Source organism: Crotalus tigris, unplaced genomic scaffold, assembly GCF_016545835.1.
Source record: "Crotalus tigris isolate CLP2741 ecotype Arizona unplaced genomic scaffold, ASM1654583v1 scf7180000024116.2146003, whole genome shotgun sequence".
Taxonomy (NCBI): domain Eukaryota; kingdom Metazoa; phylum Chordata; class Lepidosauria; order Squamata; family Viperidae; genus Crotalus; species Crotalus tigris.
Window position 1 is genome coordinate 1,010,435 of NW_024100393.1, and position 288,358 is coordinate 1,298,792.

General features: G+C 40.0%; 1 protein-coding gene across 4 annotated transcripts; it reads right to left on the bottom strand.

Moving 5' to 3' along the window:
- Positions 1–47,727: 47,727 nt before the first annotated feature.
- UBE2E3 (ubiquitin conjugating enzyme E2 E3) lies at positions 47,728–166,853 on the bottom strand. Of its 4 annotated transcripts, none has more exons than XM_039322527.1 (7): positions 166,706–166,853; positions 166,035–166,075; positions 164,995–165,188; positions 162,606–162,656; positions 58,947–59,079; positions 54,404–54,551; positions 47,728–51,724 (listed from the first exon to the last, which is right to left on the bottom strand). In XM_039322527.1, the coding sequence occupies exons 1-7, from the start codon at positions 166,851–166,853 to the stop codon at positions 51,627–51,629; spliced, it is 813 nt and encodes a 270-aa protein (XP_039178461.1). In that variant the 3' UTR covers positions 47,728–51,626. The 4 variants fall into 4 exon arrangements, with proteins under 4 accessions (XP_039178461.1, XP_039178463.1, XP_039178462.1 ...); XM_039322529.1 differs by lacking the exon at positions 166,706–166,853 and adding an exon at positions 166,508–166,604; XM_039322528.1 differs by lacking the exon at positions 166,035–166,075 and having other exon boundaries at positions 166,706–166,844.
- Between the last annotated feature and the right edge of the window lie 121,505 nt (positions 166,854–288,358).

Genomic DNA, 288,358 nt, shown 5'->3' on the forward strand with positions numbered 1-288,358 from the left:
GTTCCTTATGCACCTCCTCTATAGCAATGGGTTTTGTCTAAATCTCTGTTATTTTTTCTGGGTTAAGATCTTAACACTATTATTTCGGTGATCTCTACATTTTTCACTTATTGTTCTGGACAATATAGTAAACTGAGTAAATTTTAAGTAGTTTATAGTACATGTACAATAGATCTTATGAAATTTTATGAGCTGCTCATTTTAGATTTAGTTTTTTTTTTTTTTGAATGACATCTCTGGAGATTCATTTGCATCAATGACAAACATATAGAGATTGAGCACTGATGAAGATGTACAACATTTATGCCTAAAAAGATACTCTGAAGTTCTATTTAGATCCTTAGCACTGTCTGCATCTTCTCTAGAAGAAGCCAGTTAAAATTTTTTCCCCACTAATCAGTATGCTAAATGAAGACCATTTAGTCATCATCCAGACATATCTTGTTTGGTCAGATCTTTGTTTTTTATGCATTTTTTTCACATAAATCACTGTTCTTTAATTGCATCCCTAAATGCTGTAGATATCAACTTCATAACAATAGATTAATTAGGTGCCATTAGATTCATGCCCTAATGACATGGACAGATGTTCATAATCTCACACTGGGACTAGTAAGAAGCTTTTGCTTTTCTAAGGACATTCCACTAATTTATTTTCTTTTCATCCACACTATCCATGCTCTTCCTTTCTTCCAATCTCCTAAACCTTATCAAGCATATTTTTTCCTAACCCAGTCGCATGCCCAAAGTATGTGAGTTTCTACTTGTCCCAAGGGAGCTCATCTTTTATTTGACCAGAATAGGTTTGCATTCCATGAATCACTTACAGCAGTAATTGACTTTAAATCCACAAGTCAAATTTCTATCTTCCTTTTCTCATTTTTTTTCTGCATCACCTTTCACAGTCATATTACTATGGAAAAAATGCTTCAAAAATCTGAAGAAAACTGAAATGTCCTTATCCTTCATGATTTTTTCTAAGCCTTTGTCTTCCTCTCAAAGATTCATCCTCTTTTTATTTCTCCAGCCCATATGGGCCTATTCCTAAATCTAAGAAAACAAACTTCTATTATTTTTACTTTGTCCCCATCTGCTATAAATTCACTAAGGATGCAGGTTGACATAACCTTTATCTGATTAACCATTCCCTCCCCCCTCCACTTTCATTTGTTACTCCCAGAATGTGATCCTCTTAACTTTTCTTTGCTCTTGGCTAATAAAATGGTGGCAACTGGTGTGTGATAAAGTTTCAATCTCTTATTTTTGATTCTTGCTGCCATTACTTCTAATCCTGCCATGCTTCTATCTGGTTTATAAATTATATAATAATAATAATAGTAATAATAATAATAATAATAATAATAATAATAATAATAATAATAATAATAGTACAAAGTTGGAAGGGACCTTGGAGGTTATCAGATCCAACCCCGTTCAGGCAGGTAACCCTATACCATTTCAGACAAATGGCTGTCCAGTTTCTTCTTAAAAACTTCCAGTATTGGAGCATTCACTGCTTCTGGAGGCAGGTTGTTCCACTGGTTAATTGTTCTAACTGCCAGGAAGTTTCTCCTTAGTTCTAGGTTGCTTCTCTCTTTGCTTAGTTTCCACCTGTTGCTTCTTGTCCTGCCTTCAGGCGCTTTGGAAAATATCTTGACTCCCTCTTCTTTGTGGCAGCCCCTGAGATATTGGAACACTGCTATCATGTCCCCCCTCATCCTTCTCTTCGTTAAACTAGACATACCCAATTCCAGCAACCGTTCCTTATATGTTTTAGCCTCCAGTCCCCTAATCATCTTTGTTGCTCTTCTCTGCACTCTTTCTAGAGTCTCAACCTCTTTTTTACATCGTGGTGACCAAAACTGGATGCAGTATTCCAAGTGTGGCCTTACCAAGGCATTGTAGAGTGGTATTACTACTTCGTATGATCTTGATTCTATCCCTCTGTTAATGCAGCCTAGCATTGTGTTGGCTTTTTTGGCAGCTGCAGCACATTGCTGGCTCAGTTCTGGGAATAATATGCCTCTTTTGTTCACTCTCTCCCCTGCATTCTGATTCTCCAAATTCAATTGTTACAGTACATGCAGTTGTTGACTTACACTTTTAATGACTGAAGTTATATTAGCACTGAAAAAAGTGACTTATGATCACATCCCCATGTGGTCAAAATTCAGGTGCTTGACAACTAGGTTGTATTTATAATGGTTGCAGTGTCCTGGGTTCACATGATCACCATTTGCGACCTTTCCAAGGGGCTTCCAACAGAGTCAATGGGGAAAGCCAGATTCACTTACCAACTGTGTGATTTGCTTAATGACTGCATTTATTCATTTAACAACCACTGCAAAAAAGGTAAAATTGGGCACAATTTACCTAATGACTATTATTGCTTAGTGATGGAAGTTCTGGTCCCAGTTGGAATCTAAGCTGAGGAATACCTGTAGCTTCTTATTCAGTGTGTGTGTGTGGGGGGGAATCTTCAAAATCAAACTTACATCTTGCTTTTTCCAGTACCATCTAATACTATATCAGCTTTGCCAAATGTTGTGCTTTCCAGATGCCTTGAATTATAATTCCCATCATAGAGACTGAGAATTCTGGAGGGAGCCCGGTTGGGGGAGACTGATGTAGATTGAAGTTGCTGTGATTAAAGCAAAAACCAAATTACTTACTAAGGCTTAATAATAAAAATAGCCTTGGAAACCCTCCCTGCATCTGAATAATATTGGCTGTACTTTGTTCAGCAAATGTGTGAGTTGTTAAAGAAGCAGATGGCTGAAGAAGTCAGTGGATAGGAAGATAATGTGACGTGGTCTTTTTATTAGGGCCTTTTAAAACTTTTATGCTAAACAGAAACCTTTAAATTGAACAGAATTTAGGAAACTGGAAAGTCACTCACAGTCTAATAAGTTTAACCTGTTCCAGCCGGCAGGTGCTGAAGCTGAAACCTGAAACTTGGTGATATATTTATAGCTGTGAATAAGATCAAATCCACAGAAGAAGAATACATATCAGGATCTCCTTTGCCAGAGAAATCACCCAGGCACAGGTGCTGGCTACATGGAATTATAGTTGGCAGAAACCTGTTAGGTTACTGAATCCAACATCCAGCTGGGCACAGAAGTCTATATTAAAGCATTTATGACAGATGGCTCACCAGCCTTTCCTTGAACATATCTAGGGAATCAGAATTCACCACCTCTGTAGGAGTGTCTTGCCTTCCGGTGCTTTGGAAAATAAATTGACCCCCTCCTCCTTGTGGCAGCCTCTCAAATACTGGAATACTGCTATCATGTCCCCCCTAGTCCTTTTTTTCTCTAGACTGGCCATTCCCAAATCCTGCTGTTCTCCCTTTGTCTTGCCTTCTCAAGGCTCAACATATTCAGTCATTTGGGAAAAGAAATATCCATTTCTTAAAGAAGAAATGTGAATTAAATGCTCCCTCTTTTCTTCTTTACCTGTTATCATTTTGCCATCTTTCCCTGAGTAGCTGTTATATAAATTCTTTTCTCTAACAGATTTCACACACCCTCCAGTTGTCACTGCATCTTGCTGACTGAAGGGGGAAAGGACTATTTTAACAACTAAGGAGGACTGGAGTCTGTCTCACTCATGGGCTGGGGACGAAGTAAAGGGAATGTGATGGGGAGATGGCAGTAAAGAGTTGTGACTAGGGCAGGTTTGTACCCTGGTACAAGAGAGGTGGAATTTTAATCCTGCTGTTCTTCCTTTTTAACAGAAATAAGAACAAATAAAATCCTCCAGCATTCATTTATTTACAGCTTCACATTCTGACCTAGTATCATACCTTTGGAATATAAGTGAGATTCAACCAGATTGCTCTTGATTTTAAGACTGTTTATAATCTAGCCAAAATCTGAAGTTGCTTAGAATTCAAAAACTGAGAATAGGTTAGAATGAAAAATCCAGCTGGACAGCAGATGTCAGCTTTGCCTCCTTCGGAGAAATAATGGCCAACACACTAGAAAACATAATGTCAAATACATTGCTGCTGAGGTCAGTCTGACAGGGAAGAAAGGAAGAAATGTTCTCTAAGTCCTATACTGACAGTACCCAAAGGGCATTCACACATACAGCTTAAGCTCTGGAATTTTAAAAACTCACCAAGGGCTATAGAAAATGCATAGGTTCACATAATATTGTCAACATTACAGCCTTCCCAAACCCTGGTCACCATTCAGATAACTGCTATAATTCTCAGCAATGGTTCTGTTGGCTGGGAATTTCTAGAGATTGAAGTCCACCCTTCTGGAGATCTCTTGGAATTTCCAGTGCTTTCGGTATATGGAATAATATATTTCTGCAGTCATAAGCATTTCTCTTTATTATTATAATAGACTGACATTGTTTAATTAATATCCTATTATCTGGCTGATTAAACTGAATTGGATACCACCTGCATAAGATAGCTAAACAGAACCATGGTTGTTGAGTCCTCGGCTTAATGGCGAATGAGCACAGAACATCTCGTAGTGTCAAGAAGTCTTTATTGTAGTCTCTTCTGCTCCATTACAGCTCTGAGGCTCGCAGGCCTCTCTGCTTCCCTTAATAACGTTTCCCCAGGCAGAGTGGCAACAATTAGGCACGCTCCGCACCTCGCGCATGCGTGCGAAGCCGGCACCAGCCAGTCTGGTCCCGGGCAGCTTGCAACTGCCCGGGACCATTGCAACGTCCCGAGCCTGCCTTTGCAGGCTCAGGACACAACAATGGTAATTTTCAGTGTCCTAGTATTTCCATCTACTTCTTTTAAGGAGATACAACTGGAAATGTTTTCCCTGTGATCTGAAAATTCCAGATCTATTTCGTAATAGACAAAGTCCTGCATTATGTCAAATATTTTGCTTGTGATAGTAGGAAAGTGATAAAATGCATGCTTTTTTTCTGATAGAGAAGACTGCCTGACATCTTGAGGAAACAAAGGCTCATGGACAACTTTATTTCAAAAGGCTGATTTAAGAAACCTCTGACATTAGCAAGAACCAGAGTCCAAATGTCAACAGTCTGTGTTTAAGGTCTGGGGAGTGGGAGCACATCAAAGAGCTTGGTGTAATTAAGCAGATTCTGTACCACAAGCTGAGTGGAATAGGAAGACATTCCTTTATGATTCCTTATTTGGTTCTTTTCCTGTTGCTGATAGTTCCTGGATAGCTGCAAAGGAGACTGGAATAAAGGAACTAATTAAGTTTGTTCTGTAACAAGATGGCCATTTATTACCATTTCCTGGTTCTTTCCAGGACACTTCTTGGGAAGCAGATCTCACTAACTATAGTGAATTTGGTTCCAAATAAATATGCTTTGGATAGTGCTGTAGATGACCCAAAAGACTTCATGCATGTAATGCTCACTTAACAACCACAATTGGAAGCAACAACTCTGTTGCTAACTGGTGCAGTTGCTAAGAGAAACATGTGATTGAGACAGACTACAACATCACTTCCCATTCAGTCATTTAGTGAGTCATCATGCTTGTTAATCACATGGTTTTACTGTTGCATTCTCCATTGACTTTGCTTGTTGCAAGCCCGTTGCGAAGCTCACTAATGATAACCACTTGGCCCAGGGACTTGGCAATGATTGAAAGTGCCCACCAGTTGCAAAGTGCCCTTGTCAATTTTGTGTCTGGGTCATAAATGCAAGGACTAATAACACTTTTCAGTATTGTTGTAACTTTGAACAGTCGCTAAATGAGGCAGCTGATAAATGAAGACCTACACTTACATAGTTGAGGGATTGATCTGGTAATGACAGACCAAAGAAGATAGCTGCCATTGTGATGAAGATCTTAGTGAAAATGATGCATCAGTGAGCATCTGCAAAAAAAAAAAAGGGCAGTCCCATGGATGATTAGGAAAGGAACTGGAAGTGAAAGTGCCTTTAGATCATTCTAAAGTGCAGCCCTAAGCCAGCTAAAATCAATTTTTTTACTCCCATGTCATGAGATTATAATAATTCTATATGAAATCTCACAAAATTTCATGTAAAAATGCCGAGACCTCAGGCAAAAAAGATGTTGAGACTCTAGAAAGAGTACAGAGAAGAGCAACAAAGATGATTAGGGAACTGGAGGCTAAAGCATATAAGCAAAGGTTGCTGGAATTGGGTATGTCTAGTTTAATGAAGAGAAGGATGAGGGGGGACGTGATAGCGGTGTTCCAATATCTCAGGGGCTGCCATAAAGAAGAGGGAGTCAAGATATTTTCCAAAGCGCCTGAAGGCAGGACAAGAAGCAACAGGTGGAAATTAATCAAGGAGAGAAGCAACCTAGAACTAAGGAGAAACTTCCTGACAGTTAGAACAATTAACTAGTGGAACAACCTGCCTCCAGAAGCTGTGAATGCTCCAACACTGGAAGTTTTTCAGAAGAGACTGGACAGCCATTTGTCTGAAATGGTATAGGGCAGGGGTAGGCAACCTTGGCTCTTTTATGACTCGTGAACTTCAACTCCCAGAATTCCTGAGCCAGCCATGCTGAGGGGAAAGGGAGAGGTTTCCAAGCTGAGCCATGCCTATCCCTGGTATAGGGTTTCCTGCCTGAGCAGGGGGTTGGACTTGATGACCTCCAAGGTCCCTTTCAATTTTATTATTATTATTATTATTATTGTTGTTGTTGTTGTTATTTTATATCAACCACTTATAGCAGTATTTCTTTCCCTTCTTTCCATAGGCAAAGCTGGCCTTCCAAAAAGATCTCCAAGGTCCCTTCCAACTTTACTATTATTATTATTAAGTGCCTCTCAATGATGAAATTTTATGGCACTTTAATGTTCTTGTACATAATCTGAGGTGAGGTTTGACACAAACGTATCGCTGTGACAAATTAAATCAGTATATACATTTTATAAAACAAATGCATATATGAAATAGTTAGACTATCACAAGATAGCATGAACCATCAAGATGTTTGGCTCTTTTGGGGAGATTTGGTTATTTATTTATTTTGTAAATTTGCCCATCTCAAACCAGTGACTATGAGAGGGGAACAATCATAAAAACAATTAAACAGTTAAAATTCGATACAAAAAAAAGAGGAAATTAAATACAAACCACAGCCAATCTGTTGATGTCCACATAACTAGGAAACGGGGCCTTTCACACATGCATTCTGTCCTAACGAAGGTTCCAAGCTTCTGTTATTGCCTGAAACAGAAGCATCCATGCCTAGAAAAAATTGCCAAACCCTCAAATACAGCTTTGGTGGTAGCATTTCAGGAGAGATATAACTGGAAAAGGTGTAGAAAAAGGCAATTAAAATGATCAGGGAGATAAAGCAATTCTTCCAAGAGGAAAGATGATATATTGGGAGTGTTACAGTGCAGAAAAAAATGCTCATTAGCAGCATGTATAATGAATTATGATGTAAAGAGTGTGGTTATAGAGACATTTTTCTCCTCTCATAAAGTTAGAACTGGAGCGATTTTTAAAAACACAGAAATTCATGTCTGAAAAAACATTCCTTTGTTCAATGCATATTGCAAATCCCCTGAAATGTGTTCAGGGCCATCGGTTCTAGATTCTTTTAGAAGAATAATAGATGGAATATAAAGCCATAAATTTATTTATAAAATTGCCACATTGCTTTTAGGAATGTGAGGTAGTTTAGAATGAAAGATAAGATGCTATATGTCATGGAGCTATGATTCTGCAAAAACGTAAGTATTCTAGAAATTATTACTGTCAAAATTGGGGTGAACGTTCATCCAAAATCTAGAATATTTTCTATCAAGTTATATGAGGCAATCATCTTAATTTCAACCAATTAAAGAGTATATATTTTATAAGAAAAAGAGGCGAATCTAGAGGCCATTGTCTTTTCCACCTATTTTCTAGATTTTTGGTTGTTTTAAGGATGAACTTTGATTTGTGTTTTTCATCTGACAACATGCTGACAATTATATATGTAGGTTGAAGTACAGAGCTAGCTCTATGCAGGTTGCCCTCAGGGTATGTCAAAAAAATCAAGTTGGCAATCACTATGGTATGATTGTAGCTTTACCTTGGAGGTTTTTTGTTTTTTTTAAGTAACAGGCAGATCTTTGATTGCATTGTTGTGGCAATCATCTTGATTTTTTTGACCATGCTGTTAGAACATTGCTGGCTCTAGGTTTTACTTTTGCCCCAAGTCTGCTTTTAAACATGGTTTATTTGTCTTTTTACCCTCAATCAAGTGCTATTGGGCCAAGAAGCTTGTCTTTACTACCTTCCACTCCACTCCAACATCCTTATTGTCCACTTTTTTTCCAATGTCACAGTTGTTAAGTTATGTTGTGAAAGGAAAATATGGTCACTGACACAAATGTCCTTATGCCCTGGCATAAGGACATTTATATGTTTTTCTTTTCTTTATAACAAACCACCAATCATTTCTTACAAAGGTCACTGTAAGGACTGAAATGCCAGAAAATTACTTTTGAAATCAATTGTGAAAGGGGAGGCCACGTCAATGGATCATAAGAGGACATTTTGCTAAAATTCTCTTCACATTGAAGCATGGCTCCCAGAATTCCATGCTGGTTCAGGAATTCTGGGAGTTGAAGTGCACAGGTGGCAAAGGGGCCATATTTGCCCACCCCTGTGCTAAAGAGACCATCTTGCCAGATCCTGCAGAAAACTGTCCATAAATACTCCCATTTTCAGTAAGTTTGAAAAGGTTGTTTTTGTTGTCTTTGTGTGACTTTTTTGGAGTGTGCCACAGATAACACTCTAATTCATAATTTCGGCTACATTTTTAATTAGGTTTGACCATAAAAATCAGAAAGGTTGCTAGAAACACTTCAGAAGAAAACTGCTGAATGTGATGTAAGTATGAGCTGTAGGTAGCAATACAGTCTAATAAAACACAGTATACATCTTGTTAAGTAAACTAAGTTTGAAACTCAGATATGTAGCATGTTTTAAAGTTGCAGTCAGTTCAGAAACTTGGAGTCTATCCAGAGCAGCACATAATTAATTTAAATGCAGGGCTGGTTTTCTTTTCCTAAGATTGAAACATCTGTGGTTCTTGATTCATTAGCAGTGAGAAACAAAAATTACTCACTTTCTCTATTCCCCCCCCCCCAGCGCTCATAACAGTACTTCCCATTTTGAAGAAAAGTTAGCTGTAATTTTTGAGTCTTAAAGAAAATGATAGAATTAAAATAGACAAAAAGTTGTATAAGTTTTCATATCATTTTTCCCCTCCTGATAGAGGGATCCCCAAATAGACCAGAACTCTAAACTTTGGCAGAAAAATACCAAAGAACTATTGATAATAATAGCCAAATAAGTAAAATTAATTACCAGCTGACCAAAATGCACTTGTAAGAATATTTAAGCCCAGCCCAGACTAATTTAAAAGAAATAATATAAATAAATCCTTCTCCAATGAATTGTGTTTTTTTCTCCTTTGCTTTAAAATTGATGCCTTAGAGGTAATTGTATTTTCTATATATTAAAACACTGAATTTCTTTCTGTTCTCATTTCTCTCATGTCACCGAAAGAGTCAACCATCTGCGAAAATAGTACTATTCCATTCTGTGGTTTCCTATAACGAGCTTCATAGGTACGTTCTTTCCCATCATACTTTAAGTAGAAGAAAAACACTATGGGCTAGAAAATATGCAGGGAGTTATTCAAATACTAAATATATTCTGAGGATAGAAAAATTACGCTTCTTCCCGACAAACTTTAAGAAAGTTGCTGCAAATTTCCAATCCCTTCTCAATCTTATCTTCTACTCAGGAAGTAGATCACGTTATTTCGGCTTTCATAAAATGTGGACCATTGGAATTTCCGTCACAGTAATAACAACTCATAGGTCAGTTCAACATTTCCAGACATATTAGCAATTCTGAGCTGAACTAATCTGAATGAGTTTCAGATGACTGCAAAAAGTTAGCGTTTTATTGCTATCATTCAGATTTTTGTAGCACCGAACGTGTAAGCCTAATATTGGGCAAAAAGTCATGTGGTCTGGGAGCACTTTGTTTCTTCTTTCTGGGCATCAGAATAAGCTCACGTATAATGTATATAGATCCTTTTCTAACCACATGGTCTGACTTGAGATATTTGACAACACACTATGCCATCCACAAAACAAATAGTCCCACCCAGCTAAAATATTAGACAATTTTAAAACCACAACCTTTAAAAGAGAAGTAATAAAACCATAATAAGGAAAAACAATAGGAAGATCTTGAGTGGCTTTCCCAATCTGATTGTTCCCAATGTGCATCAATCTACATAGGCTAGTGAATTACAGGCTATTCTCTAAAATAAGCCCCAGAGGCTGCTGATTCCCTGTAATGCTACAAAATATGGTCAGTGTGGGGCTTACTGGGAGTTGAAATTCATTAAAATCAGATCTAGAATCTTGAACCTGGAACATGGGCAATTCCAAGGGCATATAACTGACAACTAAAAGGATTTTCATTCTTCATTTGTATGTGCTATTTTTTCTATGATTGCTATCAGCTGAAAGCAATTCAGTTCAAGTAAGCTTGTGAGAATTAAGCTTGACTTAGAAATTAAACTGTCCATCAGATTAGTCATGAAAGAAATGTAAGAATGTTGATCTTTTTACATTACCCCTGCTTGAGAGAAAATGAAAATAATATTATGATAATGTTAATATTAGTGACCCAGAAGATTGTTCCTTAAAATTGTTAGGTTTGCGTTAAATTGATCATTAGCTTTCTGGAAAAAGTATTCCCTCCCCCGGCAATATCCCTTCTCTTTATGGCAACCTTTCAGCTTTCTGAAATAAAAGACCAGGGAAAACAATCCTTGCTTTCATAACTCCTGGAGATATGATGGGCCATTGCGTCATCATAGCATGTTAAATTCCATCTTATTTGCATGCTTAGCAAGTAATTTTATGATCAGGCAATTCTTGGAAAGCCATATGAAGTATATAATCAGGCACTAACTTTAGTGGTCTTGTAATTATCTTGTTAAGATAAAGTGCACTACATAATTAAACATAAGTCTAAAAATAGCACATTTTTGGCTAACCGCAAGGTAATTAAATAAAACACAAACATGTTTATTATTCTTTTAATGTTGAAAGAAGTTTGCTTCCTTCATAAGATAGTAAAAAGCCTTCCCTAAGAGAGTAATTTGGTTTTATGTTCATTTGCAACAGAGGTGCCAGACTGTTGTCATCACATTTCCTCTCACGTTTCTTGTCATCCGGATGAAGATAAGAGCCAAGTTACTTGAAGTTACAGAAATCTTTACTAGCGTATTTTCTTTTGTGGGGTGGAAAAGGAAAAAAAACAGGAACGTTGACTGTGTGGTGAAAAGTGCTTTGTGAAGAAAGAAGTCTTCAAGGAACCCCAGTACCTTCAGATAGGAATCCAGAAAAGAGAAGGGAATATAAGGCAGAAAGAAAGAACAACAGAATAGAACAATAGAAAACCCAAACTATGTGCTGCAAAACTGGTTTTACAACATGCAGCTTCCCTAGCCCCAGAAAAGCTTCCCAACTGCCAGCAGTACTATGGTCAGAAAGAGTCGGTGTATAAATACATATATAGGATGAAGACAAAATGATCCTTGGATCCTTGGGTGCTACTGCTAAGTCTGGATTCAGGGCAGAGAGAGTTTTGGGAGTCTCTCCAAGTCTCCCCAAATGAAGGTCATTTCTCCACTAACAATTTGTGGCATGTGGTGCAAAAAATAACAGTAATGAAGACAGCTTTTCATCTCTTCAATGATAGTGATGTAAAGCTTGTCATTACTGTTATGCTCAATGGTGCTGTAAGATACAATGTTTTCAGGAGTGAAGAAATAATAAAAGAATTGGCAGTATCAATTCTGCTTCTGTAAGAAAGAGACCATAGTATTGTTATTTCTATTTCTTCAGTTCATGAACGGTGGCAGGAAGTCAGTTATTTCCCTTGTTCTGTTCTTTGTTTACCTGTGGTAAAGTCATTCCATGAATCGAGGAAAGATCTCTTGATATATAAATAGAATGAAAGCAGTATCGTTGGCTAAAAGTCAAAATATAATCAATACATTATCTGGCATGTGCTTCCATTTAAGCATTGAGATTGCATTAACCACAGTCAAATACTACAGATTAGATGTATATTACAGATTAGGTGTTATTTTTTTTGCCATGATAATTATTGTTGAATTTGCAAGCTTCCCAATCCAGTGTCCTCCAGTTGTGCTGGGATTACAGCTTTTAGGATTCCATGACTACTGGCAAAACTGGCTGGATGATCCATTGTGAAATGTCCATATAAGGAGATTGAACAGTACTGATATCTGTAGCACTTCCTCTGAACTTTATAGTGTATTGTTTGACTTCAGTTCTGGTTTAAAAAGCTCCACATTGATTGCTTTTTGGCAAGTTATAAGAATGCTGAAAAGAGTTTTCCCAACAGCAGCTATTTTGTGTACAAGACATCCAGAAAGTACTAGGAAAGCTAATTATTACAAGCACTATTTTCTTCAGATAATCGATGTCAACAGGAAGGAAGTTGAAAATTCTAACTGTATTTTTGCAGATGAAAACATGGGTGTTGTCTCTACAGGGTGGAAAATGCTGCTGTGGTTCAGAGAGCTTCACTATCTTGGTCTCTTTGTAGAAGCTGATTTTTAAAAAGACAACTATGGAAACAAGTTTCAGTGTTAAAAATATGTAATTTTAAAAGCTACACTTCAGGAGCCTCAAAAGAGTCTTCTTTAGACAACCATATATTAGGACTGGGCATACTTTGAAAGGGGTTGAAAAGTCGTGTTGTAGAACTTCCATATGCAGTCCTCTTCTCTTCATTAAAGCAGCCTATCTGTTTTGAGTCTTCTGCTGCTTTAGCAATTGCATCGCCCTACTTGAATGAATTGATCCTTTAAAGATGAAAGATTGTTTTACAGACTCTCACTGAAGCCTGAAATGTGCTGGGTTTGCATATCTTCCAAGTGGGCACACAGCCCTACCATATGTTGTTGTTGTTGTTGTTGTTGTTGTTGTTAATTACGAAGTCGTGTCCGACCCATCGCGACCCCATGGACAACGTTCCTCCAGGTCTTCCTGTCCTCTATCATCTTCTGGAGTCCATTTAAGTTCACACCTACTGCTTCAGTGACTCCATCCAGCCATCTCATTCTCTGTCGTCCCCTTCTCCTATTGCCCTCAATCTTTCCCAGCATTAGGCTCTTCTCCAGTGAATCCTTCCTTCTCATTAGGTGGCCAAAGTACTTGAGTTTCAACTTCAGGATCTGGCCTTCTAAAGAGCAGTGGGGTTGATCTCTTCTAGGACTGACCGGTTTGAACGCCTTGCAGTCCAAGGGACTCGCAGGAGTCTTCTCCAGCACCATAGTTCAAAGGCCTCAATTCTTTGGCGCTCAGCCTTTCTTATGGTCCAACTTTCACAGCCATACATTGCAACTGGGAAAACCATGGCCTGGACTATAAGCACTTTTGTTGGCAGGGTGATGTCTCTGCTTTTTAGAATGCTGTCTAGATTTGCCATAGCTTTCCTCCCCAGGAGCAAGCGTCTTTTAATTTCTTGGCTGCAGTCCCCATCTGAGGTGATCTCTGAGCCCAGAAAAATAAAATCTGTCACTACCTCCATTTCTTCCCCATCTATTTGCCAGGAATTGAGAGGGCCGGATGCCATGATTTTGGTTTTCTTAATGGCCCTACCATATATAACTATGCTAATATTAAAGATTCGTTGAAGTAAATAATTATATTTAAACTATAATAATGACATGCGTTGAAATTTTATTTATATTAAAATATAACTAACTGTATTCAAAACAATAAGATCTACTCCTGAACGTGCATAGCTGCCCCCATCATCCAGATTTTTAGGACCTAGCTATGATAGCTCAGGCAGCTGTAAATAAAAACCCTGATTAGGTTTGACATACCTATGGATGGAAATCCAACTATTGATAATGGAGCTGGGCAAACCTCTTCCCCTTCCCTCCCCCCAGCTCCCCACCTGGCAATTCTCTGTGTGTTCATTTGAGATCCAAATTCCTGGACTGTGACAGCCTTCAAATCCATCTTACGACCATCTAATTTGACATTAGTATGTTTTGTTGATACACTTACCAAAACACTTGCTGGAATTCAATAAAGCAACAGCAAGGTTCTTCTCTTGCAATCTATTACAAAAGAAGCAAACCCTACAGTGGCTTATCCTACACCCCCAGTACTTTATTCCTAATGTTGCAGTTGAGAGTGCTAGAAGCACAACTGATTGGACCCTGTGTAAGGTAATGTGAGAGGCAAGTTTGCTATGGGCAGGATGCATACGTGTGCTCTGTGTTGTAAGCCATGTTTCTAGCTTAAAAAAAAATACTGTTTTTTTTCTGGCAGAGTCCAGAAAAATGTATGTATGTGTGTGTGTAAGTCCATTTATATGGCTGTCCATTTCACACACAAAAGTGGCCCTAGGTGGCATACAGCAAACCAACAAGCATTCTAAAAAAAAAAACAGATTAAAAATAATTAAACATGACTAAAAACAAGATAGCAGGAGGGAATACATGAAGATGTTAATGTGTGATATGGTCAGTGCACAAGCTCCCTGTTGTTCTATTGAGTTTCTATTCACCCACCCACCCCAGTTCCAGTGGGTTTTTATTTCCCCAGAAAACAGGTTGTCCTGTTATGGCAATTTCTCTTGGGAGATGAGCAAACCTACCAAAAAATGAGTGGGGACCTGTATCTGAATTGACTATGCAAGCATGAGCATTTGCAACATGGTTTCTTTGCAATTTCCCTGGATTAAGCTCATATTGGAGATGGAGGGCCTCCTGTACCACTGATTATAGACTGAAGGGATTTACTAGGTGTGGCCTTAGGTTGACCTTGTCTGAAACGATAGGTGTTGCATCTAGCAGATGGCTGGTCATCCCCAAAATGGAAGTTCCTAATACCCACCTACCAGAAGAATCCTGCCAGTGGAACAGTTTGCTAGCAGACCGTTCTGCCAGGATATATAGGTGCCATATGGCACAATGTTGTCTCACTCATAGTTCTCTTCATCAGTGGAGTGGCCTTTATCCCCCTTTCTTGGCTTTTAAGCTGGCCTCCTGCAAAGGAAGAACTGCTTACTACCAAATCAATACATTTGAAGTGAATTTTCCTGATCAATAAAAATCATACAAAAAGTTTTCATCAACCTTATGAATGCAACTGGTTGCCTCTTTTCACCCACATCTCATCACCCACATCAGTGTCTCCTTGTTCTCACACAGAGAAGTGATGGAATGAAGGGCTCTGCTGGTTTTGCTTAAACTTTGTTTTGTTTAAACTGAAAAATGTGTGATTGTTTACATTAGGGACATTAGTCTTTTTCCATGAAAAGCTGGAATTTGGCTGTGGGAATTTTCAGTGCCTATAAAAAAAAGTGATGGGGGAGAGGACAATCTCAAGCACACTGTACTAGTACAATGACAACTTTCCCACAGAACTCTGCTTAAGAATGCCATCCCTCTGGAATATGACAAACCCATTACATTTCTTGCCCTTCCTTTCAAAACCCAAACCCCAAGTACACAGGAAATGAGATATTCACAGATCAAAGGGCTTTCCTTCTATTCTGCAGTATTGCAAAGGAAAGTCTCATGGGTGGCTGTTTCACAAATGAAATAGATGACCTGGCGTAATGAATTTTAAATTGTTGAATGAATGAAATAATAATATTTCCAATACCAATTTAATTAGGATTATCGGATGCACTCAGGTGACCTTTTTACATGAAAAGATTCAGTTCACAAAGAAATCTATGACACAAACACATTAACTAGCAAAACCTTGTCAGTGAACCTGAATACAACAATTATACCCAGAATGTCAAGATCTGGTTATGATCCCTGAAATAGAAGAATACAACTATTACTTTTGTATTCCTCTCATTCCAAAAGGAGATTGATACTTTCGTAAAATAAACATGCTACTCCATTCCATTTTGACAAGAAAAACGTCCAGTTTGTAACCATGCCTATCTCCACGGTAAGAATTTGGTGGAATTTAAACCGTATAAAATAAATTTGTTATAAGCAGAACTATTGATCTGGATAACCCAAGGCAATGTGTCTTAAGAGATACAAACCCATAACATGTGAATTAAGGGTTTTCAGGAAGGCATAAGTTACAAGTAGAAATCTTCTATTTCTCCTAGTAGAAGATCTGTATCTTCTCCTATTAGCCCAAAGGAGCCAAGAATGAGTTTTCTAAATAGCAAGAAGTTGATATTTATTGGAACCAGGTCTGGAAAGGGAATTGTCATCAGAGAGATTTGTAGATTGAGCCTTTATGTGCGTAATTAAAGGTTATATCACATAAGCTCCATAAAATTCTTAAGATTCCCAGAAAATGAAACCAGGAAAACAATTGTTCACCTTTAAGGGAGGTGTGAGATTGTTCATTTGTATGGCACAACTTCCACAGAAATAAATAGTCCCCAATTATTTTTGTAAAAGAATATTACAGAGCCTTCATCAAAACAACAGTTGGAATAACAGTAGCCATTTGATCCACACCTAAAGGAAGCATTGTCTTTGCTTCTTTCTGCTCCTTCGGCCTTAATCATCGAGGCCCATTCCTGTTTAGATCCTATTGGTTAAACTTCTGTATCTTAGAGGGGTCTTGGCAGGTGTGCCTTCCAAATACAACTGCTGTGAATTCTTAACCACCATCTCTTAACTTTAATTTGTGACTGCTTAATTTTTATTCAGGGGAAACTTGTAATCCTACAAAGGGATATGCTACCAAAATAACTTAACTTGGACTATAAGGCATGTATATAACCTATCGTGTGATTCAAGTCCCCTTTTAAATAATCCAGGTATATTCCAGAATGACACCAGTGATTTGTTGTTTTCTCACAATACAGGTAGTCCTTCAGTTACAACAGTTCATCTGACCATCTAAAGTTACAACGTCATTGAAAAAACTGACTTATGACCATTTTTCACATTTACAAGAGTTGCAGCATCCCCATGGTCACGTGATCAAAATTCAGATGCTTGGCAGCTGACTTGTACTTCTGACAGTTGCTGTGTCCTGGGATCATATGATCACTTTTGTGACCTTCCGACAAGCAAAATCAATGGAGAAGCCAGATTCACTTAAGAAACATGTTACTAACTTAACAACTGCAGTGATTCATTTAACAACTGTGGCAAAAAGGTCGTAAAATGGGACAAAACTCACTTAACAAATGTCACACTTAGCAACAGAAATTTTGGGCTCAATTGAGGTCATAAGTCAAGGACTACCTGTACAGCTTGATTTTTTTTCTTTCTCAACTATATGAGTGGGTTTTAGCACTGACTAAATAAATGGGTTTTTTCTTTCCTGGCAGCTGGCTAATGATCTAAATTAACCTGGGAATTATTCATATTTTCCCTTTAATTTTTAGTATTATAGCCATAATTATCATATTAACAAGCATGCAAAGTCATCTCCTTGAAATCCAAGGAATATTCACACACAAATATTCTTTTTCTTTCTCAGACACGTACATTCCTATAATTTCCTTCCCCTTTCCTAATTATTATAGGAGTGCAGATATATATATTTTCTCAAGTCTAATTTCCAGATGACTCTCACGTGCTTATTTGCACTTCTTAGAGGCCTGAGGAGAACCTTTTGACACCTTTGCACTTTTTTAAAGAAAGGAAGTTCAGAATGTGTGTTGCTTCTCAGCTACCAGAAGGAGGTGTTACTCCTGTATTGATTGTCAAAATAAAAATGAAATAAGTGATGTACACCCGTTCTGTCATACTGTACCATTAACTCTGATGCAGCACATAGAAGCCTTCACAGAGTTCATAAATTTTGGCCAACAAAAGCATGAGTGAGTTATCAGGATATTTAACACCAAGGTTGAAGTAAATGGTAAATATGCAAAAATCTATGACTTATGACATCTTATAGGATGCTACACATTTTTGAAGTTGTTAGCTGATGACACTTAGCCTGCATGTCGATCATAAGAATTCTATCAGTCTGTTTGTGGAGAATGTTAAAGATAAAATAAGGAGCCAGGAACTTTTAAGCCAACATAATTGTAGAAACATAGAGTTAGAAGGGGCCAGTTAGGTTATCAAGTCCAACTCTTGCTCAAGGTAAAAATATAAATGAGTTCAGAATTCTGTTTGTCCATCCATCAAGATTCATCCGCAGAAAAAGTCTCCAAAAACTGAACAGAATGGGACCAATTTTGTTGTGCGGAAGAAATTAGTAAAAGGAAAAAAAATGAAACAATTGGGTTCAAAAGGGTCTGAGTTTCCCCAAATCCCTCCAATGCGTCTCTCCTGGAGACATTATTGGGCAGAACTCAGAATCAATGGCTTTTCTAAGCCCTCCTCCACCTGGTAACAAGATCCAGAATGGAGTATAGACAGTCTGCCATGTGCTTCTCAGCACACAGCCCCCCCCCCCCAACCAGAACCATCATAAGTTTGAACAGTTGTTAAGCAATTGGTGAAGGCGGCCTGTGCAAAACAAAATATACAGGTTTTCCAATGGCTACTGCTGGGGGAAACCCCCCCCCCATAAGAATTCAAGAAGCTGCGCTCTGCATGTTTTTCCTTCCTTGTTGTTCTTGCTGAAAAATTACTGCGGGAAATTTCTTTCTTTCTTTCTTTTTTTACCAGCAGTAGCCATTTACACCCATCACATTCCCGGTAAATCTTTACACTCAGATCAAAGCAAGCACACATGCCACTCAGTTCAGCTATGCAAAATACATATTGATGTTCATTTATTAAACTGGCAGAAGGAAGCACAAGTTAGGCAGACACAAGGCGGAGAGAGATGAACAACAGGCAAGAATTTACATTATCTCTGTCATTATCTGTCTTTCTGCAGCTGTAGGTATGACAGTTAAGCTTAGTAATTTCAAGTTTACCAGGTACCGTCAATCTCACCAAGTGGACCATATAAGAAACACACTCAGATGAGCTAATTCTGTTTTGTGTGTGTGTGTGTGTGTGTGTGTGTGTGTGTGTAAGGTTCCATTAACAAAATCTTGGAAGTCTGAAAGTACAATTCTCCTGTGTCCTTTATACCCCCAGAAATTAGGGACTTTGCCCTGCTTGCTATTGTAGTTGCAGACTATGCTGTCTCTTATCTGATCATTCCCTTGGCAGATTTTCTGGGCCCAGTTTCCCAAGTTCATTTCCACACACTATTACAGATATTGATGTTAGTTTTATGTTGTGGCAGATGCACTAATCTTTCCCAAGAGATGAATCAATATTATTATGCCAGTGAAATGAAATAACTATATTCAAGGTAATTTTTATTAGTCCAGATAATGTCCTCAGGTACTGGAATGGGACTAATAGATCAATAACACGAGATGATGTTCCAAGTGCTGTACTTTTTCTCTGACAACCAATGATCTCTCACTATTCAAGAAATTGTTTTTTACAGATATCTATTCTTAGATATTAGATGCTGGCCTCCACTTCCTCTTCTTTTTCCTCCTGGTGCTCTGCAGATGCAATATGCAATAAATTTGTCCCCAGCACAATATCACATTTCTTAAGCAGAGTTCTCATATAATTCAGAATTAGACTGGATAGACAACCAATTGTCTCAAACTCTGTGTGTGGGTCTAGAGCTCACTGACCATTGTGCTGAAATTATGCCAGAAATATACTGTCATTCTGATGTAGAAAATCAGTGAAATCTGTGAACCTTAAAATAGACCTCTCTTTCATACACAGAGGAGATTCTTATCTCCATCTGCAACAATTTGTAAAATTTTATTTCTACCCTTGTATGTGATGTCACTCCATTAAACTTTGGAAAGCTTCCCGTTTCCTGCAGTCCTTGACCGCTGACCCTGTTAAAAAACTGCAGCTTTTAAATTACTCATCATATTCTAAACATTACAGCAATAATAGCAATAGCGGTTTACAAATATCAGCATATCGCCCCCAACAATCTGGGTCCTTATTTTACTGTCCTTGGAAGGATGGAAGGCTGAGTCAATCCCTAGAGCCGGTCAGGATCAAACTCCTGGCTGTGGGCAGAATTATCTCGCAATACTGGATTCTAACAACTGTGCCACCATGGCTCCTAAACTGGGTCTAATATAGCTGTGCAGGCTTTCTTCCCATAGCATTCTCAGAAAAAAAAACAAATGAGGCTTATTATGGGAAGGCAAATTCAATTTAAGGGGTATAATTGAAATTCCATCTCTAATAGGATTGTAGCAGCTAAAGGATGCAAGTTGTTCAAAGCAAACTGAAGCAAGAAAAAGGCATTTGGAGATCCACTATAGATTTAAAACATCCTTGCGTGCACAGAAATTCAAGGGAACGAATTTAATGGCCTTGTTAACTGCATCCAAGTTAAATATAGTACCACTGGGTGTCCATTATCTATTATCCTTCTAAGGAAAATATTGAGATGAGGATTCAAAAAAAAAACTGCAGATCTTGATGTGGAACAATGGACTTTACCTTGACAAGTGAGCTCCTTCATAAAGGAAGCCACAAGTAGATCAGGTTGCAATGACAAAAATCTAGCTGATGTTAGCCCTTTGAGGTAATCCAGACAAGAAGCACAACCCGGAATATCAGCACTATCTTTACTGTATTGTAAAATTACATTAAACAGAATCTTGCAAGAATAAAAGTCTTTCTCCTATGGTTTAATTTTTTAAACCCATCTTGCTGCAAGGGGTTAGATTGCTATACTGCAGATCTTCTTCCTGTCTTCCAAGGTCATTTCCACATACCATCACACCAGTGACAAAGACCTAATAGAAAAAAAATAGAAGTAGGGGGAATTTTGGGAGAAAGTTACCATGCATTTCTGAAATTCCTAATATTAAAACTATAAGAGAAGTTTATCAAATGCATTTGTTGCCCTATGAGAAAGTGCTCTATTTGTAGGTATTGGTCAATGATGGGTGTTTTTTTCTTGGACTTAAAGCCACTGCTGGGTCTGTGGGCAAAGAAGTCAACCCAGTTGCAGCATAATTTAGAGCAGGAAGCCTTGATGGCAATAATCCATCTCCTTGTCACCTCTAGACTGGATTACTGCAATCTACTTGACATAAGGCTGCCTTTGAAAATTATTCAGAACCCACAGTTAGTATAGAAAATAATAACCTGTCTCTTGGCAGATGAGAATTGTTACTGCCATATAATATCACTTTTATAGGCATAGTACTGGTTGCCAATAGTAACCCTATTAGTGATGGCTTCAACCCAAAGTGCTGGATTTAATCCACAAAGCGCTATGGGCTAGGACTTAAGAAGACCTCATCTCCTTACAGATGAACCTGCCTGTACACTCAGTTGGGAAGTGTTATGGATACTTTTCCTCTGAGACAATGGTGTGGTAAACCTGTATGAGGAATAGCCTTCACCTATGGATTCAAGGAACACCAACCTACTATTTACTTATGTGTTCCAGCAGAGCTGTTTCAAAGACTTTTGGTGTCTGATTGTCTTTGGGGAAAAGAGCCCTTGGTACCTACTACATGTCTAAGTCTTATCTGAGAGAAATGGTATCCAGCCATGTCAGTACTCTGATTCATGATCATATGACAGGAAGCCTCCATTTAAAATGTTATTTACATAGATAAATACAGATTACATGGAATACTAGTACGGTAATTTTTTTTTTAAAAAAAAACTATCCTCTGTAATGTCATCGTGCAGTGATTCTACTATAGAATAAAACCAGCCACTGCAAAACTCATATGACAAAACTCTTTCTGGATCCCATAAATAAGTAAAGGCTTCCTCCAGTGGAAAAATCATGTAAAACAAATCTCTGCATAAACTCAACTACGTACAGTGGCTAGCAATGGGAACCTAAGTCACCTTTTTTTTTTTAACTTGGTGGTTTTCAAGGCATTGGCAAATACTAGTCTAGTCAACTTTGGAAGTTATGCAGCATGTAATCTGTGTTTAACATCTCATTTAATATAATTCAGTAGGCATAATAAGGTATCTATCATAAACACTATGAACTGAACACTGGAATTTTCTTGAGAGAAGGTATGGACGGGACTATCTGGAAGATTTTCAGATTTTAGTCAAACATTTCCATTTCATCTGATGTCTAGCTGACCTCTCATATATCTACTACATGCAATGTGAGAAAGTGGAATCATTTTATAGCCTTCTATATTCAGTATTTTTCATTCTCTTATCTGTTTATTACATATTTTACCAAACTAAAATACATCATTGCATCTTGAAGAAATTATCTTTGCAATTTATTAAAAAGAACAATCATGTGGCAAGTAAAAAAAAAATGACTCTGCATCACGACCTTGAATCAATCTTGTTTTCTGATCTCTGTACCACTAACAATATCTCATTGGGTTTTGATATTTTTCCATTATTTCCTCCTATGTAACTTTCCAGATTTGTTTTATATATCTTTTGGGGGAAAGATATATAAATAGTATATCTGATTTTCATTATTATCTTTGCAATTACCAATGCTATTGTCAATAAAAAGATCTTCTCTATCCTTTTAAATTATGGAACAATATTGTGACCTTATTCACTCTTAATAGTCATTCCTGAGAATCACCTCAGACAACTGAAGTGACTACTTTATACATTCATAAAATATCCCCTTATCAGTATAGAGTAATTTTTTCTAAGAATAAGGAGCACTCATTTCTACATGGAATTTCTTTAAATAAACTTATTTTTCTACCCTTTCCACATGAAAGACAACCCCGTCACCACAAAAATGCATGATGATGAAAGGGACAATACAAATCCTCCGTGATTTTTATTGGCCTTAAAGCTATTAGCAAAGGAATAAAGGTTTAGGAATCAAACTAGCAAACCAGAAAAAACAAACTAAAATCATATGGCAATGATACGCTTACAGTCATCCCTCCAAGGGACTCTTGGAATCATTAGTGGAACAAATATAGCAATATGGTTAGATATCACAACCCCAAATTTATTCCTGAACAACTATTCACAGATTTAGAAAAAAAATATGTAATGGCAGATATTTTAAAATGGAAAAAGTTAAAACATATTGGTTAGGAAGAATATCAGCAATAAAAAAATATTTCATCAAAGATCAACTTCCTGTTTTAAATTAAAGAAAAACACTGAACTAAATACAAAGAACAACAGGTAACTTTATTTGATCAAATAAAGTGTAGTTACTAAACAAAGACTACTTGTAAAAAAAGTACTAGGATGGAAGAAAAAAAATAAGTTGTCAGAATATTAATATACTGATATACTGATATTAATATACTGAATTGAAAGTATAAAATAAATCCTTCAATCTTTTCTGTGAGAATGGATTTGAAGATCCACAAAAACATCTGCTAAAGCATAGAATCCAGTAGTGCCAATATACATATGAACACACACGCATACTTATTTGTGAAAGTAGTATTTGAAAAAGAATGTTTCGGAAGGTTGCTTACAAAAAGGAGTAAATATATTTAAGAGGGAGACCAACAGCAATTGGGACAAGAATTCCATCGCTAAATAACAGGGTGTTAAAGGATGAAGTTGCATGACTACACTGATTTATGATGACAGTTCTCCGAGTTCCAGTTGCCATTCTTAAATGAATCCTATGAAATTACAGAAACACGGTGGTCACATAATTGCCATTTACAATCTCCTGCCAGTTTCCCCATTGATTTTGTTTGTTGGAAACCAGTAATGAAGGCCTCAAATGGCGATCACAGGACTGCAGGTTGCTGCAATATCATAATTATGAGCCAAATGTCAAGCACCCAAATCAAGGATTGGTTGTCACTGCCCCTTGTGCAGCTAATTTAGTACAATCAAAATATCTAATAATAAAAGTATCACATCCATCATGTAGCTAGCTAACTGTCATCTCTATCTGTCTGTCTGTCTGTCTTCTATCTATCTATCTATCTATCTATCTATCTATCTATCTATCTATCTATCTATCTATCATCATCATCTGTATCATCTGTCCATCTATTAACCAAGACATGCACAGAAGAACTGCTTCTGTAACAAAATTGGGAGAAAGCAATTGAGTCTACTTTGCAAGAACAACTTGAATGTCACTTGAGATACAGAGAAATATTCCCTAGCCAGCTGCTCATGAGAGAGGGTGGCCATCTTCCCCAATGGATATTTAGCCTCCAGGTATTGCAGATGTTTGTGTAAAACATCTATGGAGAAGTATTTTTAGGCTGCTCAGAATAACATGGCTGCTTTAAAAAAAAGGAAAAGGTGAAGTATATTTTGCTAATGAAACAACTTCCTCATGAAACTGGTTCAACTTCTGTATCTCCCCAAAGGGTGTGTATTACTTTACAACTGAAATTTAAAAATAAATACTGGATTGACTTTCATCATTCTGGGAAATCTTTTTGCCAAGACTTCTCATTTCTCATTAGGTTAATATTGCAAAAGAAAGAAAGAGGGGGGGAGTTGAGAAAGAGAGAAACAGAGAGAGAACACATAGAGCAGTAGTGGCGAACCTATGGCACGGATGCCAAAGGTGGCACTCAGAGCCCTCTCTGTGGGCACACATGCCATCACCCCAGTCCTAGGCCTTCAGCTGGGTTTTATAAAAACTTTTCGCTTTAGGCCTCCGCTGCCGTGTGCAAAAAAAAAAGGTTCAATCAATCAGTCAATTTCAACTTCTCGCGGGAAAAAAAAGATCTTGCAGAATTGGAATTGATTGATTGAACTTTTTAGTCCCACCCAGTCTGCCGTTACCACTGCAGCCACGCCCATCCAATGGGCCACACCCACCCAATGGGCCACACCCACCTGGCACTCGACGATGCATAAGTGGGTTTTGTGTTTCAGTTTGAGCACTCAGTCTTTAAAAGGTTTGCCATCACTGACATAGAGTCTTAATGGAATTTCATTTTGGTTTTTCTCTGTAGGTTTATGGTTTATATTTTGTTCTGTGTTTTTAATTGCCTAGAATTGTTATGGAGTAAGATGACCTCAAAACTAATAAATAAATTAAGGTTTAGAAGTAGATTTTCAGTTCTTAGAAGTTGTCTGATTCTGGGCTGTTTCCTCCTTAGTAAATAGGGATAAAATATTCTTTAAATGGATTTGATCATTAGATGAAAAACTGCCTTATTCATATGCAAAGATACTCCAAGCACTGATAATTGGATAATTATTTTTCAGTTCATGGAAAAAAAAGACCATGTGTTTTCACTCAGTTCAAGTTTTGGAAACTACAGTTGCACAGCAGTTTCTGTTAACTCCGTCCAGAACTATACTGGTCAGGAATCTTGAAGAACTGCCTCTGATGGAGCCAGGGATCTGCTTTTCCTGAAATGAACAGATTCACTATGCAACAGTCAATTCTCCTGAAAAGCAGTAACATGAAAAGTAGAAATTTTCTTTTTTTTTTTTTTTAGGAACACTGCTGGATCAGAAGACAAGAGGATAATATTCGACCATGGTAGAGCAGCATTTCTCAACCTTAGTAAAATTTACTGACTGGTGAATTCTGGGAGTTGACGTCCACACATCTTAAAGTTGCCAAGGTTGAAGAAGAGATAGAGTGGTAGTGATGAGGCTTCCTTTAATCAGCGATAGCAAATCTATGACACTTGTGACAAAGGTGACACACCACAATGTTTCGGGTGACACGCCTGCATTCACCAATATCCAACAACTATTCTCAAAAGCACACCCTTTTCTTGTGTGATTTTCAGAGGCTGCAGAACCCATGTAAGAATGGGAGGTGCTCCCATGAAGCCTCTAGACCCTCTGAATATCTGATGAGGAGAGGGTATGCTTTTGCAGTTTTCAGAGGCTGCAGAGGCCATTCTCTGAAGATGCTTCAAGAACAAAAACTTTGTGTAACCCAGAGTAGCCTCAGTTAAGCCATAGAACATGGCCTGAAGCTAAGTGGCTTGTGGTAGATCCTGGGAGTGCACCATTGCCCAAGGCTCAGTGGAAGCAGTTGTGCTAGGGCCTGTGAGAAGTGTTTATATCAAACTATATTTTATTCTTATGTTGTTTCCATCTTACCATAAAACATTAACAGAATCCACAATGGGCTGAGAATCAATGTCTATCCTAGATAATTGACAGTCAGTCTAAAACTAAGTTGATCAAATAAAAATAGCAAATGGGGAAAAAAAAAATATTTTACTAGATCTTCCTCAGACCCCCAAATAAGTTACCCAGACCTTATCCACATATTAAAGAAGGTCTGTAAACACAAATAGAGTTAATTAAATTAGGTCTTTTAGCAGAACTGCATGTTCACAACCATAAACATCATATATGACATATTTACACACACACACAAACACACAAAGAGAGAGAGAGACACACACACACACACATCCTAGAATCAGCATGTAGACATTTCCACACCCAAGACAAGGTCCCCTGTATAACTCTGTCACTATACCCCATTTCTCTGCAGCTGTGTGTAAAAGCAAACTGTTTTGCTTTTAGGAATAAATATTTCTTCTTTCCTCACAGCTGTCATTTTTATTTATTCTTGTGCAAGCGCAGCTTGGATTGGAACCCCAAATTATTCTTCTAACAGGCTGAAGTCAAGGCCTGGGCCTCTACTTCAGGCCCAGCCCCCATCTGGTTGGCATAGATGCAGAACAGAGAATTGTTTCTCTTTTGTTCAAGCAGGGGGGGGGGTATGATATTCCAGAAAAGTCAAGTTAGGCATTTCTAAATTTTTGACAAGCCAAGCTCAAAAAGTTTCATCATCATTGTATTATATATCTTTTTTAAAGCCTGCACATAGACTTGTATGTAAAAAACAAAGGAAATGGAAAAAAGTTAAGGAAATGATTGTTCCATTAGTAGGAGGAAGTGGCAAGAAGGTGACAAGCAACAGGGAGAAAGCAGAACTACTCAACTTGTTTTTTGCATCCGTATTTACACAAAGGAAAAAAACAGTCCAACCTATCAAAAACAGTACCGTAAAAAACAGATTAGAAATACAAGTTAAGATAGGGAAGAAAATGGTAAGTGAGCACCTGTCCAGCCTAGATGAGTTCAAATCACAGGACCAGATTGACTACACTCCAAGGTTCTCAAGAACTGGCAGATGTGATCTCAGAACCACTGAATTATATCTTTCAAAGGTCCTGGAGCACTGAGGAACTACCAGAGGACTGGAAAAGAGCTGAAGTAGTTCCCATCTTCAAAAAAGGGAAAAAAAATGAATCCAGGAAACTACAGAACTATCAGCCTGACCTCAATACGTGGGAAGATTCTAGAAAAGATAATCAAGCAACGAATCAGCAAACACCTAGGCAAACAAAGTCATTACCAAAAGCCAACATACCAAAAGCAATAGATCATGCCAGAAAAATCTTATTGCATTCTTTGACCAGGTAACAAAATTAGTGGACCAGAAGAATGCTATGGATATAATTTACTTGAACTTCAGTAAGGCATTTGATAAAGTAGACCACAACCTACTACTTGATAAGATAGAAAAATGTGGGTTAGACAGCATCACCACCAGATGGATTCATAGCTGGCTGACCCAGCCATACTCAGCATGTGGTCCTCAATGGAACTGCATCTACATGGAGGGAAGTGTGTAGTGGGGTGCCCCAGGGCTCTGTTCTGGGCCCAGTGCTCTTCAACATCTTCATCAATGATTTGGATGAGGGGATAGATGGGGAACTCATCAAATTTGCAGACGACACTAAGCTGGCAGGAATAGCCAACACTCCAGAAGATAGGCTTAAGATACAGAAGGATCTTGACAGACTTGAACATTGGGCGTTATCTAACAAAATGAAATTCAATGGTGAAAAAAGCAAGATTCTACATTTAGGTAAGAAAAACCAAATGCACAGGTAAAGTATAAGTGGTACCTTGCTCAACAGTAGCAATTGTGAGAAGGATCTTGGAGTCCTAGTGGACAATCACTTAAATATGAGTCAGCAGTGTGCTGCAGCTGCCAAAAAGGCCAGCACAGTGCTAGGCTGCATTAACAGAGGTATAGAAACAAGATCACGTGAAGTGTTAATACCACTTTACAATGCCTTGGTAAGGCCACACTTGGAATACTGCATCCAGTTTTGGTCACCACGATGTAAAAAAGATGTTGAGACTCTAGAAAGAGTACAGAGAAGAGCAACAAAGATGATTAGGGGACTGGAGGCTAAAGCATATAAGGAACAGTTTATGGAATTGGGTATGTCTAGTTTAATGAAGAGAAGAATAAGGGGGGACATGATAGCAATGTTCCAATATCTCAGGGGCTGCAACAAAGAAGAGGGAGTCAAGCTATTTTCCAAAGCGCCTAAAGGCAGGACAAGAAGCAACGGGTGGAAACTAACCAAAGAGAGAAGCAACCTAGAACTAAGGAGAAACTTCCTGACAGAACAATTAACCAGTGGAACAACCTGCCTCCAGACGTTGTGAATGCTCCAATACTGGAAGTTTTTAAGAAGAGACTGGATAACCATTTGTCTGAAATGGTATAGGGTTTCCTGCCTGAGCAGGGGGTTGGACCAGATGACTTCCAAGGTCCCTTCCAACTTTTTAAATTATTATTATTATTATGGATCATTGCACAGTCAGCCAGATGTTCAGACTGGATTTGGCATTTTGTCTACCTATCGAGTCCTTACCCAGGACCTGGGATAAGCAGATGTGGATGTTTGATGGTATTACAGATATCATCTCAGGATGGAAGCAGTTCCTAGTAAGGCCGCCTTTTGTAATTGACTAATAGCGAATTTGTCAATGCCAATGGTGTTCAAGTGCTGCTCCAGTTGTTTTGGGATTGCACCCAAGGTGCCTATGACTATTGGTACTACCCTTGCTTGCTTTTGTCACAGTCTTTCTATTTCTATTTGTAGGTCTTTGTATTTTGTTATCTTCTCCAGTTCTTTCTCGTCTGTTCTGCTGTCTCCAGGCACTGCCACGTCCACTCTCCAGACTTTTTTGTCTTTCTTATCGACAATTGTTAAGTCTGGGGTGTTATGTTGCAGGTGCTTGTCTGTTTGAATTCTGAAGTCCCAGAGCAGTTTAATTTTATCATTTTCTATGACTTTCTCTATTTTATGATCCCACCAGTTTTTGCTTACAGGCAAATGATATTTTTGGCAGATCTTCCAATGCACCATTGTTGCTACTTTGTCATGTCGCTGCTTGTAATCAGTCTGTGCAATCTTCTTGCAACAGCTTACCAAGTGGTCCACTGTTTCTTCAGCTTCTTTGCATAGGCGGCACTTACTGTCTGTTGCTGTCTTCTCAATTTTGACTTTGTATGCATTTGTCCTTAAGGCTTGGTCTTGTGCAGCCAGAATTAGTCCCTCGGTCTCTTTCTTCAATTTTCCTGCTCTTAGCCATTGCCAGGTTTTATTATTATCTGCTTTCCCAGCTATTTTTTTCATGTATTGGCCATGTAGTGCTTTGTCTTCCCATGCCTCTATTCTGTTCTTCATTTGGTCTTTCTTGTAGGCCAGTTTGGTCTCTCCAGTAGTTAGTAAGCCTTCCTGATATACTAATTTCAGTGCATCTTCATCATTGTTCTTCAGATATTCTTCCAAAGCCATTTTTTCTTCTTCAACCATCTGATGTACTTGTAGCATTCCACGCCCACCTATTTGTCTTGGTAGATAAAGTCTGTCAATGTCACTGCATGGATGAAGGGCATGATTCATTGTCATTATTTTTCTATTATTATTATTATTATTATTATATTCAAAATTTGGGTTTCTCTTAAAGCTTTCAAACATTAGATTTTGCTTGATTCATTATAAATAAAAGCAGGTGTTTTTCAGATTAGAAAGAAACTCCTATTAATTTATTCTGATTGATATCAATTTATTCTGAATGATGAGTCTTCTTATATTGGCTTCCTTTGCTGATTACTATGGTTCTGACAATGTTTTTAAAGTGCTAAATTGATACAAGGTCACCTTTAAATCCAATATAAATGAACGTTATTTTGAAAATTCCTATTCAATTTTATATAGCTTGCAAATCTCTTTTAAATTCTCATCCCCTCTTTTAAATACCTGTCAAAATGAAATGAATAAAATAACTCAAATTGTGGGTTTCCTTTTTTTAAAATTGTGGAATAAATTAGCACATTCAGTGTCCCAGGGAATGGCAGTACAATCTCATTTCCAAGGAACTTGTAACCCCCATCCAAATCTAAAGCCAACAATTTAACCCAAATATGTTCCTTGAGCAAAACTAGCCATACTCCATTTAGATAAAAATAATCACGAACTTCTTTTCATATTGCATGGGTGAACAACACACACAAGCACACAAACATACAGACACACTGATCCCAGGGGAAAGAAACAGGCAACTTCCTGTGACTTTTTAATGAGCTCTTGAAAAGGAATTGCAAATTTTAAACAAAATGGGGGTATTTTAAGTAGGAATAATAAATAGGAAACTTACCCACTTTTCCAAATACAACATCACTGTTTTAATATAAGGTGTCTCTCATGAGGTGATGGAAGGGAAGGAAAGGAAGTGAAATATCATATAACTGTATCAATTTTTTGGGTGAAATGTATATATTTACTGTACTGCAATCTGTATAATTGCTACCCTAATGGAATAGTACACTCAATGGAAAAGAAAAAAACAACTTAAAATAAAGACTAAATGAAATGCTGTTTCTCCCCTCCCCCCAAAAAAATTACCCACAAGTTTTGCCTATATTTTGCCTGGTATTCTTAATGTTTACCCTACCAGAAAATAAAATATTAAAAGTAAGAAACATAAATTTTTTCAGTCTTGGAATGACAATAGGTAGTCCTTGCTTAGTGACCACAATTGGGACTAGTAAGTCCATTGCAAAGTACAGTACCACAGTTACTAAGGCGAACATTATATGGTCCAGATGAGCTTACTACCACATTTTCCTTTTGATCATTAAGGGAAACATGACATAATTTATGATTTTACTTCCACCTTCTCTATTAACTCTGCTTGTTGCAAGTCAGTTGTGAAACGCCACAAATGGCAATTGCATGCCTGTGGGACACTGATGGTTGTAAATGTGTGCTGGTGGGGAAGCACCCAAATGGCAATTATGTGACTGTAGGATACTTGACAATTATAAATGCAAAGATCTGACACAAAGCTACTTTTTTACACAGTTGTAACTTTGAATGGTCAGTAAATGAGGCAACTGGTAAGTGAGGACTACTTGTATACCTCATATTCTGAAAACTGGTTGGGATCAGAACAAAAAATTGGAGAAGCCAGGATTAAAAATGAATTTCCGTTAACTTTATTTTAAAGGCATAACAATTGTATTAATAACATGAATATGATTGCTCACGTTTATTGGAAAATTTCCCTTTTGGTCCCATAAACAATCATGACCATTTGGTGGAAATTTGGAGAGGTTGTCAGGAATGCTTTCGGGAATGCATATTGCTCTGGGGTCTGGGTTCCCTCTCCCCTCCAAGTTTAAAGATGACTTCAACTTATAGAAGAAGTCATCCCACGGAAGGTCCCTGACATGGCCTACTGTTATTAATTTTGGCTGTGATCAATCATGGCACTTTCTGAACCTGCTGCTCATTGGATTATATTCAGGATTCTGTCATTTTCCAATATCAGTAAAAGAGCAGATAATCATTTATTACTGTACCATTAATTAATTAATTAATTAATTAACCAATGGAACCAGTGGAACAACCTGCCTCCAGAAGTGGTGCATGCTCCAACACTGGAAGTTTTTAAAAAGAGACTGGACAGCCATTTGTCTGAAATGATATAGGGTTTTCTGCCTGAGCAGGGGGTTGGACTTGATGACCTCCAAGGTCCCTTCCAACTTCTTCTTCTTCTTCTTCTTCTTCTTCTTCTTCTTCTTCTTCTTCTTCTTCTTCTTCTTCTTCTTCTTCTTCTTCTTCTTCTTCTTCTTCTTCTAGATCATTACACAGTCAGCCAGATGTCCAGACTGGATTTGGCATTTTGTCTACCTATCGAGTCCTTACCCAGGACCTGGGATATTATTATTATTATTATTATTATTATTATTATTATTATTATTATTATTATTATTATTATTACCTATTAAAGCAGCTTTCACCACAATATTCCAGGAAATGCAGACGTTTATGAATCCCCAGTCTCAGCAGTATAAACGGTCTATTCCATTTAAATCAGGAAGACTGATTTAAGATTAACATAAATCATGGGAAAATGAAAGCAGAATGTTCACAGCATGTTCTCCTAACATTTTCAAGCAATGAGCATTTTTTAAAAGTCACAACATCAATGTAAAATAGTGCCAAGCAACTGCTGAAATGCTGCACATCAATTTTATGTAGAAAATTGAACAATACTGGGTGAGGGGGGTGGAGAATGCACCATTGGCCGCGCTGCAACCCAAAGAAATCAAGGTCTGAGATCGCTGTTCAGTTCTTCATAGATATAGTCCACCACCTCCACCTAGTGGCTATTGGTTTTCTTTGCAAAAAAATACCTGCTAACATCTTACCTATTGAAAATTAGGAAAGACAAAATAGTGTGAGACTTGAGAATTGTTTTGTTCCATGTACTCAATTTGGTCTACCAAAACTATGCAGTATTAGAAATGTCCATAATCCATATATGCTACTAAAGCTCTCATTCCTGTAACTTTTAACTCTGCAAAATTAGGTATCGTAGGGCAACAATTTTTGAACCAAGATAGCCAATTCAAAAAAAAAATCTTGGGCCCATGACTCGCGTGGATTTGAAATTTAGTAAAATTCTGTAAAACATTTTATGACATACACATGAACATAAAAGTTAATGACATAATGCAAATGCCATAAAAACGTACTGATTTTTGGCTGGATGTTCAATATGGGCTATTTTCAAAGCAGATATATCTCTGAATGTATCCCCACTTTTCCAACAAAGGCAGTACATTAAAAGCTCTGCCGCTGTTGAAGGCCTTGAGGAATCTGGTAAGGAAATATCTCTGAAAAGATGAACAGAGGGACTAGGGCTGTAAATGATTAATTTGTGACTTTCAAGGAAAACATGATGTAATCAGCTTTCCCCAAACTTCCAGTTATGTTGGATTTCCATCTTTCAGTAGAAAAGGTTGTAATGTAATGGGAGTAATGTAAACTCTAATTCTGAATATCAAAATGCCTTTTAGTATTGCCCCAAAGATAGACATGGCTGGCAAACTTTTTTTGATTGTTTAACAGATGCCTAAATTCTCATGGAAGGTTACCCAAGAAGTATTAACATTCCTCTACAGCAGTGGTTCTCAACCTTTTTAATGCCGCGACCCCCAACTGGTCATAAGTTGAGGACTATTCAACCAGTCATAAGTCGAGGACTTTCCCTGCCCGGGAGCGCTGCGCATGCATGGTGCCGCCCCCTGCGCCGGCCGAGGCGTAGGTGGCAAGCGGCAGAGACTGCACAGGGCGACCACCAGCTGGGCCACCAGCCCAGCCCAAGGGAGGTAAGGCACCCGCCAGGCCCTACGCGCGCCAGCAACCCTCCCTGCGCCTGCCGGCCTCCCACCTCCCACCCTGGCCCTCTTTTACTTACATTTTTAGTAATTGCTCAGCAGGGAGGGGTGGAAACTTCCAGACAGTTCACCTTCACTGCAGACAACTTGTAGCACCATTTGCAGACTGGGGCTTTTGGTGGGCTCAGCAGGGCAGAGACAGCCTGGACAATTCCTATTGGCTTTTGAAAGCCAATAGAATAAAAGGGAGTAGCACAGATAAGGAAAAGGGGAAAAAAATGGTGGACTGCGTTGTTTGGTGACCCCCATGAAATGGTCGTTCGACCCCAAATGGGGTCCCAACCCACAGGTTGAGAACCGCTGCTCTACAGCATTAGTTTCTTTTATTATGTATGAAATTTATAGGGCTACCCATCTCACACAGGATGACTCTGGATGGTGTACAATAAATTACATTATAAAACCAACAACTGCATTATAAAAATCATCTAACGGTTAAATAATTAAACATAAATAAGAAGACCACAAGAGGGTTAAAATCAGAATGTTATAGGTCATGCAACCAATATAAGGGTTCCCTGTTGCAATCCCAAGGCCTGATGAAAAATAAAATTTGTTCTGCGGGCTTTCTGGAAGGCCTAAATGTTGGGGCTAACCTCACCTCAGAGGGGAATGATGTTCCATGGGGCAGGTGCCACAGCAGAAAAGACTTCTTTCATAGGCCCTGTCAGTTGACCTCATTAACAAACAGGACCTCAGCATGCCTCTCCTGCCAGACCCGAGGAGATGGATAGAAGCAATCGGGAATAGGCGGTCCCTCAGATAACCTGGCCCTTGCCATGGAAGGTTTTAAAAATCCTTTTACAAGATGGTCCCATTCCCTCCTCTGTAGAAGCCCTATTGAGAAATTCCTCTTAATAGTGCTGCATCATAAAGAAAATACCTGCATTGCTTCCAATCCCAGATCCTTTCCCCAGAAATAAGTCCTACTAAATATAATCAACTTTTTCTAAATTTTCTGGGATGCGCAAACAGATCCTGTGTTTTATTTAAATTGATGGATCTTAAAATTAGCAGTTTTAAATTAAAATTGGCAGCTTTCCAATTTAAATAAAATTTAAATTAAATTAAAAGTAAATTTAATTTAATTTAATATTAGCAGTTTTCTAATGCTTGAATACTTTCCAACACTTTCCTACTTCACAAGGAAGAGGGTACTGACTTATTCTCCACAGCACAAGAAGCAATGGGCAGAAACTCATCAGAGGGAATGAAGAATTTCCTGATCGTCAGAATAATTAATCAACAGAACAGCTTGTCTCCTGGAGTTGTGGGTACTCCAACACTGGAGGGTTTTTTAGAAGAGACTGGACAACCATTTGTCTGAAATGGTCCTGGGTTTCCTGCCTGAGCAAGAGGTTGGACTAGAAGACCTCCAAGATCCCTTCCAACTCTGTTATTTTGTTAAAAGCTTGTATTCTTCCTATGGCCACCAATAGATTCAAAAGAACAAACATTGAGCTTCTCCTTATGCCTAACCGCTTTGGATGGACCATAATCCACAGAAGCTGATTTTCAATGCCTGAAAAATTAAAAACTATTATAATCTAGACAGTATAATGCATGCTTGTGTATGTGTGTTTGTGCAAGTGTACATGTATGTGTGCACATGTGCATGAAAACTTTTTATTGCCCCAAAGGCAATTAAGCAAGAATGCATTCAATATAAATGGTATTTGTCTGGAGAGTAAATTTCTTGGGGAATTGTAAAGCTACATCTTGCATCCACTGAAATAGGAGTATTTTACAATAGCCAGTCCTAATATCAGGAAGTGAGTAGTTTTCATATAAATGAAACCACAAACATCTGCATTCAACAAACTTAACGGTCTCCCTTAAAAAGGAGAATAAGGGAATTTACAGGTCACACCATAATCACCCCATGTCATTCTCAATGCTTTATGGTTGGCAGTGACTCATTATCAAAAGAAACGAAGAAAGTTGAAATAACTTTCAAAGTACAACTGTTTCTGTTAAAAATACACATTAGGCCTTGCATATTGGAGTTTCAAAAGTCCAGATCTGGTAGTGCATTACTTATGCTAAATTTGTAAATTGTGAAACAGCTAGAAATCCTTATTTTATTTTTCACAGCTTCTGGATACTCTTATCTGCAAAGATCTTGCCTTGGCAGAAATTCTAAATTGGCTTGTTTAAAAGAAGGCATCCTAAGCTATTAAGGTTATTAAGGCATGCTCAGTGTTGAACTGGGGGATTAACTGTATTGTGGTATATTTCCTATAATCATATTTTCCTAGAATACTAAAAAGCTTATCTATGTAAAAGCTTCAACTGGCCAAAGTCATAATGGGCAATAAAGGCTAATGTCTATGGGCTTATCTAATACCTGACCATTGCAGGTACTAGAAGATTGCAAACTTGTCACGTAGGAAGAGAAACTGAAGTGAATAAATAGTAGATAAAATTGTGAAGGAGAGGTTAATATGTACATCAGAAAGTATGAGCTGGTCTCATCTAGATAGTAGTAGGAGCATATAAGTTGACTCCACAAACTGGTGATAGATGCATGTTATACTCCAATGTGTGGTGATAACAGAAGAACTAGAGATGAGTTTGGGGGAAATTGTGCAAGATTCTGAATGAATGCAATGTGTGGTGGCAGTGGTGTTATTTCGTTAGGTGACAGACATAGTTGAGTGGGAACTCAGAAAAAGAGATTGAGTCATTCAGAGTAAGAATGATTTATGTGCTGTAGGTATCTGCTTAGAAAAAGGTCTGTTTCAAATGTATAGTTTAAGTATGAATATATTCCTATGGCAAGGAATATATATCTATGATTTGCTTATTATGAAACAGTCTAATGCTGGTAGATTAAAAGTGAGACCTTCTATTGGGGTACTTATATCTATTATATCTAAGAAGTAAAAATGGCTGTGTATGTGAACATGCATCTTATTTATTTATTTATTAAATTTATATTCAACCCATCTCACTTATAAGGCAACTCTGGGCAGCTTCACACTTTGCTACATGGAGGTGTCAGTTGGATCCTGCACTCTCTTGTTGCAGGGTATAATAACAGAAACTCGAAAGCCTCTCAGTTTCTCTCTGTCCTCTCTTTATACCATACAGAATTAAGGTGGAATTATTTTAAGTCTCTTTCTTACATATATTTCTCCAGGAATGAGATCTTCATTGCTGTCTCTTTTATTTGTCAACAGCATTAGTCTTCCTTTGCTCCCTCTGTCTCTCGAAGAGAGTCGGGCAGGTCAGAATAAATGGAAAAGTTGACTCAGCTCCTTAAGAAATGCAGGATAAAACTAGAAAAAAATTATCTCCTTCAAGAATAAAGGAGTGATAAATGAATGTGGGCTGAGTACAAAAGCAAGGGACCAGTGTTGGGGGAGGGGGCAAACACATTGTATTGTTTGACCATGTCAAGAGAATGAATGAGAAGTGAGCTGCAAAACAGGAGAATGAATGGATCAGAGGAAAGGACAGACCAAGGAGATTGTGTGGATGGATGGCACAGATGAGATCCTGAAACATGAAGTTTAAAGAACCAGAGAGTCACTTTAGTCTAGTGCAGTGGTTCTTAATCTTTCTAATGCCGCGACCCCATAATACAGTTACTCATGTTGTGGTGACCCCCAACCACTTATACATCACTAGGTGCCAGGGGCGTGGCCAAAGAAAAGGGGAAAAAATGGCGGACAGCCTTGTTTGGCGACCCCCGTGAAATGGTCGTTCGACCCCAAATGGAGTCCCGACCCACAGGTTGAGAACCACTGGTCTAGTGGCTAAGGTACCAGGCTAGAAAGTCAGAGACTTTGAGTTCAAGTCCTGGTTTAGCCATGAAAGCCAGTTGGGTGACTTTGGGCCAGTCATTCTCTCTCTCAACCCAGCCCACCTGTATTGTTGTGAGGAAAATAGGAGGAAAGTGTGTTTGTTATGATCATCACCTTGAGTTATTTGTAAAAAATAATAAAGGTGGGACACAAATTAAACAAACAAAAGGCACATGGATGTGGTAGAAGGGAAGAAGATTTGCCAGGATGGAAGCGCATGAAGAGGTATATGGTTGCTGAAAAACCATATATATATATTTTGTATATCTCATGCCTTTAATTTCTTTGTCTCACTATGTCTTATTCCCTTTCTCTACTTGCATAATGTTGTTTATCCCAAAAGGCAATAAAGTGATGGGTAGATGTGGTTATATGCCTACTGTTAAACCATTTAGAGTAAAACTCTGAACACCACCCACGTAGGGAGGAGTTCATGAAAAATTCACACCTCCTCTTTAAAAAATTGTTATCTGTACGTGACATTTATTTTTGCTCTGTGAAACAGGTCAAAAATTGGAGTCGAATGGTGTCACCTTCCACTGGTCATAGAACTGCAACTCTCACTGTCTTGCCAGATAGAATGGGGTGGGGGTGGAGGTTGCAATCCCAACAAATCTGCAGGGCACCAAAGCAGAGAAGCCTGGTTTACTGGTAAGGAATCCTAAGTAGACTTTTTATTACAAAAACCAAATAGAAACCAAAAGGTTAGTGTTATTCCTTACAAAAAGCTCACATTTAGTCCCTATTCCTCCCAGACTTTTTCTTAATTTGTTGGCTTTGGACATTCAGGGAAATACAAATAAGAGCCTCACAATTGTTTGCGTTTTTTTCATACATGGATGGATATGCCTAATGTGAGAGCACACCCAATGCTTCTTCAGAATTGCCACAACATTGCCTTGGCCCAAAACATGGTGTATCTCTGGGACAGGAGTGTTGGCCTGACTTAGTTAAGCAATGGAAAGTCAACTCAAAGAGTCCAACAGTTCATTGGCAACTCTTCTATCACAATTGCTGGTTGAATCTGCAAGTGCAATTTGTACTAATTTGTTACACCTTGCTAGGTAGGTGAGCTCTTGCTATCTCCAGTCCCGAGCGTAAAAAATAACATCCTTAAATTAACATCACTCTGGCACCAAATCCCTGCCATCTCCTTCTTAAGTGGACAATTTCTGGAAGCAGGTTGTATGGCTGGGATAGGGCTGAAATGATGTAACTGATCTCTTGTGTTAGAGGTTAGGTACAGAAGGTGGCAGCATTAGATAGATCTCTTTTTTAGATTTGTATTTCTTTTTTTTCCTCCATATACAACTCAAGGCAGCGAATATATCCCTCCCCCTCCATACTTTTCCCCACCGTAACAACTCTGTGAGGTGGGTTGGACTGAGAGAGAGTGACCGGTATTTTTGTATCACTGCAAGACCAGTGGATGCAAAATAAGGGAGCGCATGAGTGTAATAGTGAAGGAAGCTTCAGATCTACTGAATAAGAATAAGAATATATAGCAGGGGTGTCAAACTGTTGGCCCACGGGCTGGATGCGTCATGGCGACACTGCGCCCACCTCATTGCCAGCAATGGGAAAAAAGTTGCGATATGTCACAACATGTCACATGATGTTGTGAGTTTGACACCCCTGATATGTAGGAATGTCCTACTGCAGAGGTCCCCAACTTTTGGGGCACCAGGGATCAGTTACGTAGAGAGATGTTTTTCCGCGGACCGGAGGGCGCGTGGTTTTGTTTGCTGCCTGCATCCCGTGGATGAAGTTTTCCTTGTTTGTGGGGACTGGTTGCTGGCGTGCCATGGACTGGTACTGGTCCATGGACTGGGGGTTGAGGACCCCAGTCCTATTGTAAGCAATTCTACACATATAGAGGAACCTTCTTCCTTTTACCAGGGTCTTCTAGGATAGTACAGGAAGGTGTTGGTTTTTTTTAAGTTTTCCAGATATAGCTTTGAAGAACAGAACTAGTCACCACTTGCTCATTCACAATGTCTTGAAATCTTAGTGCTCTTTACTCAGAAACTTTCAGGTTAGATGGTTTTAAAAATATTCTGTGAAGAAAATTTTCTAATCAAGGGAGACAAAAAAAAAGGTAGTCCTCAACTTACAACCATTCCTTTAGTGACTGTTAAAAGTTACAATGGCACTTAAAAAGTGACTTATGACCATTTTTTACCTTTAGAACCATTGCAGCATCTCCATGGTCATGGGATCAAAATTCAGACGCTTGGCAACTGACTCATTTTTGTGACATTCACAGTATCCCAGGGTCACATAATCATCTTCTGTGACCTTCTGACAAGCAAAGACACTTGAACACGAAGGATTATAAGGCACAAATCAACCTTTTTTTGTCTGTTATGCCTTGAAAAATTTTTCATTCTATTTTTCCAGCTAATATGAAATGATCCATGCTCAAATTCTTCAAAGCTTTGCCATTTGTTTCTCTAGAATAGCATATTTGTCCCATGTTTCAGCCTTGATGAAAAACTCTTATTCCCTGATACGCAGACATTTTATTATATCAACAAAATTAATAACACAGCAGTTTGAATGCATGCTTTTGAGTTCAAATAATACTATAGATCAAGCTTTTTCTCTGAGGCATGTACGTGTTGTGCATTACTTATTCTTGTTCTTATTCTCCCTAGAGTCAAGCCAACTTCTAGTATCTTCCAGGATTTTTTTTTTTAAGTTTCCCAATCTAACCTATTAGCATGGAAATTTCTGTCATTTCTATATTCAAATACAAATAAAGTTTAATTCTAGTTGATATTTTTCAAAATCATCTAAATTCAACTGACATGTCATTATCTATTTGCAACATACACACAGAGAGAAAGAGAAGAGAGAGTGAAAGACATTAAGTTGTTGACTCTTGGTGACCATATAGATATTTCGCTATGACCATTTCCACACACACACACACACACACACACACACACATATCTTATCTGTTGGGTGAGGCACCCGGTCTACCAAATATAAATCAGTCTGTTCTGCGTTTGGCTCCAATCTAGGAACATGTTTTGCAGGCAGACCTCACATACTGTGAACACTATTAATTCAAAATTTTGTGGCTGAGAACTCTGTCAGCCACAAAATTTTGAATATATATATATTTTAAGTCATCATTGTTTACTGGCTCCTTAGCCCTGATGATGTTTGGAGTTTCCAAACGAAAGCTTGGCAGCTTTTAGTAAAGTATATTTTTATATTTATACTCTCCTGGTGTTCGTATTTTATTTGTACCATATATATATATATATCAGGAAGATGACGAATGGGACTTTGTCAAAACGTCGCCAAGATACTTCCAATTTGATGCGGGAGAAAACCCGAATAACCAAAGACCTATATATATATATATATATATATATATATATACATATATATAAACAAATAAAAGAAAAAACGAACACCAGGATATAATAAACCAGCCTGTTTAATATAAACAAGCCTGTGATTAAGAAGAGTCACTAAGCTTTCGTCCGGCCAAAAAACTGCCGGTGTCATCAGAGTTAGAATAGCAGGAGATTGGGAAGGCAACTTATATAGCCTCCTGCCTCTGCGCCCGGCTCCTTGAATGTGTCATCGGCCCGTTGATTGTGTTAATCCTTATCGCCCCGAGTTGTTCCGCATCAGGCAAACTGTCTTTGACTCCACTGGTTGTTTTACGATCCTCAAGTGCTCTTTTTGAGCATGTGCAAGCACTTGGAGGGCAGCTGTCAATCCGTGCCTGCGCCCAGTCCCCCTCCCTCCCAGGGCCATTATCCTCCCCCACCCCAAGGCCATTGTCGTAATTCCTCGGGCCCCAGTCCTGCAACAAGCAGCTGTTCCGGCATTCTTGCTCTCTGTCTGGATTTCCATCCAGATTGGGCATATTAATGGAAAGGTGCGCGAGCAGAACATTTTTAAGCTGGCATCAACAGAACAAATGAGCAATACTAGCCAAGCTTCTTTTGAAAAGCAGTAACTAAGATATTATTACTGCAAATTCTTCCTGCTGAAGTAGAGTCTCTGAAGAAGTTTTAAATAAGTAGTGGTAGGAGAAAGTAGTCTTTCAGTTAATCTGATCCTAAGACCTTTAAAACAATGAACACTACAATACTTTCTTTAAAATAAGTCTCGGAATAGTCATGAGTCTCTGGCCAAATTCTGGATGTGTGATTTTAGAAGATTTTGGAGGCCACAAAAAAGGGCCACAGGTTTTGCTCCTGCCTAATGTTGCCAACCAACAGATGAGAAGATGGACTTCTTTGGTAATGAGGACCTTTCCATTTTCAAAAATGGGCTGTAATATTTTGTCTCACTCCCCCAGACCTGATCCTGAGGACTTTTATGTTTGGTGTCACTTTGATCCTCCTTAGATAAACTAGTAACAGCAGGTACTTAAACAGTAACAGCAACATATGATCCTCCTTAGATAAACTAGTAACAGCAGGTACTTAAACAGTAACAGCAACAGCAGCAATAACAAAGCATCAGCCACACTAGTGTCATTTCATCCCCAGCATGCCAATCAAGTTTGCTTGGAAATATTGTAATAAACCAAAAAAAGACTCCAAACATCAAGTTTCTGAGACTTTAAAAAGAACAACTCCCAATTGCCTCATTTCTAGTTACAAAGAGAACAGTTTTAAAAAAAACTTTTAGATCATTTTTCAAAAAAAGCTGAGGGTGGCTGCTGGAATAATGTTTTCTTTATTTGCTTGGTGTCTTTTTATATACCACTATACTCTCCAAGGACTTGGAGTGGTGTCCATTAAAGCCACTAAGCAACAAAACACTACACCAACAACATAATGCAAACCTAATAAATCCTGAAACCATCAACCATATTGTTTATTTCTTTATAATTGTGAATCCTAAGGCCATCTAAGAAAGAGTATCTGTGATCTGGTGCACAATATGTAGCTGTGCAAAGGCCCTCCTAGCCATGATGGCCACTTGCTCTTCACGCAGGAGTTGTGAGGGGTTTTTTTGTTTTCATTTTTGTTTTCTTTTCAGCAATTTTTTTTTATATTCCTGCCAAGGAATGTAACTGAATTTGCAGGTAATTACTTAAGAGGAAAAAAAATAGTCTTCTTTATGGCGAAGAAAAATAGCAGAAGCTTTCACCATATAGTCTTGGCAATCTTCAGCTGGGCGAAGATACCATTTTGTTTATTATAGTTTATGGCATCCTAAACCAAGGCAAGGGAATAAACTGGTCCCAGCAGATCCTGGATACTTTTATGAAGCTCATTCAAAAAACAGGACTGATTCCCTGAGTAGACAAACTAGCAGCAGCCACAAGCCACAGAAAGAGAGAATAGGCGCCTCTGACAGGTCTAATTCTATTACAATCATTTATTTAATTTATATCCCACCTTTCCATTCAGGAAGCCAAAGTAAGTGCCTTCCTTCTATTTTTGATCCAACACAACCACCCTGTGAGGTAGGTTGGACAGAGAGAATGACTGGCCGAAGTCACCAGACCAGCCTCTGAAGGTAAATGCTCATCTATCAATGCCCTATATATTTTTCTCTAACCCTTGAGGTAAGAGTGTTACACATTGTACGAGAGCCAATTTGGTGCAGTGATTAAGGTGCTGACATAGAAAGCAGAAGAGTTGTGAGTTCTAATCCTGCCTTAGGTATGAAAGCCAGCCGAATGACCTTGGGCCAGTCACTCTGAGCCCTGTCTTCCTCACCATTTTGTTGTGGAGAAAATAGAAGGAAAAAGTATTAAGTATGTTGACCTCTTTGAGTTACTTATACATTAATAAAAGAGAGATAAAAATCTAATAGATAGATAGATAGATAGATAGATAGATAGATAGATAGAGCCCCCCCTCACAGCTGATCATTTATGAAGCTATGTTCCCCCTCTGTCAATTTGTCTCTCCCTCCTTGCACCAACACTAACTGAGATGTGCAGATATTTTCCTGAAAGAATATACAGAATATATTTTCCCAGAATATACACACACAGCCTGATTGAGGAAAGAGGCCTCTGAAGGAATCAGTGCTTTCTTTGAAACACTTTCCTGAGTGTTGTGCAAAACATGGCTATACTGACACCTAGTGGACATCTAATTTCCCCTCTACCCCCCCCCCCCATGTACAATTGTTCTGAAAAGGTGTAGAAGGCAGGAACCTCACAGATCCACTGCTTAGAAGAGAAACCTCAAGAAGTTACTTTCTGGCTTGTGACACAAACTGAGATAGCCTTAAAAAAACACTTTGGTGAGCTCATGAAGCCTGGATGGAGAGTAGATGTTGACACAGCCAAAGTCATCAAGGTGGCTCTAAGCATCACCCTTTGCCTGTCAGAAATAGATTAGCAGTAAGTGTTTTCTGTCTGGGGATTCTGTAAATTTGCAGAACCTTGCTAATTTGTTAAAAAGGAAGCAAAAGGGAAAAAAGAAGGGGCAGAAAATGCCCTGGTAGGAATCCCCCTTCATGATTTCAAGGTATCAACAACAGAACCCTGACTTGGCGGCTAAAAAGTCTGGGAGTTGAAGTCTAGGCGATATCTGGAAAGAAATATATCATCTGAAGATGGGGGGGGGGGTCTGGCTAGAAAAAGGTTAATGAGCCCTGCTTCAGATTTGGGAGCCATTTTATAAATTGTATCTGTTTAATATTGGGAGATTTTGATCAAAATTGTATTATATAAACAAGTTGTTGGAATTTTAAAAGGTAAGATTATTGTCTTTGTATAAGATGAGGCCTGTGGGGACTAGCCAGAAACAAATCACTGTACATCTGGCTATTATTGCCATGATGTTTTTGGGAGGAAGATATTTTCCAGATATTTTGGGGAGGAAGAATGTGCCACCATTGCTTACTTACAAAATGTAGCTTTACTTGAAACAGCTTGCATCCTTCGCCGATATCTTTAACACCAACATCATGAAACAGTGTCATCTTTCTATTACAGGTCCTTGGGAAGGACTTGATAGATGAATAAAAATGCCAAATCCAGTCTAAACACCTGGCTGACTGTGCAACCAGTCATAATAATAACATGCTAGGTCAAATACTTTTTACCTTAGTACACAAGGCTACAGAACCTGTAAGGACATATCGTCCTAGCACTGTTTCCATTTTCAACTCTCAATAAAAATGTTTTCAGGAATCTATAAAATACTGTGAGATGGGTTAATAATATCCCATTGCTCTGTACTTAAATCTTCTCCCAGCATTTGGGCAATTGAGTGCAAAGTCATAGGAAGTATTGCTATACACAATTGTAGTATTTCATATGCAGTTGAATTAAATATTAACAGAGTAAAATTTAAATAACTTTGATCATGTTTGTTTAAACTATCTGTATCTTGTCTTTCAGCAGAAAAGCTCCCATAGTAGCTATTAAGCTTCCCAATATTGAAATTATGATTGCTTTGCATATAACTTCCTCCTTCCTTCTGGTCTACCTTTAGGTACTGGATTTATGACTATACAGTACATCACTATCCTAGGTTTGCCTTTATGTAGCAGGGATGTAGTATATAGATATCTCATGAGGGTTCAATGTGGTCTCTAGAAATAAGCTGGAAATTTTGTTTGTTTGCTCGTTTTGAACCTGTAAATCTGCTGTGGTAAATGACACAAGTATAGGACATCTACAGAAAAGTGTCTGTAGACCAGTGTTTCTCAACCTTGACAATTTTAAGGCATGTGGACTTCAACTCCCAGAATTCCACAGCCAGCAATCCTGGCTGTGGAATTCTGGTAGTTGAAGTCCACATGCCTTAAAATTGTCAAGGTTGAGAAACACTGCTGTAGACATTGATCCCTCATCTGTAAGCAGAAAAGGGCTGAATCCAGAGATTATTCACCACATTCCTCTTTGAGAACCAGAGCTGATGTCACTGCCCTTTACGCTGTCTTCCAGATAACAGAATAACAGAGTTGGAAAGGACCTTGGAGCTCTTCCAGTCCAACTCCCTTCTCAAGCAGGAGACCCTATACTATTCCTAAAGGTGCTTTTTCACTGAATAAGAACTGAAGAGGCTTCTTGGATGACAAACGAAACGTCTTCAAGGAAAAACAAAGAAAGTCCAGTTGCTTCTTGAAAAAGCACCTTTGGTATAACCATGGATGACTGAGAATCTCCATAGACATTTCAGACAAGTGGCTGTCCAGTCTCTTCTTAAAAGCCTCTAGTGATGGAACACCCACAAATTCTGAAGGCAAGCCATTCCACTGGTTAATTGTTCTGTCAGGAAATTTCTCCTTAGTTTGAGGACACTTCTCTCCTTAATTACTTTCCATCCATTGTTTTTTGTCTTATTTTCTGATACTCTGGAATATAGGTCAACCTCTTCTTTGTGGCAGCCCCTCAAATACTGGAACGCAGCTATCATGTCTCTCCTAGTCCTTCTTTTCACTAGACTAGACAAACCCAATTTCTGCAAGTGTTCTTCATATGTTTTAGGCTCCAGCCCCCTAATCATCTTTGTTGCTTTTTTCTGCCCTCTTTCCAGAATCTAGATATCTTTTTTATGATCAAGGGGTGGAGAAGTCAAAAATGAGAAGATAAATGGAAAGAAGCAATGACCTGCAGCCCTTTGATAGGGACAGCTTGGCAACGTTGTTGTACAGTTTGCAAAAGCAGTTCAGAGTAACAACATTTGATCTCCAAGCTCTCCTCTTCAGGATTATGTAAGTACAGCATACTGTATATGAAAGGTCAGAATCAGTTGCCTTGATGCAACACCTAGGGCTACAGATGGGCTTTCTGCTCTCATTGATAAGCCAAGAAATACTGATTTATGGAGCAGTATGTTTTTCTGGTAGTATTTAGGAGCGTCAGCCCTTCAAAGTAGATCAGTCTAGGGAAATTAAAGTCATACAGGGTAATATTACCTTTATTATAAATCTACAGTAACAGATTCTTGCAGGTCCAAATGTACTTCTCCCCTCCTTCCCTTTATTTGAAATATATTCTTAGATTACAATTTTGTCCCAGACTCAGGTTTATCTGACTGTTGCCTTGGTAGTGGTCTTCTTCCTGTGATACCCTCTTTCCGCTATTTTGAATGTAGGCTGCAATGTAATGACTTTGTTTTGTATGCCCTGGCTGCTTGAGAAAGAGCTGTTGCAACCACACAAATTGCAACTGTGCAAATTCTCACCTGGTAGAGGTATTAGTTTGTGCTGTCTTGTTGCTCTTTGCAATTTCCCTGAATTGCAGGGAATCTTAGTGTGAAGACAACCAAGTGCAGGGACAGTTGCACACAATACTTCTGAATACATTCCATGTTTTTTTTAAAATTTTATATTAGTTTCATTTTGCATATGTTGCATTGTAATGGTTACGCTGATCTATGGCCATAGTAAATATTTGATTAATTTGAAGCGAAGTTGGGAATCCTTCCCTTCATCAAACATATCATTTGTTTAATGCCCATAGGACAGCTGTTTACTAGGAGTGGGTGTCTGTGACATGGAAATGATATTGAGGTTGGTTACCACTACCCAGTTTTGTGTTCAATCAACCTTCAAAATGGTTCATTTCAAAAGATAAAACATCTAAAGGATGTATTCTGCTATACCTCAAATTGGATATAGTTCTCAGCCTCACACCATTCTCTAATGGAGATACAAGGCCTTAACAACTAAACCATTCCAATTTATTATTGGTTTTGTACGAGAGTATGATCTGCAAATGCATATATAAGAATTAAAATCAAAGCTCTGATATAGTAGATTTCCCTTTTGGGCAAACCCAAATTATGAGGGGTCCTTTGTGCTCTCTGAGCTTGCTTGTTTTCTTGCAGATGTTTCATTACCCAAATCAGATAGCATCATCAGTGCTAGTAAGGAGTGCTGTTTGCTGTCAGTTTATACTCTGGTATCTTGCTTGTCATACAACCCAAATCATAAACTCACATATCTAGCAAACAGTCATGGATATATGAGGGAAGAAGAGCTTGTCCTGCTCTTTGTATACATATGAAGTCACCACACTCAGTGTTACGTAACAGTTTTGGGGAAAATGAGAAGTTCATCTGATGGCTACTTCGACATCATCCCATTGCTGTTGGGCTTTGGTGTTTTGTTTTTTTTGGAAACAATACAGAAGTTGTTTATCACTGACTTTTTCTGGGATAATTTTTAGCCTCTTAGTCTAGTATCTTAAGGATTTCTTGCTGGCTTCCTTCTGAATTCCTAATCAATTCTAACCATACTTGTATTTTTCAGGATAAGCCAGTGTTGGCCATGTGTTCAGATGTTTGGGGTCTTGGCCAAAATTGGTTGAAACAAATAAGAAATCCTGAAACCCACACAATACTCTGGGCAACCTTGATATCACAACAGACATCTCCTGGTGACTCATGTGATAGAAAAAGGGTTTTATAGAAGTAGGACTTTGCCCGCTTATAGCAGTATGGGCCTTAACTAAGTAAGAATAGCCAAAATAGGTATTTTTGAAAAACCAAATAAACAAGAAAAAAAGGCACACATTTTCATTTAACAACTAATTGATTTATTTAACAATACAAATTTCTTTCTGCTGCTTGGTGTAAGCAGAGAAAAGCTGAGAAACAAAATTAAGTTCTTTTTAAGTTTAAATGTGTACACAACCCCGCGCCCCAACTTCTTACTTCAGTAAATATAAAATTTACAGACAGAAAAAAGCAACATGAAAAGGAACAAGGAGTTGACAAACTGATGACAGGAAGGAAATTTTAGAATTACTAATATAATCTTAGTAAAGGAAGTTAACGGGCAATATTGAGAAGGCATCCCATTTATACTTCAAATTTTCTGCAGTCTGAAACTTTAGTGCATTAAAAAAAACAAGAACATGATGTTAATTAATTATATTATATATTATATGATATAAATATTTGAAAGTGTTGCAGGGTCCACATCTAGTATGTGAAATATACATTTTGCCATTTTTTGTAAATTTATGCGATGTGCTATATACCAGTGCATTTTATCTTTTCACTAGGAACCAGCAAGATCTAGTTTCTCCCTGTGGTCCACTTGCCTGGTAACTGTCATATATTCTTGTCCTAATTTATAAAACAAATGTACCAAATTCACATGCCCCATAAACTTCACTTATTTCACTGGGAATTGTAAATATCTCCTGAAATTAATGAAAGATGACTAACAAACATGCCCTGTGTATGATATCCTAATATTTTCTCATGTATGCCTTCTGTTCTCTTTTCACAAGACTAGCTGTAGGAATTGTTTTCATGGAAGAAATGCTAAAGATGAATTCAGTTTATGTTGTAGAGATCAGTTGGGAATCTTGACTGAACACTTCTCTATGCCTCCTCACACAAGAGGGCCCAGGAATCAAGAATGTTGACGATAAAGCAAGGTTAGAATGTTTTCTTTTGTTGAAATTTCTGGTGGAAGCACCTGTTTTGGGAATGGGGCAGAGGATAGAGTAGCCTCTCTTTAAATTTATGACAGGACAGCCCCAAAATACTTTTGACACCTCTGTGACAACTAGCTTATAATATGGGTTAAACAGATTGCCTTTATCAATTGCCTACTAAGAAGATTGCTGCACTGAACAGCATTTTGTTTTGGGGGGGATCTGAATTAGGTCCTGAGTTGTTAATAAACCCTAACATTCCAAGTGAAAATGACATTTAGGTCGGAGATAAATAGGATAATTTGTCGTTTGAGTTTTTATTGCAGAGCTTGCAGGTATGGTCTCAAATGATATTGCTCTAGGCATCATATTCTGAGGCCATAGGTCTTACAGACGAACCTCAAACACTTTGAAGCCTCTATAATTTGTTAATACTCTGCATGATAAAAATGTTGAACTCCAGACAGAAATATATAAAAAGTACATAACTGCTTAATAGAAGTGCTTCAACAGCACCCTCCATCCGCCCCTAATGGACAATAGTTGAGTTTGAACCTGGAAGCCTGAAACATAAATAGTAAGAAGTATCTGTCACATAAACACAAATCATCTTTCTGGATGACTGGCTTGCACTGTTTGATGTTCTGACTACATAAACAAAGGCCTATGGTGGTCATGCAATGGGAAAAGGAATGTTAGTATTTTAACATGTGGACTAAGCTATCCACATGATGCACACAATAGGACAGCCTATCAACCTGGGCAGTGAGCAGATTGTGATGAAAATCTCATTGTAAATGTAACATTTCCATCAAGCTCTCGTAAGTGGAAAGTATGCATCCATCTATCTGGAAATGATACTATGTGCAATCCTCATTCAGGCATCTGACCATTATGCACGACTATTTGGAGATCCCATTCTTTTGCAGAGAAAAATGTGGAGAAAGGCCTACCTCATATTTTGTGTTGAGAGTTACCAATAAGTTAAATCTCTCAGCTGTGTTTTCCTTTAAAAAAAATATTTACTTCTAAGTCAATATTTATTTATATTCTGCTGAACTCATCGAGAAAATGCTCCCTTGAAGTTTTATGACACATAGAGAAGTGAATAAGGAAATCATGCAATCGCTACAAATTAGAAAAAAATTGGCAAGATCCAAAATCCTCAAAATTTTGGAATTATAAAAATGACCTATTTATGCTAAATTATAGAAGTAGATGGGAGATTATGTGAAATCCAATCAAATTTTGTTAATTTGCTCCTTCATCCTGGAGAATCCATAAAATAACAAGATTCCCCTGCCCGCCATCAACTATACTCAGAATGGCCTTATCAGCTATACACTTGCTGGTCAAGAATCAACTGACTAATTAAGAATAAACCGTCAATGGAGCACATGTCATGTTTTCATCAGCTCCTTGGTATCCAACAAAGAGAATTATACAGTATCACAGTTCTTAACATCTTCAGGTTTTCAGGTTCTAATCAGATGAAGAAGTGTGGAAAGTTTGTTTCAAGCAATTGGAGATAAACAGCTTATCAGGTTGTTACAAGTCAACAGTTTGCTACACTTGGCAAATTGTGGTCAGCGTTATTTGCCCACTGTGTCAAAGCTTTTTGTGCTGCAGTGGAAAACAATTAAGCATCAAATGCAGCCCAACAATACTATTCCTTCCTTCAAGGAAAAAGCGGAAGTCTATCTAAATTATGAGATTAAATTTGTTGCCTAAGTTGTGTTTTATTTGTTGACAAATATTGGTTCAGGAGATTGCAGAAGAGACTGCAGGACTAGTGACTTAATATTGCCTATCACTGTGGTCCTAAAGGACATTGTATTCCCCGCCCCAAACTATAATAGCAACTATTGACATTGTGGCTGGACTTCATGACTACCAGGAATGAAGTGAGGGAGGACAAGGTCAATGGAGTTTCTTCCTTCATCCTAATTCTGGTTTGCTCTCATCACATCTTTGCACTTTAACATTCTATAGATTTAGTGGAAATATTCCTCTGTCCTTTCTGCCTGAGAACAGATGTTCACAGCTGCGACGAACATGAATTTTACAGGAGTGATGATGATCCTCATCAGCACTACCACCACCACATTGGTTAGTATTTAAGGCAGCGATAGGGAGGAAAGGAGAAATAGTAATGGAAGGTATCATCGTTTTAAAGTCTTAAGACGCTACTGTTCTAACTTAACAGTTTGTATGTGTCTGTGGCTATAAATGCAAGATTTAGCATTGTGAAGTTTTGCCTTAAGAAATATTGGTAGAGGCAAACTACAAGTATCATAATGTTCCAGGCCTTCTGAGTGGGGCCTTCTTGCCTTACGTTACTTTTCCACAAGGATCTGTATATAAACAGTCCTACTGGCTCTACCCACATTTTAATTTCAAATATGAAAACAGAGAAGCTCTTCCTTGGGGAACATGTTTATTGTGTTTGAGATGATACACTGGATGCTCTCTGAGCTACAAGGTGGGTGGCGATGAGAGGGGACAAGGATAAAAGAAATCCTTTTCATTACAAACTGACAAAGGTAAAAGTTTTAAACATTTTTCACAACAGCATGTACCACATATCGGAAATAGATCTGGGCTTAATACAAATGACGTAATTCCTAGTAATCTACAGCTACCTTTAATAACTTCATACAGATAATGAATTAGGCTAAAATGCACTATTATATTTGGTTGACTTCAGGAACAGTATCCTTAGTTACATCACAAAATACATTTTGATATCCCAAAGAAGCAAGACTTGCAAGTAGGCATTTTAAACATAACTAATCTACAGCTACAAAGTTCTACTCTTGATAGCATTTACCTTTTGGGGAGGTGGTTGGGGGAGGGGGGAGAGGGGGAGAAAGCAGTATTCCAATCTTCAAAAGGATAAAAGCAGAGAGTAGAATCAGTATAACATATACACAGAAGTCCGTATTGTAAAGGCTATAAAGTTTGGTTGCACACTGCAAAGCTGCATCCCCGCACCTTCACACTGCGCCAAGTAGTCAACATCACTTATGTTGCGTATCTCTTGGTCCACTGTCTGGCTATCCTGTCATGTTCTGCTCTGTTGGTCAGGTACTGAGTGGCTATGCTTCCCACCAGAGGATCAGCTGCAAGAATTCGGCAAGGGACAAGAAGAGAGAGAAAGAAAGAAAGGAAGGGAGAAGACACATTAGTAGTCCTGCCCTGATAAGCAACGTGAGGAGCAAAGTTTCAACAATTCATTTCACACATTTAATAATTAAGACAGGGAAAAAGCACTCAACGCCAGTACCACTTACCGACTCATAATTAATTAATCGATTCAAATGTATGAGGCCACCCAACCCACAATTCTGGACAGTACACAAATTAAAAACACAACCCCCAAACAGTAAGTTAAAAGCAAAATGACTATTACCGGTGGAAATCAATAAACACATTTAACAGAGTTCCATTCAAGTGGTCATTATATCCCATGTAAGCCAGAGCATGGATAAAAATCAGGTTTTCAAAAGCTAGTTTATAGGCTAGCAGGGCTGAACCATCCAAAGCTCTGGAGGGAGGCCATTCTAGAAGGCGGGCGCTGAGAAAGGGAAGGAATGCCTTTTACATCCTGTCAGAAGAAACCGCTTAATAGACCGAACCCAAAGCACACTTTTTTTGGGGGGGGGGGCACTTCTTATAGGATTAGCAGAAACAAAGGGAGAAATGAAGTCCCTCAGACAACTGGGATCTATACCATGAAGGGCTTTTTAGGTGACAACCAATCTTATTCGTAGAACACTACAAACGGCAGCCTTAGTTATATGGGATTAGTGAATTGTGGCATCTCAGTCCCAAAAAAGGCAATTTGGATTCAGAATCTGCATAACAGGATTTCCCCACCCTTCCATCGTGTGTCAGGTGCATCATGATGAGCAGTGGTGGCAATGGAAGCGTTAAGAAGTGGTGTTGTGGGGCCTTCTTTCTCCAGGGCTGGTTCCAGTGGATGAGGAGGAGGTGAAGAGATCTACCCCTTCTTTGTGGGATCCTGCAGGGCTCTGTACTTCCCCCTCCTATTTAGCTGTACTGTTCTTAGCCATTCAGCTGTGGTAATTTCCTGAGTGAACTACTGCAAGGAACTATCCTTGAAGCTACAACTGGTCCAGAATTCATCAGTGTGAGCAGCTATGGGAGTACCTTGCTAAATTATTACCCATTTACACCACTGTTTTGTGGGCTGTTCTGGCTCCTAATGCACATCTAGATGCAACTCAATGCGCTGTTTGTCATGTATAAAAGTCTACATGTACGGGACTGGTTCTCTCTAGGCTGACTCATTCCTCTAGATCTAGCAGGGTGGATGTGCTTTGGGTCCCATCTATTAAGTCTCGATACCATGAAGATTTGTGGAGCCTCAACCCTGCTGGTTTTTTGGGAAGTTGCTAAATACTTGGATGTTCCTTTGGGAATGGGGCTTAGAGACTAGCTGAGCCCATCATTGCAAGTTTGTCTTTCTTATAATCAAAGTGTAGTTTGTCTTCAGCTGCCATAATTTTTCCTAATTTTGATTATGTTCTGTTTCATGTGCTTCTAACCCTATGTAATAATAATAATAGTAATAATAGTAGTAGTTGGAAGGGACCTTGGAGATCATCTAGTCCAACCCCCTGCTCAGGCAGGAAACCCTACACCATTTCGGACAAATGGCTGTCCAGTCTCTTCTTAAAAACTTCCAGTGTTGGAGCATTTACTGCTTCTGGAGGCAGGCTGTTCCACTGATTAATTGTTCTCACTGTCAGGAAGTTTCTCCTTAGTTCTAGGTTGCTTCTCTCCTTGATTAGTTTCCACCCGTTGCTTCTTGTCCTGCCTTCAGGTGCTTTGGAAAATAGCTTAATTCCCTCTTCTTTATGGCAGCCCCTGAGATATTGGAATACTGCTATCATGTCCCCCCTTGTCCTTCTCTTCGTTAAACTAGACATACCCAATTCTAGCAACCGTTCCTTATATGTTTTAGCCTCCAGTCCCCTAATCATCTTTGTTGCTCTTCTCTGTACTCTTTGTGTGCTGCCCAGAGCTGCAATTGAGAGATGGGTAGCAATAGAAATTGATACAATAGATAAACAAATGAAAAATAGACTGGTAGCAGCTTGTATTAGCCGAGGCACAAATAGCAGGCCAGGACTTCTAGCAGAGTCTTTTGTTTCTCATAAGAGACTGGCATACTGGAATGGGCTACAAAAGCAAAGACAAAGTATGTGGCATAATCCAAGACACCATGTACTATTGATGGTCAGGAAGCTCTCCTTGTACATGGAAACTTAACTTAGCCAGTTTGTTTTTTATCTTTGTGGAACCAAGAGTCTATTGTACTACTTGAATCAATCTAAATCTGTATCCCTTGAGTTGGTGCTGCTACTCATTGGAAGACACTAGAAGACTTTCAACCTTCAGGAAAAAAACTTAATTATGGTCCTAAAACAGCTGGAGAAAATCAGTCTGGGGAAGTTCATGTATCATAGCCTTTCTATTGCAAAGCACAGAAGACATTTATAGGTTGGAAGATAATCAGAAGAAAAAGATACTTTTATTCATAAGCTGTTCTATACATGCAAGCAAAACAAACCCCTTTTCAATGTGGATTTATCTCACAGTTTTATAGAGATCATACAATTGCCAGTTTATGCTATTTTCAGACGTGGCAAAAATGAATTTTTTTGTTGACAAAAGTGAAGGAGCTGCTTCATCTGGCTCTGCTTGTTGAAGAATTAATAATGCTTATTTTCATTAAATTGGGGGGGGGGGATGAAAGAGAAGGATAGCCTTACCAGGATTGCAGTCTGTCAAGAGGGAGCAAATAGACAGCAAAACCTTTGAAATAGTCAAAGCAGGACTCCAGTTGTCTTTCAGGATATCCAGACAGATGACTCCCTGACTGTTGATGTTGCAGTGATAGATTCTTGTACGGAAAGTAACCTACAGGTAGAAGAGCAACAGAAGGGGAGGGAGACAAGATCATTACACGCTTTTCAGGCATAGTTTGTTGCTAGCCTTTTGAAACCTGTCTTGAATGATTCTCCCTCAGTGGGAAAAATTTTCTGTCGAGACCTTTCATTTTTGGAAAAAAAAAATATGTTTGTTTCTGATGTTTGTTTATGCCTCATCTGAAAAGAGGTCCCTCTCTTCTTTTGTAAGCAGCTGCCTTATTCACAATTGCTATAACCTGTATGTCTCAAAGCTAAAAGCTTTATTGAGGTTTTTTTCCCGTTGTTGTTTTGACAAGCCTGCAGCATTTTGGATGCTTTTTTTTTTTAAAAAAAAAAACCAACAACAACAGATGACACATACAAACATTTGCATGCCCTTGAGAAATAGTAGTTTCATCAGTTTCCTTGGGGGAAGACAAGTGACATTGCAAGTCCCAAGACTTGTGTACTTGCATACCAAGTTGGAATGCAAGTACAAAAGGGCAGAGTTTGTATCAGGACATCATCACAATTCTGCTGCCACACTTTAAAGAAGCCTAGTGAACTATTTCTGTGTGCATGTGGAAAATTGCACTTAGATACTCAGCTTTCATTTAAAACTGCTGAAATGTGAGATTCACAGTGAGGCACTAGTTTTTTTCACTAGTTATGATGCCCAAACTAGATGATGCTAGTTTGAGAAATCTGAAGAGCATCAGATTGGTGAACAAAGCTCCTCTGGAACACGAAAGCTATCATGATATAGATGCTATGATCCCCCTCAACCAACCTTGGCTCATCTATATGTAACCTGACAGCTTTGAACAATAAGATCACCTCGCCAACTGTTGGCATTTATTTAGATGAGTTTTCCAACACAGTATGAATATGCTCATAAAGCATATTGGTACATTTTGAATATTGTATAAGCAATCTTCAAAGGTATCAGTTTCCACAGAAAACTAAATATTACTCAGGCTGCTTTCCTGAGGCTACTAACACTCATAAAAGTAGACTACTTATTCTGTCTGGTTAGTATATTCTACATAGATCACATCAAGATGATCTCACTTTCAATCTCTGACACTTTCATTTAACTTATCTTGGTAAGGGTGAAAGCCTTCTCTGGTAAGTGACAGTAAGCAGTAAGATCTAGATCAGGGGTGTCAAACTGTCAGATGCATCATAGCGAAACCGCGCCCACCCCATTGCTGGCAATGGCAAAAAAGTCACGATACGTTGCAACATGTCACGTGACATTGTGAGTTTGACACCCCTGATCTAGATGTATTAAGGACTGGCTCTGTTAAATAGGAACTTATATTTCAATAGAATGTGTATGGCTGAAATTTGTTACACTTATGTTTTGAACCATATAATGTGGTAGCTTCGAGAAATATAGTTCTGAGCTACAGGAGAATAAAACTTGGAACAGACCCCTTCCTCTTAGCTAAACCTTTTATATGATTTAGCTTAGCGTGTCACCTAGCTTCTGGTTTCTTTTAAGTGAGAAGGCCTCTGCTGAACCTGAATCAGGAAACTCTGATGTAATGTCATTCAATAATCAAGGACACTACACCAGGATCTGACTTAATATAAACTAGAAATTAAGCACTAAAATGATGTGCAAGAAAGGGAGGAGAAAGTTAGGAAGCAATCCACCCTAATACTTTTTCCATTCAATTCTGTGGTTTTGGATGGAATCCGCAGTGTACTCAGTTTTGCGTCATATGCAAAACTGATGCATGTTCAGATTCCCTTGATGTCACGAATAAACCCTTGAAGAGTAGAGGACCAACTAAGCCTTGTGGCACTCTTGGTGATCCCTTCTTTACAAAGAATAAGCTCCAGAGCATCTCTAGGTCTGCCCTATTTCCAGATGTTTCAAGGAACCTACAAGTGGGAAAAGAGGGAAATAACATTGCCAAGATGACTGTGCACTGGAGCCTTTTACAGATTTATGCCAAATGACAAGCCTTTGTGAAATTGACAGGAGAATGCATATTGGGATAATAGTATGGAAATTCATGTGACTTTCCCACCACTTTTCTTCATCTTTTTTAATGAAAAAAGAGGGTATAAACCTTAATTGGGGGGGGCATGACTAGAATAACTCTTTTGATCCTATCCAGAATATAATACTTGTTAGACAAGAGAAGAAACAGAGAAAGAAGAGATTGGGAGTGGGTCTTAGTTTCTTGATTTCTGTTGTGGGCGTACAACAGATTAATCAACTTGGCAAACCTAACATTTGGTCTACTTATTCAACTTCAGAATGTGAATCTTCCTCATCAAACATCTGCCGCACAGCTGCAATCTTTAAACAAACATTTATACTGGCATTAAACATCTATATTATATCAGTAAGCATGGGAAATCTTAGCTTATGCTTCTGACAATGTTAAAAGCTACCATAGGTTTGACATGCCTTTTTTTAAAAAAAAAAAAAACAGAAAGCAGGATTGAAACAAATCAAACAAGGGCTCTACTCACTTTTTTTTTAAAAAAAAATTACAATTGATTCTATTGCTGATTCTACTTGCACTTTCACTAAATGCCACATTCCACTCAATATGGCAACTTTGAGGCATTTTAAGTTCATTTGCACTGATATTATTGCTCAGAGCACTTGAGATCAATATCAATCAAAGGGCTAATGAAATGTGGTCAACTATTTTATATTAAATATCCCTTTTAGTTAAATTTCCAATGATTTCAGGCCTTTTTCCAGGCATTATCTCCTCTATACAGGTGCATTCCTCATGCTGAAAATAAAAGTGTGAGACTGAGGAAAGCCTGCCCCATTTTAAGATCCAAAGAAAGAGGGAGCAAGAACATAGTTCCATGGCTCTGCCTGATTTTTCCCACTATCCCAAAAACATATCATGTTTAAATATTGAATTATATTAAGATTTTATACATCTCTGCTTCTAGTTTTCTCTTTTTTGGGAAATGCATATATAGTGGTTGTACTTGTTTATCAATGTTCTTTAGTTTCTGGATTTACATTTCAGCTAGCATGGCCAAGTAACATATCTTTTCCTGATCTTTTTTTTTTTTTAAAAAAATATATCATTCCCCGCTCCCGGCCAATAGGAAAAGGGCAAATCTTACTGCCTCCAATAAATGAATCACGTCATTGTCAGACAGTATTGTACTATAGCATATGACTTGGCTGAATGTTACAGTCATGTTCATTTTTAATATAATAAAGATCATCTTTCAATATGATCAAAATCAGAAAAAAATCCATGTTTTGCACTATAGCACTTGTACAAGATTTAAATGGTGGATTGTAAACAGCTGTTGGTATATTTAGGGTATATTTATGTTTCAGTAGACTTTGAAACAATTAGGAAATGAGTGCTTGTCACAGGAAAAGACCACAAGTTGAAATGTTTGATAATTAAAGAAGCATTGTATCTGATATGTTATTAGATAAAAAAAAAATACAACTTTTGAGAAAGTATTTATCAAATTATACACTATCAAGCAAACCAGGGCTTCAATACTTCTGTTTTTCATTTTAGGTACTGAGATTACACATTTCTATTGGTTTATTGAAATAAATCTGATTTCCAGCAATGTGGGCAAGTTTATCTTCTTAGGACAACCATATCCTGCTTTAAAAGATTTGGGCAAAAAAGCAATATAGTGTTACAAGAACTATCCTGTTTCCCTGGCATCTTGCTAGTTCAAAGGAATAAGAAGACTGGAAAGAGTATAAGTGAAAATGTAAAATCAGAATAAAAGAAGGATGGCATCAGAAAGGCTGAAATTGTTGTTTCTTCTACTTTTCTCAGTGTTTCATTTATTTAGCCCCATCTCTACTATAGCAGATACTTCTTAATAAACAGTCTAAAATATTGTAGCTCTTCAGAGTGAAAACAATCTAATATAAGGCCATATGTGAAGAAAAGTGACTTGTACTTACAAAGAAACAGTTATAGAATGTTACCTCGTACTGTTACTACCAAGAGTAATTTGATGCGACTACTATATCTGGGTACTTTGAGCAATGAGGCCTTATACTCATTTTGTCAGAATAGAACAATTCAACAGGATATTTTATGACCTCTTGGAATGTTTTTCCGCATGGATGCAGAAGTAACGGGAATTATGCCCTCCAAATTCTATTCTTCTGTCCAACAGGTAGCAACAGAAAAATGGGGTCTGGAATAATATTCTCAGAAAATGCCCAACTCTGAAAGCCTCCAGTGAATACTGCAACACTGTGAAAGCAAGATAATGTGAGCCCTTTTGTCTGGTCTCAGAGTCCCAGTTTGCTAAGGATCCTGTGCTATGCACCATGTTGGAAAAGCTTCTTGCAGTTGTTGCTATTCTTGAATGAAAATGGAAGACAATTGAAAATATATGCAAAGATACAGAAACTGCATAACCTTACCTTTGGTGGTTTAAATGGATAATCAGATGAAAATGTGATATCCAGAAAAAATACGCCACCTTCATATACAGAACCTGGGGGACCTAGGATAGTAGATCTCCATTCGTAGATGTTATCACCTTTAGGCCCAGCACTATTAAAATAAGCAAGAGAGAGAAAGAGAGAGAGAAAATGAAAATGAACTGTATGACCTTTTACAACGTTATTCTTGTGAATGGCCTCTGTTGTTTATATATGTCTTGGTGCTTCTTGGTGTGAAGAAACTGTCTATTATCACTTGTGCTTCTGTCAATATATTCAATACAAGGCTCGTTTTTGTCTTTTCAAACAGTTAATTGTGTAGTCTTTTGTTTGTTGGTCTCTGTGGGCACATGGGCCATATATAAAACTGCCTTAAAGCACAAAGGCTACATAATTCAAGGCATATGAAGAGCATCATCTATCTCCCATATTTATAGCCTATTTTTTGTACAAGAAATTCAGGATGGCGTATACAGGATTACCTATATTTATTTTTGCAAACTCATGAAATAGATTAGCATAACATACCAAGTAAGCTCCTTAGAGGAGTGAGGATCTAAACCAAAGTCTCTCCAGCAATATTCCAACAATATATTATGCTGTGTATAGAGTGAAGCTTTTTCAGTAAATTTATATAAGGAATTTTAGTTTGTTTGTTTCTAAAAAAGTTAAGCTTTTATTGTCACTTTCATATACTGCTGGCAGTAATAACTATATAATCCTAAAGTTTCTGGGCAACCATTCCCTGGTCTAAGATAAGTAAATGGAATGACCTATGATAAGGTAACCTCTATTTCTTCATCCAATACACTTACATGCAATCAGTTGCAAGTAATTTTCTGGTCTCCTACTACTTAGTGTTCCCCAATTCACAACCATTTTCTTTTCTTTTCTATTAGTCTATTATGCCTAGGTCTTCTGAACTGCAATCCCACATATCTGGAGGCCCATCAAACTGAGGAAGACTACATGTATTTCCCAAAGCTCTTAAAAGTTGTTCACTCACTTCCTGAGAAATGTTGAAGTCTGAAATTTGCCAGTTCACAAAATGTCTCGTACTCTGCCAACTTTGCCAAAGATTTTTATTTTTTAAAATATAGACTGACAAGCCATTTTGGTGTCCAATATTTATACTGTTCCTCACATACTTATGTAAGAAGGGATGGAGTGGGATAAGGAAATATTAGAAGAAAACAGAGGTGATAATACCATTGCTCAAATAAACTTCCTCTTCAAAGGCCAGTTTAGACAGAAGAATTAAGGTTTATGATTGTGAAGGAACTGAAAAAACTACAAATACAATTTCAGAGCTTTTGCCCCTTTATAAAACCATAATGTCTTGTTTATCTTCATTCCTTCCTATTCTATACTTCTCAGAAAGAATTTCTGACAAACAATTCACAAAAAAACCCAACTTTCTTAGAAAGAAGTACAATTCAAATACAAATCTTGAATGGATATATCAAAATGCATCTTTGTTGTCATTATTTAAAATACAGAACTACATCCACTTGCAAGCTTGGGAAGTTCTCCTTGCTCTCTTATCCCTGTGTAACTTCTACCCAACCATCAATCTGCTCTACAAAAGAATTGGGGGAAACAGCACAGGGGTGCAAGATACAAAAGTGTTTTCCCTTCTGGAGGTGACCAAATTGAATACAAGTGGGAAGTAAAAAAAAAAAAACAGTCTGGAGAAAGATAATGGAAATTTGTTTCCTTATCAGAGCAAGAAAATTGCATGGACATGTCTATGTAAGTCACTAGGAGCAGAGGCATCCATCATGAAGATGGGAGATATCAAGAAAGTAAAACTGGCAGTCACAACTGTGCAATTAAACCCTTATCCTTTTTAAACGTGTTTGTACCTGCAACATGTGTGGGGCTTTGCACAGTCATAGCTGCTATCTGGGCTTTTTTTTTCACACACACAGACACACCCTGCACAGGTCTTTCACTGTGAGTTCAGCTCAGCTTACTTCTGGCTTCACTTTTATATTTCTTAGTAATATTGTTTTAGACAAAAGTCGTTCAATAGAAAATGGATTTGAGTTTCTCAGATGCTGAAAGGCTATAGCTAAACTAGTTGTACATTAAGAGTAAGCCAGAGACCAAAAAAAGAAAAAGAAAAGAAAGACTGGATTAGTGCGTACACACGCACACACACACACGCACACACACACAGCGCAATACTGAACATGGGACAAGGAGTACAGAGCTCTGCTGGGGAGAGGAGGAGATACATGTCCACAGCAATAAGTTCTAAAATACAGAATGTGTCCTTCTCTGTTGCTTTATTCTGCACCCATGATTTGACCAGTTTGAGATGGTAACAGTCTGACATATATCTGGTAATATTTCAGATTGTTAACTTTTGCCTTTTAATCAGTATTTCTTTCATAACACAAAGGATGCAAACAAAGGATAGGAAAATTCTGACTAAGAAGAAGCAGTAAGGCATAAGGCTATGTAACTGATAGCATTCACAGATCAATGCTGCCGCAGAGTTTCTTTTTTTTTAAACAGAGAGACAATACAAAAAGTGGGAGCAACAGAGAAAATATTTAAAACTCCCGCACAGGTCATCAGGTTTTTCTAATTAACTCCTGACACCCATTAAGCATATAGCTATTAATTAGCATTAGGTTTGGAAGTTAAATTTCTCTGGAACAATTCTATTTTGGCACAGGTTTCCTTAATGGCTCTTTTATAGCTTAATGCAGGGGTTTGTGCTCCTATATCATCTGTCAGTTGCCTTTCCTTCACACACCTCTAATAGCTGGATGCGATTCAGTCAGTTTAATGAAACACAGAATTGACTTAGCAACATATTTCAGCCAAATTAATCAGTCACAATTAAGGTTACTGCCTTAAGCTGTGTGCCAAACTACCTGCTAATCACTCCAGTCAGAAAAAGGGCATCTATCAATTAAATAGTCAATCATCTAAAAGCAATAACTCCTAAGTTACTGTTTACAATCATTTACTGTAATACTATTACTGTTGCTTAACACTATAAAGGTTGCCCACTGAGAGGGAGGATCTATTATAACATTTTAGGTAGTTTAGCCTTATAAGGCCAGTCTTTCCGAACTACCACTCTTCAGGTATGTGGGATTGTGATTCCCATGCTAACTGGGAATTATGGAAATTGTAGTTTGGCGTATCAGTTTAAGACTAGTCTAGGGAATGTGGATATAAAAGGCATGTTGCAAAACCCTAATTATTCTATTAGCTCCAAACAGGGACTTTTACTGACAAAAAATCCAGGAGGAACCAAAAGATAGGAAAGCGCCTCCAATGCAATAGCTTTTCATTGGACCAATGTGTAATGTTTTTTTTTAAAATTGTAGTCCCAAGCATTCAATAGTTCATTAAAGAAAACTATGGTGAACAAACATTATTTCAATTACCTTTGATGTATCAGACACCGAAGATTGTCTATGGTAAAAATAACAGTTAAAAGTGTAAAATGTACTTTTATCTTATATTATTCAGCTACAGAGCAGTAGCAATTTTGGCTAATGTCTTTAGCCAAGGCAAGCTAATTCAGGACACTTTTGTATCGCCGTCACTATATTCCGTGTTGCCTCACCAATGGTGTTATCCCTTCGTTCAATGCAAGACCAGCTTCAACTATTAAGCCTAAGAGCCAGGGGCTTCTACCAATGAGAGAATATCTGGCTCCCAAACTCCATGGATCGCTGGTGTTGAGGATTGAAATACGACGTCTTGCCATTTCTATCTTGGCAAAAATGAAGCACGGAATCAGGGGAAAGCAGCACTGATGTAGCATCAAATCCCTGTGGGGAATGCCATCCATTCCACCCCTGCTTCTCCCACCAATGCAATGGTAGATGTTTGTTCAGGTCAAGCTTCTGAAAGTTGAATCAAAAGACAATAAATGAAAATAACTCCCCTTTTAAGGTAGAAATGGACAAGATGTGGCCAATGAGAAGACCTGAAACTCAGCAAAAACTCAAAAAGCATATGTTGCCTTCCCTTGCATTAAAGCATGGCTGGCTCAGGAATTTTTGGACTTGAAGTCCACAAATCATAAAAGGGCCATAGAATCACTAGATTATATTATATGATCATAAGGCTACCTGACAGCCATTCAGGCTATTTGTCTATCTAGACTACCATTCTCTGCTATCACTGAAACTCAGACAGAATTCTTTCTTACCACCTTTGTATCTTTTAACTGAGATACTAGTCACTGAACTTGGAACAGTTACAGCCACATTACGTGATCCAATAAAATGCTATTACCCGTCCATTTGGTCCATGCCAATCACATTGGTAACATATGCCCTGATTTTTGTTCTTCGTTTTGAAAAGTACCAGTGATTCCCAGATCCATTTAAAATACCCTAATTTAAAAACCCTGCTATTATGTCATCTGAACTGATTTCATCTTCCATAAAAATTTATCTGGGAAAAACATGCTGGAATGGGAAACCAGAGTGAGCCTATCACTTCAGTGCAAACAGTTAAGATGAATGATATCCAGAAAAATCACTTTCTTTTCTACAAGACCAGGTGCAATTTGAGCTCTGACACTTGGCCTTGTACCTTTTAAAAATCTTGTTTAGACAGATAGCAATGTAGTTTATAAATATGAGCTGAGACACTCTGGTTTTGGGTAACAGTTTTAAAAATATATTTATCTACAACACCTCTCTGCCTCCTTTCTTTTCCACCTCAGTTTTCAATCTTTCTCAGCCTTACAGGCCATAATTTCCCCTCACTTTTAGTTCAGGAGTCACATGAGGGAAATCTCACAGCAGTGATGGCAGATAGTTCAAATCAAAGGGAGAGCCCACATGCTCAAGAGTATGTTTTTCTCCATCAGAAAATATTTATTTTCATATCACCTTTATTAATGTTTAATATATAATTCAAGATGGTGAACACTCCTAATATTCCTTCCCCCTCCTTTTTTCCCCCTCATAACAATTGTCCTGTGAGATAGAATGGGCCAAAAGAGAGAGACTATATAATGACTGGTCACCTAGCCAACTTTCATGCTATAACTCAGTGGTTCTTAACCTGGGCGATATTGCCCCCCAGGGGGCAATTTCGTTTTTCAGAGGGGCAATGGAATGAAAAGGGGCGACACGGGCGAAGGAACAAAAAGGGGGTGATATGGGGGCAATGGAGCAAGATGTTTTGGGGACACTTTTGAGAGTTTTTCGTACAGTGAATCGCTGTATATCTGTCGTACAAAAACATCAGATTGCTCGCTATTAGTGGACTGAATTGTGTTTTCAGATGTTCCTCTAGCTAGCTTCAGTACAGAACACCGTACATATGTGAATACGCATAGCTTATCTTTCGGCGCACTGCGGTTTGTTTTTATGCCCTTTTTATATTTCTTTTTGCATCTTAAATTTCACTTGTAATTCAGTCATTAAATGTTACTGTTTTTCTTTTCAGGCATTTCACTTTCTTGCAATTGAATTTTGTTTTCAGTGGTCATTACATTTAAGTGTCTTGAATAAATAAGATAATAATGAAATACATGTATCACGAAGTTTGGGAATAAAGTGACGGGTGGCACCAAAATTTTTCACACAGTTGAGATATGAGAAAAAGACTGGAAATAAATTATTTGCATCGATATGTCCAGATGACAATTTTAAAGAAAACAAAAAAAGTGTTTGCATAAATTGAAGAATTATTTCTTATGTTGTGATTGAGAGGGGGGCGATGACAATTTCCTCATTGGCTCAAGGCGATTTGTTCAAAAAGGTTAAGAACCACTGCTATAACTCACAGTCTCCTGGTTTCTAGCCTTTACCACTATACCTAACTGATTCTCAGTCATGTTCCTTAGTTTATGCATACTGGAAAGGCAAAGCTGGCAGAGATCATCATGGAAGGAGACAATGGACGTGGTGATAAATATTCTCCCTTCCACAACCCAGAAATATTGGGAAGGACAGTAAATCAATGGAGCTACTGTCTCAATCTTCTCTGCTGGATAGTGCTGATGCCATTTTCCTTGAGGTGCCCTGAACAAAGGCTTCTGGGGATTAGAGACCCTTTGGCCTCCCTTTCCTTGGCTGCATACATGTATTCTGAAAATGCTTGCATGACGATTCAGGTATCAAAGAACCGAAGCAGTGCCTTGTTTCAAAGGAATTCTATGGGATAAAAACAGCCTGAACCAATGTGTCTATGGAGACGCATAGTTAATGAAAGAGTAGCAAGAATACAGACCATGCATTCTTCAAAGCAGCATCTGAGGGATCAGTGACATTTCAGGGACCCTCTGAACTGTGGAGACTCCAGGCTACTATACCTGCTTTGGAGTAGGCCTGGGATTACTCCTAATTCACATCCTTCACATCCATCCTATCTATTTATGTATATATTTTGTTTCATAGGTGATTACATATTATAACAATCTCTCTCTCTCTCTCGAGTTTGGCATTGTTCTATCCAGACTATTCTTCCCTCCTCTTATTTTGCCCCAGTGATTATACTTGCGTTTATTATTTGCTCACAAGACCATAATTTTACAAACACGAGCACCAAATGAAGCAGATCACAGCACAGTGCAAAGAGAACACATCAAACTATAGTGATTCTTAAAACAATTTTACATCAGATCAGAGAATACCATCAGAAGATATATGAGGCCTAAACATGTTCATGATGATGAAATGTGAAATGCATGGAACAAAGAATTAAACAGCCTATTCACAAAGCCCATTCCTTTCCTAATCCCAAGAAGCATCCAGCTATTCTGGGTCACAGCCTTGGAGCAGATCCAGGCTGTTACGAAAAAGCTGAAGAACTTGCTTTCCCTGTTACTGGATTGTATTGGACTAAAATTCTTTAAAATAAAACTGATGGACCCCTAGCTTTTTTTTTCCTGGACAAAACATGCTCAAAATGCATAATTTAGCTTGTGATCTTATATAAAATTAAAGGCTTGCACAGAAATTGTATGAAAAAAACCCACCCAAAGGCACAGAATGACAATAATTTGGGGATCCACAAAATAGCAGAGATTTATGTCCAAGTAATGAGGCCCCAAATACATAGAAATGAAACACTCCTTTGTTTATATGTTTACTATACTGTACTGTCTTCAAGACAGTTTATCTGGTAATGAAATCAAATCAACCTTAATAAAAAATTATAAAGGCCAATTTGCAGAATCACCTTCCATCTCAAACACAAGAAATTTGTCTCCTCTTTATCTCCACTTCTGTATCTCTCCTCTTTTTCTTTTGTCTCCCAGTTTTTAATACAGTGTTTCTCAATCTCAGTAATGTTAAAATATGTGGATTTAAATACCCAGAATTTCCATGCTGGCTGGGGAATTGTGGGAATCGAGATCACACATCTAAACGTTGTGAATAATAATGGGACACCTGGTTTCAAGTGCAACTTCCTGACAAATAAAAAGAGGTATCAACAGAATGGATGAGATTTTTTTTTCCTCACACAACTATTTCTCCTGATTATTGTTCAATCCTATTTGTACCAGACCATGTTGTAGATGGTCCTCTCTGCAGAGTCACGCTATAAAATAGGTGGCCTATTGACATACCAATCTGTGATTGAAAGTAAGGCTCGAGGCGAAGTCAACCTGTGGCACCCATGTCTTCTAGTGGCACATAATAGGAGGGTGCTATGGGCAGCTTTTTACAAAAAATGCATAGCTTCCAGCTTTTGGATCTCCATATGCATGCAAATTCTTCATATGGGAATTTGTCAGGTTAACAGTGGTGTGCAGTGGGGAATATCAAGGCCTAAGCATAGGAACAAGGGAAAACAAACCAGTATGTCTTTCTTAGGAGAAAATCTGACCAGAAGTATTGACAATTTAGAGGATTATCATAATTTTCTTCTACAGCTGATCTCTATTGTTCTTCTTTCCTTTGATCAAAGCAAGTGATGTCTTACAATACCTGTTTTCAGCCTGGCATTGTGCTGGCTTAGAACTCCAAGGATTCCCAGCCAGGATGGCTGTCGCTGTGCTGATTATTACGAGAACTGTCAGTCCAAGCCATCTGGCAGGCATCAGGTTGTGGAAAGTTAATATTCAATCTGAACCCCTCCCTTACAACCTTGGAGATGACATGGTCTGCACTCTGCTTCAATTCACATATTACACTGGCAGAGCAGTATTTGACCAACATACCAGTTCCTGGTATTACCAGATAAAATGATCGGGTAGCTGGTGATGCAAAAGTTCTTTATCGTGTGTTTGCCATTCCTTGGTAAAGCAGACACTAATTATGTAGACCAGCAGCCTAAATAGTTATCAGGAAGCTTCCTATGCTCTTACAATAGTGAACAAAGGAGCAGTATTCTCAGGTGGAGCAGATGGGAAGAACAAGCTCAGCATCCCCTTCTCAATGGGTGCAGGCTTAGTCTTGTTTGTTTTTTACTCCCTCCCTAGTGTTTCATACACTAAGGTTTCCGATTCAGCGTTCCTGGATCGTGGATTACAGACCATCAGAATTGTGGTATTTATAAGCATGACTTGTACCTGGTTATTAAATGAACACCTGAAAATCTTGGATATAGTTTACACAACAGAGCACCAGCAATACTATATACCATATTGATTGGTCACAATAACCTATTGTTAACAAGTGAAATCCCCAAACTGAAGGCACAGTCTTAAAATAAAACTGCCACAATAAACTTATTTATTACTGTGGAACTCTTTCAAAATAAATATAATAGAAGGAGAATAAAGCAGCTCTGGCTGTTACAACCATCATGATTCCAGATTCCACACAAAATACTCAATTTAAATACCAAAGTACTTAAAAGCCATTCCACTAAAAAGAATCCTTATTGTTAATTAAGTTGCCACAGTGAAGTCCTGACACTGCTGCAGTTTTACATTTCCTCTGCAGGGCACAGGAAAACAGTATTGGTAGTCCTTATGACTTATGACCATGATTGAGCCCAGAATTACATTGTAAGCCTACTGATCATTAAGAAGGTGACCACATGATCATGTCTGAATTTACTTTTTTTTTTTTTTTTTGCAGTGTTTGTTAAGCAAATGCCAAGGTCCTTAAGCAAACCCCTTATCTGTGCTATTATCTGCAGTGGATATTTTTTTGTCCGAAGTGGATGTGGAACAAAAAGCCATCATAAATTGTGGTCACGTGACTGTGGAATGCTGCAAATTGCCTGTATGTGGGCCAGTTGCCAAACATCCCAAATCAATCATGCAACCAGGAGGCGGTGGCCATTAGAATTTTCAATCCAGATTATAAGTAGCCCTGGGGAGGTCTGTTGTAACTTTGTACAGTCACTAAGAAACTAGCACCGTGTTTCCCTGAAAATAAACCCCACCCCGAAAAAAACCCTACCCTGATTTGTGGGGGTGAGCCTAATATAAGCCCTACTCCAAAAATAAGCCCTAATTAGGATCCCGCCCACTCTGCCCCACCTGGCTGCTGCAATGGGGCAGGAGGCCGTGTGGCATATTGCACCGCTGCCACGAGGCGAAGCAGGTGGGGGAGGGGTGGAGCTGCCCCATACCTGCTTCCTTCAGCCCCCCCCCGCCAGATCATTCCTTGCTCCCTTTCACTCTCCACCTGAGACGGACAGCCATGCTACCATACGGAGGATGGACAGGGTAGGCCTGGTCGCCCTCTGCTGTTTTGAAGCCAGGCAGGAGTAACGGCGAAAGGCTCTGCTGCTGCTGTGTGCTGCTGGAGGGGCTTTCTTCGCGAAGTTGGAAGGTCTGACTGAACTCTTTTTAGTCCCATGAAATCCATTTCCCTGCAGCAAGAGAGAAACGTGCCGGAGCTGGAAAGCAGGTTAGCGTTGAATTTTTTGTTTTTGCAAAGAGGGAGGAGCTGGGCAGGAAACAGGGCGGCACACACATCAATCCGGAGCTCTGTTCTCGGCTGCAGAGGCATTTCCTGAAGGCCTCTGATGGCAAAATGGAGGCTGAGGGTGATGCATGCGAGCAGCCGAAGAAGAGGGCCGGCAAGGTGAGGCAGATGTTGGGGCATGGGAGACCTGGCTGCAACTGTAAGCAGGTATAGAGTGTGTGGGGCAGTTTCTCTCCCCACCTCTGCCCTAGTGTGATTTTTAGGTGTGCACTTCACCCAAAACTAGGGCTTATTTTCGGGGAACACGGTATACATGGTACTGCTGTGGTCCCAGAATCCCCTTCTGCACAGTTCTCTCTTTTCCTCCCCTTCTCCCTTGCTCCAAAATTCCTCAACTTTTTAACCAGATTTTCAGGGGTAAAAGGGGGATCCAAGGGAAATTAGTAAAAGTTGCCTCCTTCCTGTTCTGTTGATGGGAGCAGAGCAACCATAAATAGATTTCCGTTCAGGGAAAACTCCTGCCATCATGAAGAAGCTTCCTCAGGTTCGCAGCTGCAGCCTGCACCAAATTCCTCTCATTTTGGGGAGACTGCTGAAGCACTTATAATGTTTTCTATAGCCACATATGCTAAAAGCATGTGGCTGAAATTTTTTTAAAAATCAAATTAATTAAATCCAGACTGACATATCCAGCACTGTCAGAGACCCAGATGCCTTTGCTACAAAGCCAGATTCTGCAATTTTCCCTACAATAGCAGGCAGATAGCATGCTAGATATCAAATGTCTTTCTCCTGTCATAATAAAACGGGAAACTCATGTCAGCGTAATGTAACTCAATTTTATATATTCTTTCAAGAGCTGTCTTAATAGATCCTGCCCTCAACTTAAGATTATCTCCATGTTATAGGTCTAGCATGAATAAGATAAAAAATAAAAATGGAGGCCAAAGTCGGCCAAACTTTATTTGTCAAAGACCAGTATACAATAAAACAATTAACAAACTATTTAAAAGTAAAAGAGGACGAACATAAAACACAACCTAGAAGAAGAATAAAGAACATTATTGTCACTACTGCCACTGTAAACTACGGCTCTAGAACCAAAACCAAAAACACCCCTCAAAAAAAATCACAACAAAATATTATTTGCCTAAAACTGAAGCATAAGGCTAAAAATCTAAGATAGAATTTAAAATAAAATGGAATAAAGTAACATCTATCTTTATATATTCGTTTAGTATTGTTCAAAACTTAGGCCTATGTGGAGGACATAAACAGGAAATAATTGTACTGAATACTTTCCTTGAAGCTTAGAACTAAAGAGATATTAAAAAGCAGAAATTGTTGCTATGGGCAAGGAAAAACTATTTCAACCATGGAAAAAAGGCACACACTTTGCCCAATGTGTCAACAGTCTCCTAAAGCCAATACAGATTAACTCCTGCTACTGCAAACTTAGAATAAAGGTTTGTCTGGGACACCAGCCAACCAGAAATTTGGAACTTTTAAAACAAGTTAATTTTCACCACATTTTGACTGCTGATTACACAAACTGACCTTGAAGAATGTTCAAGTAATACTATAAGAAAAATCCTGTGGGACTCTTAATACCAGCCCTCCTTAAATTCATAGTTTGGAATTTAAGTTAAGGAAGCAACATTCTGTTGACCTTTTAAGATCTCCCTCCTCCCAAATACTTCTCAAATGACTGAATCACAGAAGAAACCTTGGAGGTTATCTACTCCTACTCCCTGCCCAGTGGAGAAGTCCACTATTATATCACCCTGAGAAATGACTATCCAGATTGTTTAATAGTGTGTACACTTCTTAAAACAGCCCGGCAGTGGTGTAGTGGCTCAGCAATTAAGACGCTGGAAACATGCACTTACTTACCAGGATTGAGACCTGAGTGCCACGTGAAGGGGTGAGCTCCCATCCTTGCCTCAGCACCTGCCAACCTAGCAGTTTGAAAGCATGCAAATGTGAATAAATAAATAGGTACCACTTTGGTGGGAAGGTAACAGCGCTCCATGACGTCATGCTGGCCACATGACCATAGAAATGTCTTCCAATAGTGCTGGCCTTGAAACAATGAGGCATCCATGATCAGAACACAATATGGAATGGAGTTTCTCCTACTACTTCTACTGACACAAAGGGCTTTGAGCAAACCTCCCCTCATGGTTCACCCCGAAACATCCCTCTAAAATTGGTCAAACAGTGAAATGGAGAGAAAGGGCATCAGCATTTTTTGTAACACAGGCAGCAATGTGGCCAGTGCTCACTGCCAAATGTCCAGTTCCTTCACCTCCCATAAATAAGACATCCTCTCAAGAAATGCTTGTGCAGGTGTGAGAGTGAACTTCAGAGCCTCATGAGAAGAAGACTGGGCAATCAGAAGAAAGGATCCGTATTATTAATCTCACCCTGCCTGTTGAAGTGACTTCAGGGATAGAAATGCTTCTGAACATACTTAGCAAGCCATGTTCCCTCATAGCACAATTCATCTCCCTATGCCAAGGATTATGCTTTTTTTTTAATCCTTTCCTTGCAAATGAAGAAATGAACTACTTAATAATCTATATTTTAAGGAACTGGGTGTCCCATGGGTCTAGATTAAAAAAAAAGGATTGTAATTTTTATGTCAAAGGAAGTTTACTCTCTTAATACGTACTGGTACCTAGCTCTGCTTTGATGTTGTGGACAAAGAGAAGCTACAGAAACCTTTCTCAGAGATGCTTTAGTTTGGATTCTTGCAATAACCAGGTGAATGGAGTTGACTGCATTGTTTGGCAAGTTGTAAGCCTTTTTGCAATCAGAAACAATGCCTAGCAAACATGAAAGAGAGTGAGATCCACGGTTGAGTGCCTCCAGCCTGATTGCGTTTTTTGACCTGGCAGAAACGAAAAGCAATGATCACATAAAGGTTGGACATTTGAAACAAATAATTGTATGGCCACTCAGGACTGAAGGATAAACCAAAACAGAACATTAACTGGCGATTCACCAAGGTCTGGAAATGTATCTATATAAATGGAATGAATGAACAAATGAATGAAAGAAAGAAATATCACACTTTAAAAATTATCCTAAGCAGATTCCTTTCTAATCAGGTGCTGGTAGACCGATGGCTAGCTGGATCACAATCAACTCACAATTTAAAAGTGAAGGTTGAGAAAATGGCTAGTTGCAATTCAATAGTACACCACACGAGGGAACTCCCAAAGATCGAACAATTCCCAAACAGTTCCCAGGGAGCAAAATTCTGCATTTCCTCCATGGCCTGCTTGCATATGTCTTCAACTGAGTGAAAAGATCTGGGACGAACAAACTGCTTTTTGAAAAATTTCTCCTGCATTCTTTTCCACTGTTAAACCCATCTTGCTTAAATACAAACTTTTTTTTTTTTTTTTGCTACAAATATGTTCTTCTCAACAATGAGCTGAATGAAACATGCATCTACAGAAAGTAGCTGGGAAGGCTACATTGTGCTTATGTGATAACTACCTATGTTGTCTCTTCCTTATATAATAGTGATTAAAGATTAGGAGCCAGTCAGCAAATAAGAAGGAAGCTGGTACTGTAATACAGGATCACTAGCAGGCCTCAATACACTTTAGCCTTCCACCTGGAAAGGCAAAAAAAAAAAAAAAAAAAATCTTCAATTTTAAGAACAGTTAAAATTAAAATCTCAAGTTCTTCCCATTCTATGTAGGAAGAGATCTGGCTGTTTAACTTCATCTTTAATAAAAAGGAGGGGGGGGTAAAAAAAAACTAATCAAGCCAGGTGTTCACCCATTCCCAATGTTGGAAACTTCTAAATATTTCCTAGTTCTACGGCAACATTGATTTTAAAAAAGAAACAATACTGGAGGACAAGCATCCACTCAACCTTTTCAGCCTTAGTACTTGAGTGACTTTTGTAAATTATGTCAATTACAATTATGTAAATAATTTGTAAAAATTATTATAACGCAGCTGTAATAAATTTAAACACATAAATAACATTAAATTTTCAAGGAGAAACTGCATTTAATATTTTAACCAGGCTATATATTAGTCACTTTGAAATTTTCATTTGTAGCATGAGCATCCCACCCGTTTGTAAAAGGGGCGTTGTCTTACCTGAACGCCTTTTCTCAGCAGGATGATGTAGAGTCCAAATGGATGGGTTCTATGACGGCCTTCCTGCCTGGCAGACTGGGTAAAAACTTCGGCCACACCCCTTCCTTTGGGCGTGACCCCAGTTTTGACTTAGGCGAGAAACTTTGTTGGAATTAACCTTGCAGCTCTTTATTATATCTTTATTATAACCCTGCCTAGACCTATCCTCTGGGTGGGCTTGGACTCTACATCATCCTGCTGAGAAAAGGCGTTCAGGTAAGACAACGCCCCTTCTCCAGCAGGATGGCTGTAGAGTCCAAATGGATGGGACATACCAAAGCCCTCATGTCCCCCTGGGAGGGAATGTCTAGGCTACCGAACTCTGAGCAGATACGACTTGTTGAAGAACTCTTCTGCCAAAAGCCGCGTCTGCTGCTGCTAGGGAGTCTAAACGGTAATGTCGAATAAAAACCGAAGGTGAGGACCAGGTTGCGGCCCTGCAAATCTCTTCCACCGGAGCTTGCGTTAGCCACGCCGCAGATGTAGCTGCGCTCCGAGTTGAGTGAGCAGTCACCTGAGTGGGTGCTGGCAAATCCTGTGAGACGTAGGCCTGCGCTATGCAGGCTCTGATCCACCTGCCTATGGTGGAAGGAGATACCTTCTTTCCCATAGTTGCTGGTTGAAAGGACACAAATAATGCTTCAGTCTTTCGGAAAGCCGAGGTGCGTTTCACGTAGAAACACAGCGCTCTCCGCACGTCCAGCTTGTGCCATCTGTGTTCTAGTCTATGTTTGGGTCTTGGACAGAAATCAGGAAGCGAAAGTTCCTGAGATCTGTGAAAGATGCTATTTACCTTCGGAATGAAGGTCGGGTCTGGTCTAAGAACGACCCTGTCTTTGAAAAAGGTACACAGATCCTTCCTTACTGACAGTGCTGCTAGTTCTGAGATTCTCCTTGCTGAAGTAATTGCCACAAGGAAAGCTACCTTCAGTGATAGGTGATGGAGTGAGCATGTTTCAAGAGGTTCGAAGGGTGCTGATGTCAAGGCTAGAAGGACCTTAGGCAGGTTCCAGGACGGGTACCTGTGTATGACTGGGGGCTTTGTGTTAGATGCCCCTTTTAAAAAGGCATTAATAGCTGGATGCTGTGCTAGGGAAGTTAAGTTGTCGCAGGAGAGTACAGTTGAGAGGGCCGATATCTGTCTGCGGATAGTATTGACTGACAGGCCCTTATTAAGACCCTCCAGTAGGTAATCTAGGATATTGGGAATAGATACTGCGGTCGGGTCTAGGTGAAGCGAAGCGCACCACCTACAAAATCCCTTCCACGTAGCGTCATAAATCCTATTAGTGGACGCTCTTCGTGATGCCTGTATGATCGATATCACCCCTGCAGAATAAGATTGTTTAGTTAAGCTTTGCCGCTCAAATGCCAAGCGGCTAGTTGTAGCCACTGGGGATCTGGGTGTACAAGCTTGCCCTGACTGAGTTTTACCTTGTTCGGGGGGATCCTCCACGGAGGTGATATCGAAAGGTCCACGAGGTCGGCAAACCACGGGCGCCGTGGCCAGTGAGGGGCAATGCAGACCATTTCTGCGCCCTCCAGGATCATCTTGCGTATGGTTGCCGGTATTAATGGCAGTGGTGGGAAGGCGTACAGGAGTTGCGCCGGCCACCGGCACCTGAGAGCATCCGTTCCCTCCGATCCCGGGGACGGGAATCTGGAGAAGAACCTGGGGAGCTGTGTGTTCTTGTGGTTGGCAAATAGATCTAGGTGCGGTTGTCCGAACCTCCGGGAGATCTCCTCGAAGAGAGCCGGGTCCAGACGCCATTCCGACTGGTCCACCTTGGCTCTGCTCAGGGAGTCTGCCTGGGTGTTTGTCTCCCCTGAGATGTGTTCCGCTCTGATGGAACTCACATTGGCTTCTGCCCACCGAGCCAGAGCCAATGCTTCCTTCATTAGTTCCACTGATTTCGTTCCTCCCTCCTTGTTTACATGCGCCTTGGCTGCTACATTGTCTGTAAGCACGAGGACGTGCCTCCTCGTTACTAGGTGTGAGAAATGACGGAGGGCCAGGTGTATGGCCCGGAGCTCTAGCCAGTTGATGCTGTGTGACAGGTCCTTCTGACCCCACTGGCCCTGTGCTATCTGGGTCCCCAGATGGGCTCCCCATCCGAACAGGCTCGCATCTGTCGTGAGCGTGACCCTGTTCGGTTCCCTGAATATGCTCCCCTTGAGTGTCATGGGGGATAGCCACCATTTTAGTGATTTCATCACCTGTGCTGGTACCGGCACTCTCCTGCTGGAGGTGCTGAGGTTCCTCCTCTGGTAGGGTAGGAGGAACCACTGCAACTCCCTCGAGTGGAGCCTTGCCCATGGGATGATGCCCATGCAAGATATCATCTTCCCCAGGAGCTTCGAGAGTTGTAGCAAGGGCACTCTCCTGATCTTTTGAATTTGGTGGATTAGCTTGGATATGCTGATCAGTCGCTCCTGGGAAAGGAATACCCTGCACTGTGACGTGTCTATCACCGCGCCCAGGTGTTGCAGTCTCCTTGAGGGAATGAGGTGGCTCTTGTTTAGATTGACCGAGAATCCGTGCCCCTGTAGGGTTCGGATCGTGGTCTTGAGATCTGCCCTTGCTTGTTCCTGAGATCTGGACTGAATCAAGATGTCGTCCAGATAAAACTGTACGCGAACCGGCATCAGCCTGAGATGGGCTGCTATTACAGCTAGGATTTTGGTAAATACCCTTGGTGCTGAAGATAGTCCGAAGGGTAAGGCCCTGTATTGGTAATGCCGGCCCGCGTAGGTAAATCTGAGGAATTTCCGGTAGCTGGGATGGATGGGAATGTGTAGGTACGCCTCTGTGAGATCTATTGAGGATAATAGATCGTCTTCCCTGACGCTGGCTAGGATGGACTTCAATGAGTGCATCTTGAACTTCCTGTACTTTATGAAATGATTCAGGCCCTTCAGGTCCAATATTGCTCTCCACCCTCCTGATGTCTTTGGAATAACGAAGAGGATGGAATAAAATCCTCTTCCCTCCTCTTCCTTTGGTACCCTCTCTATGGCTTGAATTGACAGGAGGTGAGCTATGGCCGAAGTTATCAGCCTCGTCTTGTGTACCTTTCTGGAGATGGGGCATCTGATGAACCGGCTTGGTGGGGGAGAACAAAAGTCTAAGGTCAGGCCATGCCTGATCGTTTCCAAGACCCAGGCGTCGGTGGTGGTCTGCTCCCAGACCTCGATGAAGTTTCCTAACCGACCCCCGATGGGAGTGTCCTGTTTGGCGTCACTTGGTACGCTTAAAGGATCTGCCTCCCGCTCCCCTATATGGGCGTCTGGACTGGAACTGGCCTCTGGCTCCCGGGCTTTGGCGATCCTGGGTTCGATCCTGTCTCGGATAGAAGGATCGTGAGCCTCTGGGCCAGTCCCAGGATTGCCCTGATCGAAAGGGCTGTCTCCATTCCCAGGGGCTTCCTGGGCGGGAGCCCTGTCTCCGGAAGTCCTGACTGCCTCTCCTGTCTAACTTCTTTGATGGATGCACTAGGATTTTTTTCTTGTCTCTGCCTTCGCTGACGTGTGGGTCCAGAATGGAACCAAACAGGGCTTCTCCACTGTATTTGGACGTCGAAAGACGCCATTTGGACCTCAGGTCTGTCTTCCAATTTTTGAGCCACAGTAGCCTTCGCGAGGCCACTGTGGCCGCAATGGACCTTGCCGCATACTTTGTTGCGTACAGTGAAGCGTCAGACACGAATTGAGAGGCCGCGAGGAGCTTGGCCAATGTTTGGTGTACTCTGACCTGGTCTGGAGGCACCGTGCCTTGCAGTTCCCTCAGCCACATGATACTGGCCCTCGCGAAGAATGATGATGAAGTGGCTGCTCTGGCCGCCCAGGCTGCAGCCATATGGGAACGCCGGAGGGAGTGTTCAAATTTCTTCTCCTCAGGTCTCAAGACCTCCGCCATGTCTCCTGGAATCGCGGAGGTAGAAAATAATGAGATCAAGGGGTTATCTACAGTGGGAACCTCTAACATGTTAGAGAAGGAGGGAGATAGGTTGAAAAGCTTTCTTTCCGCGCTGTTAGGTGCCGGTGGGCTCGCAAGTGAGGACCATTGTTCCTCCAGCGTGGTCATAAAGACCTCCGCACATGGGATGTACTTATCCTGTGGAACCTTTTTGGCAAATAGAGGATTGGCCTCCTTGCTTGTTGAGGGCTTCTCATCCTGTACTGATGTTAGGTTGACTGTGGAAACTGCCTTTATCAGGAGTGATTTTAGGAGCGCTGGGTTAAAGAGGCCAGAGCTTGTCGCCTGCTCAGGTGCGGTCTCCTCGTCCTCCGAGAGGGGCATGTCTGACATGTCCAGGTCTACTGAGTCACCCTCTCCCAGTTGAGAGGAAGTTTCAGAGATGCTGGTAGGGGGCGGCCTAGCCCGTCCCTTACGGGGTGTGTGAAAGGCCACTTGCCCCTTAGAAGCCATGAACTGGGAGAATGCATCCTGCATGAATGCATGAAATTGTGCCGACCATATGTTCTCCTGCGCCTTGTCGTTGGGGTGAGGCGCTGGAGTGTGGTCGGGTGAAGAAGCTGGTGAGGAGGGATTGGAGGAATCTAACTGTTCAGTTTCCCCAGGAGGAGACCAAGTCTTGAGCACTTCCTCGGCAGTAGGTTCTGTGCTGGGTGCCACCCCTGGGACAGGGGAAACCAAATTTGTCCCATTGACATTGGTTCTCTGTGCTCTGCTAATTTGCCTTTCTAAAGCCAAATGTCTCCTCAAAGCCTCTCGCTCAGCCGTTTTGGACTGTCCCTTCTGAGAAAGGTGCTTTGTTTTAGCTTTCTTCTTCCCCCCCACCTCTGATTCAGAAGATCTGCGTTTTTGTTGTTGCTGTGGGGGGGACAATTGAGGGACCTGTGTGACTGAATACGAGACATTGTCTGCCATTGTGCCAGACACCCCGAGTAGGCAATGCCTGGAATGGGGGAATGAGATACGCAGATCAGATGCAGATGCTTGGGGCTGTGCCCTCTTCTGCCTATACAAACAATGGCCGGACAGACAGGAATCTTTGGACAGAAGATCCTGCAAGGCAGTGACTAAAGGTCACTATAGGAACAGTTAGGAAAAGAAAAAATATTCCTCCTCACCTCCTCACCTAGTCCAGACAAAAGTACAGTTTATATCTCTCTCTCCCCCGGTCTGTGGCTGTGGTAGCAGACCACGCTCAGAACTGATAGAGGTTCTAATCTTTTATTCCTCTTCCTTCCTCTTGCCCAAGTGTCTTAATGTAAAGGAAAAAAGCGGCGGCTAAACTGCTCGTTTAAAATGGCGAATGGGAGGAAGCCCCGCCTCCCAATAGTAGCCGGATGAGCCACGAGGCTCCAACAATGGCGGGTCTTTAATAGCCAGCAATAGGGTAATTAACCGGCTTGAATGGCTCTTTTGTCCTTAAGGGGGCTGTGCCTCTCCGCTGGGGGAGAAAAAACGGCGCTGAGGCTCTGCCGGTCGGTTTGGGCGCGCTGCGCTTCTCGCGCCGCTCAGCTGATCAGCGCTCTGTTTTCCCGCGCCGCTCAGCTGTTTGGCGCTGAACGGCGCCTCAGCTCCTCCGCCGGACCGAGTGGCCTCCGTGCCACTCAGCTGCCCGGCGGGTGGTCCGGGAAATGTCCCCGCACCAAACAGCTGTTTGGCGGGTCGGGGATCCGCGGAAGATCCACTGACCGGCCCGAGCCCCCCTGGCTAACCGCCCTGGCGATCTCTCACCACTCCGACGATCCTGGCTGGGAGTCCGTCGGTGTTCTATTCCTCTGCCCGGGATCCCTGCCTGCTGCACAAAAGGGGAGGAAAAAAAAAAAAAAACTGGAAGAGGATATTCTTTTCTTTGTGAAAACTCTTCTTTCCTAAGAGCTGCTTCTCGCACTTCTACCAGGCTTCGAGACTGAGTCAAAACTGGGGTCACGCCCAAAGGAAGGGGTGTGGCCGAAGTTTTTACCCAGTCTGCCAGGCAGGAAGGCCGTCATAGAACCCATCCATTTGGACTCTACAGCCATCCTGCTGGAGAATGTACTGTCACTTCTTAGTGACCATTTCTTAGCTATTCAGTCATCGTTTAAAATGAGCAGACAATGTTTTGGAAGTCAGGGCCATGCTGAACATTTGAGCAAGAGGAGGAGATCAAAGGACATTGTACAATATGGGCAAAATTGTATTTCGTAGGTATGCTCGAAAGTTTCTGTTTTTTCTTCTGAATTTTATGGGGGAAGGCGTATTTAAGAGCAAATTTACTTTTCAAAAGATCTCAAGCCCGTATTAGGACTGCCGCCACAGTATTTATATATTTCCCGGTTCAAAATGAATGGAAACCTCACCACCAGTTTTTAGTAATTGTGGCCTCCGGAGCCACTATAAAGGGGCTGGGGGGGGCTGTGAGTTGCCCCATTAGTCATTTTAAATATAGCTTTACTTTAAAAATGGAACCTTGATTATTTCTGGCTAATAAAGTGTTCCATTAGCCATTCCTTTGGTGTTTATTTTGGGACTGAGAAATCACATCCACATATAAGCTCTGAGGAAACTCAAAAAAGAAAATGGAAGGAGAGAAGAGAGAAAAAAAGATGACTAGATTTTACATTATTGCCTCTGGACTTTGAACATCTACATTTCTGTGGAGAGTGGTGTATACAGAAATAATTTGATACCAATGTTGCCAGCTGTCTGTACTATTTACTTGGAGCTTTCAAAGATTTCACTTGGGAACCTTGCCCAACTCTGCAACCAGATAACCATTTTTCAACTTGAGCTTTCCAAAGTATAGAGAGTATTATTCTGTTACTCTACTGCAGACATTTCATCACCACCATCCTGCCTTTTTCAGTGGCTAGAGTTGAGATTTACACTGTAAGCATTTTCATGATGAGAACTATAGTACCTCAGGCCAAACAAGTAAGTGTCTATATGTCTCTCTCTCTCTCTCTCTCTCTCTCTCTCTCTCTCTCTCTCTCTCTCTCTCTCTCTGTGTGTGTGTGTGTGTGTGTATCTGAAAAAGAAACAGAAATTGAAACATCAGCTGACCTTTTTACCTTCTCCAACCAAATTCTCAGTAAGAAAGAGTGCAGGTAATCCTTGACTTAAAGGAGCCTGCCCATTACAGTCGTAAGTCACTGCAACTGTTAAGTGAGGTGCTCAGGGGACCACCTTGCTCTGCAACCACTACACTTCCAGGTGCGGTAACTAAGGAACCATACAGGTTGTTAAACGAATGGAGTGAAAGAGCTGCTTGCCAAAAGAGGGCAGGAAGTCCTCTCCATGGGTAGAACTGCCATGCTGAGCCAGAGAAAGGGGGGGGGGGAAATAAACCTGGGGGGGTGGGGCGGGAGAGGAAGAGGGAAATCATCTCTTCTCTTCCCTTTGGGCTAAAAGGTCTTTTTAACTTTCTAACCCAGGAAGATCACTGTGCTGTACCAGAGAAAGGAAGCTTGGAGACATTTATTTCTCCAGCACAGATGGCTTCCCCCTTCCCCACCTTGCACTAAAAAATTATAGCAATAGGACTTATATTCTTATTTACCGCTTCACAGTGCTTTACAGCCCTCTCTAAGCGATTTACAGAGGCAGCCTATTGCCCCCCCCCCCAACAATCTGGATCCTTGTTTTACTGACCTTGGAAGGATGGAAGGCTGAGTGAACCTTGAGCCGGTCAGGATTGAACTGCTGGCAGTTGGCAGAATTAGCCTGCAATCATACTGTGTTCTAACCACTGCGTCACCATGGCTCTTATAAACCTTTCTAGCCCATGGAGGGAAGGGAAGCCATTCCTCGAGATAGCAACCTTTCCTGCTGGCTTGCCTGTTGACTCAACTTTTGAAGGAAGCTGGCAGGGAGGATTGCAAATAGTGATAACATGGACTGCAAAGGCTCTGGCAACCCATTGCAAGTGTGATCTGACAGCCAAGAGCTCAGATCCCCAGAATGTGACTCTGGAGGTGCTGCAATGGCCAATCACTTTGAGCACCTGTTCTAAGTCCCTTAGTTCAGTGTCGTCATCTTTTTGAATGGTTGCTGAACAAGCGGTTGTAAGTCAAGGTCTACCTGTACAACCTCAGTGGGGTGTGAAAAGGAGGATGAACAGAAAGTTAGAAGGGAAACTTTGGGTATCAAAAGCATACCTTTAATAATGTCGAAGTTGACAATAATACTACTATTCAGATGGCAGAACAAAAACGTCAATCTCACACGGGAAAGTATTTCTGAAGCTAAAAAAACCCAGTAAGCTGAAGTAAACAGACTACTAAGCACCCAATTATATCAAAATTCCAGTCACTATATATAAAATACCATGTCTAATTTTCTACTGATAGCTAGAAAAAAATCTTGATATTAAAAGTAATTAAAACCTGATATGGAAAAATAAAAAAAAATATCTTAGCAATAAAGTGCTGTGTGGTTCTATTTCCACAAGGACCACATTCCCAGTGTAATATTCCACTAGTCCTACTGCACTTCCCCTTCCAAGATTCAAAAGTTGACTTTAACCTTGGAAGTAGAAATCTGACACTGGATTCCCTCTTTTCTCACCCCTAGATTATGGGGTTAATTTTTTCTTACATTCAAAAAAGAAATATAGTTGGGACTGAACAGAAAGCAGGAAGGATTTCTCCACCATTCCTTTAAGAACAGGCATTTTATTTGGATTTATTTCAGTAACAATATTCTTAATTATTTTAGACTCCATTATACTTAGTTTTTCTCTTATATGTGTATACCCACACAAACAGAGAGATATAGATATATATGGATGTAATATTTCTTTCATTCAATATATTGTTTGTTTCTGGCCTTAGGGTTGTAATAAAATTGAACTGAATTGAATTGAATTATAAGAACAGAGAAATGTTACTAGTTGCAACCTGGGTTAATTTAAAACTTTTGCTGCTGAACACAATGAAACAATAAGGAAAAGCAGCTACTCTGATCAGCCATGATAAACAATTTTAAATTTAATCCTATTCCCAAATGTGTTGCATTTGGAGGAGGCTATGTGTTTTTTGCTTCATGAAGTAACGTTTTTACAATATGTTACTACCTTTCATTAATTATCATACGTGGCAGACTATATCTCTCTATATCTATCTATGCCATTGCCACCTGCAATGAATAGCTAAATGCAGTGAAATCTCAATTTAATAGGCCATTTGGAGGGAAGGGGTAGCTGTTAAATTCAAGTATCTATTAAATCCAAAGGTGGATAAAAATATAACAGGGTGGAGGCATTTACTTCTTTCATGAGGAAAGCCAGAAAGACAGAAAGGAAAGCTTATCTGTGCATACGCAGAGGACACACAAATCACCTGCACCATAAAGAATGGGATGCTGCAGATGGGACAGAAAAGTCAGTGGGACAGGGGCAGTGAGCCATGGCTGAAGGTCCTGCGGGCAGCCAAGAAGAAATTAGAAGTTACCTATGGAAAGTAGTGGGGGGGGGGGGAGACAGTAAATGCCTATTCATCAAGGAAAAGAGGCACATTGGCCTCTCTTCTGCATTCAAAGAAGGTGGGTTATGATGCAGAGCTTTTTCTCTTTCTCTCCCTACCTGAAGAGTGAGTTAGGCACGCTAACACATGCCCAGAAGAAAGAAAGAAAAATATGCTAAGGCATGCACAGACTTCAACATGCCCATTTGGCAGGTGAAATTTCAGGGAAGCCAATGTCAAAACAAAAATAAAAACAATAACATACATTCTGAGGGGATCCAAGGTAAGAATTCCAACAAGAAAATCCACATGAAGTGCTCTGAACACGAACACACACACACACACACACACACACACACACACACACACACACACGGCTGTCCAAACAGTAACCACTATTATTGCTACACCTGTCATGGTATATCCTGAACAGGGCAGGCCACCTGTTCAGGTGCAAGGAAGGAGAGCTGCTTTGAAAACCCTCTTTGGATAGTGGCTGATCTTTCTATGGCTTTCGCTTCCACGCTGGAAATGGAGAACTGATGGAGATATGGAGGCGCTTCAGAATCTTAGCTATTTTAGCCCATTTTCAGAATACCTCTAAATATTAGTCACTGCTTGGAGGGGAAGGAAGGAAGGAAGGAAGGAAGGAAGGAAGGAAGGAAGGAAGGAAGGAAGGAAGGAAGGAAGGAAGGAAGGAAAGAAAGAATTACTCTTAATCTTCCAGTTTACCACAATAATTTTACTTTAAGGTTCTCACATACCCTGCAGATTCAAGACTCAGATCTGCTGAGAGTAAAACCAGAGCTAGCATGAGAAGAGGATGCATTTGGCACAATCTAGTCATAATTCTGCACAAAGGAGTATCTCATGCTAGAACTTACAAAGTACATGCAAATTAAGCATATTTGCATATTGATTGCTTATAATGCGCGATTTATTTTGTTTCCATTTGTTAGAGAGGGTCACGTTTGTTCCAATTCTCCACTGCTGGCGGTTGACATTTAACGTATATTGCTAACACGCTAAAACACATCGTACAGTGCGGATTAAAAAGAATTCAGAAATACGAGATGCAATCTTTTTGAAATTCCTTGGACAAATTTTTCAAAAGCCAGGGAAAAAATAATAACAGAATTACCCACACAGGGTCACCTGGAAAGTTGCTGACAAAACAATGCATTTCCTATCTTCTAGAAAGACTGGAACCTGTTCCTAAACAGAGCTTAGTGCGAACAAATTACAGGTAGTCCTCAACATATGACCACAACTGAGCCCAAAATTTCTGTTGGTAAGCGAGACAGTTAAGTGAAGGGCGATTTTACACCCTTTCTTGCTACAGTTGTTAAGTGAATCACTGCCATTGTTACGTCATCAGTAACATGGTTGTCAAGTGAATGTGGCTTCCCCACTGATTTTGCTTGTTGGAAGGTCGCAAAAAAAAGTGATCACGTGATCCCGGGACTCTGCAACGGTCAGAAGTATGTGGGCCAGTTGTCAAGCATCCAAATTTTGATCACGTGACTATGGGGAGGCTGCAAGAGCTGTAAAATTGGTGAATATCTGTAATAAGTCCACTCTTTTCAGTCCTGTTGCAGCTTCAAGTGGTCGCGACATGAGTAGTTGTAAGTTGAGGACTACCTGCATGCAATTTCTGGGTTTGACCAGTAATAATTTCAACTATGGAGAAGTTTGCTACAAATGATGTGGAGGTTGGTGGGGAATGTATGATGGAAAAATGACAAATTATTCTGCCCTTCCCACCTAGCAGTTTGTAGAAAGTACTGTATATTGTTTGGAAAGATAGCATTTTAGAATGGGACCCAGTTGGTTGCTCTGTTGTAGGGGAAGAGTTACACATCTCCTTTGAATTAAATGTGGTTCCTGATGACTACTCTTGATCCTTAACTTGCGACCGTTACTGAGACCAAAATCTCCATCTGCCAAGCAAGGCAGTTATTAAGTGAGCCGTGCCTGATTTTACAACCTGTTCTGGCCATGTTGAAGTTAAATCACTGCAGTTGTTAAGAGAATCACACGGTTGTTAAGCCAATCTGGCTTCCTCCATTGACGTTTCTTGTCGGAAACTGATTGGGAGGGCTGCAAATGGTGATCACAGGATCCTGGGATGCTTGCAACTGTTGCCACAGGCTCAAATTTTGATCATGTGACCCTTTGGGATGTTGTGATGGTCGTAAGTGCAAAGTACCAGTTGTGATTACTTTTTTTTCAATGCTGTTGTAACTCTGAATGGTCACTATATGAATGTTTGTAAGCTGAGGAGACTACCTGCGTGTGGAAATTACTAGCTAACTCTACTTATCTTATCTACCTTCTGAATATGCAGGTTCTTAACCTAAGATATAAAAAAAGGATGGGTGCCCTATGCAAACATTAGTTTCTCCTTTTTTAAACTTTTGTTTTCTGAAGCATAACATATCTTTAAAACACATTTTTAGAAATAAATAAAAGATTAGTTCAAGCAAATATCACAGATTTAATGCAACATGGCACATTACGTATGCAGAAGGCCAAATTCAGGTTAGGTCACAGAACTGTGATCATCATGCCAAAACTGCTTGGGAATTTGGGTTTTGTAATTCATTCCCACTGATCAGAGCTTGAAATTGCATATGGGGAAATCTTTTATGAATTAAAAAGTAGTATTATGAAAGTATTCATAATATCAACAATAATCAAGCTGAACAATAGACTATATTTAGAAAAATATTAATAGTTCCCAGAAGTTACCTGTTTTGTGATTAAATGTCAAGTTAATTAGAGGTTTTACATAAATAAGTAAAACAAATAAGCACTATTGATAATAATAAATATAAAAGCATTTGAGGTGCATATTTCAAATAATTTTCTTCAAAATCTATATTCTTATTAAAAACTCCAGCCCATAAGTAACAGAAACCACACTTCCCATTAAGCCAAAACAACCTCTGACCCTACATGAACTAGAACTAAACTCACAGTTGCAATGCATCTATACTTATAGGCATATAGGACTGCAATATCTGGAATGCCAATTTGGGGACTAGGAAGGAAAAAGTGTCCAGGAAAGACCAGTATTGTTGTCTTAAAGTTGATGGGAGAAAGTAATTTCACAATGCAGTAAAGCTGTCTAGGATCTGTCAAATAAATTACCAGATAAGACATCAACTTCTCTGATCAACCTGAAATAGACACAAACATAAGTCTGCTTTTTCAAAAAGCCTCTCTGGCAATTAATGGGAGTTATTTCTAGAATGAATATCATTAAGACTGAGCTGTTAATCTAGTTTTTATGTCATTTGGAAACTTAACATGATTTAAATCCCAACCCATTTTAGAATGTGGAGCATGTGTACACACACACACACACACACACACACACACACAGAGACAGAGAGAGAGAGAGAGAGAGAGAGAGAGAGAGAGAAAGTTTAAAGAAAAGTCTTACTTTAAAAAAAAAAGGGGGGGGGAAGCTGGAAAGAATAAAACTCCAGATGTTAAATTTGCAATAGAAGCCAACATAGCTTTCTTTAGAATTGGACTAAAAAGAACCGGTGAATACAGAGCAAATTTAGCTTTCATTTGGAGTAAAAGTTCTTGGCAAATCTAGATTTATATATAAATTTATTAATCCTTTAATGTACTCTGTGGGTTTTGCCTAAAATAACAAATAAGAATTGAACTAAAGGAAGAAATGCCAGCAGTGCTTTTAAATCACTTCAACTGTCTAACATAATATACACACACTAAATAACCTCTATTGAATATATCTGCATAAGGTTTTTTTGAGAGAACTGCTCATCTCTTCCCTGGAAAATCTTTTGCAACAAATTTATTTAAATTGCACTATTGCTATTTAGTGCAGTTTTTCTTTACTTGCTTTGGGTTATATCTAAGCATGGTTGAAGATCTATTTCATTCCCATGACAACAATCCTGCAAGGTCGATTGAAAAATAATGGCCAGCCCACCCAGCTGGCTTCTGTGTCTAAGGGGCGCATGATTCAGTAAGTCAAATTAACAGCCCTGAGAAATATTAACACTCTTTAATTCATTCTATCGAACATTAGACCAAAAGAGGTAGAAGCTGAAACTGAAAAACTATTTGAAATATACTGCTCAAAAAAATAAAGGGAACACAAACTTATAGGATGTCTTATTTTTGTATTCCCTTTATTTTTTTGAGCAGTATATATTACTATTGGATTACAAAAATATTTTCCCTTGTAAACAAACCAACCAAAAAATACCCTGGCAAGCAGTAAATAACACATTAGAAAGTGGGATAGAGGTTATTCTTAACGACTTTGCTTATTACATGCATTGACTTCATTTTTTTTACAGAAATGCCCATGACAGCATGTTCACCAATGTATGTGCACTTGCAATATCTATGCATTTTAGATCTCATCCGCTTCAGAAACAGCTGATGTTCTCACTGCAAAATTCATGTCAGCATCAGGTGGCAGCAAGTGACAATATCAAAAAAGGCCATGCCTCGGTTTCATGATCTGTACACTTACATCTCATCGTTTCCATTCTGCTGAAAATGATCAGGGTTTGCCCCTATACAGTCTCAAATCAGGCAAAGTCCACCCACTAACAATTTTCTGCAAACGAGCCAGCTTTGAAATATGGCATCCAGCCTTCGGGATTCTCTGAGTAAGCTGCCTAACACAGCACACTCATTCTAGTGGAATGCTCTTGGACAGTAAACCACAACTAAGCCTCCTTGGTGGAAGGGATTTAACACAACTTTTCAATGGCTTATCACTTAAGGCTAAAGTACCATAGTCTCTAGAGCAGTGGTTCTCAACCTTTTTAATGCCGCGACCCCAACCGGTCGTAAGTCGAGGACTACTCAACCGGTCGTAAGTCGAGGACTACTCAACTGGTGCAGCATCGTTTGCAGAATGGGACTTTTGGCGGGCTCAGCAGGGCAGAGACAGCCTGGACAATTCCTATTGGCTTTTGAAAGCCAATAGAATTAGACTCTATTCAAGAGAGTCTATTCTATTGGCTTTCAAAAGCCAACAGAATAAAAGGGAGTAGCACAGCTAAGGAAAAGGGGGAAAAAATGGCGGACTGCATTGTTTGGCGACCCCCATGAAATGGTCGTTTGACCCCAAATGGGGTCCCGACCCACAGGTTGAGAACCACTGCTCTAGAGAAGCTTGGGGAAACAACTCTCCAGCCACCTGACTTGTCTTATATGCAAATAGGTAATCTTGGGCAATCTTGAAACTCTGCCTTGTTAAGCTTCTATGTTACAAGGAAAAGACACAAGCTGGGTAAATAATTCCAATCTATATTCACATTGGGAAATGGTGCCCTTGCTTTTTGTACAGACAACTGTCAATGTTCTAATAGGCATAAGGAGACTGATTGACACTTATTGCGTTCCTTGTCAGAGCCAAACTAAAATCAGCCTGTGATCTCTTAGTGACATCATTTGTTGATTATGGTATTCATTTTTTAGTGGGGCTACAGTATTATGTTCCTTTCTTAGACTGCTTTCAAGAGAATAAACTGTTGAGAATAAAAGCTGAACTAGGGGATATACAGTACACATGTGCACAAATGGCCCCTGTGGGGTACATGAAAAGTTGTTATGTCCTGGAGTTGTTCAACAAGGTGGTAAATAAGTGATAATGCCACATTGGCTTTAAATGGATCCTATAGCAGTGATGGCGAACCTTTTAGAGACTGAGTACCCAAACTGCAACCCAAAACCCACTTATGCATTGTCAAGTGCTGGGTGGGTGTGGCCCATTGGGTGGGCGTGGCTGCGGTGGTAACGGCAGACTGGGTGGGACTAAAAAGTTCAATTAATTCCAACTTTGCAAGTTCTTTTTTTTTCCCGCAAGAAGTTCAAACTGACTGATTGAACCTTTTTTTTTTTTTTTTGCACATGGCGACGGAGGCCTAAAGCGAAAAGGTTTTATAAAACCCAGCTGAAGGCGTAGGACTGGGGCGACAGCGCGCGTGCCCAGAGAGAGGGCTCTGAGTGCCGCCTCTGGCACCCGTGCCATAGATTCGCCACCACTGTCCTATAGGATAAAGCACTGAGAAGTAAAAATGCTCAAAATAGCTCTATAAGCACAGCACAACCAAAAGATTATTAAGGGCCAGTTTAATCCCAGACTTGTTAGGAGTCAACAGTGACTTGAAGGCATGCACATATACACAAAGTACAGGAATAAAATCCTAAGGGGTCCTGGTCCTTGGTGCTATCTGAGCTTGTTTATTTTCTTGCAGATGTTTCATTACCCGAACTAAGTATCACCCAGGAACATCAACTAGCAGTCAGAGGACATGATGATTTCTTTTTTTTAATTTCACAACATTTAGACAGATTTAACCATAGTTTCAATTGGGAAAATGTGACTATCCTAAAACAAGCCAAGTCCAAAAATGCCAGAGAATTTCTAGAAACCTGGCACTTTGACATATCAACCATCAATAGACACAATAAACAACATCTATAAACTATGCAAAATAGACAATCACCCAGCCCAAAAAAGAATAAAAAGACCCAAGCATCTCTCCACCAGCAATCGGCACCCAGATCAGCATAGATTAACAACAGACCAACAACCAAGTAAACAATACCCCAATCAAGAAACTGCCAAAGAATCTCTAAAACCATCTCCACCAACAAGGACAGGGCAAGCCGCCCCGCCGGAATATAAAGTGATAGCAAACTGCACTCCTTACTAGCACTGATGATGTTACCTAGTTTGGGTAATGAAATGTCTGCAAGAAAACAAGATCAGAGAGCATCAAGGACCCCCTCATTTCAACCCTGAGCTGCAAATATTCTCCTTTATTAGGCTAGAATCCTAATTGTAGGTTAAAAACTTCAAAGTGCAGGAAAACTGCCAAAAGAACAAACTGGGATGTACCCTCAGGTGTGAATTAAAATCTGTATTTTGTAATAACGTTTTGGTAATAAAAAACAGGAGATGCCTTGCCTCCTCCTCCTGCCGTTTGTCACCCACCCCAAATTATAACGTTTCAAAGTGAGCACCCCATGGGACCTTTCTCACCACTCCAAACTGAGTTTCCTATGAGTTAACTTTTACAAATAACATGATTGCCACTGTAGATCACCTGAAATGTGTTCATTTTTCTCTTCCTTCCTTGCTCCCTTTTTCTTTTGTATCTTATCTCTGAGATGCCATTGCAAATGATAAATCTTATCACGCATTTTTGAAAAAGAAAAAAAAAGCAGGATGCAGTGTGTATTAAGTAAATAACCAAATAAAATGTGGGCCTGCATCTAGCCCCCAATTCAAGCTTCTTCCTGGAATGCTTCTCAATTACAAAGATAAGTATTATATTACAGGTAGAGCCATTATCTTTAGATAATCTTGCCAATGGCTAATGGTAATTTACAAGTGTGATTAATCTGTATAGACCCATTCTTGAAAATGTAACATTCAGGAAAGTATCATATATAAACATGAACAACTAATCTAAAGCAAACAACTGAACCATGCAGGTTAATAACTGCAGCGACAATTTATTTTTGGGTCTACAGTTTTTTTATTATAGAGTACTTCAGCAAAACAAACAGAAGTTTGTGGTTTTAACCCCTAGGAGTTATTTATTCATATCACGTATAATTAAAACAAGTGAAGAAATAGTGTTTGAAGCGCAGAAAAACATAACAAACAAAAATGTTTTACATCTGTTTCTCCAAAAATAGTATATCAATATTGTGAAAAATCAAGAGTACTAAATTTCAAAGTCTTCCGATCTGCATTAGTAGGAGAGCACATTTGCCTTAAAAAAAACCAAAAACAAATACCAGAACCACCCTGGGAGAATATACTGTTTATACAGAAAGCATCCTTTAAAAATCCAATACTTTATGTTGACGTGTTGTCATATATTCATTTGTGTGGAGTAAGGATCACTAAAACCTATTTAATCAGTTGTGAAAGAATTCCAGTTGTACCAGGAAACATCTGTTCCCATGCAATAAAAGCTGACTGGAAGCCAAATAGTTTGAAGGGCTTGTTATTGCCCAGATAACAATTGGTTCACAAATAAACAATGGAGAACAAACTGGCCTGGAATTACCATCTTGACAAATGCAGGCCACCTAACACAAATAAAAAGAATGTTATCTTTTATCAGTGCATTGACATCCAAGGCAAACACACACTTCTGTATCTATGTATGTATATGTGTGTGTGTATCTATGATATTTATAAAAATAATAAAGGCAGGAGATTATAACTCAAGGTGACAAACATACCTAATTCTCCTTCATCTTCCCATATGCCCCACAACAACAACTCTGTGAGTTGGATTAAGAGTGAGTGACTAGCCCAAAGTCACCCAGCTGGCTTTCATGCCCAAGGCAGGACTAGAACTCCCACCTTAACCACTAGACCAGAGTGAAGATAAAACCTCCCCGATGAGATTCTTTCAACGTCTACTGTATTACTTTATTTTTTGAAGGAAAAATTAGCTTCCTGAAAGATGGCAGAAACTAGGGATCAGAATTAAGTCAACTGAGCTAAGCAAAAATCTCTAAATTCAGAGGCCATAAACTCCTAGATCAGGGGTCCTCAACCTTGGCAACTTTAAGACTTGTGGACTTCAATTCCCAGAATTCCTCAGCCAGCAAAGCTGGCTGAGGAATTCTGGGAGTTGAAGTCCACAAGTCTTAAAATTGCCAAGGTTGAGGACCCTGTCCTAGATGCTGGAAAAGGTTGAAGAAGGAAATGCTGCCTCACTCTTCTGCTACAGCTACTTGAAGGCACTGACTACTGCCAAAAAGACTACCTGAGATTAGATGGGACCAGGCCTGATCCAACAAAGCTCCTTCATCTGAGAGCATTATTATCCTACTCTTCAGTCAAAAGGGCTGCCAGAGCAGCTTACGTGCAACCAATACAACGAGGCAGTTCCAGACTGCAGTGCACCCTGTAAGGTGTACTGCGCAAAAGGAAAATGGTGGGAAGGCAAACGTGAAGGAGATGGAGCTGGGCTTCCAGGACGCCTCCTGCTTGGAGCAAGTGAGCACCTTTCTTCTGCTGTTTTGTGATGAATCTTCCCCAAGGTATACAAATAAGATCAAATAAATACCCCCCTTTTTAGGAACTACATAATTAGCAGCGACTGAGAGTTGGGAGCACATGGGAGAAAGAGGCTGGAAATATATACCCAGTATCCCAAGCACTTGAGAGAGCAGAGATGGGAAAGGATATATATATATATATTTCAGCGCCAAAGACGGGGGTCGTCTTATACACCGAGTCGTCTTATACGCCGGAAATACTGGTAGTTTCCGGCGTATAAGACGATGTTCTAGGAATGCGGCCCGGCTATAAAGACGGGGGTCGTCTTATATGCCGGGTCGCCTTGTACACCGGCATTTACGGTGTGTGTGTATGTGTATATATATATATATATATATATATATATATATATATATATATATATATATATGTAGGGTCTTTGGTTGTTCGGGTTTTCTCCCACGTAAAATTGGAAGTGTCTTGGCGACGTTTCGACGAAGTCCCATTCGTCATCTTCAGGCTGGTGCTTTCAGCTTCGTGCCTCGAGCAGCAGTGTGTGGTCTTAGCTGTTTCTTCCTTTTAACTGCCAGTGGGGGTATGAACTGATTGGGTGGGAGCTTGGCTGTGTTCTGATTGGGTGGAGGTGTGTTCTGATTGGTTAGGGGCTTGGCTGTGCTCTGATTGGCTGGGGGGTTGGCTGTGCTCTGATTGGCTGGGGGTTGGCTGTGCTCTGATTGGCTGGGGGAGTGTTCTGTTTGGTTGTGCTCAGGTTAGTCTGAGTTGCAGAGGGATTCAAGATTTTGGGCTGCCCTGCCATTCCTTGGCTTCGCGTTCGTGGTCGTGCTTCCTCTTCATGGAGGGTGTCAGTTTGCTTCATGTATGGATTGGGGGGGTTTAAAGTGGCTAATGATGCAGCTGTGGTCTGGCTTCTGGTTTGTGGTCGTGCCTCATAGTCAGTGTGGCTTTGGGTTTGTTTTTTGCGTGGATGTTTGGTGGTGACATCCTGTGTGGTTTTTGTGAGTGTGGGTCTGGTATCATTTTTTGTGTTAGGGAGTCGTTTGTCAATGAGGGCGGGTTTCCAAATGGCTGGTAGGCGGGAGGTATCATCTCGCTTGTTCATGCTGTGTGGGCGTTTTTCTATCTCGATGGCTTCTCTGATTATTCTGTTATTAAAATGTTCACTTTTGGCAATGGTTCTGGTATTTTTAAAGTCAATTTCATGTCCTGTAGCTTTAAGGTGTTGGACCAGATCCAAAATAAAAGCCTCCCCCATTAGCGAAGAGATCCAGCAAAGAATCATTCCCAGAGAGAAATCATCCAGATGCCCCAAACTCTATGGTCTCCCCAAGATACACAAGGAAGGAACCCCACTCAGACCTATAGTCAGCTCCATAGGCTCACCTCTACAAAACCTAGCCAAATTTCTCGCCAAACAACTACAGCCCTATGCAGAATCCATCACCTCACACGTAAAAAACTCATTCCAGTTTATAGAGATCATAAAGAAACAAAACTTACAGCCCAGCGACCTACTAGTGAGCTTCGATGTCATATCCCTCTTCACCCAAGTGCCTATCAAAGAAGCCTTGACAGCTATCCAAAACAAATATAACCCCCCCAAACACATCTTAGATCTGACCAACCACTGCCTATCCAACACATACTTCATCTATAATGGACAAAAATACAAACAAACAGAAGGAGCACCCATGGGATCACCCCTCTCACCTGTCATTGCCAACCTCTACATGGAACACTTTGAAACCCAAGCTCTAGAAAAATCTGGATCACAAACCCAAACTCTGGCTCAGATACGTAGACGACACCTTCATAATCTGGCCACATGGGAAAGAAAAACTGGACAACTTCCTCACACACCTCAACAGCCTACACCCCAAAATACAGTTCACCATGGAAACAGAAGCTAACAACCAACTTCCCTTCCTGGATGTCTTAGTCTACAAGAAATCCAATGGCTCCCTAGGACACACCATCTACCAGAAGAAAACACACACAAACCGCTATCTGCACGCTCTCTCACACCACCACCCAGCACAGATCAACTCTGTAGCCAAGACACTCATCTCCAGAACAAAACGCTTAGCTGACGAACAACACCTAAAACCCGAACTACACACTCTCACCAATGTACTAACATCCAATGGATTCCATAGAAAAAGAAACCCCCATTAAAATCCAAGACAAAGAACAAGAAAACGGCAAAGCCATCCTCCCATACATAAAAGGCATCACAGACAGAATCAGTAAGATCCTCCATAAACACAACATCAAAACAGCATTCTGCACAAACAGAAAAATATCCACCATCCTTAGAAACCCCAAAGATAAAATTGAATTAGAAAATCAAGGAGTATACGAAATCCCATGCACCACTTGTCCCACCACATACATCGGACAAACCAACAGAAGAATAAGTGCACGCATTGAAGAACATAAGAACTCAGTCAAAAAAGAGGAACCAACATCTTCCCTGGTCCAACACCTTAAAGCCACAGGACATGAAATTGACTTTAAAAATACCAGAACCATTGCCAAAAGTGAACATTTTAATAACAGAATAATCAGAGAAGCCATCGAGATAGAAAAACGCCCACACAGCATGAACAAGCGAGATGATACCTCCCGCCTACCAGCCATTTGGAAACCCGCCCTCATTGACAAACGACTCCCTAACACAAAAAATGATACCAGACCCACACTCACAAAAACCACACAGGATGTCACCACCAAACATCCACGCAAAAAACAAACCCAAAGCCACACTGACTATGAGGCACGACCACAAACCAGAAGCCAGACCACAGCTGCATCATTAGCCACTTTAAACCCCCCCCAATCCACACATGAAGCAAACTGACACCCTCCATGAAGAGGAAGCACGACCACGAACGCGAAGCCAAGGAATGGCAGGGCAGCCCAAAATCTTGAATCCCTCTGCAACTCAGACTAACCTGAGCACAACCAATCAGAGCACAGCCAATCAGAGCACAGCCAACCCCCCAGCCAATCAGAGCACAGCCAAGCCCCTAACCAATCAGAACACACCTCCACCCAATCAGAACACAGCCAAGCTCCCACCCAATCAGTTCATACCTCCACTGGCAGTTAAAAGGAAGAAACAGCCAAGACCACACACTGCTGCTCGAGGCACGAAGCTGAAAGCACCAGCCTGAAGATGACGAATGGGACTTCGTCGAAACGTCGCCAAGACACTTCCAATTTTACGTGGGAGAAAACCCGAACAACCAAAGACCTACATACAAATACCCGCGAAAACCTCAGAAAACAAATATTGAACCTCTACGGGGAGGAAATCCACCATCTGACCAGGACCTATGAAAAACTTGAAGTCCAAAGAGCTTCCATTTTATGCGACCTCGCATTCCTACGCAACTGCCGAGATCAAAATCTAATCCCCACATGTTTCCAACTGAAATTCCACTCCAACTCTGCAGCCACCAAACGGATCCTGAAAAGAACAGAATTGGCCCTAATCAGAAATGAACTTCACACAAAAAGATTCCTCCTAGACCGAATTAACAAAGATCTCCTCACACTCCACCTCAAACTCAGCAACAAGATCCACCCCGCACTTTGGGACAAATCCAAACAACTTGCCGTCTGGAGAGCCGAAACACAGACCACCTTCAAGACAGATACACACACCAACAAACTCCGAAGACTACAAGAACGCCAGAAACAAACCCCTCCTCCCTCACAGCCACACATGAAGCAAACAGTGCATAACATCTCAGATAGGATCCTCACCAAAGCCGAAACCAATGTCCTTTCCAAAGGATTCAACTTTGCAGTCGCTCCCAAACACATCCCCACTGAAACCATTATATGTGGAGTTGAAACCAGCCTGACTAAAATCAACCCCGACGACGCCAACAGAATCAGACTCGAAATCACCAACATCCTCTGCACCAGCAAGCCACCCAAAAGCAACTTACCCAAAGAGGAACAGACAGCACTACGTAACCTTAAAGAAGACACCAGCATAATAATCCTACCAGCAGACAAGGGCAACGCCACGGTGGTTATGAACACATCTGACTACCAAACCAAATTAACCAACCTACTCCAAGACTCCACATACAAACCCCTAAATACAGATCCCACCACCTACCTGGAAAAAACCACCAGATCCAAAATAAAAGCCTCCCCCATTAGCGAAGAGATCCAGCAAAGAATCATTCCCAGAGAGAAATCATCCAGATGCCCCAAACTCTATGGTCTCCCCAAGATACACAAGGAAGGAACCCCACTCAGACCTATAGTCAGCTCCATAGGCTCACCTCTACAAAACCTAGCCAAATTTCTCGCCAAACAACTACAGCCCTATGCAGAATCCATCACCTCACACGTAAAAAACTCATTCCAGTTTATAGAGATCATAAAGAAACAAAACTTACAGCCCAGCGACCTACTAGTGAGCTTCGATGTCATATCCCTCTTCACCCAAGTGCCTATCAAAGAAGCCTTGACAGCTATTCAAAACAAATATAACCCCCCCAAACACATCTTAGATCTGACCAACCACTGCCTATCCAACACATACTTCATCTATAATGGACAAAAATACAAACAAACAGAAGGAGCACCCATGGGATCACCCCTCTCACCTGTCATTGCCAACCTCTACATGGAACACTTTGAAACCCAAGCTCTAGAAAAATCTGATCACAAACCCAAACTCTGGCTCAGATACGTAGACGACACCTTCATAATCTGGCCACATGGGAAAGAAAAACTGGACAACTTCCTCACACACCTCAACAGCCTACACCCCAAAATACAGTTCACCATGGAAACAGAAGCTAACAACCAACTTCCCTTCCTGGATGTCTTAGTCTACAAGAAATCCAATGGCTCCCTAGGACACACCATCTACCAGAAGAAAACACACACAAACCGCTATCTGCACGCTCTCTCACACCACCACCCAGCACAGATCAACTCTGTAGCCAAGACACTCATCTCCAGAACAAAACGCTTAGCTGACGAACAACACCTAAAACCGAACTACACACTCTCACCAATGTACTAACATCCAATGGATTCCATAGAAATAAGATTACAAACCTAATCCAAAAAGAAACCCCCATTAAAATCCAAGACAAAGAACAAGAAAACGGCAAAGCCATCCTCCCATACATAAAAGGCATCACAGACAGAATCAGTAAGATCCTCCATAAACACAACATCAAAACAGCATTCTGCACAAACAGAAAAATATCCACCATCCTTAGAAACCCCAAAGATAAAATTGAATTAGAAAATCAAGGAGTATACGAAATCCCATGCACCACTTGTCCCACCACATACATCGGACAAACCAACAGAAGAATAAGTGCATGCATTGAAGAACATAAGAACTCAGTCAAAAAAGAGGAACCAACATCTTCCCTGGTCCAACACCTTAAAGCCACAGGACATGAAATTGACTTTAAAAATACCAGAACCATTGCCAAAAGTGAACATTTTAATAACAGAATAATCAGAGAAGCCATCGAGATAGAAAAACGCCCACACAGCATGAACAAGCGAGATGATACCTCCCGCCTACCAGCCATTTGGAAACCCGCCCTCATTGACAAACGACTCCCTAACACAAAAAATGATACCAGACCCACACTCACAAAAACCACACAGGAGTCACCACCAAACATCCACGCAAAAAACAAACCCAAAGCCACACTGACTATGAGGCACGACCACAAACCAGAAGCCAGACCACAGCTGCATCATTAGCCACTTTAACCCCCCCCAATCCATAGCCACTTTAGAAGCAAACTGACACCCTCCATGAAGAGGAAGCACGACCACGAACGCGAAGCCAAGGAATGGCAGGGCAGCCCAAAATCTTGAATCCCTCTGCAACTCAGACTAACCTGAGCACAACCAAACAGAACACTCCCCCAGCCAATCAGAGCACAGCCAACCCCCCAGCCAATCAGAGCACAGCCAAGCCCCTAACCAATCAGAACACACCTCCACCCAATCAGAACACAGCCAAGCTCCCACCCAATCAGTTCATACCTCCACTGGCAGTTAAAAGGAAGAAACAGCCAAGACCACACACTGCTGCTCGAGGCACGAAGCTGAAAGCACCAGCCTGAAGATGACGAATGGGACTTCGTCGAAACGTCGCCAAGACACTTCCAATTTTACGTGGGAGAAAACCCGAACAACCAAAGACCTACATACAAATACCCACGAAAACCTCAGAAAACAAATATATATATATTTATTTATTTATTTATTTATTTATTTCGAACTCTTTAGCTCTTTTCAACCAGACATACCCTTCTGAGATTCGAACCTGGGCTGTCTGCATGTTAGGCAGCTGTATTAACCTCTAGGCCACAGGCTCTGTCTCACTTTTGCCAGCTGTGTTAGGGAGGGGAGAAACAGGGAGGAGTTATCTAGAATGCTGTATGTTAATTAATTCTTTGCTAGCAATCCAAATTTTAGAAATGTATATAATGTCACAGTTGTGACTGCTGCCTGTGGATGGCTCTAGTTTGAGCTGATACAAGGCAAAAGATTTCCCTCTCCCATATTTGGGCAACAGGGTGTAACATACAGCATTCTAGATGTATGTATGTATGTATGTATGTATGTATGTATGTATGTATTTGCAAGAATCCCTGTGTGAGAGTGGTCAGTATGTGTTTGTGTGAAAGGCCCAGCAGGCGCACACATAAGCACTGGCCTTTTATCAATAGCCGAAGAATTCCATGTGGAAAATTTCTCCTGTCTTTAAACAACTGTAAAAAAATCGGATACCCAATATTCAAAAGCAGAAACTTGGATATGAGGGTTGAGTTCAGGATCCTTGGGAAATTAGTGATTTTTCAACACCAGATGCACTTTTGTTTAGGTAGTTTTTTTAATGGTTTGCAAAAGTCTGGATACACTAGTAGATGGCAGTAAAGAGTCAGACCTTTCTTATCACTTCACTGCCATGTAGTGGCCATCTGAAGTTTTGCAGTCTATATAGGCAACTTGACTCTTGCCTGCATACTTTTTATTTAAACAAAGAAATCCTTAGGAAGTGAAGTCAGAGAAGCTGCACTCAGTTCAATGGGCAGTATGCTGGCAAAATATTGATGCCAAGAGGATGTAAGCCACGGGTGTCAAGCGTAATCGCTTCACGTGATGTATCGTGACCTATCATGACTTTTTTTTGCCTTTGCAGAGCTGGGGTAGGTGTGGCCTGCATGTGACACATCCGACCCGTGGGCTGTCAGTTTGACAATACTGATTTAAGCTTTTCAAGAGGAGCTTGAATTTATTATTATTTATAATAAATATTATATATGTATACGATCTGGCTCCTAATGACTCTGGGTGGAGTTGAGGACTGTATCCCACATAAGGGTGAATATTTGGGAGTCGTGTATATTGCCAGTCCATGGAATCAAACCCAAGATTTGGGAGATACTTCCCCCCATTCTTTCACTTATCTGCCTCTCTTCCATTTATTTTCTGTGTGTGTGTCTCCCTCTCTCTCTCACACACACAGTACACATGCCTCACCCAACTTAGCAATAAGCCATAATGAGTAACTCTCATGGCCATGTCAGAATTCCTGGGGAGGAAGCTAAACTTAACTCTCCCCTCCTCCAGATACTCCTTAACAAGATCACCACTTTTGCTCTTAACATATGAAAATAAAGAACCTGAATGCATTAGAGCAGGGGTCTTCAAACTTGGCCCTTTTATGACTTGTGGACTTCAACTCCCAGAATTCCTCAGCCAGAGTTTCCTGTGTAGGACAGGATAAAGCCTCCTTCTCCAGCCTAAACCTCAGGCCAAGACAGCTGCTCTTCGAGTGCTAATGAAAAGTGACCTTGATTGTGTCAGAATCAAGAGAGGAGAGCAGGGTAGCATCAGGGATCCACTCCACATCATCCAGATGATGTTAAAACATCTGGGAACCAAAAAAGGGGGCATAGCTTAATCTGGTTTTGTAGGGGTGTGGACCACAAGTCATCACTTTGTTGTGTATAAGACAGTTTAGTTTCTACGAATTGCCCAATCAGAATTTTAAGACTAGTATATTATTGCCGATAGCCCTGCTGAAGGCACAGAAATGAAATAATCAACACCATACATTAACAGTAATATTTTCATTATGAAAAGGTATGCCAAATAATTTACATTGCTGGGCAATAAAAAAGGAAGATGAATTATGCTGTGCTTATTTCCTTCCTACAGATCCCTTTTTGTCCTGCTCAGCAGTGCCATAAAATGAAGGGGTTAAAGCAACATGCTAGGGAATAAACTGTTTAGCAATTCTCTCTTAACTGGAGTTAACTAAAAGTCTCATTAAGCACCATTTTCTTTTTTTCTTTTGTTACAACCTTGATGCATGGAAGAAATCAATTCAGGCAAAATTCGCTCAACTTTTCAACTGGAGTCAAGCCAGATGAGCAATAAATTGTGAAAATGCCCAGGGACCCAGCTTTAACGAGCAGCCTTGTTTGTACAGCAGTGATGTTTGCAATAGTTAAAAATCTGAGCCAATAAACAACCATCCTTTCTTCCCCTCTCAAAGACTTTCCTTCTCTGGTCATCTGCTGGTGATTTTTAATCATTATAAGTGGCCACATATACTCATGTTTAATTTAAAAAAAAAACCACTTCTCAATTCTGAAAATTTAAAAAAGAAACTGAAATAAGGAAGGAAGATAAGGAATGATTAGGGATGCAAAATATTTAACCTATAAACCAGTTCCTTACTGTGGTGATGGCTGCAGCTTTGACCCTGAAAGACAGGCTGTGTTCTTCTGCGGTCTGCAAAGCATGAGAACTTGACTGCACGTCTCTTACTGCTTCATATCATCTCTGAAATCTTTGCACAAATGAAAGCGGATTCCACAGCCATCACTGCGAGCCCATTCCTTTCTAAACATTTCAACCTTCACCCAACTGCCACCGTTTCAGAGATTTCTCTTTCCACTTTTTTAGCAAAAAAAAAAAAAAAAAGACGTCATCCACTTCAAACATAGAAGTGGTTCAAAATAAAATCAGTGAAGGATTCATACATTCATACAAGAAACAATGGATGGAAACTAATCAAGGAGAGAAGCAACCTGGAATTAAGGAGAAACTTCCTAACAGTGAGAGCAATTAACTGTTGGGACAGGTTGCCTTCAGAAGTTGTGAGTGCCCCATCGTTGGAGGTATTTAAGTAAAGACTGAAATGGTATAGTCTCCTGCTTAAGCAGGCGGTTGGACTAGAAGACCTCCAAGGTCCCCTCCAGCTCTATTCTGATCGATTGATTTGTTTGAAAAATCATTTCAAATGAGGTCATTCTGTTGCCCCACTCAGCCCATGATAAACACAAGCCTTTGCTTTATTTTATATCTAGAGAAGCAGGTGTTTGTTTGATGCCAGGCTGACTTCAAAATCACAGAAGGCAAGAACTCAGTTTGAAGTTGCACTTAACTCTGGACACACTTCATTTGTGTCTGAAATTGACACAATTGACAGCAATGAGTTCATATTCCTCTTGGTTGCAGAAAGAGTGGCTAGAGATCACCTCGTTCCTTGTTAAACTGGGTCTCAGTTTCAGCTTGTTCTTGGGTGATAGAACACAGTCACTGCAAAAGTAAACTTGGATGGCCACCAAAGAGATAAGAGATTCAGTGACTACTTGGAAAGTTTCCTCTAAATCTATGGCAGACATGTCAAACCCGCAACATTACATGATGTCACGCAACGTATCAGGACGGTTTTGCCATTGCTGGCAATGGGGTGGGCACAGCTTCCGGATGACGCGTCTGGCCCATGGGCCGGCAGTTTGACACCCCTGATCTATGGGATTCATTTCAGATTAAAAAAAAAGAGAGAGAGAATTGCAATGTTAGTTAAACATGATGATGTGAGTTTAGATTTAGCTTAAATAGATGAGGGTTTAAGGCTCAGCGTGGATTAAAGTATCCCACATGGCATGGAGATTAAAATAGCATCGGGTTAATTTACTTTTCTTTCAAGCCAAAAAAGAAAAAAAAAGTCTTTGTTGGATTTCAGTAAACAGATTATGCAACTACAGATGCCACTACTAAATTACAATTGTATGGCACACAATACCTGGAACATCATCTGATTCTAAGCCATAATCTCACTCTCTTCAGTACCAGTTAAATAAATCTCTCAGCAAAACGGATTGTGCATTTTGAACAAAGAAAAAGAAAAGACAAAAAAAAGTAGAGGAAAAAATACAGAAAAATAAAACTTGCTGTGAATAAACAGAATTTATAAGCCCACGGAATTAGGCTAAGAGTTTTCAGCAGTTCATTTAATTGGTTTCAACTGAATATATTTTATCATTCTGAATATATTTTATCATATTGACGTTAAAATCCAAGCATTATGTAAATATCAACCTTTAAATTACCAAGTTATTTTGGGTACTGAAAATACTCCCAAAGAATTTCTGGGGGAAATGTCTGTTTATTTAAGAATAGGGATCATGTTAGTTAATTCCAGATGATATCAAACTATAATTTCCAGTATCCTTTTATCATTTTGTTGCCTTGGGTTACTCCATAAGGATCATATGGAGACCCACAAACGCTCTCCACTTATGGAATACCAATTTCCTAAGAAGAAAAACCCACCAATCAGAATTATTTGGCCTGGACTTCAAATTCAAAAGAGAGGGCTCAAATTTCAGCATTTTCTATTTTCTGTACCTAGAAAACTACAATTACTTGGCATTTTATTTTAGTAAGTCATGATTTTATTAAAATTCTTATGGTTAGAGATCTCAAAAATTGGAAGGGGTCCAATCCTCTTTGGCCATCTAAGAGGGACTGCAATCAAGCATCAAACAAAGTATGGCTCAGCCTCATGAAATTAATAGGGTTAAACCTGCTTAATCTTTAGATTCTGGATTACTATATGACCCTAAGTGACCTGAACTTTTGGTAAGTTTGGACCGATAATTTCTTTGCAATACAATATTTCCCAGGACAAAAAGTATGTGTGCTATTTGGAAATGAGAATTACAAATGCTAAATTAACTTTACTGTTTGTGTTTTATTCAAGCTTTTATTAGAAAGCTCAAATCTGTGTTGCCCCTTGACTGTTTAACCCAGGGGTAGGCAACCTTGGCTCTTTTATGACTTGTGGACTTCAACTCTCAGGAATTCTGGGAGTTGAAGTCCATGAGTCATAAAAGAGCCAAGGTTGCCTACCCCTGGTTTAACCGAAGGATACACAGGTAGTCCTTGACTTTCGGCCATTCGTTTAACAACCTCCCAAAGTTACAATGGCACCGAAAAAAGTGACTTATGACCAGTTCTCGCACCTACAATCACTGCAGTGTCCCTGAAGTCAAGTGATCAAAATTCAGACACACTTGGCAACTGGCATGTATTTTATGACGGTCGCAGTGTCTCAGGTGACTGCCATTTACGACATTCCGAGGGGGCTTCTGACTAGGAAAATCAGTTGGAGAAATCAGATCTGCTTAAAGACCACGTGATTTGCTTAAACCAGGCATGATTCACTTAACAGCTGCGTCACTTAGTGACAGAGGGTTTTTGTCCCAATTGTGGCCATAAGTCGAGGACTACCTGTATTGACTATATGGGTCCTTCTTATCCTATCCTGTAATTTTCTTCCATCTGTGCACTGAAAAAAAAAGCTGCATCGAAGGAATCAATAGACACAAGGATGGAAGAAATCAATTTCCCAAGCCTGCAGATACAAGACAGAGTTGTAAAACAGGCAGAAAGAGAGGATCCTGCTCCTAGAATGGAGGCTAGCCGTTTTAAGCCAATAACCAATATGATTTCACAACATTGGGTACCTTAATCAATGACCTCAAGGTCTACTGCAAAGAATCCTGCCTACAAGAATTCCAAATCCCATGACACATACCCAGATGTTGTGATAAAAATCTATTAACAGTCTGTCTACTGATGGCCAAGATAACAGAGGAAGGCTGCAATGGTAGAACCAGAACTGGAAAGCAGACAAAGCAAGAAGTTATCATTGTAACTAAATGCACTCAACCCACACTTTTTAAAATTACAGACCTAGCATTCACCAATTTGTATATAGCTATTACAGACCAATGAGGGTTTTTTTTTTTTTTTAAATTATGCTGGAGGGGATAATGCTTCTTCTTCTTCTTCTTCTTCTTCTTCTTCTTCTTCTTCTTCTTCTTCTTCTTCTTCTTCTTCTTCTTCTTCTTCTTCTTCTTCTTCTTCTTCTTCTTTCTTCTTCTTCTTCTTCTTCTTCTTCTTCTTCTTCTTCTTCTTCTTCTTCTTCTTCTTCTCTTCTTCTTCTCTTCTTCTTCTTCTTCTTCTTCTTCTTCTTTCTTCTTCTTCTTCTTCTTCTTCTTCTTACTTCTTCTTCTTCTTCTTCTTCTTCTTCTTCTTCTTCTTCTTCTTCTTCTTCTTCTTCTTCTTCTTCTTCTTCTTCTTCTTCATTCTTCTTCTTCTTCTTCTTCTTCTTCTTCTTCTTCTTCTTCTTCTTCTTCCTCTCTCTCTCTCTCTCTCTCTCTCTCTCTCTCTCTCTCTCTCTCTCTCTCTCTCTCTCTCGCTTGAAACTCTTCTTTTTCATCTATCAATTATTTTACTTTCCCAGTACAATTTGTGGAAGATAAGAGCTCTCCTCTTTTAAAATTCACTGTTGAGGCAGTAGGAGAAAAGAAGAGAAAGGATGGAGCCGTGTTCATGCTGCTTGTAATCTAAGATGGGCTGATCACATGGGATTGCCTTTACATCCCTAAGGGAAAATACCAGCTGTCTTCCTTCTTCAGAACTCGCCTAATAATGGCTGGGCCTGGCAACTCCAGAGAGAGAGAAAAAAAAAAAGAAAAAGAAAGGGGGGGGGGGTAGCTGCCCTCTCATCTGAAAGTAGAGCCACTTCTTAATGGTGATAATGATAAAGATATTACCTTTAATTCTTTCTTTCTTAGCCAGCTTTTCTTTCCTATGTTAGAAAATGTTACTTTGTTTTTTTAAACAAGAAGTAAAATTCACCCATGGGGTTAAATGAGATGTCAGGCTGAGAAGATTAAAAAAAACCTAGTTGTTTATTTAACTCTATGTACCAACTAATTTGTTCTATCTGAGCAGCCAATACAGGGGAGCACTTATACTGCTTTTGCAAATGTGTGAATGAGAGCAATGTTACGATAGCCACTCACATGGTCAACTGTAGTAACAATGATGCACAGCCACAAAGCGGTAATGCAAGGATAACCTATTATTGTTATGAGGAGTTGCTCTACCAGTAGGATGGGCAGCATAGAAATTTAATAATAAAATAAAGTAAAAATGATTTCAATAAGCAAAATGATTATTAGCATGGTGAACTAAGGATTCTCAGAGTTTAAATAGCATTCTTTCAAATAATTCTGGTGATTGTTGGAAATTTGAGAATATTTTAAAGAAAAATTCTGAAACAAAGGTATTTACATCAGAAAAACAAACACTGGGAAATTACACAGATTTCTCAATATACCTTATATAGTAGCAACTATGCATATTAAGGGAATTAGTGTACATAAAATATACATGTTAGGAACAACTGTGATCAAACAGTTATAGACTATTTATACTTATTTATTTGCACACATCTACTCACCCACTCACACAACTATATCACTGAGTTCACTGGGCTTAATCTCAATAATTAAATATATAAGGTGACTGCCTAAAAGTTTTATTATATCACACCTGTACATGTCACATTTCTCTTTTCAATTCTTCATAAAAGCTAATGTATATATGCAAACAGACTGACAAGCAAGACCAAACAATTCATCATTGCTCTCCTTAGACTGATTCTTAAACTGCAGTGAAAATAAATGGAGATAAAATTACCAGATTATCAGATTCTTCAGAGTCAAAAGATATAAGAAGAAAAAGAAAAATCAGTACAGGAAAAATGCATTTCTGATTTAAACTAATTTAAGGAAGCAATCAGTTCTCCTTTTTAAAATTACAAATACCATGCCTAAGAATTCTGGGAGTTGAAGTCCACAAGTCTTAAAGTTGCCAAGGTTGAGAACCCCTGTCAAACTAAAGTTAACAAATCTGGGCTGTACAATTCCAGATAGCCAGTAGATGGCAAACCATTTGTTTTCTACCGTATATTTGGGCTGCTTTCTAGGGTGGACTGGGTTTTTGTCCAGCCCAGAGCTTCTGGCTATAATTAAATCATTCCTGTCATTTCCAGAGACAGGACTGTAGCTGCAACTAGAAACCACCTGATCTTGGGAATTGATGCAGTTGCTCTAAAAATGTACGTTTAGAAGCAGCTTTTCCTCTCAAATCCAAAGCATGGTACAATTCTGACAAGGATCTTAGGATTACTGTTAGGAAAACTAATGTGACATTCCAATGTTAAAAAAAAAAAGTGCCGGCTCTATCCATAACTGGCCATTAAAGGATCAGTTTAAGATAAACGTAGCATGCATAATTATATTCTTTTTTTTTTTTTGAAAGATCAAACTCAAGCTAAATGCAAGTTAGGGAAAAGAGAAATTTGATTAACCCTGCTTAAATCATATTGGGTATGGCATATAGATTTAAAAGAATGTAAGAATTTAAGAGATTTCAATGTTCTTATAGAAATTGTTCTCAAAAGAGATAGATAGATATCACATTAGTCTGCTTGCAGAGGAAAGAAAAGGAAAGGATGTTACTGTCCCGTATTTTTAATCATATATGCTTTTCTGGGTCCCAATCTAAAATCCGGAAAACCATCATTTAAACCAGTGATTCTCAACCTTTTTAATGCTGCGACCCCCAACCGGTCGTAAGTCAAGGACTGCTCAACCAGTCGTAAGTCGAGGACTACTCAACTGGTGCAACACCGTTTGCAGAATGGGACTTTTGGCGGGCTCAGCAGGGCAGAGACAGCCTGGACAATTCCTATTGGCTTTTGAAAGCCAATAGAATTAGACTCTATTCAAGCTAAGGAAAAGGGGGGAAAAATGGCGGACTGCGTTGTTTGGCGACCCCCGTGAAATGGTCGTTCGACCCCAAATGGGGTCCCGACCCACAGGTTGAGAACCACTGATTTAAACATTTGACATACATGGAAATACAACCCATCAATAAAGCCCTTTTATTTATTTTTAGCCATTTTAGCCATTCAAGGCAGCTAGTAGTAATAATAAAAAGTAACCACTGTTCTCTGTGTGATGTTCACCAGTTAATCATGATTTGCAGATGAGAAGCCAACTCCCAGAATTTAAAGTATTTTGCCTTCCTTCAGGGCACTAATTTTCTCTTCTCTTTTTTATTCTCTCCAATAGCCATACCCTTAAGGAGGTATTGATGCCATTAATGTTAATCAAGCCGAAGGTTACAAGAGCTTTCCAATCTTGGTTAAATTCAACAACATGTGGAGCAAGTAGAGATAAAGCACAGAACTATTAATGCAACAAGGAGAGAGAATTATGCTGGAGAAGGATGGGTGATGGGGACAGAATAGTTGCATAAATCTGTAATTTGCCAGTTGAAAAACCACAGGTTACAGAGCATCTGCCTTACATCAAAATCAAGCTCTAGTGAAAATGTGTGTTTATCAGTGTGCAAAAGGAGTATGAATTAATAATGCAGTCATGTTGATTATTGCCCTACAATGTTACCCTCACATATGGCATATACTGTAGGAAGCACCGTTTATGGGGTGAAAAGCACCCCATTCTAAAATGTCCAGCTTCCCTTCTGGCTAAAGACTCCTTCACTTATAGAAGTAAACAAACTTAATGTATTGCCCCTCTTCCTTCCTCAGCTTCTGACATCTGAGTTACTACCCTTCTGAACTTTTAAGCCCTTCAGCAATGAGGATGACAAATAGGAGGATTACTGTCTATATTTTAGCTTTTACAGTTCCATTAAAAGGTGACCTGCAAACAAAAGAGGGGGAAAATCAAGGCACTCTAATTTCAAACCCTGAATGCCCTCGGGTCAAATGAGCCTGCACAGCATGGGAGAGAGAGCGAACATTAAGTCATTTTGCTCCCCTTAGCCTAAATTTCATTTTTGTGGCTGTTGTTACTGGAGGGACTGCATAAATCTGTACCAAAAAAAGAAAGAAAAGGAAACCTTGGGAAGGATTGCTATAGCAAATCTAGGCCCCTGGATCCCAACTATTTACAAGAAAGAAATTTAACTTCTACTCAGGATAATACCGTAGTAAGGAAAGAGATCGGAGGGGGCAACAGCAGTTCAGAACTTGAGTAGGGCAGATATAGAGTAGATATTCAAGACAGAATATAATATTTTGGAAATCAGAGAAGAAATAGGGCTGTATCAGATTTTTGGCTTTCATTCATCTGTTTGACATGAGTTTGTAACTGGGAACCTTCCGTGTCATTCATTTGTTCATTCACATTTCAACTTGTATCATTGTATTTCTGCAAGAAAAACAATAGCATTTGCTCACATTTGAAGATCTTGGCAAGAGGACAGGCAGGCCATTGTGGCCTCACAAAGGAAAAACTTCTTGTGCTATCTCTGATTTTCATTCCAGTTATGTTATCTTGAGGGGTCCTTTGTCACCATCCTATTCTCTAGGCAGAATGTTACCTATTATTTCTCACTAATGTATTGTGTTATGCTAAATGAATAGTTCCCCGCCCCCAGCTCAAATACAGGCAAAAGCATTAAAAAAAATCAACACAATCTCAAAAATAGTTGCATAACCATTTAAAAAAAATCTACAAATTGTTTGATAAACAAAACAATTTCAATAATATTGAATATATTGATTGAAAGTCTTCTTCCTTGCCACTTTGTGAAGGAAGAAAGACTTATTAATTCAAATGTTCATAAAGAGCGCGTATTAACAATCCATTTTTACAATTCAGTAAAGTTCTCCTTCCAGTTCAATTGCCTTCTTTCTGAGTGTTCTTCTTTTTAATATGTAAGACATCCTGACAGGTTTATAGCTTAAAGAACCCCTTAAATAATAAATATGTAGGCCTCCTACATTGTTCCTTTTGTATAAGAGCTTCTGATAGCATGAGGAGGTTCTCTCACAAAATGAGATACATCATTTCACATGTCCTTTGACTAGCATCTCCCCCCCCCCATTCTAGCTCTGCAGAAAACTGGCTGGTCACAAAAAGAGCAAATAGGGCAAACCAACAAAATAAATAAGTAAACCTTCTGCCCTCGCTTTCTTCTAGGCATGAAAGACTTGGCTGGAAGATCTGGCTCCTTTGCAATCTACAGCAAAGGAGCCCTACAAATCATTTGGGATGAATTCGGTTCCTCTATCTGTATGGATTTTTAAAAATCGCAACATGGATTTGTATATAAATATATGCTTTTAGAAAGCGGTGTTATCTGTTCCTCGCTATAAAAAAAATTGGAAAGTACCAAAAAAAAAAAAAAAACCCCACAACCCCAAATATTGAGCAATGACAGAGTCACAGCATTAGGTAGTAGAATACAGATTCCCCTGGTTTCCTGAAATAGCACTTGGGAAATGCTTGGCAGAAATTGCTCCTGAAATCTGCTAATTGTGCAATGACTATTTTAGACATTCATCAAATCATTTTAGTCAGATTTGCCAAATCTTTTAGTACACAGCAAGAAAACCAAGGACATGGTAAGGAAGGGAAATTCTCAAGAAGACCACCTCTCAGATTCTGTAACACTATCTTTCCATCCATTCATCCTGCGTTTTTTTCTAAGTATTTAAATGCATTTTCCTTATTTCAGCTAGTTCCAAACTTTAGCCTGATATGGGGAAACATAATAATAATTACACTCCTGTATATTTATTTAACTGTCATATTCAGTATTATATTATTGTTCATAATGTAATTTGCTCATAAAAATTCTTATGAAGGAATGTGTAAGATTCTCTGAATTTACATAGGGGTATTTAGTATACCAATAGTGTGAATCTAAGCACTGCAAATTCAGCACTTAGAACAGTGGTTCTCAACCTGTGGGTCGCGACCCCATTTGGGGTCGAACGACCATTTCACGGGGGTCGCCAAACAACTCAGTCCGCCATTTTTTCCCCTTTTCCTTAGCTGTGCTATTCCCTCATATTCTATTGGCTTTTGAAAGCCAATAGAATAGACTCGCTTGAATAGAGTCTAATTCTATTGGCTTTCCAAAGCCAATAGGAATTGTCCAGGCTGTCTCTGCCCTGCTGAGCCCGCCAAAAGTCCCAGTCTGCAAACGGTGTTGCAAGTTGTCTGCAGCTAAGGCGAGCTTTCTGGACGTTTCCACCCCTCCCTGCTGAGCAACTACTAAATGTAAGTAAAAGAGGGCCAGAGGTGGGAGGCTGGCGGGTGCAGGGAGGGTTGCTGGTGCGTGCGGGGCCCAGTGGGTGGCTTACTTCCCTTGGGCTGGGCCAGCTGGTGGCCCAGCCGGTGGTCGCCCTGCACTCTCACTGCCACGTGCCATGGCCGCCCAGGAGCGCATGGGCCTGCCTGCCACCGCACCAAACTTGCAGTGGCCAAGGTAAGGCTAGCGGGGCAGCGGCGGGCACAGGGAGAGTTGCTGGCGCACGTGGGGCCCAGCGGGTGGCTTACCTCCCTTGGGCTGGGCCAGCTGGTGGCCCAGACGGTGGTCGCCCTGCGCCCTTGCTGCCACGTGCCATGGCCACCCAGGAGCGCCTGGGCCTGCCTGCCGCCGCACCGAACATGCAGTGGCCAAGGTAAGGCTAGCGGGGCAGCGGCGGGCGCAGGGAGAGTTGCTGGCAGTGTGGGGCCCGGCGGGTGCCTTACCTCCCTTGGGCTGGGCCAGCTGGTGGCCCACCCGGTGGTCGGCCTGCGCCATCGCTGCCGCTTGCCAGCTACGCCTTGGCTGGCGCAGGGAGCGGCACCATGCATGCGCGGTGCTCCCGAGCCGAGGTGGTTGCTGGGCGACAGCCCACGTGCAGCTGCAGGAGAGGAGGTGGAATGTGTGTGCCTCCTCCTGCCCCGTCCGCAGGGAAATACAGGTAGTCCTCAACTTACGACCACATAGTTGGGGTCACGGCATTAGGAAGGTTGAGAACCACTGATTTAGAACGTTGAAATCCTAAGATGATCATCTATAAAACTTTTGATAGCAATGTAGTGAATCATTTTAAGGAAATTATGGAAATCATTTAATCTTTCCATCAAGAATCCTGTCAGGTAGATGTACATGTTCAAAATAACCAACTTGAATACTCAACTGAGGTTTTAAACATGGAGCTCTCCAGTAAACAAGGTTCACAACCTGTGGGTTTTACTACCTGGGCAAATATACATAGAATTGGCTGCATCGTTGTCTGGTTTGTTGTCAAGAGGCAGACTGGGGAACAGCTTGAATTTCTGCCCAGATCCAGTTCCCCACAAAGGGTAAGAATGCTTTGAGAATATAGAATTCTTTATTGGCCAAGTGTGATTGGACACACAATTTGTCTCTGAGGCATAAGCTCTCAGTGTACATACAAGCAACAAGTGATAAATCATGATCATAATCATAAGATACAATCATCCTAAATCAAATGGTATACCACTCAGTGATAGTCATAGGATACTAAATAAGCAATCAACATAAATCATAATAGGATACTAATAAAAACAATCGACATAAATCATAAGATACAAACAACAAAGTTATAGTCATAAGAAGCTAAGGAAATGGGTAATAGGAAAGATGAGAAGGAGAATAGTAATACAGCCCTACTAGGTAGTGGGAATTAGTTGTTTAGAAGAGTGATGGCATGGGGGGAAAAAAGTGTCCTTGTGACTAAATTGTTTTGGCGTACAATGCCTATAGCATCATCCTGAGGGAAGAAGTTGAAACAGTTTAGGATGTGAGGGGTCTGTAGATATTTTCACAGCCCTCTTTCTGGCTCGCGCAGTATACAGGTCCTCAATGGAAGGCAGGCTGGTTGCAATTATTTTTTCTGCAGTCCTAACTATCCATTGAAATCTGTGTCTGTCTTCTTTGGTTGCTGTGCCAAACCAGACAGTTATAGAGGTGCAAATGAGAGACTCAACAATTCCTTTGTAGAACTATATCAGCAGCTCCTTGGCCAGCCTGAGCTTTCTGAGTTGGCCCAGGAAGAACATTCTTTGTTATGCTTTTTTAATGACTTTTTGATGTTAGGTGTCCATTTTAAGTCCTGAGATATTATAGAACCTAGAAACTCTACTGTTGATACTATGTTGTCTAGTCTTGCAAGAGGCAGTAGAATGGGAGGGCTTCTCCTAAAATCTACTATCAATTCTACAGTTTTGAGTGTGTTCAGTTCAAGATTGTTCCGGCCGCACCACAGGGCATGTAGGATACGAGATCAAAATAAAAAAATTAACAGAATAACTGATAAGTTTAAACCACCTTATAATGTCATGTCATCAATAGATAAATTGCCCTGATATAATAACAAAGGTATGTCATAGAATTTGGAATCTAGAACACAAGCTTTATTTCGCTGAGCAAAAACAAATAAACATATATAAATCCTTCTATATCTCTCAACACATGCCAAGAAGAATCTGGAGAACTATCTTTTTTTTTCAGTAAAAGCTCAAGAGACTTGAGCTAAGCAGGTTTTTCAGATGCCTACACGGGCATCTCCTTGTCTTCCTTGCAAGTGAATTTATCCATCACTTGAAAATTTCCCATCTCTACTCATCAGTCCTCAGCAAGTACACATTTTCTTTCTTACATACTTCTACTCTCACGAAATCTCTGGGAGCAGAAACATTTATATAACTTGACTTGCTTTTGTTCAAGCTATTAAGGTACTTCCTAACCTTGCTGGAAAACTGACACAGGATCCTTTCACTACCAGATTTATTTGATTTAATTTATTTATTCAATTTATGTAGCTGCCCATCTCACATGTGTGCCTCCAGGTGGCTTACAATTAAAACATAAAATAGTATCAACAAATCAAAAAATAAAACAGCCATATAAACAATGCAAACGTTAAAAACAATTAAAACCTTAAAATGCAATCCATGAGGGACCATAGTCATTCAAGAACTGTGCAGCCATTTTATGGGCTCCACACCATTCTCTGATCTCCAGGCCAGATGGCAAAGCCAGGTCTACACACCCTTCCAGAAGACCACCAAGGGTGGGGCCAGCCTGACTTTGGAGGCGGTGATTTTCTATAGCAGTGTTTCTCAACCTTGACAATTTTAAGGCATGTGGACTTCAACTCCCAGAATTCCACAGCCAGCAATGCTGGCTGTGGAATTCTGGGAATTGAAGTCCACATGCCTTAAAATTGTCAAGGTTGAGAAACACTGTTCTATAGGGAGGATACTATCTTATCCAGGCAATGCGGAGCAAAGATCCAACATGGGATTTTGTATTTGCATAATATCCCTCCAGGAAATAAGTGTAAGTCAGAAGGGTCTTTTGGGGTCGGTTTGGGACTGCAGGAGAAAATGCGGGATTCCCTCAACACAAGTCAGCTTATGCAACACTGCATGTTGCCCAAAGTGGTAGCTAATGGGAGATTTGATTTTGCCCCCCCCCCAAAAAAAATCTTTGCAAATAGTTCAGCTTCTATTAATTATTATGGAGAGACAAAGAACCTTTATGCAAATGCACTAGCCCTGATTTGTATGTGTTGGAACAGTTACAACACTTCAGTACCAACACAGAATATAGATTTGCTATGCACACAGAATTAAAATAAAGGCATTTTTAAAGCAAGCAAGGCAGATGGATTAATGTTTTAATTAGAGCCATACTGAAATGTACACCCATGTTGGTCTTTTTAGCAAAAAAAAAAAAAAAAAAAGCATTTTTAGGAGACAAACTATTATATATCTACAATTTCAGTGAACTTTTTGGTGCTGATTATTTTTTCTGCATAGTTTTAGTCACAATTCTAAGAGCTTTTTCAACATATACTGATCTCAATGAATCAGAGATCACAGAATTAATGGGACGATGTCACTGTACTAGATAAGAAATCAAGCTTGACTTTCTAAAAGCATCATTAGGAGCAAAGCCATCTCTTTCAAAATAATTTTTCTCATCCTGTTTGATCATCAAGAAGGTGCTGCTTAAGAGTCTCTTGCATACTGTGAGGTGAAGCTGAACCATGAACAGTAAGGCAATCATCCTTCTCCACGGTCCACAACTGGATTTTCTTGTTTTTCTTTGAAGGCGTTTCCTTTCTCATGCAAGAAGCTTCTTGGATGAAAAGCGAAACGTCTTCAAAGAAAAACAAGAAAGTCCAGTTGCCTTGTGAAAAAGCATCTTTGGGGTGCCTACAGTTTTGAGACAGAGAGATGATACAGATAGTCCTTGACTTATGACCACAATTGAGCCCAAAATTTCTGTTGCTAAGTAAGACAGTTGTTAAGTGAATTTTGCCCCTTTTATGAACTTTATTTTGAATTTTATGAACTTTCTTGCCATAGCTGTTAAGTGAGTCATTGCAGTTGTTAAGTTAGCAACACGGTTGTTAACTGAATCTATTTTCCCCCACTGACTTTGCTCGTCAAGTTGCAAAAGGTGATCACAGGACCTTGGGACACTGCAAGTGTGTTAAATACATGCCAGTTGCCAAGTGTCCACATTTTGATCACACATCCACGAGGATTGTGAAAAACGGTCGTTTTTTTTCAATGCCGCTGTAACTTTGAACAGTCGCTAAATGAATAGCTGTAAGTTGAGGACTACAACTTACATAGTCAATTCATATATAGTCAATTCTATTTAACTAAATAACCCAACTCATTAAAATCTAGAAATATAAATCAAGAACAATTACAACAATAACCTTTTAACATTAAATCACTAAAAGGCCTGAATACAGATGTCTCCTAAGGTATAACAGGGAGGAGGGTTGCTTCCCCTCCAATGACTATTTGTTGCACAATGCAAAATGACCATAGTAAATAGAAAAAGGAATTCAGCAATAATGGGAAGGCATCTGCAACAGGTCCTACCTCATATGTCCTGCTGATAGTCTAAGGACATAGGAGAGCCTACAGTAAGCCTACCAGCTATAATAGAAGGCAGTCCTATTTCTGTCTGATTGTAAACCAAGAAAAAATTAAAAATACAGAATTATTTTTTTTTAAAAAAAGAAAGTAAATTAAAATATAAAGAAAACTACTGACCTACAATCTGTTCAGAAAATTGCTCACCACAGAATAAATCCATTTGAACTGTAGGTTTCAAATGCCGCAATGGATATTATATATGACAACTGAATTCACTTGCAGCATGGGGCAATTTAAATGCATTTAACTGTTTTATATTACTTAATGTACATTATGCAGCACAACTCATCCTGACTTTTACCTAAAACAGAACTGAAACATGTTATGTGTGTGTGTGGGTACGTGGGTATGTGCGTGTTTGATTTTTTTCCCCAAAAAAGCTGTTTTAACTAGCTCATCATCTATCTTTTGGAAATACACTAGGCATATATCGCTTGTGACAGCAATTTAATTTAGGTTTGTGGTGCTGCAAATCTAGCAGCCTGCTGGGTAGGAGCCAAAAGGACACCACAGAAAACTAGATACTTCCCGCATATAAATGTCATAATTTAGATCTTTTAACATATTTTTCTATTTTACTTCAAACATAAGAATCAAGTGACTTTGATATAGCTCACATCTATCTTTCCCTGATACGTTATGGATTATCTAAGCATATATTATCTGATCCACAATGGTGTATTTTAGAATTTGGTCTAGCTATTCAGCCTGTAGTAGGAACCCACTAAGTTGAAAAAACGGGGATAGATAGAAGTCCTTGGGAACATTCTCTGACCTTGATTGCCAAAAACTATGATGTGATGGAATTCTCTAACCTTGGGAATACAAAGGATAGTTTCCCAAATACTAAAGAAAAACAAATGGACATTTTTGTGATAAAAAATAAGTGATTAGCATTCTCTCTATTAACCAAAACTCTGATAGAAGATCAAAAGTAACAGGGAGATACTCCCTGAATATATTCAAGGGTAAATGAGAGCCAAATTAGCTTATTTCCAAAGCTCTATTAATTTCACTGCTTGCTTACTGCAATAAACTTACCTACTCTGAAGCCCCTAATAAAATAGGAGCCTCTAATAAAGAATTAAAAAGTTCTCATACTACCTAGACAATGAGAAATCTTTTAACTTCTATACCTAGAATGTCATTGGACCTTTATGACTAAAACAAAAAAATAATATTTAGAATTTATTGGACTCCATCATGTTTGTATAGAAAAGGATTGCCTAGGACAGCATTTCATTGGAGTTATAATAAGGGCAATCTTTCTTTAAAACACATTTTTATAATATCCTATACGAAGCTTTGGGAGAGTGTGGTAGTGGACCTATAAATGTAACTGTGTAACTAAAGCTAGAATTTTCAGAGAATAATGTTCTCTTGAATTACATGAAATTTGACAACTGACAACATGAATGGATTCTTCCTGCTCTTCTAAAAAACTGCGAAGTGGAAAAATAAATTATGGCTCCATTTCCTCAAAGGATTGAAGACCTGGTTATACTCATTACCTACGAACAGATCATTTACAGATGTAGACTTTTATAGATAAATATAAGGAAATATGGGACTCATTTATACAAAGTACAACAGGTTTAAAAAGTATGATAGTCATATAACCGTATAATATGTGTATACTCACAGACACAGACACACACCAACATATTTGAATGTTAGTGTGAGATGATTAGATATACAATTGTAACTGTTTATTGTTCTAATAGCACACTATTTTTTCTTCTGTTGTATTTTCCTACTTTTTAAGCACTTAAGCACTTTTCCACTTTTAAGCACTTACATTATTTTTATAAGGTATGCATTCTTGTGCTTTGTTCCTTTTGCTTTTCTTTTTGTTACCAATTTAAAAGCAATCAAAATTTTATTTTAAAAAAGCTAAAATATAAGGCTGCTAGATCTGCAACAATTAAATAGCAGCAAAATGCTATAGCTTCCTGTATTATTTTCACTTCAAACACGTCCATACATCTACACACATGCGCACAAACACACGTGCGTGCACACACACACAACCAGTTCTGTCCTAATGTGGGATGTGCCCTCATTTTCTGCCCTCACAAAAATGTTAAGTATATCTTTTGGCCATCAAGAATTTGCCTATCCCCACACTAAATTTTTCTGTCAAGTTTTCTTGTGCATTTTCAGACTTCAGGCATACATAAATCCCATATGAGAAAGTCATATGTAAATGGGAGACAAGTTACCTTTCTAACACACACACACACACACACACACATGGGAAATCCCCCTAAGAGAGTGCTAGCCTTTCACTTGTCCCAAAGGTGCTTTTTCAAGAGGCAACTGGACTTTCTTGTTATTCTTTGAAGATGTTTCACTTCTCATTCAAGAAGCTTCTTGGGTGAGAAGCAAAATGTCTTCAGAGAATAACAAGGAAGTCCAGTTGCCTCTTGAAAAAGCACCTTTGGGACAACCATGACCTGGATGACTGAGAATCTCCATAGACATTACTTTTTTTTATAATTTTATATATATTAAACATCTCCCTATGTAACATACTGTAGCTTCAAGATATAATGGAAACAAATACTTGAAAAAGAACACGCCAAAGAATTTTTTTTTTTTTTTTGGTTTTAAGCTTGTGTTCCTATCTCATTAAGGATAAAGACGTGAGGGGGGTTGGGGGTGGGAGGGAGGAAATATGGGGGGGTAAGTGTAATATAGATAATAGTTGCTTATAGGGGTGTGGCCTGGGCACTCCCCTTATGCTGCGTTCATGGGTTTGATAGGGATGAGAGGTGAGAAAGTGTAGAGAGGAAGTAGGGCAGTGAGAGGAGAGGGGGAGGGGAAGAGAGTAGGATGGGAGGTGAGAAAGAGGAGGGAAGTAGGGAATGTTTTAAGAGAGGGTGGACGCGGCCTGGGGGGAGTGGGCAGGTCGTACCAATGGCTATGAATTTATCTTATTTCAAAACTGTATTGTATTTTTTTTATAATGTTTACATGGAAAAAATAAAAAACTTTTAATTAAAAAAAAAGGATAAAGACGTGAGGCAAAAAAAAAAAAAGTGTGATACACACTTTTACACACAGGATATTTCCAACCTTTGAAGAATATCACATGCAGCTCTACAAGGCCAGCTACGGTTATATTGTTATTTATAAAACACTGCAGAGAAATAAGCAACTTGTGGAAAGTTCTATACAACTGTTAAATGTTATGACTATTTTTGACTCAGCTAGCTTTCCCTTGCCTATGTTTCCACTCAGCTAAATCTGACTGCTTCTGAATGAACTGCAAATGTGTGTGAAGCTTTGGGTGTAATTTTCAATCACCTTCCCTCTCATTTTTCAAAATTGCCCTTTCCCAAATCTTTGACCCAGCTGACTTCATTTGTGTAGAGAGTATTTTAATTGTCCTTCCCTACTCTGCAACCTTTTAAATGGAGGCAAGAGCTCATGGTACAGCTTGGTGTGAAGACTGCACATTGATATATTAACAGAAGCAGAGAGGAATTGTAAAATTATCATCAATCATGAGGCCCCAATCCTACAAACAGCAAAAAGTAGTGGTTTGGTACAATATGACATGAAACAGGCAAAAGAATGTGACCTCCAAACTTCCACTCTTTCCTGGCTGAAAGTGACAAAGAGCTGAGAACATTTACTTGATACAGATAAACCCCCATATACTTCATGAGATTAGTGGTATCAATTTAAAAGTACTTAAAGAACAAAACAAATGCACTACTGTGGATCTTTCTGGAAACTCAGGATTCATTTCTGAAACTGAGCAAGGTGCTTTACAAACAAATAGATGCTATTACAGGTATATGATTGTTGCCTGTTTGCTACATATATCTTTTCAGAATCTATAAAACGTAAATCTTAGCTCTCAGACCACTAATCCACCAAACTCAGTGTCGTCTACAGCAGTGGTTCTTAACCTTTTTGAACGAATCGTCCCCTTGAGCCAATGAGGAAGTTGTCATCGCCCCCCTCCCCCAACATAATCTCTCAATCACAACATAGGAAACAATTCTTCAATTTATGCAAACACTTTTTTTGTTTTCTTTAAAATTGTCATCAGGACCTATCGAAGCAAATAATTTATTTCCAGTCTTTTTCCCATATCTCCCATATTCTGGCCAATGGCGCGCCACTGTATGGGTAGAGGCTGCTGCGCAACGCGCATGAAGATAAGTGATGCGTCTTCACATATGTACGGCGTTCTGTACTGAAGCTAGCTGGAGGAACATTTGAAAACACAATTCAATTGACTAATAGTGAGCGATCTGATGTTTTTGTACGACAGATATACAGCGATTCACTGCACAAAAAAGTCTCAAAAGTGTCCCCAAAACTTCTCGCTCCATTGCCCCCATATCACCTTTTCGTTCCTTCGCCCCATCGCCCCTTTTCATTCCATCGCCCCCCTGAAAAATGAAATCGCCCCCTGGGGGGCAATATCGCCCAGGTTAAGAACCACTGGTCTACAGCATCTCCTGGCTCCCACAAATTGTGAGGACTGGCTTTTCCTCAGCTTAAAGATGTGCACTGTCTTTAATTCTTCCTCGTTTGCTTAATTTTTTTCTCCTCAAATCATATGTGAGCACAATCCATCTACCCGTTCTATGTCCTCTCATTTTCTTATGCCCCTATCATCTCTTACAGGGCTAGTCCAGCCTTCTCCAATGTGGGCGACGTGGTACAACCTACTTGGAGGACACCAGACTACAGAGGATTGAAGCAGGCTACTGGAGATTTAATCATGCCAAATGCAAACATCATGTTACGATCTAACAGGGATCATTGGGATGTTTTGATAATAGAATGAAAGTAATAAGGATCCACCTGCCACTTTACTAGAAGAAAAGCAGATGCTTTAAAAGCAAGTAAGAGATTGGAGCTGATGCAGAGGAATGAGAAGTTGTAGCATCTGTAAAGAACTACAGGTAGTCCTTGACTTACAACAGTTCATTTAGTGACCATTCAAAATTACAACGGCACTGAAAAAAGTGACTTATGACTGTTTTTCACACTTAACGACTGTTGCAGCATCCCCATGGTCACGTGATCAAAATTCAGATGCTTGGCATCTGAATGGCATCTTTATGATGGTTACAGTGCCCCAGAGTCATGTGATCCCTTTTTCCAATCTTCTGGCAAGCAAAGTCAATGGGGAACCCAAATTCACGTAACAACTGTGTTACTAACTTAACAACTGCAATGTTTCAACAACTGTAGCAAGAAAGGTCGTAAAATGGGACAAAATTCACTTCACCAATGTCTCGCTTAGCAACAGAAATATTGGCCTCAATTTTGTGGTCATAAGGGCTACATAGGTTTCCACGTTTTCTGAGACATTAGTCGGCCTCCACCATATGGAAAGCCTATCCTCTATAGCTGTACAGGGTCTAAGCTTCCACTGGTATGCATTTTTAAAGCCATTCCAAAGGATATCCTATAAATTGCTGTGGGATGCCCAGCAACACAGTCTGTTCCTTCCTGGGACCTGGTTGATCGAAAGGCTATCCCTGAACAAAAGACAATAGTTTACTGAATGTGTTCTTTTTAAAAATATAAGCACATTAGTATATTTACCCTTTAATTATCTTGATATTCACCCTTATTTGCAACAGTGACAGGGATACTACTCAACTGCAGTATAAAATGTAGGTTCCCCAGTATAGCAGAATTGCTATCCCATTTTAAAAAAACAACAACAACAACAACAACTCAGGACTCATACAAAACCTTTTGCTGTGTTTGCCTATGGACAGCTTATGATCGTTGGCGTTGCTCCAAACACAGGTAGTGCTTGATTTACAACCATTCGTTTAATGACTGTTCAAAAATACAATGGCACTGAAAAAAAGTGACTTATGAATGGTTCTTGCATTTATGACCGTCGCAGCATCCCCACGGTCATGTGGTCCAAATTCAGGTTCTTGGCAACCAACATGTATTTACAAGGGATGTAGCATCCTGGGATCTCATGATCGCCATTTGTGACCTTCCCAACCGGCTTCCAACAAGCGAAGTCAATGGGGCAAGCTGAATTTGCTTAATGACGGTACGATTCACTTAATAACTGCAGTGATTTGCTTTAAAATCATGACAAAAGGATTGTAAAACTGAGCATGGCTCACTTAACAACTGCCTTGCTTAGCAATGCAAATTCCGGTTTTCCCAATTGTGGTTGTTAAGTCAAGGACTACCTGTACGCCACTGTATATATTTAAACTGCCAAGACGGTAGTTGAATGCAGTGGAAACGGCTCCCCAAAGCTTGCGTTCAACCCAGGAGAACTACAGTAAATGTAGCATAACACCGGTTTACCTGAGGGCTTCACTGAAGTTGGATGTACAAGAAAGCAGAAATAACTTCAGCGTCTCACAAAGCAAAGCAAATGCAGACTCATAAGTGCAAAAAGCATTCTTCAAAAAGGGAAATTACAGGCAGAGTGCATGACACCAGATAGCTCAGCCTGGGGGAAACGCAGAGAGGTGTCAAAGACACTGCTTAGCATTGACATTAATGAATATAAAAGGCCCCAAATCTGTCCATCCTCACAGGTAATAACAGCCATAATAGTACTATACCTTAAAATGACCCAAGTGCTCAAAGAAGAGTAAGCCATTATCCAAGAAAGAAGCATAAATACTCAGAGACCCGCTTGGATTTCATTTCAAATATTTTCAAAATATTGTTTTAGCTGGGTGTAATAGACCTCTGTAAGATCTGACACATTACAAACACAGAGCTTCAATTAAGCAATTGGCAAGCAGCCAAGCACAGATAAAGGCCCAGCCTGTCACTCGCTAGATAATATATATGGCTATTTTGGCAGGCAAAATTTGAATGTGATAATTGAGCCAGGACATATTAAAAAGACACATGCTTTCTGAGGCAAAGCATTCTGGAGTTCACAAACTGGATGGCACTTTTAACTAAGGCACCGCAGGACGGAACAAAGATGCTAAGATAATGATGCAATACTCTTGGCTATAATTCACCACTAGAAAAACAAACGAACAAAAACAAGCCCCAAACCCTGGCATGGTATAAGGTACAGTTGAAACACTGCATAGGGATCATCATTTGAATTTTTTAATAATAATAAGAATAAGAATAATAACAACAACTTCTCTAGCTCCTGTAATTGTGACGGTAAACACAGATGCAGCAACATATGTTGAGAAATGAAATAAAAAACCATGCAGGATTGGTTGGATCCACATTAAATTAGCTGCATGAACCTACAGAGATTTGAAACTAATGCAAAAGCTTAGTCAGGGCTTAATTAGATTTGTCCCACTGAAAGTGAGACTTAAGTGCAGGATTGGATCAACCCATATTGGTCTCCATGTTTCATGTCCTGGATTTTGACATTATCATTTTTTCAGGGGCAGGAGAATAAAATACTCTTAAAAGTCAGGCATTAAAATATTGTGCTTTGACTTTGAATGCCTGTGTCGCAGCTTGGCTTTAACTTCCACGCTACAAATTCTATTTACCCTTCAAAGCAGAAATACATGAGTTAGATCTGGCACTCCAGATTAGATTCCCCCCCCCTTTCTTTCAGTGCAAGGATGGATTCTGATTAATCACCTAAACTCATTCCCTCTGCGAGTACAGCACAAAAAATATTTCATGGTTTTTTTGAGAAAGGACATTTCTTTAATTGTTTGCATTTTCCTATTAGGTTAAATTGTACTTCCACCCCAAAACAGAAAAAGAACACTTCCTGGGTTTATTTATTTATTTTTACTTTCTTGTAGGGGAAAAAAAATTACGAATGAGGAATGTGGCCAACTCGTTTTTATTCTTTCCAGTCCAATGTTGAAAACAAAGTATGGAGGAGAGGCCTTTGTCTCTTAGCATGGTAACTGTCTGAAAATGGAACAGAACTGGAACTTCTCTCCCTTTGGCACGGGAAGAGAAGATAATAGGCCAGAACTAGCCAGGGGTTGCAAAGAAGGAAAAAAATATCCAGGAAAAAAAAAATCCCTTCAACGCATCCATATCCTTACCTGTTCAGAGTGTTTCTGAATCCATTATTCTAAGTCTCCCTCCCTCCTCCCTTCCAGTCACATGACCTAGAGAGAAGCTATTATTATTAAAGGATTGGAAAGAATTCCAGAAACCATACTGCACCTGGTTCTCTTAGCTTGTCTCCTCTAGATTTAAACCCTCCCTAGCTACTAATGTCACACACTTGAAATCCCATACAAGGTCACAAAGAGGAAAAAGCAAAGGGAGGGGGGAGTTAATTCTGAGCTGACAGTCAGTCAGCAGAGCACAATCTCCATTCAGCCTCTCAAAGCTCCTTTCCATCTAGGGAGCAATCACTGTAATCTCATGATATGCGTATAATTTGTTCCAAAAACTTCACAGAATAAGTGCGTAGCTATTTCACAACTGGCTTAAGTAATGATGAGAATACCATCTACGCACGTCTACTGTATTTTTTTAAGTGTCAACCTTCAAATACCACCGCAATTTACTTGCAGAAAGAATACATCACTTAAATCAGGACTAAGAAAACAGCTGCAAAACATCCTTCAGCTTTTTGCTTTGTATGCCGATCTGAGAGCACAGTCTCTCCCTGCAAAATTTGATAGATAATTCAAGGATACAGTCGTGAACCAACATGCTGGATAAAAACAAGGTTTTAAGTTAAGGCCAGATAGTTTTGTAAAGACTGGATGTGATTAGGATTTAGTCAAATCTGGTTGTTGAGTTAGATATATTTCCTTCTAAAAAAAGAAACACATAAGAAGCTTTTCTCACAATTCTAATTTAACGAAAAATAGACTACAGAATATAGGTAATCCTCAAGTTACATCCTTTAGTGACTGAAATTACAATGGCACTGAAAAAAGTGACTTATGACCTCTTTTGTACACTTATGTTGCAGTATTGTCATGGACAATTGATCAAAATTCAGACGCTTGGCAACTGGCATGTATTTATGATGGTTGCCGTGTCCCGTCATAAATACATACTAGTTGCATGTCGTGTGATCACTTTTTGGTACTTTCTGACAAGACAAGCAAGGTCATTGGGGAAGCCAGATTCACTTAACAACAGTATTACTAATTAAACAGCTGCAGTGATTCACTTAACAATTGTGACAAGAAAAGTCGTGAAATGGAGTAAGTAAAACTCACTTAACAACTGTCTTCCTTAGCAATGGGAATTTTTGGCTCAGTTGTGGTCGTTAAGTTGAGGACGATCTCTATGGTGTGGTAGTTATAAAACAGTAGTGCAAGGAGAAGGAAAAAAGGAGATATGTACACTGGGTTCTGATCACTGTAGGCAAGATTCAAAGGAACTATCTCAAATTGTGCTTGATGAAGTGAAGCCACCATGACATAAGACAGTGTGGCTGGCATTCTGGAGCTCTAACATGTCATGAATTAAGATCCTAAGATTCCTATATTGCTACTCTTTTCTGGGAAAGATGCAAACTACATCTTTGAAATATCAGAAATTCAAAAGACTATGGTAACAATATTAGAGGTTAGTTATATTTTTCCAGTCATAGTATCTTCTACCATTCATGGGGGAGGGAGGGGGGACACCAAACCAAAAGAACAACAAAAATCCCAAACAAAACTTTATCTGATTTTAGACATCAAGTAGGTTTACATAACAAATTAAATCATGGTTTGTTTTCAGAACAGTCTTCTGAACAAGCTACAATACCCTGCTTCATAGTGCCTGCTTAGCCATAGACATGGTTTATAAACACTGCATTCATCTAAAACACTATGCCAAAAGCAAACAATCTACATTTATGTTTAGCACAATGTGCAAAATCAAAATGTGCATTGCCCCAGGCTGTAGGTTTCAAGGTTTCAAATAAAAATATTTTTGCATAATACATGCGCAAACACACACACTGGACTCTTTCTCCAAATAATTTATGGCCCATACAATTCATTGTCATTTTTTTTATCAGAGTACCAAAACTAAGTGCATGAGAAAAATATGACATTGGTTAAGATAAGCAAAATATTCCTTCTATGTCATCTTCCCAAGAATCTGTAAAACAATGTCTGAAGGCCAAGGATTGTCAATAAAGATGTGTGAGAATACTAGGAAGAGAGCATAGGCTCTGGCAAGAAAGATAAACATAAGAGAAACCCATAAAAATAACTTCCCTCAAAAAATCATGTTCATGAGAATAGTATTTATTCTATCAATCCCCTATTGTTTTTGTAGTTCCACCTCACTGCTTCAGATTCCACCTCATATCTGACCTCACTAATGTATCAATTGACCTATATTTGGCCTAATCTTATTGGCGAATCATATGTATATCTAATCATAACACTTTCAGAAAGGTTGTGTCCTTTTTAGATTTTGTTTTGTTGCGCCCTGTACTATATTGTAATAAATAATATGTACTTCAGCTAAATTGTGCACAAATTCTCTTTTTTAAAATGAAACAAAGGAGATTTGGTAAATAAATCTCTCCTATGTTAGAGACTGTAAAACTGAAAGATGTCATTTTTCAAAAGACCAATTCTGCAATCTGTAGAAATATTTTATACCTGTAGATTATACAAAGCAATTTCTGCCAGAGATATTGGCCATCCTTCCTGACACAATGATCATAGTTAAATGCAATTGCTTAGGCAAGCACAACTATCCAGTAAAAGTCACAATGAGGCCCTAAATGTTATGCCGCCATTGTGCAAATGGTGTGAAGTAAGTAGTTTGTCTGTTGCACCATGCAGTTTGTACTAGTTTGTACTGGGATAATTCATGTAATTTGCATGATGACATGTTATTTATGATACCACTTACTTCTCTTTGGTCTTCCCATGAATGCCCAAGGCAACCAATACATCTGCAGTCAGAAGCTGAATCAAAATGTCGCCATTATTGCAGCTCCTTACCAATCCTCGGTCAAAGTTTGATCTTGAGATCCAATGTTGTGTAGCAGTTGAAGTGCTGGTCTAAAACCAGGGGTCCCAGTTTCAAGTCCCTCCTTCTTGGGATAACATGCTCCTGCGGTTTCGAAACCTTTTAGTATTTCAAAGCCATGATTTAGGCAGTAACTTTTAAAATGAGACTACTGTACAATTATTTAATAAGATCGTCTTCTAAAATGCTTATTAAAAAATAAAGATGGACAGCAACCCAGGGAAACAGATGTTTTTGATGTTACTTAAGATGAATGTGACAGTTGATTCACCAAGTTCAAACAGTTTCCATCTAAAACCCAGGACGGAGGCAAACAAAAACCATGGCAACGCTATTTACTCCACGTCCACATGAGGCTGTTAAACTCACTGATACACAAAGAAATATCTGTCTCTGTCAACAAAGGACAAAACAGCTGAATCTAAACATATCATCAGATTAAATATTTTTGGTATTAAGTCTTTAGCTTCCCCCCTGGAAATGGCAAGCTCTGAACTGCTGGAATTTAAATAACAGCTGGGAGGCCTTCAAATCTGCATATGGAAAATGAAGGAACAGTGGCCAGAGTCTACATAGTTAATGGGAAAGAGCCAAGTGTTATTAGGGATCTGTGAAAATGAAAACAAAGGCCTTAATAAGAACCAGACATAAGATTTGCAGCTCAAAAAGGACAATATTTTAAATTCTTCCCACAGAATCTAGCTGTGAAGGATATATTCACAGTGGAGCACAGATTCATTTCTGCCGTTAAGAAATGTTCAGGAAAAGCACAGTGGGAAATACATTTTCACATACAACTATAAATAAAAGCATGCTGTAAAGAACCATATAAAGGTGAAAAGTGCATAATGGAAAACTGAGAATGACTGTCAGCTATAGTGGCTGTTATTTTATTTTCATGACGTGTTACATTTATATTCCACCTTTCCTCCAGGAATTCAAGGCAGTGTACAAACACTTCCTCTCCAATGTCTGAGCTGGAACATCAAGTCCAGAGAAAAGGGGGAGGGCCCCTAAGTACACAACAGGTATGATGCAGTACCTGACCGTTATGAAAAAGTAAGGCTATTGCAACTCTTTGGATTTAAAAAAGAAAATATGACTTATAGGGCATGAGAACAGATTTGTAATACTTGCTGGCAACCCATTAAAAACAGCTGTGTCTTCACAGCTGATGTATGATCACAGGAAAATGCATATTTGGTTTAAGGTGTTGCCAACAGTTGTTACATGTACGTTCACACACATTCTGAACTGGATTTTCCCTTCTTTTCCAAAGCTCTGCAAGCTCTAACACAGTGGTTCTCAACCTGTGGGTCGGGACCCCATTTGGGGTCGAACGACCATTTCACGGGGGTCACCAAACAACGCAGTCCGCCATTTTTCCCCCCTTTTCCTTAGCTGTGCTACTCCCTTTTATTCTATTGGCTTTTGAAAGCCAATAGAATAGACTCTCTTGAATAGAGTCTAATTCTATTGGCTTTCAAAAGCCAATAGGAATTGTCCAGGCTGTCTCTGCCCTGCTGAGCCCGCCAAAAGTCCCATTCTGTAAACGGTGCTGCACCAGTTGAGTAGTCCTCGACTTACGACCGGTTGAGTAGTCCTCTACTTACGACTGGTTGGAGGGTCGCGGCATTAAAAAGGTTGAGAACCACTGCTCTAACAGTTAACAACTATATTGGTTACACCACAGAGATAGGTCCTGGATCCTCTACCCACACTATGGCCTTACAGCTTGGGTAGAAATCACTGATCCATTTTGTGAGGTTTTTTTCAGAGGAATGTAGGACTTTATGTCCACTTATGGATAGAACATCCTCTAGTGGGCCAACAGTCATCTCCACTGAGTAAGAGATGCTGTGAAAATAGTGATCCACATGTTCTTGTAACATCCTGTTTGGGCTATCACAACTTGTTACAAATGCAGCAATCTCTGAAAACTTCACAGAAGGCAATTACAAATGTGCAAAAATGTCTGACCTCAACATGGCCATTCTTAATGTTCCAAGTAATGGGAAACACAATATCTCTCCTTTGAAAGTTAAGTTTCAAGACCAGAACAAAACATTTTATTTTTTTTTTTGTTTAAGCATGAAATAATGCTTGGCTGGTTTTGAGTCTTTTGGGTGTTCTGCAATTGGGCTGTTGTTTTGTGGTTTGTAATTGAGTTGGGTTTTTTAAAAAACCTCTCCCAGCCTAGCTAGTACAGCAACCAATCCTATCTCTGCAGCTATCAGTTTAGCATGCATGGCACAATAGGGGAGTGGGAGACGAGGAGGAATGAAGCAGTTAAACATCTGACCAGACAGAAAAAGAAAATTGATTGCCACTGTACACCTGCCTGATATGTTATTGGTTTTTTTTTAATTGTTATGGGAACACAGTTCATGTGAGTGGGTTGCTTTGTTGAGTCTACTCTCCTTTCTTTTTTGGCAAGCAATGCAAAGACGCACATGTACTATTTTGCTTCCACACTAGTGTGAAAATCTGCTATTCAGGGTGAGTAAAGTTAAAGACTAGTAATACAATACAGTGTTGGTTTGGTAACAGGACAGGACAGGACAGGACAGGACAAGACAGAACAGAATAGAAGTTACCTTGTAGGTCAGGGGTAGGCAACCTTGGCTCTTTTATGACTCGTGGACTTCAACTCCCAGAATTCCTGAGCCAGCCATGCTGGCTCAGGAATTCTGGGAATTGAAGTCTACGAGTCATAAAAGAGCCAAGGTTGCCTACTCCTGTTGTAGGTCAACTAATCCTATTCCCACCCCCCACCCCCCAACCAGGAGACCCTACACCATTTCTGACAGATGACAGTCCAGTCTCTTGAGAGCTTCCAGTGATGAAACTCCCACAACATCTGAAGGCAAACTGTTCCATTGGTTGATTGTTCTGTCGGAAAATTTCTCTTTATTTCTAGGTTGAATCTCTCCTTGAACAGTTTCCATCTGTTATTCCTTGTCTGGCCTTCAGATGCTTTGGAAAATAAATTGATCCCCTCCTTTCTGTGACAGCCCCTCAAATATTGGAACACTGCTATCATCTCTCCCCTGGTCCTTCTCTTCACTAGACTAGCCATGCCCAGGTACTGTAACCATTCTTCATATGTTTTAGCTTCCAGTCCCCTAAACATCTTTGTTGCTTTTCTCTGCACTTTTTCTAGACTCTCAACATCTTTTTTATAGTGTAGAGTCCAAAACTGGTTGCAGTATTCTAGGTGTGGTCTTACTAAAGCTTTATAGAGCGGTGTTAGTACCTCACATGGTCTTGATTGAATCCGTTAATGCAACTTAGGATTGGCATTGGCTAGTTTGGCTGCCGCCACACACTATTGGCTCCTATTTAATTGATTGTCCATAAGACTCCAAGATCCCTCTCACAATGACTGCTATTAAGCCTGGTTTCACTCAATCTATATGTGTACTTTTGGTTTTTCTTGCCTAAGTGTAAGACTTTATTTTTCTCTACATTGAATTTCATTTTGTTAGATAGGGCCCAGTGTTCAAACCTATCCAGATCCTATCATTTATGGTGTTGGCTATTCCTGCCAGCTTAGTATCATCTGCAAATTTGATAGGTTCCCCTTCTATTCCCTCATCTAAGTCATTTATAAAGATATCGAAGGGTCCTGGGCCTAAGACAGAACCTTGTGGTACTCCACTGTTTACTTCCCTTTACTTCCCTTAATGGTACTAGATGTAGTACCATTAAGGACTACTCGTTGAGTACGGTTTGTCAGCCAACAATAAAGCTTACACTCTGCACGTTCTTCAGGCCTGCTTGTATTGAACTTTAAGATTCATTTAAAAATCAAAATATTCTATATTAATTTGAACTGCTTTATTGACCTTCCTCAATATGTATTTTATATATGTTCTTGAATCTTGCTGTAATGTTAAAATTACTCATGTAGTTAAGAAGTAGCAGCAACCTTTCTTTTTTTGGCCAACAGCCACTCCTACGTGCAAGGAAAAACATTTGCAAACTTCTGCTTTTCTGCAAAAAGCATTCAATTTTTCTGGGTTTAAGCTGGCTAGTAGGCTAGAAAAAAGAAAAAAAATGCATGCACATTCTAAGTCGGTATCTGGACTTACAGAAATTGGTCATGGAGATTACCTTTTTAAAGTCAAACTATTAAGAAAGCTTCACAGACATGGAAAGAGGTATAATTTGTAATATCTGTCTGTGTCAGCCCTTTGAGGTAGGCCAGGTCACAAATGTTTTGTTTTAAATTATGGAAACCAATTTTTCTGACTGCATGTTTCAACTGATACTTGTATTAACTAGATAGCTATTTTAGTTATTTTCTTTATATCTTTTTGCTGTGATCTGCAATAAATATTACCAAGAAAGTTATTTCTTTTATAACATCAGTGGAATATTATTTTCCAGTGTTCCAAGTTTGCATTCACTGAATCAATTTTATTTACTTTCCAAATTAAAAACAAAAGCCTACCCATCTCATACCTCAGATAATGGCAAAACCAAAATAAAATTATAGAATTACAGAACTCAGACATCACGTACATCACCTCTAAACATACCCATGGTAATCCCTGTGACTCTTGGGAAGCAAAAGGTAGTTTTTGAAAGGCATTGCTACTTTTGAACTTTTGTGTTGCAAAACTCCTGTAAATATCATGGGCAGCCAAGAAAACAAACTAATGGATCATCAAATAAATCAACCCAGAGTCTTCATTTAGCAGTGCAAATGAACAGACTAAATTATTGTATTTCAGAAACATTATGCAAAAACCCAGCTCTCTGGAAAAAACTCTAAAGCTGGGAAAGATAGAAGGAAAGAGGAGAATGACCTGCGGCAAGTTAGATGGACTCAAGTAAAGTGGTGATGAGCGCATCATTGGAAGACCAGAAAACTTAGATTAGGGACAGGTCATCATGGAGAAAATCTATGTATGTCATCAACGTTATGGCGCGTAGCAATAACACTAGCACGTAGACTTATATACCACTTCACAGTGCTTTACAGCCTTTTCTAAGCAGTTTACTGAGTCAGCATATTGCCCCCAACAATCTGGGTTCTCATTTTACCAACCTTGGAAGGATGGAAGGCTGAGTCAACCTTGAGCGGGTCAGGATCAAACTGCCGAACTGCTGGCAGCTGGCAGTCAGCAGAATTAGACTGCAGTACTGCACTCTAACCACTGCGTCACCACGGCTCTAATCAATTTCACTGTTATTTTTTAGTAAACAAAAATATTAAGCACTGTTTCATTTATTGGAAAAATAATAAAAATCAGAATGTAAGGGTCAACTAAAAGTAAATGAGGATCTCTAGGTAAAGCAGGCAGTCCAGAAATCATAAGAGAGGAATCTTGGAATAAATACAGAAATGTCATACCAGTACAGAAAGCTCACAAAAAGACCAGCTTTCTAGACAAAGAATTCAGTGGTTTCAATTTTACCTTATTTTTTTTCCATTTCCAGTGTAAACTAATATACTTTATGTTTACAGAGACAATTAAATGTACCAAATAGGTGTAAGTCCCACGCAGCCAAATTTATTAGCTCCCTCATGTTGCCAATGGTATGTTGGCATGATCTGCATTTCATCAGTTGTCATGAGGAGAGGCAGTAGACGACAACACAGCACTCTTGCCTAGTGCAGCAGATTAAGGAATTAAACATTTAGGAGGCATTCTGGACAGTATTAGCCCTATTATGGACATGGCAAGGACAGAGGTTTGGAGATGAGCAAGCCTTGCCAGTGTATCCAACTTCGGGGAATTCCTAAGTGTGCCTTCTGACTCTCAGGCAGAGCAATAAAAGGCCTATTCTCAAGTTTTATTGATGTCATTTTGGAACTCTGTTTTATATTTTATGTAAGTGACACATTGTAAGCATGAGTTTTCTTTTTATAGCTGGTCTATGACTATAATAAAACATCTATCTATCGAAACTCATTACTTAACATTTGCTGATTCAGTTACCCCTGGCAGGTTGACCATGCATGTTACTACACAGAGAATGAATGTTTATTCAGAAGAACTTTTACTTCAGGCATGTTTTCTTTTAAGGAAGAGAGAGAGAGAGAGAATTAGTTATTGGTTTTAATTTATTTGTCACATTTGAAAATTGCCCATCTCCCTCATAGAGCGACTTTTCATTAACAGTTATACCTAGTGTTCTTTAAACATATATTATTAAAATAATGATAAGAGGAAAAAAGGGAGAAAGGAACAAATATAAAATTATTTAAATGTTTCATTCTAATCTGATAAATAACTGTAAGAAAAGGAAGCAAAGGCTTTGAAGCAACAGACTATGCAGGCACACAGATCACTAGCTCCGTTTTCTCCTCCTTTCCTACATATATAAATACAGTTATTATTTGCAAATATCAAGTCCATCCATATTAACTCATATTTTTTACAAACATATATCATATTATCCTCCCCCCCATTATTGGTCATACAATACCTTAATTATTCCCGCAACCACTCTATCGCTATTTCTACTTTTATAGTGCAAGAAACAAAATTTGTCTGCCCTGCAAGGACTACATAAATCAAGGGAGAAGGAACTTGGCTTCTCATGTTATTGCTGAATTATAATCACCAGCAGATCCATCCAGTGGAGCCAAGAATGAAGGATACTGGCAGTTGTAGTTTACAATGAGGGGGGACAGCTATATTCTCATTCCCACTATAATACTTACAGAAATCATAGAAACAAGCCTTGTTGAGTGCAAAACCCTTATTTTTATACACACACACACACACACACACACACACACACACACACAAGCAGTCCTTGATTTAGGACCATTAATTCAGCAACTTGACTTGCAACTTGTGCCCAAAGTAATGGCTGTTGCAGCACCCTCATAGTCATGCAATCAAAATTCAGGCGCTTGGTGTGCTGGCTTTCTGAAGGCAGTGCAGTTTTACAAATACAGCACAGCAGTAGGAGATGACCAAGCTGAGCCTGAGGAAGGGATCAAAAGTGTCATCAGTCTCGAGTCCCCTCATGCCCACAACAGATCTAAGTCCAGATTCTTCTAGAGAGCTTTAGCATGCAGTAAACCTATATATTCATTCAAACTGCCTGGATTCCTGATTTCCTGTGCTTGACAGCCGCATTCTGAAATGCTCACTGTAGAGGCTGGGTCCAAAAAAAGGAAATAGCAAAGGTAACGAGGCGCTTCTGCTTTAAACACGGCAAGAGAAAGCAGCTGGGGGACTGAATGTTTGCTGGTGCTTACTGGAGCTTCATGAATGCTGCAGCTTGGCACTGCACTGCTGGAGTAGGTTGGGAAGCCATGTGTAGGAAGCCAGAGAAGCTGGTGTATCTGGGTTAACCTGGCAGTTGTGGGTCCAAAAAGGAGACAGCCAAGGAGGCCACTGCGTCAGCTGCAGTGGTTGGGCACAAAAGGTGAAAAGTCGGTGTTGGAAACTGGGAGAGAAGGCAGTTGGGTGAACGAATGCTTGCTGGTGCTTGCTACAGCAGCTGAGGCTTCCCAGAATTGGTGCAGAGTACAGGGCAGTCAAAAGACAAAGAAGGGAGATAGGTAAGAGGGGGGAGTTGGAGGCACTTCTTTACCCTTACTGTAGCTCAGTTGGGAGGGATCAAACCTGGAACATCTTGGGTTAGGGTGGGTGCTCGCTTGAAGAACCACAATTTTTCATCAATGAATGCAGGGAGTGCTGGGATTGCGATTGTAAATCCATGTAGTCACATGACAACATGACATCCACTTTATGGCTACAGTAATGACAGCAATCATGGTCCCATCTGTGGTCATTAGTCAAGGACTACCTTTGTGACTACAAAGGAGTTACGATGGTGCATTACAAAGTTACAAAAAAGGATGCTCACAAGGAGATCCTCGAAATTGCAGCTGTTGCAACATCACTTTGGTCACACGGTCATAATTTGCAACCTTCACTGCCGCTTCCCGTGAGCAAAATAAATGGAGAAGTTGGCAGGAAGTCACAAGTTGCAGCCACATGACACTGTGCTCAATGACTGTGAAATTGAGAGTGATTCTGGACCACAGTACGAACTGATCTTGAAAGCTGTCATGGTCACGAGACATTTCACTTTACAACTGTGCCACTTAGTGACAGAATTGCTGGTCTCAATTGTAGCTGGTAAATGAGGATTTCCTGCATTCTCCTCCTCCCCACAGTTGCACTTATTTACAATTCTGTCTGCCTAGGAATATATTTATCAGGCACTGCCTCAGAAACCAGTTACCTACACTACTGACATTATTGAAAATTCAGCATCTATTTTGGATTAAATCTAAATTGTTAAACAAATCTGTCTAGTTCTATAGCTTCTGCCTGAGTGTGATATAAGACAACTGCAGTCTTTTAATGCTGAACATTTTCCAACCTCCTGCTGACTAAACCAACGTGACATAAAAATATTTTAAGGTCTCCTATTCTGCCTGTCATCTTTGGGTTAAACATATGTCATATTATGTTTTTACACGGAATCCATCCTTTTCTATCAAGAACTGCTGCTCATCTGAGATCAGGCAGCTACATGTTCTAGAAAGGCAACAGACTGATTATTGTAATGAAGTTAAAACTTTAATGAAGATAAACTTCACCTAAATGTAGTTTAATAATTTATAAGACGCGTTCATCGTATTGTCTAATAAAAAAAAGGCTGTCCCTAACATATATATATGCTTACATTTCAGATTCAAACATTACAGGCAAGGACACTGGTTGTTTTTATTTCTATTTTCTCCATTAGCCTCCAAATGAAGTGAGACGCCTTGACGTTTTGTGTCTATGAGCAGCTTAACACAAAACAGAGTGCCAGTAAAATCCATCGTTCGGAAACCTCTCTATAACCCACAAAACAGAAAAGTTGCAGTAAGGCACACATCATAAGCTATGCACATACTCCCTTCCTGCTATCTGAATTATGTATAAACAACTGGTCTAGTTACAAAAACAGTTGACTAGTAACTGCAACACACTTACACTTTCCCTAAATGTGAAGTCTGCTTGCTTTCAAACGTTTTACTTTCCCTCTGGAGCCTCTGTATAATACTGCGGGTTCTATGGACACATTCCAATGTGCAAACAATTCTTCCCTGTTCTCATTGCCTGGAAGAGAAGTGGCAGAAGGCAGATTGAAATCTATGGAGAGCATTCTGTGTGACTTCCAAATCGTGACTAGTTGTTTAACAATAGCTGCAACAAAATCTTTCTCTCCCCTTGCCTGAAATTATACTCCTAAAACAAAAGAAACTTAAGGTAACTTAAAATAGGGATTTGGGGGGGGGAGATGGTGGAGGGGTAGAAGCCTTGAGCATTCTGTTCAGTTTCAAGACTTAACTTTTTTCTTGTTTTAAAATGTAATTTGTGGTTGGTATAAAAATTGGTTAAGTCATCAACTTAAATAAAGTCTATGCTTCATGTATCGGTCTCTAATTGGTGCATTTGGGCTTTTTAGTAACAATGAATTCAATTCCACTAGGTGGTCGATTCTCAATTAACTTACAGCTGAGAACTTTCCAAAGGAATAATTATTATTCTTGGAAGGTATTTCCATTTTACTCTTTAACACTCCTGTATTCATTATTTTTATTTTATATGATTAAGGGAATATTAGGGGAACTTTGGTTTCCAGGTAGGAAAAGGAAAGCACCTTTATCTATGTCTACAAAATCCTAGTGGAAAATAATCCATAGCAGACAACCAGATTTTCACTGCATTGCTGAGTAAATGGTTTACGATTTGGATCTGAGTCCCTAGAACTGCTATCTATCACTACTAAACAAAATTCAGGCTGATAGTCAGATTCAGTAAAAGATAATAGCAATAGCACTTAGACTTATATACCGGTCCATAGTACTTCACAGCCCTCTCTAAGCAGTTTACACAGTCAGCCTATTTCCCCCAACAATTGGGTCCTCATTTTACCGACCTCGGAAGGATGGAAGGCTGAGTCAACCCTGAGACAATCAGGATCGAATTCCTGGCAATGGGCAGAGTTAGCCTGCAATATTACATTCTATCCACTGTGTCACCATGGTTTGTGGTGATAAGATAAGCTTATGGCACTCCTGTTTCTTTAATCCCTGGCAACTGTTACTGGTCCTTCTATTTTGGATTAAGCTAGAATACAGTAGAACAAGGATAAGATATCTTGATTACCCCTGGTGAAGACCGAATGGTGCCCATTTTCCATCCAAAGTTCAAAGCTCAACTGGCTCCAACAGAAGTAACTAGACTGTGTGTTCCGCTGCATGGCTGGCTCAGGAATTCTAGAAGTTGAAGTCCACGAGTCATAAAAGAGCCAAGGTTGCCTACCCCTGCAATAGGCTTTTAGAGGCCCAGAACTGAATAGACAACACTGAACCCTGGTCTCCGGCAGAGAAGTACTTCAGATAAATAGCTGAAATCACAGATGTTCCCATCCAGCATCTTATGCCTGAAAGCACATGTTTTCAAAATTCATAGCTTAATCTATTCCACATATATGTGGTTCAGGCATTTTGAAAATGTTTATTTCCTATGTTCCGTGCGTCATTTCAACATATTCAAATAAACAATGTTCCTGTTTATCATTATTTTCCTTTTTAAAAAATGAAAATAAAACTCAGCCCCTTTGGATGAATTGATTTAGATTCCATATTCTCCTTTGGCTGATTGAATTGAATCAGGCTATAAGGCAGATTATTCAGTTGTTTCAGCTCAGGGGGAGGGGGGAAAGGATTAAAAGTGTCATTCTCTCAGAATGAAGTGAGATCTTTGGCATTTTGTCTAAATGAAGCTCACCAATAGTATCATTCGGTGTGTGAATGCCTTGACAACATGACAACCTGCCGTTGTTTTGCATCTTGAGGGATTTGTTTCCTGAGGTCATTAAAATGTTAGTTTTAAAAAAAAACATTCACATTATATTTGCAGAAGTGCTTCCCTAATAGAAAGCATTTTTTACAATCACCATGTATCTTATAAAGGCTTTATAACATTCCAAATAAAGTTCATTCCCAAAGGAAAATGAGCATTTTCTTTCTTTTTGCCTGGGCCTGTAACACCTCTGATAACTGATATTGCTTTGCTAATATTTAAGCAAGTCGTTCTGGCACATCCCTCAAATGTAATGATGGTCAGGCAGCAAGCTAGACTGTGCATACAGCATTATCCACCAGTGCCTCAGATCTGGCACTGGGGGAGTACCTCGCTGGCTGTTCCCGTGCTTTTGCCTGGGGATTTTATTTTAGCAACAAAGACCACATCACCGTCACTGTCTCTTTTGGATAAAAGAAAGCTGGAAATCAGTCAAGCAAGGCTTCAGGCTGCTTTCGCTAAATAAATCAGGTTTTGTGTGCTCAGGAGAGTGCCTCCTTTAGTGTACACATCCTAGTCCCCTCTATTGTAGATGACAATCTTTATGAATATTCATTTCTAGAGAGTTGGAGGGGAAGAGAGTCAGCCAGCAACCATGCACTGAATCAAAAACTGGAGAAAGGGACTATGGTTTGGGCTCCTGATGGAATAATACAGCCTTCTCTTGCTTACTCGCTACTCCAACAATCACACACACACACACACACACAGAGAGAGAGAGAGACACAGACACACACACACGTAATTGTTACATCTGAATGTGGGATAAAAGTGTGAGACTGTGTAGCAAAAATATTTGGATAGCCATCTTCTATTTGTCCCAGCTAGATGGCAGCATCTAGCCAGCCTTGGCTAATCTCAAAAAGCTAAGTAGGGTTGCACCAAATTTACTACTTGGGTGGGAGACTAATACCGAAACAGCCAGATGGCTGGATTGGGAAAATAAAATAACATTCCAGAAATAACCATTTCAATACTGTTGCCAAGAAAACTCCATGACATAAAGTCCACAGGAACCCAAACAACTTTAGCCCAAGGGCATCCTCACCAGTAGTATTAGTTGACATAATTTGATTCCCAGAAGAATCAGAGCTAATCTGAAGCTAAGCAGAAAACAGGCCAGCTAGGTAAGCTGGCCTGTTTTTTTCAGGTAAGCAAGGAACAAGATGTGACTTTCATGGCAACTGAGCATATGTAGCGATGACAGTACAGAGGCTCCACCCTCTGGGTGGAGGCTTATAAAGGAGGATTGCACAGTGACACCATTAGGGATAAAACGTGCTTTTTTTGCTGCAAAAACTCCTGCCTCTCTCCCTCTGTTATTTCCTTGAATTAGTTTCTATGCAGCAAGACCTTGCAGCACTGACTTTTTGAACTCTGTATAGTCATGTACATAATTGGCAGCATATAAATATGTTAGCACAATCTTCAAGCATTTATGGTTCTTCTTATTTTTTTTGTACAGAACTAGAGAAAATCTTTAAATCTTTCAAATTCAAGAATGTAACAAGTTTTTTTTTAAGAATTGCCTAAACAATTTATAAAGGGGAGCTTTATGGCTGGGGTCCTCATTATCTGCAAGACTATATTCTCTAAGGAGAATTTGCCTATCTATTATGTGAGGGCCAGTAGAGCATATTAAGGATTACCCTCTGGAACACCAATGGAGAGGCAAATTTGGGTTACAGTTTCTTCTCTCTGGAGCTCATCCCAGAAGATTAGGACAGCTCTCTCCTTGTTAACGTTTTTTGGAAGGCCATCAAGGCAATATTTCCTATTGGAACAGACAATGCCCTATAGTTACAGTGACCATATTTTCTTGGGAAAAAATGAAAGACAAACCTGAAAAAGGGGAGCATATATGAAAGAGGTTCATGAGGATTAAAAATATTAGCCATTTATGTTTATAACTTTGCTTTATAAAGGAAAATTCAAAAGCAAAACCAAGAAAATAAATAATTAAATTAAGTAAAACTAAAGGATAGGTTTGTGAAATAAAGAAATGCTCTTTATAATAAAGGACATATGGTCCCTGGGCCTATAGCTGGAAGCATCTGCTACAGGTTCAGAAATGGTTTTACACTTCCTATTTGTGGAGGTTGTTTCTTTTGTAGTTAATCATTTTATTGGTCTTACTAAATGTAAGCTACCTGGAACCTTTGTAAACTGGCAAACAACAGGATGAAATAACCTTTAGTCCACAACATTTCCTTCAACTTCCGCCCCACTGTTTTGCTATGATTCCTTTGATCCTAGTTTCATATTCTAAAACTTTTTTTCCCCTAGTGAACTATTTTTGGTATTAGCTCTACGCCTCCTGGGTTACACAGGGAGAAAAAAGGGGAAGTAAACTATACAAAGATATTTTTTTTTTAAAAAAAAAGGCAAGAGGACAAAGACAGAAACAGAAACAAGCCCATTCTTCCCTATAATAAGATAAAAATCCAGAATGCACTTTTGCCAGGACGGTGCTTTCTGCCTTCATTGTAAATCCTTAAATCATTTCCTCGGGCCTCTTGGGATGATATTTTGCCCTTGGAAATGTAGCCAGGGAGAGAAGCAGCAGCAGCAGGCCCTGGGCTCATCTGTTCACCACACTGTGGAAGGAAATAAGCAATCGTGCCAAGAAAACACTTATCTAATAAATACGTATATTCACTCAGGGTTGGCATCTGATGGGAAGGGAGATGGAGACAGAGGTAGAGAATTTAAAGAAATAATCTCAACAAGCTTGACAAATATGGGAGTTGAAGTAGGCCCGGCAACTTCATGTTGCACTCCACAGTGCACTCCTATGCAGGATGTTCCTCAACCTGAAACACTGGAGGATGCTTCTCAAGCTAATAACTTCTAGACATGCTGGGGCTCCAGTTTGCATATTCCCCAGCAACCAGTGGACATTTATTTGGGTTTCCTGGAGATGAAATCCAAACTTTAAGGAGAACTTTAGTCCTGGGAAAACAGTTATATTTACTGTATGTATTCAGAGTAGCTCCCTTGGAAACTGTGACCAGGTTTACACAATAGAACAGATTACCTTACAAGGCTGTTTTTGTAGGGCAAATATGAAGAGGGAGCATTATGTACACATCCACCTTGAGTTATACCCCCTCAAAAAAGGCAGAATATAAATCTAATCAATCAATCGCATTGATTAGTTTTCCATAAAATACTAAACCAAAATAAAGCAAACCATTTTTTGTCTCGGTGCGAAGTAAACACATTAGATCTATGTTTATCATTGCAACTGACAATGCCAACTGCATTTATGTATCTGAACTGAAGTTAAGTCCACTCGGATTCAATGAAATTGATTTGGGAATAAATTTAGGATAGCAACCCAAGAGTCGTAACATTTTTTTTAAAGGCTTGTAATGCTGTCCATGGCAAATTTTCAAGGGAAAATTTGAACAGTTTAATGTATGGGAGTTTTAAAATATTGCATTTCTCCATTTGGGCATCTCCCCGCCTTTACACTCATCTCAATATAACCGTATCTAAACAACCATTATATTAACCATATAGTACAATTTATTTCAGCAATACAGTCCTTTTGTTTCCCTCTAGCAACTGGTCCCTGTGTACACATATATTCACATACACATATTTAGAGCAAATTGATACAGATCCAAATCCCAAAAAATGTCTCTCTAAATTTTGGGAAGGGAAGGTGGGGTTTATTTAGGCATATTTACTCTGTCTTTTAGCTTCAGGATTCTTGAGATGGCTAATGACCATTAGTAATAAAAGCAAACACAAAATAAGAACAACACAGCCAATTACTGTATGGACTTTTTGGACAAAAAAAAAACCTACTGTGTGGATCTATTAAGGAAGCATTAACAATTTATTTATTATTTATTTATTTATGAGACTTATATACCGCTTTAAGTGCAAGCACTCTCTAAGCGGTGTACACCAGTAAGCAATGTATATATATATTTACATTGCCCCCAACAATCTGGGTCCTCATTTTACCTACCCCGGAAGGATGGAAGGCTGAGTCAACCTTGAGCCGGTGAGATTTGAACCGCTGACCTGCTGAACACAGTCAGCTAAAGTGGCCTGCAGTACTGCACTCTAACTGCTGCGCCACCTCGGCTCAATAAACAAAGGTCCAGCACTTAATTTGTTCCAAACAATCCATATATAGGAAAGTCATCTGTTAATGATAAGCTGGGTATGTGTGGTTGTATATATATATACATTTTATGTATTTATTAGATTTTTATCCCAGCTTTATTTTTTTTACAAATTCAAGGTGGTGAATAAACAAAATATTCTTTCCTCCTATTTTCCGCACTGTGAGGTAGGCTGGACTGAGAGAGAATGACTGGCCCAAAGTCACCCGGATGGCTTTCATACCTAAGGCAGAACTAGAACTCAGTCTCCTGGTTTCTAGGCCAGCATTCTAACCACAACTACAACAAACTGGCTTTCATACACAAACAGCATCTTCCCTTCCATTTAATATTAGACTGTGTTAGATCAAAATCACAATGCCCTGGGAGTAGAAGAATGGAATCTGGAAACATGCAGATAGGACCACTATGCACTTTTCTCAACCATAAATGGAGAAAAGGAGAAGAGTTGCATAACTGCATGTTAAGTAGACCCATGCACACTTCAGACAAGCACAGCATCTCTCTACTCGTCATAAAAGCAGCCTATGACTTTCCAGACTTTCTGTTCAAGCCTGAATAAAAGGAGCTGCTGCTTTAAAGAATCAATTTAACTTTACGGGGTTCATAAAAAGCAGCAGTATTTTTTTCTTTCTTTGTTTTGTGTTTTTCAGGCTTACACAGAAGCTTTAAATTGGGATTCTTTAATGAATACTATAGAGATGCTGCATTCAAGTTCAGGCAAGGTTTGAGGCAGAAATGAGAACTGGCAAGAGAAATCTAGGAAGAAATCAGTATAAGTGTAGCTATGTATCTGGATTTTGGAGTGGGAGGGGAGGTGTTTTTGAGATGGTGTTGACTCCTGGTAATGGCCTGGACTACTCCCTACAGTTTTCTTGGCAAGATTTTCAGAAGTAGTTTGCCTTGGCTGAGAGGGAGTGATTGGCTCAGGATTTTGGCTAGAACTCACGGTCTCCTCAACCACTACGCCCAATTGGCTCTCCGTGTACCTGGTTACCAAAGTTTATTATTCTCTCAGCCAAACCCCCAATCTGCAACAAGGAAGTAGTAACACCAGATAAATTGCAGAACGGTGTTAAGCCACTCTCAACCTCAGCTTGGCTTCCAAAATTAGCAGAGCACTGCATTATAAAGCTGTGTTAGCACTTAGTCAAACCTTCTCAATGTTTTATTTATGTATTTTAGGTTATTTTTAGGGCAGTACCAGACATAGTCATGGGATTGGCCACCAGCATCCCGTTTATACAAAACTACACCGCTGACCTAAGAGGAAAGCCACATATTGACCCTATCAGCTGATCAATAGAAGCGTTCCGTTTCTGCCTTGAACAGATTTGAAGCTTTGTCTGATTAATCCTGTAGGCCACCTTCCAATCCTGTCAGATTTCCAAAACAAGGTGCAATGAAAAGAATGGCATTCATATAAATTGAATCAAAGATGGGGAAGGAAGGACAACGGCAGTTAAGTCTCTCTTCCTGCTGGAGCCAGTTTTGATTCCAAACAAAGAACATCTGGGCCCAAAAGATAGTGACATCCCAAAGAGGCACCAGAACCATCACAGAGAAAGACAAAAAGTATATTCACAGATAACAGCATACAGATAATAAGCTGCATTTGTCTTACAATTCACATTGCGGAATTATCGAGATCAATTTGGAAGGAAAATATTGGGTATTCTACCTGACCTCTTTATTAAAGCAACAAACCGGTGCTATATTAAACCCTCAATAAAATAAACATATGGGTTTCTCTCTCCCCCCCCCCCGCATTACAAAATAAATTATAACTTAAGCACGTTATATGCTGACTTTTATTTCTGGGAGGACATGCTAGTGCTCCGTTATAGATGCATTAAAACCTTGGATTTTTCCATTTATTTTAATCAGCAACTCTCTGGAGGCATTTTTTTTTTTTAATAAAAAGCTTTCTCAGGGACGAACCTTGAAATACTCTATCTGCAAATGAAATATGTCATTCTGTAGTCTTAACCAGCATGCTGGGCTCCTGAATAAATTGGCAGTTGGTTATCTGAACTAATACAGATAGCCCTTGACTTATGACCATTTATTTAATGACCATTCAAAGTTACAATAGAGCTGAAAAAAGTGACATCTGATGGTCCTTGCCCTTATGACCATCGCAGCATCCCCAGTCACATGAACAAAATTTGGGCCCTTAGCAATGTATATATGGCTGCGAAAGTTGGACCATAAGAAAGACTGAGCGCAAAAGAATTGAGGTCTTTGAACTGTGGTGCTGGAGAAGACTCCTGCAAGTCCCATGGACTGCAAGGCGATCAAACCGGTCAGTCCTAGAAGAGATCAACCCTGACTGCTCTTTAGAAGGCCAGATCCTGAAGCTGAAACTCAAGTATTTTGGCTACTTAATGAGAAGGAAGGACTCACTGGAGAAGAGCCTAATGCTGGGAAAGATTGAGGGCAATAGAAGAAGGGGACGACGGAGAATGAGTGGCTGGATGGAGTCACTGAAGCAGTAGGCGTGAGCTTAAATGGACTCCAGAAGATGGTAGAAGACAGGAAGGCCTGGAGGAACGTTGTCCATGGGGTCGCGATGGGTCGGACACGACTTCGCAACTAACAACAACAACAAACAGTTGCAGCATCCTGGGTTATAGGATTGCAGTTTGCGAATTTTCTAGGAGGCTTCCAACAAAAGTCAATGGGGGAAGCCAGATTTGTTTAACAACCGCATGATTCACTTAACAACCTCACTGATTCACTGAATCACCAAGGCAAAAAAGTGAATAAAATCAGGTACAACTCACTTAATAGCCACCTTGCTCAGCAATGGATATTCTGGCCCCAATTGAGGTTGTAGGTCAAGGATTATCTGTACTCCCTCTCCCTCACTATTTTCACTGTTCTACTTACCCTCAAGATTCTGGCATTAACCTATGTTAGTTTTCTCCAACCTACTGCTTACATGTCTAGTAAAGTCCACTAGGACATAATAATGCAAGTAACACTGAATATGTAATCCGCAGCAGTTGTTATCATGATGCAAAAACTAACCTAATTGCATTCATTTTTATAAGGACACCAAGGTTCACAGGACATCGTGTGTATCTTTCAAATGTGGTGGACTGGAACTACCAAAGTTTCCAACCAGACGGAAAACTGATCTACTCCCGTTGTAGACATACTCCATCTGGATTCAGAAATTACTGATAACACACAGGTTTTCGAAGGTCTCGAATACAGAATTTAATGTGCTAAACACATATAACTTTACTAAAGTACCTCCAATTTTGTATGTGCAAACGTGTATACATATAAGAAGTCATACTCAGGCTGCAGACCTATTTTTGAAATTAAATCCTTTCTCTTCTTTTGTCTAACACCAAGCAGTTTACAAGAAAAAATATGTTTAAATCCTTGCAGAGCACTGCTAGGAAGAAACCACTTGCTGATCTCCAAGCCTTGTCAAGTCCACTAAATTAATAACACTTTTGAAGATACTATTAGGCACTTAATTGCCTTAAAATTCTATTATGTTTAGTATTTTGCAGCATCACTACTACCATTAAGAACTAGCTGTTACACTGAAGGACTAAGAGGTGACAAAAAAGGAGCGATAATGAGTTAAAATCAAAACAAAACAATAGAGTGTTATAACTGCTGTTGTACTCAGTGTCATCACCTTTCTTCTGTTTCTTTCCTCCAATTTGCTCCTACAAAATTAAATCACAAGGTCCCTCCCCAATATACCAATAAATCACTTTCTTATAATAGTATTGGGTAAATAAGAGTTATCATTAGGTAAACACATCTTTAAAAGGCTGCAATTCATTGATTTGCCTTCAGGAAAGATTAACTACAAAGAAAGCCACGGTCAAATCAGGCAGTTCCGCCATCAGGATTGGCAAGCTTAGAGCTTCATCAAATTAGTTTTCAAATGCCTCAGCGAAGGGAGAAGTGTATAAATCCTTTTCCTGGATTAGACAATGGCATAGATGCCTACATATTCCGTGGGGAAAGGTCCCCGCCCCATCCTTGCTCTTCCTTTTCTCTCCCTTCTATCACTAGCCCCAAAGCATCTGGTCTGAGTGTTTACTTTATTCTGTCCACCTGCCTAACTGTTTCTTAGACCCCAAGCAGCAGTACACAGGCTTTGCACAAATGTTCAATTGTTGCCAACATTTAAAATCTCCTCTGATTCAAAGTGTCCTGGATGGTATACAGCTGCAAAAGTAAAATTAATGTGATTTGAGCTTTTCCTCCTTTCAAAAAAATTTTCTATCTCCTTTATCCTACTTTCTCTGTTATCATCCCAACAAAAATGGTAGGCAATCACCTCAGCCAAGCATTACTTTCAAAAGAGCTGATAGGATAAAGCGAGAGCTTTTTGCCTCTTCAAAATCAAAAATGGTACCACTGGGAAACAGCACCAGTAGTCAAGAACTGCCAAGGGCAAGAATAAATTCCTATGACAGCTGCAGGCCTTATCTGACAGCCTGTCTAAAATAAAAGGTAGTGCTAATGTCTGTCTGTCTGTCTGTCTGTCTGTCTGTCTGTCTGTCTGTCTGTCTGTCTATCTATCTATCTATCTATCTATCTATCTATCTATCTATTTATTTATCTTTTTCTCCTCTATAGTCAGGACTATATTTATTAAGAGTAATTTTCCAGAACTGAGATTACTGTTGGATCTATCAACCTAAAAATGTGTGGGCTCACGGACATAATTCAGCATTCTTTCAGCCCATAGGTATGTTTTATCTGTTTTGACCAGGAGATTTTCAATTGCTTCGGAGAGGAAAGAGATACATTTTACCACCCTGTATACTGCATTCCTAGAAACATAATTAGGAAAAAATAAGATTGTTATCCTGACCAGCTCAAGGTTGACTCAGCCTTCTATCCTTCTGAGATTGGTAAAATGATTCAGATTGTTGGGGCCAATATGCTAATATTGTAAACTGCCCAGAGAGTGCTGTAAAGCATTATGGAGTAGTATATAAGTCTAAGTGCCATTGCTAGTTAGTTAATAATGCCTATAAAGGGAACATCATTTTTGGCCAAAAAAGAAAAAAAGCAGACCTCCCTCAGTTCTTTGAAAGTACAGTGTGAATGAAGGGGAGGGGAGGGGTGATGGAGAGGAGAGGATTCAGTTAAATTTAGTCTGTTTGAACCTCAGAGATTTCACAAAAAGAACTTTAAGTATGTACTTACTAATGCTATGAAATCAGTGGGGTTTAATAATGCTCATCCTATCAGCTTCTAGCCCTTAAGGCTGTGACAAAGCCTTAAAAGTATGTCAAGTCTACTTCATCAAGCAGTTTAAGCCTTCTCTAAAACTCCATTCCCCTGGCTAACAGGAGAAGAATTATGCCAATAACAAATACTGTACACGCAAGTTCTTGTGCTGCATACTACTTTGGGAAAGTACCAGAATTCAGATTACACCACTACAAAATTTTGGTTTCTAGAAGAGCAAATAAACAGCCATTGTGACACTATCACTACTGTTTGTGGCTGCTGTATATTATTCCCAGTAAATCCCTGGCACCCTTCATTTCTGCCAGAGAAATTAGATGGCTTAAATGACTAAATGCCACAGTTGTTTTCAGTAATGACTGTGAGACGGATAGCATGGAGAGCAATATATACAATCAAAGAAGATCTCAGATTTCTTTGCTTAGGAAAGCTCAAATTACCGATACCCCTGGATACACACAGAGCAGCCTGGGGCACTTAAGGCAACCAAGATGAAAAGGCTAAACTCCCAACTTCTAAAGTTGCCCAATCAGCAGCAACTTTTGGAACCACTTTTCCCTGTTAGTCAATAAAACTGTGAAAAACCCAGTTCAAAAGAGAGGAAATGCCACATGGCTCAACCAGAGTCAAGGAATCTGCCTGTGTGAATTCCTCCTAGGAGAGGGCTGCCCAAGCTTCTTTCAAATTAAGAGCTCTTTCAGGCTCCTTGGACCTGAGGGAAAATTGCTTCCCTCCAAAATCTGCCAACAGGCAGATGAATTTCTGTAAAAAGAAAAAGTGAAAGAACAAAGAAAGCATGTCGGACCAATCTTTACGTAGGTGGCTAAATATCCTTAATAGAAATTTAGATGCTGGAAAATGTGCCTGGAAAAACTCAGGTCTTTGTTGAATTGGATCCACTTCAGTCACCAGAGTGTTGATTTGAGGACAATAATCAATATCTTCTATTACCTGATACCTGTCAACTCTACAACGAAATTAGCTGAAACCATTTTCCCTTCACTTCCCATGACAGGCCTTTTCAGTGGGGTTCTGAGGCACAGAGGGATATTACTAGTCCTTGCTGTGCTCGACTTACGCCCACAACTGAGCCCAACATTTCTGCTATTGAGACATTTGTTAAGTGAGTTTTGTCCCATTTTACGACCTTTCTTGCCACAATTGTTAAATTAGTAGCATGGTTGTTAAGTGAAAAGGTGATCACATGATCCCAGGACAGTACAACAGTCATAAATGGGAATCAGTTCCCAAGCGTCTGAATTTGAAAACATGACCATGGGGATGTGAAACTGTCTTAAGTGTGAAAAACAGTCATTGTCCTTTTTTTCAATGCTGTTGTAACTTCAAACAATCACTAAATGAATTGCTGTAAGTTGAGGACTACTTGTAATGCATTTTACATATACATTAGGCAAACAACAGGAGGGACTACAGTGTATATTCTATACACTGAGCCACGTTAAACCAAGTCCAAGGTGAATCCCTGGGAGACATATGCCTGATCCTTCCATTTTAGGAGAAGAAAGTTGCTTTCCCACTTGAATATTATTTCTAAACAAAGAATGGTACAGATTCTTTTTTTGGTCAAGCTGAGTTTATCGGCTCAATAACAAGCAAATTAAGCAACCAGCTGTTCAAGAAAAATGCAAAAGTTCTAAACACCAGCAAGAAGCCTGTTTACATGAGTGTTTTGTGGGCAAAAAGAAGAGACAATAAGCAAAAAATGCACCAAATCCAAAGCAAACAGTGAACTGGAATATATTGCCACAATTTATAGCAGCAGGTTCTTTTATTTTAGCATTTGGAGGGGACAACTGCCAAATTTTATGTTTGCTGAATAACAACCAAAGCCCACCTTTTCCAAATGCTGACTGATGCTTCAGCTGAGTAAATCCAAACTGGGACACTGAGGAAAACCTTTATCAATACATCCTCCAACATCAAATCAACCGGCTCTTTTATTAAAACTCCACACAGACGGCCTGTCAAATTCTCTCCTCTCTTTGTGGATAAAGTAACTGGGAAAACAATTTCATTAAATGAATTCAATGGGGAGAATGTTGGATGGGGAATCTTTCTACCCCCACAGAATTATTTTAAAGATACTTTTTGTCTTGCTTCTGTAGCTTCCACAAGTAACAGGCGTTTTAGTTTTCTTTAAGGTTTGTAGTATATTAACCTTTGCACACTCCATGATAACCCAGCTCTAGTCCCATTCTGGAGCTTTAGGAGAAGAATGGCAGCACTCCTTCCCCAAACTGAGGAATAAAATTTAAGGAAATTTCTTTATATTGTTTTAGAAAATTGTCTGGAGACATTTCAGGCAAAGTTCAAACCAAAGCAAATACCTTATGGTGTCATGAAAGCTTCAAATCTTTCTGCTGATGGGATTAGAAAAAGGGATTGTTTCTTAGGAAGCTTAACAAACATGCTAACTGTAAGGGCACTATGTTAAAAAAACAAAAACAAAACCCGTCCACTTTGACCCAATTCCATATTTTTAAACACACATCTTATTGAAATGCTGTTTGGCTCTTTTATGACTCGTGGACTTCAACTCCCAGGATTCCTGAGCCAGCATGGCTCAGCTTGGAAACCTCTCCCTTTCCCCTCAGCATGGCTGGCTCAGGAATTCTGGGAGTTGAGGTCCACGAGTCATAAAAGAGCCAAAGTTGCCTACCCCTGCTCTGGAGGAATGGTGCCAAGGCAGTTTTGTCCAAGTTGACTATTTGGATGCACAAGAGAATATCAACCAGCACATGGATCATATCCAGATGGCAAACCCAATGAAACCAAGAGATATAGTATCCCTCTTGTCCAGTATTTTTCTTCAGGTTTAGTACTAAAAGTATATGTCCATGTAATGCTCTCTAGAATTTTATCAGGCCACATCATAAGAACTCTGTGAAGAAACTATTAGAGTGCTGAAAAAACATAAATAAAATATATTTGTAACAACAATTGATACATTCTATCCAAACCCCACCACACCTGTTCATAACTAAGACAGGGTAAATGATGAATTTGGTGAAATGGGAAGTTTTGATGCTGCAGAAAAGCAGCCTGTAAACAAGAGACAGAAACTTTCCAGGGCAGAAAGCCACGTGGCCACTGATTTGAAAAGGCAGAAGAAAGAACTCCATAGTTTAAATCTGGCAGTTGCCATATCCAGGAGGCATTCTATTATTGCAATGAAATAAACATTATCAAAAGAATACCTGGTATGGAAGAGAACCAAATTCCAACAACCTGTAATTGGTATATATGGCAGAAAAACAAGAGGCCTCCTGTTGTGGAATTAGAACACAATTGTTTTTCACATTAGATCAGAAGAGTGACTCGATTTCTTTTGGACATCTGAAGAATACTTGAGTCACAAAATGCCGTTCAATGACTGTTATTTCTGCCCCAAATTTGATTCACTAAGCCATCGTGATATCCAGATCTTCCCTAAAATCCAGTCATATTAGTAGCAAATCTTCAGACATGCACTGGCTTCCATCCCAGCCAAGATTCTCAAGTTGAATGTACAAAAGTCTTCAGGAGAAAGACCTGAGCACACACTTGGCCAGCTCTCCAGTTTCTATAGCACCTGAATAGAGCTACTGTGAATTTAGAGACTGGTGTTTTCCAAACACTGAAGAATTACACCCTCCACAGAGATTAGGCTGGAACTCTCATTAACAAGATACTGCTAGGAGTTAACTGCGTTTATTTTCTCTAAAATTATAAGGCCCTGGATGCAGTTTAGAGTCACATGTTAACATGAGACAATTGAGTTGGAAAGCCCTCACGGCCTCCAATGCAAAACTGGAGATAAAAAAGATATGAGCCCACCTGCAAATTCCCAATTTGGTGTCCCTGTTTGATTAAATCTTCACAACTGTCATAGTCTCCAACTGTCTTTCTTCATGGAGAAAGAGGACTCAGATGTGGAAATGCCTGCTCTGGAAGAATGCCAGCCACAGAAACCAAGAAGCAATCTAGCACTTAGACCAGTGGTGGTGAACCTATGGCACGCGTGCCAGAGGTGGCACTCAGAGCCCTCTCTGTGGGCACTTCTCTGAATTGTTGGTGGCGGGCTACGGAGCCCCAGAGTGTGCTGGTCGAGGGGCCAGCAGGCTGTGGCTACTGACGGACACTGTCAGCCCCCATGCGCTCGCTGGCCTTTGTGTGTGGGAGCCGATAGTGTAAGGCAGCAGCTGCCCCGGCCCCTGCCTGGTCTTGCCCTGAGATAATGGCACCCCTACCTTGCCTCGCCTCACCCCGCAGAACAAGCCTCCTACCCACCACCCCACCTGCCAGAGACTCCCTGGATCTCCCTCACCATGCCCGGCCCCCACAGACGTCCCTCCCCACCAGCAACATTGAGGTGACCATGCCCACCTTGGCCATACCCACCCAGTCTGCCACGATCACCACAGCCAGGCCCACCCAGTGGGCCATGCCCACCTGGCACCCAGCAATAAATAAGTGGGTTTGGGATTGCAGTTTGGGCACTTGGTCTCTAATCAGTCGCCATCACTGACTTAAGAGTTTGCCAGCAATCATCCAGAACAGGCGCAGAACAAGTTAGATGACAGAGGTCATCTAACTTGTTCTGTTCCTGTGCTGCATGATTGCTGGCAGAGAACACACACCCACACAAATCCCTCTTGAGAACTAAGCAGACACATCAAGTTTGGTTCCTCAAGAAACAAAAAAGATAATGGCCTCAATTTGACCACACCCAGGTGACTGACCTAAATCAGAGCTCCACAGGAGTAGTTGCTCAAACCTCAACTCCATCTTCTCATGTCTCTGAGTCCCATATGCTGCCTGAACCTTGGCTATTTGACTCCATATAGCAGTGATGGTGAATCTATGGAGAGGTGGCACGCAGAGCCCTCTCTGTGGGCATGCGCGCCGTCGCCCCAGCCCCGCCTCTCCCATCAGCTCCCTCCTCACCAGCAGCCCCCCCACAGGAGAGTCAACCCCAGGCACGACACACGTGGAGCAGTGCAGCCAAGAACATGGCAGCCGGGCAGCAGGGACAAGACTCCACCCTCATGCCCCGTCACGTGCAGATGATGCTGCGGGGCGCAGGCGGAGGGCATAGCCACCATGGTATTGCAGAGTTGCCTGGGAGATCTGCTACGGTGGGCCGTAGAGACAGTAGGTGGCCCTGCAGGTGGGCGGGGCAGAAGTGGGCAGGGCAGAACGGGGGGGCAGGGCAGTTTTTGGGCACTTGGTGTCTAAAAGGTTCGCCATCACTGCCATATAAGCTGGCTACTGTTCTGTAGCCCCTGAACAGTTGGACTGCTTGTGGACTACACTCTTGAATACTGACTTGGCCTTGAATCTCAGGCAAGCTGTTGCTCTTTTGTAAGCCACACTGCTGCACGCATGCACTGGTCATCTCCCTGCTGTTGCCTTTAATTGCTTGCAAACCAAAGTGAACTCTTTGAAACTGCATGCATGTTCCAGCCTGGAACGACAGTGACAATCAATTTTCAAGGTATAGTGTACCAATAATAGTCATTTTGTGCATGGACAGATTGAAAACTAAGTAATCTTAACAGCGCGGATACAAACTATGTTTCACACACACAAAAAAACATTAGCTACATTGTCATATTGATCTACAACTGAGGAAACCCAGGTTTAAATTCTTCATCAACCGTGAAGCTTACTAAGTGAATCACTGTGTCTCAACCTCATATCAGAGGACTGTTGTGGGAAAAATCAGTAAAGATTCTGCACAATAATCACTTCACTCCCACAGTCCTTGATAAAAAGTTGATAAATGAAAATAACTAATTAAAAATGTAAGATAATAAGCACAATATAGATGCTAAATCAATAGAAAAGTTGAAATGAACTTGTTAGTAATTTAAAGATTTTTCTTTCCATGTAGTTGATTTTTCCCCCTACTGCTTCTATATTAATTTACACACCCATCTACAAAAACTGCACTCTAGGTCGAAAATTGCTAAATTCAATCCTCTTTCTTTCTAAAGAAAACCAAAACAGGAAAATAAAGACAGGTTAAAATATACTAAAATCCATAAAACCTAACTAACATCAGAAGAATCTACCAACTGTGTTAAAGAAGAATGTATTAAGGAAGAAGAAAGATAAACAATAAGCATTGCTTTCTTTACTGTGTCCAACTGACACACATCCAAAGATCCCTGCTTTATTTTATTTTTAAAATGAACTGGGTCTCATAGAACCCTAGAATTCTGTAATTCTAGGGCAGTGATGGCGAACCTTTTAGAGACCGAGTGCCCAAACTGCAACCCAAAACCCATTTATGCATCGTCGGGTGCTGGGTGGGTGTGGCCTATTGGCTGGGTGTGGCCCACTGGCTGGGCATGGCTGCAGTGGTAATGGCAGACTGGGTGGGACTAAAAAGTTCAATCAATCAATTTCAACTTTGCAAGATTTTTTTTTCCTGCAAGAAGTTGAAATTGACTGATTGACTGAACCTTTTTTTTTTGTACACGGCGGTGGAGGCATAAAGCAAAAAGGTTTTATAAAATGCAGTTGAAGGCCTAGGACTGGGGCGACAGTCTGCGTGCCCACAGAGAGGGCTCTGAATGCCGCCTCTGGCACCCATGCCATAGGTTCGCCACCACTGTTCTAGGGGAAAAAAATCTAAGTGCATTTAGCCACCCACTCCCATCTTCACTTTATTCTTTCCTGTCTGTAGACACCAGAGTTTGCAAGTAATCCATTCAGATAATGACTGGCTACCTACCTTCTCTTCACCATGTTCACAGAAGCCAAAACCTGTCTCCAAACTCCTACAATTTTTTCCAGCTCTGCACCCTATTCTACCCTATTAACTTTTTGGTTTTGCAGAAAATACTTGGCTACATGCATAAGCAGGTCTGCAAAGGAAGGTTCTTAAAGGTGGTCTCTTGTGCACATCTATATAAGTCCCACTAAGCTCTATATGGGAATTAATAAAGAAACATAGGATTATACTCCTCAATTGCAATGCCCTTGTGCTTTAAATTCCTTTGGATTGAACTTTCTCCAGAATAACCATACATGAGAATCACATTTGCAAAGGTAGGCAGGAGCAAGTGGGTGCTTAAGTGGCTTCATCCATGCATTCACAAAGGAGAAAAAAAAATGCCAACAACATGGATTCTGTCAGTCTACCTATCTCTCTCTCTCTCTTTTTCCCTTTCAGCATATTGTATTCATGTTATTTGATTTGTTTTTTGATTTGAAAAATTATTTTTATAATTTTATTAAAGTTACAGTAATAAAAATACAAAAGAAAAAAAGAAAAATAGGTGTAGAAAAGAAAAATAGATGAAAAAATAACCATATAGCAAAGAAAATATATATATATAAAGAAATTTCTTTCTTCATCACAAGTATAAGCAGTTTTAGTGATATCACCTTCCCCTAAAATATAATAAATGATCTTTTCTCCCATTTTTCTTCTCTATAAAAAAAATCCTTAAAGCTTTGTTAATTTCAATCCTGCTATGTTTATCAGAGATAACATTTCCATTTTAATCTTTATCAAATAAATTAATTTTATATTCCTTCCTTTTACTTCTAACAATCTTGATTTTTAGTCCCTTCAAATAATGTTCTATCAATTGATATATTTTTTTTGTTCCTTCTCATAAAATTCTTCAAAGCTTTAACAAACATCTTTTGTGAATCCAATATTCACAACTGACCAACTGTCCAGGTCAACCTCGGTTTGTAACTTATACATACCTTTTAATTAATAAGACATCAGCTAGTTTATTTGTATGCCCAGCGGAACATCTTTTTCCAAGTCAAACTTACAGCATACCATTTTTAAATCCACTTTCAAGTAAGTCTCAATCTTGTCAAGTAAAACTTGTTTCTCTTTCATAAAATCTTTAAAATCATCTTTCTATAGGGGCAGAATACTTTTGTAAAATCAACTTCTGGGTTCATTGTTCAAACATATCCTTCAGTATGTTCAGTATTAAAATATTTTGCTTCATTCTAAGTTTGTAAATCAAATTTAAAAGTTCTCCTTTAATTCTAATCTTTAGTTCCTTCTAGTTCTCTCTAATGTCAATTTTTAAAGTCTTATCTTATGTTTTTTATAAGAATTCAAAATAAAAAGTATTTTCTCATGGGAAGGATTCTTTATAATTAATTCCACAATCTTATTTCATAGTTATGTGGACCCTTCAGTCCATTTGTAAATTTCTAAACCAGAGTTTTAATCATTTTGGCTGTTAAATTCTCCCTCCACCTCCAATTTTTAAAATCTGTAAACTTGTATTTAAAATTTCATTCACTATTTCAGTCATTAAAGATTAAATGAAACTCACTTGATGCTGTAAAGCCTATTGGCCTAAACGTTCATAGTAGCCGAAAGGCATTGGAACAAGCAATCTCCAAAAATAATTAGAAAAGGAATTATTTGACCCTAGTACACTTTTGAACATACTGACAACAGTTTGAGCAAGATGGTTATTCCCTTGAATCCCAGAACTATAAACCCACCAGAGAGAGCTGTCTTGAAGTCTCTTCACAAGGAGCAACAATCTGGAGCATTTATGGGCATCTCAAGTCCTCTCCTTGTCTGGAGAGGAAGTATCAAAGAGCTGGTCTATTCATCAGTTGTTCATTCTGCCATAGTCATTGGCTCTGCTTTGGGCTGGACGTTTGTATCCCAGAAGACCAGGCTTAATGAATTTTTATGTAATGTGGACTTTTTTTCAAGATATAAATAATTGGCTGCAAACTGGCACAATAGCAAACAGTACAGAAAAATGTGAAAGCAGAGAGAGTGAAACAAATTCCACTACTACTGGTATTGCTGCTTCTAATATTTTATGTTATGAAAAATTAAAAATCAGTTTGCCGGATTTCGTGCTTTGCCTCTTGATTAGGGTTTTTTTTTTTTTTTTTGGATTTTCTGCAACCTGACAAAGGTCTGAAAACTCCTCTTCTAGTTGACCATTTAGTCCAACAAAACCATCCTTATACTATTCCCTTCAAAACTACTTTTCAATATTTCACATACTCTATCCAAAATTTCAACTGAAAAAGAGTAAGAGAGAGACAAATCTAAGCAACAATTAGTAACAATGATTCCAGAGTTACAACCTAATACATATTTATCTTCTGGGTATAGCATTTTACACTCTCTCTCTCTCTCTCTCTCTCTCTCTCTCTCTCTCTCTCTCTCTCTCTCTCTCTCTCTCTCTCTCTCTCTCTCTCTATATATATATATATATATATATATATATATATATATATATATGATAGGAAATAAAATGATCACCAGGGTGATAAAAACTATAAAATTTATTAAAAAGCGCCTAGCTTTTTCATGATATTTCCTATCATGAACATTCCCAGGGTTCATGTTTTTAGTCTTCTTAAACGCGAATATATATATATATATATATATTTGTTTTCTGAGGTTTTCGCGGGTATTTGTATATAGGTCTTTGGTTGTTCGGGTTTTCTCCCGCGTAAAATTGGAAGTGTCTTGGCAACGTTTCGACGAAGTCACATTCGTCATCTTCAGGCTATTATATTGTTGTTCTGAATATTTGAATCCCAGGTATAGACATGTTTCTTGAGAATCAATGAAAATAATGAACTCTGGGATGTAGAATAGCCTTTTATTACTGAGCTTTCATCAACTAGCTGTTGACATCATCAGAGTAAGGGCTGGAGCCTACAAGGCGCCGAACAGCTGAGAGGAGGGATATTTGAATTTCAGTCTGAGACCGGCTTTTGCAGCAAAGCCGGAACTATTGGGCTAAATGTGACCGAGTGTGTTGTGAGCATGCTATATATACATTCTATGTCTTTACTGTTAAAAACGGTCACACAAGCACTCATGTAGGTAAGCTCTCCTTTATTCTCAGCCCTTACTCTGATGATGTCAACAACTAGTTGACAAAAGCTCAGTAATAAAAGGCTATTTTCTACATCCCGGAGTTCATTATTTTTATTGATTCTCAAGAAACATACATACATACATATCCATCAATCTATGTATCCATCCATTCATCCATCTTTTTCTTTAATGTTAAATATCTGTTTCTTTTTTATTAAGCATATATATCTGAATTTAAATAACAGGGCTATAAAACAGGAAATCCCATTATAGCTCTAGCAGTAATATTTTAGTAGAAAAATATTATTTGCTTCTATCTCACACTTCATAATAAGATATAAAGTACACATCATAATGACCACTTAATGCCATCAATATGTCTAGTAAGTAACCAGCAGAAACAATAAACTTAACAGTAATACTACAGTACACATGAATTCACTGTAATTCCAAGACTGTGCAAGTTAGCTACAGCTTATTTCACACAAGAAGTCCTTGCTTTATTTAAAGGCTTCCTTCCTTCCTTCCTTCCTTTTCTTTCTTTTCTTTTTTTCCCTCTCTCTCTTTCTTTTGGAAGTAGTGGCTAGTATTTTTACAAGGAGCGTGTGGTCTTGAGAGATCAAAAGAAAGGTAAAGAAAAGATTGAAAAATTATGTTTGCACATATACCTGAAAAGTGCACACTATAAATCTAATAACCTATTAGTATCTTATTTTGAGAGGTGCTTGGTGCTCTTTGAGCTTGATTCTTTTCTTGCTGATGTTTCATTATCCAAACTAGGTAACATCATCAGGGCTTGTAATGAAAGGTTGGCAAGAAAACATGCAGGTTCAGAGAACACCAAGGACCCTTCGTTTCAATCCTGAGCTACAAATTTTATTGGAATCTTATTCTGTCAGCAGCATCTGTGGCAGGGGGGCAGGGGAGGGAGACAATGAAAACAGTACTATAGTTTCAATAAATACAATAAAAGCCTTGGTGCATATCATATTTTGCATATGATGCAAAATACCTGCATCACAACATTTCACACCTGTATGAAAACGGCAGAGCTTAAGGTATGACACTAATTACATCACTGTGACAAAACCAGTAGCAAGGTCTTGCCGACATTCATATACTCTCCCCATCCATACATTCCAATACAGCTTTAAGTTCATATAAAGCAAAGACCTGTAAGCAGAAGGAGAGTGAATATTCGGGAATTGATTGGATTGTAATAATCCCGCTGAAGTATGAAATTCAGAGAGAGATAGTAAACTGATCCTTATTTATCAATGGAACAGAAGGTGGTACAAAATGCTTTCAACTAACTTGTGCTCAACACTACCTCATCTCTATGGCAGACTGCCGTAATGTGTTTTAAATATGGTACTGCGTTTGAAGGCACTTTAAGGAACTAAAATTGATCCAAAACCTTGCAGCAAGATAATGACATCATGATACTTATACAAAGCTTTATCAACTGTCCTGGCTCCCAGGAGTGCCACAAAGAATACCGAAAGCTCTTCACAATTTGCAGCCAAAAAGTATCTGGAAGTTTTCTGTTCATTTCAATGCAGTCTCTCCTTTGCTTATCTCTGCATCTGAGATTCAGCTGTGGAAAAGCACACCCTGCATGGTGGTACTCCCAAAATATTCTTCCACATAACTGGCTGATTATTTAGTGCAGGAGCACCCAAAAATTCTGGAATTCCCCTAAAGCAGGGTTCTTCAAACTTGGCCCTTTTATGACTTGTGGACTTCAACTCCCAGAATTCCTCAGCCAGCATGCCTGCCCTAAAGCTTATAGTTGTGCAAAATAAGGGAGGATTATGAAGTGTACAGCGGGGGTTAATCATATTAAATTATACCGATTTTAAATTAAATTATAAATCCATCCTTGGAGTCAAGTCACTTTTTGGAATGTAGCCGATGGCGTATCTTTCCAAGGCCAAGTACCTTAAACTTTCCAAGGCCAAACTGAGTTTTTTTCTCAGAGGATGTTTAAATTTGACCACTTCTTCCTTCACTAATCATTGATATCTCTGCTGGTTTTTCCGCCCAGAATTGCTTTGATTTGTGAGATGGGTGGCATGTAAATTTTTAAAAAATGAATAAATATTTGTATGGTACTTTTGAAGCCATCTTGCCTTCCAAATGCTTTTTGTTCAGTTTTATTGCCAATACTTGTGTTATAATTCTGAGTCAACCTAACCATGTTTGAAACGTGGGAATACAAGTCTTTAAAAAAGTATGGAGTAAGATGAAGATGGAGTTCCCTGTCTGATCCAATGATACTGTTCAGGTAGGATAGGAACTAAGTTGCCCAATAGCACCAGAGGTCTGATAGGTGTGTTGCACTTTTTTCAAATGTACAGTATCACACTCTTTTTTATATTAAAAAAATGAAACCTTGATAGATGTGATTAAAATAAAAATAGGAAGTAGACCTCTCTTAAGTGTGAAAAGTAAATGCAGCAAATGGGTGAAATCTAAGAAATTCTTACATGAGAATGTGAAGTGTGAATCTGAACAAAACAGAAGCCGAAACGAGGACATGAAAATTGAGATCTAACACAAACGTTTCTGGATTAGGACAACTTTGCTCCCACAATAACAAATAAAAAAAGGCAATCCAAACTGTCAGCAAACTGCAAAATATTCACATTCATCAGTTAAAGAGTGTTAAATGTAATTGTATTAAGGAGCAAGCAATGATGTTTGCAATACTCATAGTCAATGAGGAAAGCCAACGTTTGCTGCACGGTAAATTATCTCCAATTACATTTAGCAGAGTGGCTCCCTAATTATACATACAAACAAAATAACGCACAGCAACCCTAAAGTAATTCAATCATTTCCTTTGCACATTAGTATCATTCTGGCACAAGAAGCAGCCAAGTTTCCTTTCCACGTTTGTGATTCCATTTCACTCAGACAATGAAAATTTTCACTTTGGGAAGCCCCTATGTTTGTTGAATCTCCGTCACACGAAAATACTAAGGCTTTCAAACTGTCTTTCTCAATTAAGGAAATCTGGACTACAATTCCCATATTCTTCTGAAATATAAGACATTTGCTGGCACCAATTGGGGAAGGCTAGTTTAAGTAATCGAGACAGATTGATCTCCTTTTTTTTCAAGAAAGAACAAGGCAAATCTTTATTCTCTTCCATATTACAATTCTAAACTAAGTATACACTTGAAGAGTGATTGAAGCCCTATTTATAACTCATTTGGGAGGAGGAGGAGGGCGGGGGAGGGGGGGAAATTGTGGCTTTTTAGATGTTGCTAACCTAGAATTTCTAGCAGTCCCTGCCAGCATGACTAATGCTAGGGAAGGCTGGAAGTTGTAGCTCAACAAAATCTGGAGGGCCACATGTCGCAAACTCGTCTTGCAAACTGACTGACATCATTAGGAAAATCTTTAGATACCTGGAAATGGTGTGTATACATGGTGCAAAACCTTGATCGTGCAAACTGCAAAAGAGCAGGAAGATGACACTCTCCACCTATTGCTCTACATTTGGAGTACATACAGTAGGTAACTGGTACTGCTACAGACAGAAAACAGAAACAGCAAGTCTACCATTAACCATAAGTCAAACATATCCTTCTGTCTAACTCGCCAAAGGCAGAACTTACAAAATCGGAACACTCTGAGCCTACTATGCCCTGCTCTGCAACAATCAGGAAACTCAGCTACTAAAAACAAAAGTGTCCCAGGTTCAAATGGCACCATGGATGTTAACTCAACAAAGGAGACTTAGGAGAATCTCTGTTCTGGAATCCCCACCATAAAACAACAACAATGATCACAGCCTGCCTTTATTGCTTTAAGGACACTCTATTTGGATATAAGGAACTTTGATGTGGTTAGGTCTCAGCAGGTGAGAACAGATCTATCAGTTTGGAAACCTAAGCTTGGCCATACCAATCTGGATAGGAAGGCACTAAGAAATCCCAGAACCGTAGACTGGATAAAGAAGTAAATAACAGTAATAACGAAAGATCCTGAAAGGAAGCTGGAGCACATCACTTTCTCATTATTGCCACACATACCCTTTGCATGGTGTGTGTTCATATAATAATTGAACTCAATTAAAGAGCACATTTACCACTGCAATGTTAACAATGACAATCACAACTCTGTGTATTGTATTTCCAGTTACAAAATATGGCTTCATTTGCATAAGCCATTCACACATTCAGTACAGATTGTGACATTTGTCAAAATACAACCCAGGATAATGATTCCTCCCAGTTGTTGAATTCATTTTTTTAAAAAAATAAAAACAGCTATTTCATTAAAAAGAGCTGTTCTCCAAAAGCACATATACTTGGGAATCAGGGTCTGAAGACAAAATGCAACTTTGAAACAGATGTTAGAAGCTTTCGAGATCCCTGCTGGAGCTAAACCAAGTTTTAATACAAAGAAAAGTGATGGCATTCCTTAACAAAAGCAGCAGAGCTCACAAACCCCCCCCCCTTTTTTTATTATTATTTTTAATAGCAGACCCACTTTTCTCTTCATTTTCTCTCATCCTGCAAGCAGAGCTCAATATCCATCTTTCCAAACTGATTGTATTAACAGAAGAATCATCAAACTGCCTCCTGAAAATGGAACACTTAAGAATAAAGATATTTGGGCAGAGATAATGAACTTCCCAAGAATGATAGAGGATAAATCTGAATATTAAAAGTATTCAGGTCTTGGGGGGGGTGGGGGAGGGTTTGCAAGCCTTCCCAAGCAATCTTAAGACCTCCTTTTATCAAGGAACTTTATCTCCGGATTCCAAAACTGGACTCCCCTCCCCTCCCCTCCTTTTTTAATTAGGAAAGCCCATCCTGATCTCTTCCTCCCCCCCATCAGGAATTCAGGGAGGGGAATTCCCTGTGCCAGCTGCAGCCATGGGGGAAGTTCTCAAGCAAGGCACCATTAACTGGCCTACTTATCCTGGAAAACACACAAAGAATTCTTTCACGCCACTCGCAGTTTCCGCCACTCGCAGTTTCCGCAACCTCGTCAGAGCAGAGGTATATTTGCTACTCTTGGCTCATCATAAATTTTTGGCCTGGACATGCTCTGGTGCTTAGCCCTGGCTCCTGCTCTAAGACGACTCTGCCTCGGGGAAAGGGTTAGTCACACAATCCTGCTGCCTCTCTCTTCACCACGTATAATCTTGCGAAGTCTAGCCCAGCTCAAAACTTACCACTTCTTTGAGGCCCCTGTACCAGAGAAAGGGCCCCAGAGGAATCCACAAAAAATGAAGGAGCAAAGAGATCAGCAAGAACAAAAAGACATGATTCCCTGGAGGCCGAAAGAGGGGGGGGGGGAAATAATCTTTTAAAAGGAGATGTGCTATTGTTTTCTCTTTCAGCATTCATTTGCTCTTCTTCTTCTACGCCTTGTCCTTTCTTCAGAGGAAGAAAAAAGAGAAAACTGTTGCTCTTTGTGGAATATTATTACCCTGCAAAGTTCGCCTGCCTACAACACCAAAGAATCTGTGGCGCTGCAGAGGAGAATAAGCATTACTAATCTATTCTCCTGGATATCACTGCAGAACCAAAAAAAAAAGTTTGTCCCTTGAGGCAAAATATAGTTCGTAGTCAGACTTCAGCAGCATACTCCATAAATGTTCTCATTTAGAGTTTGCAATAAAATGATCAGCCTATCCCACCTGTTCATTCTTCACACGTGCCCCCGCTCACCCACTATAGCCTTGCAGAGAGCTCCAAGGGATTCCAATGGGCAGTGAGTGGCGAATGAAACGACAGAAATGGTCCCAAGAAAAATGAGACGACAAAAATGGCGCAAAGAAAGCGCAACTATTATTATTATTTTTATGAAACACGAAGACCAGTTTTCAGCTGAAGCTTGGATGTTGCAGTAATCCTTACGAAAACATGATATGTCATTATTCTTTCTTTCCCAAGTGTAGAGACTGTCCAGGTGTCTAGCCCAAATCTCCCCATGATCCAGGTACAACTACAATCTAGGAGTTCTACCCCCATAGCTCATTTGCTTTACAGCTAGTCTAAGTTATCCTCTTTCACTGCTGGAAGAAGTGGGTGCCAGACTGTGAATTGGCAGATCGACAACTGTACCAAAAACCTGCAAGTGTTTAAGTTTAACTTGCTGCACCACAAGCTTCCAAATGGCATTTGACCTATAGCACCAAAGTGAAGGACTTAATCATTTTTTTTTTAAAAAGATAACTATTACATTTTTGGATTGAAGCATTTTAGGAAGAAAATTACACACATACACACACACACACACTTGTACAAGAAAAGCAACAACAAGCCTCCATGGCTTTGATAGTCCTTTCCTCAGAATCCAATTAAATAGCAGCAGTTCACAAAAAAAAATATGCTGCAATATTCCTTCACACCAGGCTTGCATTCAATATAATAGTCAGTGAGAACTGTAGTACGTAACAAATTGATTAAGAGCAAGAATCAATAGAAGTATCAGCCACAACCTTGAATAACTTTATTTTCTAACACTGGAAATTTCACAACTGCAATTTTAAAGCAGCCCATTGCTAATTTTTTAAAACAAAAAACAGCATACTCCTAATTTTCAAAGGGGGGGGGATTTCTCAACTGGCATATAAGAACTTCTGAGCAACTCTTTCATTCAAAAACTGAATTATTCACCTATGCTGACTTAGAATTCTCCTGTGCAAAATGATCATCACAATAATTTGCAATCTCCTCCAAAGCTATAAAATTATTTCTACATTATATTATCCTAGAATGTCATCCAATCTGGAAACATGAAATTTAAATTATCTTTGAAACTGACACCAAAACATGAAGTTTGAGAGGGAAACCATGTCTTTTTTTTCCCCAAATGGAGGTTAAGTTCAAGTTTTCATAAGCTCAAATATCCAACATCTCTTAAGTCCTAAACTAAGATATCACATCCATGATCACATCACTATTTAGCTTAAATGTGCACAACAAAACCTTTAACAAAGGCAATTATTTCCAACATATATGACATTTACCCTGTGCCACTGACAATCAAAGCATTCTGTCAAAGCATTTGATGACACTTGTTCCTCTTGCCTTTTACAATTCCTGCTTTATCTTATATTCATCTACAGATACTGGAGAACAGGCACATTTCTGTAGCTGAGCAATCTTTCAATCACCTTAACTTTTTTTTTATCTGCACCTCATTCCACCCCACTCCCACCCCCAAATGCATCAGCACCCCCAAAGGCTGGCCAGTTGATTTTCTCATACCTGCAATTCGGAGGTGGATCCAGAGTTATTTCGGCTAGCTCCTTCTGAATTCTGTTGGCAAAATGAGAACAGGCACAAAGCATTTGAGACAGTTGAATAAATCAGGGAATTACACTGCCCTCTACCACCATGCAGTTAAATGCAAGATTGGTTTTGCCTTCTGTATTGCTAACATGGCTGCTTCCTCTTTGTTCTCACAGGCACAACCCAAATCCCAGGACAGAGAAACTTTACAGCTTTTTTCCTGCTCTGTTATGGTAAACAGAGAGAGCATTTACACCTCAGCCTGGCAGGAATCCCTTCGGAGATTTCTGACAAGTGAGTCTTAGGGAGTTTTCAACCATTCTTTATAAAGGCTTTTTTTTAATTACAAAAAAATCTTATATGCAAATGAAACCAGGAAGGGAGGCAAGGGAAGGGAAAGAGGAAATACAAGCAGACTTCAGAATGACTTTGTACCAATAACTGAAATGAGTTACAGCCAAAAGCAATTACACAGTAAATATTTTTGGCTGGATTTTTCTCTCTACTTCAGACAGTGAATTTTAACATTTCAGTTCACTTCGTAGCTATGCAGTCAAGTGATCAGAGCAAAATCTAGCGATAACTTTAGAAGCACGTTTTCCCCTTCCTTTCTTTCCTCTCTCCCAGTGTTTGTATTGAAGGTTTGCTAAGTGACCCTGTTCAATAAAACACATACTGATATTATCAGTGATGGATCAGCCCTGGACAGAAACTATAATGTGTCAGTAACTTAAAAAAATTAATCAGTTTTATTATAATTTAACAAAAAGATACCAAAAGGATGGAGGGTCTCTGATTCCCAAAAGAAAATATTTTAGGGGAAACAAATATTGAAGATTGTAAAATTTTAGTCAATTTATGCTTTGTTTTAACAGAAAATGCATTATGATATAAACTAGATGAGGATTAAGTACTTAGACTCGTGCCCTACAATTTACACATGTTATGGAACTAAAAAGTGGGGATAAAATTTCAAAACACCAAACAGAATATTAGGAAAACGTTCAGAGTCATTTTCTCCACAACAAACATACTGTGCAAATTATTTTGTGACAGCAGCTGGCAAGTTACTTTAAATGCATTAGAAGTTGTTTTTAAAAAAATATTAATGTCCTTTTTTAAAAAACAACTTACTGTAACCATTTTATGTCTGATTGTGCTCAATTTAGTACATTATTTTAAATGAGAAATTGGTAAAAGCTAATACTGTTCTCACATAATGCATGCAGAGCTTAAAGTACAATGAAATATTTCAAGATTCCTAATGAAAGTCTACTTTACGACAGCAACATGTTTTACTCACAAACATACTGGCCCACTTAAGTGTTCAAACTACTACTAATTTTAACAAAATAAGCTTAAAATACTTTTAAACATGTCTGATGTGATTTGACAGATAGACTACTGGATATTGTAATGTGGATTCCTAGGTGAAACAGAGCTTTAGGAAAAGGGATTACTCAGTTACCCCCAAAGAGGCAAGATTCAAGGTATTTCAAGCTTGCCAACTCAAATGGCTATTAAAGAAAATTAAAAGCACATGTGCTTTTTGAAAGCAAAGCTGTGAGAAAGTCTGCATGCAGATGGTGATATTGTTCACTTAGGGACAACCTGTAGAAGGTTTTCAAGTATTTGAAACTTCCCAGATCAAAAGAAAATCAATAGCTTGCTGGACCACAAAGGTAGGAGACAGCCAAGATAATAGCCCTTCTTGCATTTCAATTACCTACAAATCCCACTCCCCCACCCCATCCACGTTGACCTGCATGGGTACTCTAAAGAAACAACCACCACAGAATTTGTGTAATTTGCAAAGCATCCTTTTTTCAGAGTATCCAAAGAAACTCAACTGAAAATAAAACAGCCAATGAAAGGGTCATTATTTCAAGGTGCCTCCCTCACAAAACAGCTATAAAAGATGGGAATTTGGTAATGGGCCTCCTTGCCTGAATGAACATGTGTATCAACAAGGTGTCACTCCTGCAAAAATGCACATGGGCCAAGTGGACCAAACCAGAGCCCAGCAGATGGCAAGAAGATTGCCTTCACAAAGTGGGCTTCAGCCCACATCATCACATCTGCTTTCCATAGTAGTAATTCTCAGATGAAGAACCTGCCTACACAAACTCACCCCCCCCCCATTTTCAACCTGGCAAATGGGTTGGGTGAACAGATCCCAAAGAAATCTGAGCAAGAGACCCTGTAGAAACTAGATTCTAACCCTAAAGCCATCTCTTATTACAAGCCTTTTCATCAAAGCGTAAAGTTTGCCCCTTTATATTTAGTGCCTTCTCATTAAGCTTCTCTCCTGCTCTTGCTTTTCCTCTAAAGAGGGAGCAACATTTCAGGTGTTTGGAGTTGTTACCTTTTAGCACTAGTAGATAGTTTAGCAGTAGTTTTGCTGGAGAGTTTGGTATTTTTCTTCTGCTGTGTTGCAGAAGGTTTTCTTTCTTCCTGTTCCTCAGGCTCAGGTGCTGGTGGGTCCCTCTGATCTGCGTCTGAACTACCACTGCTGGTACTTGGGCTTTCATCATCTGACCTTTGTCTATCACTGGACATCTTGGAAAATGTTGGGGGAAGGAGCAAAAGGAAAGGAATGGGACAAAAGAATATCAGTTAACTAAGTGGAGTGCAATCCACTCAATCCGAGTGGAATTTCTCCAGGCCCCCTTACAACTCAATGGTTGAACAATTCTTTTTAAAAGTTTCAGTTTCATGTTATAGACTAGACTAGAGCAACAGTTACCATAAGTAAGTGAAGGAAGGATCTTTTTGAATATATATATATATATATATATATATATATATATATATATATATATATATATATATATATATATATATATATATATTCTGTTTTCACATTTCAATTTATTTTACAGGCTCAGCTCTACAATTCTTCAGATAGTATATCAATCATTTAATTTTTACAGGCGTGAGGCAAATTTAGCAAAGTGTTCAAGCATAAGCATTAATAACTCATGACACGCTATAAACATTGCCCCCCTTTTTTAAAAAAAAAACAACCTCACAAATGCCCTGTAAATATTTACACTGGAGCAGAAGGAGTCAAGTCAACCATATTCTCCTCCTCCCAATATATTGCCAATAACAATACTTGAGCTGTTCTACAAATGGGGAGGCCCAAACCAAACCAATAAATGACCCCACTCCCTCTTGTCTCCTTGTTATTTAAATAGCTGGAAAGGATTTGCTATTTCAGACTCCAATGTTTTTTCTCTCAGTCAGAAATCAGCCAGCTCGGGTTCTGCTGGCACGGCCATCAACAAGAATTACATTTGGTCACTACAGAGTAGGCTGGAAATGGGGGGGGGGGAGAGAGAGAGAGAGAGAGAGAGAAAGGAGGAGGAGGAAGAAGAAAAAGAAGCATAATTCAAACTGCACCTTCTGGAAAGCTTTCAACGCCACCGAGTCTTGATCAGTTTCTACAAAACAGACCGACATATTTTTTTCCTGCCCCCTCTTAAAAATAAAAATAATAAAAAAAATCCAGGAAAGATGAATTTGGGGGTGGGAGGCGGTTGAATATTTGTATTGTATAATTAAAAAAAACGAAAAAGGAAGGATGGTCCTCGTCAAAAATTACAGCAGCAGGGCAGAAAACTGAAGCTTTGCCCTCGTTCTCTCTCTCTCGCTCTCTCTCCCTTTCACACACACATACAAACACACAAACACACACACACCGTCGTTGTCGTCGGCGTCGCCGTCCCCCCCCCCGCCGCCCCCTCCTTCTCCTCCTCCCCCTCCCCTCCTCCTCCTCTTGGCTCTGTAGGGAGAGCCGAGCTCCCAGCCAGGAGGTATGGAGAGGCTGTTATGGTAGGAAGCTTTCCACCACGACCAGTGTGGTGTGTGCGCACCAAGTGAGGCGTGAACTCAGTCCGGTTCCTCTGGCTCCCCTGACCACCGCCAGGCAGCGAGCGCTGAAAACAAGAACAAAGCTCCCTCTACCAATCTCTCTCTTTCGCTCCCCCCCCCCGCGCTCCCCCTCCTCTCTCCTCCCCCCACCATGCTCGCCCAGGCTCCTGATGCAGCCACCTAACCCTTTTCTCCTTTACCTTCGCTGGCGTCCTGTGCCGATGTTAGAGCGGAGGGGAGGGATGGAGGGGGGAGGGAAGGGGATAAAATGTCCTTGGAGGGGATGGAAGCAGCCGGGGGGGAAATAAAGCAGCAGAGGACGCTCTGTGGCCGGGCAGTGTGGAACATTGAGAGTCGGAGCGGGGGGGGGGGTGGGGGGAGAGTGAGCGAGCGAGCGAGTGAGAAAGGGGGAGGCGCAGTAGACTCGACGGCCTGAGGGTGGCGCTGCCGAGGCCTCTTTTTTCCCCTCCTCCAAGCGACTCCCACGGTGGGGTAGAGGGTAACGTGGACCCGGGATCGAGTACTCCCTCTCTTCCCCTCCCTCGAGGAACAGGCCGGATGGAACGAAGGAAGAATCGAACGTTCTACCGCCTCCGCCCCCGTGTGTCGCTACGTTCGCTTTCAGAACCTTGCAGTCAGCAAAGTTCCAAATGGGGGGGGGGGAGGAAGGCAGGGAGGGGGACGGCGCTTGCTCCCTACACTGCCTGACAGAGCGCGCCCCCCTGTGGGCTGGGGCGCGCGCACGCGCTCTCTTTACCTTTGCAGGGTGCGTGCTTTCCCCAGTGGACAAAATGTGCTTGGACGGATCTCAAGTTTTGCACCCTAGTCCTTGCCCGAGCAAGGACTCTTCGGCTATCCCATCGCAACCATGTTTTTTTTTTCCTTCTTCACCATGTGTATCCAGCGGTGGTAGCTAAGAGGGGGCCACGGGGGGGGGGAACACGGGATATTGCCGGTGGCAGTAAAGAGCGAAATCGTGAATCTGTTGTGAGTTGACAGCTGTCTTGCAGTGGCAATTAAATTGATTTGGGAGGAATTAGCTGTTTCTGGGTCTCTCTCGATCTAGCTACAAAATAAGAGTGGGAGATTGATAATCTGAGCCGAGGCAAAAAAAAAAAAAAGAAAGAAAAACTAGTAGTTCAGGTGGGTTAGTAAATTGCTCAACCTGTTAGAAAACAAACCTAGCTGCGGTATATGCTGCTGGGCCAGAATTAGTAGTTACGCTGCTGGGATGTGCCATGAAATAAAACCAAGCAACTCATTGAAAATGTCAGAGCAGTTATATAAATGAGATGTCTTTCATGCTAATGTCAAGTTTGGGAGATATTGATTGGGGAGTTTAAGGATAAACAAAGGTAAGTTTATTGAATCAAACTATTTTCAGGTTTGTGCATTCAGCACAATATTGTGGTGCTAAGCCTAACACCTGCTTCAATGCATCAAGTCTGGCTACTTTTCAACACACAAAATAATGGTGTACTTTCCAGCTTGGCCCCAAAGCATGTCCCTCAAAATGAAGCAAAAGATGGAAAACCAAGGGTTTCAACAGCTTCATCACTCATCCGAAAGTGTCTCAGAAAAGCTGTTTCCCACAGTCATGTGAGACAGGATGGACTTCAGCTTTTTCTTTAGACCAGTGGTTCTCAACCTTTTTAATGCCGCGACCCCCAACCGGTCGTAAGTCAAGGACTACTCAACCGGTCGTAAGTTGAGGACTACTCAACTGGTGCAGCACCGTTTGCAGAATGGGACTTTTGGCGGGCTCAGCAGGGCAGAGACAGCATGGACAATTCCTATTGGCTTTTGAAAGCCAATAGAATTAGACTCTATTCAAGAGAGTCTATTCTATTGGTTTTCAAAAGCCAATAGAATAAAAGGGAGTAGCACAGCTAAGGAAAAGGGGGGGAAATGGCGGACTGCGTTGTTTGGCAACCCCCGTGAAATGGTCGTTCGACCCCAAATGGGGTCCCGACCCACAGGTTGAGAACCACTGCTTTAGACTGTAGCAATTTAAAGAAACATGGGGAAAAAATTAGTATACCTCCAGTAATCTGCAGTGAAGATTGCAGAGTGTAGATCTGATAAATATAAGAATAAGTCATTTTACTAGGCCAAAGCAAGAGAGTTTGCCTAACCCACCCTACAGAATCTGCCACAACTTTCCTAGGCAGAAGCCTGTTCCTCTTATTTGTTACATTTCATCCACACCTTTTCATTCAGAAGCCCGAGATGGGATCCATCATGCTCCCTCCCTCCCTTCTTTTCTTAGGAAAATGAAAAGGTGGAACACAAGAAATATAATCCAGGCTGACCCTAGCTAAAGAGAAACTTTTGCCTTGACTGAGGCTTTCCCCCTTCCCCCCCCCTCTTTAAAATGACATGTTTGGAAGAAGCAGGAAACTGCAAGGGAAATGGGACTGACAACATTGCCGATTGTACTTATAGTTGTAAGACTGCAGATCAGTGTTGGTTGGGAAGGTTATATATGCAGGTCTCTACTCTGAAGAAGAAAAAAATCTTTGAAACGATTGAGTTGGAGGAGAATGCCCATGGCTACTTTTCTCCACATTCCAGCCCACATGCTCTTCTTTCAGTCTGCCTTGCAGAATGTCTCTTCCAGGTTCTCCACCAAGATCTGGCCCTGAAGTTTGTAGTATTGGATGAAAGACCATCTTCTCTCTTCAGTATCCTGTTGATGAAAAGCTGCATCCAATGTGAAGAACGCTCACATGTCATGCACACATATGCCTAATGGCAAGAATAGTTCAGTAATAGAACTACCATGCAAGCAAGCAATTCCGCTGTTGGACTGGGGGTGGTGGTGAGGGGGGAATGGAAAAGAGCCAGGGACAAATCTCCACTCGACCACAGAATTTCCTGGTAGACCTTGAGGCAGTGGCTCTTCCTGTCTGCCCAATCCTCTTCCCACTGGGCTATTATGGGGAGGCCTCCCTATGTAAGCCTCCTTGAAATCCAGACCAAATGGGAAGAACTTTGAAATAAATACTTTCCTTGCAAGGTGGTGGGATTCTTTACACTGGATATTTACAGACAGGCTGGATACAAATTTGCTGTGAAACTTCAGTTTTTCGGATCCTGCCGAGAGCAAAGGGCTGGATTCAATGCCTTAAATAGCTTCTTCCAGCTCTATGGCCCTGTTTTCACAGCATGCTTAATTGGGGTGGGGGGAAGACAGGGAGATTAAGTGTTGTATGTTAACCCTCTCTTCCCATTAACCTCACAGCAACAAAAGTCCTATACCAACCCATGAGTTTGGAAAAAAAACACATACCGGTAGGTTTTAAATATAATTCAGTTAAAATTTTTCGTATTTTAATTTGAGAGTCTGCATCACTTTCTGATTGCAACCCCTTTTAGCTTACATTTAACAAAAGTTGTGGCAGGATCACAAGCACTGAAATTGTAAAGTCAGGAGTATTGAGAATATGCTGCTTTTCCTGGAACCAGGCACTGGATTAAGGAAAAGAGCTAAACGGGGGTAAAACTGGCCTTGATGGTAAAAGGAGATTATTGCAGATTACTTTGACCAAGAATCTTCTTCCTGGTTACCCACAAACCAAAGTATTCCGCTACAGAATCAGGGGAAATTGTCGTTCTAATTACTAGTCTGTCTCATCCGCATGCAAGAAAGCTTCCCCCCATTAAGTTCATGCTCCATTTTCTCTCTGTCTGTGTGTGTGTGTGTGTATCTGTCTGACTTGTATCCTTCCAGATATTATTGAAATCCAGCAGTCCCAGCCAGTGTAGCCAATGAGGAATAATGCTTAAACAATGTCTGAAGGACACTATGTTCCTCATTTCAACTGCATACAGTGAAAGCACGCAAGAAGCGGTTGCATATCCTCAGCCAATAAACTGAATGCTCAGTGCGAACTGACACTGCATATTTATAGGGTTTATAGTCTTATACAAGTAGTCCTTGACTTACAGCAATTCACTTAGTGAGCATTTGAAGTTAACGGCACTGAAAAAAGTGACTTATGACCATTTTTCAGACTCAACGACCTTTGCAGCATCCCCATAGTCACATGATGCTTTACATTTGGATCAGTGGTGGGATTCAGCCGGTTCGCACCACTTCGGCAGAACCGGTAGCTAATTTTTTGTTGCCCAGGCCTAGGATGGACTTCCACACAGAGAACCGGTTTTTCACATATTTGAATCCCACCATTGATTTCAGATGCTTGATAATTTGACTCACATTTATGATGGTTGCCATGTCCCTGGGTCATGCGATCCCCTTTTGTGACCTTCTAACAAGCAAAGTCACTAGGGGAAGCCGGATTCACTTAACTAATTTAACAACTGCAATGATTCACTTAACAAATGTGGCAAGGAAAATCGTAAAATGGGGCAAAACTCGTTTAACAAATTTCTCACTTAGCAACGTAAATTTTGGTCTCAATGGTGGTCATAAGTTGAAGGCTACCTGTACATGTATAGGCACAGATCCTAATCCACATCAAGCTTCCAACCTGTGGATTAGAATGAGGTAGTAATAGTCATGTATGCTCCATGCTTTGTGAATTCAAAGCCGGTGTATACCATTTCTAAGTAATTTCAGCCATTCACCCTTGCTGGCACTCTAGGCTTTTATTTTGTGACACAGTCCACGCTTAACTGTATCTGTTAAAATCCTAGCAACCGCACACTCACATATGCTAAGCTTGACTAGTTTTAATCTTCTTTGTTGTGTGTATGTGGCTTAGCATGTCATATAAACCTAACTTCTTTGAAAGTTTATAGCTCAATTTATTGTGTGAATCCAGATATGGGAGAAATACAGGAACATGGGCAGTTTTATTATTTATTTTGGTCTAGATACTGCCTGACTTCAATGGAGTGGTGTATAAATACTAACATAAAAACCAATACCGTTAGCTCTAAGAACCTAGTTAATCTGCTTTTCTGCCCCCATAAGAGATAATAAATCTAGTGCATTTTAAATTAAGCCTTGATCATTTCAGCAGTTGTTGGTCTTTTCAACTCATGTTAGTCTCTGTCTATAAATAGATCAAGGACTGAAAAGAACTCAAAGGTTGCTAGCACAGGGCAGCAGATTGTCTTATAAAATTTTGCTGTGAAGCAGATCATTACTAACATCATCTTTTTCCCGAGGATCAACTTCAGGAGCTGGTTTCTTTGGGCACCTGCCAAGGCCTACCTCAACAAGGGACTCTTTTATCAAAGAGAAGAATCTGGCTTGACCTTCCAGCTGGCTTGCTCTGAGCAAGTAAGCAATTCTAGGAGCAAATACAAGAATTGACACCCTCCATTTGACATACCCTCCTCTAGATGGCTATGTAGCTTTGGCATTTAACCTTAAGAAGAGTTCATAGCTCCTGTCTTTGCAAGTATGAAGTCCCAGATTCAGTCTAAGTATGACTAGATAAAGCTGAAATCTTGGAAAAATGTAGTGCAAAGAATACTGAGTTAGATCAGCCAGTGGTCTGCTTTAGGATAAAAAAGCAGGCCAGTAAGAGAAAATGTAATGGAAGAGGAGCAAAAGCTGTAAAAAAGAGGAACAATGAGGAAAACTGGTACACCAAAGCCATCTTGGCTGGCTCCTTTGCAAAGTTGTCTAGAACCAATCCATCAGAGTAATTTCAACTCAGAGCTGTGTCCCAAGCTTAGACTTTAACCCAAGCCTCCTATATCTAATGATGGTGGTGTTCTAAAGTCAATTAAGATGAATGAAATATTAATTTTGATAATGAAGTAATGGGAAATTGCTAGCCTTATAAAAGTATGGCTAATCAATTATGGAGCAATAAGGAAATGTGCAGTTTGTGCTGGGTGGTAGTAGGAATCACAAAATGTCACCAAGAGAATTGTGCTATTAGTCATGATAGAAAATCGTTTCCTTCCTTTCTAGTCATGCATTCAGCATTCTGATTATCATGGCTTTGATATACAATGTGGCCAGATAATAAGCATCTTTAGCAATCTATCTGTTTGAAAAAGTGCATGACAATATTTGGAATTGTCTCTGTTTTGTCTGTTATTCTTTGTATATCTTTACAGTATTCCTCTTATCTTCCATAAAATAGATAGCCTCAGATATCACTGATGTCTACAAATGTGTGCCTTTGCAAGTGTGTGTAGTATGGCCAATGGTGTAACTTTAGGGTTGCAGCTACCCAGCTATGCTATAGGCATCAACTCGAGCAGTGGGCCGGGGGAATAAATAACAAACTATATCTTAACACTACAATATAAACACTTCCCCTGACATCTTTGTAGACAAATGTTGCCACACAAATATTGAATGGTGTAGCTTATCTCCTGACATTTTGTCATTTTGGTGTCCTTGTGGTTAGGTGTGGATGCTCATGAGCCCCTTTTCAATTATTCCATTCCATTCTGTTCTACTACTTTTCTATTCTCCCTACCCTCAACAAAATTTAATTTCTCTTTTCAAACTCTTAGAACAGTTTAAATGAAGCCATGTATGTATTTTGGTATTTTGCAAACATGGGGGGGGGGGGGAGAGAGATGCTGGGCAAGCGGGAGATGGCAATACCAGTATGGAAAAGGTGAGAAAGATGAAGAGAGAGGCCAACCAGGAAATAGGTAAGAGCCTTTATATAGGATTTGCCAGGGGATGATAAGGATGGCAAAGTGAGGACACTTCTCCATTTTTATTGAATCTATGGATAGCAGACCATATGACCTATTTAGGATAACTTGGATCCTTCAGAGTAAGTGGTCCTGTGAGAAATATTCTTGACATCAGAATATTGCTCCCTTTATTTGGAATTGAGTTGGTTCTGTGGAAGTGACCAAAACATGTCTGTGCTTAATTATCTGGAAAGTTTGAGCCAGTAACTCACAAGGAAGTGGACAGAGTCCTCATTGCTGAGAATTCTGCCACCTGTATTCTGAACCCCTATGCCCCTCCCGGCTGCTTAAGGCCTTCCTGTATGTGGTTGGTTCCTCTTTTTTTAAAAAAAATGTAACTTTATTGAAAAAAAATGTAAAACATAAAAATTAATACAATAAGAAGGAAAAAAGGCAGAGGAAGAAATAAAAAAGAAAGCTAAAGAAAAGGCAGGGGAAAAATAGAAAAGAAATAAAAAATAAAGAGTCTTCTAATCTTCTTTACAGCAATTATTAGCATAATTTTAGATTTACTTGTTTCTCTAAAGTTAGATCTTGACTCGCTTCTTTCTATCATTTACTCTATTTGTTAAAAACCATAGATCAGGGGTGTCAACTGCTGGCCCACAGTCCAGACACATCATCCGGAAGCTGCACCCACCCCATTGCTGGCAATGGCAAAACCGTCCCGTTACGTTGCGCGATGTCACATGACATCACGAGTTTGACATGTCTGCCATAGATCATGTTGATTTTTTCTGCTTTACACAAAAAATCCATAAGGGGCCTCCAGTCAGCTATAAACATAGATATTGTCTTTTCTTTAACCAAACAGGTCAATTTGGCCATCTCATCAAGTTCTGTCATCTTCATCAAACATTCCTCCATTGCACATATTGCCAAATTTTTACATTCTTTGTGCCTACCACAATCTCACTGCAGTTATCATATATAAAAACCAACAACCCATTATTTTTTTTCCAGTTGTTTATCCAACAATCCCAAGAGGAAAAGTTTTTTTTTTATTGTATAAATTGGTCATGCATTTGAACCCCAAAAGTGCTTTTTTTTTGGAGGTCCACCAAGCATGATAAAATAATCCTTTTTAATCTTCACATTTTAAACTTAGATTTGAAGTACATTCTAGATAATGCTTCTGGTGTCATACACCAATGGTACATCATTTTGTAAAAGTTCCCATTAAGATTATAACATAGTATAAATTATGATTAGTAAATTATGGAGGTGGTTGATTCCAGGCAGTGATTAATGCCTCATTGGGAGATGGTGGTGCCACCTGTTTTGAAGAAAGCAGTGGAATGTCCCCTTCTCAAGAGGCCATCTTGGGACCCAACAGTGTTAAGACAATTTTAACCCAGTTTCAAACATTTGCTTTTTTAGAGAAGATTAGTGAGAGAGTGGTAGGTGCTCATCTTCACAGCCACCCAGAGGAGGTGGATTATCTGGACCCATTTCAGTTAGGAGTTTAGCTAATCTACACCACTGAGACAACATTCCAATTGTGGCAATGTGTGATGAATCTGTCCTAGCTCTCCTGGATATCTCAACAGCAGAGTGAAGTATTTTCTTGCTCCCATGTCCACAATAGTTAAAAGAGCAATCTGTTTTGCTAGGTTAAGCATGCGTAAAATAAGAAAGGATAGAAATTTCGTTTTCATCCAAAGATCAGTTTGAAGCAAATTAAGATGTTTACGCAGAGCACCTTTTGTTGTTGTTCTTGTTGTCAGTTGCGAAGTCGTGTCCGAGCCATCACGACCCCATGGACAACGTTCCTCCAGGCCTTCTTGTCCTCTACCATCTTCTGGGGTCCATTTAAGTTCACGCCTACTGCTTCAGTGACTCCATCCAGCCACGTCATTCTCTGTCATCCCGTTCTTCTATTTCCCTCAATCTTTCCCAGCACCTTTAGGAAAATAAAAAAAATGTGGGTTGGTTTCCGCAAATTTCATTACTAGGCTAGGTGACATCTTTTAAGATACCCTAAACTTTGCTGAAGGTGTTACTTAGCCTGGTAATGAAATGTTTGGAAACCAACCCACAAGCTCAGAGAAAGAACCTTCACCCTCATCCTACACCTGAGCTACGGATATTCACCACTATTGCAAAACTAAAAGTGTTGATGAAGACTAAAGACATTTTTAAAAGTGTCTGCATATTTTAGGCTGTTCACAAGTTCATTTTAAAAATATCTGAGGACCTTGGAAGTAAACCATCAAAAGTTCAATAAGGCATGCAGAATTTTAGGGAGGGGCTGGTGGAAGAAACAAACCTTGTCACAGAGCTCTAGGGAAAAAAAATGCCAGTGTAGGTATAAAATACCATTTTATCAGATTATCAGATATTGCAAGCTAAACTGAAGAAATGTATTTCCTACAAGGATGAAATGCCTATTTTGAAAAATGAAACGCCATTTCAGTAACTTCGCCACACAATCATTCACACTTCAGTCAAACGGAGGTACTTACAGTAAGTCTGGATTCAGAAGCCTCTCCTGTAAATAGGCAGTGGGCCTGCAAGCATCAAGAGTTTCAACTAAATAAGGCTAACTGATTTGATTTGACATAATTTAATTTTTTTAGAAGATCCTGGGAGCAGAAAATTAGATGGAGATACTCAAGGCTCTAGTTTTTTCCTCCTCCCAAAGACACCTGGATCTAGCGAAGCAAATGGTGTACATGGATGAACTCTCAACTTTCTGGGAGGAAAGTGAAAGCTTGATAAAATGCACTTGGCCATCACCCATCTGTACATTAAATACAACTGGGGTAGCCAGGAACTCATAATGGTTCCATTCCTTGAAGGTTAACAAGATCATCCACCACCCTGTGGATACATAAGAGAGGATGGACCTCTATCTGAACAGATGTCAAAAGACAGCTTGTCTTTCTCTTAGAAAGCACCAGTTGAAAAATCCAACTCCCAAATTAAACAAATAAGCACAAATTAGAAGACATTGAAGTTACCTGTGCAAAGGGGACCACAACTAGGTCCAAAAGTCTGCTAGCGTTAACCTTCAAGGAGTGGAACAATTATGAGTCCACATGGTGGCAGACGATCACGTTAGCCTTTAAGGATTGGAATCATTATGTGTTCCTGACTATCCCAGTTGTATTTAAGGTAGGGAAGGGTGATGGCCAGTGAATGAGTGACTCACTCACTCACTCACTCATTCACTCAATTTCTAGGTGGCTTGACATATACCAAAATGGTAAAATTAACAGTAAAACCAGATAGTTTGTATCATCTAAAGAGAACAGTAATCAAATTCTGCCCCCTTCCAGCAAAGATATAAACAGACAACTACACTAACTCCAGACTTGGGAGAAGAGCTGTGGTTTTAGTGTACTTTTAAAAGCCAGCAAGATCAAATGAAACTTCAGAGGGACACTCTTCCAGAAGACAGGTGCCACAATAGAGAAGACCTGCTTTCTGAGCCCCATCAGATGACTTTGTTTAATCAATGGGAGCCAAAACACCTCACCTCTGTCAAATCTTACAAAATAGATGAAATCCACAGGAGACAATAAGTCCCTCGAATAACTAGGTCCTAAGCCAGTGATAACCATCACCTAGAATTGTACTCAAATAGCTTACTGCAGCTTATCATGCATGGATGTCACAGAGGCATGGTGTAGCCTGCCTACCACTGTTTGTGCTGTTGCATTCTGGACCAGCTATAGCTTCCACATTTATTTTCAGGGGTCTCATACAGAGTATATAATCCATCCCCGAGCATTAGTGTAAAAAAGAAAAAATATTAATTCAATAAGGGTTTTGCTAAAGTACTACATATGATCTTTATCATTTTAAATGATGTTACAGTTTCAGTTTTATATCTCAACCCTGGGTCAGCTAAGCAATGCTGTTGAAGTTATGTCTCAATGCCTGGAGGATATGAAGTCTTGGATGAAGAAGAACAAGCTGAGTCTGAACCCTAGCAACACTGAGTACTGTGTTTCCCCGAAAATAAGACCCGGTCTTATTTTTCTTTTTGCCTCCCAAAACGGCACCAGGTCTTATTTGGGGGGGGTATCTTTCCATAGTTTCACCTTGTGGTGGCGGCACTGACAGCCCCACCTAGCTGGCCCACTTCTGCGGCTGAAGGAAATGCCTCTGCAGCTAAGAATGGAGTGCCGGCCTGCATTTCGCCATCAGAGGCCTTCCGGAAAGGCCTCTGCAGCCAAAAACCAAGCTACAGATTGAATCCATAACTCAGTTGTTGGCTGCAGAGGCCTTTCTGGAAGGCCTCTGATGGCGAAATGCAGGCTGGGGGGCGGTGAGGTGAGGTAGGTGTCAATTCATGGGAGGCCTGGCTGCAACAGTAAGCGGGTGCAGGGTTAGAGCAGGGCAGCTCCACCCCACCTCCCCACCCTCACCCTAGCTTGATTTTTAAGCATGTGCCTCACCCCAAAACAAGGGCTTATTTTGGGGGTAGGGCTTATATTAGGCCCATCCCCCAAAATCAAGCTAGGGCTTATTTTGGGGTAGGTCTTGCTTTCGTTGTGACTGTGGGTGATTGGACCCTCTGGTGTTGGGAATCTTCTATCTTTGCCTGGAAGGGGCCGCACTTCCTCATTTGGGCCAAGTGTGTAATCTGAGGAACCTTTGAGACTTACAGCTCCTACCTGAAGAGCTGATGGCAACTGTAGCCAGGAAGGCCTTTGCACAAGTTCATCAAGTGCATCTGTAACATCTTTTGAATGACCAGTTGGCTCTTCTGATGGTGACCCATGACTTGGTTGCCTCGTGGATGAATGGACTGTTGTAATATGCTTTATATGAGGCTACGCTTGAAAACCAGCTATAGCTGTCCCAGAACGCAGTAACACGAGCAGCAATGAGCAGACTACAGCACCTATTGGGTTGAATTACAGCTTCCCAAATCCAACCCTGCAGGACAGTGAGCATTTGTCAACCTGCCTCCCCATGTCTACTATCTACAATAATTATGATTAATGCAGCAGAGTTGTTGTAAGGATATCTGAATCCATTCTTGCAAACCTCTTCGGAAAACTAAAGTTTGGTTTAAATGGTTACGATGATTATGCAGAGTATTGTAAAAATTACCCAACAAGAACATTATATCCATCCCCCTTGCCTGCTCTGAATGTCTTTAATGCTCCTGCAGCTCATAATGAGCCCCCCCACCCGCTTTGTTAACACAAAATAAAGGGAAAAGAAGAGGCATACCTACTTTCCAGATGAATTTAAAGCAGCTATGTATTCAGAAAGAATAAGAGAGTCATGTAACTCTTTCTTCCATTTTGCTTCTTTTTTTCCTGGCTATTAGTCTGTGTTCTATAGTAGCTGCATGGGAACACTGCATACGTATATCTGCCCTCATTAGTTATTGCTTCTTTTTTCCTTCTTAAATAGCAATAGCAATAGCAGCATTTAGACTTAGTCTCCAAAGGAAATATTATAAGCCAAAAATTCTCAAACCTTCCCCCTAAAATGATGAAGGAATTTGTCTGATTCCATCATCATGGATGAAAGTAATGACTGAATGGGCTGGGCTAAGAAAGAAATATACCACTTGCATATAGCCATCAAAATATTAATCTCCCTATCACTGAAGTTCTCAAGCTTTGCACAGGCAAAGGGGAAAACAATGCTAGGGTGAATTTTGGTAAACTTCGACTTTGCCTACATGAGGCAAAGGTTTCAAAGTAACAATACTCTTATCTCTCAGTTTCACTCATCCTTCTCCTGAGACCCACAGTTTGAGACCCCACATCATCAAATCTACTCTGTCTTCATAGAGTGCAGCACAGGCAAGGTGAACCTCTCCACTCTTCTCTCCTCACAACAATCCTGGTGGAGTAACTTGACAGATGATGTTTGGACTATTGCCGAAATAACTTGAGCCTCATTCCACTTGTGCTGCTAGGGCATGTGTGTCAAACTGCCGGCCCATGGGCCAGATGCATCATAGCAAAACCGCGCCCATCCCATTGCCAGCAATGGCAAAAAAGTCACGATACGTCATGACATGTCATGTGATGTTGTGAGTTTGACACCCGTGTGCTAGGGGAAGGGCAACTACAAAGCCAAGTGTAGTTTTTAATATAGGGCTTTTAAAAACAGCCAGCTTTTAACTCTCCTCAAAACCAGTTTACAACCACAACTGAGTCCAAAATTTCCTTTGATAAGCCAGACATTTGTTGAGTTTTGCCCCATTTACAACTTTTTTTTCCGGTGGTTGTTAAGTGAATCTCTACAGTTGTTAAATTAGTAACACAGTTGCTAAGTGAATCTAGCTTCCCCATTGACTTCGCTTGTCAGAAGATCCCAAAATGTGATCACATGACTTTAGCACAATGCAACTGTCATACATACATGCCAGTTGCCAAGCCTCTGAATTTTGATCATGTGACTGCAGGGATGCTCTAATAGTTCTGAGAAAACCAGTCATAAGTCACCTTTTCCAGTGCCATTGTAACTTCAAATGGTCACTAGATGAAGTTGTAAGTCAAGGACTATCTGGAATAGCTGCTGCTTTTTTATTGTCTGTTTTTCTTGTTTTGATATTTTCGTACTATTTCATTTTTTTAAAAAAAGTTCTTTGTCATTAAATTTATAGCCATTTATTTATGTCATTCCTCTAGGACAGACATTCAAACTTGCGACGTCATGTGACGTCGCGCGATGTATCGGAACTTTTTCTTCATTGCCAGCAATGGGGTGGGTGCGGTTTCCTCATGATGCGTCTGGCCTGCGGACCAGCAGTTTGACACCCCTGCTCTAGGACAGGGGCCTTCAAACATGGCCTTTTTCTGACTTGTGGACTTCAACTCCCAGAATTCCTCAGCCAGCGTGCCCCAATATTGCATTCATAACACACCCTCTCCAATTTTCCCCCAGAGAAGCCTTGTGAGCTAGGATGGATGGAAAGATGGCACAATATAATTATTTATTCATTTGTTCCTATTTGCTATATGTGTTATTGGGCTGCCTAGTTTATATATTGGCTAGATTTAAATCCCAACTATATTTCAGGAGCTGAAGACAGCACACACAGTGCTCCCTTCTCCTAATTTTTCCTAGAGAACTCTGTGAGGCAGGTTGGAACAGAAGTAGCCCAAAATCACATAGTGAGTTTCCATGGTTGAGAGTGGACTTGGACTTGGACTCAGATCTTCTCAACCCTAGTCTAGCGCCTTAAGCACCACTTCATCCTGGCTGCTGCCGTTAGCCAGCTGGGGACCAAACTTGATATGTTGTAAAGGATTTAATAAGGGTGTGACAAAGTGAGAATGGGAATATTGCTTAAAAATGTGAAGTCAAACTGAATCTTAGGAATTTCTCTTTACTGTGGATGATCCTCACATTCTCTTTTTGCTAATAGCTTTCCCCTCTTTTATTTATATAGTCACATCAAGATGCTTAAGAGCATTTAAGAGTTGAAAAGTTATGCATTCCTAGTTGTGGTAGGTATTTAGAGCATATTCTATGATTAATGCATGAATATATTTTGATGAAAGCTCCAGTATAAACCAGATGGCAATTCCAGATCAGGGTGTGGTGAGGGAGGGGGAGAGAAAGAGAGAGAGGGAGGGAGGGAGGGAGGAGAGAGAGAGAGAGAGAGAGAGAGAGAGAGAGAGAGAGAGAGAGAAGAGGGAGGGCAGGAGGGAGAGAGGGAGGGAGGGAGGGAGAAAGAAAAAGAAAGAAAGAAAGAAAGAAAAAGAAAGAAAGAAAGAAAGAAAGAAAGAAAGAAAGAAAGAAAGAAAGAAAGAAAGAAAGAAAGAAAGCAAAGTATGGAACTCCTAATTCATTGCTTGTACTAAGTCATATAATAGAAAACCCCTGGCATAAACAATATTTTGAATGACAAGCAACTTAGGCATATTAGTAAGAAACATGCAGGACAGTTGCAGAAACCTATCAGTCAGCAGATCAAGTCTTCCATTATGCTATTAATGATGGTGCCAAGGCAGACCTGGGAAATGACTGATTGTCAGAATTAAGTATTTGGAATTTTATTTGATAAAAGGTGAAAATTAATGATAAATTTGTTTTGCAATTTCACCGACTCACCACTCTGCAGAAATTCAAATATAGCTTACTGTGACATGCATCTGTTATTAAGGGGATTAGCTTTGAGGCAGTTGTACATCTCAAAGCATTATGAATTAGATTAATCATGTTTATTTAAAGAATGTATATCCCACCTGATTCCACAGACTCCAAGCAGCTCACATAAAAAAAATCATAACAATACCTTAACATAATAAACAAAACTGATCGGCATCATTGAAATGACGTATTATATGACTGGCCCTCAGATCCCAGAAGCCTGACAAAACTGCAGCATTTTGGTAACCACTTGGGCCTTGGGGGATAGTTGCAGTGTGACAGGAAAAGCCTGCTTGCAGTCCCTTGCCACTGACAATGCTTCCTGAGCTGATTGCACAGGTTTGACAGGAAACCATCTCATAGGCAACACAGACCAAGTCGCATAGGTGTAACGTTGTCTCACCTACCAGCTGAAGTTTGCAGGGAGTCTTCAAAAGCAGCCCTGAGTGGAAGACACTGCAACTATGGAGTTAATGAAGACACGAGTGATTGTTGCCAGGTCCTTCTGCTCCGAAAAGAATTCCAACTTGGCATATCAACCAAAAGCAAGCAAAGCTCTCCTGGCTATAATCTCCACATTCTGATCAAGCTAAGTCACGAATCTAGAAACATGTCTAAGTCATCAATCAGTCTTACCTCTTCAAAGAGAGCACAACCCAATTTACCACCAACTCTGATAATTCTGGACAAACAACTCCATTTTGCTGGGATTCAGTTTCAACTTGTCCCATCTCATCAAACTCCTGTTGCCAGACATCAAATAAGAATAGGTACTGCATTTCTTGAAGTATATAATTGGGTATCATTGGCTTGCAAGCTCACGGTTAACCTCTCATAGTGATTTAATATAAAACCAAGCTCTATGACACCCATAAGAAGCAACAAGGAGCTCGATTGCTCATTCCCTACTATTACCATGTAGAATTGACTCCTTAGGTTGGAATAGAGCCTGCTCCGTATTCCCAACCCTTACAGGGAGCCCAAAAATATGCCATGGTTAATCATGTCAAATACCACTGAGAAATCTCCCCCAAAATTAGTTATCATGCTCCCTGCTCCAGGTTCTAACAGAGGTAATTCACAAAAGCAAACAGTACAATTTCAGTCCCATGCCTGGATTCAAAAGCTGACTGAAAGAGGTCTAGAAGATCTACTTCACTTAGGATTTTTGTACCTGGACTCCCATCAACTTCTCCAAAAACTTTCCATTAGAAACAAGGGTTGGAGACTGAGAAGTTATTAAACAGGGTTGGATACAAAGAGGCCTTTTCAAAACACTACTAGCTCCTTTAAAGCAACACTTACAAACCCTTGTGATAAGATAGAGTATATGTAGCTCAGAACTATGGAGTCCTTGGTGTTCTCTGAACTTGGCACTTGCTCATACTGATGATCTTGCTTAGTTGGGCAATGAAACATCTGCAAGCAAACAACCATGTGCAAAGAACACCAAGGACTCAACAACCCTTTCCCTCATGACTCCAACTATGTGCACAGCTTCTAGCCACTCTAAGGAGAACAGGTAAAATATAGTTCAACTGGCAAGTGGCAGAGCATGTATTACCAACATGTTATCCATGTAATTTGGAGTCCACAAAGCCAATACAATTTCAGAAAATATTGCAAGAACCTGCCCAAGTTATCCCACTTATTCCTGTCAATGTGCAAAATGAATACAAGTAATTTTATTGGCAAAATACCCTAACAATGTGTCACAGGATTCTGAAAAGTGATCATCCTACTTTTCCAACAGGGACATTTTAATTGTGTCCTCAGAGTTTTGAGATAAAGGAGCCTCCTCAGCTGAGGAAGAGTTCCTTTCTTTATTGTTCTACAAATGTAATGGAGCCTTGTGGCCCATTAAAGTATTGAGTCTCTGCTATCCATAAGACTTTTGTTGGTGTTACCCAGACTGGTATGGGATGGGCATGTATCATTTCTATAGCAGCTAGCAGCCTGATAGAACTTTTTGTTGATCAGCTCACCCTGTTTTGGTATCTCCAGGAACCACAGTGCTTCAGGCCCGTGAAAAGGTTGGAATGCAAATTTCTCATGTTTGCTATCATGACAGATTGTCTGTGGCTGGAAATTGCAGGATGTGTTTTGTGAAGATAGAGAAAACCCTCAAGCCAGTTGCTACTTGTACCTTGCTTCTCATGAAGGGTTGTAACATTCTGGCAGATTCTGAGGAGTCCAAGAAAGCAAGAGAAGGTGTAATGGCGTTCTTGTTGGTTTAACAGTCCAAATTGCATATTCAGCACAATATGATATTTTGCTTCCTGCAAATGTTGTAATTCAGACTTGGAATTATCCTGAGGTTTGATCATGTCCATATTCAAGTTGTGTTTAATATGGGCAGCCCCCCAAATCTTTTAAATAAATAAAAATAAATATTCCTATATAACCTGTCGCTTTATAGCCTGGGACTTCTCAGTACACCATTATTCCCCTGTCTCCTCCACACAATCACATTTTCAAAGTTATTTCAAAAAACAGGATATCCCATATTACTGTGATAGTTGTAATAAGGATAGCTCAGCACTCAGATTGATAGCAGTTGTATCAATTCTTTTCCGGCTGTGCTGAGGTGGAAAATAAATTCACCCAGGTGAAAGACTTATTTTAACTTTCTTTTGTGTGATATTAAATAAATTCCACTTGTAGTCTGACACAGCTGACGGAGGTACATGCATTTACATGCTGAACATGCTATGGGAGTCTACTACCAGCCATTGCTTCCCATATGCAATGAAACTAGTACACGTGCATTCCGCATGCATGATTAATTACCCCCAGGATTTCAGCACTTTGTGGCACCGAAGCATCTGTCTGCAAAGCAATATGAACCCTTCATAGTGTGCCTGGATTTCAATCTATTATTCCATTTTAAGTCATCTTTTGAGGAAACCTTGCACCATCTTATCACATGGCCTGGAAATAGGTGTCAGGGCACATACAAGACAATCCTTATCTTGCAAAAAGAAAATATTTTTTTAAAAGTCAAACTCTTGTGAGCTTGCAAAATCTCACAGGTATTTAGGGAACTTATGAGATCTGGAGGGAAGGCTAAGGGGGAAAAATTAGTGCCATAACTGTTGCCAATCCTTGTCTTATTATTTAGCCCAGCTGGCTTGAATTGGGACAGGAGAGTAGCCCCAGTGAATATACAGTAATGCAGCTGTATACAATAGCCCTAATAGAAGATTAATAGGATCTATTTCCTCTGGGAAATACTTCAATTTCTCACTGAGAGAGTCTTGAAATTTTGGATGACAGAAAGTTCTGATCTGAAGATTCCCTTTGACCTTCATGGTGCTTTAAGCATTCCAAAATATAGATAGTATCTGTGAAATGTTTTAAAAATCGTATTTTCTCCTCTCCTTTATACCCCAACCCAGATTTTCTTTATTACACTTTTTAAAAAGCTAATAGAATAGAGGTTAATTGAAAATTCTATGCTTGTTATGATTTTTCCAGCCCTTTGCAATGAGTTGACGTAGAGTTGTGATAGGGACCAGCCGTTGAAAGACGAGCTTACTTATATTATCAACTAATGTTTACGTTCATTACTTATATGAAATAATCAAGTCCAGAAAGTTTGCTCAAGTGAAACTAGGCTGGAAGACGTTCTTCTAGTTCCCACATTCAATGAAAAACCATCTTCTTGAAGAGACATCACAATCGAGCTTGTTTACTTTGAAACGTTAGCATACAACTCTACAGAATTCACAAGTGTGAATTTCTTGTTCTTCTTCCAGCAAGTCCAAGCATGAGAAAAAAAAATCCAGAACTAAGTGCTGATGGTTGTATCTCTGGAAATCAAAGATAACTCGCACGGCTGATACAAAGAGGTTAACTCTCTAGTGAATTTTAATACTGTACAACAAATATTTTCCTGTTGGCAAACACTGCCAGAGATTATCACTAGGGCTGAAGGAAAAATAGCATTGCCAAAATAATAATAATAATAAGGCGGGGGGGGGGGAGGTAAAGAAGGCATTGCTTTCCAAAATAATTATATTTGAGGGAGACATATTTTGAAATAATCTCTAGAACTGGACGGTGCCCAGGAGAGTAGGAAGCACAAACTGTACTTGTGTACAATTACAGGTAGTCCTTGACTTATGACCACAACTGAATCCAAAATTCCCATGGCTAAGTAAGGCAGTTAATTGAATTTTTGCCCCATTTTACAACCTTCTTTGCCACCTTTGTTAAGCAAATCACTGCAGTTGTTAAATAAATCTTGCAATCATTATGTGAATCTGGCTCCCTCCCCCCCCCCGTTGACTTTGCTCCTCAGAAGCCAGTTGGAAAGATTATAAATGGGGATCACATGACCTCAGGACAGGGCAACTGCCGTCAACACATGCCAGTTGCCAAGTGACCTGAAAATCGATCACGTGACCACGGGAAGGCTGTAATAGTTGCAGATGTGAAAGCCCAGCGTAAGTCACTTTTTTGTGCCATTGTAACTTCGAATGGTCACTAAATGAAGGCTTGTAAGGTGAGGACTACCTGTATTTGAAGCAGCAGCACTTTCCTGGGGCCGCCTGTCTTCTGAGAGAAAAAAAAATTGGCTCAGGGAACCTATTTTCCAAAGCACCTGAAGGTCAGACAAGGAACAATGGATGGAAACTGATCAAGGAGAGATTCAAGCAAGAACTAAGGAGAAATTCCCTGACAGTGAGAACAATCAACCAATGGAACAGAAGTTGTGGGAGCTTCATCACTGGAAGCTTTCAAGAAGAGACTGGATTGTCATCTGTCAGAAATGGTGTAGGGCAGGGTCCCCAAACTATAGTCTGCAGCCCACTGCTGGGCTGTGGCCTACTGGCCAATGGGCTGTGGGACAGGCTGGGCAGTGCGTGCACACACAGTCACGCTAAAGCCCGCAGACCCATTTGCGCATGCGTGCGGGGCTAGCAGCAGTGGTGGCTAGCACCTGCACACATGCACAAATGGGACTGCTAGCGCTGTGTGGATTGCACGGCCATTTATGAATGCAAGTGGCACTAGCAGAAGTGGTTAGTACATGCACACATGCGAAAACGGCTGCTAGCACCATGTGGGTTATGCGGCCTATTTGCACATGTGGACAGCATTAGCAGAGGTGGCTAGTGCCTGCGTGCATGCACAAATGGGGCCACTAGCACCATGTGGTGTGCGCAGCCGATTTGTGCATGTGCACAGCGCTAGTAGAGGCGGCTAAAGCCTCCATGCATGTGCAAACATGGCTGCTATTGCCAAGTGGGTGCCTACAGCCCATCAGGCTGCGCACACTTGCACTCACGTTAGAGCCCACAGACTCATTTGTGCATATGCACAGGCCTGGCAGCGGCAGTGGCTAGCACCTGCGCGCCTGCACAAATGGGGTTGCTAACATATGTGGGTTGCATGGTCCATTTCTGCATGCACACATCGTTAGTAGAGGTGGCGGCTAATGTATGCATGTGCAAACGGGGACACTAGCACCATGCAAGTTGCATGGCATGTTCACACATATGCTTAGCATTAGCAGGGGCAATTCGCACCTGCGTGCATGTCCAAATGCGGCTGCTAGTGCCGTGCAGGTTGTGTGGCCCGTTTGCACATTCATGCAGTGCTAGCAGCTGTGGTTAGCACCTACGCGCACAGAGCTCCCAGTGCTGTGTGGGTTCATGCGGCCCGGTTCACACGTGGGTGCATGCATGTGTGTGCAAATTTCCCAGCTGCTACCTTTCCCTCCAGGCTGCCAGCATGAAAAGATTGGTGACCTCTGGTGTAGGGTCTCCTGCTTGGGGCGGGGGGATTGGACTAGATGATCTACAAGGTTATTCTAGTCTCTATTCTAGTCTCTATTCTAATCTAGATTCTATTCTAGGCCAGATTCTATTCCAGATTTGACTCCACTTTAGATTCTCTTCTCGATTCTATTCTGGATTCCACCATGTTTCCCTGAAAATAAGACCCTGTCTTATATATATTTTTTCATCCAAAAATGGTACCAGGTCTTATTTTCAGGGAATGTCTTAACTTAGGATCGCACACCTCGACGTCTGTCACTCTGTCGCTTGCTGGCACTGATTGAGAAAGGAAAGAAGGGAAAGAAATGATTTGGATTTGGGTCATCAAACTTCAGCACCAAATGAATAGACTGGATACATGTGATTAAAGGTCGCCGAGGTATGGGATCTTCTTCTCCATGAGGGGATATATTTTTGTGCTTCTTCTAGTATCATCAGGGCTGGACAACAGATTCAATAGCAAAAATGCTTTGGAGTTGATCAGGCCAGCAAACATAGCTCTCTTTGCAATAGAATAGAACAGAATCCAGAATACAATCTAGAATGGAATGAAAGCCAGAGTACAAGCAAGATCACAATCTAGAATGGAATCCAGAACATCTCTGGAAGTAACCAGGAACAGATCTAGAATGGACCCGGAACAGATCAAGAAATGATCCGGAACCGATCCAGGATTTTTTGGGGGAAAGAGAATGGTATCCAGAACAGATCCAGAACCCCCCAACCCCCCCCCCAAATGGGTCCAGAAATAAATCCAGAATTGTCTGGAGTGGTGTCCGGGAAGGAGTCCAGAAACAGATCAAGTGTGTCTAGAATGGGATCCAGAGTAGAATTGAATCTATTCTGGAACAAAAACCCAGAGCTGATCCAGAATGGATCTGGAATGGCATCTAAATGGTCTAGAATGGACCCAGAATAGAAGCTAGTATGGGATCCAGAACAGAATCTGGCATGGAATCTGGCATATCGTGTTTCTCGGAAAATAAGCTCTATCCCAAAAATAAGCTTTGTTTGAGGGTGAGGTGCATGCTTAAAAATCAAGCTAGGGTGGGGGTGTGGGGTAGAGCTGCCCTCACACTCTACACCCACTTAACGTACCAGTACAACTGCCACTACTAGGATTCCCATGCCCCGACAATTGTTCTGTGGGTGTTTGTAACCGCATGGCTCATTGCTCCAATCCCAACGCTCACAGAAGGGTGCGTGGCACTTCAGGCTGGTGCTGCCGCTCAAGGCAGGATGATGCATGGTGCTTTAGACTGGTGTTGCTTGTGGCAGTAGGCCATGCAGCGCATTGGGCCAGTGATACTGCTTGCGCACACCAAGGCACATGTTGTGTGACTTCCTGCCAGGGGCAAAGGCACTGGCCCAAAACACCACGCAACCTCCTGCAATCAGTGCCATGTGTCAGGCGGCCATGAGCAGCAACAGCAGCCTGAAGCAGCATGCGGCCTCCTGCCATTAGCAGCACACTGGCCCCAAATGCCACACGGCCTCCTGCGCGAGTGGCAGCACCATTCTGAAGTGCCGCACAGCATTCTTCCGTGAGCAGCGGCATCGGTGCAATGAGCCATGCAGTCGCAAACATCCACAGAAGAATTTGGGCAGCAGCCCAAAGTTGTCAGGGCATGGGAGTCCTAGAAGCAGCGATTGTACCGGTAAAGTAAGCAGGTGCAGGGCATGAGGGCAGCTCTAATCCCCACCTCCACCCTAGCTTGATTTTTAGGCATACGCCTTGCCCCAAAATTAGGGCTTATTTTTGGGGTAGGGCTTATTTTCAGGAAAACATGGTATGCCAGTTTCCATCCAGTTCCATTCTAGATTCCATTCTGGATTTCTGTTCTAGACTCTATTCTGCATATACCTGGTTCTATTCTGGATTCCATTCCAGATTATGTTCTAGCTTCTCTTACAGATCCATTCTGGATTTTATTCTGGATCACATTTCAGCTCTGGCTCTGATCTAGACTCCATTCTAGATTATGTTCTTGATTCTGTTATATTCTATTGCAAAGAGAGCTATGTTTGTTGGCCTGAACAACTTCAAAGCATTTTTGAATCTGTTGTCCAGCTTTGATGATACTAGAAGAAGCACAAAAATATATCCCCTCATGGGGAAGAAGACTCCATACCTCGGTGACCTTTAATCACATGTATCCAGTGTATTCATTTGATGCTGAACTTTGATGACCCAAATCCAAACTACTTCTTTCCCTTCTTAATTGTTTTTTCCCCAGGAATTTTTCTTTTAATAAAATTAACTGTTGAAAGGAAGGGTGACCATTCCAATAGAAGATGACTGCCCACAGAGTGGAACTCATGGCCACTCACTGATATCTTCAGAAGAAATAATCAGATATGTTCATATAACATGCATGGAGCACTTTGACTTGACTAAATGAAAGAAACCTGGAGCACATGACTGTTTATTACACAATTGCAAATTAAATTTGCACAGGCACTGAGATAAGCCAAAAAAATGTTAGCGTATGTTATTCATTCATTCATTCATTGTATTGTCAAAACGCTCTGCAATCAGAGTTCTCTAGACACTGTACAAATAAAGCAAAACATTTGTTAAGCAGTTCTCTAGGTTCTCCAGATGTAGTGGGACTACAACTCCCAGAATGCCAAGCTAGCATACTAGTTGAGGAGTCTTTGGGTGGCAGTTCTGACATGTCTGGAGGAGGCCAAACTGGAGAAAGTTGCAATAAACAGTCAGATCACTGGCTGGCTGGTTCTAAACAGATCCAGTGAGATGGAGAAACAGATCCCTTAACATGTTGAGGCCAAAGGCTTCCATGAACCCATTAGAAAGAAAGAAAAGATACATGTTGAACTTTAGTCCATTTCCGACAGCCTACTTTGCATTTAAAAGCTTCCTTTGGGTCTTGTTCCCTCAAATACGGAACTATTTCCCCATAATTAGTCTTCTGCTTAGCTTACCCAAACGCAGTCATGTGCACTGGATAGGTTTTCATCCCATTTCGTCATGCATGCATCCACAGCAATAATTCCAGAAGCCAACCCACAAAGGCAGACTTTTAGCTCTTGGAGAACAATTGAAGCTATTCTTCGCTTTTTTTCACAGCTAGCTATAGTGAATTGCTCCATTAGCTCAGCTGATCAGGCTTTGAAAGAAAAAAAATGTAAATGCAGAGCTCCTTTGTTTTAGGGTACAACTGTATATTTGAGGGTAGACAAAAGAAGACGGTTCTGGAGTCTTTTAAAGGATGAGAGTGGGAGAGAGGGAGAAAAAGACTTTTCTTCAACAGATCCCTTAAGAGTAAAGGCAAGAAACATAAAATAGGATCCAGCCAAAACCAAGCCCTGTACATCAGGGAGTGATTTAAGCCTGAGTTTTAGAAAAATCTACTGGATGTTGTTTATCCCCAGGACGCATGCCGTAGTTCCAAAGTTGTAAAACTATCCTTCTTTGATGTTTTCTGGGTGGTATTTTATGTTCCGTGCATTCAGCATACTATAACAGCCAGCTTCTGATGCAGATCTATATCCACTTGAGCTTCTTTCTAATAATAACATCAAATTGGCATTGCTCCAGAAACAGGGGGTACTGGCTTCTATAGACACTGCATCCTTAGACCCAGAAATATAATGTTGAATTGTCATTCATGCACTGTGAAATGGTGATAACAATATTTCATTCTCTATTATTAAAGTGGAGACTGCCAGCACATAAATGACTTCAATAACAAACATCTTCCCAGTGGCAATAGTCGGAGAACAGCAATACAATAATGCATTACTGACAGCAGCCAATTAGCCTTAGCATGACTGTGATCTATTAAAATCAATGGGAGTCGTAGATTCATTGCACCCCTTCACCAATGCATCATCACTGTGACAATGGCAACTCTCTCTTTAATAATTGCAATCCATAGTGTTTACATTACTCTTACAATGCTCCCAGAACTCCTACCAGTTCACTGATTTTACAGCAGGGATCAACAAGAGGTTGGGGTCCTGATGGTGTAAACTCATGTAGGACCTGGATCCTCAGATCTCATGTATTATTATTCTAAAATATAATGAGATTTTTTGGAAGACCATTAAAATCTTGGAAGCTCTTACTGGAGATTGTGGTGTTCTTGTATAAGACTTCATGATGCCTATCGACCGTGCTGAAATTTCTGAAGATTTAGCAATCTCCAATTATGACAACAGTGGTAATGATATTTTGATGAATTTCTTACGCCCTTTCAAATATTCTGACTCTCTTGGCAGTATGCTATTGATACCAGTTTGATGTCAGTTCTGCAAAGTAGAATGTTATTACTTGTGGTCTGCATATTACAAAAAATCAGCAGCTGAAACTGAGTATTGAAGTTTACTAAAGGCCACCTAGAATATACATGAACAGGACCAGTTTGGTGTAATGGTTAAGCTGCTTGGCTGGAAACCTGGAGAGTGTGAGTTCTAGTCCCACCCTAGGCACGAAGCCAGTTGGATGACCACTCAGCTCTAGAAAGCAAGGAATGGCAAACCACTTATTATATCTTGCCAAGAAAACTGCAGAAGCTAGTCCTGGCAATTGCAAGGAGTCAACAATGACTCAAAGGCATAAAATATTTTTTTAATCAGCTTCTTTGCAGCTCACAGGACATTCTAGCTATCACAATACAGCAGTGACTCTGACAAAGCTTGCAAATCACTGGCTTATACGTAATACAATTTTATCCTGCTCATAACATCAGCCTTTATTTATGAGAAATCACTCTATAAACTTCTATGGAGACTTATTTCAGGCTGATGTCCTACTTCTGCACCTGCACAATAAGCATTAAACAGGCCAGGCTACGATGCTGGTAGCTACTGTTATGCACATTTAGGGTTTCATTGATTTAACCCTTTACTTAGATGAGCAATGTCCCTTTCTTCCCGGGAGCCCATTTTAGTTCAAGTTTGACATCCCTATTGCTGGGAATGATGGCTTCCCAATCCTAACTTGATTGTTCTTTCTTACAGTTCTATTTTCAAATAGAATTGTTTTGCTGTCATGTTTTCTTTAGGGGCTATTCAGTCAACAGTTCCATTGTTTGAACAGAAAAACTTGAGTTCTAGCATAGATTTGGGATAAAGGAAGGTACATCAGATTTCCTTGGACTGATGTCCCCAATAAGAGTTACCATTCTCTGTCTCATACAGTTATGACCACAAGTCTCAGCATTCCCTGTTGTTGGGCTGCTGGTTGGGTTTGTGGAGTTGACATCTCAATATATCTGGAAGGCACAAGGTTTAGGAAAGGTAGTCTACCTAGTTTCCTTCTGCTTAGCATTATAAGCCCCCTCGTCAGTCACTGACAACCTCCTTTTAACAAACTAGAATTCAATTTTCAGTTGGTTTGCCTCAAAGTCAAAGTAAGAAGTGAATGAATAAGTTATGTGTATGTCTCCTTCTAAAGATAGCTGTGAAATAAAAGTTGGGGAACAAATCATCTTATATTATATGTCATTACAGTCTCCTGTATTTTTGCAAAGAGCCCTCCAATGGGGTTACTCCTACAATCAAAGATCTCCAGCAGGGACTGAAGGAGATCTGAATCAATAAGAGGCTAGCATTTGAATGCTGTACTGTGGGAAACTAAAACAGCAATATCAGATACCCTTCACTGATCATAGTTTCAGTCAATAGAAATAAAATTCTACTTCTCCACTACAGAGAGATTATGGACTCCTATTGAGAGTTTTTTTAAAAAAACAAAAAACAAAACCCAGTGCAGCACAATTACAATATCCCCTACAACATTCAAGGGGTCATGAACACAAAAATCTATGGCAAGCCTCCAAAGTAACCAATTGTGAACTAAGATGTTCTCCAGAGCTTCAGAGATTTGCCAAGTGAGTTTTGCCCCATTTTATGACCTTCCTTGCCACAACTGTTAAGTGAATCACTGCAGTTGATGAGTTACTAACACGGTTCTTAAGTGAATCTGGCTCCCCCATTGGTTTTGCTTGTCAAAAGGTCACAAAAGGAGATCACATGACCTTGGGTCACAGCAATGGTCATAAGTATGAACCAGTTGCCAAGCATCTGAATTTTGATCACCTGATCATGGGGCTGCTACAAAGGTCGTAAGTGTGAAAAATGGTCAGAAGTCACTTTTTGCAGCATTGTTGTAACTTTGAACGGTCACTAAATGAACTGTTGCAAGTTGAGGACTATCTGTAGGTGGTTGGCCATGCACCCACTAAGCTCAGCGCTTTTGCTCAAATCTCTTTGCAAATCCTTATAATGCTCTGATAGGGAGCCAATGATGGAAAGGCTACTTTTGCAGTATTTTGTGCGTAATTTCTCTATCCTTCAAATGAAAAGGTCAATTGATTGCTGCTGAATAGATACATTTTCAGACTTAAAATGAAGCCATTCAGGATAATACAATTTAGGAGGGGTAGGAAAAAAAACCCTAAATGGATAAATATACGTGGGAGCAAAACTCCATTTCCCACTGTTGTGTCCTGAGCCTGCAAAAGCAGGCTCGGGATGTTGCATTGGTCCCGGGCATTCCAAAAGCTGCCCAGGACCAGACAGAGCGGCGCCGGCCTTGTGTACATGCGCAAGGCGCGAAAACGCTCTGTTCCTATTGGTTGTCACTGTCTGGGCTTCTGGCCATAAAAAAAGGCCTGCGAGCCTTTTGCTTTCGCTTAGTTGTTGTAGAAGGAGAATAAAGTGTTTGTTCAGCATCGCCATGTGTCTTCATCATTCGCACACGAACGAAGTATACAACACCCACTGTTTATTATTTCGGATAAACCATGGAGAGACCTTACATTACAATGTGTAAATCTTTTCAACTCTGAGGATTATTGATGCAAATCAATAATGGCTCCCTTTGGAGTTCTTATAGTCATTCATATTAATCCATGATTTGCACATATATAAAGAGAATGTCAGTGTTGGGGAAAATGTGTTAGCTTAAAAAAAACTACAGGTGTATATCTATAACTTCAATAATTATCATTTTTCATTTTGGTCTTTAAAGAAAGGCATCACTTTCAATTTTAATAAGAGAACTTTAATTGTCATTATGCAAAAAAAGATAGAGGAAATCTTTCTTTTTCAGCTTCAATTTCTGAGGCATGAAATGTAATTGATAAAAGGCTTCGGGCACCTTTATTACCATTGGCTAAAATAAGTTGCAATCCCATGTTTTAAAACTGCATATTCTGCATTGGAAATGCAGGCTTGTCTTTTACCTACTGCTTCAATATCTGTGATACACCTATAGAAAAGAATCTTATTAAGTTTTGAAAACATGCCACCTGATTCATACTTGATTATGCCAGGATGCAGAAATTATTCCTCAAGCCATTGATTTAGCAAAAAATAGTCATTGTCTGCCAGCAAAAAAACAGAAACAAAACCCAAACCCATAATTCCACACAGATTTGGAAGAGGCTTGGCACATTTCAGAACTGTTCTAATGAACCCTTAAGGGACTGATGTTTGCATTAAAACATACAACGCCCCCCCCCCCACATACACACACTACCAAATTATGAGGATAAGAAATAATCTTCAAGCAGGCAAAGCTGGATTCTGCAATCATACAGTAAGATTTTAGATCTTTATTTTCCCATGGCTATCCCTTCCCCACACTGTCAAAATACATAGTGGTGAAGGAGCTGGTCTTGAAAGCAGGAGACTGAAAAACCAGTTCGGCCAGTCACTCTCATTCAGCCCAAACCACCTCACAGAATGGCTGTAGGGGAACTAGGCAGGATTATTAGATATGTTAGTACCTACTTTTGGAGTTAAAAATCTAATAAATACTAATATAGAAATCTCTTTGTGGATTCCTTTTTATAAGTTATATGTGGTTAAAAAAAACATCCATTTGGGGCAGTGTCTTTCAGATACTTGCAAAATTAAGTCCCAAGAAGATTGTCATTCAGCAAAGCATTAACCAATAGTAATCCTTCTCAATTCTAATGGTGATTGCCCTTAACCATAATTAGCCACTACCTGACCACATGCCTAGCAATTTGAGTAACCGGGGAGGATGGGTTGAAAAGAAATGCAAGGGCAGTGAATGTAATTCCCCCCCATGCTTTCTGCTAGTTGCCAGAGTACTCTGCTATTAGAGAGCTCCAATGAAGCAATAGGATTGATCTGCCTTCCACAATAATACCCTGATAATTTTGGAGATCTTTTGACTATCACAAGTGTTGTGTCCTGGGCCTGATGAGGAAACTCAGCAGGCCCAGAATTGTTGCAAATGGGCCTGGGCATTCTAAAAGCTGCCCGGGACCAGACAGAGCAGCGCAAGCCTCGTGCACATGCGCAAGGCGCGAAGAAAGAAGAACTCTTATTGGTTCACTCTGTCCGGGGTTCAAGCCCTATAAAAGGCCTGCGTGCCTTTTGCTTCTTTGCTTGGAGTTGGAGTAGGAGTAGGAGAATAAAGCATTGTTAGTTGCCATCATGTGTTATCATCATTCGCACGCGAACGGAGAACACAACAACAAGCAGCTTTGCTCTTTCCACTGCAACAGATTAACACAACTAATATTTTGGAATCAGCTAATAGGCTATCTCCCAGATCTTACAAAGCCAATTTAAATAGGAATGCATCCTACATGGCAATGTTTCATTACCATTGCCCCAGTGATACAAGGATAGGAGGAAAGAAAAGGTTAGGACAGACGGCTGGGTGAAACAACAGAAGCAGAGGTGCCAAGAGCAGCTATGGCAGAAATGTTATGCTGCAAGCAGGGAGCGACAGTGAAATAAATGCATGGAGTTTGTCAGCTCTTTTCCCCACAGAATTCTAGCTGGCTCTGACATTGTCCTCCCCGTTCAGAAGGCTCTTTGTCAGAAACTTCTGTGTTTCCTTAGCAATTTGGGGACATCAGGCTAGAAAGACCTTGCTTGGGAAGGCTTTTATTTTGAATTCCTGCACCAAGGAAGAATTTGGAGGGGATGGACTAAGTGTTTATCCTCACATTCCCCCATCTTTAATAGGACAACTGTTTTGATATCAGTGGAGGGATTCAAATATGTGAGCAACCTGTTCTCTGTGTGGATGCCGCTTCCGGAAGTCCATTCTGGGCCTGGGCAACAAAAAATTAGCTACCAGTTCTGCCAAAGTGGTGCAAACCAGCTGAATCCCACCACTGTTTGATATACCACATCTACTTGATGTTTCATTTGACTTACCTACAAAAAAGTCGCCTCTTAGCCACTCCAGTGCTAACATCATGTTTTCCCTCTTTCCCAACATGGCTATTACCCAGTAAACATCTACAATGTAGCTGATCTGGGATCTGACCAATCCCTGCTTTAGACCATTGCAGGCATACTGGTCTATAGGATTGTGCCCCTGGCTATCATGGCTTAGCTTTGGGCTGCAGGCTAGTCCCTGGCTTCTTCAGAGGCAGCTGTTCATCAATGTATGGCTGGTAGTTGGGAGATTTCACACATGTTCTACAGATACATGAATTTAGTAGTCCTTTGAGAGAAGAGTAAGCCTGTGTTTAAGAAATCAAAATGTCAGTTTGCATTGGAAAAGAGACCTGGCTTCCACCACTCTAACTTGTTGGCTGTCACCAATGAGCACATTACAGCTGTACAGGTAATCCCCCAGATATGAACGTTTATTTAGCAAATTTTCACAAAAAGGAATTTATTCAGAAAGGCTACTTATGTTAGAAATTCAAAACTAACCAAAAAGAGACCTCTATAGTCATGTGATTTGGATTCAGTCACTGCTGCAGCGGTGGCCATTTTGAATTCAGTGACTTGCTTGAGCCATTCAGGTTACAAATGCAATTTCCTGAAGCCGGAAGGTTTTTGGGTTTTTTTTGTCCCTGGTCACATTGCTAAACAAGAGCCCATGATTTTTGCAGCCAGCGCTGAGGGACTGGTGTGCTAGAATTGCTTTTGTAAGTATTTAAAAATATTTTTAGTGTTACTCTATACAGTTTGCAAGCACTTTGGGAACTGCTCTGCTTCTTTTTAAGTACTGTTGTACTTTGCAAACTATTGTGTTTGTAAGTACAGTACTTTGCAACGGTAAAGTTTGTTTGCTGCAAGCCTTGAAACTGCTTATACGGTAGAAATGCTAGCCAGCATCTACACAAAGCATTCTATAACATTGCGCTTTTTTGCTTTTATTTTGGAGATTAGTATATGTATTACTGTAGTTTGTAGGTTTTAAATTTAAATTGCCTCCAGAAGTTGTGAGTGCCCCATCACTGGAAGCTTTTAAGAAGAGACTGGGCAGGCATTTATCAGAAATACTCTTGTGAGAGCAGTGGGTTAGACTAGATGACCTCAAGGTCCATTCCATCTCTGTTACTGTTGCAAGCCAGAGTTCTGTAAATCCCTCCCCCATTTCCCTCTGGGTGCCTGGCTGGAGACTCTTAAGCTAATTAGTGGCAAGCGGGTTTAAAAAAAAAAAATTGCCGCGTCCCTCTGAGCAGCTGAAGACGCTTGAGCTGACTAGCAACAAATGATTTTTTTAAAAAAAGCAACTGCAGTTGCTGCAAGCCTGCTTGGAGGCAATTTAGTTCCGGCTGTATCAGAAACAGCTGATGGGTGGCTGGTAGGAAAAGACTCAATTCAATTAAATGGCAGCAATCAATTAACAAATGGAAGAAATAGTAAGGCAGATCTTTGTTCATTTAACGACTCATGTGATTAAATTAATGAATTTGATTTTAAAAATTTGCAAAGTTGAGTCTGATTCATTTGATGAATTTTTTGACTTATGATCCTAATTGGCAGGCTCCATTAGGTTCATACCTTAAGGACTACCTGTATTGCTTTCAAAGGATTTTTGCATGGCCATACTTAATATTTTTATTATTTAGAGATAAGCACCATTTTGCTACTCCACAGACTCTTTCTAAATGTCCCTCCCCCCCACACACACTACTACCATTTTCTAGTTGAGTACTAGTCAAGGATGGATCTCATTTGTTAATACTTCATTATCTAACCACCTCTACCAAACCTAAAATTGTTTCAGACTGTTAAGAATCCTATTCAAAAACAGTCCACCTGATGAGCCACAAGCATATAGCACCTCCATTTCTGTGATCTGATGGTCCACTTGGGAAATAACTTAACCTGTCATTCAAAACATCTGCCTCTACTCAGCCATTCCCCCCCCACACACATACCTGTTGCAGAACATGATTGATGGTTGCTTTTTTCCTGCTGGCAGCTGATGCTGTTTGGAAGGAAATCCAAAGCCAGGAGACTCCACCCATAAGGAGGTAAGGAGAACACCATCCATGATCTCAGTGCCAAGGAAAAATAGGACTCAGCCTTTGGAGAAGCTCATTTTAAAGCCAATGTGTTTTTTTTTTTTTTTTTTTTTTTTATTAAAAATTTTATAAATTTTACAAAAAAAACAAGAACAATACAGAACAAAAAACAACATATACAAAAGAAAAAAAAATTAAACAATACATATAAAAAAAAAAAAAAACCCCACCCCACACCCCTCCCAAAAACCCTCCCTTCCCCCCCCCTGAGCTTCCCAGAGCAGAATATAGGCTTAAGAAATAATAAAAAAAAAATAAAAATTAAATTAAAAACTTTATATTTATATATATAAAAAAGATATCTATAATATATATAAAAATAAAACTTATGAAAAAGCTATATAATATTTTTGTATACCCAATCTAAATTGTATAAATTTTATCCATTTGTCCCAGATAGCAAAAAACTTCTCTTGCGTTTGTTGCTTTAAGAAAGCCGAAATCTTTGCCATTTCCGCCAGATAAGCTACTTTAAAAAACCATTCCTGCAATGTAGGCAAAGATTCCTTCTTCCAATATTGTCCAACTAACAGCCTCGCGGCTGTGATCAAATTTAACATCAATACAACCTCCTTTGTATCACAATCTGTAACAATACCTAACAAAAATAATTGCGGAGTAAATTTTACCCTCCTTCTAAAAATTCTCTGGATATTCCACCATATTTTGATCCAAAATGCTTTTATCTCTCTGCATGACCACCAAATATGATAATAGGAAGCCTCCTTATAACCACATCTCCAGCATTTAGGTTGCACGTCAGGGTACATGTAAGACATTTTTTGTGGATCAAGGTGCCATCTATAAAACATTTTATAAAAATTCTCCCTTAAATTCTGTGCTTGAGTAAATTTGACATTTCTCACCCAAATAGTTTCCCAGGTGTCCAATGAAACTGGCTCACCAAAGTTCTGCGCCCATCTAATCATACAATCTTTAATTAGTTCCGTTTCTGAGTCCAATTCAACTAAAACCCCATAAATTCTCTTAATGTGGGTTTGTCTTTGATCCTTCAGTTGCTTAATAAGATTTTCATCTTCTCTAAGAAAACCCACCTTACAATCCATCTTCCATCTATCTAGTAGTTGCCTATATTGGAACCAAGAATAAGTAAAATTTTCTTGTGCTAATTCTTCCCGTAATTTTAATTGCCAGTTTTGTCCATCCCATTTAAGTAACTGTCTATAAGACACCATATCCATTTTAACCCCTCTTTTTATTCCTTCTATCGCATGCCAAGGTATAGCCCATAATGGTACTTTAAAATCACTTTTATAATATTTTCTCCAGATCCTAAGTAAAGAAATTCTTAAAATATGAGATTTAAAAGCCCAATCTATTTTTTTATTAAATATTAAATAGGCATGCCACCCATAAAGTAAATCCCATCCCTCTAGATAAAGTATCTCAGAGTTTGTCAAATTTACCCAGTCACTAATTAATGTTAAAACCACCGCATCATAATATAATTTCAAATTTGGTACCTTGAGTCCACCCCTCTCACGGAAGTCTTGCATAATTTTGAACTTAACCCTTGGTTTTTTCCCTGCCCAAATAAATTTATTGAGACCCTTCTGCCACTCATTTAAATTAATCTCATTTTTCAAAATTGGTAACATTTGAAACAAAAAAAGAAACTTGGGTAGAATATTCATTTTTATCACTGCAATTCTTCCCATGAGGGATAATTGCAGCTTTTCCCAGTTCTTCAAGTCTTTCTGTACCCCGACCCACAACCTTTCATAATTATTTTTAAATAATTTTGCATTAGAAACAGACAGCATCACCCCCAAATATTTTACCTTATTAACAATCTCAAAACCCGTCGAGTTAACCAAAATCTGCTTCTCCTGACTCGACATATTTTTAGGTAAAATTTTAGTCTTATTTACATTAATCTTAAAACCCGAGACCAAACCATAATGGTGAATCAACTGTAATAAGTTTACTACAGAATAATCAGGTTGCGACAAAGTAACAACCAAGTCATCCGCAAAAGCTCTCAACTTATATTCTTTTTTATTAACATATATTCCTTTAATTTCCTGAGACTCTCGAATTTTAATCAATAATATTTCCAATGTTAAAACAAACAACAATGGCGATAAAGGACACCCCTGTCTAGTACCTTTCTCTATTGTGAAAACCTCCGACAAACCTCCATTAACAATAAGTTGTGCTGTTTGTTTTTGATATATTACCTTAAGGGCTTGTAATATGTTTTCACCAAAATTCATTTCTTCCATTACTCTTAGCATAAAATGCCAATTCAGTTGGTCAAATGCTTTTTCAGCATCTAAAAATATGAGCCCTGCAGGAACTTGGTTGTTCTTATCTAAGTATTCTAATAAATTAATAATTTGTCTAACATTGTTTTTCATATACCTTCCTGTTATAAACCCTGATTGATCTTTATGCACAAGATGATGCACCACCCTCATAAGCCTATTTACCAAAATTTTTACAAATATCTTATAATCCACATTTAAAAGAGATATAGGCCTATAATTTTTTGGTAAAGTAAGATCTTGATCCTCCTTTGGAATCAATGATATAAAAGCACTACGCCATGAAGGAGGAATCTCTAAACCCTGTAAGATACCATTAAAAAGATCATTTAATGGTTGGATCATCTCCTCCATTAAGGCTTTATAATAAACAGCTGTTAACCCATCCGTACCCGGTGCTTTCCCTAATTTCAATTGTTGAATTGCTGAGGCAATTTCCTCCTTAGTAATTAAACCATTAATTTCATATTTCTGATCCTCAGTCAGTTTAGGAAAACTTGCCTCAGCTAAATATTTATTTATATCTAAAGGTTGTACATTAGTAGATTTGTATAGGTTTTGATAATAATCCAAAAAAGATTTTTTAATTAATTCCTTCTGAGAAACTAGTTTACCCTTATAATTTATTTTCTCTATTATTCTCTGTCTCTGTTTCTTTCTTAATTGATAAGCCAACCATCTCCCCGGCTTATTAGCATTACAAAATGTATTTTGTTTCATAAATAATAAATTGGTTGCAGCTTGATCTGCTATCAACATATTAAATTGTGACCTTAATAACTTTACAGATTCTTTAGTACTTTCATCAGAAGGATTTAGAATCAAAGCCCTTTCTTTTAGTTTAATTTCATCTTCAAGTTCTCTACGTTTCTGAATCTGATTTCGCTTATAAAAATTATTCATTTTTATCAAAACACCGCGCATAAATGCTTTACCTGCATCCCATACCATTGACATTGAAGTCCCCTTGTACATATTCAAAGCAAAATAGTCCTTTAAACACTCCTTTAGTTTTTGAACATTCTTCTCTTGTCTAAACAAATTTTCATTAACTCTCCAGGATCTTCTTTCCTCTTTCTCTTGAATCAACTCCATCCAAACTGGACTATGATCCGTCAGTGATCTAGGAAAAATCTTTACATTCTTTACTTTATTATACAAATCCGTGGTAATCAAGAAAAAGTCAATTCTTGAAAAAGATTGGTGTCTGTCAGAAAAAAAAGTAAAGTCTCTCTCCTCTTGATTACGTTCCCGCCAATAGTCCCTTAATTCCCAGTCTTCTTTCATATCAAAAAAGGCTTTAGGTAGCCTTGCTTGTTTAAGAAAAGGAGAGGAACCTTTCTTATCCCTTTGTGTGTCTAAGACACCATTCCAATCACCCATTAATACCACTGATCTATAATCAAGCAAAGTTATTTTTTGGTGTAACTGTTTATAAAATTGTTCCTGTTGTTGATTTGGAGCATAAAGTCCAACTATAAGTACTTTCTTACCATAAATACCAAGTTCAATCATCACATATCTCCCCTGGGGATCTGATTCTACCAGACAAGCTGGCAGGTTTTGTTTGACATATATAACAACTCCCCCTTTCTTCCCAGGTGCAGGAGATATAAAATGAGATCCCAAACGAGCATTAACTAAATATTTCTGATCTTTAAGTAGAATATGAGTTTCCTGTAAACAAATAACATCATTGGTATGTTGCTTCAAATAATAAAAGATTTTTTTCCGTTTCTGAGGAGAATTCAATCCATTAACATTCCAGGTCAAAAACTTTGCCATCTCCCTTGGCACGCAGCCTGGAGAAGACACCATCAAACTCTGACAGAGCTGCGTGTGTTGCATAACTCTTGGGTCTTGCTCCTCCCACCGGCGGTGATGCACTTCCAGGAGAATTCTCTTTGGGCTCTTTTTTACGTTGCTCTTTCTCTTTACGCTTATAGGCTGCACGAGTCATCCTCTGCTCTTTAGCCTCCGTTTGGCGTTGCTTTGCCACTTCTATCATCCCTGCGGAAACCAAATCTAGTGCCTCAGATTGCTGCTCAGGTTCCTTAGCACTCAAAGATTTCCGACCAGATGAAGTTGAGCCTGCACTCAGGACCGAAGTATAGAAATCTCTAGCTTTGTCAACTGTGTTCAATCTGTAACGTGTCCCAGCATGGCTCAAAACGATACCCATCGGAATTTCCCATCTGAATGGCATCGATCTAGCTTTAAGCTCATTGGTTAAAAAAGCAAAGTCTTTCCTACTTCTTAAAATTTTAGATGGGATTTCCTTTAGAATGATGACATCTTGGGCGGCAATCTGAAATCTTTTGTTGTAAAAAGCTTGTATAATCTCATTCCGCAGGGACTTCTTTGTAAAATAAATCACCACATCTCTGGGCAAATTCTTCTGCTTAGCAATCCAGGAGTTGAGTCTATAAATTTTTTCCACTTCTCTCTGTAATTCTCCTTTATCCATATCCAAAGCCAGCGCCAGATCACTAAGAACCACCTCCATCAAATCTTGATTCATATCTTCCTTGAGGCCTCTAATCCTCAGAGCATACTCCATCTGTCTGTACTGAAACATCAAAATATCTTCTTGTGAGGAGTCCACCTTCCTTTCCACGTCTTGAATTTTGTCATCTAAAGAGTCAACTTTGTCTTCCACTTCCTCAAGCCTTGCATCGAGCTTAACCACCACAGTAGCCAAACCTGAAACAGCTGCCAGTATATCTTGTCGTAATTCATTATTATTTTCTTGCAATTTAGACTTTATCCCCATTATCTCTTCTTTGAGATCAGATTTAATTTCTGATTTAATCTGTGAAACAAATTGAGTCATTTCCTCTCTCATTTGAACTACAATCTCTCCCATTATGCCTCTAACCTCTTGTACTGAAAGTCCAGGTAGAGGAGGGGAGGGTGGTGGCTGAGCCGGTGGTGCATGTTTAGATTGTTGTTGTAGCTGTGCAGTGGAAGTTATAGGAGAAGAAATAACCTTGGGTATTGAGGAAGGCTGCTGCCTCTTTGAAGCCATTTTAAAAAGCACAATTGTCACTTCCCTTTCCCCTCCAGCCAAAAAGGGAGGAGGAAAAAAAGAAAAAAAGAATTTTTAAAAAGAGACAAACTATAATCATTAAAAGTCCAGAATAAATCCCAAGAATAAGTAGTAAAAGAGCAAACAATTCAAAAGAAAAAATTCTAAGCCAAAAGCAAAAGCAAAAGCAAAAAACAGTCCTTAAAAAGGGAAAGTAAAACAAAAGAGAAAGGAAAAAAAAACTCCGACACTTTCAAAACGCCATCTTAAGTCCTTTCACTAGTATAACAAAGAAAAGGAGGAAAAATAGTAAAAATCAAAAGATAAAAAAAATAAACACCTAAAATATAACAAAAAATCCTTTAAACTGCTCCGTCCGTTTAAAAATTACTCACCAAAATGCTGTAAACACGGAGATAGAAGCGGCGGTTTCTTTTGCTTCCTAGGAAGCAAAAACAGCTGGGAGGCGGAGATCAGCAAGAGCTCCGAGGGAACACTCCTTTCACCCCCTCTAGAAATAAATCCAGAGGGGGTTCAGGGGTTCTACCTCTACTCTTGCGTTCTCTATCCCTTCCCTTTGCCCGGGAAGGGATTTCCGAGCCGCGGGCCAGCTGATGCGCGCTGCGCTCCGCGGCTCTGACACTTCCCCAGCTGGACGGCTAAAAGCTAGCCGCCATCGCCGTCGCCTCCCACCGGAAGCTCCAAAGCCAATGTGTTTTTTCTGCTGGCCCAAGAATTAGTGACTATCTTCAACATCTGGCTATGTCCTAAATCAGAGTTCCCCAACCTGTTGGGCACCAGGGACCGGTTACTTGGAGAGACGTTTTTCCACAGACCGGAGGGAGTGTGGTTTTGTGTGCTGCCTGCATCCCGCAGATGGAGCTTTGTTTGTGCGGTCCGGTTGCTGGCATGCCGCGACCTAGTACTGGTCCATGGACCTGGGGTTAGGAACCCCTGTCCTAAATGATTCCCTTCAACTCGGCAACAATTAGCAAAGCCCAGGTTTTTTCCTTTATTAATCATAGTTCAAAATGTCTTTACTTGAGTTCATACTCTTTATATCAGAGGTCAGGAAGTGAGACTCTCCAAAGGCTGAATTTCAACTCCTTGCATCCCTCCCTTGGAGGGATTAACATTAACACTGATGCTGTGTAGCTGGGATGTCAAACTCACCGCATCATGTGACATGTCGTCATGTATCTTGACTTTTTCCCCCTTGCCAGAGCTGAGGTGGATGCAGCTTCCACATGACGCCCCCCCCCGGCCTGTGGGTTGGCAATTTGACACCCCTGCTGTGTAGGAACATGACAAATTTAGGCTCGGCAGCATTTGATTCCTTGTCCTTGCCCTGCAGAGTTGAATGCTACAAGAAGTATAGCACCTTTCATATATTAGTTGGAGTAACTCCACTTTTTCAAGTTTCCATGTGAGCCTAAAAAAAAAAGAGAAGTTGATGCTTGAAGAGTCATGTCATTTTAAGAAGTGGGTTTCTTAAAGTAATGACATCTCTTTCTCAAGCTTGTGCAGAAGCTGGAGGGTTTTATTTTAATGAATAGCAGAGAGATGCTGCACTTGCATGAGGTCTAAATTGTTTTTCTAATCCACTTTTGAAGGACACAACCCTAGGAGATCTCATAGCATATTTTATGGTTTGTGATTCCATAAGGTTTTTTTTTAACATTTGTATATTCATGTCTTTTTATAGTTTTAGGTAATTCCTGATGGTACAAATGCAGTTATAAAAGCTAAAGTCAGTAAATGCATTCAGATGCTGAGAGAGAGAGAGAGAGAGATTAGACAATAAAGCCAACTGTTTCTCATTCTCACACAAGACCGAGGGGAAAATAAGCCCCAATCAAAGTGGTATATATCTTCCACCAAAATCAACTTTTCCAAAATAGATGTTGATCCCCACTTGCAGAGAAAGAATCTTTCAGTCGTACACATCTAGAAGCTATATATTGTTATTTTAAGGTTTGTTATTTGTTAGGGTGGTGAAAAGAGGTCAGAGATACTTTACAGAACACTAGTGCACAAATAAAGCTTTTCTCTTGAAATTGTCAATGCAGTAGCATTTTCTGTCAAACCAGTGCAGCTGCTTTGAAAATTGCTCCCGCAGTGTGTGTGTGTGTGTGTGTGTGTGTGTGTGTGTGTGTGTGTGTGTATAAAGCCACTGCTATGCTGTAGCCTGGAAAATGACATGGGTACCTCAACAGTTCAGAGGGAAGTACATTGTTGGAAAAAATGCGTCTTTCACCTCTACACCTTTCACCTGATTTATTGGACTTCAGTACAAGGCACTTAGGATAAAACAGGAATTGTAGTCCAAACCTTTAGGAGGAAATGAAGTTACCCCTTTTGTCCCACCTCTAGCAAAGAAAAAATGCAGTCTCTTTCAAATACAAGTGCTTAGGTGGAACCTATTAAAAATAGCAGATGCAAAATCCAGCTCCTACCAAGTTGTGGGGGGAAATAGGAAACTCAAAAAGCAAGGCAAAGCATAATGAGGCAAAGCTTGGTGAAGGCAAGCCAGGGATCAGTCTTGATCAGGAAACCACATGTCAGGAAGTTCGTTTGCTGCTCAAAAATAGCTTGCCACTACAACTCCCTCCACCTCCCCTGTGGCTCGTAAGACAAACCATTGCCAGGAGCTACATTCTGAAGCAGATTAGAAAATGTATATAAGTAGATTCTAATAAGTTGGTAAAGTTTTTAAAATTTATTTGATTTATAGGAGAACTGAAGGAACTGAAAACAGATGTTTTTCAGATGGCAAAGCCTATCGAGATAAACTTGAGAGGAGAATTAATATTCAGCGAGATGCTTGACATTGCTTGCTTAGCAACAATGCAAAAAGGGCAACTAATTAGAGGAGCTAATAAGTTGTGCTTTCTATGAGAAAAAAATGAACATAAATAAACAGATAATTTATATCTTGGTTTGATCTTTGATATTGCCATTCAACAGATCAAATGGTGAAACTGATGAGAGATAGTGTTCTTATGCATCTCTCATCATTTCTGGCATGAATTAACAAAGCACAGAGTTGGACAATACAAGCTGTGCTTAATCCAGCGATTCCCCCGTCTACTTATTTTTAATTTGTTTCCTACTCTTTGTAGAAGTCTAAAGGGGAAGGTTTCTGGATATGTGCTGAAAACATCTATGAGATCAGGGACACTGATAATATTGATAATGATAATAACAGTGATGACTAATAGATTTTTAACTCATAATATTAGCATTTCATGGAGAAAATCTTATCCATGTGTCACTAGGAGTTGAAAACAATTTGATGGCATATAATCAATCCTTAGTAAAAATTTCCACCTTGGCTATATCTTTCTTACTAAAGAGGAAAACAATAATATGAATTTAGAATTTGTTCTTTGGCCAAAGACTAGTCCTTTTTCACTTTTCACTTTTCCAAGAACTACAAAGCCCAACTCACTTAGACCTGGTTCAGATGTTGCGTTAAGACATTTTTTTTAAAAATTGTGCCTTTATTCAATATATCACAGTAGATGTGTTTAGATAATATGCAAAGTGAAAGCCGGAGAAGCCATATTATAGTTGAACAAGATACATGAATCCATTCATTGTGCAGTTTGCTGTTTCTGACTTATCAATTTTTAACTGGATCTGTTCAATTTGATTGTTATTCTTAGTGCTTGCTTGCTTGCTTATTCTTTATTTTTCACATTTATGAACTGCCTATCTCCCTCAAAGAGGGACTCTGGGCAACATACGATAAAATTAAAAAGAAAAAGAAAAACAGCATACATAAAAGTTAACAAAAAAGAGGCAAGAGTGATTAAACAATATTAAGGTGAAAGGGAGGGCTTTCAGGATCCTAGTCCAGCTCCATAGCTATATAGTTCTCTAAACTCCCCATACAAGTCCGTAGAGCAGAGGTCCCCAACTTTTGGGCACCAGGGACCAGTTCCGTGGAGAAAGATTTTTCCATGGACCGGAGAGTGCATGGTTTTATGTGCTACCTGCCTCCCATGGATGGGGCTTTGCTTGTTTGTGCGGACTGGTTGCTGGCATGCTGCGGCCCAGTACTGGTCAATGGACTGGGGGTTGGGGACCCCTGCCGTAGAGCCATGTTTTGATTCCTTTTCAGAAGGCCAGGAGATTGGGGGCCTGCCTTGCCTCTGAGGGATAATATTCCATAGGGATATATAGTATCTTAAATTCTTCTGCAAGCAGACCAGAATATATGGATAGTTTTTGAATTATGATCATAACAGCCTGCCTGTTAAAAGGATCAGTCACATCTTAAGGAAATGCAATAGTTTAACTGCAAATGCCACAATAGTTATTTGGTTGTTATTTGAACCATTGTTTGCTATGGTGTAGTTTTGCTGAAAACCAGAAATGCCTGATTTTGGCAAAAACCATTGTAAAATCTGGTCATGTGACTGTGAGATGTGGCAAACAGCTGTAAATGTGGTCATCTTGTTAAGCACCCAAAATCTGATCATGAGATTGCAGGGTTGTGGGGGGAAGCAGCCTTCAGAAGTTCAGATTCAGGTTTTAAGACTCTTTTTTTCAGTTAGGTTACAATTTTGAATGGTTGCTAAGTCATTGCTAAGAAGACTACTTGTATACATACCCTATACAGTGGTGGGATTCAGCCAGTTCGCACTACTTCGGCAGAACCGGTAACAAATTTTTTGTTGCCCAGGCCCAGAATGGACTTCCGGAAGCGGCACCCACACAGAGAACTGGTTGTTCACATATCTGAATCCCACTACTGCCTATACACCACATACACATATAGTGTATACGTATGCATGTTTGTGTATCTCCATCCTAAAAATACTCAGTCTTATTCTCGAGCTGTGCTGAGGCACCATCACTCATTTGTGGGGCTCTTGGAATCACATTAAAGCCTCAACCCAATACACATGTGTGCATATTCTCTCTCTTTTTTAACTAAACAAATATGTATATGGTATCTATGAATATCTGAATATTTTATTTAAAAAAAGAAAGTTTGCCTCCAGAAGTTGAGGGTGCTCCAACACTGGAGGTTTTTAAGAAGAGATTGCACAACCATTTTGTCTGAAATGGTATAGACTAGAGCAGGGGTCTTCAAACTTGGCCCTTTTTTGACTTGTGGACTTCAGCTCCCAGAATTGAACTTGTGGACTTCAACTCCCAGAGGAATTCTGGGAGTTGAAGTCCACAAGTCATAAAAGGGCCAAGTTTGAAGACCCCTGGACTAGAGTTTCCTGCCTGAGCAGGGGGTTGGACTAGAAGACCTCCAAGGTCCCTTCCAATTCTGTTATTCTATTAAAGTGAAACTCTAAATATCTTTATACAGAAGTAGGTTCATGGGAACCTTGCATAGAATAGTCTGGTGTAAGAATTTTGCATGGTCCTTTTTTTTTTTCTTTCCGGCCTTTTCTTTTAGTTTTGCAAACATTATGCGCTGACAAGTCTGAGATCGTGCCTAAAATGTTGCAATGTACATTTTTCTTTAGTTTTTAAGGAGAATTTCTCCAAATTTTTAAGGTATAAAACACTACAGACCAAGCGTGTGTCTTCAGTGTTTAGAATTGCCATGGCAACATAATAGCGCCTTATTATATAAAGATACCTAAATGTGCTTGAGAAAAGTTATACAATAATTAAATATAATGTAGTCTTTAGTGCCAAGCCTAAACATTGAAGATCTGAGCAAAGCGAGATGTTTGAATTCAAGGCAGCTTTTTGACTTAGTAATTTCCTTCCCGCAGCCCATAGTGTTATGTCCCGAGCCTTGCAAACGGCTCGGGCGTTTGCAGGCAGTCCCGGGCAGGTGCAAAGCTGCCCGGGACCAGACAGGCTGTCGCCAGCGCCGTGCGCATGCGCGGGTGCTGGCGCGGGAAAAGTAACCCATTTACCCGGGAGTTGCCTATATAAGAGGCTGTGAGGCGTTTGGGCTGAGCTGAAGCCATCTTCCTGTAAGCTGAACGCTGAATAAAAGAACCTGAGAACTCCAGCTGTTTCTCGTGTCTGTTTTCCCGCCAAGGACGCAACACTGGCGACGAGGTGGGATGCCTTGCACTACCTGGAAAGGAAAAAGTGTAAGCTTACCCAAGGAGTCCTGAGCGGCGGAAGAGGAACGGTGTTGACTCAGCAGCTGCCCGCCAATCCAGTGCGCATTCGGGGGTAGGCTGGCTGATAGACCCGTCTCCTGAAGATCCGAAGATGGCGAAAATCGGAAGGCTTGCGGAATTCGACGTCTCACATCCAGAGCGGTGGGAGTCCTACGTATCCAGAATGGAGAACTACTTCAAGGCAAACCAAGTGAGGGAAGATAGCTTGAAGGCTGCCACCCTGCTTTGCGCTTGCGGCCAAGACGCCTTCGAAATCGCAGAAAACCTTGCAGCACCTGTTCCAGTAGAGTCTGTAAGCTACGCAGACCTGAAGAAGCTGCTGAAGGACCCTTTCCACCCCAAGGTGTCCGTTATCTCATGGCGCCACACCTTCGAGCAGAGGGATCAACGGTCCGGGGAGTCAGCCAAGGAATACATCGCCGCGTTACGGAAGGCCGCCAAGCCCTGCGAGTTCAAGGACCTCGAGGAACGACTGAGGGACCGATTCGTGTGCGGGTTGAGGCATCGAGAGCTACAACAGAGACTTTTCGCTAAGGAAGAATTATCCTTCCAAGACGCTTTAAGGGAAGCCACCGCGGAAGAAGCAGCAGGCGGCGCCGTCAAGAACATGCGGCCGATCAGAAGCAGTGCAGAGGGTGCGTCCGTGCACCAAGAAGACGTCCGACGAAACTCCGAGGAGGATCCGGACGAAGAAGTCGACCGTCTACACCCCGCGAAGGGAGAAAATCAGAAGGAAAGCTCTTCAGCTCCGCTCAAGTGCATCGGCTGTGGAGGTCGCCACAGGAGAACCGACTGCAAGTTCCGCTCCGCTACCTGCCGGGCATGCGGCAAACTAGGGCACATTGCAGCTGTGTGTCTGGGCCGACGAAAGGCACAACCTCAAGAAGAACGCCTGAAGGGTACCAGAGTCCCCAGCCAGAATAGGGTAGGTTTTTGCGCTTCGCGTAGAAACATTTGTAGGACAGGCACACACAAGCCCATGAAGAAAAAGCTGTCACTCAACGTGAAGCTACAAGGGGTTCCATTATCTATGGAACTAGACACAGGGTCTGCCCTTTCCATCATTTCATTGCATACATTTAGGAAGATTTGTTCCAGTAGTGGGACTAAGGCCAAGTTAAGGCCTTCTGATATTGTATTAACTGATTTTCAGAACTCAAGAGTGTGTGTTAAGGGGGAGGCCACCCTTAACGTGCAATACAAGAGTTTTGAAGGTCCACTAGACTTGTTAGTAGTAGGGGGTGAAAGAACGAGTCTCATAGGACTCGATTGGTTTGAGGCCCTGGGGATACACGTCACAGGACTCAACAGCTTACAAACACTCGACCTACAGGAAGTCTGCAAGGAATTTGCAGATGTTTTCAGCCCCCAGCTGGGCACATTCAAAGGACCACCTGTGTCCTTAAAGCTAGACCCCACTGTCACTCCCATTAGGATTAAAGCAAGAAGGGTCCCTTTTGCTTTAAAAAGTAAGATTGACACTGAATTAGACAAACTAATCCAACAAGGAATCCTAGAACCTGTTGATTCCAGCCCATGGGAGACCCCCATTGTCACGCCTCTAAAGGCAAATGGGGACATTCGCATTTGTGCTGATTACAAATGCACACTCAATAAGGCATTGCAGCAACATGCCTATCCTGTTCCTGTGGTCAGTCACATCCTGGCCTCTCTCAAGGGGGGGCGTGTTTTTGCAAAGCTTGACCTAGCTCAAGCATATCAACAGCTGCCTGTTGATGATGATGCTGCCATAGCTCAGACTATTGTGACCCACAGGGGAGCCTTTAAGGTAAAAAGGCTGCAGTTTGGAGTGAATGTCGCTCCTGGGATTTTCCAAAGCGTAATGGAAAACACACTACGAGGTATACCAGGGGTCTGCCCCTACTTTGACGATGTCTTATTGCAGGAGACTCCACACCACTTCTAGCTGAAAGGCTTAGGGCTGTCCTGTTAAGATTCAGGAAATCAGGCCTTAAGCTCAGAAAAGACAAATGCAAGATTGGGGTGCCTTCTACTGAATTTCTGGATTCAAAATTGATGCTGCTGGGATTCATCCTTGCTGAATCAACTAACTGCTATTTTGAAGCACCCAGCCAAAGTCTAAGGCCGAACTTCAGCCTACTTAGCCTCCTGATTTTCTACAATTCTTTTCTTCCACATAAAGCTAGTGTAGCTGAGCCTCTTCACAGGCTACTAGACAAACAGGCTGTGTGGCTGTGGTCACCAGCGCATGAGGCTTGCTTTAAAGAAGTCAAGGCCTTGCTCACTTCTAACAGTGTTCTTGCACATTTCAACGAGTCTCTCCCTGTGTGCATCGCTTGTGATGCATCCCCCTACGGGGTTGGAGCTGTCCTGAGTCACCTCAGGTCTGATGGAACTCAGGTTCCTTTTGCATACTACTCCAGAACACTGTCTTCTGCCGAGCGCAACTACGCTCAGATAGACAGGGAGGCTCTGGCTGTTGTTGCTGGAATTAAAAAATTCCACGATTTTCTATATGGCAGGCATTTCACGGTCTTCACTGACCATCAGCCTCTGCTGGGACTGTTTACCACACGTAAGCAGACTCCCCACATCATTTCCCCTAGAATGCTTAGGTGGTCTATTTTTTTGTCTGCAGTAGTATATCTAAAAAAAAAACTATATGATTTTTCATTACTCCACAAGCCTGGGAAAGAAATGGGCCATGCTGATGGCCTCAGTAGGTGGCCTCTGCCAGTAGTAGAAGCTGACCCCGCGCCAGCTGTCAACATTCTATCAATCCAAGCCTTGCCCGAGCTTCCTCTTAGTGCCAGGGATGTTACCGCTGAAACATGTACAGATCACACACTTTCACGTGTCCGCTCCTGGGTCCTGTCCGGGTGGCCTGAGCACTGCCCTAGTCCTGAGTTTCAGAGTTTCTGGTCCAAAAGGAACGAATTGTCCCTTTCTCAGGGTTGTTTGCTTTGGGGAAACAGAGTTGTCATTCCCACCTCACTGAGGACTAGGGTCTTAGAATCCCTCCACGAGGGTCATCCTGGCATTGTTCATATGAAGGCTCTTGCACGCAGCCACTTGTGGTGGCCTGCTTTAGATAAAGATATTGAGGCTAAGGTACACGCATGCCACCTGTGCCAACGATCTCGCCCAGAGATGCCCCAAGCTCCTGTGCATAGATGGGAGGAAACACAGTCCCCATGGTCTAGGGTGCACATTGACTACGCTGGGCCCTTTCAGGGCCAGTTCTTCTTGGTCCTTGTTGACAGCCATTCAAAATGGCTTGAGGTTGTGCCTGTCTCATCCACCACCACTGCAAAGACTATTCAGGTACTGAGGGGGATTTTTGCTGCACACGGGCTGCCAGATGTCATTGTGTCTGACAACGGCCCTCAATTCACCTCCTCCGAATTCCAAGCTTTCTTACAGGCAAACCTGATTCGTCATGCCACTCTGCGCCTTTTCACCCATCCACCAACGGTATGGCTGAACGCATGGTGCGCATCGCAAAGGACGCCTTGAAGAGACTCACCTACGGGGACTGGCATCACAGGTTGGCTGACTTTCTCCTTTCTTATCGCACCACACCGTCCACTTCTACAGGGAGAAGTCCAGCTGAACTTCGTTGGGGGCGCCAACTTACTACTAGACTTGACCGGTTGCATCCGGACAGACTGCCTTCATCTACCTCACATCCTAGGGCACCTAGACAACTACTTGTGGGTGCCCCGGTTTGGGCTCGCAATTACGGGCCTGGTCATACATGGGTCCCCGCTTCTGTGTCCAGGATCACAGGTCCTCTCTCCTACGAGGTTGCCCTGGACAACGGTCGTGTCCTGCGTCGGCACATCGACCAACTCCGCTCTAGGCGGGACTTTTCTGCTGAAACTCCTGGGTCTTTTCCAGGGGGGGAGGGGGACCCTTTGGAGCAAAGGGAAGGGCAAGAGCTACTGCCCATCGCCACTGAGGGAGCCACAAACGGCTCGTCCCAAGATTCTGCAATTGCTCCGAAAAGGAAGTCTTGGAGCTTACCCACACAACAGGCACTCACGCCTACTCCAGCCAGGGAGTTACCCCGGGGGCATACTCACTTTCCACACACAGCACACAGCACTCCAGCAACGGAGGATACCCGGGGGCATCCCAACAAATCATTCCCCGCAAGAGAGCTGGCACACAATGCCCAAGGTTGGCCTGACCTTACCCCAAATCCTACAGGGGGTCAAACATACACAGAGCTAGTCGAGGAACCAAGTCCCGACTACAACACCCCTAGCACAAATCAGGGGACACCTGAGTTTTGGGAGAGTACAGAAACCCACACGAGCCCAAACACAGAATGGGGTTCAGGGAATAGACAGCCTCCTGACAGGTCTTGGACTGACCTAGGGGGTTCTACAGAGACGCCCAGCAGTGGCTATCACTTCAAGGGGCCTGAGGGTCTACAGCTAGGTAGGACAACCAGGTCACAAAGCAACAGAAGCCCTGGCCTGACGAGCCCGGTGGGCAAGCAAGCAGGCCAGGCATCGGGGCACAGTCCTTGGAAGACACCAGGGCACAGTAGAGAGAACAGGCTCATGCCTCCCTCCAGTCAGGGGACTTATGCCAGTAACCCAGAGCTAAGAAGGTCACAGAGAGCAAAGAAATCTCCTAAGTACCTAGAAGATTACATAACATTGTTGGCAAGACAAAAGCCAGTAAACAGTGGGAACACTGGGGAGCAAATTGTCGTGTAAAATAAATGTTGTATGTTGATAGTAGTTTTAGCCCGGGGGAAAGGGGTGTTATGTCCCGAGCCTTGCAAACGGCTCGGGCGTTTGCAGGCAGTCCCGGGCAGGTGCAAAGCTGCCCGGGACCAGACAGGCTGTCGCCAGCGCCGTGCGCATGCGCGGGTGCTGGCGCGGGAAAAGTAACCCATTTACCCGGGAGTTGCCTATATAAGAGGCTGTGAGGCGTTTGGGCTGAGCTGAAGCCATCTTCATGTAAGCTGAACGCTGAATAAAAGAACCTGAGAACTCCAGCTGTTTCTCGTGTCTGTTTTCCCGCCAAGGACGCAACACATAGCATGATTTGAACTGCCATAAAATTATTTAATATACTGATGCAGATATTTCAAGATTTCAGAGAAAGGCGCTTTTGTTTTCATCCCCTCAAGACCTCACTATTTTGAATGATGCATTCAATATTAATAGACTCTTCCTTATTATAGATGCTCATATAGTTTCACCACATTTCTGTTACTTCCCAGGCTCTTTGTTGTTTATTAAAATCCAACTTAAAGTATGGTTTTTCTTATTTTTAGTGTTGCTTCTGCCTCTTATTATGTAGTACTCAAAAGATACTCAGCTATCATGTAGGTTTCATTAGAAAAATTTTAGAATGATGTTCATGGAGTGTTTTTGAAAAATTACAGTACCTTACCATAAAATTTAAATTTTGAGCAGCAAGATCCTGAACTGGAGGGAACGGGGTGGTTTTTTTTTTTATCTTCCCAAAATGGGATTTATTCATTAAGAGTACATTCCCTCCAACTATGAAGTAAAACTTTCCAATTTGACTCCTGCTCATCTGAAATTGATTTTTCAATTGTGCCAGTATAAAACCATGATATTTGCCTAACAGGTTGCATGTGTTTGGGGATATGAAAATCCAGATAACTGCTGGATTATATAATACTGAAACCTGAAGGATCAGCGTGTTGCCCACATGAAATTTGAAATCTGCAATATGTAGTACAAACCTGAACTGAATCAAATCCCATAATTGCTTACATAGGAATAAATTCCATTTAATTAAATAGTATCGGGTTGTTCATTTGCCACCTGCTATGTTCATTTTAAGACAACAATATTGTTAAGGTGACCAACTTTTTTACAATGAGAAGGAGGACAGAAATAAATTGAAGAAAAAAATATGAATAAATAAAATTAATTTTTAAAACTGAAACAATAACATAAGTGAATAAACCTGTAAATAAAATTATACATATTTGGAAATTATTAAATAGATAAATAATAAAATGTGAATTATTGTGCTCACCTGTGTATGATTGAATATTCACCGAGAAAGAAGTGAGTCTAATGCGTGCGTGTGTGCCATGTCGTGTTTTGGTAAGAAGTAAACAAAGCTACTTGCGCGTGGCGTACTCTCTCAAAACAATTCTCTTGTGTGGAGTGCATGTGTCTCATAATTGCGTCTTGCCGCACTGTACTGAGCCTTGACAAATCATCATGTCAAATATAAATATGTCACATCACACGGAATGGATCAGCTCGGCATCAATCAAATATGGAGATTTACAGATTAGTCTTCAAATATCGAAAAGGAGGCCATGTAGAAGGACACTTTTCGAGAGAGGACAGAACTTACAAAAGAAAGACTGTCCTCCCTAAAGGAGGATGATTGGTCACCTTAATATTGTTATACCTTCCCCCCCCCCCCTACTTCTCTCTCTTCCCCCTGCCTCCCTGGTTGATATCCAGGTTCATGAAGAGGCCTTGAATATTCAAATACTTGCTTATAGTTTTCTGATACTTTGGTTGCTCCATATAAAATATTGTTCATCATGGGTTTTGGAACATTAAAATATTCTGAAACCATGCTTCCAACACTGAATTTGAGTGCTTTGCTTGTTGTATAGACCAAGAGTGGCACCATGTCAGTATTACCTTCTGCAAAAGAATGGCAGAATCTCAGGATCTTATTTCCTTTTTGTCAGAACCTGGAGATGCAAGTTGGTACAAATGAAATGGACTTAGAACCAACAGATTTTGAGCCCAGACATTGCTTTAAGTATAGATAGTCTTAACTTATGACTACAAGGGAGCCCAAAATTTCTTTTGCCTATCGAGGCAGTGATATTTGCTCCATTTTATGACCTTTCTTGCTGTTAAGCTGTTAAGTGAATCACTGCAGTTGTGAAGTTAGTAATATGGTTGTTAAGGGAATCTGGCTTCCCCATTGACTTTACTTGTCAGAAGATTGCAAAAGATGGTCAAATTACTTTGGTACACAGCAACGGTCATACATATGAACCAGTTGCCAAGCGTCTGAATTTTGATCACATGACCTCGGGAACGCTGCCATGGCTTTAAGTGTGAAAAACAATCATAAGTCACTTTCTCTGTGTTAAATACAATAAAAGATGGTTAACAGAGGGATTAGTGATTATTACTTGTAAAAAGAGAGGATAATTTATTGTTTTTTTCTTCTTTTCAGCATCCAGCCAGGGTGGAATCTATATGTTTAATATTAAATGGCTTTGATGTTGGGTCACCTTTTCGCCTTTTTTTGTACACCAATCTTCTTTCTTTTTTTGTTGATGTTAGGGCCGGATGTATGTTTTTGTTTATTTATTTTTCATATTTTATAATAAAACAAAATAAACATACTTCAATATTCTTAAACAAGGAAAAAAAAGAAGGTCACAAAAGGTGATCACATGACCCCAGGACACTGTAACTATCATAAATACATGCCAGTTGCATTATGTATCTGAATTTTGATCAAATGATCACGGGGATGCTGCGATGGTTGTTAAGTGTGAAAAACAGTCATAATTCATTTCGTAATTTTGAATGGTCACTAAATGAATGGTTGTAAGTCGAGGATGACCTGTAATCACTTGGGGAAGGTGTTCTTAGTCCCACAATGACACACTCACCCCCAGCCAGATCTACTCTTAACTCAATCTTTCCTTCTTTTAACCATATAAATAGAATAGAATAGAATGAATAGAATAGAATAATAACTTTATTGTCACTTTGAATGTACACTAATCGGTGTACATGAAAATGAAATTTCGTTGCATTTAGCTCTCAAAGGGTCACCACCTCCTATGTACACTACATAAATATGACAAAAATAAATGAATACAGAATTATGAATATACACACATATATTATATGACACAGAGAATCAACAGTCTAGTTCGGGTTATGTATACATGTGTGTGGTGATAAATTGGGCTGATCTGCGATTATTCAACCAATTGGAATCATACATTTATGTTACCCTGTGACAAAAACCTCTCAAGCTACTGCCTGCCTTCACGTGTAATTTTTTGTTTTAAACATGAATAAGGGAACATCAATGCCTATGGTGTGGGATGCTAGTAAAGCTTATATGAGGGGCATTTTGATTCATATGAATAATGTTTTTAGAGGTGATTTGACACGAAAACGTAAAGAATTAGAAGAAGAGATTAAATTAAAAGAAGAAGCTTTTGTTTTGAATCCGACGTATAATAGGTTAAAGGTTGCTATAAATACGCTTAGGGCACAATTCAACATGTTGATGTCAGATCAGGTGGTGACAAATTTGCGTTATATGAAATACAATACTTTTTGTAATGCAAATAAGCCTGGGAGATGGTTAGTGTTATGTCCTGAGCCTGTGGAAGCAGGCTCGGGGCATTGCAAATGGTCCTGGGCAGGTGCAAGCTGCCCGGGACCAGACAGGCTGTTGCCAGTACTTGTGCGCGTGTGCGGGTGCTGGCGCGCCAAAAGTTGCAGATTGACCTGGGAATGGCCTATAAAAGAGGCCGGGAGTTTTGGGCGTTGTCGGCGTCTTGTAACCAGTATGCTGAACTGAATAAAGAGGTTCCTGAGAACTACAACTGCCTCTCGTGTCATTGCCATTTCACAAAGGATGCAACACTGGCGACGAAGGTGGGATGCCTTACATCGACAGAAGAAAGGTGTAAGCTTACCCGAGTGAGTCCTGAGCGGCAGGAACGGCGTTGACTCGGCAACTACCCGCCAATCCAGCGAGCATCGGGGGTAGGCTGGCTGATAGACCCTTCCTTTCTACAAAATGGCAAAAATTGGAAGGCTTTCGGAATTCGACGTCTCACATCTGGAGAGATGGGAGTCCTACGTAGCCAGGGTGGAAAACTATCTCAAGGTAAACCAAGTAAGGGAAGATAGTTTAAAGGCTGCCATCCTGCTGTGCGTTTGCGGTCAAGACGCATTTGAAATCGCTGAGAACATAGCAGCACCTGTACCCCTAGAATCTGTCAGCTACGCAGATCTCAAAAAGCTACTAAAGGAGCACTTCCAGCCCAACCGTCATCGTGTGGCACCACACCTTCGAACAGAGGGATCAACGACCCGGAGAAACAGCCAAAGAATACATTGCCGTGCTGAGAAAAGCCGCTAAACACTGCGAGTTCAAGGACCTCGAAGAACGGCTGAGAGATAGATTTGTATGCGGACTAAGGCATAGAGAAGTACAGCAAAGACTTTTTGCCAAAGAAGACTTATCATTCCAAGATGCCTTGAGAGAGGTTACTGCAGAAGAGGCAGCGGGCGGCGCCATCAAGAACATGCGGCCGATCAGAAGCACTCCAGATGCTGCGTCCATGCACCAGGAAGGAGTCCAAAGGAACTCAGAGGAGGATCCTGACAATGAAGTAGACCGTCTCTACCCCACGAAGGAAGGAAAACAGAAAGGAAGCTCTTCAGCTCTCCCCAAGTGCCTCGGTTGTGGAGGTCGCCACAAGAGAACCGACTGCAAGTTCCGCTCCGCTATCTGCAGGGCATGCGGAAAACAAGGACACATTGCAGCTGTGTGCCTGGGCCGTCAGAAGGTACAACCTCAGGAAGAATTGCGCCTGAAAGGTACCAGGGTTCCCAGCCAAAATAGGGTGGGGTTTTGCGCTTCGCGAAGAAGCATCTATAGGACAGGCACACACAAGCCCATTAAGAAAAAGCTGTCACTTAAGGTGAAGCTACAAGGAGTTCCATTGGCTATGGAACTGGATACGGGGTCTGCACTTTCGATCATTTCCATGCAAACGTTTAGGAAGATTTGTTCTGGCAGCGGAATTCAGGCCAAGTTGAGGCCTTCTGACATTGTGTTAACAGACTTTCAAAACTCCAGTGTGAGTTAAGGGGGAGGCCACCCTTAACATACAGTATAAGGATTTTGAAGGTCCACTAGATCTAATAGTAGTAGGGGGTGAACGAACGAGTCTCATAGGACTCGATTGGTTTGAGGCCTTGGGAATACAAGTCACAGGGCTCAATAGTCTGCAAACACTCGACCTACAAGAAGTCTGCAAAGAATTTGCAGATGTTTTCAGCCCCCAGCTGGGCAAATACAAAGGACCCCCTGTGTCATTAAAGTTAGACCCCTCTGTCACTCCCATTAGAATTAAAGCAAGAAGGGTCCCTTTTGCTTTAAAAGGTAAAATTGACGCTGAGTTGGACAAATTGATTCAGCAAGGAGTCCTAGAACCTGTCGACTCCAGTCCCTGGGAAACCCCCATTGTCACGCCTCTCAAGCCAAATGGGGACATTCGCATCTGTGCTGATTACAAATGCACTCTGAATAAGGCATTGCAGCAACATGCCTATCCTGTTCCTGTGGTCAGTCATATTCTGGCCTCCCTCAAGGAGGGGCGTGTTTTTGCAAAGCTTGACCTAGCTCAGGCGTATCATCAGCTGCCCGTTGATGATGCTGCTGCTGTAGCTCAGACCATTGTGACCCATAGAGGAGCATTCAGGGTAAAGAGGTTACAATTTGGAGTAAATGTCGCTCCTGGAATTTTCCAAAGTGTAATGGAAAACACACTACGGGGTATACCGGGGGTTTGCCCCTATTTTGATGATGTCTTAATTGCAGGAGACTCTACACACAATTTAGCTGAGAGATTAAGGGCTGTTCTGCTAAGGTTCAGGACAACGGGCCTCAAACTTAAGAAGGACAAATGTAAAATTGGGGTGCCTTCTACTGATTTTCTGGGATTCAAAATTGATGCTACTGGGATTCACCCTGCTGAATCCAAACTGAAAGCCATTATGCATGCTCCTAGGCCGAAGTCTAAGGCCGAACTACAGGCTTTTCTGGGCCTTCTGAATTTCTATAATTCCTTTCTCCCACATAAGGCTAGTGTAGCTGAGCATCTTCACAGGCTATTGGACAAACAGGCAGTGTGGCAGTGGTCACAAAAACACGAAGCAAGTTTCAATGAGGTCAAGGCCTTACTCACGTCTAACAGTGTACTCGCACATTTCAATGAATCCCTTCCTGTGTGCATTGCTTGTGATGCTTCTCCTTATGGGGTAGGAGCTGTACTAAGCCACCTCAGATCAGATGGAACTCAGGTTCCTGTTGCATATTACTCCAGAACCTTGTCTTCTGCTGAGCGTAATTATGCTCAAATAGACAGGGAGGCTTTAGCTGTTGTTGCGGGAATTAAAAAATTCCATGATTTTTTATATGGCAGGCACTTCACAGTCTTCACTGACCATAAGCCTTTGTTGGGACTGTTTACCACACGTAAGCAAACTCCCCAAATCATCTCCCCCAGAATGCTAAGATGGTCTATCTTTCTGTCTGCCTATGATTTCTCCTTACTTCACAAACCTGGGAAGGAAATGGGCCATGCTGATGGCCTCAGTAGGTTACCCCTGCCGGTAATAGAAGCTGACCCTGCACCAACTATCAATCTTCTCTCCATTCAGGCCTTGCTGGAGTCTCCTTTAAATGCCAGGGATGTGGCCGCTGAATCAGCCACAGATCACACATTTTCACGTGTCCTTTCGTGGGTTTTATCTGGATGGCCAGAGAGCTGTCCTGGTACTGAGTTTCAGAGATTCTGGTCCAAAAGGAACGAGTTGTCCACCTTCCAGGGTTGTCTGCTTTGGGGAAGCAGAGTTGTCATTCCTACCTCAATGAGGACTAGGGTCTTAGGTTCCTTCCACGAGGGTCATCCTGGCATTGTACGCATGAAGGCGCTTGCGCGCAGCCATTTGTAGTGGCCTGGGTTAGATAGAGACATTGAAGCTAAGGTGCACGCATGCCACCTTTGTCAACGCTCATGCCCGAAATGCCCCAAGCTCCTGTACATAGATGGGAGGAAACACAGTCTCCATGGTCTAGGGTGCACATTGACTACGCTGGGCCCTTTCAGGGTCAATTCTTCTTGGTCCTAGTTGACAGCCATTCAAAATGGCTTGAGGTTGTACCTGTCTCTTCCACCACCGCTGCAAAGACTATTCAAGTACTGAGGGGGATTTTTGCTGCACAGGGCTTCCAGACATCCTCGTGTCTGACAATGGCCCTCAATTCACTTCTTCCGAATTCCAAGCTTTCTTACAGGCTAACATGATTCGTCATGCCACCTCTGCACCTTTCCACCCGTCCGCCACGGTATGGCTGAACGCATGGTTCGCATCACCAAGGACACCTTGAAGAAAATTACCTACGGAGACTGGCATCACAGGTTGGCTGACTTCCTCCTTTCTTATCGCACTACACCGTCCACTTCTATGGGGAGGAGCCCAGCTAAACTTCGTTGGGGGCGCAAACTGACTACCAAGCTTGACCGGTTGCATCCGGACAGACTGCCTTCTTCTCTCACACACCCCAGGGCACCTAGACAACTGCTTGTGGGTGCCCCGGTTTGGACTCGTAATTATGGGCCTGGTCATTCATGGGTCCCCGCTGCTGTATCCAGGGTCACAGATCCTCTGTCTTACAAGGTGTCCCTGGACAATGGTCATGTCCTGCGTCGACACATCGACCAGCTCCGCCCTAGATGGGACCTTCCCACTGAGACTCCTGGGTCTTTTCCAGGGGGGGGGAGGGGGACCCCTTTGGGCAAAGGGAAGAGTACGGGCTGCTGCCCATCATTAATGAGGAAGCTACAGACAGCTCATCCCAAAATTCCGCGAGTGCTCCAAACAGGAATCCACAGAGCCCAACTAGAACTCAGGCACCAGTGCCTACTCCAGCCAGGGAGTCACCCCAGGGGCATAATCACTACTCACCTGCATCACTCAGTACTCCAGTCAGGGATGATATCCGGGAGCGTCCAAACAAACCACACCCTGCAAGAGAGCTGGCACACATTCCTTCTAATTGGCCCGACACTAACCCTGTCCCTAGAAGGGGGCAAGCACACAGGGAGGTGGTCGAGGAACCAAATCCCGACTACAACACCTCTGACTTCACTCAGGGGACAACTGAGTTTTGGGACAGCACTGAAAACCCCACAAGCCCGGGGACAGAATGGGAAAAAGGGGACAGACAACCTCCTGACAGGTCTTGGATGGACCTAGGAGGTTCTACAGAATCGCCCAACAGTGACAGTCACTTAGAGGGGCCAGAGAGCCTACAGCTAGGCAGGACAACCAGGTCAAGCAGAGAAAGAAGCCCTGGCCTGACGAGCCCGGTGGGCAAGCAAGCAGGCCAGGCATTGGAGCACGGTCCTTGGGAATCACCAAGGTGTAACAGGGGGGACAGGTATGCACCACCCCTCAGTCAAGGGGTACTTGGCAGGTACCCAGAGGTTAGGAGATCACAGAGAGCCAGAGGATCTCCTAAGTATTTAGAGGATTTTATAACACTACTGGCAAAACAGAGTTAACAGAGAACACTGAGACTGATAGAACAAGGGAATACCTGACATTAGGTAGTATGGCACTACGCTCGCAATGGGTATGTGTCATTATTGGATGATTAATAGTATTAGCCGGGGGGGAAGGGGTGTTATGTCCTGAGCCTGTGGAAGCAGGCTCGGGGCATTGCAAACGGTCCTGGGCAGGTGCAAGCTGCCCGGGACCAGACAGGCTGTCGCCAGTACTTGTGCGCATGCGTGGGTGCTGGCGCACCAAAAGTTGCAGATTGACCCAGGAATGGCCTATAAAAGAGGCCGGGAGTTTTGGGCATTGTCGGCGTCTTGTAACCAGTATGCTGAACTGAATAAAGAGGTTCCTGAGAACTACAACTGCCTCTCGTGTCATTGCCATTTCACGAAGGACGCAACAGTTAGCTTATCAATTATGTAAGAAACAGAAAGCAAGAATTATAGAGAAAGTAAAATATAAAGGCACTGAGGTTTTTCAACATAATTTGATTAAAAAGAGTTTTTTAGATTTTTATACAAAATTATATGCTAGTGATAATATACATGTTGCAGAAGTAGAAAAGTATTTACAATCAGTGCATTTTCCTAAACTTTCTAATGATCAACAAATTATGATGAATTCTTTAATCACTTTAGTTTAGCTATTAAGCAGTTAAAAGTGGGAAAGTCTCCAGGTACAGATGGATTGACAACAATGTATTATAAAATTTTATCTGAGGAAATGTGGAGTCATTAAAGGAGCTTTTTAATAGTATTTTGTTGGGAGCTCAAGTTCCCCCTTCATGGAGAAGCACGTTTATATCATTGTTCCCGAAGGAGGATCAAGATCTTACTGAACCTAGGAATTATAGACCTATATCTCTTTTAAATGTGGATTATAAGATTTTTTTCAAAAATTTTGGCAAATAGATTAATGGAGGTAATGAAGGACTTGATTCATTGTGATCAATCAGGATTTATAACAGGAAGATATATGAAATATAATGTAAGGCAGATTCTTAACTTAATAGAGTATTTGGATAAGAATAATCAGATCCCTGCGGCCTTTATATTTCTAGATGCTGAGAAAGCTTTTGATCAACTAGATTGGAAATTTTTATTTTTATTGATAGAGAAAATGAATTTTGGAGATAAGTTTTTACATGTTATTAAGGCTATATATCAGCAACAGTCTGCTCAAATTATTATCAATGGGGGTCTGACTGAGACTTTTAAAATTGAAAAGGGAACAAGACAATGATGTCCATTATCTCCATTGTTATTTGTTTTAACAATGGAGATTTTATTAATTCAGATTAGAGAGTCAATGGTAATTAAGGGAATAAAAGTAAACAGGAATGAGTATAAATTGAGAGCTTTTGCAGATGATTTGGTTTTAACTTTAGCACAACCTACTCAAGTAGCTGGTCATTTGTTGGAAATTATATATCAGTATGGATAAGTTTCTGGTTTTAAAATAAATAATAATAAAACTAAAATGTTATCTAAAAATATGTCTAATAAGGAAAATGAAATTTTAGTTAAACTTACAGGTTTTCAGATGGTGAAAAGGGTTAAATATTTGGGAGTATATATAACAGCTTCTAATGGTAAATTATATAAGAATAATTATGAATTATTATGGGCGAAAGTACAAAAGGATTTAAATGATTGGAAAAAGTTGCAATTGTCATTGTTGGGGAGAATATCAGCGGTAAAAATGAATGTTCTACCAAAGTTTCTTTTTTTGTTTCAAATGTTACCTGTTCTAAAAAAAGATGCAAATTTGGATGAGTGGCAAAAGGGTATTAATAAATTTATCTGGACTGGGAAAAAAACAAGGATAAAGTTTAAGATTTTGCAGGATGCCGGAGAAAGAGGTGGGCTTAAAGCACCCAATTTGAAATTATATTATGATGCAGCCACCTTAACTTTGATAAGTGATTGGCTTAATTTAACAAATAAAGATGTTCTTTCTATTGAAGGGTGGGATTTACTGTATGGTTGGCATGCATCTTTGATTTTTAATAAGAAAGTTGATCGGGCTTTTAAATTACATATTTTAAGGAATGCTTTTCTTCGAGTTTGGAAGAAGTATTATTATAGGTTAAATTATAAAATACCTATTTGGGGTATTCCTGGACATGTAATTGAGGGTGTTTCTAAGGGGATGAATTTTGATAAAATTTCGTATAAGGAGTTATTAATTTGGTCAGGTAAAGATTGGCAGTTAAAATCTTTAGACGTATTAAGACAAGAAAACATTTTATACTCATGGTTTCATTATGCACAAATTGTGGATAGGTGGACAGTAGATAAGAAAGTTGGAATAATATTAGGAGATGAAAATCTGATTGTTCAGATTAAAGATCAGAATCATGCTCATATTAAAAGAATCTATGATGAGTTAATAAAATTGGATTTGGAAACAGAGTTAGTAAAAGATTGTATGATTAAATGGGTTCAGAATATCCAGGAATCGATCTTATTGGATCAATGGGAGAATATTTGGATTAGAAATGTTAAATTTACACAGGCCCAAAATCTGAGGGAAAATTTTTATAAAATGTTTTATAGGTGGCATTTGGATCCCCAAAAATTGGCTTGTATGTATCCTAACTTACAGCCCAAATGTTGGAGGTGTGGTAGTACTGATGCAACTTACTTTCATGTTTGGTGGACCTGTAAGAAGGTTAAAGCTTTCTGGATAATGATTTGGTGGAACATTCAAAAGATTTTTAAAAAGAAGATAAAGTTTACTCCTCAACTATTTTTATTGGGTATTTTTATGGATTTAGATATTAATGAAACTATTTTGATGTTGAATTTAATAACTGCAACAAGATTACTTGTAGGTTTATATTGGAAGAGGATTTGCTGCCTACCTTAGAAGAATAGACATTTAAGGTTTCTACTTTAGCGGAAATGGCAAAAATTTCTGCTTATTTAAAGGACCATACACAAGAAAAATTTATTATAGTGTGGAGAAGGTGGATAGATTATATTCAGAATAAATACGGAACTTTAAAGTTCCATTTATTTTATGATTATTTTTTTCTTGAGGTTATAATTACTATTTATAGATTTTTATAATATTTGATTTATAGTAGATTTGTTTATGTTATTATTATTATTATTTTTTAAGTTTAGAGAGAGTTAAGGGTAATGTATGAATTTGTTTATTGTATAGAATTTTGTTGTTGTTGTTTTATTGTGTTTGTTTTGTTTATAATAACCCTGTATTTTGCTCTGGGAAGTGGGGGGGGGGTAGGGGAGAGGGGTTGGGTGGGATTAAGTATATATAGAAATATTAAAGTATGAAATAGATGGAGTAATTTAGAGGGAGGTGCCGCTCGGGTGTTTCCCCTGAACTGTATCCGAAGAGGGATAAGAGGGGAGGAGGAGGGAAGGAAGGAAGTTGGATGGGAGGAAGGGGTGAGGGGAGAGAGGAGAGGAGAGAGGGAGTAGGGAAGTAAGGAAGGAAGGTTGAGAGGGCGGATGCAGTCGGGGGGGGAGATAGACGAGCGACACCTAAGGTCTTATTTTAAAGGTATTTTTCTCTTTTTTAGTTTTATATATAATGTATGGAAAATATTATATGTATTGAAAATTCAAATAATTTTTTTTAAAAAAAAAAACAAAAAACCTCTCAAGCTACTGCCTGCCTTCACGTGTATGGCACTGTCCCAGCCACCCGAGGAGTTTGAAAATATCCTTGCTGGCAGGGGAGCTGCTCTACATACCTTTATGTTCTCCATAGGAGCTGGTAAAATTTTCAGACCTGGATTTACACATTTTTTTCAAAATAAAAAAAAACCCAAAAAAACTTTTTTGTCCATGACTGAGTATATGTTATCGACCCAGTAATGTAGCAGGGAGAGGCTGAAATTTTCACTCTGGATTTTTTGAATGAGAATAGACTTTGGGTTTTTACCTGGGGGGGGGGTTATAAGAAAAAAAAATCAAGAAATGAAACCTAGTGGAAGCTTAATCCTACCATTTTATGCCTTTACCCAAAATTATTCCACCCAAACTCAACATTTTGGTTTGGGGGTTGACCAACTCTAGGCCATGAATGCCCCTCCCTGACTTACAAGAGTGAAAGAGCCAATGGGCGTCATCAAATGAATTAGAGTATTTTTTAATGAGAGACAGAAGACTAAGCTGTGACAAACAAGAAACCTCCTTAGTGGGGGTTTACCATTTTCTGTCAATTTGTTTTCAATACGTCTCGCAAATCAAATGCTTCTGGGCCATCTGATTCCACTTTCAATAAGATACCCAGGGCCTGGGAATTATTTCACCGTTCTCTCTGACGTGCTGTCCATATGTTTCTCTTTGCTCTGGTTCTGCAGTCTTTCTAACGGCTATTTCCACATAGTTCTCCCAAATAAGATTAGTTGTGTTGTGAATTCTTTGTGGTATAAAGTTATTTATTGTATATTCTTAATTAGCCTGTTTAACCACTATCATAAGGCAATTTGGGAATGTGTGCATTTAATGGCTGAAAGATTATCCTTTCTTTACATATATAAAAAAAAAAAAACCCCACCCCACACCCCTCCCAAAAACCCTCCCTTCCCCCCCCCCTGAGCTTCCCAGAGCAGAATATAGGCTTAAGAAGTAATAAAAAAAAAAAAATAAAAATTAAATTAAAAACTCTATATTTATATATATAAAAAAGATATCTATAATATATATAAAAATAAAACTTATGAAAAGGCTATATAATATTTTTGTATACCAAATCTAAATTGTATAAATTTTATCCATTTGTCCCAGATAGCAAAAAACTTCTCTTGCGTTTGTTGCTTTAAGAAAGCCGAAATCTTTGCCATGTCCGCCAAATAAGCTACTTTAAAAAACCATTCCTGCAATGTAGGCAAAGATTCCTTCTTCCAATATTGTCCAACTAACAGCCTCGCGGCTGTGATCAAGTTTAACATCAATACAACCTCCTTTGTATCACAATCTGTAACAATACCTAACAAAAATAATTGCGGAGTGAATTTTACCCTCCTTCTAAAAATTATCTGGATATTCCACCATATTTTGATCCAAAATGCTTTTATCTCTCTGCATGACCACCAAATATGATAATAAGAAGCCTCCTTGTAACCACATCTCCAGCATTTAGGTTGCACGTCAGGGTACATATAAGACATTTTTTGTGGATCAAGGTGCCATCTATAAAACATTTTATAAAAATTCTCCCTTAAATTCTGTGCTTGAGTAAATTTGACATTTCTCACCCAAATAGTTTCCCAAGTGTCCAATGAAACTGGCTCACCAAAGTTCTGCGCCCATCTAATCATACACTCTTTAATTAGTTCCGTTTCTGAGTCCAATTCAACTAAAACCCCATAAATTCTCTTAATGTGGGTTTTTCTTTGATCCTTCAGTTGCTTAATAAGATTTTCATCTTCTCTAAGAAAACCCACCTTGCAATCCATCTTCCATCTATCTAGTAGTTGCCTATATTGGAAACAAGAATAAGTAAAATTTTCTTGTACTAATTCTTCCCGTGATTTTAATTGCCAGTTTTGTCCATCCCATTTAAGTAACTGTCTATAAGACACCATGTCCATTTTAACCCCTCTATTTATTCCTTCTATCGCATGCCAAGGTATAGCCCATAATGGTACTTTAAAATCACTTTTATAATATTTTCTCCAAATCCTAAGTAAAGAAATTCTTAAAATATGAGATTTAAAAACCCAATCTATTTTTTTATTAAATATTAAATAGGCATGCCACCCATAAAGTAAATCCCATCCCTCTAGATAAAGTATCTCAAAATTTGTCAAATTTACCCAGTCACTAATTAATGTTAAAACCACCGCATCATAATATAATTTCAAATTTGGTACCTTGAGTCCACCCCTCTCACGGAAGTCTTGCATAATTTTGAACTTAACCCTTGGTTTTTTCCCTGCCAAAATAAATTTATTGAGACCCTTCTGCCACTCATTTAAATTAATCTCATTTTTCAAAATTGGTAACATTTGAAACAAAAAAAGAAACTTGGGTATAATATTCATTTTTATCACTGCAATTCTTCCCATGAGGGATAATTGCAGCTTTTCCCAATTCTTCAAGTCTTTCTGTACCCCGACCCACAACCTTTCATAATTATTTTTAAATAATTTTGCATTAGAAACAGACAGCATCACCCCCAAATATTTTACCTTATTAACAATCTCAAAACCCGGCGAGTTAACCAAAATCTGCTTCTCCTGACTCGACATATTTTTAGGTAAAATTTTAGTCTTATTTACATTAATCTTAAAACCCGAGACCAAACCATAATGGTGAATCAACTGTAATAAGTTTACTACAGAATAGTCAGGTTGCGACAAAGTAACAACCAAGTCATCCGCAAAAGCTCTCAACTTATATTAGATTATCCTTTATCATATTGGAATTTTAATATGTTTATAAAACTGAAATACACCAGTACTAGGTATTTAGCTTTTCGTTTGTTTAATTTATTAGCCTAGAATTCAACTCCACCTTTGATCATTGTTAGGTCACCTTCCAATATTTCAGCCCTGTGGCATCTTGTGGCTGGTGAAGACTATCCCAAAGAAGCAAAAGCAAACAAATTGATGGGGGAAAAAATAGAAGGTGCTGACTTGCCCTGGAGCAGAGAAACAAATGTGATGCTTGCCAATCTTACTCAGATGCCCTAAGCTAGGGTTGTCAAATTCGCAATGTCATGTGACGTATCGCGATGTATGGTGACTTTTTTTCCATTGCCGGCAATGGGGTGGGCACGGTTTCTGCATGACGCATCTGGCCCGTGGGCCGGCAGTTTGACATCCCTGCCCTAAGCTGTAATGGGAAGTAAATGTAACTTTGAATAACAGGAGGAGAGCTGCAACCAAGGCAATGATCAGATAAAAGAAATCTGAGCTCAGAGACGAAATGTAATTTGAGAAAGCTATCTCAGGCTTGATGCTCCCTAGTTCTCCTGCAGGTAAACAGAGGGAAGGGGAGGCGCATGTGGACTTACAGGATTCTATTACTGTAAACTTATAATAAAAGTAGTATTAAAATTCATGACTTTGGTTTCCCTGTCTGGTCCACCTCAAAGGGCTGGCATAGGTTCTATGCTAAATAGGCCAGGCTGAAGGACACCTGCATTCCTAGTCACACATTGAGGAGGAATCATAGTTAGACCAGGACTGAACTCTGCTATCCCCCAGTGGCCTGCTGATGGACATCCAGGGTAGTGAGAAGGATTTGCAGGAGTGATGGTAGAAGTAGCCCTCAGCCGTGAACTAGATGCTTCTTCAACTCATAGGCTGACTCAGGTGGAAGAAAGGCCCCCATAAGGGATGGGGGCAGGATCCATGAGCCCAATACAGACCGATGAGCCAGGGCCAAGTGTATGAAGGAGATACCACTGCCTGGTGTTTCAATTCTTCTGCATCACAATTGGCTTCCAGGATTCTTTTGAAGGGCCTGTGGTTTGGCTCCTCCACGCAAGAGTCTTCTAACACACTCCCAGCTCCAGAGTCAAAATAGTATTGTGCAGACATCACTGGGGCCTAGGGAAAATTGGAAAAAAAGTAGGGGTGTTTCCTGGTAAAATATCTTCTACTTTTAAGAGCATAACCATAATATCAGTTTCAACTCACTGAGGATTTTTGTATCTTAAGTTTTTTATATCAGTGCTGCAATTCTCAGATTAATGCTATTTTAAATGTAAGACTTCTGATTCTAACCCTGATATGTTTAGAAACGTGAATGGCAAAATAAGTTACACACAAACATTGGCTGTCATCAACTTCTGCAGCTTTTGTCAAAATGAGGAAAACAGCATTGCTCTGTCATATTGCAAGCTGTTCTGGTCATGTGCCACAAAAGGAATGGGTTTTGCCTCACAATGAGATTGACTGATTGACAGCCTCATTCCAGGCAACACAGCAAACTAATGATCTCTAGATAAGTCTTAACCTCATCAACTTAAAAATGTTGGACTTCAAGTTCCAGAATTCCTCACTTAGCCCAAGGAAGGGAATTTGGATATCGCAATGTAGACATGTCCATAAACCTAATATTCTGCTATCTGGGGTGGGAACAATTAACCAGTGTGAATAATTAACCAGTGGCACAACTTGCCTCCAGAAGTTGTGGGTGCTCTAATACTGGAGGTTTTTAATAGGAGATTGGACAGCCATTTGTCTGAAATGGTAGGGTCTACTTGAGCAGGGGGTTGGACTAGAAGACCTCCAAGGTCCCTTCCAACTCTGTTTTTCTGTTCTGTTATCCTGTGGGTGATCCTCACATGACTTGACAGTACACAACTCAGTTTATTCCAAACATCCAAAATGAAAGAGGGTGCACAGAAGTTACATACATCACAAACCCATCTCTTCTAAGATAAATAGTAGACATTTCTAAGTTAGTCAGTGACAGAGAAGGAGCAGAAATATTTGTGGTTGAAAACGGTTTGAAAAACCTGAACAATTTTATATAAATCAATGGAAAGCCTATGAACTAATGGAATTGTATTTGTATGAATGGATATATGTATTTTACAACAAATGCAAAAAAAAATGTCCTTAATTGGTGTATTTTGTTCATTGGTGTGTAAAATTGGTGTGCATTTTTATCACTGGGGATATGGTTTTAATTTTCCAATTGCATTAAAACACAAGAGAACATAGCCAAGACTCCCATACCTTGACTTCTTCCACTTGTACTGGAAAGAAGCCAAGATTTCAATGTATCATTGACTGTTATCAATTACAGGTCAATATGATTAAATTACTATTTCTGTTGCTTTGTGTTAAACTAAATCCTGTCCTTCTTTACCTGGGAACCGGTCCCATTCAATTTAGAAGTATTAGCTTTCAGCAAGAGATTTCATTTGGGTGGCTGAGAATTGCTTTAGAAATGTCTTTGATGTGACTCCCTAAGTCATCTTGAAAGGAAGTTGTATGTGCCAGATTCTCTCTTCCTCGGGGTATTTTTGCTTCTTTGTCTATTTCAGACAATACAGACATTTACACTTTTGGGGGGGTGTGTCACCAGTTTTTAACTCCTGGCGACTGCCTGGACCAGTCCCTGCAGTTTTCTTGGCACGGTTTTCAGAGGTGATTTGCCATTGCCTGCTTCCCAGGGCTGAGGGAGACTGACTTGCTAAGGTCAACCAGTTGGCCTTCTGCTTCAGATGGGACTAGAACTCCCAGTTTCCTAATTTCTAACCTGGTACCACTATACCAAACTAGCTCATCAGCTCATAATGGCTATGCAACACATCCTTAAATTAGTAAATTATTAAATCCCCAACCTGTAACATAACTAATTCCCAATTCAGTCTCAAACAGTGCAATTTTTACATTCTCTGCTTAGTCAGGAGGAGTTGCACAGCTATGTCCTCAGCAAGATTTGGGCAAGGGATTAATGCAGTGCTTTTATTTTGGAGGGGTGCCATGCTAATAGAGATCTGGCGCGACCAAAGGTATTCACTGAATGGGTTGCTTAAGATGCTGTTGGCATTTGGGTCTATATAGCTTTCATGTGAAACTTTAAAAAAGCTTTAAAAGGAATTGCTGTTGGCCCATTATGATCAGAGAAACCTATAACTTCTAGATCTCATTTATCTTTTCCTTTCATGATGATCTGACCAAGAAAAACACTCTGGATTAAATTTCTTGGCAGGTGAGAATATTTATTTTGGGTCTTAGGAAATGATCTCTCTCTCTCTCTCTCTCTCTCTCTCTCTCTCTCTCTCTCTCTCTCTCTCTCTCTGTGTGTGTGTGTGTGTGTGTGTGTGTGTAAGGACAACATTGCAGCTGCCTCACATTCCAAGAAAATACATAGCAAAGGATAAAGTCAATATTAAGAATTCTCACCTGAAATGTTTAAAGCATTATTAAATCTGTATTTTAATTAACCGCTTCTACTTTATAATGCCGCCCTACAATAAGGATGAGCCAAAGATTTGTTTGCATACCTTTATATCTCCTTTATGATTTTAGCTGATGACTAAAACATGCCCTGTTCTAAACTTGGAATCCCAAATTGGGACTTGAAATATAGCTAAATCATTCCTAGTGCTAAGGATTATTAGTCAGATTATTTTTTTTATAATTGCTAATTCTAAATCCACTTTTGTATTAAACAGATGTGAATTACTGTAGCTAAAGAATATAGATATTTTTTCTAACAGCGCCTGTGTAGTGGGAAATCTTTACTCAATTCTTGATTATTCCTAAAGAAACTCCTAGAGGTGGGGGAGGGTAATTTTTCTCAGAGGTGATGATGTATTTTATTCTGAGATTTATTTTGGTAGTCATCACAGGCTGCTTTGGATGCCATATATATGTCCAGATACTCACAGTAATAAGAGGCTATAGACCAACTTTAATATGGTCAGCAAGTTGCCACAAATATGTTCATACCACTGTTTCATATATAAACAACTAGTATGAACTATTTATTTATTTATCATTCATTCATTCATTCATTCATTCAATTTATTGGCTGCCCATCTCACCACAGGCTAACTCTGTATTCTCCAAATCAGATTCATTTGTTTTTTATATAGATGATAGCAGTTTAAACAAAAATATATTGAAATAATGTTTGGGGAATTGACTGATGCAGATTATTAAATACTTGGCAAATCCCACCAAGAGAATTAGCCTTATAAAAAGTTCATTTGTCTCAGACATGAATGCAAAGACTTGAAAGATACTGACCATATTTGGGAATTTTACCTATAATGACAAAGATAACAAAAGAAATGTTTTAGGAAACAGAGGTGTTTCAGTAAAATGTACCTGTTTGGCGTTAGGACATCAAAAAAAAAAACCCAAAATGATCTCAGCAATAGGAACCTTGGGTATTATCAGATCATATGATACTAACTATCACTGTAATTTCTTTTTCTTATGTTAACTCTTATGAGAGAAAACCCTTTAGTATCTTTTCGAGAAGTTACAATAACCCAGATAAAGGCACTGTAAGGATTATGCAAGCCAAAACTCTTTTGGCTAGAAAATAAATCTGCAAATTAAATAAGCTAATTGCTAACTACTGAAAAACATCAAATTGAGATCTAATCCGTATATTCATTATCTTCATTATTTAGTCTTGATTTTTCATTTCAGAATTTATTGGGGAGAAGGCAAAAGTACAAAACCCTTTCACAGTAATGTCATCTTTTCCCATTAATCATCTCAGTCAATCCTGCAGCTGTAAAAGCTTTGGGCAATATTTGGCTGGTAATAGATGTCAGTCACTTTTGAATGAGAAGACAGGAGAATCAGCTATTTCATGAACCATGCTAAATAAACCATCACTTGATTCATTTGAGGCATGGTAGGTTATGAACTATAGATTAACCCAGGTTATTATGACTAATCAGCTAAACCAAACCGTAGGCTTGCATGATGCATGAGTTCAGTCAACAAGAAATAGAAAAAGGAGAACAGGAGTGGGGGGGGGGGAAACAGGATATCCACTCATGTCTAGAATTTCCAATAATATGGTAGATGGGATGAGTAGTTAGAAGAAAATAAAGACCATCTCTGAAATACTGAGAAAGGATGCTCCAAAGAACACTTCCTTATTTTTCCCTTGCTAGGTAGTACCAAGTTAAGATACTATGGTATATAAACTTTTGTTCATTCCACATTGTGCAGTACACCAACCTTTTGATAGTTCACACTGATTATTGATTATGTGCCATCAAATCATTTTCAACTCCTAACAATCACATAGATCTCATTCTCATTCGTTGCTTTATCATCATTTATTATTTACTATAAATCCATATCCTCATTTACAAATTGGAACACACTCCTTGTTTCTTTTATTTATGTCTTATCTGAAGTATCCGCAGTGATCTTCAATTTGTTGTGCCCACAGCAACCATTCCTTCCAGGAGGCTGGGTTGAGAGAAAGTGACCAGCCAAAGTCACCCAGTGTGTTTTGATGGCTGAAAATAAATTTGAAGCTGGGCCCAGATCCAATATTTTGCCCATTGCACTACACTGGCTCTGAATGTTACAGTGCATTTCTTAACTTGACAAGTGAAAGAAATGCATGCTTATTCTGATTGCGCCTTCCAAGAACAGGGAGGGAATCTTCAACTATACTCTTAAAACATTTTGCAAGGAACTCTTTGGTCTTTTCCCTGCCATATTCTGTAGTCCCCCAAACCTCTAAAGATGCCAGGCTGAAGAAAAGATATCCTCCCTATTTTAATATAAATTGTAAGTTAACAATAATGTTGGCTCAGGGAACTCTTCCAAGGCAAAGAAAAGCTATGGGAAAGCAAAATGACCCCATGACCGCAATAAGAGATTCATTTAAAACCCAGGGTAAACAGCCTTCTTGAAGCATCTTTATCACATGCGCTCAGATGCAAAGTTCATGACAAGTTAGACATTTTGATATCCAAAGTAAGAGGCAAGCTACTTGCTTTATAATATTCCATATAGCACAGAAAATTACTTTGACTCTGGTGCCATCTGTATAATTTGGAAAATATGTTGACGATAATATTATATTTCCATGCTAGTAAATCAATGGGAGTCCTTGGCAGTCGCAATATTTAGACATTGGGAAAATAATAGGATTTACAGATCGTCACCAATTTATTTTCTGTGTATTTCGTTCCTGCCTTTGTTCTCTTTAGAGCTTCTTTGTGGATATTTCGTGGACTATTTTCTCTCTTAAGTGTTTAGAGACAACCAACCATTAGAACACAAAGAGGCTATGGCGTTTTTTCCCCCCTCTCTCCCTCCCTTTCTCTTGTATCCCTTTACCAACACTACACCTGCAAGAAAACAAGCACTACACACCACTTTCCAAAGCAAATGGCAGATTTCCCCCCACTTTCTATTGTCCCGAATAATCACAGAAGACTATTTTAAGAAAATGGATCAAAAGTGAGGCATATCATTCATCACGTTCAGACATATGAGTGATGCATCAGGAATAGCAGGTGGTTGGCAGTACCTGAGAGACTTGTGTATAGGCTCCAAAGCTATGAAATGGATTTCTCAAGATTGAGTCTGGTCATTATGTGAATGAGGATCTGTCAGAGAAAAACCTCAAAAGAAGGCAAAGACAGACCACATGCTGCAGGTGTCTTTTTTTTTTTACAGGTGATAAGATAAGATGAAATTCAAGTCGCTCTCAAGCCTGTAGCAAGGATCTCTTGCGATATGTATTGACCAATGTTATTGACACTCTGCTTTGTCTCACCATGACGCTAACTAAAGCGATGCCTCTCACCTCTGGAATGTATTTCTACAGTCCAAAACACAGATCATCCACTCAAATGCTTTGATATGAGTTGACAAATCAGTGCATACCTCAGCGATGCTTTCAGGAACACTGATAATGGAAAATTTCCTTTTTTAAACTCATATTCTTTACCTTTGTTTGGGGGACTTGCTATAAAATACCCAGGTTAATACCCTGGGGACTTGCTGTAAAATACCCTGCTGAATTCTGGCCACGAAGCTCCACAAAAAATGGAGTCATTTGTTAGAAAGCAGCACATTCTGGAAGTTTTTTTAGACAGAGCCTGATGTTACAGTAAAATCAGCTTCCGTATCAGTTTACTATCAGATTGCAAGGTCATTTGTTTGCAAAGACTTTCCCAATGATTTGGCAAAGTCACTGGGACACACGAGTGAGTCCAAAAAGAAACGCTTGTTTCTGTTGCTCAATTTGGCAACTTTTCTCGCTCTCAACAAGCGATAGCAATGTGACCAGTCTTCCTACACTTGAGACATTCAGCATTTCTGAGCCCTTAAGCTACATTGGGAGAGTCAAATTTTGCTTGCTTTGGTTTTTCTGCCTGTTTTCCTCTAGTCTAGTTATAGACCTGTTTGGATGAATGGGGCCATTAAAGCTCATGAGTACCACTCTGTCCCTCAACATTTTTGATTGATTGATTGATTGATTGATTTTATATGCTGCCAATCTCACTATCAAGCAAATCAGTCAGGGTCAGACTCAGTTTCTTATCACCTGCACAGCAGTTGCTATCTTTACATTTGGGAGAAAGCCTTCTTCAAAAGGTCACATTGAGTCAGCCCCTGATGTTTCAATTCTTTCAGATTCTCATTCAGTTACTCTACAGAGAACTCAGGGGTTTTTCCCAGGCTTCTCTGTCCTGGGCTGAAAACCAGTTCTCTCGTAGGCCACAGACCATTCATCAGATTTTTCTGGACAAGCAGATAGTTAACCTTATCTACAGTGGCAGCAAAGCTGAAAGATTTAAAAATATGCTATAGCCCGATGGCATAAAAGGAGGGGGGAAGCACATCCATCCTCCTCTTGCCACACAGTTTGCTAGCAGAAGAACCTCAGCCTGCAATTAGGATTTCTAGCAAGCAGGCATAAGCAAAGGCATGGAGGAGGATTACGTCATAAAAGATTCCCTTAAGTCAAGCTGCACCTTGAATGAATAGAAGAGAACATTTGCATTACTTGGAAAAAAAAAACCTGCTTGGACTATATACTCCATATAGTTCCCTTGACAATCATTTAGATATGGTTTGCTTTTGCCTTCTTCCAGAATCATTTTTTTTAAAACTTGCCAGTATAGTTTATGGTCTCAAGGTTTCCTGGTGGCCTCCCATCCAATTACTACATCTGACCCTGCTTGTGTTTTAGCAATATCAATGAAGGTCATTTAGGAATTGCCAGCTGTAATGGTATATGGGAAAGAGCTTGGGAAACAAGCCAATTTCTTTTCTATCAAATGTAATGTGAACTGTCAGGACCATGCTCAGAAAATGCCGCAGAAATAAACATTTCTGGGTTTGGAAAGCATTCTGTGAACCAGGACAAAAGAATATGTGTCCAACGCTGCTTTGCTAATGCTTCCATTTTCAAGAACACCCGCTTAGCCTAGCAAAAAATTGATTAAGTGATGCTGCCTTGAATATTAGCAAATCCTCAGGAAAAAGGGCATCTTTTTTTCCTTGCATTCGGGAATGTTTTAGATTCCATGCAAAGCTATAATCTGGATAGGCCTATATCAGACATGTCAAACACAAGGCCCGGGGGCCAGACGCGGCCCACAAAGTAGTTTCATGTGGCCCACGAAGCCATCTTGGAAACAGTGAGGGAATGGCCCCCACTGCCTTGGCCCTGGCCCAGGCCGGCCAGGAGCCAATGTACAATTTTGTGGTGGCCATCTATGCTGAAACACATTCAGTGTCCCTCTGACTTTGCCCTCGTACCCATCATGAGCAACCTGGATAAGGAGAGCAAGCACAGCAGCAACAGCCTTGAGGAGGAGGTAAGTGCAGCTGGGCACCCCCTTGGGGAAGTGGGGCTGGGCTTGGAGCCACAGGTGCTTGAGGGCCAGGCTGGGCATTTGACCTCTGTTGGCCAGAGCTCTGGGCAGCCCGCACCATCATCCAGCCCCCCCCCCATGGCCTGAGAGGAACAGTGAAGCTCCTACAGTGGACCATGCCTTGGCACTTGCCCTGATCCCACCCTCTTTTGCCAGAGACTCTCAGATCTGTCCCACTCCTGCCCAGGCCCCCACAGGCACCCTTGAGGTGAACGATGTAGAGCTGGCCATGCCCACCCAGTAGGCCACACCGACTCCATCCATGCCCACCCAGTAGGCCGCACCCACCCTGGCCACACCCACCCAGCCCCCCAAGGGCAACTGCAATGCTGATGCAGCCCTCAATGAAATTGAGTTTGACACCCCTGGCCTATACGTTCCCAATGCATGCCTCCGTGTGAGTGTGTATGTGAGTGTGTGTGTGTGTATTGAGTCAATGAGAACAGAACACTGTCATCAGTCACTGACAGTGGAGCTGAATTCTTACATCATGCCGAGCACCAATGTGGTTTGCCGGTCTATGACTTCTTAAGACTTCGTGATTTATAAACCATGGTTTGAATCTTATTGTATCAGACAAACCACTCACCAATTGTGATGGTCAATGTTATATATATATTTATCATGGGTTAGTGTGATATATGAGCTCCATTAGTTAGTATGCTGCATGGTTAGGGGAGAGAACAGACACTTCTCAATCATATTCCAAACCACCTTCACTGAAATTTCAGCCAAATTTTCCCCAAACCCCCCTGTATTATCCACATATCACTTAACTGCCTCTATTTATCATTGCTCCATTTGACAAGGCCTGGAATGATCTAATGGTTTGGCAGTTTTTAATATGTATATGTATATATAACATATATACATACACACATATACATATACACACATATACATATACATGAGAAAAGCCTAATGCTGGGAAAGATTGAGGGCAATAGAAGAAGGGGACGACAGAGAATGAGGTGGCTGGATGGAGTCACTGAAGCAGTAGGCATGAGCTTAAATGGACTCCAGAAGATGGTAGAGGACAGAAAGGCCTGGAGGAACGTTGTCCATGGGATTGCAATGGATAGGAAATGACTTCGCAACTAACAATACACATATACGTATACATATATACACATATACATATCTGTCTCTAATTACGTTAAAAATTCGAATCCTGGGTAATGCCATGTAGTAAAAACAAATAAATACGAACACCAGGATAATATCAAACTAGGCTGTTTGATAAAATAAAAATGCTGAGCTTTCGTCGGCCAGCACTGCCGACATCATCAGAGCATAGAAACAAGTCAATGGGAGTTTCCTTTTATAACACCGGCCGGTTTTGCACTCAGCAGCTCATAGTTTTGTTGCAGCATAAAAGAGTTCTTTGAATCAGTGACAAATTACTTTCAAAAACAGTTAGGTACTCTTGTGTCAAAAAAGATTCAGGAAGGTAATAGCTGTTTTCCTAAAATATTTTCCAAAAGTCTTCAATCACATACGATTGGAAGTAGGACCACTTGTTCATTGTGGTTTCAAGAAAAATCCATTTTAAATTAATCTCTCTCTCTCTCTCTCTCCATATTCTGGAAAATATTATTCCCAATGTAAGAGTTTTATGTCTTCTGCAGGAAGGTCTAACTGAAAGGGAAAATTGTATTTTTCCTCAATCGCGGGGAAATATAGAGAATGAAATTGAAGTACTGACCAGGTTATATTTTAGTTTTGCACTGAAAAACACCAAATTTTTAAAAACAGCTCAGATGTAACGTTAGGGAGGAAAGAGAGATAATAGGTTTGTTTGATCTTGAAGTTGCTTCTTTAATTTTCTTTTTTCTTTTTTTTATTGCATTGTCTCCCATGTGTTTTCTTTTCTCTTTATATCTTTTTCATAACTTTCCTTTGTAAATATTTTTCTGTTTATCTTTTACATATATAAAAATCCCCAATAACAATTATGTTTTTTTAAAAAAGCTCAAGAATATTAGCTCGTGTTTTTAAAAAGTCCCAAAGTTACAAATATTCCACGATTTATGGCTACAATTGGGAGCAGATTTCTGATCCTAAGCTGTTACAGTCGTAAATCGAGGTAGTTACATGACTGATTTTTACGGCATTTTTTTCTAGTGATCTTCAAATGAATCTGTGGTCGTTAAGTAAATGCCGAAGTTATAACAGTGAATCCATTCTTCTGAATAGTCTCTCTTTTTTTTTTTTTGCTGGAAACCAGCAAAAATGTTGCAAATTGTGATCATGTGACCACAGAGTGCCGCAATTGGCCCTAAAAGGTAAGCTTTCCAATCTTTTCATTCAAACCAAAATGCAATCAATCATGAGGTTGCAAGGAGGGGCATAGTATGTTACAATGGCCAAAAATGCTTTAGAGTCTATAAAGCTCCCATTCCGTGCCCATTGTAATTTCAAGTGGTCTTTAGGCAACTGGTTATAAGTCAAGGACTATCTGTACTTTTAACATTTGGGAACAAAGCAATATATTTTAGTGAACAAGCGCCTTAATCCTAACCCGGGAAGAATAATATTTTGGGATGGTACAACTAGATAGCCTTTACTGTGGATTTAATGGCATTCTTTAGTTCCCTTCCTTTTCCCTTTAGATGACCGTGAGGCACATCAAGTGAACAGACTAGCAGTTTAATAAGGCAACACAGTTATTGTAATTTGCAAAGTTTTGTTTATTGCTTATCAGTATGTATTACCGTTATAGCTAGTTCAACAACGAAAGCTGAATTACTCTGACTGCTAAATGGACATAAATATTTCTTTGCTATTTATTTATGTATCACTCCTTGGCTAATTTAGATTTGTTAGATTTGTTAAATTTATAACCTGCTTTTCCTATAGGAGGTTAATAGTACTCTTTCCTCCTCCTCCCCCCTCCCCTGATAACAACAAAATTGTAAAGTAGGTTGGGGAGAGAGAGACTGGGCAAAGTGGCTGCTGAGCGTCCCCATTCCTAGTGCAACACCTTAACCACTATACAGTACCACACTGACTAATATCACAATCAATAGAACAGAACAGTTCATTTACTTATTATTTTGTTCTGAATCTCTCCTCTCTCTTTAAAGAGTCTTGTTTTTTTTTCAACTCTTACAACTTGTAGAAGGGTATGAAAAATGGAATCCACTTTTCTTAAACTTGCTTCATATATTTTGTGTTCCTGATGAAGGGTTCTGAAGTCAGTTTGGATTGAACTGAAGTGGCACAGTGGTTAGAATGCCGTATTGCAAGCTAACACTGCCCTTTGCCAGGAGTTTGATCCTTCCGAAGTCAGTAAAATGAGGACCCAGATTATTGAGGGCAATATGCTGACATTTGTAAACCGCTCAGAGAGTGCTGTAAAGCACTGTGGAGCGGTATATAAGTCTAAGTGCTATTGCTATTGCTATAAAACAATCTGGAAGATTTTTCAATACTGTGGTTTTAAGCGATGAGATCATAGCAGGAATGTATGGAAATACAAAATAATTATTAGTACAATAAAAATTCAGAAGTCCACATAAGACTTTCCGATGATGCCCAAACAGTGTAAACAATAACAATGATGTTTTAAATACAGTTTTTAAAGACAGCTAATGTATCAAACACACTTCAGCAAGCTGATAATGTTCCTAGCAAATAATGCAAATTCAACCTCATGAATTATGAATTATTTAAAAGCAAGGCTGTGTATAGCTCCCCACCACAAACACACAGTATCCCACCATGCTCTGAATGCTAATTGCATGGTAAATGCACAAAGCTGACTTTTATGGGACACCTAACTCACATTTCAAGTAAAATGATTAAATACAGTGTTCAGAAATGATAAAGTACAGCCTAATACTGGAATAATGGTCCTGTAATGTGAAATAGTAAACAAGGTATAAACAGCCAAAGCTTGGCTATCATTATACTGACTGAAACCATATTTGCCTAATGAAGAATTCAAGGTTGCTACCATTAGTTTTTGGGCTAATTTTCTAAGGTTGTTCTATGCCTGTCGATTTTCACTATGGACTGATTGATTGTTAGTATTTGCAAATAGTTTGTATATAACTTATTTATCAGACGTATGCCAAACCTTTTCACGTGTATCACTAAAGCACACTTATGACCAATTATAAGTCTCCAATATGAGCCCAAAATGCATCAGGATTCATTCCTCATTCTGACTTTCCTGTCTGTCAATTAAACACAGCATACTTGGTCTTGAACTTGAAGTAAAATCAGCTTTAATCAGACAGGTCAATGTTTAAGAGATAAGAATTGTAGCCTAACATCAGAATAATTGTCATTCAATATTTATGGGCAATGGTGGCAGAGTTATGGTGTTGTTGTGATTGTTTCCCACATCTACCTTTCAAAGAGAGAAGGTAACAGAAGAAATAGACTGTAGTCTGGAAAAGCATTTGATGCTGTGCTATCTTGGTGACTCTGTAAGTGAATAGCTGCAAGAGTATCTGACTAGCACATGGCGACATGGAACTGATGCCTTTTACATTTTCTATAATGCTCTCATAATGTTGTGAGATCCTATGTCAGGGAGGTATTGTGAGATAGATAGATGATAGACAGCAATAGCACTGAGACTTACCATTTCATAGTGTTTTATAGCCCTCTATAGGCAGCTTACAGAGTAGCATATTGTCCCCAGTAATCTGGGTCCTCATTTACTGACCTCAGAAGGACAGAAGGCTGAGAGATGATAGATAGATAGATAGATATCATCTATCTATTATCTGTACTTATACAAAAATAGGTTTAGAATCAAGAAAATAGTGTAATAAAAACTGATGCAGATGTTTTCCTTTTGCTTCAGTAACTTAGACAAAACCCTATCTATAATAGCAGAATGGTTGCCTCTTTACATTATAAACATGATATTTTTTTATATATACTGAATCACAAACCAGCCCAGTAAGTTGTGTGAATTATTTGTGTGATGTAGGAGGAACCCCCCAAATAGGGTTAATTGAGTAAATCTTGCTTCAGCTCAATGTGAATATTGTTATATAAGCCCTTATTTATGGTTTTCATTGCTTCAAGATGTGGTAAGGGTCAAACAGCTTTAAAGGATGGTAGGCCCAATCATGAAAGATATGCTTGTCAAGAGCTATTAATCATGACAATGGCAACACCAGGTTCAGAGGCAGGTTACCATTAAATACCAGTTGCTAAGAGACAACTGTTGTAGATTCCTTAGAGACATTTAGTTAGTTGCTGCCAGAAGCAAAAATCTGGAAATAGTCCCACAAGGTTCATGTTAGATTCTTAATGGGGTTCCTTGTTCTGAATGATCAACATTACTGCAGAGATTCTGTGCTTGCCTGGTCTTTGCTCCTTACAACAACCTGTTCTGTGTTTGATCTTTGCCTTTGGTTCCTTTCAGGCCTATCCGGTTTCCACAGTTCTATCCTGACCAAATTAATGACTCAGTTCCTTTCCAGAAAAACCTCTTGTTCTGCCATTTTAAGAGATTAATTCCCCACTCCCCCCCTTGGTTGATTGATTTATAGTCTTAGTTGATGAACATTCATAATGGCTTCCTAGAAAAAAAGAAGAAACTGATGGCACTTGTAAGCCGGTTGTGGGTCCAATACCATATGGCTAGTGCGCTGTATGGCTGGCTGTGTGGAAATTAAAAACATTGATTCTCACAAAACACTCTTGGCAACTGTACTTCCAGATCTACACTGAGCCAATTGACCTAATTGTTTGGAGGAGTAGGCTGCCCCTCAGTGGTTCAAAGGAAAAAGACAGGCTTGCTGCATTATTGTGGAAGGATCCACTAACATTTGGGGAGATCCCTTAATGGGTGTAATGAAATTCAGGTTTTACACAGAGCCTTAACCGTTCGGTAAGCATTCACTAAAAATGGGCAAAACTAGTTAAGGCAGAGCAAACATCAACACAACTGGAACAAGCCAACCTAGGTAAAATAAACCACATCCATTTATCCCAACTATAATGTTTTAATTGCAAGTTGCTATCCCAACCTAATGAGAAGGAAGGACTCACTGGAGAAGAGCCTAATGCTGGGAAAGATTGAGGGCAATAGAAGAAAGGGACTACAGAGAATGAGGTGGCTGGATGGAGTCACTGAAGCAGTAGCTGTGAGCTTAAATGGACTCCAGAAGATGGTAGAGGACAGGAAGGCCTGGAGGAACGTTGTCCATGGGATTGCAATGGGTCGGACACGACTTCGCAACTAACAACAATCCCAACAAATAATAATTTGTCAAAAATTATGCTGTAATGAACATTACTACCATTTCTGTACTGTAGTAACTTCACAGGAAGACACCTTATATCAATTTAGAATATTTGTATATCTTGGAGCAGCTCTGAGCAGAGGCCTTCTAGTTCACCCTCTTCTTCTTCTATCTTTTTTAATGGAGATACCAAATATTCAGCTTACAATCTTCATTATGCAGAGCATACAGATGACTTGAAAAGCAGAGCGCTTTGTTTTTATGATTGGCAGTACAAGGACCTTCAACCAGGCCTCAATGCAGGTAGTTCTCAACTTACAACAATTTGTTAACTGACCGTTAAAAGTTACAACAGCACTGAAAAAAAATGACTTATGACCATTTTTCACACTCACAACCATTGCAGCATCCCCATGGTCACACGATCAGAATTCAAATGCCAGGCAACTGTTTCGTATTTGTGATGCTTGCAGTGCCCTGGGGTCAGATGATCAGGTTTTACGACCACCTGACAAGCAAAGTCAATGGGGAAGCCAGATTCACTTAACTACCATGTTGCTAACTTAACAACTGCAACGATTCACTTAACAGCTGTGATAAGAAAGGTTGTAAAATGGGGCAAAACTCACTTAACACAAATGTTTCCCTTAGCAACAGAGATTTTGGGCTCAGTTGTGATCATAAGTCGAAGACTACTAGGTAGCTCCCTCCCTGTGCTCAAGAACAGAAGAGCTAAGTAGAAATCTCATAAAACACTTTTAATCTTTTTTTTTTTTCTAAAAGGAAAAAATGCAGCAATAGTGCATTAAATAACTAACCATCTGCTAGCCTTTCAGGCCAGACCAAATCAACTGCCTAATAACAGAGCTGGCCCGGCATTTGGTCTGTTTCAGCTTTTTGATTCAAATCGCTCCTTTCAAAAGGAGTTTTCCAAATTCCCCTCCCGCTTATTTGTGGATTTTAATAATATCCATTCATATTTGAAGGAGCTCTCCCAGTTTTACATTTTCGTCAATGTTATTTCTCCTTGCTTCTCCACACTATAGCGCTCTTGTTTTGACAGATGAAGACAGCTGAAGCAGTTGAAAAGTCATTGTAAAAAGAGTTATGTTATCTGTCAGGCTAAAACCTCTAATCTCGTTGTTCATCACTCATGTATTTCCTATCCAGTAACACACAGCCGGAGAGTCAATCACAATTGTTGGAGAAAACGGCCAGTCTTTGGCTTGACTGTTAACCTCCTGCAAGATATCACCGTTTTTGTTTTGTCTTGTTTTTGGATTTCCGAGGCTTGGAAGGGATGGGAGAGGAGAAGACTAAAAGCTGAATTTCCAAAAAGAGATCGTGATGATGAAGCAATTAGAATCAAACTGGATTCTGAATGAATGTTAAGCTTTCTCTCGCTTCCTGTGCAATGAAAAAGCACAGCTATATTGTATCCTTTTTTCAAAAGACACGAAATATATTTTCAGATTTTAAATTATCTGGAGGTGTGTGTGTATTCAAACAACGTAGCTTATAGGTCACTGAAAGTGACATTTATTTTCAGTCTTGGAATGGTGCATAAAATATTTAGAAACCTGTTTTCAGTATGCTGGGTGATGAGTTTTCAACTACCATCAGGAGAGCTTCACATGCAGACATGTGGCATCTCTTATTTGCAACTACAAAAACATTTTCCCTTTGCACTGGAAAATCCAGTGAATGTTGTTTTTCATTATGTTTTGGCAAGCCATCTTTGCAGAACTGCTGTTGCAGGTAAATAAATGCAGTAGCTATTGAAAGTATCAGTAGAAGATGCTAAATTCCCTGAATGTAGAACAGGGAAAAAAAATAAGCAGTATACACCTATCACACAAAAGCACACCCCCATCAGTTTTGTCTCAATCAAGATGGCAAGGGATTTTTAGTCCTGACAAATATTTTCCCTGGTTAATTCTTAACTTACTCATTAACTGTCTACTCCTACTTATTGAACAAAGTGCAAGAACCCACATTGTAGCAAACAAATACGGTTTGTATCCAAGGCAGAGTGTGTGTCAGGATACACCCATGAAGGCACTCCTTAACACTGTCTTTATACTGCAGTCACCTGTACAAATAAGGAAGCTCTTCTGAGAATGCTAAAGACAGAGCCAATGAAAAAAAAATGGAAAAAAATGGAAAGGAGTGAGGGATAATTCTAATAATGTCCATTTCCCACTGTGGCCTCGTGGCCTGATTTGCTGGACTAATTTAGAATGTGATAATGTGCAGCCATAAATGGTTTAACATGATTTGCCTCACAGCATGTATTTGTTGCTGCAAAAAAAGAAGATGCTACAAGAATTTCTGATACATGATTTAGAGCTGTGACCATATTTATGTGGCAGTAAGACCTTGTGAGTTTGCAGATTTAGGACTGCAGTCTCCACATTTCCTGCTATGAATGTCTGGCAAACGTAGCCTGAGGATTAAGCCACACACTGATAGCAGGGACTGAATGTTGAAACTTTCAGGGAAGCCAAGCGGTTCCTGCCGGATTCAATCTGTGAGGAGGACAAGGACCAGGTAGGACAGATTTCAATCTGTCATATTCTCTTTCGCAAAAGAAGCTCTGAAATGAATGAAGGAGAACAAAGCAAGATATGGCTGCAGAAGTCTCAGTGCAAAAAACAAAACAAAAAAACAAATCAACCCAAAATCTGGGCTCTTAATACTTGGAATTTTTGTTCATATTAGCACAGCTTTTATTGTTGGTCTGGTTTTGCCAGGTGCAGAAAGGTAGTAACATATGCTCTTATGGACATTAGGAATTGTGAGAGGACAAACACCCAATATATTTGGGGAGAAAGATGTAAATCAAAACAGGTTAAGGTATATTCACCAAATATAAAGTGTGAATGTAACAAAATGAATGTAAGAAATAGGTGTGTGGATAAGCAATCAACTTCAACTCAGTAAGAATGACATTAATGTCTTTGAAGTTAGAGCTTCTTCTTCTTCTTCTTCTCCTCCTCCTCCTCCTCCTCCTCCTCCTCCTCCTCCTCATCCTCCTCCTCCGGTGCGAATCAGTGGAGAGCATGTCTCAAATAACTTTCACTGGAGAAAAAGAAAGATTGCACCCTGACTAAAGATGGCTGGTGTGGGTGAGCTTTCCCTCCCTAATTTTCAGCCTTTCTCTTTTTTCCTGTGCGGTCCTTGTGACCGTATCTGCATAGGAGAACGAAAGGCTGCAGATGTGAAAACAGCTGGAAGCAAAAAAAAAAAAAAAAAAGGCCCATCCCTGCCAAGGACCCTTGGAGGAGCAGCTTCCTTTTCTCAGCCATTTTCCTAATTGAAATCAGAAACAAAAACTCTCAATCCAAATGCACAAAGATATTACCCACCTGAACGAAACAAGACCAGAAACGAATCTTTTCCCCACTGTTCATCCCTTGTGCAAATACGATTAAATGCCAAGCTGATATCCAGCACATCTCAAATGTACAGGTTTGCCTCAGGGGAGTTTTGTCAACCAGCCAAGCTTGGAGATAGCAGGTGTTTCGATAAGCTCTGAATCTGAGAAAGACTGCCGGGTTTTTTTTATATCAACAGTTGGAGAACTTCCCCTGAAGAACTGCAGTTCAGAATTATTTTGGCTGTTGTCTTGGCATGAAATCATTTTTGCATCCAAGGATACTTGCCTTTTCAGTCTGTCAGAAATCCATAGCAAGTGTGTCACCATGAGGAAGGGGGGAAGAAGCACAAAGCCAGTGATGGGGGTCTCCAAACAATGAACCATTGTTTGAAAAGTGCCCTGCTTCACTTCTCAAACTGCAGCTAAGTGGAAGTGCGCACTTTTAAAATTCAGATGTCTTAATAACAATAACATGGCACTCATTTGAATAAATTAGGAAAGGAACAGTTGCTTAGAAAAGTCTCAAACCCAGAGTTCAAATTATCTGGATACTAAAATGAAGAATAATGTAGGAGGTCCTCAGCCTTTCCCAGCTCTTTTTGGCTCACTGTGTATTAATCCTAGATACTTGAAATACTTGGGCTCTTACTAAGGCATGCTAAGCAACTTTCAGCTGTATCGTTGGCTCTGCCATGCATAAATGGAATCCAGCAATGAAAACACTTCTGGTGCAAATTAGTCAAGAAAAGGATTTACAATCACTTTTTCTTTGTTTGCAGAGCCCCTCAGTGTTAAATGGAAACATACTGTAATTGTACAGCTTGTTTTTTAATCATTAAAGGCATTGTTAGTATTTAAAGAGAAGAAAAGAAAACCATTCACAAGTCAAGCATGACTCCTTTTGGCAGCATAGCAGTGGTTTGCCGCTGCCTTCTTCTGAGATGTTCATTTGATTTCCCAATCTCATCTGTGGCCCTTGGGACTTGTAAGGCCTAACCAAGCCCAATCTTGATTAGCTTCTGAACTAAGCAGGGCTGTAGAGAGCAATAGGCTTCGTTGCTTCAGCACCAGCCTTTCTGCTATGTTGCAGAATCCCCGTCTGAGCTGTTACAGTAGCTGCATGACTGGATTTGTGGAGGAGTCCTCAAAGTTTATGGTCCTTGGGGATTTTAATTTCCACTTGGGAGATGCTGAGTTGAGAGAAGCTCAGGAGGTCATTTCCACCATGGTGACCATGACCTTGGCCCAAATAACTGAGAGCCCAACACATAGTGGAAGTCAGACCTAGATCTGGTTTTTATCTTAGGGCAGTTGCAACATGACCTGAATGGGGAGGACATTACTACCAGTCCATTGCATCAGACATACTATTCTGATTGCTTTCCTCTTAATAGTGTCATCCCCCCTGCCCCCAATAGGCAGGTAGGGCCTATTAGATCAACCTGTCTATTGCACCCTGGTGGGTTCCAGAGCAAGCTTGAGGTCCCCCCCCCCCAAGGATCTGATGTATGGTGTGGTCTTGGTCTTGGTTGCTGCCTGCAATGGGCATGTGTTGAGGGCCTTAGTCAGGATTTATTCCTTTGTGACCTGTCACTGTTCATGTATCCTGAGAATTTGATTGGTTTGCTGAGGAACTTTGGAAGATGAAACATCAGAAGAAATTCCTGGAGCACCATTGGAAAAAGATGAAGAGTGAATCCAACTAAGCACAAACAAGAACCACATTAGGAATTACATTATGGCAATAACAACATCCCCCAAAGGTCATTATTTTTCTGCTCTTATTACAGGTAGTCAGTCTTTGGGTTACAATGGCAACTGAGACCAGAATTTCTATTTCTAAGCACATGTGGTCATAGAATGTAATGCCATGTGCCCCTATCACTTAGTGAGGGCAATACTGGAAATCCTGGCTTCTATTCTTAACCGAATACCTGCATGGGTCTTTAAGTGAGGACAGCACCTGATTGCAACTTCTGACTTCCTCTTGGCTTCACCATTGATTTTGCTTGGTGAAAGTTGGCAGGGAACAATGGAAATCATGATCATGGCACCCCAGTTTGTTGCAACGTAATTGTGAGCCAGGTGCTGACTGCCAAGATAATGATGCTGTAGGGATGCTATAATGGCCAGAAACTACAAGAGCCCATTATAAATCCCTCTTATCCAGTGTTGTTGTAACTTTGAAGAGTCGCTGAATAAATAACTCAAGAACTACTTGTATGTCTACAGATAGCTATCCAGAAGCTGTTTTTAGAGTGACTGTTCCCTACTGGGGAGGGATGAACCACAGAACCACCAGCAAGGCCATTGTGAGGAATATTCCAGGCATTTGGTTAATAAAGTCACTTGTATTTACTTGGAGATGAACTCTAACTGGGCAAGTACTGTTGAGGTGTTGAAAATATCTAATATAATTAGCTGAGGTGAGTTTGAGCTGCAACTCCTGAGCAGGTAGACAGGATCCTCAAATCTACTAACAAAAACCACTTATTAGATCCATACTCTCCTGGTTTGTAAAGGCTATCAGGAGGTGATATGTGTTTCAGTCCGTGAAGTAGTATGTTTTGTTAAGAGAAGAGGGGTAACCTTGGCTTTCTTGAAAGGGAAAGTAGTGCACTCCCTTCTCAATAAGCTTATCGCTTAAAACAAGTAAAAGTAAAGGTTTCCCCTGTCAATCATGTCTGACTCTAGGGAGAGGTGTTCATCTCTGATTCACAGCTGAAGAGCCAACTTTGTCTGAAGACACGTCTGTGGTCATACAAACACCATGACTATATGCATACTTGGGTACATAAATATCCTCTCTGAAAGCACTACAAGTAAGAATGTGGGATTAAAAACATTTTAAATGCATGGTGATGTTTATTTACTTTTTAAATAATTTTTTCAGTAGTCCAATGCTGTACTAAAAGGCCAGAGTAAATTAGTCTGTACAATCATCATCATATACAAAATTGAATAAAAGACATCTGAGTCATTTGTTGAGTGGGATGCAAGATAAGTGCAATTTCTTTTTCTTTTTTTCAAAAGGAGATGAAGTTGTGAGTATCTTAAATCTCTAATTCTAAACCCAAGGCCCTTTGGTCATCAATAGTAATAATAAACTGTAATAACCAGTGCTTTTCTTTAAATACCTAACTTAATTCCACGTAGTAGCAAGAAGGTAGTATTGGTAACCTTAAAATAGCCTTAAGATTTGAAGAAGTACAAAATTAATCTTTTGGAAGGATGGGGATGAAGAGGGAATCCACCACGTCTGAAAAATTCGCCCATAACATACACTTTGGTAACACATACCAAATAAGAAAGCCCAGGGCCCCAAATTGTCCATATTAGTGCTTTATGTTCTCAGTTATTTCCATTTTATTCTGGGAGACAAAGTATGTAGAGTGCCAGTGAAGAGACAAAGTTGTGGTAGAACAAAATCTATTCCTTGTAAAACAAAGAATTAACAACAGGTGGGGAAAAGATTTTCTTCATTTTAATAGCATTCCCCAAATAGTATCCATCATAGCATATTAGTTAATAAAAAGGAGGTACAGTACTGCATTGAGATACTTAAAGATCAGAAATATGATTGATTCTTTGGAGGCACTTTAGTGGGAAGTTGCTGGAGTACAGTGATATCTTGGTACTCATCATTAATTGGTTCTAGGAGGTGTGATGAGTATAAAAGTGATGAGTACCAAAAAAAAATTTCCCTAAGGAATAATAGCAATAACAATAGCACTTAGACTTACATACTGCTTCACAGTGCTTTACAGCCCTCTCTAAGTGGTTTAACAGAGTCAGCATATTGCCCCCAACAATCTAGGTCTTCATTTTATTGACCTCGGAAGGTGGAAGGCTGAATCAACCTTAAGCTGGTGAGACTCGAACTGCTGAACTGCTGGCAGTTGGCAGTTGGCAGAATTACCTGCAATACTGCATTCTAACCACTGCATACCATGTCTCTTAACTAATTAATGTAGTGAGTCACAAGGTAGCCAACACCGACATGTTCTAGCTTGTGCGTTAAGCACCAAACAAACAATGAGTACCAGGACAAAATTTTCATGCCAAAATGCATTGAGTACCAAATTTGATGACTTTCAAAGCAGTTGAGTACCAAGGTACCACTGTATTTGCTTTCCTTTGTGAGGTGTCCAAGATTTTTTTGTTAATTCTTTAGCGTTCTTGTATATTGGAGTCCCTGGTAATGATACAGTTGGATGGTGAGGTATGTCTGGCGTGTGTGTTTTGGACATCCATAGAAGTGTGGGAGGTTCACTGCTTTTCATCAACCACTGCTCTTTAGTGATTTGACCTTTCTTGGTAAGGATTCTGAGAGTTTTCTTGATTCAGTTATCTAGTTTCTGTATGGGATTGGGGTTCACCACAATGTAAGTTTCTTTGTCATCTTTGTCATTCTTTTCCTTTTTCTATATAGTATGATGATAGTTTGATCCTTCTTTATGTTTTTGAAGGTTGCTCTGTCTTCTGTTTTTAGTTAGTTTTGTTCTCATTCTAGTCTATGGTATGATAGTTTGTCTTATGCTTTCTTGGATTTCTGTGGGACGTTCTATGGTTATAAATGCTCCTTCTAAGGCTGCAAAGAATTCTAGTTGATTAGCATCCTCTGGGTTGTAGTTGAGGCCTTTCTGTAGACCAAGGCAGTCCTTGAATTACAACCGCAACTGAGCCCAGAATTTCCATTGCTAAGCAAGACAGTTGTTAATTGAGTTTTGCCCCATTTTATGACCTTTCCTGCCACTGTTGTTAAGAATCACTTTAGTGACATGGTTGTAAAGTGAATCTGGTTTCTCCATTGACTCAGAAGGTCTCAAAAGGTGATCACATGACATGGAGACACTGCATAAATATGAGCCAGTTGCCAAGCATCCAAATTTTGATCACATGACCGTGGGGATGCTGCAACAGTTGTGTGAAAAATGGTTGTAAGTCACTCTTCTCAATGCCGGTGTAACCTCAAATGGTCACTAAAGGAAGGACTAGTTGTATTGTGTCTCGGATAGATAGTGGGTGGCTGGAATATTTGAGTTATGGTGTCTCTTTGATTCCAAGGGAGATGGGTGATTAAAAATATGAAATATAAATCATCTTAACCCCATTTTATCCATTGTCTACCCACTGCAGGATGAAGGCCTCTTCCGCATGTTTCCAACCAATACAGTCCTTAGCTCTCTTTTGCCAGTTGGGCCCACAATACTTGCTGATGTCATCAATCCATCTTGTTTTAGGTCTCTTTCATGGGATCCATTCTATGACTGCCTTGGTCCATCTGCCATCCGTTCTTCTTGCTATGTGACTGGCCCATTTCCATTTCAGTTCTTTTACTCTCTTGATGATATTGTACAATTTTGTTTGTTCTCTAATCCATGTGCAGGTCTTTCTATCTTGTTTTGTAATGCCGAGCATGTATCTTTCCATGTCTCTTTGCACCACTCTTAGTTTTTGTATCGATGGTGAGGTTAGTGTCCATGTTTCACCGGCATACGTTAGCTTGCCGAATGCCAGCCAACCACATTTAACACTCCATTCAATTTCCTTTTATTGTGTCACCTTCCATTGAGATCCATTGGCCAAGGTATATGTAGTGGTCTTCTACGTCTAGTTCTTCTCCAGATATAATTTTTTTTATTTCTTTGGTGAATTTATTAAACATAATCTAACTCGTTCTCAGTTTGTTTGTTTTTTAACTCAAATGGTTCTCCTGCTTTGTGTAGCTCTTGTATGCATCTTTGTGGTTCTTCTGGGTCTTGTGAGAAGAGAACATCAAATCTTATGCAAATCTTATATGAAATATAAATAAATAAAATTAGGGGATTTAGTTTGAGTAACTTGTAGTTTGTTTTTCCTTTTTCTGGTGTGTCTCTGGAAAGTAGCATTAATGCTGGTGGTCAGCCTTTATGTGTGCTCTGTGTGATGGTCTGTTCTATTTGCTCCTTGAGATTTTCCATGGGGTGAAGATATTTGTTTAGTCTAAGTATGTGTCCGTGATCATGAACTGTATCATTTCCCACCTACTTTCTTGGGCTATTTTCTACCCAGAAATAGTATTTGTATTTTAGTTAAGATCTACTATTGTAGAATATTAGGTATACTAACCTAGACTAACGTGATCAAGCAGCCTCTATAAAACAGGAGTCTAGTAGCCTAGTGAAGACATTGGCGTCTCGTTGTGTCTCATTGTGGGCAAAAGGGACTGAAATATTGTCTGCGTAATTTCACAAATAACAATTGCTAACCACATCCTATTGACCACAGCGGGTGCTGAGCTTATGAGAGACAAAAATACACGAATGAATTTTCACTGTTTTTTCATATTTCTGTAAAACTAGTTCAACAAATCTGAGGCCATTCTCACATTTACTATCTTTTTCACTTTCCAAAATTGCAGAAGCCCTTGATGGCTTCTGCAGACTTGAAATCCTGAAATCAAGGTATAAAAATCCCTGCCCCATTCCAAGTTGCTGCAGGACCTGTAACAAAATTCGTCCCCCCCCACCCCAAACTTATAAAAAAATCAAGGGAAAGTAAAAAATGTATCCTAAAGAAAGGGAGATGGAGAGAGAGAGAGAGAGAGAGAGAGAGAGAGAGAGAGAGAGAGAGAGAGACTGAGACTAACAAAGCATTTGTCAATGTCACTCTGCTCCTTTTATCTAGATTCCTGAGAGAGGAGGAACTACAAAGCCCTCAAACTTCTAAAAGGGCTAAAGATCTGGTGATCAAGAGCAAGTGGAAGAGGATTGAATGGAAAATAAATCTAGTCAACTCTCTAACAGCACTGATTTTGCATATATATAGAAATCTGAAGTCTCATTCAACTTGGCTCTGACTCCACTTATCGAAATGCCTTAATACACCGATGCCCCATATGAAACATCTGCAGAAAAAAACCTTGAGATGTATCAGAAAGGGAAGATATTTGTGTGCACAGTGAAAAGGGAGTTAAAAACACAGGGCCGTATTTTTCACATGCAATAATGAGGAGCATTAGCAAAACACTAACACCAAATTCATTTGTTAGCTTCTCTAAAATAAGAATCACTCAATCCATTATTTCTTGCAGAAACTTTTGCTGGTAGGTATTTTTAGAAGGTGTAAAAAAAATATTTCTTGGAGCTCTTGTTCATTAAGATTTCACTGCTTGTCAATAAATGAGGCATTAACACGTAAATGTAAAGTGTTTTATATTACACAGATTCTAAAAATGTGAAGAGAGTAATCTGAAATAAACTTGTGCTAAGTCCCAACAGAAAAATGGGCATAGAGCTGCCTTAGAATGAGAAATGGGGATAAGAGAAATAAAAAGTTTTGTGTGACACATTTGTTTCCTGATTCCTGCTCCAAATACTGAGGTGAATGGAATGGAACTGAAATAGAACTTGTGCATTCCTCCAGCAGTAGAAATGGACAGCTGTGGCTTCAGTGAGGGAAGATTTTGTCAGAATAATGGACCATGCAGCATGACATCATAGTACAAGCTCTGCCCCTTATGTATTTGTCTGTGATGTTGTGATCTTTACAAAAGCTACTGGAGTAGTCAAAAGAGACATCAATGCAAAGGCTTCCCTAGTTTTTGCATGTGCTAGAGAAGGAGTACAAAGCTTTTATCTTGAGAAGGCAAATCATGCTGCTTTCCTAGTTGGAATACCAGAGTCTAATCAAAGCTATTTCACAGAGACCTATTATGGAACCAAGTAAGCCTCTCTTGCCCCTCAATTCATCGTTTAAATAAATGCTATATATTTTGCGTATGATTGTATATCTTGCACAAGTACAGTACAGAGATGAACAATGCCCATAATCATATATAATCCCAGCATGTTTTGGATTAACATTTAGCTCTTCAGCCAAGTATATTCTAAAAAATAAATAATGGTGTAAGAATCATACAGAGAGGATTGAGGGAGTGACATATAATCTATTACTGAATGCGTTTTTGACAGATAAGTTAATACTTGTTGGCTTGGTTTAGACCAAGCCCTGCCTGTTTCTCTTTCTTTCTTTTTTAAACTTCTGCACTCCTGGCTAATCCATGGCTGTAGCTCTGCTCTAAAAGTGAAAGGTAACAAAGATGGATTTTTCTACATGCTCTCAAAAAAACTTTTCTCCCTACGATGTGACCAGCAGGTTAATCCAAACAAATTATGGTTGGCTGGCTTTATAGACGGCTGCCCCACAGTTCTAGGCATCACATATAAACTTTCTTTTCTTTCTTAAGTAGGAAACAAGCCAATGACTGCTGAGCAGTTGAATGGAATGGTTGGTTCCTGTCCTTGTAGAGTATAGGTCCTTGATGTACCCCAACTCTGTTAGTTCCTCAACATTTGGATAAGGTCTGCAAAGCTGCCCCCCATGCTGCTAGAATGTTAAATGGGGTAGAATTGGGATATTTTAAAATATACAATGAATAGTTGTATTAACTATAAATTTGAATGTGCATAAATCATTTCCTTGGTACCATTTTTTTCTGTCTTGGCCCTTAGCTTGCCACTTAAAAGTCAAATGAAGTGCTCCTCAGAGAAAGGGTTATTCCTCCCTGTTTAAGCTTAAAGTGCCCTGGTGGTGCAGTGGCTAGAATGCAGTATTGCAGACAAACTGTGCCCACAGCCTGGAGTTCGATTCTGACTGGCTCAAGGTTGACTCAGCCATCCATCCTTCCAAGGTCAGTGAAATGAGGAGCAGATTATTGGGGGCAATATGCTGGCTCTGTAAACAGCCCAGAGAAGTGCTGTAAAGTGCTATGGAATGGTATACAGTATAAGCCTCAATTCTGTTGCAATTAATGGTGAACAACTGGTGGACCCAAGGTGACGCAGAAAGGCAGCTCCCAGATCATTCAACATTGACTAAAAAGATTGGCACTGTTGGGAATTGTCATTCAGGGGTATTTGGAAGGTCGCAGGTCCATGTCCTGAATGATAAACAATGACACCAAAGTGCTTTGAGTCAACTTATTCTTTGCTTAATAGTTCAACTTGCTCCTGGAGAAATCAAGAGAACAGTGAAATGCACAAAAAGCTCAAAAAGGTTCTCACTCTATTTGAGCAAAAGTTGAGCTGTTTGCAGAGATTTGGGAATTATAGCCGGGATTAGTGCTTAATCCTGGCTATAACATCCAAGATTTCCCCACTCCTATTTCTCTTTTAACGAGGAAGGTTGTTTTCATTTTTAATCAATGAAACATTAAGCAAAGCAAGTGGCATCCTTAATCATGAAAGTATCACTTGCACTAATTTATGATTCTTACATTTCAAGCACTATCACAAAATTGCTTGCATTTAGGGAGGGATCATTCCAGGTAGAGAAAGTGATCTGTTAGGCAACATGTTTCCATTAAAGCATTTTGACAGCTGCAATAATTAAACTTTTCCACAGGTGCAAGGAAGGGCTTTAAATGCCCCTCTGGCTATGGTGCAGCCCAGGTTTGCCTGTTTTGCTCAGTATTTCCCATGAAAGCAAGATAGTAGTGCAATTGTGTAATAATCTGGAATGCTCCAACACTGGAAATTTTTAAGAAGAGACTGGACAGCCATTTGTCCAAAATGGTATAGGGTTTCCTGCCTGAGCAGGGCAGTTGGACCAGATGACCTCCAAGGTACCTTCCAACTTTATTATTATTATTACTAATGACAACCACAATATAGTAATGCAGGAAAATACTGAATTTTATAGTTGCAACCTTCCATTTGAGTGTTGAAATATTAAGCTGTATTTGAGCTTTCCCTTGGATGGCCATGAAAAAGAAATTTGCAAGTGAGGCAGAGAAAACCTTGGCAGCTACCGTATATTCCGGCGTATAAGACGACTTTTGATAGCATTGAAACAGACGCCGAACTCGGGGGTCGTCTTATACGTGGAAATAAGGTAGTTTCCGGCGTATAAGATGACTTTCTAGGCATGCGACTCGGCGTCGATCGTCTTGCGACTCGGCGTCGAACTCAGGGGTCGTCTTATATGCCGGGTCACCCTATTCACCGGAATATATGGTACTTTGCAATATTCCAGTTCTGTTATATGAAGAAAATCGCCCAACAAACTTAGCTTTGCTTTGGCCCAACTTACCTGTTTCTGGAGCATAGCCACGGTCTTACTACTGCTGGCTGGAGGTTTAGGGAGTTGAAGTCCATCATATTTCCAGGACGTAGAATGGCAGCTGCACTAGGTAGACCAGACCCAGAAATAAACTCACAGGAAGGCTAACACTACTTGTATTGAGATTAACTATAATTACAGAAACTTGCAAATCTGATTATGATGTATCTTCCCTTTCTTACACTCCAGGGAATCAGGGAAGTATGTACCTGATCGCCTTTCAAATATCTTCTTGTTGCTCTGAACTTTAAAAAAAATATATGTTTCAATCCTTTTTGCCTAGATAACAATCCTTGCATTTTCCATCAAGGTCGTCTACCTTACTCTTTACACCAACTAAAAGACCTTTTTTATAATGGATCTTGGCTTATTATCATGAAGATGACTGGATAATCCATAGCTTTTTCTTCTTCTTCCAAGTCAGTCTTGACTCCTGAGAACTACATAGATAAGTTTGTGCAAATCTAGGCAACGTTATAAAAAAAAATGGTGGCTGGGAGAAAATGACTTGCTTGGAATCATCCAACTGGCTTCCAGGCCTAAGGCAAAGCTAGAACTCCAAGCTGCCCACCCCTAATTTAGTGTATTAATCATTAGACCAAACAATCTGTTACACAAATTATAAATCCACTATAATCATGGAACACTGTATACATTATCATATGCCTTTGCTGTTTATCTAATTTACCACCTACCGTTAATTTTGAGTTATCTGAGATTTTGCAGGACTGATTGTTTGTAGGATCTTCAGAGCTTTTTAGAGTTGGGACTCTAGGCCTGTTGTACTCAACTCATCCTGTTAATCCTTTCTTAAGGATCCATTAGACACCCCTTAAGAGCTAAAAATTTAAGAGTGTTGAAGTTGTTTAAAGAAGTAGTGTCATCAGATGTTAGCTTTGGGGTGGAGGCACACAACTCTTTTCCAGAATCTCAAAGGTACAAAATACTATTTTAAAAATTGAATATCTATAGAAAACTCAAAGGTTTCACACTCAACCATCAATCAGCATGGAACACAAATGATAACACTTGAATTTGAGGGAAAGGATAAGGATACAAGACAATTGATCAACCATGGTGCTTGACAATGCAACCCATGAGATTTCAGTTCTGCTGTGACATTGTTGTAATGAATTCCAGAGCTCAGTAGATCACTTTAGAATTCCAGTCACTTTGTTTCTCATTTTGACAGTATGACAGAGGAAGCATCAGTGTACTATTCACTTTGGATAAAACTATGAGTGAATCAAATATAGAAAATCTCCAAGAAAAACATTTGGTCACAAGCCAATGAAATAAGAAGGATTCTCGAGAAGAAGAACCTGCCATCTAATTTGAAAGAAAACATCCTACATTCCTTACCTACATCAATGGAATTTAGACCCAGAAAAAATCATAAACTCAAAGATGCTATACAGTAATTGCCATTCCTTTGTTGATTTGTAGACAGGCAAACAGGGAAGAGAAAAGTGGCTAAAGATGACACTGCATAAACATTCAAGGTATCTGGAACCACTGTTTTATTTCAGGTAAATCTCAGCAAAAGTGTCATATTATTGTTTGGCACAATAATATTTCATGGCTTGAGAGGGAAGATGGTGTCATTTCAAGTTATCTGCTGATAAAACACCCATCAGTCAGGAATAATTACCGTAAATGCCGGCGTATAAGGTGACTTCCGCGAGCGCTGAAATCGGCGTCAAAGACAGGGGTCGTCTTATACGCCGAGTCGTCTTATACGCCGGAAATACTGGTAATTTCCGGCGTATAAGATGACATTCTAGGAATGCGGCCCGGCTATAAAGACGGGGGTCGTCTTATACGCCGGGTCGCCTTGTACGCCGGCATTTACAGTTCATAAATGTAAATTTAGGAAGAATATAAAAGGAGAAGTTTGTGCTAAAGCCACTTTAGCCGTCTGCCCAGTTTTTTTGTTTCTTTCTTTGTGTGGAGTTAAGCACATACTGTACAGGTAGTCCTCGACTTATAATGTTTCATTTAGTGACCATTTGAAGTAACAACGGCAATGAAAAAAGTGAGTTATGACTGTTTTTCACATGATTGTTGCCGCATCCCCTTGGTCACATGCTAAAACTCAGATGCTTGGCAACTGATGCATAGTTATGACAGTTGCAATGTCCTGGGGTCATGTGATCCCCTTTTGCGACCTTCTGACAAGCAAAGTCAATGGGGGAAGCCAGATTCACTTAACAACTATGTTACTAACTGAACAACTGTGGTGATTCACTCAACATCTTTGGCAAGAAATGTTGTAAAATGGGACAAAACTCACTTAACAACTGTCTCTCTTAGCAACGGAAGTTTTGGGCTCAGTTGTAGTTGTAAGTCAAGAACTACAAAAAGATAGTGTGATTGTGGTGTCATGCTGAACCAATTTTGTAATCTTTTGATATACAGTACTTAACTTAACCTGTAATGGAATTGTATTGTAGTCAAAAGGAAGATGCTTTCTGACTCTGAGAATGATTTGAAGATAATTACTGTGTACTTAGGATGGTAGAAAAACATATTTCCCCAAAGAAATTTGACAGCACAAGTAGCCTCTAATTAGTGGCCACCTCATTTAGTGGCTGACTGCAGTTACAATGATGAAAAAAAATTTCACAATTAATAGTCACATTTTTTACCTTTGAAGGTCTGTAAAGTAAAAGAAGGCTGAAGTAAGATCATAAGCATAGTCGCTCTTTCATTTAGTGATGGCTTTAATTAATCATCAAATTGTTGGTTCCGATTACGGTCGCTGAACAAGGACTACATATACACTTCAAAAACTAAGTTGGTTCAGAAGCTAATACTTAACTAAAACTGAGGCATATAAGTATTATTCTGACCACTCATTTAACAGTCAGCATGCCACTTTGTTGGGTATAACCCCAGGTGCTTTGCTGGTTATGAATAAAATAATCTATTTCCATTTGCCCCAAATGGCAGCTGTGTGAGTTTAGCAGCTGTCCCAGTCTGAAACAAAACAGTGGGTCATTTTTCTTCTTTGAGCAAAATGAATCTGTATGATAATTTCTGTGATTGCTTTTCTAGAGTATGCAAAGCTGAGAATATTCCAATGCTAAGTTGCAAGATTGAGAATAAGGGGCAGGACCTCACTTGAGTCTTGTTGGACTAAAAGGCATAGTGACATAATTTTTGCACAAGAATGCTGGCAAAGGATGAGGCAAAGCATGCTGGTAGCTTTGGGATCCTATTTCAAATCTAATTCAGGTATAAAATCAAATATAATCACTATCAATGTTATATCAAATATAAAGAAATGTACTTTGGGGAATGCAAACAGATGGAGGGGATTAAGAAGAGATGAGTAAAAAAATGTTTCATTTCTTGCAGGGAAATGCTTTTGATCATGCTTGAAGGCTCTTCTGCAAGACTAGTTGAAAAGACTGCACGATAAGAAGACTTTCTTAAATATAAAATGAATATAAATAGTGCTTTTCTACCCATTTTGAACCAACTACTTAAAATTCCACTTGCAAAATTATGCAAGAAAGAAGGAAATGGGGCACAGAGCTTGTAATTGGCAATTGGTTTGGTGGAAAAATAAACATTTCAGCATCTGGGGAAGCTGAAAATGGAAAAGAATGTGTCTTCTTTGAAATTCACAATAATTGTAGCCTTGTTTGAAATAATAAGGCTCCAGATCAATGGCTTTGAAGCTATCTTCTTGGATTCTTGAAAGGTAAAAATGACCAGTTGGAATTCAGAATCGATTCTTCTCAGTGGTAAAATTGGAAATGGAGATTTCATGGAAATCTCTTCTCAGAAATGTTGGGCCTTTCGCAATCTGATGTTGTTCAACAGCTTACAGTTGTTGGGTTAATTAGGGGCATCTGCAAAGGGAATTAAAAAAAATCAAGATGGAGTGTAACTGGATGATTGAGAGTCCGCGTCATGGTTCCAATAAACGAGACCAGTAAAAACTGAACTCCAAGGCAAGAGATTTCCTTAAAGAACATATTTATTGGCTACAAAGTATTGGCATGGTCAAAAGTGAAACCAACATGAGTTCCAGCCCCAAATGTTACAATGTTACAAAATTGAATTCCCCACCCCAGCACGCTGTCATTTATCACATTCCCCAATAAACTACTTTCACGGGCTTTCTAACGAAAGGCTTAGCCCGCCAAAAGCCAGGCAGCAATGACTTTGGTTCCCACGGGATAATTTATTGTTTAATCTAACCTTAAAACCATTCATCCCCCCTCCCAGTACTGTGGCAACCGAAAACGAAGCAGAATTGTTGCAGCATTGACAGTCCGCCTATTTACTGTTACATCTTCATCTTGATTATTCATAGTAATCTTCATTTAACTATCTCATCTAGTGACCATGTTATGGTGGTGATGAAGAAAATAACTTTCCAACCCCAGTCCTCACATTTACAACCTTTGTATAAAAAGCAGGGAAAGCTGAAGTAAAATCATATGCACATCTGCAATTTCACTTGGTGACTCCTTTACTTAACAATCAAGTTGTCAGTCCCCATTCTGGTTGCTAAATGAGAGCTATCCATCTCAGTATGTGTGAGAGCCTAGATCAGGAGTGTCAAACTGCCGGCCTGTGGGCCGGATGTGTTATGCAGAAGCCATGCCCACCCCAGCTCCACCAAGGGGAAAAAAGTTGTAATACATCGTGACACGTCATGTAATGCGGTGAGTTTGACATCTCTGCTCTGGATGATTAACAACAATTCAAAACAAGAATAGTTTTTAAGAGTAGAATAGTAATTATTAATAGTAACAGTTTTTCTCTGTGGTAGTTCTAGCCCTATGGGACAACTTGCTCCCTGAAGTTAGGATGGTCCTAAACTTTTTGCCTTTAGGAAAGAAATTAAAATGATTCTTTTTTGTAGAGCATTTAAAACTTGATTATTGTATTGTCCAAGAAGGTAGAAGTTATTTTTTTTTCGGGCAGTTTTTAATGGTTACATTTTTAGAATACAGATAGTTCTTGACTTACAGCGACAACTTGCTAAGCAAGACAGATGTTAAATAACTTTTATCCCCCTTTTATGACCTTTCTTTCCACAGTTGTTAAGTGAATCACTGCACTTTAGTTATTGAGATGTGGATCTGGTGAATCCCATTGACTCTGCTTGTCAGAAGATCGCAAAAGGTGATCACGTGACCCTGGGAAACTGCAACTGTCATAAATACATGCCAATTGCCAACATCCAAATTTTGATCACATGACCATAGGGATGTTGCAACGATTGTAAGGGTGAAAAACAGTCACTTTTTTCAGTGCCATTGCAACGTTAACAATCAGTAAATGAATAGTTGTAACTTGAGGACTACATCATGTATGTGATTTTATTATAAGTTTCCGTTTTAAGCCAGTCAGTCTATGACTGGGGCAGCAGATAAGTTATGCAGAATAAATAATTTTTTGTGGCACCAGTCTTCGTCTGCCATAAAATTCACTTGTTGGCATTAGGCAAGCTAATCTCCCTCAGATTTAATCTTCCCAATTTGCAGTGTGGTGATAATAATATCCAGCTGCCTGAAAAGCCAGTTGTAAGGCTTATGGCACAATAAGACATGTAATTCATTTAAAACAGTTGGCTAATGTTAGACTCTGGACTTAATTATCTTATTTGCTTTTAGATTGCTACGCATATTATTACTTTCCCCTCCTTCACTGCCAAATATTTATTCTTTATTTTAAAAGTAGTTCTATAGTCTTGCAGCATGAATTAAAAAAAAAAAACTTGGGGAAAAAAACCCACTCCAGGTAAATATGGCTTTGCATTTTAAGTCTATTTAAATCAGGGTACCATCACGATAGCAGGAATAAAACAGAGTTTCCTTTGGTGGTGCTGATAGTGTATACTTATACTTAGCAATTAGTAAGCAACATTTTGGAGAAGAAATAGAAAAAACATCTGTTTCAAAGCAAAAATAATAAGAGGGATATTGGTAGTTATTGATAAGATAGCTATAGATAGCAATAGCAAATACTTTTTTTCTATATAGAAAACACAGAACACTACATAATGTTACATCAAAATTAATGTACTAACTAGCCTGTCCAGGAGATGATGCTGGGCCTGTTTATAGTTGAGTAATTTAGTCTCACTTCCCAAAATGCAGGAACTTGGAATTTGGTCATGAGGTTCAATCAATCATTTTTTATTTTTATTTGGAAGAGGCTGTGCTTTGAGTCAGTTTTGATTCCTGGGGACTGGCTGGACGAGTTCTTGCCATTTCCTTGGTAAGATTTTTTTTTAGTAGTTGTTTGCCATTGCCTCCGTCCTAGGGTTGAGACAGTGTGGCTGGCCCAACATCACCCAGCTGGTTTTGTGACAAGGGTGGGACCAGAACTCATATTTTTCAGATTTCTAGCTGAGGCTTTAACTACTGTGCCAAAGCAGCTCTTTATCCTCTTTATTTAAGAGGACTTATATTATCATTTATTTGCATAAATTCTGGAACAAGGTGACGTGACTGATTACATTCCTTTATTTAAGGAATGTAATCGGTCACGTCACCTTGTTCCAGAATTTCTTCACTGGCTTTCCACAGGAAATGTGCAGATCTTTATTGGGAACCAAACTATCTGGATTTCTGTGAAAGGAAAGAATTTGAAAAACCTATTTCCCCCCTTGCCCCCCCCCCAAAAAAGAGCTGTGAGAGAAGGAGCAGCCAAGTTTGCCAATAAATATTAGGGGAATTGTGATAAGATGAAAAGCGCAGTAAAAGGAAAAAGAGCATTTATCCAATTTCATGCTTTTACATCATCTTGGTACTCAGTTCCATTTTAAGATTTCATTGTCACTTTGTTAGATGTTCTTTTTCTATTACTTAAGGAGCTGGAGTGGCACTGTAACAGCCAATGTGGCTCCACTGTGCATATAAAATGGAGCGCCCACAGTTGAGATTTGGTGCAGAAAACAGTTTGTCCTCCCACTGTAGGACCCTGTTAGGAGTGGATCATTTGAAACTGTCACATAGACTTGCTTTTTTCTCCTTTTAAGTGCCCTTGGTGGTGGGACACATCTGATGTTCAATCAGTTGGCATTTTCCTGTTTTGAGACCAACGTTATAGAGTCAGGAACAGCTAAATAGGCAGAAGTCGGAAGTGTCAATGAGATGGAAGGGCCAGGAGGAACGGTTTAGATTTATTAGGGACTGTGGGACCCTCTGGGGCAATAGAGATGGACTGCGCTTGAGCTAAAATTCTCATCTCTGCTTAGGAGCAGCAGCACATAAATTTAATAAATTAAAAAAAAACAAAGAGAGAGAAAGAGAGAATATTTTCTGGTGCAGAAAACATCAAAACATTACTTTTAATCTGCTCTAAGTGGAAAGCCAGTAAGTGTTAGGTAGGAACTGATAAGATACACTGTCAATATTTATACTAGAGGGAAAAGAGTTGAGCTTGGAAGCAGTGGATGGATATGAAAGGAAGAAAAAAGTCGAGAGCAGCATTTTAAATAGGACATGATACGCCAGGTATTGCAGTGCCACTGCTAGAAATCTCCAAGTCCAGATGGGCATTTAGAATAAATGGCTATGAATGTATATCTTTTAATCCATACAACAGAATATTATAGAAATATTCTGCAATATAAACTTGGCGGAAGAGGGAGACTCAGTGAGATATGATCATTCCTGGGTAAAAAAGAACTCTATAGAAAGAGCAGAGAAACACATACTGCATTGTCAGGATTGCCCATGGGGGTAGTCAAAATGTCAAGATGACAGCTGTAAACATGTATTTGAAGCCCTAACCTTTTTTTAAAAAAATATGTCCCTTATGCAATACATGTAAGAAAAAGAATTAGCTTCAATTTCATGGCCATGGCTGCTATCTTGATTGCTTTAACTCTCCTCTGAGGATTCTCCCCCATGTACCACTTTTCACATTAAAGAGGATGTATGTCATATGTTGGAAAATATTGGAAAACTAGATTCTTTCCCAGAATCAATATGGATGCATCTTTTTGCCAAGAACCTAAATTATAAAAGCAGGGATATGCTTTTGTGCTGGTCATGGTGCTCTTATCAGGAAAGGATTCTCCAAGAAATACTAGAACTCTGCTTCATTAGGCTGCCAGATTCTTGAAAGCCTGACAGTGTTTTCCCTTTGCTCCCTCTTATGCCAAAAAGAGTCAAGGTGGCATCACTCTGTGTACCTGTAATGGTTTATGATAGAGGTGGGGAACTATGGCCACTTTTATGATTTGTGGAATTCTGGGAGTTGAAGTCCACAGGTCATAAAAGGGCGATAGTTCCCCACCCCTGGTTTATGAGAATATCCTTGAGAGACAGGAGGAGCCATTGATGAGACAATATTCAGATAAGAGGCGGGTGAGCCCGCAGAGCAAATAGGGGTGTGGCAGAAGGGATCCTGCCTGGTTTCTTGGACTGTAAGGGTGGAAAGATGTACTTTCAGACTTGCAAGACTGATGTCAGCCCTTCGAGATGATTAGCATACATCAACCATGCATATTAACAGTGCTTTTATTGTAAGATTATAGTAACAGTAACAGAATCACGTAAGTCTGAAATTATATCTTTGCACCTCCTCCTCCTCTTCCTCCTCCTCCTCCTCCTCTTCCTCCTCCTCCTCCTCCCGCTGTCTCCCAAGGACATGCTCACAACCTTTGCAATATCTTCTCCAAGGTCATCTCTGTGGTTCTTTACAAGTCTTGAAATGGTGAAAGAAAACACAGAAGCAGACAAAAGAAAAGTGGCAATAATAGTAGGGACTTTGATTCCTGGGTAGGCTGGGACTTCATGCTTGGGCTATGACAAAGAAACCAGTATTTTAGGACCGTGCCTTAGAATAAATAGCAAAGCCTTGGCCCTAGGCAGAAGGGAGGCATTCCAAAGTTCCATCCTAAATGTTCTGGAACCAACAGAAACTTAAGAAACGATGATCCTAATGCTGTGGCACTTAGTTTACACTCTAAGGGGAAATTTCCAGCAGGCTCTGATAGTCCTGTTTGATTACAGAAAGGGAAACTTTTAAAAAAATGTAGGACTGGTGAAAAAGAGATTGAAAGGATAAGCCAAGAAGGCCAAATCTCTTCACCGGAAGGTTATTTAATAGCACAGTAATTAAAGCTCAAGAGGACTGGCTTCCACAGTATAAGAAAGACTCAGCCAAGTTCAGAAAGAAGACAACTCTCTACTGGTATCTAGGAAGCTATAGAAATGGGAAACCTCTAAAAAAGAGCACAAGCTCCAGCAGAAGAATTGTCAGGTAATAATAGGGAATGCAATAGAGGAGAAGGAGGTTAAAGCATAGCCAAGAAAACAAACAATTAGATCATTGAACAATCTAACCCTGAGTATTCGCTCAAGGCACAATGATCAGACTCAAGTTATCCTACTTCGGATGCTCCAGGTTACCAGAAGGCTCTAATGCTGGGAAAGGTAGAAAGAAAGAGAAAAAGAGGATGACCAGAAGGAAAATGGAGAAACTGAGTTACAAAGGCATTGAGTGCACTGTTGGGAGTTCTGAAATAACAAGTTAGGGATAGATCACCATGGAGAAAATCTATGTTGGCCCTAGGAGACGAAAATGATTTGATGGCTCATTATTAATCAATTACTGCAGAAGATATAAGACAAATGCTCAAGTCTATCCTGAATTTCTCAAAGAATCAGAACTAAAGCATGCTTGAATACCAGGAGACATCTTGAAAAACTATACATTATCACATTTTCAGCTTCTCATAGCATTCACCCACAAGTTCTGAAAGAACTCATATTTTTTTTATAAACACAACACCAAACTGCTGAGAGTCCTCTGAATCAATTATTTGCTTTAGCTGCAGCCTTCAACTATTCCCCAAACTCTGTAGCTCTTATATGAATGTAGGCTACGTTTTCCAGAATTTAGCAAGTTCCATATGGATTTTTTATTCTGCAAGGAAGCTACCTATACTCATGACATGAGACTACTCCTAAAATATGCTTTATTTAAATACAAATAATCTTAATATAACTTTTTGTACACATTTTTTCAAAATCTTTTTTTGCATGTACATTTTGCTACCTGCTTCTTTAAATATATTTTGCATATATTTTGCAACCAATGTTTCCAGATAAAGGCTATTTCTTATTAATAGGTCCCATCAATTTGCTGCTGCTGTCCAGGTCATGGCTGAGTCCGTGCAAATGGACCAAAGTATTTCATATAAAAAGAAACTGGGATGAAGGGATTGTCGTTTTGCTGCTATTTAACAGAATAACAGAGTTGGAAGGGACCTTGGAGGTCTTCTAGTCCAAGCCCCTGCTCAAGCAGGAGACCCTATACAATGTTAGACAAATGGTTGTGCAATCCTTTCTTGAAAGCCTCCAGTGTTGTAGCAGAAGGCAAGCCATTCCACTGGTTGATTGTTCTAACTGTCAGGAAATTTCTCCTTAGTTCTAGGTTGCTTCTCTCCTTGATTAATTTCCATCCGTTGCTTCTTGTCCTGCCTTCTGGGGCTCTGGAAAACAGATTGGCCCCCCCCTTCTGTGTGGCATCCCCTCATATATTGGAACACTTTAGTGTTTAATAATATCTAATGTTTAATTTAATATTTAATTTAATAGCTGTGCTCCGAAACCTGAGCACAAACAGATATTAAGTTTGGTGAAAGCTGCCTGAATTATATATATGTATGGCTATTATTTTATTTACAAACGCTTAGGAGAAACTCTCATTATCCTGTTGAACAGTAAGCATTTCCCTTCTTGTGACAGATCATGAACAGCTTTCTAAAGCTCTCCCAGTTGCAAAAGCAATTAGGATTGGACTTCTGTCGAAATAATTCCACAGGAAGAACTAGATTCAGGGGTGTTGGCAGGATGTATTAAAAAATAATCAAGATGGCAGTCACAATGGTATGATTGAATTTTCCTCAATTTATATGTGATGTCCATAAACATGGCATGGAAATGTGATTGTTTTGTCACGGCCACCATGTTGCCTTTTTTTGACTACACCAGGGGTGTCAAAATCGCAATGTCACGTGATGTATTGCGATGTATCGCAACTTTTTCTCCATTGCCGACAATGGGATGGGCACGGTTTTGGCATGACGCATCCGGCCCGCAGGCTGGCAGTTTGACACCCCTGGACTACACCTTGCTGACATCCCTGATTAGTTTCATCATTTTCTAGATCAGTGTTTCCCAAACTTGACAATTTTAAGGCATGAGGATTTCAACTCCCAGAATTCCACAGCCAGCAACGCTGGCTGTGGAATTCTGGGAATTGAAGTCCTCATGCCTTAAAATTGTCAAGTTTGGGAAACACTGTTCTAGATTGTGCTATAAGCTGTATTTATTGTATCAATGTTGTTGATTTGGGGAAAAAGAAAATATTAATTTAGCACTGTCTGTAAAAACATGCAAAACTCCTTAACTTCTGGTTAGCTCCTGGTGGATCAATAGATACACCTGATAATCTCAGTGATATTTTCATAGCAACTGTATGGAAGTGATTTGTCATTGCCTTTTGGAAATGTTTTCAGTGTTCCAATCTTGAAATTTCCTAGTGGTGTCCTATTAAAGGATTAACTAGCTCTGAAAAGCTGAAAACCAATTTTTTCAAGACCAGCTGCATTGTGTCTGTGTCAGCAACATGCCATGGTTAGGCATAATTTTATGCCTTATTCTCTTCTGAAAAAAATTGGGAGCTGCTAAAAAAATTAAGAAAAATCTGCATTCATTGTCACAACAGCTTTTTATGTAACTTATGTAAAGTGTCTTTCTGATTTATTTTAGATTTTCTTCTCCCAGTAGAGATACAAAAATGCAACTACCTCTACACATTTTAAATGCACCCCCTGCCAAATACACATCATTTTGGTCACATATTTCTGTCACATATTTTAGGGGTGTGTGTCCGTCCATATGTGTGAATTTTTGAACAGAGAATGCATCGGTGCTTGTTGATTTCATTCAGTGCTACAGACCAGGCAGTATCAGAGGTCACCGGGCAGATCTCAATGAAATATGTGGTAACTTCTTTTTATATCTTTAGATCGATACATTTTCACTCAGGTACATAGACTTAAACACTCATAATATTGCCATCACTGCCACAGAGACAGTGTTTGCTGTTGTGTGCATTTATTGAGGATATTTATTTTATCAGACTTCAATCAAAAGCTTCTAAGAATAGCTAACCAATTTACCAATTTTCCTTTTAAAAGCAACAAAGGAATAGTAAAATCAATATCCCCAAAATGAAGAGAACAATTGGATCTTATCAGACATAGAGAAGGTGGAAAGCACACGTCTATAATCTCAGGTTACATACTACAGAATAAATACTGCTCAGGACAGGCAGATATGGACAGAATTGTTTTGCACATGAATTTTAAAAATTAAAATTTCTGAAAGCCTTGGTAAATTATTTCTCTTGAAACCAGAAAGATAATACCTTCTGGAGGGCATGTTCCAAAATTGAGGCATCTTAATCACTCCTATTATTATGAAAAGACTAATATTGCATTCAGGTAAAAAAGACTTTTTGTTGAACCAGATTTTTAAGAGGCATGCTTTTGAAAATATCCAAGATCCTCTCATCCCAAAGCATTGCATTTTAAAAAATGTTCACTGTATTATATATATATATATATATATATATATATATATATATATATATATATATATGTATGTATATATATATATATATTATAAAATTTGGATTGCTAACAAAGAATTAAGGGAGAATGGGAAAGCTATTTTGAGTTTCTTAACTCTCTTCAGCCAGACTTACCCTTCTGAGATTCGAGCCTGGGCTGTGTGCATGTTAGGCAGCTGTATTAACCTGTAGGCCACAGGCTCTTTCTCACTTTGTCAGCTGTATCAGGGAGGGAAGAGATAGGGGGAGGAGATTTACTTGAGTGTTTCTTGATGCACCCTGTCAGCCCAAATATGGGAGAAAGAAATCTTCTTTCTTTTTCTTTTGCCTGTATCAGCTCAATCCAGAGCCATCCACAGGCAGCAGTCACAATTGCGACATCATTTATATTATAAAATTTGGATTGCTAACAAAGAATTAAGGGAGAATGGGATAGCTATTTCGAGTTTCTTAACTCTCTTCAGCCAGACTTACCCTTCTGAGATTTGAGCCTGGGCTGTTTGCATGTTAGGCAACTGTATTAACCTCTAGGCCACAGGCTCTTTCTCACTTTGTCAGCTGTATCAGGGAGGGAAGAGACAGGGGGAGGAGATTTACCTTGAGTGTTTCTTGATGCACCCTGTCGCCCCAAATATGGGAGAAAGAAATCTTTCTTTTTCTTTTGCCTGTATCAGCTCAGTCCAGAACCATCCACAGGCAGCAGTCTCAACTGCGACATCATTTATATTATAAAATTTGGATTGCTAACAAAGAGTTAAGAAACTCGAAATAGCTATCCCATTCTCCCTTAATTCTTTGTTAGCAATCCAAATTTTATAATATAAATGATGTCGCAGTTGCGACTGCTGCCTGTGGATGGCTCTGGATTGAGCTGATACAAGCAAAAGAAAAAGAAAGAAGATTTCTTTCTCCCATATTTGGGGCGACAGGGTGCATCAAGAAACACTCAAGGTAAATCTCCTCCCCCTGTCTCTTCCCTCCCTGATACAGCTGACAAAGTGAGAAAGAGCCTGTGGCCTAGAGGTTAATACAGTTGCCTAACATGCAAACAGCCCAGGCTCAAATCTCAGAAGGGTAAGTCTGGCTGAAGAGAGTTAAGAAACTCGAAATAGCTATCCCATTCTCCCTTAATTCTTTGTTAGCAATCCAAATTTTATAATATAAATGATGTCGCAATTGTGACTGCTGCCTGTGGATGGCTCTGGATTGAGCTGATACAGGCAAAAGAAAAAGAAAGAAGATTTCTTTCTCCCATATTTGGGCTGACAGGGTGCATCAAGAAACACTCAAGTAAATCTCCTCCCCCTATCTCTTCCCTCCCTGATACAGCTGACAAAGTGAGAAAGAGCCTGTGGCCTACAGGTTAATACAGCTGCCTAACATGCACACAGCCCAGGCTCGAATCTCAGAAGGGTAAGTCTGGCTGAAGAGAGTTAAGAAACTCAAAATAGCTATCCCATTCTCCCTTAATTCTTTGTTAGCAATCCAAATTTTATAATATATATATATATATATATATATATATATATGTATGTATGTATGTATGTATGTATGTATGTATGTATGTATGTGTATATATATATATATATATATATATATATATATATATAATACAGTGAACATTTTTTATATATATCAGGGCTGACAGCGTGCTGCTGAAGACAGTCAGAAAATCTGCTGGATCTTCAGAAGAGATCCTCAGCGGAATCCAAATAAAAATTCAAATAATCATTGCAATCTTTAGAGATCTCACTCAAACTACAGTTTTAGATCTTTAGTACAACATATTTTCTAATTTCGATGATCTCATCAGATTTTGGCAATTGTAATTAAACATTTTTCTCTGCCCAGATCATCAATTGGGATCACACAAGGGTGCTTGAGATCAGCAATATTGCTCACTGCTAATATACTTCATCATGAACAAGAGCTAGATGTATTTCCAGTGAGTGATCATGTTTGTATTGTAACCCAGGTTTGGGACAAGAGTTGAGTAGCCAGATAGCCAGAATTATGTCAGAAAGTTCAGTTATGTTACAACCTTTTAGTTTACCCTTTGACAGAGACATTTATGTTTGTCCTCTTTGCCTGCTGTTTCTTTTTCTGTTCAAGGCTAACATATCTTGGCTACAAAGAACCATACACCAGAGGGCAGCAAAGAGATATACAACCCAAAACTACAACTCTTTGCTGCCCTCTAGCAATGGCCTGGTTATCTGCAGCCGAAATCTCTTCATCTGACTTAAAAAAAAATAGGTAAAAAATCCTGTCATGACTGTAAAGGTATAGGGAAGGAAGAAACAAACAGAAAAAAATGTCTATGTAAAAAAGTATGTGTTGTTTTTGTGATGGAGAAAAAAATAGAGAAAGCTATGTGGGTCAGAAAAAAACCTATTTTTTATTTATAATGACTTTTAAAGGAGAAGGGCATTGTAGCATTTTGCTTAGAGACCCAAGGACAATTTGGGGGGAAATGGTTAGCTAACAAATCCAGAATGCCAAAGCAAAACACACTGTTTTATTCAAAAGAGTCAAAAAGTAAGAAAGACGACTGCCCCACATTCTGCATTCTTAATATCTGCAGCAACAAGGAAACAGCATTCTTCAACATTTTGCTGGACAGCAGAAAGTGCCAGGAAATTGCATAAATATCAACACTAGTCTGTACAGGTTACTCCATAGTAACATAAAATAAACAACAACTGGAGATGAATTTGGCTGTAAAAAGAAAGCATACCTCCTTGTTGTTTCTTCTTTTCCTAAACTATTGATATTGGCTTCCAGGGGAGAAAGCAGTGGTGGGATTCAGCCGGTTCGTATCACTTCAGTAGAACCAGTAGCTAATTTCTTGTTGCCCAGGCCCAGAATGGACTTCCGGAAGTGGCATCCACACTTGTTCACATATTTGAATCCCACCACTGGGAGAGAGGAATGAACTATTGTGCTCTGAATGTCTGCTACAGTGATGATGCACATAAGCATATTCTTTTCAGATGAGGAAGTAGCCAGTGTTAATGTTATATTATGGAATCTAGGAAAGGTGAACCTTAAGGGGGGGGGGAGTCCTTGGTTTGCTCTGAGCATGTTTTTTTGCAGACTTTTCATTACCCAAATTAGGTAACATCATAAGTGCTTACCTAGTTTGGGTAAAGAAACATCTGTAAGAAAACAAACAAGCTTGAGAGTGCCAAGAACCCCCTCGTTTCAACCCAGAGCTACAAATATTCTCCTTTATTGGTAAGGTGAACTTTGTTTGCAATGTTCAGAATGAGGCTATTTGTATCCAGCATTATATTTTATATTTAATCTGGTGCTGGATGCAAATGCAGATAATCCTTGACTTACGATCACAACTGAGACCAAAATCTATGTGACAACCTAGAATGAGAAGGAAAATGGCTGCAGCCATGCTTATTTGTAGAGTTGATATTAAGTTTGCATTAAAAAGAGTGCAACAAATTTTATTGCCCATGTCTAATAATTATTATCATGCTATTTTTAATCCTAACCTATACACTGCTTAGAGTTAGCACTATGATTAAGGTGGCATGGAAGTTGACTAAATAAGTAATATCTTACAAAGGGGGGGGTGCTCCCACAATCCTCAGATGAAGATTTTCCCACACAGAATGGGTCTAATCATTCTGAAATGTGTCAGGAACTCTCTATTCCAGGGGCGTCCAACCTTGACAACTTTAAGCCCTGTAGACTTCATCTCCCAGATTTCCCTAGCCAGCATGGCTGGCTGGGGAATTCTGGGAGATGAAGTCCACAAGTTTTAAAGTTGCCAAGGTTGGACACCCCGGGTCTTTCCATTGGGCCTCTCTTCTCAGTAACATGGTAGGTGTCTGTGCTTTCTGCCAACTCTTAACCATTATGGAGATATTTGAAAGAGCTTATATATGAGTTTTATTTCTCCCCACCCTTCTTTGTACAAGCATATTTATTTAGAATGGTTTTCAAGCAGCACCTCTTATGCTTGCTCTGCCTAAACCTGAGCTGCTCCCTTGTGATGACATATTAAACATTCACAGCCTACCTTACACTTAGCTAAACAATGCATGACTCACAAATGACTCAGAAGGCCACTGTCAGGTCTCATTCAAGCATAATGAGGCATGAAAAGCTGTTTTGAAATTAAATTTACATCAGTGCTACAGGAAAAGAGAGGGAATTTAAAACAACAACAATAATACTTAATAGTGAGATCATGGCACAATACCACAAAATACATAAAATCCAGAGTTTAATTTTTTTTACTAGATTTTTATCCCATCTATATAATTTTATAGGTAATTCAAGATGGTGAACACACCTAATACTCCTTCTTCCTATCTTCCCCACAACAATAACCATGTGAGGTAGGTTGGGCTGAGAGTGTGTGACTCCTTTTTGTTAGCATTATTAGGGTTGTCCCAAAGGTGCTTTTCCAAAAGGCAATTGGACTTTCTTGTTTTTTTTTTTTCCTTTTTCCAAGTCCAGTTGCCTTTTGGAAAAGCACCTTTGGACAGCCATGTCCTGGATGATTGAGAATCTCCATTCATTAAGGTTATTAGCTGAAAGACAGCAAACAATTAAATCCTTTTACTTGATTTCTAATTTCTTGGAAATTGGGCACTTGGACACACTGATAAAAGAAAATTAGGTGTGGAGATGGAGAATTTTTTAATTGTAGGTCTGGACATCAAGCAAACCTGTTTAGCACATCAGAGATATTTCTAAGAAGTCACCCAGCCCATATTGTCAGTTCCATCCAAAAGTTGATCCTTTGGGTTTGGTAAGGTTAGCATAGGATGAGAAAGTTTTGTTGCCACTCTTACACAATCCTTTCTGGGATTTTCTTACTTCCTTTCCTTCTTGGCTGATGAAAGCAGGCAGGATTTAAACTTAGCCCACCAACACCAGGTGAAAAATATGATCAGTGGAACTTGGGAAGGGAACAGAGCTGAAGACATTGTATTGCCACCAGCAAGAAGCAGGTTTTGTTTAACAAACACAGCTACCCAGGCATGTATACAACATGTCTACATGTGCCTGAACATCTATCCACCAATACGTCAGAAGGAAACATATCAACAAATGTATATGTGTCTTCTTGCATCATGCCACCTCCTTTCTCCATCCATCTGAACAGACTGAAAAAAACTGCACTGGAGTGATATACATTTTGTTCCTAATATATTTTCAATAGAACTTTTGCCAGGAAAATTGCTTTACTGTATGAGCAAGGAATGCAGCCTTACCTCCTTAGGCTTTGGAATAAACATAGTCCAAAGGCATCATCATGATTCAACAGAGAAGATTACATCCCAGTTGAAAAAAGGGTGGCCGACAGAAACCTATGCAACTGCTTTATAGGGATTTTTCCCCTAGTATCCAGGCTAATTAATTCATGCCTTCAAATCAGTGATGAGTCCCGTCAACTTTGTGGAAAAGCCCTGCAGTTTTCTTGCAAGATTTTCAGAAGTGGTTTGCCCTTATTTACTTCCTAGGGCTGAGAGAGAAAATAATTGGCCAAGGTCACCCAGCTGGCTTTGTGCCTAAATTGGGACTACAATTTGAGATTACAAGTGTTCTGGTTTCTAGGCTAGCACCTTAACCATCACATCAAAGAGCTGTCAGAATGGAGTCTAGAAATGTATCCGGAAAAATGGGAATTTCATTTTTTCCATGAAGATGTTGCAGAATAACAAGGTACAAAATGGGATAAGGAAGAAAAATGTTTCAGGTTCCATTCTTTCATTAACAGTATTTCTTATATTTATAACTTATCCCTCTTTTTTTGAGGAGGAAGTCTGAGTGCAGAGCACATTCATTGCATTTTATCTCAACAACAAACTTGTGAGGTAGGTTGGGCTGAAAGACACTGACTGTTTCAAACACACTCAGCAAATCTTGTAGGCAAATGAGATCCAGTGTAGTTAAGCTGTTTCTAGGATCAGGTAGATTGCGGTTCAGTCCATTCTCAGCCATGTAAACTCACTGAGTGACTTGAGGCTAATTATTCTTTTTTCATCCCAGCCCATCTCACAGGGTTGATGTTGTGACGAAAAACTGGAGGAGCATTTTGTATGTCACTTTGAGCTTCCAAACCAAAGAGGGGATATAAATCTAATAAATAAACTCAAACACAAGTCTCTCCGGTCCGTGTAGTATTAGAAGAGATCTGCTTTTTCATTTTTTTCTTCACTGTACACATTGTTCATTTTAAGAAGCATAGCCTTTTTATGGGGCAGAATTTTTCTCCCATGCTATCATGACTTTTAATGAAAAATATATCTTTGGCAAAGTCAGAAGAGAAAAGACATCAATCAGTTTATGCATTCATAAGTCAGTGGTGATATTGATGCTGTTGAAGAAAAAGAAGAAAAAGAAAAAAACCCAAGCCGATGGATAACCCCTGTATATAAGCAATAGGGATATTTTGCAATAAATCTGGGGATTACACTGTCTGTCATGCTCTACAGAAAGGCTCGGCTGATGAACTCACTGGGAAAATAATATTTGGCTTATGACTCTGGCTTTAAAAGGAATTCCAATAAATTCCAGGATCCGGTCTCTTAGAAGATGCATTGCTTTTTTCTTGCACTTTCCATGATGCCTCTGGTTGGCCCCGGTTCTATTCAGGATACTAGATAAACTAACCTTTAATCTGATCCAAAAGAGCTTTTAGGCTTGGGAGGGAGAAGCAACAAAAGATGAGTGTTGGAAAGCCATTCCCTATGACTCCGAAGCAAAACAGACAGCCACAACCCTCAGTCTTTCTGTCCTTGTAGGGACTATGTAGGGGCATCCAGGGAAGCTGCTCAGAGGAATATAGAGATGGTGGCTGCAGTGCACATTTTAAAAGGGGCTGACCTTTAATCCTATTGTTGAGACTCGCTATCTTGGCCATTTTGACTCTCTTCCACAGGTGCTCCTAAGAGAATACAAAATGTTCCATTTCTTGTAGGCTCTTCAAACTTGGCTCTTTTATGACTTATGGACTTCAACTCCCAGAATTCCTCAGCCAGCATGCTTGGCTGAGGAATTCTGGGAGTTGAAGTCCACAAGTCATAAAAGCGCCAAGTTTGAAGACCCCTGATTTCTTGCATAGCTCCTTGGTTGCAGGTTTGGTCAGTTGGCTGAGGAATCATGAGTTTGAGGGAATTCTCACGTTGGTGTTTCTTTCTGATCTTACACCTGGTTGAGAGTTGAGACTCATCTTGGATTTCATACTGTCATCTGGGATATAGGCTCCAAACAACACTAGGATTCAAGGCCTTCCACTGATATATTTGCACTGTTCTCAGCTGCCCAGGTAAAATGTTCCCCAAAAGTATTACTGGTGTATGTCCCAAGACTGTATTCAGTTGCTCATTTGAAAGAGGTGATGTCCTCATTTCAATATGTTTTGCTTACATGAAAAGTCTGGGGAAGCATAAGGCAAAATTTTATGTGCAATTAGAAGAATTAAGCATTCCAGGATTTCACTTTTTGATTCCTGGCTGTCACTCCAGAAGTGGTGGGATTGCTCACTACTTCCTTGAATTGGAATGCAGAATGGAGAAAAGCTTTAATGTCAGAAGCAATGAAAGACTTGGATTGCTCTGAACCAAGACATTGGTCTTTGTATTTGGATGGCATCAAATTAGAAGTAAGATTCTTCTGTTGGACTTATCGCATGGCAGATACAGATACAAAGTTGTGGGCTTTATTTCTTACAAAAGTGGATGGATTTATGGCGATGAACCATATGGAAAAAGCAGGCCTTTCATTCTGTGCTGCTTTATTCTCTCCAGTTGGTTATTTTCACATGGTAGGCTCTTTTTAGTTAACAAAGAAGAGGTCAGTTGTGGTTGGAATTCAGAAAGAACAAAAAAAAAAAAGTCTTAGTTGGAGCTTGCTATAGAAATAAAATGATCATAGAATATGTATTTATTTATTATAGTCAAGGTCACTTGATGAACTACAGATATTTTGGAGAGTAAACCTCATCCTATTTTGCTGTCAGCTCAGTCTGATGGGAACCAAAATCTGGGATATCAGGAGAAAGCAGCACTAGGCTTTCCATCTCTGATTTAAAAGATTGTTTGGCATTAACCTAAGTTTTTACACTTACGTTTTTAAATTAAACTCAGTTTTCATGTCTCCAGTCTTTCCCTCCTTACAAATTGCTTTGATTAATGCACTGGACAGGTTCACTGGGCTGGTTATTCCCTAGGTTTTGTCTGATTAACTTGGGTTTAAATAGCTGCATAGTCAGCCTAGAGTAGATAGTACTTAGGATACCACAATATCCTATATTAACTAAAAGCTACCATTCTGAATCATGCAGAGAACCTGCATCAGGACTCAAGAGTAAATTTGAGACCCAGTGGGTCCATTGATGGGAATAGGAGAAAAGAACATATCTAAGTGGTTATGATTAAATCTCCTTAAAGAGTTTTACTCCTGGGGATTCCTGTGGACACATTTTGTGGATGGTTCTTTCTCTCTTCTGGGATTTTCCTCCAATTCTCACTCTGGCTGACAGCATTATGATTCCCTGATTGCTTCCCAAACAAGTACTAACTAAGTTTCATCCTGCTTGGTCTGCAAGCAGTCAGTATCGACATAATATCTGACTGGGGACCATAAAAGTGGATTGGATAGATTGACAAATGAAGGGCTGACAGGAGTGACGTCTCCGGCATATGTAGGTTGACTTCTGCAGCCAGCTTCTGACTAACAGCTCTTGGCAGGGTGGGCCAAGGAAGTAAAGTTTCCATGTCCTTACAGGCAGCAGGTTCTCCAAAGGTTTGCATAAGATAGTTCCTGTATATGTCATGAATAGGAGAGAATTTAGTTGCAGATTGGTTTTCTTAGCCCTAGCATGTAAATGTAAATGCTGTATCTAATTGGGTTTTTTTCTGCACTGGAGAGCTATGGAGTAGAGAAAATAGCCTTGGATGTAACTTTGGTGTAAATGTTTGACTTATAAGGGAATGAAATGTGACTAAAGATTTTCATCATTTAGTGCTCTGTTTAGAAGACAATAAAAAATAATCAGACGGACTTCCCACTACATATATATATATATATATATATATATATATATATATATATATATATATATATGCTGAATCTATATCTATCTAATTATCTGTCCATCTATCATCTATCATCTATTTATATCTATCATCTACCATCTATCAATCTATCATCTATCATCTCTCTATCTCCCTCTATCTCTCTACCTATCATCTATCATCTATCATCACACACACAAACATACACCTCTCTCTCTCTCTCTCTCTCTCTCTCACACACACACACACACACACACACACACCTCTCTCTCACACACACACACACACACACATTTAGTTGTTTTATTTTAAGTCTATTGCAGGGGTGTCAAACTCGCAACATCACGTGACGTGTTGCGACGTATCGCAACTTTTTTTCCATTGCCGACAATGGGGTAGGTGCGGTTTCAGCATGACGTGGGCTGGCCGACCCCTGGTCTATTGGATTATCTCATTGCTGATGTTGCTAATTGTGTGTGTGAGAGAGAAACAACCCACAGACTTCCATTATTGTAGAATTGATTTTGGAGACTACCAGAAAATCTCTAAATTAGGAAAAGATTCTGGAAGAAGCCTCTTTCCTTTTCTGTCCATTCATGTTGAATAACTCATTTTCCTTTCAAGATTTATGTCTGGCAATCAGAGAGAGGGGAAGATTGAAAGTGGCAGGAAAACAATGGAGAAATCACCATTGTTTCCATTAATTAAGACCTCAGAGATCAAGAAAGATGGGTAGAAATGAGAATGAGAACTGAAAACATATATCTATTCAAATTTGCTACCATTGCATCTATGAAATGCTTTTTTGCCTTCAGCTGCAGGTCTTCATATGTCAATACTTTTCAGTACTGAAGAGTGAGATGTTTAGCTATCAGAGTATTTGGCAAGATATGTATATTTTGACCCTTTGTATTCAGTCATATGGCTGACATCAGAAAGACAAATCGAGAATGAAACTTGTTTGCTTTGATGAATGGCACAGAGGTAGGAGAGCACAAAACATATGTGCTAATGCCAATTTTCCATCCCATTGACTGTCAAAAGTACAGTTTCTTTTTTTACCAAATAAAATGCACAGTAAATGTGATGTGGATAAGGTGTTGGATTAAGACTTGGGTCCATGTCCGTTTCATCATGGGAGCACCATAAATGGCTTTGGACCAGTCTGTCTCAGCCAAGCATATTTTAAAGGGTTGTTGTGGGGGGGGGGGAAACTGGAGATGTAATGCTGTATATACTACTTTGAGTTCCTGGAGGATTTAATGGGAGAAGGATTGGATTTAATTAACCAAAAAAATAAATAAATTCTGCAAAGTAAGAAATCCATAAGCAACATCAAAGATGCTGAACGCAGTTTCTTAGAGCTAGGCTTGCTATTATATTTATAACCTCTGAAGTCCTCCCACTTTGAAGTCTTCCTTTACATTATCCACAAAATAATACCAATAGCAGTTATACTTATATACCACTTCATAGTGCTTTTACAGCCCTCTCTAAGCGGTTTACAGCATATTGCCCCCAACAATCTGTTTCCTCCTTTTACCAGCTTCAGAAGGGTGAAAGGCTGAGTCAACCTTGAGCTGGTGAGAATCAAACTCCTGGTAGTGAGCAGAGAGTTAGCCTGCAATACTGCATTCTAACCACTGTGCCACCACCGCTATGGAGAAAATTATGCTAAAAGAGCAACAATTACCCAGGGAGTTCAATGATCATTGGATGATTTGACCTGGGAATCTGTCAGTCTCAGCTCAGTATTTTGACCATTAAACCATTTCACCTTTCTGAGATGCTCTCAGATCCTTGGTAAATTTTGTGGACTGGGCCTTTTCAGCAACAGCTCTTCTGCTTTGAAACTGTCTGCTCTAAACTGAGTGGGAAACTATCAATGGTTGAACTTAAAGTTAGTCATAAGTAAAAATAAGTAGACACAGTCCATATGATTATTCCCCATATACTCATTTTTTTCTTCCATTATTAAAAAAAGCTTTTAAAAATCCTCTTTATTTGTTCATTAATACTTTATTACTTCTATAACAGTAGCATTTACTGTGTCGGTGATTGCACTGGAGTTCAGAAGAAATCTCTGTCTGCACTGTTCAACCCAGGATGAATCATTCACATTGGCTAGTCACCACTAATTACCAAATCAGACAGTAATTAACATGCGTCTGCAACCCACTCTTAAAGACATGTTCCTCAGAAACCAAGTTGGAGAAAAAAAATGACTATAGTAGACTGTAAGTTCTATACTTACCATTCCGCAGTGCATCACAAGGCAGAGAACGTGATTTGATGGGCCAGGGAGCTTGGAGAATATCGTCAGGTAGGGAACGCAACACAATCCAGATGTTGCTGCACAATGACTCCCAGTAGCTCCAGCCAGAATGGCTGTGGAAGGAGAGTTGAAGAAAATCAATTTCTTGAAGGCCCAGGGCTGGTTTAGGGCCAACTGATGTCCTAAGCATAGCCCAACCGTGGTATCCCTTGGCCCTTCCATTGCTTAATTGGACAAGACATAGATTCAGTAAGTGACAAAGTTGGAATAAGAGTCTAAAAATTCATCTTGTTCCAGTTCTTCCACAAACACATTGAATGTAAACTAAAAAGAATTAACACTAGATAACAGTAAGGCCATGCAGGTAGTGCTTGCTTGACAACAATCAGCGGGACCAGGATTTCTGTTGCTAAGCGATGTGGTTGTAAAATGTGATATCATGTGACTGCTATCCTTTGCAAATGAAATTATTATAAGGGGGGGAAATGCGCTTACGAAAGTGGATTGAAAATGAAAGTTGAGCAAGAAAGAGTTAAGGATGTGAGAGCTGGAGAGCTAGGCAGAAAAACTCATTGTGGCCCTCTTTCCCTAAGCAAGTGCTTAACAATCAAACCAGGGCTGGGAGACCCCAGATTCCTCACTCTCTTGCACTGTATCCTCTGAGTTATCCACTCTACTTTACACATTCTTCCGCACTGCAGGCCATAAGAAGGAAGAGCTTTGTTCATCATGACAATTATTTTCAATAGATTCTCCTCTCCTGCCTCTTTCATGCACTTGCCATTCATGAAACATTTATGGGGACATTTAGGTAGCATACATTTATTGCTCTGATTTCCCTCTCTCCCATGCATTACAGTCTAGACATTTTCCTCTCCAAAAACTTCTGGCTGGCTCTCTTTTAAATGCCTCCCTCATTTCAATTGCACCTTCCTTTTTTAAATAGCTGGGACTGGAGAAGTAGAGAAATAACTTCTGTCGTTCTTTTCCTTTTATTCCAGTGCATCACTTACCAACAATATATAAAATGAGGTCACGTTCTCAAGCGATGCTATTTTTATCTTTAGAAGATGGCTGCCCCATGGGACACAAAGTTGGGTATGTCATTAGGTATCCCATTCCCTTCCCCGCCCCCTTTCCCACCAAAATTCCTGCAAGACAGGATAGATCAAAACATGGGAAATTAAGATTATGATCTTCATGACTCAAAAAGGGATTTGAATCTTTCTTTCACACTCTAGTTCAGGGGTCTTCAAACTTGGCCCTTTTATGACTTGTGGACTTCCAGAATTCCTCAGCCAGGCATGCTGGCTAAGGAATTCTGGGAGTTGAAATCCACAAGTCATAAAAAGGCCAGGTTTGAAGACCCCTGCTCTAGTTAAACAACAAACCACTGTATTGGTTCACCCCAAACTGAAAAAGGTCCATTTAATAATCTCTTTTGATTAAGACCATTTTCATATCTGAGTAATAGAAACAGAACCCGTCTTCCTATTTATGTTGCATAAAATAGTTCTCTAAGCACAGAATTGAATTTGTGTTGCCTTCTTTCAGCTTATCCTGCCATATAGGAACTACTGAGTAGGGATGTCCAACACCTTGTGCTCTGAATGTTCTGAGCACAAACTATTTTTTATTTTTGATACTGAAACAAAGCAGCATAAGACCAAACTGACTCTGAGCATTACAGCTGTTCCAGGCACCACAGTTGGGCTGTATTTTCATGGTTTATGATGAGGTTGTGTTTTCCAATTTTTTCCCAGTCTGGTCAGGACAGATATAAGGTCCCTGCTGCTCTTCACTGAGCATGAATGACCAGACAAAACAAGAAGAGACACTTTAAGCTATCTTGCCACTTTTTTTTTTTTTTTTTTTTTTTTTACTTTGGTATGGTGAGTTGGTGAGTTCATTCTAGGTGGCTTTGGAAGGTTTTGTGGGAGTTGTGCTATGCCGCACTTTACAGACAGGTATGGCAAGGTCCATGGGTCCAGATTATTTTATGCAGTTGACACAAACACTGCTGAGGTTGTGAATATAGGCTACTAGTCCAAAATTCACTTGATTAGTTAGTATAAAATCTACATTTTGTGTGTGCTCTCCTGTCTTTCTCTCATCATGTTAATATTATTCATGCAATTAAGAAGCACCACCAGCCAGCCCCCCCCCTATTTTAATTTTCGCAGCCTGGAGCTTATGTGCACGCATAACCTTCACTTGATTTTGCTGGGTTTGTGCTCAGTAGGCAGATTGCAAACAAACAAATCCTACAGAATACTGCCAAGTAGCTGATTTATTTAAACAAAAAAATTAAGGAAACTTCCTAAGGAATCAGAGATGAAATGTTAAGGAGTTTAGCTACCTTCTTTGACCTATCCTAAATTTGGCTGGGTATTCCAGAGGGCATCTTCAAAGATAAAGCAGCAAAGATAAATGCCTAGTTTTGGTATGACATCACAATGTCCCCTAAAGCTTCTGATAAAATAACTCCAAGCTGAGAAGCTTGAATAAATGAAAATATTTTTCCCCTGTGTTCCATGTAATCATTCCCATTTCTACAGTGTATAGCCACAAAGTATGGAAATCAGCTTTCCTCCCAAAGATTAAGTAAATCTAGTTACTAAATAAACTTCTAGATTTTTGTCTAGACAAAAGATAGCAGGGAAGGAGCTGGACTGGATAAATCAACAGTCAGTCAGAAATGGCTTTCAGTTCTTCTCCTTGATCTATACTTTGAGAATAGTAAATGAGAGAAATCAGGGTGGAGACTAGCAGCAATAGGAGACCTAGTTAATTTTTCTCAAAAGGCCTGAATGAATGCCGAAATCCAAGATGGTAGGAAGGAGATAATAAATAGCCGGTTTAGAAGGACTGATGGTATTGTAAATATACATATCTCAGGCTAATGTTGCAGAATCCAATCTGGGTCGGTCACCAGGGCCAGAGGCTTAGTCTTCCAAGCCTTTGGGCTTGTGCTGGAGTCCATCGTTTCATGACTGACCAGATTGGATCCTGATGGTATTGTGTTTGGAATTCTATATGTTCCACTGATAGATGTCTTATCAGAATCCACCTTTCATATACCCAATATTGACTTTATTGGTTGAATAAAGGAATTTCTCATTAAAACCTTGCCTGTGTACAGCACTACATAATTATAAAGTCACTTTTATGTTAAAGATTGGATAAGGTTTTTTTTTAATTTTATATTTCTGAGCTTTGAGCATAAAAATCCAAATACCTTTCATTTCAAACCCCATACCACCACCTCTTTTCCGAGGCTGGCTGTCCTTAGTAAAAGGCTAAAAAATTTCCCAACCGGCCAATTTGATGAGAGTCTTTTATCAAAGAACTCTTGGAAGAAGAAATGTATCTGTCAGGTTTTAGCCTGGTGTTCTGTCCATTCTTTTTGTTGACAAAAGGCGGACTGTTTGATAATATTGTTGGTTCTAATTTAAGTAGATGTTTAGTGAGCGAAAGCAGAGCTGCGTTGCTTTTTATGGAGATCTCCTTAGTTCTAGGTTGCTCCTCTCTTTGATTAGTTTCTTGATCTATTTTTATTTATTTTAATACTTAAAAAGATCATGCCCTCAGTCAATCTTTCTGCAATTTGGGTAACAGATAGCACTTGGTGTAGATTACCACTATACCTATTCTTGCTACCCTGTAGTGAAAGTCGGTAAAGGTCAACTGGAGCTTCTTATTCCAACTCAAATATAAAGTCGTTTTCTATTTTATGCATATCCTAATAAGCACAGCCAAACAAGTTGATAATTCAGGCCTATCACGAGCTCCACATAAACATCTAACTTCAGTGAAATCAAATGATGAAGTGAAGCATTTATTTATTTATATATTTATTTTCTCCTAGACTCCCATCCTTCCTTAATGGGTACTGTAGAAAATGCAGGTTTTTCTCCTTCTCCTGTCTCCCAACTCACTCCAAGATCATTGAGGATGATAATTGGGGCAGGTGCTGCAGAGGACATTTAGTCCTGCCTGAAGACAATTTCCTTTTTTGAAACTGGTTTTGTACTGGAAAGGAATCTCCCATTGACACCAATGGTGAAAGACTAAAGGTTGAATTTTCTCAGCCATAGCAATTCTGCACATATTAATTACCAGGCCACTTCCAACCAATCCCATTTGCATTTGAAAAACCTGCCCATTAAATGCAATTAACTCTCCTCTCTTTCTTTCATCACTGAATCCTTCAGAGTTCTCATTTTCACTCCTCTCTCTGGTTTTTTTTTTCTGGCTCCTATTCCAGCTGGCCTTTTAAATGACTCTCTCCATCAGTCACTTGATGTATTTGCATGACACTCAAATTGTTATCTTAACCCATGTTTTATTTGGCTAACCCTTTTGCTTGGGTTCAATTGACATACTCTGCCATAAATTAACCACACACACTGAATTTTTGCAGCACACTGGGATAAAATATGGTTGGTTGGTTAGCAATTCAATGTGCTGCACAAGCACACAGCTGCATTTAGCCTACCTACCATTCCAACACACTCCACTGCTGTTCAGTTGCAACTATTGAAAAAGTTCTAGATCCAACAGGAAGTACAAAGACATCTAGGCTGCTCTGTGGATTGTGAATGCGTGTATTCATAATTTGTAGAGAGGGTACCATATGAGCAAATTGACATTAGAAAGAATTGCTGCAAGATGGACAGGGTAAATATAAATTTGGCATTAAGGAATGGAACCATGGACAACTTCTTTTCAAAACAATAAGTAACTGTTACTTCCAATAAGTCAGAGTTTGGGAAAAAATTCTCAGTTGGAACAAGGACAATGAGCACTCTGGAAACTCTAGAAAGATTTAGTAAAAAGAGGAAGAACCTTGGAATCTTTGTCAAGATATGCCAGCCCTGATTCCTGAAGCAGCTTGAGCCTCCCAAAATCTTGGGTGTGTTGGAAGAAAATCCTGGGTTCAAATCTAGATAAACTCCCCATAGAACACACAGGGCAAGTCATTTGAGCAGGGGGAGGGTACATTTTGACAGCATAATGTGCAATATAACAATGGAAAGTGTTGCGTCCTTGGCGGGAAAACAGACACGAGAAGCAGCTGGAGTTCTCAGTTTCTTTTATTCAGCGTTCAGCTTACAGGAAGATGGCTTCGGCCTCGCCCAAACGCCTCGCAGCCTCTTATATAGGCAACTCCCGGGTAAATGGGTTACTTTTCCCGCGCCAGCACCCGCGCATGCGCACGGCGCTGGCGACAGCCTGTCTGGTCCCGGGCAGCTTTGCACCTGCCCGGGACTGCCTGCAAACGCCCGAGCCGTTTGCAAAGGCTCGGGACATAACACCCCTTTCCCCCGGGCTAAAACTACTACCAACATACAACATTTATTTTATATGACATTTTGCTCCCCAGTGCTCCCACTGTTTACTGGCCTTTGCCTTGCCAGCAATGTTATGTAGTCTTCTAGGTACTTAGGAGATTTCTTTGCTCTCTGTGACCTTCTTAGCTGTGGGTTACTGGCATAAGTCCCCTGACTGGAGGGAGGCGTGAGCCTGTTCTCTCTATTGTGCCCTGGTGTCTTCCAAGGACTGTGCCCCGATGCCTGGCCTGCTTGCTTGCCCACCGGGCTCGTCAGGCCAGGGCTTCTGTTGCTTTGTGACCTGGTTGACCTGCCTAGCTGTAGACCCTCGGCCCCTTGAAGTGATAGCCACTGCTGGGCGTCTCTGTAGAACCTCCTAGGTCAGTCCAAGACCTGTCAGGAGGCTGTCCATTCCCTGAACCCCATTCTGTGCTCGGGCTCGTGTGGGTTTCTGTACTTTCCCAAAACTCAGGTGTTCCCTGATTTGTGCTAGGGTTGTTGTAGTCGGGACTTGGTTCCTCGACTAGCTCTGTGTATGTTTGACCCCCTGTAGGATTTGGGGTAAGGTCAGGCCAACTTTGGGGATTGTGTGCCAGCTCTCTTGCGGGGAATGATTTGTTGGGATGCCCCCGGGTATCCTCCGTGACTGGAGTGCTGTGTGACGTGTGTGGAACGTGAGTATGCCCCCGGGGTGACTCCCTGGCTGGAGTAGGCGTGAGTGCCTGTTGTGTGGGTAAGCTCCATGACTTCCTTTTCGGAGCAATTGCGGAATCTTGGGATGGGCCGTTTGTGGCTCCCTCAGTGGAGATGGGCAGTAGCTCTTGCCCTTCCCTTTGCTCCAAAGGGTCCCCCTCCCCCCCCTGGAAAAGACCCAGGAGTCTCAGCAGAAAAGTCTCGCCTAGAGCGAAGTTGGTCGATGTGCCGACGCAGGACACGACCGTTGTCCAGGGCAACCTCGTAGGAGAGAGGACCTGTGATCCTGGACACAGAA

Excerpts from the sequence above, each read along its gene's own strand:
- UBE2E3 (XM_039322527.1), bottom strand. The coding sequence starts at position 166,853 with ATGTTCCACACTGCCCGGCCACAGAGCGTCCTCTGCTGCTTTATTTCC. Across the intron at positions 165,189-166,034 it reads CGTTGAAAGCTTTCCAGAAG|ATGTCCAGTGATAGACAAAG; the intron begins GTGCAGTTTGAA and ends ACATTTTCCAAG. Across the intron at positions 51,725-54,403 it reads CTTGACAGACTGCAATCCTG|CTGATCCTCTGGTGGGAAGC; the intron begins GTAAGGCTATCC and ends GAATTCTTGCAG.